Below are 284,293 nucleotides of genomic sequence, written 5' to 3'. Positions count from 1 at the left end.
CGGGAACGTTCATCTCACACCACAAACAGGGATTTTTTTATTTCCCCCTCCCGGGCTTTCTTTTATCAGGATTCAGCACAATAAACAAAGGGGACGAGCTGATTTCCCTGGCAAAGGCCCCAGGTCCTGCACAAACGCTTCCCAGGCCTGGCACACGCTGGGGATTTGCACCATCACTGGTCAGGCAGGGCCACAGCAGCCCTAAAAACCCAGGGAAATGGGAATTCTGCTCCTTCCCCTTATTTACCCTAAAACCCAGGGAAATGGGAATTCAGCTCCTTTCCAATACCAGCCATAAAACCCCAGGGAAATGGAAATTCTGCTCCTTCCCCTTTTTTACCCTAAAAACCCAGGGAAATGGGAATTCAGCTCCTTCCCCTTATTTCCCCTAAAAACCCAGGGAAATGGGAATTCAGCTCCTTCCCCTTATTTCCCCTAAAAACCCAGGGAAATGGGAATTCAGCTTCTTCCCCTTATTTCCCCTCAAAACCCAGGGAAATGGGAATTCTGCTCCTTTCCCTTATTTACCCTCAAAACCCAGGGAAATGGGAATTCTGCTCCTTTCCAATATCAGCCCTAAAACGCAGGGAAATGAGAATTCAGCTCCTTCCCCAATATCAGCCTCTAATTAATTCCAAATAAAGCCATAATTCATTAATTTGACAAGGTTATTCTTCAGCTCCAGCTGCGGATGGAGCATCAGGGAATCACGGAACCATCAAGGTTGGAAAAGACCTTTAAGATCATCGAGGTCTCCTTGTTTCAAAGCACCACAAAGCAGACAAGAAGTTCCTTTTTATTTCCCTTTCAGAGTTAGAGTTTGTGGATTCCTTCCTGGAACTGGAATGATCCTGGAGTTGTTAAGGAGGGTTTGACAGAAGTAGGGGTTTGCAAAGTTTGGATTTCCCAAAACAGGAAATCCAGAACCTGCCAGTGCTCATGGCAGGGACAGCCTGTGCTGAACTTGCAGGAAGGGATGAGAATCTTGACTCCACATTTCTGAAGGCTGATTTAGTATTTTATTATATATATTATATGAAAAGAAAATTATTTATTAGAGCTATACTAAAAGAATAGAAGAAAGGATTTCATGGGAAGGGAAGGGAAGGGAAGGGAAGGGAAGGGAAGGGAAGGGAAGGGAAGGGAAGGGAAGGGAAGGGAAGGGAAGGGAAGGGAAGGGAAGGGAAGGGAAGGGAAGGGAAGGGAAGGGAAGGGAAGGAAAGGAAAGGAAAGGAAAGGAAAGGAAAGGAAAGGAAAGGAAAGGAAAGGAAAGGAAAGGAAAGGAAAGGAAAGGAAAGGAAAGGAAAGGAAAGGAAAGGAAAGGAAAGGAAAGGAAAGGAAAGGAAAGGAAAGGAAAGGAAAGGGGAAAGGAAAGAGAAAAGGGAAAGGAAAAGGAAAAGGGAAAGGGAAAGGAAAAGGGAAAGGAAAAGGGAAAGGAAAAGGAAAAGGAAAAGGAAAAGGAAAAGGAAAAGGAAAAGGAAAAGGAAAAGGAAAAGGAAAAGGAAAAGGAAAAGGAAAAGGAAAAGGAAAAGGAAAAGGAAAAGGAAAAGGAAGGGAAAGGGAAAGGAAAGGAAAAGGGAAAGGAAAAGGAAAGGAAAAGGAAAGGAAAAGGAAAAATAACAAAATCTTGTGAGTGACCAGAGTCCGAGCCAGCTGGGCTGTGATTGGCCATTAATTAGAAACATCCACATGAGACCAATCCCAGCTGCACCTGTTGCATTCCACAGCAGCAGGCAATCATTGTTTGCATTTCATTTCTGAGGCCTCTCAGCTTCTCAGGAGAAAAGATCCTGGCAAAAGGATTTTCCATAAAATGTGTCTGTGGCAAGCCTGGAGTCCCCATCCCACCAGGTCCCCCAGGAGAGCATGCTCAGGGAGCAGCCATGAAAACCCAGGGAAAATCCAGGGAAAACCCAAACCAGAACAAGGCAGGATTCATTCCTGGCTGTAATTCCCGCTCCAAGCCCGAGCACAGCCTGATGAAGTGATTTTTCCTGACATCATGATGGAGTCACTGTCAGAGGAAGGGCTGGAGCAGGGGCAGCTTTCCTGGGAATGCTCCAGCCCTTCCCTGAGCCAAGCTCCTGCACACAGTACCTGCAGCAGCTCCCCCTTGGAAAAACACAGCATTTTCCAAAGGTGAGGCAGGCTTGGGTTACTAGGAACACAAATCATTAGGGCTAAAGCTGCATTCCCATTTTATTGTATTTGTTTTATTTATAATTTTATGACTTATTCCACATTTTCCATATTTTCCGTGTGTTTCACGTCACGCTTGTCCTGTTCAGGCCTTCGCGTGGAAACTTGGGCTCCTCTCCACGTGTTGAGCCTTTCTCAAGAGCTTTGTTGGTTTTCTTGTTTGCTTGGCTTCTCCCATCCCTGGAGCCCATGCCTGGAAAACACAGAGTGGGAATGGGATGGGGTGAGAAGGGAACAAAAGCCACAGGGAACGGGATAAACTGTTGAAAACAAACCCCATCCAGCTGGAGCTGGGACAGAGAACAGCCTGAGCCTCCCCTGCTTTGGGCTTGAGTGGGTTTGCTCAGGGCTTTGAGTGGTCAAAAACAGGGATTTTTGCAGGTGTGGCACGTGCAGACCTGGATTTCACCCCAAATCCCAGCCAGGAATGAGAGGGAAGCTCCTCCTGGTGCTGCTGGAAGGAACTCTTATGGATCCCATGGATCCACAGGCAGAGCCCATTCCCTGTTCCCCTCTCATGGATCCGCATTCAGAGCCCATTCCCTGTTCCTCTTCATGGATCTGCATTCAGAGCCCATTCCCTGTTCCTCTCTCATGGATCTGCATTCAGAGCCCATTCCCTGTTCCCCTCTCATGGATCCGCATTCAGAGCCCATTCCCTGTTCCTCTCTCATGGATCTGCATTCAGAGCCCATTCCCTGTTCCCCTCTCATGGATCCGCAGGCAGAGCCCATTCCCTGTTCCTCTCTCATGGATCTGCATTCAGAGCCCATTCCCTGTTCCCCTCTCATGGATCCGCAGGCAGAGCCCATTCCCTGTTCCCCTTCATGGATCTGCATTCAGAGCCCATTCCCCGTTCCCCTCTCCTGGCTGCACAGACATTTCCTTTCTCTCTCAAATCAGCAATGCCACTTTTAGCTGCTCCTCCAAGGCTCTGTGCCAGCAGGAACATTGGGTCAGCATGCAGAAAACCCTGGGGAATCTGCTGGGGCAGCAGGGATGCTCCTGACAGGAGCTGCTGGCACAGTTGGCATCGGGCTGGGATTTTTCCATGTGTGGCACGTGCACACCCGGATTTCACCCCAAATCCCAACCAGGAATGAGAGGGAAGCTCCTCCTGGTGCTGCCAGGTCCCTTCCCTGCTGGAAGGAGCTCTCGTGGATCTCATGGATCTGCAGGCAGAGCTCACTGAGCCCTGTTCCCCTTCATGGATCTGCATTCAGAGCCCATTCCCCGTTCCCCTCTCCTGGCTGCACAGACATTTCCTTTCTCTCTCAGATCAGCAATGCCACTTTTAGCTGCTCCTCCAAGGCTCTGTGCCAGCAGGAACATTGGGTCAGAGTGTAAAGAGCCCTGGGGAATCTGCTGGAGCAGCAGGGATGCTCCTGACAGGAGCTGCTGGCACCGGGCTCAGAGCGTTTCACACCAGCTCAGCTCTGCCTCGCCAGTCTTGCACCCTCCCTGACCCCCCTGCTCATTCTCATGCAGTGCAATCCCACCAGAAATGTCCCAGATCAACCAATATCATCTCCCTGATGGCAGAAGGATGCTCAATTCCTGAAAAAAAAATAAAAAAAAAAAAAACAACAAAACTCAAAACTCATCAAGTTCACGCAAAAACAACTTTTTCATCTCAGAATCTTCAGCAGCTCAGGGTTTGCAGGCAGGGGAGGGGGCCACAAAATGGGATTAAAATACCTGTTCAGTTAATTAAATTCATTAAAATGTTTAAAAGTTTACCTGGATAATCTCCCCAATGGCAGAAGGATGCTCAATTCCTGCAAAAATAAAAGCAAGCACTCTAAATTCTAAAGATTTTTAATCTCCACCAATTTGCAGGCAAGGGATGAGGAGATGGGATTAAAACACCTGGCCAGGTAATTAATTCACTGAAATGTTTAAAAGTTTATCTGGATAATCTCCCTGATGTCAGGATGCTCAATTCCTGCAAAAATAAAAGCAAAACTCATCAAATTCACTCTAAATTGTATAAAACAATTTTTTTTTATCTCAGAATCTTCAGTTCAGGGTTTGCAGGCAGGGGAGGGGATGAGGAGCTGGGATCAAACATGTGGTGAGATGACTAAATTCCCTAAAAAATTTTAAATTGTACCTGAATCATCTCTCTGGTAGCAAAAGGAGCCTCAATTCCCAAGAGAAAGAAATTTAACAAATTCACTCTAAATTGTATAAAGGGATTTTTAAATCTCAGGAGGGTTTGCAGGCAGGAGAGAGGGTGAGGAGCTGGGATTAAAGCATCTGGTGAGGTGATTAAATTCCCAAAAAAATTTTAAATTTGGTAGCAAAAGGATCCTCAATTCCTGAGAGAAAAAAAAAATCAACAAATTCACTCTAAATTGTATAAAAGGATTTTTAATCTAAATTGGATTAAGGGATCTCTCCAGTAGCAAAAGGATCCTCAGTTCCTAAGAGAAAAAAAAATCAACAAATTCACTCTAAATTGTATAAAGGGATTTTTAAATCTCAGGAGGGTTTGCAGGCAGGGGAGGGGGACAAGGAGCTGGGATTAAAACATGATGGGAGGGGATAAAATTCCCTAAAAAATGTTAAAGTGTACCTGAATCATCTCTCTGGTAGCAAAAGGAGCCTCAGTTCCTGGGAGGAAAAAAAAAATAGATTAAAATTCAACAAATTAAATTGTATAAAGGGATTTTTAAATCTCAGGAGGGTTTGCAGGCAGGGCAGGGGGATGAGGAGCTGGGATTAAAACATCTGGTGAGGTGAATAAATTCCCTAAAAAATGTTCAAGTGTACCTGAATCATCTCTCTGGTAGCAAAAGGAGCTTCAATTCCCAAGAGAAAAAAAAATACAATTAAAATTCAACAAATTCACTCTAAATTGTATAAAGGGATTTTTAAATCTCAGGAGGGTTTGCAGGCAGGGGAGGGGGACGAGGAGCTGGGATTAAAACATCTGGCCGGGTAATTAAATTAAATCCCCTCCCAAATTTGCACCCCAAAGTGCCCCCCTATAATTGAGCTGTGTCACCTCCTCTGCCACCTCCGCTGCCCCGGCTGCCCCCCACGGCTGCCCCCCAGAGCCCCCCAGCCCTGCTGCAATTAGGGGGTGACTCTTAATCACGGGGCCCTGCTCCTGCAGCCCCCACCCGCCAATTAAAGATAATTTCAAATGGGAGTAATTGCACCGGGGCTCTGCAAACTGCTGCAGGGGTCTCGTCCCCGGCAGCTGATGGGTGTGAGGGGGGTGTTTTGACAAGTTTGGAGCAGATTTCCATGGAATTCCAAGGAGCTGCTCTGTTTTCTTTGGAGTCGCTGGTCAGGAAATGGAGATTGTGAAAGGTCGGGCCTGGAAGAGGAGGGCAGGGATGGAGGTGTTGTTCAAGTCCTGATCCGTGGGGATTTATTTCCAGTCTAAATCCTTCAGTGCCTTGATTGGGGCTCTCTGGGTGATCCCTGAGCATTTCTGATCTTTCCCTGAGGGGAAAGGGAAGGATTGATCCATTGGGAAGAGTTTGAAGAGTTTTCGGTGGCTCCTTTTTGGTCGCTCCGGCAAGGTGACGCCCCCAAAATGTCCCTCTGCTCTCTGGAATCACCCGGAAACCTGGGGAGTCAGGCTTGAGAGACCTGGGAAACTCCAAAAGCTTGGTTGGATCTCCATCCCACCCCGAGCTCTGCACTAAAACATTTAATTTTCACCACCAGGCTCGAAACCGCGACGTCTGTGGGGTCAGCGAGGTGCGAACGGCACCCGGGCGGCAGCGGGAGCCTCTCGGCAGCCCCGGAAGGGTTTTGTGGCAGGAGAACAGACTGGGATGAGCTTGGATCGTGCCACCTGGTCCCATAATGAGCCATCTGGAAGCGCCGTGCCCAGCAGGACCCTCCCTCCCCTCCCCGCGCTCCCTGTGGGCTCCGGCGCTTCTCCCCGCTCTGCCCCGCGTTTGACAGCCCCAAAAACCCCAGCAGGGCACGGAGCAGAGCCAAAAATGCCCAAGGAGAGCAAAACCATCCTCCCCAGAGGGAAAACAGGCCTGTGGGAACAGGAGCATCCCCAAAAATGCTCCGTCTCCCAATCCGCCTCCTGCCTCGTGTGGCTGATGCAGGTCCCTCCCTCAGCTCAGCCCGAAATCATTCGGGGCTGGGTTTCAAACGTTGTTTTTGATGCGGCAAGATGCTGAGAGAAAACTGGACAGCGTTTGGAAATTGCACTTTTATTTCCTTTTTTGATGTTTAATTCCATTCAAATTGAGGGCCGATACTTCTGTGATGTAACTGCATTTAATGTTTAATTCCGTTCAAAATGGGAGCTGATACTTCTGTGTCGTAGCTGCATTTAATGTTTAATTCCAATCAACATGAGAGCTGATACTTCTGTGTTGTAGCTGCATTTAATGTTTAATTCCGTTCAAAATGAGAGCTGATACTTCTGTGTGGTAGCTGCGTTCATGTGCTGCTGCAGAATAAAATTAAATGTATTTATGAGCAGTTGTAGCATCAGGGAGTCCGAAAGTTTTACCTTTTTTTACAGGGAAAAATGCAAAAAGGGAAATAAAAGCTGGCCCAGACTTGCCCTCACTTAAGTGTTGTCTTTGTGCCTGCAATATTTCAGAAGTGCGGGTACCACCACGGCAGCTCACCCCAAAAACAACACTGGGGGGCTTCAGGGAAACCAGGAAATGAAATAAAGTATTAAAAAAAGAGAGATAAATTAAACATCTCCCAGGCAAATGCAGAGCAGTGCAAACTGAAAGTGCAGAACAGGAGAGTTGGATAAAACTTTTAAATCAGTTTTTTTGACTTTTTTAAAATGAAATTATTGCAAAAAAGAAAATTAGTGAGACTTGGTCTTTATATTCATTGCAAAGTGATGCTTTTAATGAGGGAATCCAAGAGAAATCACCTTTAAAACACGAAGAGAGAAGCAGATTTATTTTATCACAACTCAGACATCACCGAAGCGACGACCGGGTGACAGCAATGAGCCAGAATGACAGAAACTGCTTTGGGCGGTGATTTTCACACCCAAAATCGCTTGGTTTTGGGCTTTTTGGGAATTTTTTTTGAGATTAGAAGCCCTGGATGTGCTCAGACACAACAGGACCCTTTCAGGGTGCCCCAGGCAGCGGGGACAGGGCTGTGCCCACGCAGACCTGGTGCCACCACGGGCACTGAGCAGAGCCAAAACCATTCCCGGGGCCATTCCTGGTGCCCGTCCAAGCTGCCAGAGGAGTTTATGTTCACATCTCGTGGCTGTCTCCAGCTGCATCTGTCAGCACAGCCCTTCTGGAGGCCTTGCCGTGGTGGGGGACAGGGCAGGGGGAAGGAAGAAAGCCATTAAAAAAGAGCAAATAATAAATCTCCACCAATATCCATAAAACTCCATCATCTTCACTCTCAAATCCAGGCTCCTCCGGCCTTGTCCGTGCAAAAACCCTTTGGGGGGCAGCTTTTGAAGGGTTTTTAACACATAGGAAAAGAACACACAAGAGAAATTTGGCACGGAGTTTGGCCCAAGCAGCCAAGTCGGGCATGAAAAAAAAAAAAAAAAGTCGACAATAAAAGGTCATTTCTCGCCAAGTTTTAGTAAGTATTCAATATCTACCTTTTTTCCCTGCTCTTTGCTGAGTTATTGGCCAACTTTATGGAAAACACTGAAGTGGATTTATTATAATTGGGGGTTTTTCTCCTTTTTTTTGGACCAAGCAAATGTTCTCGCGAGCAATAATTGAGTTATGGCAAAAGAGGAGCACAGACAGGGGGTTAAGAGATGCAGCACCCAAAAAAATCCTCTTTTCCACACCATTCTTGAAACTCAAACGAGTTCCTGAGCTCCAGTGATCTAATCCTGCTGCTATTTATGATTTCTGAAATTATTTATTATAAAGTCTGTCACGAAGTGGAAAATTCCCGGTGCCGATCCCGTTTTGAAGCGGGAATTGAGCGCCGGGCGCCGCGCTCGGTTGGCACAGCAAACCTGCCGGGGGGTTTGAGGAGGGGGATTTTCATGGAATGGGCCTTTCCAGCCCTCTGGATCTCACAGGAGGTGTTGCACAAGTGGCTCCCAGGGCGTTTTTCCAGCTCTGTGGTTGGGTGGCAGCTCCTCTCCGGGATGGCTCCGCTCTGTCCCAACCTGTTCCCACAGGCTCCTTCCTTGCCCCCGGGAATTCCAGGTGGATGGGCTGATTTAGGAGCAAGCTCCTGGCTGACATAGGTTGGGTTTTAAACATCCTGCTCTGCCTCATCCCTGCCTTTATTTTCTTTTTTCTTTTTTTTTTTTTTTTTGGAAAGGCAGAGTTTAAAAAAATCAATTAAAAGTAAGACGGGATTTTTTTTTTCCACCTCTCAAGTGGAAGTGTCCTCATCATCTTCTGAAGGTTGTGGGGTTTTTGTCTGGATCTTCTGGGATTTCTGAACTGGAAATGGGCAATTCCAGCCTGGATCAGCCCAAAATTCTGGGTGACCTGGAGCAGATCCTGCAGAGAAAGCTGCAGCCTCTGAAATATCCAAATAATTCTAGGATATTTTGGTGCAAGGACACAGATTCTGGATGCAAGATGATCCAAGCTTTGAAAATCCGACCACCTAGATGAGACAGAAAAGGAGCTGGGAATGACACAAAAAAGAGATAAAAACCAGATTTGAAGATGAAAAGCAAAAAAGGAACCACAGGTCCGGGACTGACAAGAAGTTTATGAGCTGCAGGTTTGGGCTGAGTTTAAACAAGAAGAGTTTCCTTTCTGCCTCTTGTCAATTAAAGAGGCAATTCCTTCCTCCACCAATTAAGGTGGAGCAGATATTCTGTTTTCCCATATTCTCTTGGAAAAGTCCTTCCAAATTGAATTTTTTTTTTTTTTTAACAAGTGAAAATTTTCCCAGATGCTTTGACCTCTTTACAATTTTCCTTTTGTCATTCCACCAAATAAGAACCCAAAGAAGAAGAACCTAAAAAAAGGATCCATTCCTATTTATGGATGGCAGCAATGGAAAAAGCAAAATTTACTCTGCTTGGAGAGACTGGCTTTTTATGGAACAGAAGATATTCCTGGCCAAAGGAATTGTGCAAAGGAACGGAGAGAACTCATGGCAGAGTCAGCTCCAAGCCCGTGGTGGTTGCAGGGATGGGATGGGATGGGATGGGATGGGGTGGGATGGGGTGGGATGGGATGGGATGGGATGGGATGGGATGGGATGGGATGGGATGGGATGGGGTGGGATGGGATGGGATGGGATGGGGTGGGATGGGGTGGGATGGGATGGGATGGGGTGGGATGGGATGGGTGGGATGGGATGGGGTGGGATGGGGTGGGATGGGATGGGATGGGATGGGGTGGGATGGGGTGGGACGGGATGGGATGGGATGGGATGGGGTGGGATGGGATGGGATGGGATGGGGTGGGATGGGGTGGGATGGGATGGGATGGGGTGGGATGGGATGGGTGGGATGGGGTGGGATGGGGTGGGATGGGATGGGATGGGATGGGTGGGATGGGGTGGGATGGGATGGGTGGGATGGGGTGGGATGGGGTGGGATGGGATGGGATGGGGTGGGATGGGGTGGGATGGGATGGGATGGGGTGGGATGGGATGGGATGGGATGGGATGGGATGGGGTGGGATGGGATGGGATGGGGTGGGATGGGGTGGGATGGGGCAGCAGAGCCCAGCCAGCTGTCAGGACTGTTCCTTGTGAATCCAGGAGTCTCCCTCCATCCCTGGATTTAGCTCCTCATGGGATTGGAACAGCTCTGGCTGTTCACAGCCCAACAAGCCTTGGCAAACCCAACCTGCGCAAGGCGGGTGTGGCCATCCCTAATTCCAGCCCTTGGGAAGGACCTCCATGACCTCACATGGAAGCAAGCCCTCGGGAAGTCCATCCCAGGCTGCTCAGGTGGATTTGGGAGCTGGCACAGCTGGTTCCGAGCCCCGGGAGAAGGAACACGGTGAGTAACACCCGAGTCACGCTGGATGAGGCGTGTGGGGACTTGAGCTGGGACAAATCCCTGGGTGATGCCACCAGAGCCTCAAGGAATTGTCTCAGGTGATGCTGACGATGCTGCACTCCATGAGTTCATCTGGAGCAACACCTACAAGTGAGGCCATGGGAATATCATCTGAAAATCCGGTGATCCCTGGGGCTTCGTCATCCTCACCTCCTAAAAATTCGTCCCAGAGAGTTGCCATGGTGCCCTCAGCACTCACCACTGAACTGGCTGGCCATGAAACTGCCCCCCACACCAGTATAAACCAGTATAAACCAGTATAAACCAGTATAAACCAGTATAAACCAGCACAAACCAGTATAAACCAGTATAAACCAGTTTATTGTGGCTGTTCTATGTCATGTTTATGTTTTAACTGATTTGCATCAGAGGGAGTGGTTTAAGTGAAGTCGCTAAAAACATTCTATGGTTGGAAAAGCATTTGATGGCCGGATTTGGTGATGCTGGAGGTCTTTTCCAAATTCCACGATTCACAGTGGCCCAAGAGCCTTGGATGGGTCTCCTGAAGAGAATCCAGCCACTCCCTCATCCCTTGGGATGAAGGGACTCCAAGTCTCTCCCAGGTGTGGGACCCTCGAAGGTCAATGGGACATCTCACCTGGACAAAGAACCTGGAGCTTCACAGCTCTTCTGAGTCACTGTCGCCCTCTCAAGCCACATCAGAAGGGAATTTCTTCATTCCCTTTGTCCTTCAACAGGGCTCTGTCACTCCTGCTTGGAAGCACTCGGTGACGGTGCCATTTTTATGGACCTCAGGCTGGGTTAGGCCTGGAGAAAGATCAGCAGCTTCAGAATTCATAAATGGGTTTGGGGAGTGAAGGTCTGAGCCCGCCCAGGAACTGCTCCAAAGCCACCCCAAATCTTTGTGCTCAGCCTTTGCCGGCGATAAATTAAGAAGGACAGACTCATCCGAGGACAAAATGTAATTAAACATCGACATTCCAAAGGAATTACCGAGAGCTGGGTGACTAAATCCTGCTGCTGATCTGGACCTAAACCCGGAGCAGGATACAACAGATTGAGAGGTACACGCACTTTTGCCAACAGGTTACACAATCCACACTCCCACAGCTTCCAAGAACATCCCCAGCCCTGGCTGCTGCTCCCATGGCATCACCAGGAGGTGCTCATTTGTTCCAGACGGTGAAAGTGGCACAGGCTGGAAGTTTCCCGTGAGGAATGAGGCAGGCACAGCTCCTCTCCCCAGGAATCCCCCTGGGTTTCATCCCTCAGCCCCTGCAGGGAATTTTGGGGTGGCAGAGAAAGCCCCCCCACCCTCTGAGGCGACTGCCGCTGATTAAAGACGGAAAATGCTCTGGATGGAGCTCGGGAAGGGCTCCCCACGCCACCCCAAAATTCCCTGCAGGGGCTGGGTTCAGGCTCTGGGTGCTCATCCTTGCTCCTCTCCTGGAACTCACCCGTGCAGGGAAATTCCTGCCTTTTTAATGCTCTCCCAGCTCACTTTCATTACTTATTATTTACTTGAATATTTACTTGAATATTTACTTGAATACTTATTATTTACCTGAATAAATATTAGATATATTAAATATATCTAATATATTTAAATATATATATAATATATTTTTATATCTATAAAACATATAATTTTATTATATTTAATCTGTCTATTATATATGACAGATTAAATATAATAAAATTATATATTTGTATTTTTATAAATATATAAAAATATATTAATAGATTTATTTTATGTAACTATAATAAATGTTTATATATTTTATGTTTATATGTTTATATATTTATATATTTATTTAAATAAATAAATAGCAATTATAAATAATTGCTAAAAATGTTTTTATATATATGTTTATATGTTTATATGTTTATTTATAATTGTATATTGTATTTATATATTATATAAATATAATAAAATTAAATATAATATACTAAATATATTATAAATTAAAGTGCTATTAGAAATAAACCCATGCATTTTGGGAGAGGAGGTTTTAAGGGTTTGTGGTCCAAAATATCTTTTCCTGTAAAAAATCAGGAGGGTTTTTTTTTTTTTCTCTTTCTTTAAGAGAATGGAAGCTGAAGTCAGAAAATGTATGATTTAAAAAAACAAAAGGGAGGAGTTAATAAAGCAAAATCCCTCCTTCTTTCATTTTGGGGGTGGCAATAAGAGGTGTTATTCGGGGCCTGATCAAGTGAAGTGACAGAGAAAGCACCAACCAAACTGGGGGCATTTCCTCATATTTTTAATATAAAAATGCAAAATTCCAAAAGGGACCCTGGAGAAGATTTTTATTCCCTCAGAACCTCCGTCCTCCCTGTTGTCAGCATTGCTGCAGGGAGCTTCATCCCCTGGCACGTGCTGAAACCCCATCATTTGGGATCAAAACCAGCTGGAATTTCGAGGAGGGAAGGAAAAAGTGGGAAGAGGAGGAAAAGTAGGAAAAAGGAGGAGAGAGGATTCCCACCTGCTGAGAGCTGGACCAACAGCCCCCCACCGGGATGTGCCAGCATCTCAGGTGGCTCTTGGAGTCCTGGAAGTTCCTCCTTCCCAAACAAACAAAACCAATGGATTCAGGACCAGTTTTGCCCCGAAATCACCTCCCCTCACCATCAACAACATTTTGCTTCACGCGTTGCTTCATCCATGAGTTCACCTGGGAGGATGAGTCTAAATTTCCAGCTTTCCTCTTCCAGGGCATCCATCAGGTTTTCCATGGGTTTATTTTTGGGATCCAAGCTGCTTTGTTGCCCTTCCAGCTGCTGCCTGCCCTGCTCGTGGCTCTGGATTCATCCTGCCCTTGGGTAGGAGCCTCTGTTCCACCTGGAGAAGGAAAAATCCTGCACCTAATCTCAATTAATTCAATTAAAACCAGGCCCTGCTCTTGCCAGCAGAGCTGATGAGAGGAGAAGAGCAAAGGAAAATGTAAAAGAGAAGCACAAAAAAAAAAAGAAAATATATTCAGAGGGAAAGAGATGCTGAATGGCAAGAAGGGAGTTAATGAGAGCCAGAAACACCCGTTGGAGAAATGTTGATTTTATTTAGCATTAATTGCAGGAAAGAGCCTATAAAGTGTGGTAAAAAATTATTAAGTACCACTCTGCAATGCCAGCTTTGTGCCAGCCATCCCCACCAAACAGGTGTATTATTCCTAGTTCCCAAGGTATAAATAAATAATTGCTTTTCCACATCTCTTTTCTTTTTTTTTTTTTTTTTATATGATGGCATTTCATTATTTTTTACTGCCATATTGTTATGGCTCCAGTTCCAATTCCAGAGTGGATCTGGGTGGGAACACGTGTGCCTGTGCACGTAGGGATGTGCCCATGGGCTGGCAGGGACAGCAGGGAGGTGGCTCAGGTGGCAGCTGCACTCAGCAGGGCACTCCAGAAACTTCTCCGGAGAGAGGGAATTCTGGGGGGTATCCTCCTGCTTCATCTCAGCCCGAAAAAATAATAATGATCAAATAAATAATTGCTAAAAATTACTGTGCCAAAATCAGGCATTCAGCCTGAAAAAAATTGGAGTGAGAGACTGAAAAAAAAATTGTCAGGGACAATTCAGCAAAAAAGGGACAAATGGGAAGGGATTTGTGGAGAGAATGGAGAAGGGTTGAGATGGGAGTGATCAGAGTGGGAATGATCAATCAGGGAATTATAAATGAGGGAAGGATCAATATGGGAATGATCAGACTGGGAATGATCAATGAGGGAATGGTCAATGTGGAAATATTGAGAGTTGGAATGAACAGTGTGGGAATGATCAATGAGGGAATGATCAGACTGGGAATGATGAATGTGGGAATGATCAATCAGGGAATGATCAATATGGGAATGATCAATTGGGAATGATCAATGTGGAAATTATCAGAGTGGGAATGAGCAATGTGGGAATGATCAAAATGGGAATGATCAATGAGGGAGTGATCAATGTGGGAATGATCAATATGGGAATGATCAGTGTGGGAATGATCAATGTGGGATTGATCAGAGTGGAAATGGATCAATGAGGGAATGATCAATGTGGGATTGATCAGTGTGGGATTGATCACTGTGGGAATGATCAGAGTGGGAATGATCAGAGTGGGAATGATCAATGTGGGATTGATCAGAGTGGGAATGATCAGAGTGGGAATGATCAATGAGGGATTGATCAGTGTGGGAATGATCAATGAGGGAATGATCAGAGTGGGAATGCCCAGGGGAGCCTGGCACGGCTCACCTGTGCTCAAGGAGTTATTTGGATGTCAGGGATGCAGAGCTGGGGTTTCTGTGATTCCTCTTTACACGCTTTGGCGTCAGAAAAGTAAAACAAACCCTGGATCCCGCCTCAATTTTCATTTTCCCCCCACGATCTGCCCAGGGTTGCTCCGACACTGGAATCCCAACCAAGCACAGATGCCATTTTTGCTGGGCAACGTTTCTATCAGCGTTTTGGGCTGGTTTCACCCAGCCCCTCACCCCTCCCAGGCAGACCTGGCGGGGAGATAAGCCCTGGCAGCGTTTTCCTCGCTCCGGACGGGGCCACCAAAGGCGCGGAGGGAAGCAATGATTCCCTGGAAATGCCTCGGTCCAAGCTGTGACCTGGAACCGTGGGCTCTGCAAACACCCATAAATCTCCAGCTCACGTCCAAAGCTCTGCAAGGTTCAGTGCAAACAGCAAAGCTGCCAGGGAATCCAAGCTGAGCTTTGCTCCAGCCCCACGCTGATTTATGGCCTCAGGTGGAAACTGTGGTGGAACACGACGGGTCCAGCCCCAAACCCCAGGGCGGGCGGTGGCCCCAGCCCAGGGGTGGCTTTGTGGTGTCCTTTGAGCCAGGACACGGCTCAAAACCACCCCAGCAGCCTCTGGTCACCTACCAAAATACACCCACAGACAGCAGGACACACAATTATCTGTGTGTCCTAAAAAAAGGGAGGGAAGAGGGAATGTTTCAGTCCCAGAAATCCAAATTTTCTGCTCTCTGCTGGCAAAGCTCCCCCCAGCCAGGAGCAGGGATCATCATCCCCACAGGGCATTAACGAGGCCATTCCCTCTCCTCTCCCTGATCCTCATTATCTATCTACACATCAGCTTGGAAAACAAATAATGATAATTATAATAAATGAGTAATGATAATAATTAGGGTGAGATCCCAGGTGACACAGCCAGGATGAATTCTGAGCCACCAAGGGGCCACTGCTGCACATCCCTGGCAACATCCAGATAACCATTCCCATCCAGGCCTGGAATTCTGAGCTTCTTCAATGAGTTCAGCTGGAAATTAATGGGTGAGGGAGGAGATTTCTGCCTGGGGACCGTTTAGGGAGGCGGCCACAAAGAGCTGCTGCTCTCCAGGCCGACGTGGGCTCACAGCTGGAACATCTGCATCCCATCCCCTTGCCAAGCTCCTCTTTTTTCCACCCCTTTCCACACCCCCTCCACGTGCACGTAAATCTCCAAAGGGAAACACGGCACCAGGAGCTGTGGCCAGAAAGGTGATCCAGGCACCCCATCACAGCAACGCCTGCGACACACAGGGGCTTTTCCAGCCCAGATCCCCCCGTGGGCCAGGCTCACAGGGGCTCTGCCAGCAGCCCTGGGCTCATAAACCACAAAGCAGACTGTTCACAGCACCCTGGAGGGGTTTGGGTCACCAGGAATTGAGAAATGGGCACTTGGCTGGAGATTTTGGGGGATGGAGAAGGCAACACTGGGTGTGCGGTGGCTCTTCCAGCCCTTGTGGCCCAGACTCCCACTGGATATGCTGGTGGCTCTGAGCTTAAAAAATCACAAAGCAGACTATTCACAGCACCCTGGAGGGGTTTGGGTCATGAGGCACCGAGAAATGGGCACTTGGGTGGAGATTTTGGGGAATGGAGATTTTGGAGAATTGGAGAAGGCGGCTCCGGGTGTGCAGCAGCTTTTCCAGCCCAGATCCCCCCGTGGGCCAGGCTCCCAGGGGATCAGCCATGGGCTCATAAACCACAAAGCAGACTGTTCACAGCGCCGTGGAGGGGTTTGGGTCACCAGGAATTGAGAAACCAGGAAATTTGGTTTTTTGGGCCCATTTCTGTGTGAAAACCAGGAAAAGTCCCTGTGAAAGGATGGGGTGTGGGACGTGCTGCTCCATCCCTGCACCCACAGGGCAGCTCAGACTCCCTGGAAGACGGGGAGAGGACGGACACAGCAAAGCCCTGAGCTCTCCCTGTCTCCCCCAGCCCCGCGGTGCTCCCAGGCTTGGTCCCCCACGGCGAGCAGGGGATGCTGGCCCTGGTTTCTCCCTGGTTTTATGGGGACTCCCCACCGAGGCAGACTCCAGTTAAAAGGTTACTGCCCAGCTGTGAGGGATGCAGACAGGCTCACAGCTCCGTGCCGGGGTGACCTCATATCTCATATTTATTGACTGAATGTGGCTTGAACTAGTCACCACCAGTAAAATAAACCACAGCCCCGAGTGCTGCAGGAATATTCCATGGCACACACTCTCCCAGGTCCTCATCACACTCCTGCTTTCACTTGGATTTACCAAAAAAATTTAAAAAAAAAGAGGTAAAGGCCTCGTTACCAATCTCATTTCTTTTACAAGGTGGGTCCTGCAGAAACCCTTTCAGTGCAGGGTTGGTTTTCCCTCTGTGGAGAGCTGGGAATCTCCCTGGCTTTGCTCTGGTGGGGAGGGAGGAATGAAACCTTTCGATTATTATTTTTATTTTTATTTTTATTTTTATTTTTATTTTTATTTTTGTGACAAAGCCTGACCGGATCAGGATGGACATGTCAGGCTGGGGACAAGCAGCTTTTTTGTGTCCATGTAGCCCTTGCTGTCTCATGGGTGAGAAATCCATGAAAAATCAGGAGGCTGCCCTAGGTTCTGTCTGCCTGAAGAACTCTTGTCGGCATGAAGTGATGAATTCCTCACTTCCCACCCCAATCCCACCCCAATCCCACCTCCCAGGCTCTCTCAGATGGACACGTGCACATGGGAAGATGGAATTGCAGCAGCACCAGAGCAGACCAGGATGAGGGAGGAAATAAAACGTCCCTGATTTGGAGGCACAAACACCCCTGCAGCACCACCACCCACCCCCAAACCCCCCCAGACCCCAAAACAAGGTGCCCACTTGTAATGCTGGGCCCAGGCACAAGAACAACAGGAACCAGCCCTGCTCCCACCCACTGAGCACGGCCAGTGTGTGTCACCCTCCTCCTCTGTGTCACGGCTGTAAAAATATCTCTAAAAAAGATCTTTTTTTTTTTTTCTTTTTTTTTTTTTTCCTCCCCCACCTTTTCTTTTCCTATTTATTTATATTTTCGAAGGCCTTGACTCGGCCAGGTGGAAAAAGTTTGCATCAGAGCCGGGGCCGAGGAGGGCGACGGGCGTCTGCTGGTTTGACGTGAAACGGGAGGAAAAAAGGAAACTTTGCAATTCCGTGTGCTCTGCCCAGAGGCGCGGCCAGCTGAGCCCAAACCACACAGGCAGAGCCCCAGGGAGGCGCTTCCAGTGGGAACACACAAACAGGGGGTGCAGCCAGGATTTTCTGGGAGCAGAGGGAGCAGGTGTCAACTGAGGGGCTAAAAGAGAATTCGCTCCTCCCGGGGGTTTCCACTCTGGGTTGGTCACTGTGCCCAAAGTGTGGGAGGAGGTGGCAGCTGCAGGTGACAATTTGGGTCCACAGCTTGATCCAGGGAGTTTGGGATGTGGGATTGGATCTGGGATTGATCCAGGGAGTTTGGGATCTGGGACTGGATCTGGGATTGATCCAGGCAGTTTGGGATCTGGGACTGGATCTGGGATTGATCCAGGCAGTTTGGGATCTGGGATTGGATCCACAGGTTGATCCAGAGAATTTGGGATGTGGGATTGGATCCACAGCTTGATCCAGGGAGTTTGGGATCTGGGATTGGATCCACAGCTTGATCCAGGGAGTTTGGGATCTGGGAATGGATCTGGGATTGATCCAGGGAGTTTGGGATCTGGGAATGGATCTGGGATTGATCCAGGGAGTTTGGGATCTGGAATTGGATCCACAGGTTGATCCAGAGAATTTGGGATGTGGGATTGGATCCACAGCTTGATCCAGGGAGTTTGGGATCTGGGATTGGATCCACAGCTTGATCCAGGGAGTTTGGGATCTGGGAATGGATCTGGGATTGATCCAGGGAGTTTGGGATCTGGAATTGGATCCACAGGTTGATCCAGGGAGTTTGGGATGTGAGATTGGATCTGGGATTGATCCAGAGAATTTGGGATGTGAGATTGGATCCACAGCTTGATCCAGGCAGTTTGGGATCTGGGATTGGATCCACAGCTTGATCCAGGGAGTGGGACCAGCCCCACAGCAGGAAGGGGAAGCTGCATCATCCCTAAGAGGAACAGTGGATTTGTGTTTCCAAACCAGCTGTGGGTCTGCTGGGAGATAAAACCAGCACTGGGAGATAAAAGAAACCATGGGAAGGATTCCACTGATTGATGGATGGGAAAAGGTATTTGCCTTCACAAATAAACTTTAGGTTTGCTGGTAAATGAAATTAGACATTGAGAGATGAAAGAAACAATGGGGAAGAAAAACCCCTAAATTCCATAAGAATTAAAAATGAAGAGGGAGGGTTGTACATTAGAGGGGAATCTCTGGTATCAGGTGTTTTGGGAAGTCTGAACCTCAGAAATGGGGAAAAACCCCTAAATTCCATAAGAATTAAAAACTAAAAGGGAGGGTTGTACATTAGAGGGGAATCTCTGGGATCAGGTGTTCTGGGAAGTCTGAACCTCTCAAGCACCTCAGAAATGGGGAAAGAGAGAAGGGAAATGTGGCTGGAAATTGGGATAAAAAGGAGGCTGCATCCTCCAAAAACTGGAGAGACCCCAGGGGATGCCCCATGGCCTCTCCCTTTATTGGAATAGAGTCAAAAGGGCTCCTCTGTCTCCTTTTTGGACAGAAACCTTTGCTGCTTGTGGGTTAATTTTCCTGACAGCCCCAACCAACCAAACCCAGCACCACCTCCAGGTCCATCTCACATTCCCCACCCTCTCACATTTCCCACCTTTTCACCGGCCCCAATCCTTTGTTTTTCCTTCCCAAAAAACAATCCTAAATCATCCCCAAAGAGGCAGCAGGAGCAAGGCTTGATTGAAGAGGAGCCAGGAGCAAACAGGGCAAGGCTCAGCTCATGGGCACCCGGGGGATTGTAGCAGCCAAGGATCAGGAATCCACAACAACGGAAGCACAGGAGAGAGAAACGAACAAATTCTGGGTAAAATAAAGAATTCTGGGTAAAATAAAGAATTCTGGGTAAATTAAAGCTTGAATCCCTCTGTGTTCCCCTTGTCTGCCCTACCAGCCTTGCCAAAATGACTTCAAATCCACGATTTTAAAGGATAATTCCACTTTTTAGAGGAGGAGTTGGAGCGGTGGGGCCGGGTGGGTGCAGCTTGGGGAGGCTTCATTCCCATTCCCTTGAAATTCCTGGTGCCCTTCTGGAGGAAATTTTTCCTTCCTACAGCTCCACAGAGTAGCTTAACTTTCTAGATTTCGTATTTAATTGTCTTTATAAACCTCTCCATAATTAATCCCCTCATTTTTTACCTTTTCCTTTCACACATGTTCCAAGATTCCCAGAAAGTTTGGATTTTCTCCCTTTCTTCACCTCATTCCTCAGCCCTTTGGGCTTCTCCCCATCATTCCCACCAACAGTGATCTCCCAGCTGCAGGAATATCCTTCCCTCTGCAGAAAACACGCTTGAAATTTACGGCTGGGACAATCCCAGCTGCAATTATCACATTCTGGGGCCGGGTTCTGAGGTTTCGGTTGGGTTTTTTCAGCAGGACAAAAGCAGAGCCACACAACAACCACCACCTAAAAGCGTTTCAGTGCTGCTGGAGCACTGCTGTCACCACGAGGGACGTGCCAAGCCACAGGAGATGTGACATGGCCACAGCTGCATTCCCGTGGAAATTCATCCCTCAACTCCAGCAGGCACTAAAATTCCCAAATTCAACCCAGTTCTGTCCTGCCTGACACAGAACATGAAGAGCTGCGCAGTTTTGTTCCTGCCATCCCCTCAGGCTAATTTAATCCTGCAGGAAAACGGGTTTGGAGTCTATTTTGGAGTCTTTTTCCAGCATGGGAAGAGGATAATAACAATGCAAAGGGAAGCCCTGAGCTTTAAATCTCACCCCTTCATTTCATTCCCTTCTTGTTCCCCCCCACAACAGCAGCCTGGGACACCAAATCCAAGCTCTTGGCTGCAAAAACCAAGGGAATGGTGCCTCCAGTTCCGTGCTGTGGCTTTGGGGAGGCTCCGTGGCTGAGTTAATTCGGTGCCTTTTCCTGTTTTTCCAGGGCAGGTAGAGCACAGAGGGAATTGCTGGGAATTTGAGCAGCTCCCGGGCTGGCAGGTTTGGGGTGCCACACCCAGCTGCAGCCTGGCCAATGCTGAGCCCAGAGCAGTTGGGATCACCCTGACACCCCCGAATCCCCTAACTCCCCCCTGACCCCCCAAAACACCCCAAAACACCCCAAACCCCCATCCTGACCCCACAGGTTCTGCCCATTCTTCAACACCGTGGCCATGCTGCACCCTGACACCCCCAACCCAATCCTGACCCCCCAAATTGCCTCCCTGATCCCCCAAACCACCCCAAAACCCCCATCCTGACCCCCCAGGTTATGTAGAAATATATGTGTAACTATAACAACATATGAATATGAATATGAATATGAATATGAATATTAATATGAATATAAATATAAATATAAATATATAAATATAGATTATAGATATATAAAAATATATATTTTTATAAAATTATATAAATATATATTTATTAATATATATTTATATAAATATGTTATCTATATCTATATTTATATTTATATAAATATATATTTATAGAGATTAAATATAAATATATATTTATATATAATTATATATTTATATTTGTAAATATATATTTATATTTATATTTATAAAAATATAAATATATTTTATAAAATATAAAATATAAATATAAATATAGATGTGAATGTAAAATAAAAATATATAAATGTAAAATAAAAATAGAAATATAAATTATAGATAGGTATAAATATAAATATAAAATATATAAATATATGTAAATGTAAATTATAAATATAGATATAAATATAGATTATAGGTATAGATATAAATTTAGATTATAGATATATAAATATCAATATAAATTTAACATCCACAGCTGTGGGATGAACCCCAAGGGCACTGATTTCCAGCATTCCTCGCTATTTTCCATTTTTAGGAGCCCGTTCATTGTCAGTGCCACTGGCTGTGCCACAGCCGTGCCCGGCTCCCCATCCTGGCACCCCAGGCTCACTGCAGAGCCAGCGCCGGCAATTCCCAGCTGGAACCCAGCAGGGGCTGCTCAGAGCGGCTCCCAGAATTCCTAAATCAAGGAAACTCCGCTTCCAAACCAGCGCCAGTTGGCCCGGAGGGGCCTCACTGAAATGTCTGTCCCAGCTCCCCTCTCCGGAGCATCTGTGCAAACAAACACTTCCAGCAGCAGCCCCTTCCCTCCCTGCCTCCCCGCGGGAGGGAAATCCGGGCCAGGGAGAGCCCTGGAGCATCTGCTGTCCCTAACGGGAGCCGCCAGGCTCAGCATTCCCCAGCACGGAGCCCAGAAAATGCATTCCATCATCCGGGCAGGGATTCCAGCACCGCTCGGTGCCGTCACCAGCATCCCGTCCACCCTCTGCTCCGTGCTGGACTCCAAGCAGGACGGGATTAGGCGCTAATTGGATTGCTGCTCTCAATTAGGGCACGGGGAAAGCAACGGCAGGGCGGACAGGGAAAGCTGCAGCCGCCTGTGGCAGCACGTGGGGGATTTACAGAGCTCGGGAAGGGGGAAACCTTCCCTGGAGGGGAGCAGGGATCACCCGGTGCCAGGGAATCCATGGGTATTTCATATCAGGAGGGATGGGATAGAATCAAATATCCCCACAGCATCTCAGGGATGGGGACAGCACCTGGAGAGGAGCAGGGTTCACCCAATCCCAGGGAATCTGTGGAGATTTCACATCAGGATGGGTGGGATGTGATCAAACATTGAAGATTCATCTGATCCCAAGGGAATCCATGGATATTTCACATTAGTCAGGATGGGATGTGATCAAACACTGCAGGATTCACCTGAATCCAGGGAATCCGTGGATATTTCACATCAGGACAGATGGGATATAATCAAATATCCCCATAGCCTCTCAGGGATGGGGACAGCACCTGGAGAGGAGCAGGGTTCACCCAATCCCAGGGAATCTGTGGAGATTGCACATCAGGATGGGTGGGATGTGATCAAACATTGAAGATTCATCTGATCCCAAGGGAATCCATGGATATTTCACATTAGTCAGGATGAGAAATAATCAAACATTGCAGGGTTCACCTGATCCTAAGGGAATCCGTGGATATTTCACATTAGTCAGGATGGGATGTGATCAAACATTGCAGGGATCACCTCATCCCGTAGAGATTTCACATCAGGACAGAAGGGATGTGATCAAACATTGCAGGGTTCACCTGGTCCCAGGGAATCCTTGGATATTTCACATCAGGAGGGGTGAGATGTAACCCCAAATGGGACAAATGTAAACTTTAAAAGAACCAAAGCACCAGTCCCCCTTCCCCATCTGCTGCGGGAACTCCCTGCCTGTGCCTTCCCGGTGTCCTGGAGCACCTCTCCAAACTGGGAGTGTGGTGAGGAGGGTGGCTGTGGTTACATTTGGCTGGGATTTAAGAAGGAATGGTCCATGAGGAGGGTGGGCAGGCCCTGGCACAGGTGCCCAGCGCAGCTGGGGCTGCCCCTGGATGCCTGGCAGGGCCCAAGGCCAGGCTGGAGCCCCCTGGGGCAGTGGGAGGTGTCCCATGGCAGGGTGGGCTGCACTGGGGGCTTTGGGTGCTGCCTCCCACCCACAGCATCCTTGGCTGGTGAACAGGAGGGTGGGGCCATCAATGGAGGGTGCTTGGATGTTGGAATTCAGGGCTTCCCTCTGGCTGTCCTGGATTGCCCAAACCCCTGCCAGGGGGCTCAGAGACCCTGGCACAGAGCCCAGGACACACCTGTGGGTTTGATCATGACCCATGGAAAAAATGACCAACCTTCTATGAGGATCTGCAAGCCACAAAAGTCCAAGCAGGATAATAATTAGTTTGTCATGGGGTGAAAAATAGATTTTTTGGGGTTTTTAGAATGGGGGTTCAGGAGGCAAGATGGAGGAATCTGGGCGTGTCCAGCCTTTCTCCTTCTTCTTCTTCTTGGCCTCCATCTCCTGCTGTGCTGGTGGCACTTTGGGATTGGTTTAGAGCGGAAGCTCAGTGTCTAACACGGGTGATGGGTATTGGGAAGTTATGGTAAATATTGTACAGGTAGTTTTTAGTATAAAAAGATAACACCAGAGTGCCTCTGTCTGTCCTGCTGAACAGACCTCGGCTGGGCAGGAGAAAGAATTTTATAGATAAGGAACAATAAACAACCTTGAGAACGAGAACTGAAGGGCTCTGACTCCTTCTTCAACCACTGGGCTGGGAAAAGAGACTTCCCAACCCATGCTGGGGTCACTGTGAGCAGCTAAAGCCCCAGGACTCAGAGTGTGAGCCCAGCTGTGCTGCCTTCCTCCAGGAGCTGCTGCTCCTCATCCTCCTCAGCGCTGGGAGCCTTTCCCCGCTGGTGACTCCAGCTCTGCAAAACAAGCTCAGGCTCCAGAAGGGCCCTGTCTGGCCAAAATGCAAAACTTCCCCACAGGGCACAAGTGGGCTGTGTTTTTCTGACCAGGGAACAGCGTTAGGCCCCTTTCATCACCTTTTTTTTTTGCACTTCTTTCAGGAGTGATTTAAATTGGAGGCAATAGTATTGAACCTCTGACACTCTGAATCACACACTTCAGCTCCAGCCTTTTTCTAGAACCACTTTGCCTGCAGCTCTTGTGGTTTGGTCTGGTTTTTTTCCCCCCTCAGCATTTGTTCTTTCCACTCTGTTTGTGCCACCTCTGTGAAATTTCAGTTCGTTTTTTTGGGTTTTTTTGCCTCGGTATAGGAGAAAGTGCTGGTGACTGCTGAGGGCTCCTTTCCCACTTCTATTCCAAACCCAAGGCTCGCTTCCAACCCTTCCAAAAACGTGCTGAGCCCTCATCCCCTCCTCTATCGCCCGGGAGAACACCCAGCAAATCCCAGATTGCTCAAGAGAAGGGAAAAAGCAGCTTGGAAACCCCTCTGGGAGGGGGCCAAGGCACAGTCCCGAGGTGTGTGGGTGAGAAGAGCAGCGTCACCCTCGGAACTGGAGGGAGCAGGAGCTGCTCCCACCCCCTCACACCCAGCTGCTGCTTCTCCAGCCCTGGTTTTGAACCAGCTGAAGGAAAACCCTCGTGGGCAGCAAAACCCCTGCTGGAAAGCTGGGTCTGCTGAGGGTGGGAATCGCTGGCCCGGCTGCTCTGAGCAGACCCTGGAGTGTCCCTGCAGTGTCACCAGTGGGGAACCCAGGGCTCTGGGAATATTCCTGTGTCTGCTCTGGGGTGCCCTGACCCCCAGGGCAGCTCTGACTCTGACCCTCACTCATGGAAAAAGTTTCCTAAGCTCCAGAATAGACTGGAACCCACAAAAGTGTGAAATGGATTACAGAGAGCAGTGTAGGGGTGTCACTTAGGTGAGAAATTGAGGTTTTGGGGTTTTTAGTGTGCTGTGGATGGCAGCAGGATGGAGGGCACAGGGTGTCATCCTGGGCTTCTTCTTCATGCTTCTTCCTCCTCCTTCTTCATGGGTTTGGTGGCATTTTGTAATTGGGCAGAAAAGTCCCCATTGTGGGCTCTGTGGGATCAGTGATTGGGTTAAAAGGGAAAATAATCCACGTGTCAGCTCTTAATTGGAGAGTTTAGTCTGAAAAGACCTTGGAACAAGAGATTGTGGCCATTTTGTGCCTTCTAATGAAAAGCTGCAGAACTCACAGTAATGAGACTGTTTTACTGATAAGAAATAATAAACACCCGAGTTCTAACATGAATTACTGTCTCAGGTGCCTTCAATCCAGACCCAGAGGAACCCACAACTGGTGCCCCCACAGGCCAGCAGGGTGACAGGGGGGTTCTGCTCAGGATCCAGCCCACACAGGACATTCCAGAATATTCCTGTGGGAGATGATGGGCAGGCAGCCCTCCAGGGCATCCTGGAGCTGGGATCACTGGGGTTCTCCCTGCAGGACCTCAGATCCCACATCCAGCCCTGCCAGGACCACACAGAACCTCCAAAGAGGGTGGAAAACCAGGGATCTGCAGACAAAAGGGCTTCCCACTCACATTTATAGAAAAAAAAAGGGGAAAAAAAGGGAAAAAGGAAACAAATGTCATTTTCCCTGCACTGTCCTTGCACCTTTTGCACCAAGCCGGGCTTGAGAGCCTCACCTGGGCTGGGATCACCCAGTGCCTGCACTCAGCCTTGGGTTTTAAGCTCAGCATGAGGTTTTATTATCATCCAGCTCCTTTGTGAGGCAGGCCTGAGACTTCTGCTGCCGTATCCAAACAAAAACTTGTGGCTAAGCCCGCCAAAAGCTCCTCTGTGGATGTTCCCTCTGTGTCTGGAAGGAGAGAAATGCACAATAAACAGCCTGCACTGACGGGGCTGTGGATTTGGGGTGTCCCTGTGTGTGTGTGGGGCTTGTCCCCAAAGATAAGTTTAACAATTGGGTGAGTTCTCCTGCTTTTTCTTTTTTTTTTCTTTTTTTCTTTAACTCCCCCCCCTGCTTATGCAGTGAGCTCCTAATATCCTGATTGGAACCAGATTTGCATGAATTAGGAGTCGAAATTGGAGCAGCGACTGCTGTGCAGAGGATGTAAAGGGAATAAAATGAATGGGGTATTAACCTTCAACCACTGAATATTAATCAGTGTTTCACAAAAAAGAAAATACAGAGGCTGCCACACTAAATATTTTTAGCATTTATTGACGGGCTTGATTTCCTCTCTCTTTTAGACCTTTTGCTTCCAATCACGGACCATAAAAAAATCACAGCAAAGACGGGGAGGGCTCGAGAGGGGGAAGGGGTGAGGAAAAAACCCCGAGCTCATCCATTTTCCTGGATGCTGGAGGATATTTGTGAGTTATGCAACACCAAAACCCAGCTGACAAACAGAGCTCCTAATCCCACAAGTGCTTGGTTCAAAGCCTTGGTTCTCCAAGTCCCAAACCAAACAGAAATCGACCCCGGAGCCCAGAGAAGCCTTCGGAAATGAAGGCACCATAAAGAAATAAACTCCTTAAAAGCCCGACTTCCCCTGTGCTGAAAGGTGAAATGCACTTGAAAATCAGCCCAATAAAAGAATGGCCTCCTTAAGTGAGTGTTTCAATTCTCTTTTTGCTCCAGTTCATCAAATAACCCTGTGGAAAATAAAATAGAAATATATAAATAAATTATAATTTCTAAATCTAAATCTAAACTATAATTTGTAAACATAAATATCAAATATAGCATGTAAAATATAAAATGTGAAATATAATATATAATATATAATATATAATATATAATATATAATATATAATATATAATATATAATATATAATATATAATATATAATATATAATACATAGTATAAAATATATAATATATAATATAATATATGAATATTGAATTTAGAATATAGAATATATAATATAAAATATAATATATAAAATATAGAATTAAAATATAAAATATAAAATATAAAATATAAAATATAAAATATAAAATATAAAATATAAAATATAAAATATGAAATATAAAATATAAAATATAAAATATAAATAAAATGAAATATAAATCTTATCCCTGGAATGATGACATTCCCATGGCACTGGAGGCAATTTGGGAACAGCAGCCAGGGGAGGTTGGTGCCCATCCCAGCTCCTGGCACACAGGGCAATGGTTCAGCTGGGAATTTTACTGGGATCAACAGGCATGGCCGTGGGTTTTTTGGGATATTATGGGGTGGGCAGGTGGGATGGAGCAGGAGGTTGAGTTAAAGCCACCCCCAGCACCCGCAGCTGGCAGGGAAACCACATCAAACTGCACTCACCCAACGCTGTCACCCCAGAGTTCCCTCCCAAATAATGTCTAAAATTCAAAAAAAAAAAAACCCTCACACAAGTGGAAAACTCCAGAGCCTCCTATTTTGTCATTGCTCCCCTGCAAAAATTTGGCACTTGGAGGGAAATTTAAAAATCAGACCTGGGCAGAGACAACTCCCAAGCTCCCAGACTCTGGTGCCCTTCTTGATTCGCCTTTGCCAAGCAGGATCCATTTGTTTTCATTGCCTTCTTATCAGGTTACCTGGATTTGTGTCAGGGCTCAGAGAGGACCTGACGGGGGGGCAGAGAGAGACAGAAAACAGCAGTAGGTTTTCAGGAAATAGCAAGTTCTTTTTCACTGAGATAGAAATCGTTTGGCGGCCCACGGTGAAATACTTCTGGGTTCCAGAAGAAAGCCGGGGGAGGGAAAAGCAAGCAAGGAAAGGGAAGATGCTAATGAACTGCAGAGGAGAGAAAAATAAAGCTGAAAAGAAAAGGAAAACAAACGAATGGAAGTGAAACTGGAGGTTGGGCAGGGAACTGCATCCAGCTGATCCACGGGGAGCTGCAGGGTCTGAGTCACCAGATAAGGAGAGATCTCCTTTCCTGGGAATGCTCAAGGATTGGTGGCGTTCAAGGCCCGGGAATCGCAGCATTCTGGCCATTTTGGCACCAAGAATCCTCAGGTACCAGGTCAGCACAAACTTTTGGACGTGCTCAGCTCTGCCATGGGGAGACGAGAGCCGGGCAGGTCTCTCTGGAGGTGGGAACAGCCATAAACTCATGGGATCCCGTGGATTCCGTGGAATCGTGGGGCACCCTGGGCTGGGAGGGAGCCACGGGGCTCTTCTGCCTCCTTCTGAAATGCCAGCGCCCCCGTGAGCTGTGCCACATCCCCTCCTCAGTGCCCTCAAACCTCCCGCTGCAAGCGCTGCTCCTCTGAACCGGAGCAGGGACAACCCGGGGAGGAGCAGAGGCTGCTCCCAGTCCTACCCAGAGCAGGGCGAATCCCAAAGTGATTCCCAGAGAGCCCCGCAGCCGCCTCCCAGTGCTCCCAGTAAAGCTCCCCGGAGCAGCCCCGCAGCCTTGGCTAATGGGGCCCTCCCAGCTCTCCGCAGCAACGCTGAATTAATTATTCCCCATTCTCATGGATTTGGTGCCCACTCGGCTTCTTCCCTGGGGGGGAAAAAAGTGGGATTTTTGTGCTTTCTCCTTTCTTTGTGTGTTCTGGGGCTGGAGGCTGCATTCTGATGAGTCTGCACTCGCAGGCCAGGCCGCAGTGGAAATGCGATCCCCTCCAGCCTTTATCATCTGGTTCTTATCTTCCCAGCCACTCCATCCCTTAACTCTTGGGGCACAGGGAGACCTGGAAGAGCCCTCGGGCTCCAAGGAGAGCCCCAGGGATGGGAAGGAGGTGATGCCTTGAGGAGGCTGAGCTGGGCAGAGTTCCAGAATAAAGCAGGGATTTATTCAAAGCATCTCCTCCATGGATCCACCTTGGGCAGCACCAGAGCCCAGCCAGGGCTGCACCCAAGAGGAACCAAAATGGTCCCAAATAGAACCCAAAATGAACCAAAATGGTCCCAAATTGAACCCAAAATGGTCACAAAATGAACCCGAGACGAACCAAAATGGTCCCAAAGTGCACGACTTTTAAAGTAAGATTAATTTTAAGTTTAATTTTAATTAAAGTGAGCCAAAAAAAGGAACAATTAAGCCCCTGGAGATGTTTGTTTAAGGTTTGTTCTAAGGCTGGAAGCAGAAAAAGGAGAATTGCCTTTTAAAGTAAGACTAATTTATGTAAAAAAAAGGAACAAGTTGGAGATGTTTGTCTCAGGTTTGTTCTGTAAGGTGGGAAACAGGAGGAAATCTGGTTTTTGATCCCACGGGGTCTCTCCCTGGGATCAGTTCTGCTCCATTTGCATCTTGCAGTTCATTGTCCCATCCCAGCTTTAGCCCCTGCAGTCCCACCCTGCTTGTTTTTCTCTCTGCAGCCCACGGGGTTTGTGCTCCTGGGCTGAGATTTGGATCATTTGTCCTTGGTGCCCAGCTGGAGCAGGAATTGTTTTGTGTCCCTGCTCTGTGCACAGAGCTCAGCATCCCCTGGTGTGAGCCCAGAGCCACACACTAAAGCAGCACAGAACCTGAAAAATAGAAAAGCTCAAACCTGAGGCATCAGAGGGGGAGGCAGCAGCCCCAGCCCAGGTGCTGGGTGGGAACAGGGCAGAGTTTCTTTCTCTTTCCCCCCACCCCGTTCCTGCTGGCCCATCATTGCTGCCCATCATTGCTGCCCATCATTGCTGCCCATCATTGCTGCCCATCATTGCTGCAGGTTGCTGGACAGGGTGACCTGGCTGAGTTGAAGATGTCCCTGCTCATTGCAGGAGGGTTGGAGTTTGGGAATTTGGAATTTAAAGGTCTTTTCCAACCCAAACTGTTCCATGGTTCTGGGATTCCGCCCCGGCTGCTGTGTCCCCGTGGTTGCGCCACCACAGCCGCGACATCCCTGAGGCTGCCAATTAAACCAAGCAGGTTTCAATCAGTAATTAGCAGGAAATCCTTCCCTGGGAGGGTGGGGAGGACCTGGCGCAGTTTTCCAGAGAAGCTCTGGCTGCCCCATCCCTGGGAGTGTCCAAAGCCACTTGGGGCAGCCCGAAGGGGTCCCTGTGGAACAGGACGAGCTGTGAGGGCCCTTCCAACCCAACCCATCCCATGATTCCATCTCAGAATCTCCATGTCAGCCAGGCAGCAGCAGGACAGTGATAAGGCGGCCTTCCCAAACCCCAGGAGAGATCCAAGGACCTTCCCAAACCCCAGGGGAAATCCAGGGACCTTCCCAAACCCCAGGAGAGATCCAGGGACCTTCCCAAATCCCAGGAGAGATCCAGGGACCTTCCCAAACCCCAGGGGAAATCCAGGAACCTCCTCAAACCCCAGGAGAAATCCAGGGACCTTCCCAAATCCCAGGAGAAATCCAGGGACCTTCTCAAACTCCAGAGGAGATCCAGGGACCTTCCCAGACTCCAGGAGAGATCCAAGAACATTCCCAGACCCCAGGGGAAATCCAGGGACCTTCCCAAACCCCAGGAGAGACCCAGGAACCTTCCCAAACCCCAAGGGAAATCCAGGAACCTTCCCAAACCCCAGGGAAAATCCAGGAACTTTCCCAAACCCCAGGAGAGATCCAGGAACATTCCCAAACCCCAGGGGAAATCCAGGGACCTTCCCAAATCCCAGGGGGGATCAGGTCACCTTTGCAAACCCCTGGAGGGATCCGGGGACATTCCAAACCCCAGGAAAATCTTCCTGCCCTGCTGATCTCGCCCAGGGAAGGCACCCAGTCCTTCCAGTTTACACCAGAACTGGATTGGATTTGAACCTCTGGGAAGGCAACTTTCTTCAACATTAAAAATATTTAATTTTTTGTCATCTGGAGGGATCTATCAGGATCTTTTTAATCGCTAACTTCCCGGAGTTTCATCAGGGATTACAGAGCTGAGACAAAAGCATCCCCGAATTTCCACTTTGAGACCAGAAAAGCGCCAGCTGGATTGTTGGTTTTTTTTAATAAATAATTTTAGTTTATCTTTCTTCTTTTCTTTTTTTTTTGTTTCCTCCCTGTTAAACTGTCTGTGTTGCTTTTTAACCATTATCCCGAGCACATGGTTCAGCCTTTCCCAAAACCAAACCAAAACAAAAAATCCCGAGGTGTGAGAAGATTAAAGATTTTGAGATCTGGACATTTTCAAATCAGAACCACATGTTGGGAATAAATGGGGCTGGCAGGCAGCCACCACTTGGAAAAGCCAAGGAGCTCTGGCTCTAAGAGGATCCCCTGAAAGCCTGGGGAGAGCAAGAGCACCAGCGCTTCCCTGCTGTCCTCAGGACCAGGATAACTCCTGGGATTTATCCTGGTTCCCACCTATGGGAACATCACAACCATTTCTGTACCATTTCTGGTGATTTCTGAGTGTTCCCACTGCCCATCCCTCCCCAAAATTCCAGCAGGCTCAGGCTTCTCTGAGAAAACGTCAGAGCCCAGCTCTGTGTGGATCCAATCATGCCCCGCCAAATCTCCAAGGAAACTGCAAGGGGACAAGCTACAAAAGCCCCTGAATCCAGAAGTAAATCCATCCTGGAGAGGACAATGGAGTGGCCAGAGCCCCTCTGGTGCCAGGGATGGAGAGCAAGGATGTCAGGAGAAGGAAGCTGAGGAGAATTGCTGGATCCTGGCTTGGCCAGGGAGCTGCAGAGGGTCAGGAGACAGCTCCAGGCTGCCTCTTCTCCCCCTTCCAGCAGCTTTCTGCCTGGGATATCATCATCAAATCATCATCATCAAATCACCATCATCATCATCATCAAATCACCATCATCATCATCATCACCAAATCATCATCATCATCATCAAATCGCCATCATCATCAAATCACCATCATCATCATCATCACCAAATCATCATCATCATCATCAAATCGCCATCATCATCAAATCACCATCATCATCATCATCATCAAATCACCATCATCATCAAATCACCATCATCCTCATCATTAAATCACCATCATCATCATCATCAAGTCACCATCATCATCATCACCAAATCATCATCATCATCATCATCAAATCACCATCATCATCATCATCATCAAATCATCATCACCATCATCATCAAATCACCATCATCATCATCATCACCAAATCATCGTCATCATCATCAAATCGCCATCATCATCAAATCACCATCATCATCATCATCATCAAATCACCATCATCATCAAATCACCATCATCCTCATCATTAAATCACCATCATCATCATCATCAAGTCACCATCATCATCATCACCAAATCATCATCATCATCATCATCAAATCACTATCATCATCATCATCAAATCGCCATCATCATCATCAAATCACCGTCATCATCAAATCATTATCATCATCATCATCATCATCAAATCACCATCATCATCATCATCATCATCATCATCATCATCATCAAATCACCATTATTAAATCACCGTCATCATTGTCATGAAATCACAATCATCATCATCATCAAACCATCACCAAATCATTAGATCACCATAAAATCATCATCATCAATATCATCAAATCATCATCATCATCATCAAATCATCCTGGCTTGCTTTGCGTGGAAGAGTCCCCAAGGCTCAGCTCACTCCAAGGTGTCCATCCCAGCTCGAAGGAACCCATCTCCATCCCAGCCCAAAATCCCTGCCCAAACCCATCTCCAGCCCAGGATTTGGATCAAACCTTCTTCATCTCACAGGCACAACCTCTGCTCGGCACCAGCACCCTGAGCTGTCCCAAATTCTGCTGGATGGGAGTTGAGCAGCCCCCGGCACAGCTGCAATCCCACCCAGGAGGGACCATCCCAGCTGGGATGGAGCAGGAGCGCCAAATTTCCTCCCCCATGGCAAAGTAGATGCACTTCCAAACAGCAGGAGAACATCCCAAAAAGAGCTTGAAGGAATTTCCTCCCCACCACTCGATTTTCTTATCCCAGGAATTTTCCTGCTCATTACCAGGAGAACCACACAGAGCAGGACTCTGAGCCTCATCAGTGAGGAGAAAAAATTAACACAATTATGTGTCCACCATGGTCAACTTGGGAATTTTTCTTATCCGGGGAATTTTCCCATTTATTACCAGGAGAACCACACAGAGAAGGACTCTGGGCCTCATCAGCGAGGAGAAAAATGAACACAATTATGTGTCCATGATGGTCAACTTGCTCTACATGAAATCATGTTCTTCGTCCTGCAGCCATTGATGGGGTCTTTAACTCTTCCCTTTTTCTTATCCCTGGAATTTTCCTGCTTGTTACCAGGAGAACCACACAGAGCAGGACTCTGGGCCTCATTGATAAGGAGAAAAAAATGAACACAATCATGTGTCCATGATGGTCAACTTGGGAATTTAACTCTTATCCGGGGAATTTTCCCATTTATTACCAGGAGAACCACCCAGAGCAGGACTCTGGGCCTCATCAGTGAGGAGAAAAAATGAACATAATTATGTGTCCACCATGGTCAACTTGCTGTACATGAAATCATGTTCTCGGTCCTACAGCCATTTATGGGGTCTTTAACTCTTCCCTTTTTCTAGGGGGGTTTCAGAAATCTCCTTTATTAGGGGAAAAAGATTGGAGTGCATTAGGCAGAGTGCCAGGAGCCATGGCAACCTCGGATTTTTCCATCTTCATTACAAGTTCAAGTAAAACCTTCATATAAAAGCGAAATGAAAGGCTACATTATAAGTCCATTTTGAAATGTTTGCCTGGAAGTAAAAGGTTGGACTGCATCCTTTTTCCCGGCGCTGAACATTCTGGTTCTGCGCTGAGCACATTTTTCAAGTCAGATTTTTGTTTTCTTTCAGATTTTATTCCGTTTGCTCACACAGGGTGGGTCGTCTGGTGGTTGGAGGGAGGCATGGAGGCAACTGGGCTCCAGTCTCAGGCTGTTCCTGGTGGCTCAGGGAGTGCTCCTGATTTTAGCCTGATTTGGGTGAATCCCATCAATCCCCAAAAATCATTTTGGGGTTTTATTGCCTTTCTTACCAATGTAACAGTGATGATAATTCCACCAGGATGGGCATTGCAGCACTCATCAAAGCTGATGAGGAAGTCACTCCCCAGCAGAGCAGCTCAGCTCTTCCCACTGTGTTTTCTCCTGGATCAGGAGCATCCCAGCTATCCGAGTTTCCTCCTCCAAGGCAAAGCAGATGCACTTCCAAACAGCAGGAGAACATCCCAAAAAGAGCCTGAAGGAATTTCCTCCCCACCACTCAATGTTCTAATCCCAGGAATTTTCCTGCTCATTTCCAGGAGAACCACCCAGAGCAGGACTCTGGGCCTCATTGGTGAGGAGAAAAAATGAACACAATTATGTGTCCATGATGGTCAACTTGGGAATTTAACTCTTATCCTGGGAATTTTTCTTTTCCTGGGAATTTTCCTACTCATTACCAGGAGAACCACACAGAGCAGGACTCTGGGCCTCATCAGTGAGGAGAAAAAATGAACACAATTAATGTGTCCACCATGGTCAACTTGCTGTACATGAAATCATGTTCTTGGTCCTACAGCCATTTATGGGGTCTTTAACTCTTCCCTTTTTCTTATCCCAGGAATTTTCCTGCTTGTTACCAGGAGAACCACCTGGAGCAGGACTCTGGGCCTCATTGGTGAGGAGAAAAATGAACACAATTATGTGTCCATGATGTTCAACTTGCTGTACATGAAATCATGTTCTTGGTCCTACAGCCATTTATGGGGTCTTTAACTCTTCCCTTTTTCTTATCCCAGGAATTTTCCTAATGATGCTGGCAAACTTTTCCACCAGGCTGGAAGGAGCCCCTGCTCCTGCTGGATCTGATTTCCCTCCTGCTCTGCTCCAACCCCAACCTACACGTCCCAGTGGCAGGGCCCTTTTCTTTTTTTTTTTTTTTTTTATTTTTTCTTTTTCTTTTTTTTTTATTTTTTCTTTTTTCTCCCTCCATCCTTCCTTCCTCTCTTCACCACCAATTAGAGGGCAAAGGCTTCTGAAAAGCTCTTTCCTCCCTAACCTTTGGCAGCCTGGTGTGATAATCACTCAAAAATCTCAACCAGGCCCTGCGCGGCCTTGGTGGGACAACGGGAGGTGAGGAAGGTGAGGACGGTGACCTTCATCCCTCCCTCCTCTTCCTCTCCTCCCCCTGCAGCTGGGATGGGCTGGGGAAGGAGCAGGAGGGTGTTTTGTGGGGTTTTCAGCATTGTGGGGTTTTCAGCTTTGTGGGGTTTTCAAGCATCATGGGGTTTTCAGCTTTATGGGGTTTTCAGCTTTGTGGGGTTTTCAGCATTGTGGGGTTTTCAGCTTTATGGGGTTTTCAGCATTGTGGGGTTTTTAGCTTTATGGGGTTTTCAGCTTTGTGGGGTTTTCAAGCATCGTGGGGTTTTCAGCTTTATGGGGTTTTTAGCTTGTGGGGTTTTCAGCATTGTAGGGTTTTTGTGCATTGTGGGGTTTTCAAGCATTGTGCGGTTCTCAAGCATTGTGGGGTTTTCAGCATTTTCAAGCATGGTGGGGTTTTCAAGCTTTGTGGCGTTTTCAGCATCGTGGCATTTTCAAGCATCATGGGCTTTTCAAGCATTGTGGGGTTTTCAGACCAGGCTGGAGATGTTTTGCCCCCCAGCACCACCTGGGCTGGGTCGGTGTCCCCTGATTGTCCCCAGAGCTCCTGGTCCCTCTCAGCCCTCCCTTGGGAGCAGCTCCTGCCCATTTAACAACAAAATTCCCTCAGGGAACAAAAAAGGGGCATTTTAGAAAGTTATTTCCACACCTAGACCAGGCTGGAGGTGTTTTGTCCCCCAGCATCGCCTGGGCTCTGTTGGTGTCCCCTCATTGTCCCCAGAGCTCCTGGTCCCTCTCAGCTCTCCCCTGGGAGCATTTAACAACAAAATTCCCTCAGGGACCAAAAAAGGGGCACTTTAGAGAGTTATTTGCACAGGCTGGAGGTGTTTTGCTCCCCAGTGTCCCCTGATTGTCCCCAGAGCTCCTGGCCCCTCTCAGCCCTCCCTTGGGAGCAGCTCCTGCCCATTAACAACATAATGGAAACCATCCCATCCCAGAGAGAAAAAACTGGAGCCACTTTGAGGTGAGAAACCCATTAGTGACTTATAAACCCCTCCCACCCTCCACGGGAGCTTTTCAAAGCCAGGAAAATAATAATTCCAACCCACGGGGAGAGGCAGCAGAGCTGGGGTCTCCAGGCCCCAAATATTCCCTGCTCCCGCCCTCGTTCCAGCCATAAAATGGATTTATTAAAAAAATCCCGGGTTTGATTTCATCTGAATTAAAAGGGGATGGGCCCCCCCTGCTCCCCACTGAGCCTGGTTTAATATCTCTGAAGCTGTGAGGTCACAGCTGAGTGTGCAGGATGAGAAAGGCAAGGCTGGAAAAGCCTGGCTTTGTTGGCATCAGTGGGTCAGCAGCGATTTAAATTAAATAAAAACCGGGAATATGTGTGGGCAGAGCTGGCATGAGCAGGGCCTGGCAGGGCAGGGGTCCTCAGCCACGAAAATGAAGAGTTCTGGTGCCCCTCTGTGCGTTCACATCAGTTTTGCCCAGTAGGGATGAGAAAGGCAATCAAACTTTTGAGCCACCACCACGGAATGAAGCATTTTGGGATTCTTTTTCTCCCTCATCATCTCTAGTTTGCAATAAAACTCCCCAGGTTTTTGCTCTTCTGACTTCAGAGGGGCTGGGGGAGGCTCTGCCCTGCCCTCTGGAAATGGGAGCTGGGCAGAGCCGTGCCCAGGACACTCCTGGTGGAGGCTGCCTGCCCTCCTTGGGTTCCCAAAAAACACCAGCAATTGGGAAAATTCCACATTTTCCTTCCCCACTTACTCTGATCCAGCCCCACTCCCAAACACCCTTCGGAAGGATGGGATTCTCCTCCCTGTAACCAAATGCATTTAAAAAATGACAATTTTTAATCACAAATTAGTCATTAACAAACCCATGGGGAGACATGGGTCTGCCTGAGACTGAAACAGCAGCTCCAGCTCTGGAAAATCCATAAATCAGGAGAAAAAAATTCCATCACTCCATGATCTTTTAGGAAAATCACTTTTTTTGCTGCCTTTGCTGGGGAAGGGAAGGGAAGGGAAGGGAAGGGAAGGGAAGGGAAGGGAAGGGAAGGGAAGGGAAGGGAAGGGAAGGGAAGGGAAGGGAAGGGAAGGGAAGGGAAGGGAAGGGAAGGGAAGGGAAGGGAAGGGAAGGGAAGGGAAGGGAAGGGAAGGGAAGGGAAGCGAAGCGAAGCGAAGAGAAGAGAAGAGAAGAGAAGAGAAGAGAAGAGAAGAGAAGAGAAGAGAAGAGAAGAGAAGAGAAGAGAAGAGAAGAGAAGAGAAGAGAAGAGAAGAGAAGAAGAGAAGAGAAGAGAAAAGAGATCAAGGGAGGAGGAGAGGACAGGGCTGCTGGTGCTCTGCCCCCTCCCTGGCCCAGAATCCAATAAAGATGATTAAATTTCATGTCCTTTCCTCCCCTTGGAATCCCCGCTCTCGGCTGGAGTACGGAGCTCAGGAAATGGGGCAGGACAACTTCCCTCGTGAAACCTTAGAAGGCCGAGCAGGGGGTGCTGCTCTAATGAAGAGCTGGCCCCGCTGAGCAGAACCTGCTGGAAATGCAGCAGAGAGAGGAACTGAGCTCCAGAGGCCGCCCCTGCCCTCCCCCCTGCCCATCCCATCCCAGCACGGGGACTTTTCCTGCTCTGCTCCCTCCTGGAGGGCCAGGGAGGCTCACAGAGAGCCCTGTGTGTGCTTGGGGTGGCCAGTTTCCAAAGGAAAAATACACCATGGATGGCAAAAACTCCTAGTTTTTAATTTTTTTTTTTTTAATTGGTGATTTTAATTTTTTTTTCTCTCTTTTTTTGGCCTGCTGTTTGCTAAGGAGGGGGGGAACCCAAGCCCTGGGATGGTTGCATTGTTGGGATGGCTGCTCCAGACTGGTTTGGGGCAGAAATCTGGAGGTTTTGGTTGCACTTCCCCGAAAAAAAGTTTCTGTATTTCATGGAAAAACGTTGAGGAAATGAATATTAAAACTTAAAAATAAAAAATCCAGGGTTTTTAGTTATAAAATTTTAGAAATAAATATTTAAACCCAAAACCTGAGCTGATCTGATCGTCCATGTCTCTTCTCATGGAATTTCCCATTCAAGTTCAGATTGTCCAGATGAACACGAACCAAAATCCCCATTTTCCATGGGGATCTCCAGCCTAGAGCAGAGCTCCAGCCATCCCCTGGATGAACTGATCCTGGGTGGATCCTCCCCAGCCTCAGCTGCTGCAATCCCAATTTTGGGCATTCCCACCCATTCTCCACCATCACTCCCAGTCTGGTTGGGGCTTCCAGGTGGGAAAAGCACCAGGGAAATCCCATGGCAAAGGCTCCCAAAGGTGATTTTTTTTTTTTCTTTGGGCAGGATAAAAGTGATTTTTTGGGCAGGATAAAGGTGACTTTTTGGGCAGGATAAAGGTGATTTTTTTGGGCAGGATAAAGGTGATTTTTTTGGGCAGGATGGCTCAAGGGTCAAGGTGAGGAAACAACGTCGTGAGCGCGACCCAGGCGGAATTTTCCAGACAAATCACTGAGATGTTTTCCAAGAGTTTTCAAACCCAGAAAGAGCCAAATTCCATCCCATTCCTCTTCCATAAGATAATTAATAGGAACACAACTCTGTGGTTGTGCCAGAAATCTGGGGGCACTTTCTGTTCCAGCTCCCCTTTAATCACCTTTTCCGCGCAGGTGACGCCGTTTCTCACCCTGCCCTTGGTGTCACCTCGGTAAAGCCCAGCCTGAAGCTGGGTTTATTTATTTATTCCACCTGATAAAAGCAGGATATTGCTCCCTGTGATAACACAGGGTCATTTTCAGTGAAGCCTCTCTTGGCAAAATTTTAATACAATGAACAACACCCCTATCAGATCCCAGATAAAAGCTGCCACATCCCAGCCCCAGCTCAGGCCTTCAGGGGTTGTAATTACCTTCTGTTTGGGTTTTGGGGTTGTTTTTTTGTTTGTTTTGGTTTGTTTTTTTTTTTCTTAATTGTTGCTCATAAAAATCAAGGCAGAAAATTAAATTAGTTCAGTGCAATTTAGCATGAGATTTATTCAAAGGCAAGGCTGGGGGTGGCTGGGTTAAACCCCACTTCAGGTGTGGGTTAAACCCCATTTCTGGTGTGAGTGAAACCCCATTTCTTGTGTGGCTAAACTCCATTTCTGGTGTGGGTGAAACCCTACTTGTGGTGGGGGTTAAAACCCCATTTCTGGAGTGGGTTAAACCCCATTTTTGGAATGGGTTAAACCCCATTTCTGGTGTAGTTAAACCTCACTTCTGGTGTGGGTTAAATCCCATTTCTGGTGTGCTTAAACCCCACTCCTGGTGTAGTTAAACCCTACTTCAGGTGTGAGTGAAACCCCATTTCTGGTGTAGTTAAACCCCATTTCTGGTGTGCTTAAACCCCATTTCTGGTGTAGTTAAACCCCACTTGTGGTGTGAGTAAAACCCCACTTCAGGTGGGGGTTAAACCCCATTTCAGGTATAGTTAAACCCCACTTGTGATGTGATTAAACCCCATTTCAGGTGTAGTTAAACCCCAATTCTGGTGTGGTTAAACCCCATTTCTGGAATGGGTTAAACCCCACTCTGTTGGGCCTCGAGCTTGGACTTGTGTGGGCAGCAGGGATAAGTGGGATGACACTGCCCTGTACCCCTTTTCCTGCATGGGGGGGGGTGCAGGACGAGCTGGGGGCAGCCTTGGCCCCCAAAACTGCTCCCAGAGCAGGAACCTCCACCCTTTTCCAGCTGGGAACAACCTTGGGTCAGTTTGAGCAATTCTCATTAAAAACAAACAAAAAAAAAAGGATGGACTGGGGAGAAAAAATATGGTGGTCCTAAGCCAGAGTGACCACTTTGACCCCACACAGATGAGTCTCATTGCCCAAAAATGAATTTTTCCTGCTTCCTGAGGCTGTTCCAGAGCTCCTGGGGCAAACTGGAGCCACGTGGGCAGGGCTGGAAGGGCCTGGCTGACCCCAAACCTGTCCTCCCACATTTCTGTTCCAACAGCACAAGCCAGTAGAGAATTGGCCACAAAATCCGAGGGCAGTGGGGTGTCCACTCATGAGGTGGCACTGGGGACAATTTGCCAGTCCCTAAAGGGTCAGGAAACAAGGGTGAGGCACCCTTAGTTCCTTGCACCCTTCAGCAAACTGAAAACAAGGCATTTGGGATGGCCCTCACTTCCAAATTCCAGCACAAAAAATGAATTAGAATGAGCTTTTCCATGAGTTCATTTGGCTTTTTCTCTTTGAATTTCTTGGAGCACCAGTGACAGGGAGGCAGCAGAAGCCCCGGGGTGGGGTGGCATTGAGGCAGGGAAGCCTCAGTGAGGTGTCAGAGCCACCTTAAAGCCCAGCTTAAACTTTCCCCAGAGCTAAAGCCCAGTGTCAACATGTGCTGCTGGGCCAGCCCTGCCACCAGGCTGGGCAAACATCCAGGCCCAGGCAGAAATCAAAGCCCAGGCTGGTCTGGGGTGTTTAAATCCCCAATTCCCGGCCCAGCAGGGCTTTCCCTGCAGATTCCCCACAGGCAGGTCTCTCCCCAGATGTTTGTTTATCCAAGAAAGCCCTGGGTGTGAATTGGGCCTGGATTTATTTATCCCTGGTGGTACACGGTGTCCCGGCCTGCAGCACCCACAGGGAATGCTCTGTTTGCCTTCCCTCCCTGCCCAGCTCCCCAGCAGCCACCCCGGAGAGCCCAAAATTCCAAAAAACACCAGGGCAAAACCACGGGATGCTCCTGATCTCCCCAGGTGGGAAAGGAGAGGCCTCATCCCGCTCCCTCCATGCTCCTAAAGCAGGGATGATGTTCCCCCGGGGAAGGGGCACAGCAGGGAGGTCTCTCCCTGCAGGAACTCTTTAAAAAACCCCAAAGCCACTTTTTTTGAAGGCTCCACAAGCCCAGGCAGCTCCTGCCAAGGACCATGGGGCCTTTTGGCTGCCAACCCAAGGCACATTTTCCTTCCAGGAGTGGATTTTGCAGCTTTCCCTGCTCATCCCTGCTCCAGCAGTGCCATCACCCCCCTCCCTTAACACCCCAACACATTTCAGGCTGAGCTCAGCTGAGCCCAGGATTAGCCCTCCAAGTGCTGTAACTCAGCAGGAAAAACCCACGCCAATATTCTGAGAAAAATGCCCTTTTTTCCCAGATTGAGCAAAAGAAAGGTTAAAAAACACCATCTGTCATGGTAATTTATTCTTTTTCTCCACTATTTCTCTGTCCTTTCCCTCGTTAAGGGGAAGTGGGGAGGGGGGAGAATGTTCATTTGAAGCTCCCCCCCCACGTTTTATTAATTGATGGCAAATAATCCGCAGATAAAGAGCACAATAAATGTTTTAATGAGAACATATGGTGGGGAAAATTGATAGGAGGGAGCCTTTGGAGAGTTCCTGGGGAGCAGAGCTACAGCAGGAGGGGGAAAAGGCTTGGACAGGGAATTCTGAATATTCCTCAATGGGAGAATGAGGAAAAGTCTTGGACAGGGAATTCTGAATATTCCTCAATGGGAGAACAAGGAAAAGGCTTGGACAGGGAATTCTGAATATTCCTCAATGGGAGAATGAGGAAAAGGCTTGGACAGGGAATTCTGAATATTCCTCAGTGACAGAATGAGGAAAAGGCTTGGACAGGGAATTCTGAATATTCCTCAGTGGCAGAATGAGGAAAAGGGCAGGAAAAGGAGCATCCCAATCCCAGCTGCTCCCAGAGCAGGATTCCAGCAGGATTCCTCTCATTCCTCACATGGACTTTCACCCCCAAACCAAACAGGGGGGTCAGGGGGCTGTTCCCACGCTCCCCAGGGTCCCTTTGTTCTGGTTTGGTGGCAGGGGATGCCAAGGGCTCCCCAGCAGTGCCAAAGGTGGCCCTCTGGCCTCATGAGGTGGCACTGGGGACACTTTGCCAGTCCCTAAAGGGTCGGGAAATGAGGGTGAGGCACCAGCTTGGACAGCGAACTGAAAACAAGGCATTTGGGATGGCCCTCACTGCCAAATTCCAGCACAAAAATGAATCCCACCTTGGTTCACACACGAGGTTTTCCCCAGATTTGGGGTCTCCAGCACTGGTTTTGCTCTGATTATCCCCAAAAATCCAAACTCATTTCCCAGCTGGGTTTGGAGCTCCCTGTTCCCAAACAGATCCCAAATTCCCTCACCAAACCCCCACATCCATCACGGGATGAGAGAAAACACAAATTGATGGGGGGAAGGATCTCAGGGCCTGGATCAGGGCTTTTCCCAGCTCCCAGACCTGGGGATGTCCCCTTGGGGAGGGCAGATCAGAGCCCCCACCCAGCCCCGTGCCCCCACCAGCCAGGATCAGCCCCGTTTGGGGCAGTTTTTGTGTCCCCTGTGCTCCAGAAGCTCTGGGATCACCGGGGAGAAGCTGGGAAGGCCAGAGTTGAGGGTGATTTCAGCTTTTCACATCCCCCCTCCAGCTGGGAGGGAGCTGAGCCCTGATTTCTCAGTTTGCCTCCAACGTTTGCCCTGGGATCCTCACAGAGCTCGGCTGAGGAGTTTCTCAGGGCCCCCCTCCAGCCCTGTCCCTGTGCCACCCCACAGGTTCTAGGAACTGCACCCTGCCAGGCAGGGGTGGCTGTGCCTCCTCCCCAGCTCGCCCTGTGCTCTTTGGGCTCCGGCCAGCCCTCAGCCTGGCCCAGCAGATGAATTCCAGGGAATATTTGTGTGTCCTGACCCAAATGAATGGAGCTGCTGGAGCAAAACCCCGCAGGACAATCCCCCCCATTGATGGGGCTGCCACAGGAGCAGAGCCCTCCTGTCCCTCCCGTGGGATGGGCGCTGCCTCTGCTGGGACCTTCCTGGGGAAAAGCTGCAGTGCCCTGGAAAAACCATGGCCAGGGAGGGCTGGAGTCTCCTTTGGGGCACCCACCGAGGAGCTGGGAGCTTTGGGAAAATGTTGTGGTGTGATTTCATGGTGTTCCTCTGGGAAAACGTTGTGGTGTGATTTCATGGTGTTCCTCTGGGAAAATGTTGTGGTGTGATTTCAAGGTGTTCCTTTGGGAAAATGTTGTGGTGTGATTTCAAGGTGTTCCTCTGGGAAAACGTTGTGGTGTGATTTCAAGGTGTTCCTCTGGGAAAACGTTGTGGTGTGATTTCAGGGTTTACCCTAGAACCCCTACAGGATCCCTCCCCTGAAGATTCCCTCCCAGGTGTGTAAAACATCCCTCATTTTCCCTTCCCTGGCCCCTCCCAGCACTGTCAATCCTCCCTCCCAGGTGTGTCATTTTTGGGCATTCCTGCAGACACCTGGGGACAGCAGAGCTCCCCCATCTCTGCCCTTTTCCTCATTCTGCCATTGAGGAATATTCAGAATTCCCTGTCCAAGACTTTTCCTCATTCATCCAGTGAGGAATATTCAGAATTCCCTGTCCAAGCCTTTTCCTCATTCTGTCACTGAGGAATATTCAGAATTCCCTGTCCAAGCCTTTTCCTCATTCTCCCACTGAGGAATATTCAGAATTCCCTGTCCAAGCCTTTTCCTCATTCATCCAGTGAGGAATATTCAGAATTCCCTGTCCAAGCCTTTTCCTTGTTCTCCCATTGAGGAATATTCAGAATTCCCTGTCCAAGCATTTTCCTTTTTCCCCCATTGAGGAATAATCAGAATTCCCTGTCCAAGCCTTTTCCTCCTTCTCCCATTGAGGAATATTCAGAATTCCCTGTCCAAGCCTTTTCCCCCTGCTCCTGTAGCTCTGCTCCCCAGGAACTCTCCCAGGTGTGTCACTCCCCTCTCCTTTCCCCTCCCAGCACTGTCTGTCACTCCTGGCATTCCAGAAGGGAATTGTTGAGTGATTGGCAGATTCACAGGATGCCCTCCACCCCTGGGGGGACATTGGGCCATCCAGTTGTCCTTTGTCCCTTGAGACCTCCCCTCCTGTCCCTGGTTGGTGGCTCCCTGCCCCTTCCCTCCTCCCCATCTATGGCAATAATCACCAATATTGCAGACAGGACGTGCCTGAGCTTGTCTGGCCCTTGGTGCTCAGCCAAACGGGGACAGCTCTGGTGTTTCACCCCACTTTGGCTGGCTGGGTGTGCCGAAAGTGTCTCTGGGGTGAAACACCACAGTGGCCCCTGTTTGGTTCAGCAGCAAAGGCCAGACCAGCCCAGGCACATGCCATGCACGATATTGGTGACTCCAATAGGAAAAGGGAGTGCACACCCCAGGAATGCCCCGCTGGGCACGGCCACCGAGCTGGGCGCAGCCTGAGGGACCCAAAGCTGCCTCCCTGTCCCTTGGCTCCCCAAAACCCCCCTCAGGCCATGCCCAGCAAGGAGAGGACCAGCTCCCAGTGCCACGCTGGATGTGGGGAAGGAGGAACCTCCTAAAGGAGGGAGCAGACTCCCATTAACAAGGGAGAAATGCTAAAAAAAATCCTTTAAAAAAAAAAAAAACAGAGATGTCGATTTTCCAGCTGCTCTCTGGCTCTGTGCTGCCCATAACCACACTTTAAACAGGATTTTATGATGCAAACAGGCAGAAAGCTCCTGCTGGGAGCTTGTGGGACCAACTGCCCACTTAGAGAGGGAGAAGCAGCCCAGGTGGACACCAGGGCTTGGAGCTCCTCAGAGGCCGAGCCAGGGCTGGGCCTGGCTTGGCTCTGGCTGCAAACCACAGCTCAGAGCCGCTGCTGGTGCCCATCTGCACGGGAAAGAGCAAACACAGCAATGGGAAGGGCTGTGGATGGCAGGAGATGGTGCTGGAGAACTTCTCCCACTGGTTTGGCTTCTCCTGAGCCCTGGGAACTGAGCTGGGCCACGGCCAAGGCCTGGCCAGAGCCACCAGCGAGCGCTCGCCCACCTCCAGCTGCTCCCACCCACGTTTGGGGAACAAGGGAGAGGCTGTGCTGCTGGAAAATCAGTCAGAAAATGCCAATTGCTTGGTCAGAGCTTCTGGGTTTTTAAAAAAAAAAAAAAAATTGAGTTTGAGTGACACAAACCCTTCTGTACAAACTCATTCCCCATGGGACGGTTTTGCTTTCTGTTGAGGACCCCAAGAAAAACCAAGAATTGTGCTGGGTGCCCAATCTGAAAGGTGCCACACACAAAATATTGCAGCTTCAGTTGTATTTTTACATTTTTTCTTAAAGCTGTGCCGTGTTCTCCTGGGTCTGCTGTTGTGGGAGCTTCCAAAATTATTATTTGGATGAATATAAAAAATTGGGTTTGAGTGACACAAACCCTTCTGTACAAACTCATTCCCCACGGGACAGTTTTGCTTTCTGCTGAGGACCCCAAAAAAAAAACCCAAGGTGGGCCAAGATTTGTGCTGGGTGCCCAATCTGAAAGGTGCCACACACAAAATATTGCAGCTTCAGTTGTATTTTTACTGCCATGTTCTCCTGGATCTGTTGTTGTGGGAGCTTCCAAAATGATTTGGATGGGTATTTCAACATTTTTAAGCCTGTTTGGGGGAAAATGGAGCTCCTGAGGGGTGGAGTTCTGTGCCAGGGGATGGACAGGGAGACAGAGGGAAGCCGGGGAGGACATGGATGGATTGGATGGAGGCGGTTTACCCAGAGAAAGCTCCAGAAATGTGGAAAGCTCTTCCCCATCTGCCCTGAGCATGGAGGCAGAGGCTTCTCCTCCTTCAGCCAGCCCTGGAAGAACGTGGTTGGGATGGGACTGAGCCAGGTGTGCAGCAGCTGCTCCACAGCCCCAGGCCAGCCCCGTGTCACACCCAGAGAGCCTGGCCAGGGGCTCCTGGAGCCACATCCCTGCAGCCTGTGCTGCTCTCCAGAGGGAGAGACCCAAACTGGGAGTCCCCAGCATGGAGAAAACATGAAAACAGCGCAAACAGAAAAGGGCAGAGTTTGTCTCTGTGTGAGACAAAAACACCCTTCCATTTTCAAGTCTGGAAAAGCCACTCTCTTTTCTGTGAAAATGACCTTTCCCATCCACAATTCCTTACCCATCCACAGCCATTCCTTACCCATCCACAATTCCTTATCCATCTACAATTCCTTACCCATCCATAATTCCTTATCCATCTACAATTCCTTATCCATCCGCAATTCCTTACCCATCCACAGCCATTCCTTACCCATCCACCATTCCTTACTCACCAACCATTCCTTTACCCATACATGATTCCTTATCCATCCACCATTCCTTATCCATCCACCATTCCTTATCCCTCATTCCATCCCTTCACCAGCCATTCCTCATCCCTCGATCAGCCCTTCCTTATCCCTCCCATTCCTCATCCCTCGATCAGCCCTTCCTTATCCCTCATCCCATCCCTCGATCAACCCTTCCTTATCCCCTCATCCCATCCCTCCATCAGCATTCTTTATCCCTCATCCCATCACTTCACCAGCCATTCCTTATCCCTACACAGCCATTCCTTATCCTTCCATCAATTTTTCCTTATCCCTCATCCCATCCCTCCATCAACCTTTCCTTACCCACCAACCATTCCTTGTCCATCCACAGCCATTCCTTATCCCTTCATCCCATCCTTTCACCAGCCATTCTTTACCCATCCACAACCATTCCTTACCCATCCACAACCATTCCTTATCCATCCACAACCATTCCTTTTCCCTCATCCCATCCCTTCACCAGACATTCCTCATCCCTCCATCAACCCTTCCTTACCCCAGTCCTTCCCTATCCCCCTTCCTTTTCCCATTTTCCCACCCAAAAGGGGAGCAAGGCGCAGCAAGGGCTCAGTCCCTCGGCCAAGCTCTGTTTGCACGCCCCAAAAACCCCCAGGAATGCTGGGCTGAGATTCCCCCTGTGTCCTGCAGAGCCACGAGACAGCAAAACCCCTCCCTGGGCCCTCAGCTGGGGCTGTCCCTCCTCGTGCCAAGGGGATTAAAAACCAGGATCCTGCAGGACAAACAAGGACACTTCTGCTCCTCCCTCCTCTTTTTCGCTCAAACCCTCACAGAAACGCTCCTGGTTTCACAGCCACCGCGTTTTCCAGGGTTTTTTCCAGGGTTTCCCCCCTCCCTGGGTGGCAGCAGGGCGAGGAGGGACCCGGAGCTGCCTCTGCTCCCGTGGGAATCTCCCCAGCCCCCCCTGCACACCACAGGCTCTGTTTGCTTTGGATGCCACCGCCAGGGGTGACTCAAAGTGACCTTTCCTGTTTGCCCAGTCAAGGCCTGGGATCAGGCACAAGATGTTGGGAATTAATCAATTAATGCCCTTCAGGGGCTGACTGGGAGCTGCTGGCAGGGGGAAAAACTGCTGGATTAGGGAAAGGAGCTGCTGGATCAGAAAAGAGCCGCTGGATCAGAAAGGAGCCGCTGGATCAGTGAAAGGAGCTGCTGGGTGGGAAAAAGGAGCTGCGGGATTTTAGAAAGGAGCTGCAGGATCAGAAAAGAGATGCTGGGGTAAAGGAGCTGCTGGATGGGGGAAAGGAGCTGCTGGATTGAAGAGGAGCTGCTGGATTTTAGAAAGGAGCTGCTGGATCAGGGAAAGGAGATGCTGGATTGGGGAAAGGAGATGCTGGGTGGGAAAAGGAGGTGCTGGATTGGGGAAAAGGAGCTGCTGGATCAGAAAGGAGCTGTTGGGGTAAAGGAGCTGCTGGATTTTAGAAAGGAGCTGCTGGGTTGAAAAGGAGCTGCTGGATTGGGGAGAGGAGCTGCTGGATTTTAGAAAGGAGCTACTGGATCAGGGAAAGGAGCTGCTGGATGGGGGAGAGGAGCTGCTGGATCAGAAAGGAGCTGCAGGATCATAGAAAGGAGCTGCTGGATTTTAGAAAGGAGCTGCTGGGTCAGGGAAAGGAGCTGCTGGATCAGAAAGGAGCTGCTGGATTTTAGAAAGGAGCTGCTGGATCAGAGAAAGGAGCTGCAGGATCATAGAAAGGAGCTGCTGGATTTTAGAAAGGAGCTGCTGGGTCAGGGAAAGGAGCTGCTGGGTTGGGGAACTGGAGCCTCGCTGTCCCAGCTGAGGGAAGACCCCTCAAAGGCCTTCCCAAGGCTCTTCCTGCTGCCAAGGAGGCTCCTGGGGACACCCAGCAGTGCCAGCCCCACCCCAGGGCAGCTGAAGGCGCTCAGCATCCCCCAGGGTCACAGCCCAAGGCTCATCCCCAGCAGGAAAAGCACAGGAGGAAAAGCACAGCTTCCCCCTGAGCCACGGTGGCAGGAGCTGTGGGACAGAGCTTCCTCAGCCCAACCCCCAAATCCCCCTAAAACAGCCCCAAAAGAGCCAAAATTTGCCCTCCCAGGAGAGCCCTCCCAGGCAGAGAGGTCTCTTCCCACACAAGGACACTCCATGGTCACCCCGTTGTCCTCCTGGTTTTTCCTCCCCCAAAAGCTGCCAGACCAGCAGGACTGGATTGGTTTCCCTCTGGGGGATTTCTATTTTTATTTTTCTTTTTCTTTTCCCCAGATACATCCCTGGTGCCCCAGTCATAGAGAAAAAAATGTGGGTGTTGCTGAGCAGTTTCGGGTCGCTGGGGAGAGCTCAGATTTGTCACCTTTGTGGGGGTTGTTGTTCAGGCTGGGACCTCTTGGACACCAAACCCGGAGCATTGGATGCCAAAGGATAAAATATCTGATTCTGGTCAGTCCTGGAGCCAATTGAGGACAAGTGATGAGGCGGCAGATAAGGGAATAACGAAATAAAAGCCCACGAGGAGCTGCATGTGCAGGAGGGAAGAGGATCCCGGTTTCCCATCGATAATCCTCAGGGGTTCTATTTCTCAGCAGGGTTTTACCAAATCTCCACAAATTACCAGGAAAATGGATCCCATAAACGTCCCCTCTGTGGAATTTGGCTGGAATTGGAGCAGGAGGACACAGATCAGATCATCTCACACAAACCCAAAGCCATCCCCAAACCCTGGACTGAGCTCAGGCACACGAAACTCCACGTTGCTCATTTCTAAGGAAAAAATTCCCAAATAAAGGATATTTTTCCTTTTATCTCTGTCATTCATTTATAAGAAGTAAAATGGAGAAAAATGGGTAAATTTTGCTGGTGATCCCCTGTCTCCAGCATTCCCTACAGGGCATTTTCCCTTTCTCCATCCTGTCTCCAGCATTCCCTGCAAGGCATTTTCCCTTTTTTCCACATCCCGGATTTTTAAGAAAAAATGGACTGAAATAAGTAGAAAACCCTGGTGATCTCAGAAGGAAAGGAAAGGAAAAAATTCCCACCAGGATATTTTTCCTTTTATCCCTGCCATTCATTTATAAGAAAGAAAATAGATAAAAATGGGTAAATTTTGCTGGTGATCCCCTGTCTCCAGCATTCCCTGCAGGGTATTTTCCCTTTTCTCCATCCTGTCTCCAGCATTCCCTGCAGGGCATTTTCCCTTTTCTCCATCCTGTCTCCAGCATTCCCTACAGGGCATTTTCCCTTTTTTCCACATCCCGGATATTTAAGAAAAAATGGACTGAAAAAAGTAGAAAATCCTGGATTTCTGGGGCCTCTGGTGATCTCAGAAGCCTCAGAGATTTTCGAAACCAGCCCAAGGTGTTGTGTGAAGAGCAAACATTCCCCTCTGCCAGGCCCCGGGGACGGTCCCATCCCAGGGCTGCCAGATCCCAAAATCCTCCTTTGTTTCTCAGCTCCTGCCGGTTTTTTTCCTCCTTTTTCTCCCTTTTTCCCCCCTGTCAGGTAACAATGGCTCCTTTCAGGCCCTGCCAAGGCCCGGCTCCGATAAGAGCTGGCAGAGGAGGGAGCTGCCATCAATATTTGGGTGAATTTTAACTCCCTGAGCGCAGCCTTGGGGGGATCGGCAGCGAGCACCTGGCTCAAAGCTCCTCTTCCCACCCCATCCCTCTGCCCTCCAACCCTCAATTCCCGCTAAATCTCTCTCCAGCGGCTGCAAAGACCGAGCTTAAAGCCGGGACTAAACCTCCAGCGCCCAGGTACGTTCTGCCAACTCTTCTTTCCTTTAAGCCCAGCTCAAACATCCCCTCTAAGCCCGGCTTTATTTCGGCCGGCGGAGCTCGCAACCCGAATTTCTGCGGCGCAGCTTTGGGAATTTGGTGTTAAAAATTAAACCTGGGGATGAGCTTTGTGCCCCCTCCGAGGGTGGCGGGGATGTCACCGGGATTTGGGGATTTTTTTGCTGTTTTCCTCCTGTTTTTCCCAGTCCAAAATGGGTTTGGATGCTGTGTAGGAGCCCAGGATTTGATAGAGAGAGGTTGGAGGCTGACAGCGAATTAAACTCCACATCAAAGTCCACATAAACCATTCAGAGCCCTATTTAAAATCAGATTTTCCCCTGCAGAAAATTCAGTGATATTCTGTCAGGCAGTCAGAGACTTTCTGTGTTATTATTAAGACCTAGCAAACATTTCTTGGTAAAAAAAAAATAAAAAAATCAAAAAGCCCTGAGAGCTGGAGGGTGTTATGCTCAGAATAAACTTTTCCCACTTAGCAGCAGGATGAAGTTTTTTTCACCAAAAAAAAAAATAAAAAACTAAAAAAATCTGATTTTTGCCAAGCTAAATGGCCAGAGCATATTTCTAATCTGTCACAGGTAGGAGAGACGGGCACAGCAAATCCAGCGCTCCCTGCCCTCCTCATTTCTGGATTTTCATCCTCCTCTCCCTTCATTTTAATTTTTAATGAGTGTTTTTCTTCTCACCATAAGCTGCCCCTGCTTTTTTGCCACTTCAGCAAAGGAAAATGGAATAAATGATGCTCCTCTTCGAGGCCTCGTCGTAAAATTGAAAGTAAATAAATAAATTAATTCAAGGGCAGCTCTGTTGATGAATTTTAATTTAGAGAGGAATTAAAGGCAGCACCTCTCGGCTGCCTCGGTGGCTCCAGGGCTTTTCCTGCCTGTTGGAGGCTCCAGAAAATCAGAATTTCATTTCAGCCCCTCCTGAAGGAGATCTAGGCTCCTCAGCCCTTTGGAAACTCCTTGAATTATCAGGACAGGGCAGAAAATGGGAAATTCCATGGAGATTTCAGGAAAGGCTCAGCCCCAGTGCCAGGGTCACATCCCATCCCTGAGCCATGGAGGGGCACGGTAGAGGCAAAAATTCCCCAAAAAAACCTCCCAAAAATCCCCAAAAAATCTCAAAAATAATCCCAAAAATCCCAAAGAAACTCCCAAAAATCCCCAAAAACCCCTCCCAAAAATCCCCCAAAATCCCCCCAAAAATCTCTGAAATAATCCCAAAAATCCCAAAAAACCTCCCAAAACTCCCAAAAAACCTCCCAAAAATCCCAAAAAAACTCCCAAAAATCCAAAAAAAAACTCCCAAAAAATCACCCCCAAAAATCTCGGAAAAAATCCCAAAAATCCAAAAACAACTCCCAAAAATCCCCCCAAAAAATCTCCGAAATAATCCCAAAAAATAAAAATAAATCCCCTCAAAAAATCCCCAAAAACACTCCCAAAAAATCCCCCCCAAAAATCTCTGTAAGAATCCCGAAAATCCCAAAAAAACTCCCAAAAATCCCAAAAAATCCCCAAAAAATCTCTGAAATAATCCAATTTTTTTTTTCAAATCCCCCCCAAAAAAATCCCCAAAAATCCCCAAAATAATCCCAAAAACTCCCCAAACTGGAGCAGAGCAAGCCCAGAGCGTGGCAGGTTCAGCAGCCTTGGGGACAGGAGGGGACTCAGCCCCGGGGCAAAAATCAACCCCAAACCCCCAAAAATGAGCAAAACTCGGCTGGTTTTTGGTTGAAAATTGATGTTTTTTGTGAAATAAAGGATTTACAGAGGGCCTGGGCGCGGGGGCAGCCAGGCCAAAAATCTCTGAAAGAATCCCGAAAATCCCAAAAAAACTCCCAAAAATCCCAAAAAAATCCCCAAAAAATCTCTGAAATAATCCAAATTTTTTTTTTCAAATCCCCCCCGAAAAAAATCCCCCAAAAAAATCCCCAAAAATCCCAAAAATAATCCCAAAAACTCCCTAAACTGGAGCAGAGCAAGCCCAGAGCGTGGCAGGTTCAGCAGCCTTGGGGACAGGAGGGGACTCAGCCCCGGGGCAAAAATCAACCCCAAACCCCCAAAAATGAGCAAAACTCGGCTGGATTTTGGTTCAAAATTGATTTTGAAAAATCAACCCCAAACCCCCAAAAATGAGCAAAACTCGGCTGGATTTTGGTTGAAAATTGATTTTGAACCAAAAAATCAAAATTGATCTTGAAAAATCAACCCCAAACCCCCAAAAATGAGCAAAACTCAGCTGGTTTTTGGTTGAAAATTGATGGTTTTTTGTGAAATAAAGGATTTACAGAGGGCCTGGGCGCGGGGGCAGCCAGGCCAAAAATCTCTGAAAGAATCCCGAAAATCCCAAAAAAACTCCCAAAAATCCCAAAAAATCCCCAAAAAATCTCTGAAATAATCCAAATTTTTTTTCAAATCCCCCCCGAAAAAAATCCCCCAAAAAAATCCCCAAAAATCCCAAAAATAATCCCAAAAACTCCCTAAACTGGAGCAGAGCAAGCCCAGAGCGTGGCAGGTTCAGCAGCCTTGGGGACAGGAGGGGACTCAGCCCCGGGGCAAAAATCAACCCCAAACCCCCAAAAATGAGCAAAACTCGGCTGGATTTTGGTTCAAAATTGATTTTGAACCAAAAAATCAAAATTGATCTTGAAAAATCAACCCCAAACCCCCAAAAATGAGCAAAACTCGGCTGGTTTTTGGTTGAAAATGGATGGTTTTTTGTGAAATAAAGGATTTACAGAGGGCCTGGGCGCGGGGGCAGCCAGGCCCAGCTCTAGGCCGGCCTACGTGAGCCTGGCTTTAAATCCGTGCACGCCCAGCTCCAACAAATCCCTGTTTATTGCTCGGCAGAGCAAACCGCGGCGTTTTCTACAGAAATAATCCCCGTGTCAATAAACTCCCCTCCCTGAGCAAACTGCGAGGGATCCCGGCGCAGATTTCTCTCTTTTTCAAATAAATCATCCTCCCCCCCCACCCCTCCCTGGAGCTGGCAGCTCCGATTTCCAACCCACTGCAGGGCCAGCAGCTGGAAACAACCCAAACAAACAATTTTACAAGTTCCAGAAGTCCAAAACCCCTCCTTTCCCTGCCCAAACACCCCCCCCTTTTTTTGTGTGTTTTTTTCTTTTATTTCTTTTTTTTTTTTTTTTAATTTATTCGAATTTCTCGCTCGAATTTGAGAGGAAATGGGTGACCCAGGGACATCTGCAAGCCATTAGGGTCCAGACTTCAGGTAGCTCCCAGCAACACGTGCTGGCCACATTACACCCTCCAAGGAGATTTCCACAACTTTCCTTCTCCAAATAAACAGCCAGGCTCTGCCTGCGTTGGGCAGGAGCTGCACAAACAGGTAGAGAGAATGGCAGTTTTATTCCCTTTGCCCAATTCTGGGGGATTTTCTTGTAAAGCTGCTGCTGGGCTCTGTAATTTGAACTATTGCTGGGAAAACAGAGCGGGGCCAGGTTGGAAATTGCAGCCGTTTGGGTTTGTCGGGATGGGAGAGGGGAATGGGGAATTCAGGGCTGAGGTGGTGGGAGAGGGGAAAGAGAGGGGGGGGAAATGGAATGGGAAAAGATAAAGGGGTGAAAAATAGAGGGGGGGAAATAGGGGGGGGAAATGGAGGGGGAAAATAGAGGGATAAAATAGAGGGGGGAAAATAGAGGGGGGAAAATGGAGGGATAAAATAGAGGGGAAAAATAGAGGGATGAAAAATAGAGGGATGAAAAATAGAGGGATAAAATAAAGGGGGGAAATAGAAGGATAAAATAAAGGGGAAAATAGAGGGATAAAATAGAGAGAAAAAAATAGAGGGGGAAAAATTGAGGGGGGAAATAGAGGGGGGAAATAGAGGGGGGGAATGGAGGGGGGAAAATAGAGGGATAAAATAGAGGGGAAAAAATAGAGGGGGGAAAATGGAGGGGAAAATAGAGGGATGAAAAATACAGGGATGAAAAATAGAGGGATAAAATAGAGAGGGGAAAATAGAGGGATAAAATAAAGGGGGAAAATAGAAGGATAAAATAAAGGGGGAAATAGAGGGGGGGAATGGAGGGGGAAAAATAGAGGGATAAAATAGAGAGGAAAAAATAGAGGGGGGAAATGGAAGGAAATGGAAAGGAAAGGAAATGGAAGGAAAAATAGAGGGATGAAAAATACAGGGATGAAAAATAGAGGGATAAAATAGAGAGGGAAAAAATAGAGGGGGGAAATAGGAGGGGGAAATGGAAGGGGAAAATGGAGGGGAAAAATAGAGGAATAAAATAGAGGGGAAAAAATACAGGGATGAAAAATACAGGGATGAAAAATAGAGGGATAAAATAGAGAGGAAAAAAAAGAGGGATAAAATAAAGGGGGAAATAGAGGGGGGAATGGAGGGGGAAAAATAGAGGGATAAAATAGAGATGGAAAAATGGAGGGGGGAAATGGAGGGGGGAAAATGGAGGGATAAAATAGAGAGGGAAAATTAGAGGGATGAACAATAGAGGGAAAAAAATACAGGGATGAAAAATACAGGGATAAAATATAGAGGAAAAAATAGAGGGATAAAATAAAGGGGAAAATAGAGGGATAAAATAGAGAGGGAAAAATAGAGGGATAAAATAAAGGGGGAAAATAGAGAGATAAAATATAGAGGAAAAAATAGAGGGATAAAATAAAGGGGGAAAATAGAGGGATAAAAAGTGGAGGAGTAAAAAAAAAGAGGGGTAAAAATAGAGGAGTAAAATAGAAGGGTAAAAAAGAGAGAGGTAAAATAGAGGGGAAAATATAGGGGTAAAGAATAGAGGGATAAAAAATAGAGGGGGAAAATGGAGAGGGAAAATAGAGGAGGGAAATAGAGGGATAAAAAATAGAGAGATAAAATAGAGGGGGGGAATGGAAAGGGAAAATAGAGGGATAAAAAAAATAGAGGGGTAAAAATGGAGTGGAAAAAATAAAGGGATGAAAAAATAGAGGGGGGAAAAATAGAGGGATAAAATAGAAGGATAAAAAATAGAGGGGGAAAATAGAGGGGGGAAAACAGAGGGGTAAAATAGAAGGATAAAACAGGGATAAAAATAGAGGGGGAAAAATAGAGGGATATAAAATGGAGGGATAAAACAGAGGGGGAAAAATAGAAGGGTAAAAAATGGAGGGATAAAATAGAGGGGGGAAAAAGAGGGGGAAAATAGAGGGGGAAATAGAGGGGGAAAAGTAGAGGGATAAAGTAGAGGGATGAAAAAATAGAGAGATTAAAAAAGAAAGAGATCAAAAATTAGAATCGATCAGGAGTTAAAATTTGGAATTTTTTTTTTTTTATTTTTAAGCAGGTTTAGTAGCTTGTCAAGAAATTCAAATTCTCTTGAACCTCACAGAGAGAGATTTCACAGTGACGTGGGTGGGGTATCCCTGATTTCTAAGGAAAAATGGACAAAAAGGAGCAGGATGTGATGGTGCCACCAGCATTCCCTGCAGGACATTTCCCCTTTTCTCTGTGTCCCTCGTTTATTTAAGCAAAAAATGGTAAAAGTAGGTAAATTGTGATAATGCCACCAGCAAACCCTGCAGGGAATTCTCCATTTCTAAGGAAAAAAAATTCCCATCAGGAGATTTTTCCTTTTCTCCTTATCACTGATTTATTTTTTTTTTAAGGGTAAAAATAGGTAAATTATGATGGTGATATGTCTCCAGCATTCCCTGCAGGGCATTTTCCCTTTTCTCTGTATCCCAGATTTTTAAGGGAGAAAAATGGATTCAAATAGGTGGAAAATTCTGGTGATCCCTCACCTGCAGCATTCCCTGCAGGGAATTTTTCCTTTTCTGGGGAGCTCTGATTGTTAGGAATTCAAATTCCCTCTTTTGTCCTCGTTCCTGGGCTTGGATTGGTTTTTCCAGGATTTCAAGTTGCGTTTTGAGTGGAGAAAAAAAAGAATAAATTAATAATAATTCTAATTTTTTTTTTTTCATCCAGGAGAAAACTCTTTGGGAAAGGAGGGAACACTTTGGGGAGGGCATTTCCATGAGAGGGATAAATTTTCCATGTAAGCAAAGTTTGCGAGAGTTTGGAGCCAAAAATCCTGGAGCAAAGAAATAAATAATGAAAGAAAGAAGGAAAGAAGGAAAGAAGGAAAGAAAGAAAGAAAGAAAGAAAGAAAGAAAGAAAGAAAGAAAGAAAGAAAGAAAGAAAGAAAGAAAGAAAGAAAGAAAGAAAGAAAGAAAGAAAGAAAGAAAGAAAGAAAGAAAGAAAGAAAGAAAGAAAGAAAGAAAGAAAGAAAGAAAGAAAGAAAGAAAGAAAGAAAGAAAGAAAGAAAGAAAGAAAGAAAGGGCAAAATAAATCAATAAATCTGGAGATTTAGGGAAGGGGGGAATGTTTATTTATGAAACGCTAAAATAAATCAATAAATAAGTAAAATTATAAATAATAAATATAAATTATTATAAATAATAAACAAGTATTTCCCCCCTTCCCTAAATCTCCAGATTCATGTCTTTAATCTCCAGGAATAAAATCCAAAGAAATCCCAGGAGCATTTCTGACATCCGGAGGTTTCCAGCTGGGGGAGAAGGAGCAGAAAAAGGGAATTATTTCTGTTTTCCAAGGTTTATTCCAATTATTTCTGTTTTCCAAGGGAATTATTTCTGTTTTCCAAGGTTTATTCCAATTATTTCTGTTTTCCAAGGGAATTATTTCTGTTTCCCAAGGTGGGAATTCACCCACCCCAGATTCCAGATTTTCCACCCCAAACTTGGAGCTGCCCATCAGCACTGGCGTTTCTGCTAAAAATCCCAATTTTTCCTCTCTTTTTCCCTCGGATTCTCCTCTTTTTAGCACTTCCCAACCTTTGCAGCTTTTCCCTGCTCCCAATTCCTCTCCTGCTGCCTCCAGCCTCACCCTGACCCCGATTCCTGCCCAGCTTTGCCTTTTTGGGGTGATTTTGGACATTATTCCCTCTATTCCAGGGGCAGCCAGCTCAGAAATAACCGAGATCACTTCACCCCAGGGCTGGGATTATTCTCCCCAAATCCCAGAATTTTCTCCCCAGAGGAAACCCCTCTCGACGGTGCTTTTAGGCATGAATTAAAAAATGGATTTTGGAGCCTTCAGGCTGCTGTGATTTTACGTATTCAAAAAAGAGGGGGGGAATTCCTGTTCTCTGCTGGCTTTTCAGGCATTCCCAGGATGTGCCAAGTTCAAATCACAGCTCGCAGGTTCCAGCTCAAGGTGCAGCAGGGCTGAGCATTGTCCTGGGAGGCCGGAGGAACTCCAAAAATTCATTAAACCCCAAGGGATTCTCGGCTGGATTTACAAAATGAACCCAATCCCAAGGAATTCTCGGCTGGATTTACAAAATGAACCCAATCCCAAGGAATTCTCAGCTGAATTTACAAAATGAACCCAATCCCAAGGAATTCTCAGCTGAATTTACAAAGTGAATAAAATCTCAATGAATTCTCAGCTGAATTTACAAAATGAATCCAATCCCAAGGAATTCTCAAGTGAATTTACAAAAGGAATAAAATCCCAAGGAATTCTCAGCTGAGTTTTAAAATTTTATCCAGTCCCAATGAATTCTCAGCTGAATTTACAAAATGAACCCAATCCCAATGAATTTTCAGCTGAATTTTAAAAATTAATCGAGTTCCAAGGAATTCTCAGCTGAATTTACCAAAGTAATCCAACCCAAAGGAATTCTTAAGTGGATTTACACAATTAATAAAATCCCAAGGAATTCTCAGCTGGATTTACAAAATGAACCCAATCCCAAGGAATTTTCAGCTGAATTTTTAAAAATTAATCCAGTCCCAAGGAATTCTCAGCTGAATTTACAAAATGAATCCAATCCCAAGGAATTCTCAAGTGAATTTACAAAAGGAATAAAATCCCAAGGAATTCTCAGCTGAGTTTTAAAATTTTATCCAGCCCAAAGGAATACTGAGCTGAATTTACAAAATGAACCCAATCCCAATGAATTTTCAGCTGAATTTTTAAAAATTAATCCAGTCCCAAGGAATTCTCAGCTGAATTTACAAAATGAATCCAACCCAAAGGAATTCTTAAGTGGATTTACACAATTAGTAAAATCCCAAGGAATTCTCAGCTGAGTTTTAAAATTTTATCCAGCCCAAAGGAATACTGAGCTGAATTTACAAAATGAACCCAATCCCAATGAATTTTCAGCTGAATTTTAAAAATTAATCGAGTTCCAAGGAATTCTCAGCTGAATTTACCAAAGTAATCCAACCCAAAGGAATTCTTAAGTGGATTTACACAATTAATAAAATCCCAAGGAATTCTCAGCTGGATTTACAAAATGAACCCAATCCCAAGGAATTTTCAGCTGAATTTTTAAAAATTAATCCAGTCCCAAGGAATTCTCAGCTGAATTTACAAAATGAATCCAACCCAAAGGAATTCTTAAGTGGATTTACACAATTAGTAAAATCCCAAGGAATTCTCAGCTGAGTTTTAAAATTTTATCCAGCCCAAAGGAATTCTGAGCTGAATTTACAAAATGAACCCAATCCCAACGAATTTTCAGCTGAATTTTAAAAATTAATCGAGTTCCAAGGAATTCTCAGCTGAATTTACCAAAGTAATCCAACCCAAAGGAATTCTTAAGTGGATTTACACAATTAGTAAAATCCCAAGGAATTCGCAGCTGAATTTTAAAATTTTATCCAGTCCTAAGGAATTCTGAGCTGAATTTACAAAACTAATCCAGCCCAAAGGAATTCTCAGCTGAATTTAAAAAATGAACCAAATCCCAAGGAATTTTCAGCAGAATTTTAAAAATTAATCCAGTCCCAAGGAATTCTGTGGTGAATTTACAAAGTGAATAAAATCTCAATGAATTCTGAGCGGAATTTACAAAGTGAATAAAATCCCAATGAATTCTGAGCTGAATTTACAAAATTAATCCAATCCCAATGAATTCTGAGCTGAATTTACAAAGTGAATCAAATCCCAATGAACTTTCAGCTGAATTTACAAAATTAATCCAATCCCAATGAATTCTGAGCTGAATTTACAAAGTGAATCAAATCCCAATGAACTTTCAGCTGAATTTACAAAGTGAATCCGATCCCAAGGAATTCTCAGCTGAATTTACAAAATTCATCTGATGCAAGTGAATTCTGAGCTGAAATGAGAGATTTCAAGGCAATTCTTTAATTCTTCATTTCCATTTCAAGGCCCCAGGGCCGTCCCCCCTCAGCTCCTGTTTCATTCCCTGGATCAGCTGGAAACGGGATCAGGGTTCCACAGATCTCCCCCCAAAGCCCAGAGCACAAATTCCATCCCTGCACCAGGAATATTTGGGATATTTGGGAGGGAAACCTGCAGCATTTTCCGCCTGGAATGGCACAATGTGGGATCCCTAGGTGGGAAAAGGGGAAAATCAGGGAAAAGCTGAAATTTCTGGGAAAACCAAGGACAGGCTGAGCCTTCCCTGCTGCCAGGAGAGAGGGAAAAAACAAAATGTGGGAATATTTCTGTGGGATGCAACCCCCACTCTTGGATTTAATAAAATATCACTGATGAGGAGGGGGATTTTTAATTTTTACATTAATTAAGCTGTGATTAATTAATTAACCGGCCCTGCCAAAACCTCCCTCTGAAAACCTAGGAGCGAACATTCCTGGATAAATCCAAAGGCACAATCACGCCTGGAATTTCACATTTTGGGCCCCGGATCAATAACTGATCCAGTTCTATATCAGAATTCAGATTCTGCTGCAGGAACGCCTCTGGTTCTGGGGAATTCCTGCACACCCTGAAGTTCATGGTGTGCACCAGGAGCAGGGAACGTTTGCCAGGATCTGCAGCTTCTCCTTGGGGTTCTGGGTGGGCTCAGAGGGGACACGGTGACATCCCAGCATCCCTGGGGAGCATTCCCAACCCCAATCCCAAATCCTGGGGGTTAAAGCAGAGCCTGAACATTCCCAATCCCAAATCTAGAGCTCAGAGCAGAGCCTGAACATTCCCAACCCCAATCCCAAATTCCAGGGGTCAGAGCAGAGCCTGAACCTTCCCAACATCAATCCCAAATCCTGAGCAAAGCCCAAACCTTCCCAACCCCAGTCCCAAATTCTGGATGTTGGAGCAGAGCCTGAACATTCCCAACCCCAATCCCAAATCCTGAGGGTTAAAGCAGAGCCTGAACATTCCCAATCCCAATCCCAAATTCCAGCAGTCAGAGCAGAGCCTGAACCTTCCCAACTCCAATCCCAAATCCTGAGCAAAGCCCAAACCTTCCCAACCCCAATCCCAAATTCCAGGGGTCAGAGCAGAGCCTGAACATTCCCAACCCCAATTCCAAATCCTGGGAGTTGGAGCAGAGCCTGAATCTTCCCAACCCCAGTCCCAAATTCTGGATGTTGGAGCAGAGCTTGAACCTTCCCAGCACCAATCCCAAATCCTGAGCAGAGCCCGAACCTTCCCAACCCCAATCCCAAATCCTGAGGGTTAAAGCAGAGCCTGAACCTTCCCAACCCCAATCCCAAATTCCAGGGGTCAGAGCAGAGCCTGAACCTTCCCAACATCAATCCCAAATCCTGGATGTTGGAGCAGAGCTAAACCTTCCCAACCCCAATCCCAAATCCCGGGGGTTAAAGCAGAGCCTGAACCTTCCCAACCCCAATCCCAAATCCTGGGGGTTGGAGCAAAGCCCAAACCCTCCCAACCCCAATCCCAAATCCTGAGCAGAGCCTGAACCTTCCCAACCCCAATCCCAAATCCTGGGGCTTGGAACAGAACTCAAACGTTCCCAACCCCAATCCCAAATCCCAGGGGACAGAGCAGAGCCTGAACCTCCCCAGCATCAAAGGGGCTCCCCCAAAAATCCACACAACAACTTTTGAAGCTCAGCCCATCTGAAGCACAGATGAGTTTTTCAATTTGGACAGAAAAACCTCCCCAAATCCACTCCCCCCACTCCCAAAATTCCCGTCTCCTCCACTAACCCTTGGAAAGGTTATTCCCTAAAAACCAGGGATTTCATTGAGCACAAGGAGCAGGAAAAACCCATCAAACAGGAGCTTTAACCCCCACTAAAAACCTTCCCTGCTCCCTGAGCTGGCCACTTTGGATAAAACAAAAATTAACATTAATTCCAGAAAAAAAGAAAAAAAAAAAAAGGGAAGGAAAACTTCCATCCAAAGCAGCAGCAGCAGCAGCAGCAGCAGCTCCAGAGGCAGCTTCCACCCGGCTGTGATTAATCAGCTTGTCCACCTTGTCCAAATAGCCCATCGAGCAATAATTAAAAATAATAAGCCAGAAATTATCGAATCACACACAATAAGTGCAGAGCTGCTTCCCCTTTCGCTTTTGTTTATTGTTCAAACCTGTCAAGGCCCTCGCCCCGCTCCCAGCAGCTCGCGGGGAAGGCAGAGCCCCTTCCAGCAGACGGATTTGCAGGATGAAAAATGCCCCAGTTCTGACCCTTTCCGTTCAATCCTGGCCCTCCTGAATTGTCCCCGTGCTGGTTCTGCCGATCAGCAGCAGCAGGGCCGGGGGACAATCTGCTGTCACCGGGTTTTGCTCCTCTCCAGGTGCGTTTTGTTCAGGTTTTGGGGCCCAGCAGCTCCAGCTGAGATCAGAACAATCTCCTGCCTGCGTTTGCTTTCATGTTCTGCAATAAATACATTTATTAAATGAGATTTGGGGAGCTAAACTCCGGCATGCTCCACCCTAGAGCTGGGATTACCCAGGGAAAATAATCCAAATTATCACCTGTAATATTTGCTGAAAGTTTACCTCTATCACCGCAAATAACAACGCAAAATTCAGCGGCCCTCTCCTGGAAAATTGGATATTTAGCAAAGGAAGGAAATACAACTCTGGGAAAAGCTTTCTTGGTGTTTCAAGAATAAAAAAAAACCCCAAATTCCCCTGGAGAAAAGCAGAAAAGCCCCGCTCTGCTCCTGCAGACAAAGGCTCCGGGACAGCACAGCCACTTACCTTAAACTCACCCAGAGCAAAGCTACTTCCCAAAACAGTTTGCAAGCAAAAAGAAAAAACCAAAAAAAAATCAAAATCATCACCAGAACCTCAGGGAAAACTAAAAACAACCAAGGAGAGGCTTTCGAGTGCGTTTATTCCCGGCTCCTTCCCCGCTGTCCTTTTATTTTAATTTTATATTATTTTTTTTGAATTTTGTTTTTGTTCCACGTGCCCTTTCCAATACCTTGAAGCCCCCATGGTCAGGACAACGACGACAATCGCGACAGGGCTGCCCCGAGGATTGTCCGGCCGCACAAAGGCTGCAAATGAGAGCAGCGAAGGAAAGCGGCTGCCAGAAAGCCCCAACTTTAACGCTCGAGTTGCGATGAAAAATTCTGGGCTCGGGCTTTGGGAAAGGAGCAGAACTCGGAGGTTTCTGCCCCAAAAAGGCGCCGGGGAGCGCGGGGAGAAGGAGGGAGGTGGGAAGGGGCGCAGCTTTTCGGGCAGCTCCCACCAAATCCTTCTCCTGGAGCCTGGAAAGCCGGGGTGTGTTTTAATGCCCACCTGGACGGGGGCTGCAGTGAGAGCCCCGATCTCATCCGGCTCCAGCCGGGCGATTCCTGCAGCCCCGGAATGTTCCTGTACCGGGAAACACCCGCAGCTCCCGCAGATAACCCCGGGCAGCCCCGGCCTTGCCTTCCCAGACCTGATCCACTCGGCAAAACTTTTATTTCTGTGCAGAGGGGGAGGGAAGAGGCCGCTCCTTCCCCGGGCACGGCTCCAGGGATGCGGGACCGGGATGGGGAACCGGGATGGGGAACCGGGATCCGGGATTGGGATGGGGAACCGGGATGGGAAACCGGGATGGGGAACCGGGATGGGGAACCGGGATCCGGGATTGGGATGGGGAACCGGGATACAGGATCGGGATGGGGAACTGGGATGGGGAACCGGGAGGAGGAACCGGGATCCCGGATTGGGATGCGGGACCGGGATGAGGAACCAGGATGGGGAACCGGGAGGAGGAACCGGGATCCGGGATTGGGATGCGGGACCGGGATAAGGAACCGGGATTAGGAAGCGGAATGGGGAACCGGGATGGGGAACCGGGATTAGGAAGCGGAATGGGGAACCGGGATGAGGGTCCCGCAGCCCGGTCCGGCCGCGCAGGGAAAGCCGCGCCGGGGCCACGGGGATGAGGAATAACGATGGAAAGAGGAATAACCGGGGGAACGTGCGGATGTCGCAGCGCGGGGTGGGCGGAGGGACGCGCCGGGCACCCCCTCCAAAAAGAAAAAAAAAAAAAAAGAAAAAAAGAAAGTTTAAAAAAGGAGAAAAAGGCGAAGCGCAGCAGCGATTTTCGGGGTCCCTGGCCCGGCCCGGCCCCGCCGCCCCCCGAGCGCCGTTCCTGAGCCTCTGGCGCCCCCTCGGGACGGAGCCGCGCAGCACCCGCGGCCCCCGCTCCGCTCCGCGCGTCCCGCCCGCCGCCAGCGCGGCTGCAGCGGCCCCAGCGGCGGGGCCCGGCGGCGGCGCCTCCATCAGCCACCCGCGGGACCGCGGGGCACGGGCGGGGCGCTGTCGCTGTCCCCGCTGTGTCCCCGCTGTGTCCCCGCTGTGTCCCCGCTCTGTCCCCGCTCTGTCGCCGCCGCTGTCGCCGCTCCGGCCGGGCCGTGCCCCCCGCGCTGCGCCGCGCGGCCCCGCCCCCTCCGCGCGGCTCAGCCAATAGGGGCGGAGCGGCCCCCGCGGGCCGCGCTGTGATTGGCCGGGCCGGGGCGGGCGCGCGGGTATTTGTGCGCGCGGCGCGCCGCGGCCGCAGAGCCGCGCTGGAGACCGGCGGGGCCGCCGCGCCCGACACTGCCCGGGGCTCGCCCTGCTCCTTGTCCTGAGCCCGATCCTGAGCCCGAGCCCGCTCCCGGCCTCGCCAAAGTTTTTCTTTTTCCCTTTCCTCGTTTCGGAGTTTTTTTGGTTTTCTTGCTTTTTGTAATTTTTTGTTTCTAGCGTTTTTGCGCTGAGGAGAAGTAATAAAAAGTTTTTTTGCGAGCCTCCTCTCCGCAGCCGGTGGAGACTTTGTTTCTCCGAGTTTTTTTACTTTTTTTTAACCCATCCCTGCCCCTTAGCGCCTAACTTTTTAGTTTTTTTTTTTTTCATTGTTAATTTTTTTTCGCCCCCTTGCTCCCCCTCGGCCGCTTTCTCGCATGAATCTCCTCGACCCTTTCATGAAAATGACAGAAGAACAGGACAAATGTATCTCCGACGCCCCCAGCCCCACCATGTCGGATGACTCCGCCGGCTCCCCCTGCCCCTCTGGATCCGGCTCGGACACGGAGAACACCAGACCCCAAGAGAACACTTTCCCCAAGGGCGACCCGGACCTGAAGAAGGAGAACGACGAGGACAAGTTCCCGGTGTGCATCCGGGAGGCGGTGAGCCAGGTGCTCAAGGGCTACGACTGGACCCTGGTGCCGATGCCGGTGCGGGTGAACGGCTCCAGCAAGAACAAACCGCACGTCAAGAGACCCATGAACGCCTTCATGGTGTGGGCGCAGGCGGCCCGCAGGAAGCTGGCGGATCAATACCCGCATCTGCACAACGCCGAGCTCAGCAAGACCCTGGGCAAGCTCTGGAGGTGAGTGCGGGGCCGGGGATGCCCGCGGGGACCGGGGGATGCGGGGTTGAGAAGGCGCTGGAAAACTTGTGCGGAGCGCAAAACTTGTTAGGTCGGGGAGAAACCAGGATGGGAGGGGGAAAGCAGGGAAAGTAGGGAAAGTTTGTGGTGTTGGGAGTGGTTTCTGTTTCCGGAGCGGGGGTACCGTGCGGAGCCCCCCCGGCCGTGGTTTGTTTGCGCCGCGGGTGCGGAGGAAACGATGGATTTTGGATTTTGGGGATTATTGCATCAGCTCGGGCCGGGCCGGAGGGAGCGCGGGGCGATGCGGGGAGGGAGGGAGGGAGGGAGGGGGGGGTGGGTGGCGCAGGGCCGGGTGGCCTCCGAGTGCCAGAATCAGGCGGGGAGGGGAGGAAAACACGAGGCGAGTGAGTCACCTGGGCCACCGCGTCCTCGGGGAGGGGGGGACCCCGCGGCGGTGACACGGGGCAGCAAAGCTGGCCCTGGCAGGCGGGGGTGTCCCCAAACGCTTGGGGACAGCGAGATGGAGGTGGGGAGGAGGGAGGGGGCTGGAACCCTCCTGCAGCTCTGGTCTGGGCACCGAAGGGACCTGGGGGACAAGGGGGTGACAACCGGAGAGCGCCGGGGACAAGGGGGTGACAACCAGCGAGTGTCCCGGACAGGGGGATCAGCTTGTGGGGGGCTTGGCATCGCTCTTTGGAGGGATCCGAAGGAGGGATCGGTCCCGGTGTCACTGCTCGGCCACCACGAGTGACCCCGCGCCCCCCGTGTCCCCCCAGGCTGCTGAACGAGAGCGAGAAGCGCCCGTTCGTGGAGGAGGCCGAGCGGCTGCGGGTGCAGCACAAGAAGGACCACCCCGACTACAAGTACCAGCCCCGGCGGAGGAAATCGGTGAAGAACGGGCAGGCGGAGCAGGAGGAGGGCGCGGAGCAGACCCACATCTCCCCCAACGCCATCTTCAAGGCGCTGCAGGCGGACTCGCCCCAGTCCTCCTCCAGCATCAGCGAGGTGCACTCGCCCGGGGAGCACTCGGGTAGGTGCCCAGGGAGCCTGCGGGGGACACGGCGCGGCTGCCCAGGCAGGGCTGAGCGTGGGGTTGGGTGTGGGGAGGGGAAGATCCAGGAATGGAGAGATCCAGGAATGGAGAGATCCAGGAATGGAGAGATCCAGGAATGCCTGCGGGGGGCACGGCACAGCTGCCCAGGCAGGGCTGAGGTTGGGGGGCACGGCACAGCTGCCCAGGCAGGGCTGAGGTTGGGGGGACACGGCACAGCTGCCCAGACAGGGCTGAGGTTGGGGGGACACGGCACAGCTCCCCAGGCAGGGCTGAGGTTGGGGGACACGGCACAGCTCCCCAGACAGGGCTGAGGTTGGGGGACACGGCACAGCTCCCCAGGCAGGGCTGAGGCTGGGGGACACGGCACAGCTCCCCAGGCAGGGCTGAGGTTGGGGGACACGGCACAGCTCCCCAGGCAGGGCTGAGGTTGGGGGACACGGCACAGCTCCCCAGGCAGGGCTGAGGTTGGGGGGACACGGCACAGCTGCCCAGGCAGGGCTGAGGCTGGGGGGCACGGCACAGCTCCCCAGGCAGGGCTGAGGCTGGGGGACACGGCACAGCTCCCCAGGCAGGGCTGAGGTCGGGGTTGGGTGAAGGGAGGGGAAGGAAAGAGGCAGGAGTGGAGTGAGAGCAGGGAGAACTGCCCACGAGCTGTGCCCAGAGGCCGGGCACACAAATTGTCACCCCACTGCAGCCATTTGCCTGTGAGAAACGCAAACTCACGCTTTTTAAAGTCCCAAAATAATCTCTTGTGTGTGAGGGCACAGCAGGCTGCTGGGCTCCACGTCCCTCGCGCCAGGCACGTGTCTGTCGCCGCTCAGGGCGCTGCCACCCCCGTCCCACCCTCACCCCTGTCCTTGCTCCCCCAGGCCAGTCCCAGGGGCCCCCCACGCCCCCCACCACCCCCAAGACGGACGCCCAGCCGGGCAAGCAGGACCTGAAGCGCGAGGGCCGCGCGCTGGGCGAGGGCGGCCGGCAGCCGCCGCACATCGACTTCCGCGACGTGGACATCGGCGAGCTCAGCAGCGACGTCATCTCCAACATCGAGACCTTCGACGTCAACGAGTTCGACCAGTACCTGCCCCCCAACGGGCACCCCGGCCAGGTCACCTACACGGGCACCTACGGCATCAGCGGCGCTGCCGGAGTCTGGATGTCCAAGCAGCAGCAGCAGCAGCAGCCGCCAGCGGCGCAGCTGCCGGCGCTGAGCGCCGAGCAGGGCCCCCAACAGCAGCAGCAGCAGCAGCAGCAAAGGACCCACATCAAGACAGAGCAGCTGAGCCCCAGCCACTACAGCGAGCAGCAGCAGCACTCCCCGCAGCAGCAGCAGCAGCAGCTGAGCTACAGCTCCTTCAACCTGCAGCACTACAGCTCGTCCTACCCCAGCATCAGCCGCGCGCAGTACGAGTACGGCGAGCACCAGGGCTCCTCCTCGGGCTCCTACTACAGCCACGCCGGGCAGGGAGGGGGCATCTACTCCACCTTCAGCTACATGAGCCCCTCGCAGCGCCCCATGTACACCCCGATCGCCGACAGCGCGGGGGTGCCCTCCATCCCGCAGACGCACAGCCCGCAGCACTGGGAGCAGCCCGTGTACACGCAGCTCACCCGGCCCTGAGCCACGGGGAGACGGCGCCGAAAAAGGCGGAAAAAAAAAAAAGAAAATAAAAAAAAGCGAGAGGAAAAAATAAAAATTTGAAAAAAAAAATAATAATAATGATCAGAACGAGCGAAAGAGCACCGAGGAGTTGCCTCAGAGTGCGCGAGATCGAAATGATGATTAAAAAGACGCTCGCGTGGAAGCTGGCGCCTCGAGCCTTCTGCACTACAGCATCCTCCAGGACCCGCTCCCCAGGCCTGAAATTTGGGACAGACTTGCCAAGGACTGGACTTGAACTCTGCTTCTTCCAGCGTGGAGAGGAGATTTCCATCCAACACGCCCAGCTGGCTCCTTCTCTGGACTTTTGTAATGATTTTTTGTTTTGTTTTGGGTTGTTTTTTTTTTTAGCAGTAATTAAAAGCGAGATAAAAAAATAAAAATTAAAAAAAAAAAGAAGAAAAAAAAAGGGGGGGGTAAAAGAGAAAGCTCAGAGTCCTCTGTGAGGAATATTCTCTATTTTAAATATTTTTAGTATGTACTGTGTATGATTCGTTACCAATTGTGAGGGGATTTATACCTATTTTTTAGAGATTTTTTGGAAATGCTCTTATTTTTCCAACAGCTAAAAAAAAAAAAAAAAATGACACTTAGTGGAGCAGCCCTAGGGCTTCTTGCAGAGGTATTTTTGTATAGAGAAGTGTCTTTTTTTTGCTCTAAAAATGAAACTAAACCAGCGTGCTCTGCCCTGGGAACCCAGCACTGGGGCAGGGACCAGCATGGGAGAGGCTTTATTTTTCTAACTCGTAGCAAAACCAGCCAGGAGGAGAACTTCACTTTATTTTTTAATAACCTTGAGCCTTAAAAGAAAAACAAAAAGAGGGAAAAAAAAAAATAATGACAAAAATAAAAAAATCATCCACGGAGCAGCCCCAAAGTGCTGCTGGAAGCCTTAAAGCAGCCCCTGATAATCACAGGCCCCGGGCTGGGGCTGAGCCCGACCCCTCCGGGCACCCCCTGCCCACCCCAGGGTGCCAAACCCGGCCGGGGGCTCCTCTCTGCCTGGGGGCCCTCACAGATCCTTTAAATTATTTATTTGGGGAGAAGAGCAGCTTTCAATCGCCGTTTTCCCTGGGTTTTGTTGTTTTCAAGTCCTTTCAGAAGCGTTGCGTTAGGTTGGGAGCATTATTTGGAAGGTGACCGTGCCTGTTAAATTATGGTCTGAAACTGTAACCAGTCCTTTATTTATCTCTTTAATTCCTTTTTGGTCGTTGTTATTATTATTATTATTATTCTTTTTTTTTTTTGGAATCTGTGTCCTGGGTTTGTACAAACTTTGTGCTCTTCCTTTTTTTTTTTTTTTGTTTTTGTTTTGTTTTTATTATTTTTTTTTTGCCTTCGAGGAGAAACTGGAAGAAAGAAAAAGAAAAAATGAGATTTGTACAAACTAAAGATTGCAAATGTAGCGGATCACTGAATCATTTGCCTTGTTTCCTGCCTCAGCTCTCTGGGACACACGAGCTCGTGCGAGGACGAGCCCTCACCCCAGCCCTGCTGCAGGGGTGGCACCGTTTTAGCCTTCAACCCCCCCAAAAACTGCCTGGGAGAGGTGGGGGGGACACTGATTTTGGTGAAGCTGTGGCTGAACAGTTAAGGATTGCTTTTTAAAAAAGACAGCAGACTTTTTTTTTATTTAAAAAAAAATAATGATATATTTGTTAATTTTTTTTTTTTTTTTTTAGGGATTCAGTAGGAGAGAAAAAAAAAATCTTAAAGCACTCTTATAATATGGCATCTTTCTATTTCTGTATAAAAGCAGATCTTTTTAAAGTATTTCTGTAACTTAAAAGACCTGTCCTTTAAATCATATTTTGTCTTTAGGTAAGTTTGGTTTGGTTTTGGCTACAAGATCCTTCTCTTTGTGAAACTTACCTTATTTTTTTGTTTGTTTGTTCGTTTTGGTTTGGATTTTTTTTTGGTTTTTTTTTTGGTTTTTTGTTTTGTTTTTTTTTGTATATTATTGTTTGCAATAAATATACATTGTATCAAAAGTTGCACCTGCCCCGGGTGTGGGGTTTGTTATCGGGGTTTGTTATCGGGGTTTGTTATCGGGGTTTGTTATCGGGGTTTGTTATCGGGGTTTGTTATCAGCCCCCAGGGCGATGCTGGATGGGTTTGGGTTCATGGCTCAGGGTTGGGGTGTCCCCCCCTCCTTTATCCCAAGCACAGCCATGCCAGACAAAGCAGAGCCAGGGAATAAATGGGATGGAATGGAGAAACCCAGGCTGGCCAGGTCAGGGTGTGACCCCAAAGGGGACACCTGAGCTCCGGCTGTCCCCAAATCCTGCTGGCTCTGGGGTGTCTGCTCCATTCTGGGCATGCTGAGCACGAGGGGAGGAGAAAGGAGCAACCCCAAGGGTTTGGGCTTAAAAAACTGCTGAAATCCTCCCAAAAACCCCCAAATCTGCTGCAATCCTCCCCAAAAACCCCAAATGTGCTGAAATCCTCCCCAAAAACCCCAAATCTGCTGCAATCCTCCCCAAAACCCCAAATGTGCTGCAATCCTCCCCAAATGTGCTGCAATCCTCCCCAAAAACCCCAAATCTGCTGCAATCCTCCTCAAAACCCCAAATCTGCTGTAATCCTCCCCAAAACCCCAAATCTGCTGCAATCCTCCCCAAAAACCCAAATCTGCTGTAATCCTCCCCAAAACCCCCAAATCTGCCGCAATCCACCCCAAAAACCCCAAATCTGCTGCAATCCTCCCAAAAACCCCAAATGTGCTGCAATCCTCCCCAAAAACCCCAAATCTGCTGCAATCCTCCCAAAACCCCCAAATGTGCTGCAATCCTCCCCCAAAACCCCAAATCTGCCGCAATCCTCCCAAAAACCCCCAAATCTGCTGCAATCCTCCCCAAAAACCCCAAATGTGCTGAAATCCTCCCCAAAAACCCCAAATCTGCTGCAATCCTCCCCAAAACCCCAAATCTGCCGCAATCCACCCCAAAACCCCAAATCTGCTGCAATCCTCCCCAAAACCCCAAATCTGCCGCAATCCTCCCCAAAAACCCCAAATCTGCCGCAATCCTGCCCAAAACCCCAAATCTGCCGCAATCCTCCCCAGAACCCCAAATCTGCCGCCAGCCAAGCAGGGCCTGTGTCCTCCTCAGGGACCCGTGTCCCCTGTCCCTCCCTGGGAAGGAAGGACCCCCCTGGCTCAGCCCAGCTTGGATTTTCCAACCCATCCCAGCTCTGTCCCTGCCCTGCTCTGGGCTCTGGAGCAGCTCGGGCCAGGCTTTGTCACCTCAGGGCTCGCTGGGGACACAAATCCCTGCAGGTCCCTGCAAGGCCTCAGGTTCCAGCTGGGAAAACTCGTGTCCAATGTCCCAGCTTGTCCCAAATTCCCCCGGAGCTGCAGCTGGCACGGGGCTGCTGGAGAAGCTGAGCCAGGCACCAAACGGGATCGGGGATGGGCAAACCCCCTCTTTGTCCCAAGCACAGCCATCCCAGACAAAGCAGAGCCAGGGAATAAATGGGATGGAATGGAGAAACCCAGGCTGGCCAGGTCAGGGTGTGACCCCAAAGGGGACACCTGAGCTCCGGCTGTCCCCAGACCCTGCTGGCCCTGCCCCGCTCTGGGCCCAGCTCCAGCGCTCAGGTGGGGATTTGATCCCCCCTGGAATCTTTCCCTGGCTGGAAAAGCCCCTCTGATCCCATCCTGCAGCCCCAGAGCTGCCCCTCCCCGCCTCTGCCCAGCACCCCCAGGGATTCATTAACTCCGAGCGTTAATTGGGGTCAGCGCTGCTCTGCTGTGCCGTGTGGGAGCTCTTTGATCCCAGACATTTCTCCTCCCCAGCTTTTCCCCTGCTCCTCTCAGACTTTGCCCTGGCTGCTTTTTGGGACAGCAGAGCAAACGCAGCTCCGGGGTTTAGGGTGAGCAAGGAGCCCCAGGGGGAGCTCAGCGGGGCCACGAACAATTCCACAAAACACAAAACGCTCCTGGGGCTGGGATGGGCTGGGAAAGGGCCTGGAATTGGGACAGGCAGAGCCTGGAACAGGAGGGACCTTTCTCATCCCACCCCAACGGGATTCCTGGGACATTTCCTGGGGCATTTCCTGGGACATTTCCTGGGATATTTCTGTCCCCATCCCGCCGTGCTCAGCTCCCCCCTGCCCCCTTTTCCAGCAGAAGCATCCATGGGGTTTCTCCCTCACAAAAACCCCCAAAACAGCAAAACTTTTGCTCTTTTGTTTCTTTTGCTCCAGCCTGGCAAACAGCATTTCCTGGGACATTTCCCGGGGCATTTCCTGGGACATTTCCTGGGACATTTCCTGGGACATTTCCCGGGACGTTTCTGTCCCCACCCTTCTTTGCTCAGCTCCCCTCTGCCCCCTTTGCCAGCAGAAGCATCCCTGGGATTTCCTCCTCACAAAAACCCTCAAAAAAGCAAAAGTTTTGCTTCTTTTTCTTCTTTTGCTCCAGCCTGGCAAATGGGATTCCTGGGATGTTTCCTGGGGCATTTCCTGGGACATTTCCTGGGGCATTTCCTGGGACATTTCCTGGGATATTTCTGTCCCCACCCCGCCGTGCTCAGCTCCCCTCTGCCCCCTTTTCCAGCAGAAGCATCCCTGGGGTTTCTCCCTCACAAAAACCCCCAAAACAGCAAAGCTCTTGCTTCTTTTGCTTCTTTAGCTCCAGCCTGGCCCTGCCATTCCTGCTCTGCTCTTGGGGAGGGCTCGGAAAGATGATGATGATGATGATGATGATGATGATGATGATGATGATAATAATAATAATAATAATAATAATAATAATAATAATAATAATAATAATAATAATATCAACAATAATAACAATAATAACAAAAATATCAATAATAATAACAATAATAATAACTATTATTATTATTATTATTATTATTATTATTATTATTATTATTATTATTATTATTACCATCATCATCATCCCAAACTCGCTGGGGTTGTTAATAATAATAATAATAATAATAATAATAATAATAATAATAATAATAATAATAATAATAATAATAATAATAATAATAATAGTTTGTTAATAATTATTATTAACAAACCCGGGGTTTGTTTCCCTCAGGATCACGGCAGGGAATTGCAGCCAGCAGCCTGGAGAGGGTGGGAATAAACCCAAATCCCATTTGTCCTCCAAATCTGGTTCAAATGTTTGGGTTCCGTGCTGAAAAGCGAGGAGAGAGGAGAGCTCAGGGACACAGGGCACAAACGGCTCCGAGGAATGAGAAATGTGGATTTTGAAGCCCCAAATTATACAAAAAATAAAGTTGTACCTGCCCCGGGTGTGGGGTTTGTTATCGGGGTTTGTTATCGGGGTTTGTTATCGGGGTTTGTTATCAGGGTTTGTTATCAGGGTTTGTTATCAGCCCCCAGGGCGATGCTGGATGGGTTTGGGTTCATGGCTCAGGGTTGGGGTGTCCCCCCCTCCTTTATCCCAAGCACAGCCATGCCAGACAAAGCAGAGCCAGGGAATAAATGGGATGGAATGGAGAAACCCAGGCTGGCCAGGTCAGGGTGTGACCCCAAAGGGGACACCTGAGCTCCGGCTGTCCCCAAATCCACCCCCCAAAACTCCCAATTTCAGGGAAAAACCCTGTGGGGATCTGCACCCCACAGACTCCAGATCCACCACCCAAAATCTCAATTTCACAGGAAAATCCCATGAGGATTTGGACCCTGCAGTGTCCAGACCCACCACTCAAAATCCCAATTTTAGGGGAAAAACCTAATGGGAATCTGTACCTCACCAGGTCCAGATCCACCACCCCAAAATCCCAATTTCAGGGTAAAATCTCATGAGGATTCAGACCCTGCATTTTCCAGATCCACCACCCAAAATCCCAATTTTAGGGAAAAAAAAAACTCATGGGGAAATTTTAGGGTAAAATCCCATGAGAACTTCGACCCTGCGTTTTCCAGACCCACCACCCAAAATCCCAATTTTAGGGAAAAAAAAAAACTCATGGGGAAATTTTAGGGTAAAATCCCATGAGGATTTGCACCCTACAAGGCCCAGACCCGCCACCCAAAATCCCAATTTTAGGGGGGAAAAAAAAACCTCATGGGGAAATTTTAGGGGAAAATCCCATGAGAACTTCGACCCTGCATTTTCCAGACCCACCACTCAAAATCCCAATTTTAGGGAAAAACCTCATGTGGATTTGCACCATACCAGGTCCAGACCCACACCCAAAATCCCAATTTTAGGGAAACAGAAAAAACCTCATGGGGAAATTCTAGGGGAAAATCCCATGAGGATTTGCACCCTACCAGGTCCAGACCCACACCCAAAATCCCAATTTTAGGGGAAAAACCCCTTGGGGGATCTGCACCCCAGAGACTCCATTTCCATCACCCAAAATCCCAATTTCAGGGGAAAATCCCATGAGGGTTTGAACCCTGCATTTTCCAGATCCAACCCCCCAAAATCCCGAATTCAGGGACTGATGATCCCCGCACTGGGGTTTCTCCCATCTTGGAAGGGTTTAACCCCTCAGTCCCCGGGTTGACAGCCCTGAGTGCTCCCACAGGCAGGACAGAGCTCCTGTCCCCTCCCAGATGTGTCAGAAATAAATTTTAAAAAGCAGTTTCCCATCTGATTTTCCTGCTGCCAGCGTGGGGATTAATTCCACACCTATCACCACGCCGAGTCTCGCTCCATAAATCCCCAGCTGCTGATAATAAGGCTGGACAGGAGTTTTAAAGCTTCAGTAGACAGTCTGCAATTAACCTACTCCTGTCAGCTGGAAAATCACCTTAAAATGGGATTCCAGCTCTCCTCTGACTGGCTTGGAGTGGGAGTTTCACTTTTGGAGAGTGAGAAACTGCCCTGGAAACCAGAGGAGGCCCCGGGGGCGCTTTCAGCTCAAGGCTGAGCCGAATTTGTCCCAAAATCAGAGCAGATTTCGCCAGGTGTCCCTCGGCACTGCCAGCCCAGCCCTTGGGAGCTGCAAATCACTCCCACGAGCTTGGGGACCTTTCCAGGCTCATCCTTTCATCAAGCAGACAAAGCACGCCTCGGATTTAGCAGCTGGGGGGGAGGAAAATGTGGATTCTGAAGGCCCAGATTGTCAGAGACGCCCCCAGGAATGACAACCACGGAGCACGGGGTGCACCCACCCCAGCGGCCCCGTGCGTTCCTGATTCCCCCTGGGTTTTCCCCAGGCCGGGAGGTGAATTCCAGGAGCTGGAGTCACCACCCCAGGGTGACCAGGGCGTCCCTGGAGCTCTGGCACCCTCTGTTCCCTCTTTCAGCAGCTCACTCGCAGCTTTCAAAGACAAAAACCATCCTAAAAATGAAAATATGGACTTTTCATCCTAAACATGAAAATATGGACTTTCGGGTGGGGAGGCTCTGGAGTAGAATTCCCAGAGAAGCTGGAGCTGGAATTGTCCCAGGAGCAACCTGGGATGGGGAAGGTGGGAATGGATGGGATTTAAGGTCCCTTCCCATCCTGAAAATGCCATTATTCCATCCAGGGAAGCTTTGGGATGCAAACCAGCCCTGGTGGAGCTTTCTCCCTTATTTTGGCCGCGGCTCCAAGGTGAATATTCCCAAATCTCCCCCTCGAAACACCTTTGAAAAGCCCCAGGAATGAATTCCTTTCAGCAGCTCACTCACAACTTTCAAAGATAAAAAGAATCCCAAAAAAGAAAATATGGACTTTTACCATAGGGTGGGGAGGCTCTGGAATAGAATTCCCAGAGAAGCTGGGGCTGCCCCATCCCTGGAATTGTCCCAGGAACAGCATGGGATGAGGAAGGTGGGAATGGATGGGATTTAAAGTCCCTTCCCATCCTGAAAATCCCACTATTCCATCCAGGGAAGCTTTGGGATGCAAACCAGCCCTGGTGGATGTTTCTCCCTCATCTTGGGAGCAGCTCCAAGGTGAATATTCCCAAAGCTCCCCTCGAAACACCTTTGAAAAGCGCCAGGAATGAATTCCATCAGCCCGGAGCAGCCCGGGCCGGGGGGCAGCGCGGAGCCGCCCAGTCATTTTCTGTGATTAAAAGGCAAATTTTATTCCTGGAGGAACTTGGACGCAAATGTGGCGTTGCCATGGTTTCACACCCACCGGCTGGAAATGACAATATTAGCAGGGTGACCTGGTAATTAGAAACCGTGCCCCCAGGTCAGGCTGCGGAGAAAATAAAGAGAGATTAGGGCGTGCTAAAGACACCGCACAATGCTGCGGGCTCCTGCGCTCCCCACCTTTTATAAGCGGCCCATTTAAATGCAGATTCTGACTTTCCACCTGGGGCTGCTAATCTGTCTCACAGCCGGATCGAACAATGGGGCAGCGCTCCGCGCTGTGGGGCTGGGGCTGGCCCCGCTCCCCCTTTTCTCAGGGGAAAAAAAAAATCGACCCGAGGGGTTCCTGCGCCCCCGGGATTGCTTGGGATGGGTGCGTGCTCCTCTCCGAGCCTGAGCTCCGTGGGGGTTGCGGGAAAATGGGTTCGGATTGTCCTCCTCTTCTCCCATCTCAAATTCCAATCGTTTGGAGGAAAACAGGTTCAGAATTTCATCCTCGTCTTCCCCAAAACTCCAATAATTAGGAGCAAATCAGGCCCAGATTTTCATCCTCCTCTCCATCCCCAAAACTGTAATAATTTGGAGCAAATCAAGTTCAGATTTTCATCCTCTTCTCCCATTCCAAAACTTCAATAATTTGGAGCAAATCAAGTTCAGATTTTAATCCTCATCTTCCCCAAAACTTCAATAATTTGGAGCAAATCAAGCTCAGATCTTCATCCTCTTCTCCCACCTCAAATTCCAATAGTTTGGAGTAAAACGGGTTCTGCTTTTCATCCTCCTCTCCCATTCCAAAACTTCAACGACTTGGAGCAAGCCAGGCTCAGATTTTAATCCTCATCTTCCCCAAAACTCCAATAATTAGGAGCAAATCAGGCCCAGATTTTCATCCTCTTCTCCCATCCTCAAATTCCAATAGTTTGGAGTAAAACAGGTTCCGGTTTTCATCCTTGTCTTTCCCAAAACTCCTGTGATTTGGAGTAAAACAGGTTCAGATTTTCATCCTCATCTTCCCCAAAACTCCAATAATTAGGAGCAAATCAGTCCCAGATTTTCATCCTCCTCTCCCATCCTCAAATTCCAATCATTTGGAGTAAAACAGGTTCAGAATTTCATCCTCATCTTCCCCAAAGTTCCAATAATTTGGAAAAAAAAAACACCCTCTGGTTTTCATAATTCCAATAATTAGGAGCAAACCAGGCCCAGATTTTCATCCTCCTCTCCATCCCCAAAACTGTAATAATTTGGAGCAAATCAGGCCCAGATTTTCATCCTCTTCTCCCACCTCAAATTCCAATAATTTGGAGTAAAACAGGTTCCGGTTTTCATCCTCGTCTTCCCCAAAACTCCAATGATTTGGAGGAAACCAGGCTCAGATTTACATCCTCATCTTCCCCAAAATTCCAATAATTTGGAAAAAAAAACACGCTCTGATTTTCATCCTCCACTCCCATCCATAATCCAAATAATTTGGAGCAAAACAGGTTCAGATTTTCATTCTCATCTTCCCCAAAACTCCAATAATTTGGAGCAAATCAGGCCCAGATTTTCATCCTCCTCTCCCATCCTCAAATTCCAATAATTTGGAGTAAAACAGGTTCAGATTTTCATCCTCCTCTCCCACCCCAAACTCCAATAATTTGGGGCAAATCAAGCTCAGATTTTAATCCTCATCTTCCCCAAAACTCCAATAATTTGGGGCAAATCAAGTTCAGATTTTCATCCTCTTCTCCCACCTCAAATTCCAATAATTTGGAGCAAACCAGGCTCAAATTTTAATCCTCATCTTCCTCCAAACTCCTTTTGAACCCCTTCTACTCCAAATTATTGGAGTTTGAGATGCAAGAGGAGGATGAAGATCCGAGCCAGTTTTGCTCCAAATCATTGGAGTTTTGGAGAAGATGAAAATGAAAATCCTGTTTTGCTCCAAATAATGAAACTTGGGGATGGAGAAGAGGATGTAAATCTGAGCCCGTTTTTCTCCAAATTATTGGAATTTGAGATGGGAGAGGAGGATGAAGATCTGGGCCAGTTTTGCTCCAAATTATTGGAATTTGAGATGGGAGAGGAGGATGAAGATCTGGGCCTGTTTTACTCCAAATTATTGGAATTTGAGATGGGAGAGGAGGATGAAGATCTGGGCCAGTTTTGCTCCAAATTATTGGAATTTGAGAATTTTGCTGTTTCCAGCTGTTTTTTCCCTGCTGGCTGCTGCTGCTGCTGCTGGTGGGGACTGTCCTGCCCCAGGGATGGCAGGGAGGAGCCATCCCCAATTAATGACAATTAGCAGGGTGTTCAAACCCGTGTTTACAGGGCAATTCCAGTGTCACCAAAGGCAGGTGACATCGGCACCGCCACCGGGAGGGAAAGGTTGGAGCTCCTCACCCTCGAGCGCTCCTCACTTTCACTGAGAGCCTTTCAGGGAGCGCTGATCCCACCCTGGCGGCTCCAGGTGCATCAGGCACCGGCCCCAGCTCCTTCTGGAATTTTCTCTGCTTCCCTGGAGGTGCCAAAGCCAAGGGCTCGGGGCCCAGAGCCTGGGACAATGTGGGGTTCAGGTCCCAGTCCCCTCCCCAGGATGGATTTTGGCATTCCCAGTCCCAGAGCCACCCCAGCCTTTCAGAATAGGAGAGGAAGAGGGAAAATAATCCCCAGGAGTGTTGGGAGGGCACAGTGGAGGATGCTGCCCTCCCCGCCTTTGTCCCAATATTTGTAAAATGGGAAATACAGGAAGGGAAACCAATCCTGGAAAAATAAAATCCAGAAATCGTTGGGAAGAGCAGTGAGCAAAAAACTTTATTCTGGAAAATCCAGGAAAGAATCCTGGAAAGGAATCTGGAAACCCTTGGGAGGAGAAGTGTGCAAAACCCTTCATTTTTTTCAAAAGTCCATAAAAGGATCCTGGAAAAGACTCCAGAAAGCCTTGGGAAGAGCAGTGAGCAAAACCCTTCAGTCTGGAAAATCCAGGAAAGAATCCTGGGAAATAATCTGGAAATCCTTGTGAAGAGCAGTGGGCAAAACCCTTTATTCTCAAAGAATCCAGAAAATAATCCTGGAAAAGAATCCAGAAACACTTGGGAGGAAAAGTGGGCAAAACATTTCAGTGTGGAAAATACAGGAAGAAAATCCTGGAAAAGAATCTGGAAATCCTTGGGAAGGGCAGTGGGCAAAACCCTTCATTCTCAAAAGTCCAGAAAATAATCCTGGGAAGGAATCTGGAAATGCTTGGGAAGAGCAATGAACAAAACCCTTCAGTGTGGAAAATCCAGGGGAAAAAAAAAAAAAAAAACAGAAATCCTTGGGAAGGGCAGTGGGCAAAACCCAAATACAGGGAAAAAATCCTGGAAAAGAATCTGGAAATCCTTGGGAAGGGCAGTGGGCAAAACCTTCAGTCTGGAAAATCCAGAAAAGAATCCTGGGAAGGAATCTGGAAATCCTTGGGAAGGGCAGTGGGCAAAACCTTTCAGTGTGGAAAGTCCAGAAAATAATCCTGGGAAAGAATCTGGAAATCCTTGGGAAGAGCAATGAACAAAACCCTTCATTCTCAAAAATCCAGGGAAAAAAACCCCAGAAACCCTTGGGAAGGGCAGTGGGCAAAACCCTTCATTCTCAAAAATCCAGTAAAGAATCCTGGGAAGGAATCTGGAAGCCCTTGGGAAGGGCAGTGGGCACCGCTTTTCTTGCCGATATCAGCCTCGAAAAGCTGATTTTGATCACCTCATCCCTACAGGCAGCACAAACACTGAAAAACCACCCCAAAAACCACCCAAAGCTGAGCCCCCTCATCTCCATCCTCCCTCTCCCTGGGGCGAGAAAAGAGTTTGGGCTGAGAAAAGATTCTGGAGCTGAGAAAAGGTTTTGGGGGTGATAAAAGACTTCGGGGCTGATAGTGGATTTTGGGGCTGATAAAGATTTTGGGGCTGATAAAATATTCCGGAGCTGATAAAAGGTCTTGGGGCTGACAAAGATTTTGGAGCTGATAAAGGATTTTGGGGCTGATAAAAGATTTTGGAGCAGATAAAACATTTTGGGGCTGATAAAAGGTTTTGGGGCTGACAAAGATTATGGGGGCTGATAAAATATTTTGGAGCTAATAAAAGATTTTGGAGCAGATTAAACATTTTGGGGCCGATTAAATATTCTGGAGCTGATAAAAGGTTTTGAGACTGAGGAAAGATTTTGGGAGTGATAAAAGACTTTGGTGCTGATTAAAGATTCTGGAGCTGATAAAAGGTTTTGGGGCTGACAAAGATTTTGGAGCTGATAAAAGATTTTGGGCCTGAGGAAAGATTTGGGGACTGAGAAAATATTTTGGGCTGATAAAAGGTTTTGGTGCTGATAAAAGGTTTTGAGACTGAGGAAAGATTTTGGCACTGATAAAATATTTTGGGACTGATAAAAGATTTCGGTGCTGATTAACGATTCTGGAGCTGATAAAAGATTTTGGGGCTGATAGTGGATTTTGGGGCTGATAAAAGATTTCGGTGCCGATTAACGATTCTGGAGCTGATAAAAGATTTTGGGGCTGATAGTGGATTTTGGGGCTGATAAAAGATTTCGGTGCTGATTAACGATTCTGGAGCTGATAAAAGATTTCGGTGCTGATTAACGATTCTGGAGCTGATAAAAGATTTTGATGCCGATTAAAGAGTCTGGAGCTGATAAAAGATTTTGGGGCCAATTAAATATTCTGGAGCTGATGAAAGGTTTCGGGGCGGGCTCCCAAGGTTTGCTCGCTCCCATTCCTCCTCCCTGCCCGAGCTGTCATGCTTTATTTTGTTTGGGTGGATTTTCTTTCTGGCTGTGCCCCCTCCCCGGCCGGGCTGAGCCTTTTCCCAGGGAGCGGCGGCTCTGCCCGGCCTCATTAGCATCCTGCTGCATAATTAGAGGCGCGGGCATTGTTATGCAAAGCAGCCTCGGATGACAACACTTCAGCCCCGACGACGCAGGAACGCCGCCAGCAAGTTTCTCACAGTGGTTTTAGCCAAGGCAAACCCGGCTCCGAGGTTTTAATTAATTAATTAATTGATTAATTAATGGGGGCTGAGCTCCGCTCAGAGCCCTGCAGCCCCCCGGCCGTGCTCCGTCTCTTTGTGGGGTGGAATTTTGGGATGGTTCGGGTTGGAAGGGAGCTGAAAGGTCCCACCCCGCAGATCAGGGGTGATCCCAGCCGGCCTTGGGCACTTCCAGGGATGGGGCAGCCGTGGGAGAACCTGGAAATCGAGCTCAGATTTCCATCCTCATCTTCCCCAAAACTCCAATGATTTGGAGCAAATCAGGCTCAGATTTTCATCCTCATCTTTCCCAAAACTCCAATGATTTGGAGCAAAACAGGCTGAGATTTTCATCCTCATCTTCCCCAAAACTCCAATGATTTGGAGCAAATCAGGCTCAGATTTTGATCCTCATCTACCCCAAAACTCCAATGATTTGGAGCAAATCAGGCTCAGATTTTGATCCTCATCTACCCCAAAACTTCAATGATTTGGAGCAAAAACAGGTTGAGATTTTCATCCTCCTCTCCCGTCTCAAATTCCAGTAATTTCGAGCAAATCAGGCCCAGATTTTCATCCTCATCTTCTCTAAAACTCCAATAATTTGGAGCAAATCAGGCTCAGATTTTCATCCTCATCTACCTCAAAACTTCAATAGTTTGGAGCAAAACATGGTTAGATTTTTCATCCTCCTCTCCCATCTTAAATTCCAATAATTTGGAGCAAATCGAGCTCAGATTTTATTCTCATCTTCCCCAAAACTCCAATAACTTGGAGCAAAACAGGTTGAGATTTTCATCCTCTCCCATCCCCAAAACTTCAATAATTTGGAGCAAATCGAGCTCAGATTTTATTCTCATCTTCCCCAAAACTCCAATAATTTGGAGCAAATCAAGCTCAGATTTTCATCCTCATCTTCCCCAAAATTCCTATGATTTGCAGTAAAACAGATTCTGATTCTCATCCTCCTGTCCATCCCCAAATTCCAATAATTTGGAGCAAATCAAGGTCAGATTTTCATCCTCATCTTCCCCAAAACTCCAATAACTTGGAGCAAATCAGGCTCAGATTTTGATCCTCCTCTCCCACCACAAAACTCCAATAATTTGGAGCAAATCAGGTTGAGATTTTCATTCTAATCTTTCTCAAAACTCCAATATTTTGGAGCAAATCAGGCTCAGATTTTCATCCTTATCTACCCCAAAACTCCTATGATTTGGAGCAAATCAGGTTGAGATTTTCATCCTCATCTTTCCCCAAAACTCTTATGATTTGGAGCAAAACAGATTCTGATTTTCATCCTCCTCTCCCATCCCCAAAACTTGAATAATTTGGAGCAAACCAGGCTCAGATTTTAATCCTCATCTTCCCCAAAGCTCCAATAATTTGGATCAAATCAAGCTCAGATTTTCACCCTCCCCTCCCACTTCAAACCCCAATAATTTGGAGCAAACCAGGCTCCGATTTTCAGGGAAGGATTCCTTGCATGGAACACTTTTAACCCAATATAAATAAATTGCAGGCAAGGATTCCTTCCATCAAATCCTTTTGAACTCCATCAGACAAACGGAGGCCCCGGCCCAGGCGGCCTCAGGATGATTCCCCACCAAGCCCAGGTGGGTTCTGCCCTCCCTGAGGCCTCACAGCACCCAAGAGGGCACAAAAAGCTCTTTTTGCCCCCAAATCAACGCCTTGGAGGGGTTTCTGCTGGCCCTGGGTGGGTTTTGGTGCTTGGGCGAAGAAGGGAGAGCTGGCCCAGGGCACCTCAGTGGCTGAGCTGGGCTGGATCTGAGCCCTTGTCCTAAAATTTTCCCCTTTTCTGCTGCTTTCCCTGCTCCTCAGGCAGGAGATGGAAGCAGGGCCATGTAAAAAGGCACAGAGAAGGGTCTTTTTCCCCCAGAAATGCTATAAAATAGCTATAAAATAGCTCCTATTTCTAGAAAATAGGAGCTGGTTTTCAAATAATTCCGGCAGAGGCAGGGGGAAAATTCCCAGCTTGCCTGAGCCCACCGAGAGCAGCACATTGAGCACGGGCTGAGCGAAACTCAGCTCAGAAAGGGAGAACAGAGTGGATTTATGGCTCTAAGAAACTCCCAAGCCCCGTTTCCAGAAGGGATTTGCCCTCCCAAAGGGGCAAAGCCGCATTCCCTGGCACGGGGGTTTGCAGCCTCACTTCTGCAAAGACTTCAGAGCCTCCACTCTGAGGATTTTGCTCTGTGGGAGGAAGTTTAGAACCCTTTTAGCAGCCCCAAAATCTTTTATCAGCTCCAGAATATTTTATCAGCTCCAGAATATTTTATCAGCTCCAGAATCTTTTATCAGCTCCAGAATCTTTTATCAGCCCCAAAATCTTTTATCAGCTCCAAAATCTTTAATCAGCCCCAAAATCTTTAATCAGCCCCAAAATCTTTTATCAGCTCCAGAATCTTTTTATCAGCACCAAAATCTTTTATCAGCCCCAAATATTTTATCAGACCCAAATATTTTATCAGCCCCAAAATCTTTATCAGCTCCAGAATCTTTTATCAGCCCCAAATATTTTATCAGCTCCAGAATATTTTATCAGCTCCAAAATCTTTTATCAGCCCCAGAATCTTTTATCAGCCCCAAAATCTTTTATCAGCTCCAGAATCTTTTTATCAGCACCAAAATATTTTATCAGCTCCAAAATCTTTTATCAGCTCCAGAATCTTTTATCAGCCCCAAAATCTTTATCAGCCCCGAAATCTTTTATCAGACCCAAAACCTTTATCAGCCCCAAATATTTTATCAGCTCCAGAATCTTTTATCAGCTCCAGAATCTTTTTATCAGCCCCAAAATCTTTATCAGCTCCAGAATCTTTTATCAGCCCCAAAATCTTTATCAGCTCCAAAATCTTTTATCAGCCCCAAAACCTTTATCAGCTCCAGAATATTTTATCAGCCCCAAAATCTTTTATCAGCCCCAAAACCTTTATCAGCCCCAAACTCTTTTATCACCCCCCAAATCTTTTATCAGCACCAGAATCATTTATCAACTCTGTAATCTTTTATCAGCCCCAAAATCTTTTATCACCCCCAGAACCTTTTATCATTTCCAAAATATTTCAGCAGCTCCAGAATATTTTATCAGCATCAAAAATATTTTCTCAGCGCCAAAATCTTTTATCACCTCCAGAAACTTTTATCACCCCCAGAGTCTTTTATCATTTCCAAAATATTTTAGCAGCTCCAGAATTTTTTCTCAGCACCAAAATCTTTTATCAGCCCCAGTCTTTTATCACCACCCAAATTTTTCTCAGCTCCAGAATCTCTTCTCAGCCCCAAAGTTTTTTATCAGCCCCAAAACCTTTTCTCACCCCCAGAATCTTTTATAATTTTCAAAATTTTTTATCAGCCTCAAAGTCTTTTATCAGCCCTAAAACCTTTTCTCAGTCCCAAAGTCTTTTATCACCCCCAGAATCTTTTATCACCTCCAAAATGTTTTATCAGCTCCAGAATATTTTCTCAGCCCTAAAATCCTTTATCAACCCCAAAACCTTTCTCAGCCCCAAAACCTTTTATCAGCCCCAAAACCTTTTATCAGGCCCAAAATCTTTTATCAGCCCCAGAATATTTTCTCTGCCCCAAAATCTTTCCTCAGAGCCCCAAAACCTTTATCAGCCCCAATACCTCTTATCAGCTCCAGAATCTTTAATCAGCACCAAAATCTTTTATCAGCACCAAAATCTTTTTATCAGCCCCAGAATCTTTTATCAGCTCCAGAATCTTTTATGAGCACCAAAATCTTTTATCAGCTCCAGAGTCTTTAATCAACACCAAAATCTTTTATCAGCTCCAGAGTCTTTAATAAGCACCAAAATCTTTTATCAGCTCCAGAACCTTTTATCAGCTCCAGAACCTTTTATCAGCACCAAAATCTTTTCTCAGCTCCTCAATCTTTTCTCAGCCCCCAAACCTGCAGGGAGGGAGCAGAACCAGAGCCAGCCCAGGTTCCTGCTCCAGACCCTGCTGTGTCCAGGGAAATCCAGGAAAAGTCCCCAAAACCCCTCCAGGCTCCTTTTCCAGCTCCCTGGGAGGAGAGGAGGTCACTGATCCCTCTCCCAACTCCAGATGGAATTTTAGGAGCTTTTTTTTTGGTGCTTTTGCTGGGTAAATCTTTATTCTCCTTTCTTGCCAGGGAATGATTTTACAGCAGAGCAAAATAAATAAATAAATAAATAAATAAAATTAAAAAAAATAAAATAAAGGGTTGATTTTGGGATTTTGGGGTGGATCCCTTTGAGGGACACAAAGGAACAGCACAAATTCCCAATCCGGCCCCACTCAGCTGCTCCGCTCCTTCTGCAAAGTGAAAAAAACAACCCGGAGAAATCAAATATTCCCTAAAGCTGGGCCTGCAGTTCATGTTCAGCAGCTCAGAAAGAAAAAAAAAAAAAAAGAAAAATGACAACTCTTTGTTTAGACTTTCTCCTAATTCATATTTCATCCGGGCCTCCCCTAATCCAGACCCAATCCATCTTCCCTCCTGTTTGTTTTCTCTCCCCCCTCCCTTTTTCTTTTCTTTTTTTTTTTTTCTTTTAACCTGTTTAATCCTTTTAAGTTCAAGGATTTGAAAAGCAAATACTATAAAAGATGAAAGGTGCGTTGGAGGAAATCAACTTTGATAAGAGGCTTTTATGGCTTGTAAACCTTATTCCGGCCCTTGGGCTTGAAAGGCAGCACTAATTTTAAGATTTTAAGAGCTTGATGCAAGCCTCACGTTAAGTTTCAGAAAAAAAAAAAACCAAAAAATAAAATGTTCCAGCCTAAAAATTATGGGGTTCAGGGGCTTCTCCTCACGGTGGCCCAAATTTGGGTGATCACAGCACAAATCTGGGTTTTTGGGAACTCAAGAAATAGCAAAAAGGAGTTTAAAAGAGGGGAAAAATAAAGAAATATTAGAAAAATTAAACCCTTCATTCTGGAATATCCAGAAAAGGGTCCACTAAGGGTCCAGAAAAGGCACCAATTTTAGAGCTTTATGAGATTTTAAGAGCTTTATGCAGGCCTCACGTTGAGCTTTATAAAAAACCCAAAAAACCTGCTCCAGCCTAAAAATTATGGGGTTCAGGGGCTTCATTTCCATTTATTGTGGGGACGAAACAGGGATCAGAAAACAGCAAAAAGAAATAACAAAAATGAGTTTAAAAGAGGAAAAAAAAATAAATATTAGAACAATCCAGAAACCCTTGGAAGGGCAGTGGGCAAAACCTTTCTTTATGGAAAATCCAGAAAAGGATCCAGAAAAGGCACCAATTTCAAGAGCTTTATGCAGGCCTCACGTTGAGCTTTATAAAAAACCCAAAAACCTGCTCCAGCCTAAAAATTATGGGGTTCAGGGGCTTCTCCTCACGGTGGCCCAAATTTGGGTGATCACAGCACAAATCTGGGTTTTTAGGAACTCAAGAAATAGCAAAGAGGAGTTTAAAAGAGGGAAAAATAAAGAAATATTAGAAAAATTCAAGTCTTGGGAAGAGGAGTGGGCAAAACCCTTCATTCTGGAAAATCCAGAAAAGGGTCCTGGAAAAGAATCCAGAAACCCTTGGGAAGGGCAGTGAGCAAAATCCTTCATTTCCATTTATTGTGGGGAGAAAACAGGGATCAGAAAACAGCAAAAAGAAATAACAAAAATGAGTTTATAAGAAGGGAAAAAAATGAACTATTAGAAAAATTAAACCCTTGGGAAGGGCAGTGGGCAAAACCTTTCATTTCCATTTATTTTGGGGAGAAAACAGGGATTAGAAAACAGCAAAAAGAAATAACAAAAACGAGTTTAAAAGAAGGGAAAACAAAATTAAATATTAGGATTAATAGCAAAACGCTGAATAAACTCCTGATCTTCCCCTTAAAGCTTTGCACCTGCAGCAGCTCCGGCCATGGCGCCGCACCTGCACTTTTACAAACCCGAGGGGCAGCCAGGGCAGCTTTAAAATGAGGAAAAACCCCACAAAATATTGGGATTAACGAACCCGTGGTGCGATTTTCCCCTTCCAGCTCCGCACCTGCAGCTCCCCCAGCCCGGATGCCCCGGATGCCCTGGGCAGGAACAGCGGCTCCGAAAGGGTTAAAAGCCCCGTCCCGCTCCTGGCCGGGCTCCGGCCGCTCCCTCGGGGATTTTGGGGTTTATTCCCGTGGGGATTTTCGGCATTTTTTGGTGTTCTTGTCCCTGAAAAGCAGAAGGTGTTTGTAAACGCCAGCCCAGCACCTCTGCAAAAGAAAAAAATCCTTTTAGCAGCGATTTTGTGGGGTTTTGTAGCGAGCTGCAGAGGGTGGGAGCAAACGCCGTGCCTGGCCTGGGAGGAGGGAGCGGAGAGAGGAGCAGAGCCCCGGCCCCGCTGAAAAAATAATGGAAAAAATGGAAAAAATGGAAAAAATTGGAAAAAATATGGGAAAAAATATGGGAAAAAATATGGGAAAAAATGGAAAAATGGAAGAATGGGAAAAATGGAAAAAATGGAAAAAAATGGCCGATTTTGGGTCATTGTCACCCGGGAGGCGCTTTGGGGAGCTGGGATCAGGGTTTGGGGTGCAGATCTGGCACAAACCCCAAACCCTAAAGCTACTCCTGGGTATAAAACCAAACCTCCCCTTATGGGATGAACCTCCTAAATGTTTCATGTTCAAGAACATACAATCTTAAATTATTTTTTTTTTAATTTTATGATTTCTTTAATTAATATTAAGCATTTAATTCTATTATTAATTAATAAAATTATATACAATATATACTTTTATTTATATTTTATATTATAGCCATAACTTATAAATATATTATATTTATAATTTACATAAATATCATATCCTATTATATATTATTATATACAATAGAATTATATACACATTATTATAAATTATATTATATTATATTATATTATATTATATTATATTATATTATATTATATTATATTATATTATATTATATCATGCATATTATATATTATATTGCAAATTAGATATATAATATTATCTATATATATAATATATAATAGAATATAATCTAGAATATAATATATATAATATATTATATTCTATATTATATTCTATTATAATATAGTATAATATAGAATAGAATATAATATAGAATAGAATAGAAGGGAATAATAGAATAGAATAGAAGAATAGAATAGAATAAAATAAAATAGAATAGAATTATAATAAAAGTATATTTTTTATTTTAATGATGGATTTAACATTAAATATAATTTCTTTCATATTAAAGAAATCCAACATCTTCTTCCTCCAGCGCCATCCTTTGGGATTCCAGCCTGGAATGTGACTCCCACTCCAGCAGAGCCTGGGACATTTGGCCACCAGAGCTGCTCCCTGTTTGTTTTGGGAGGATCAGGGATTGCTCAACAGCTGCTGGGGAGGCCTGGATAGCAAAAATAAAATAAAATAAAATAAAATAAAAAGAACAACAATAATAATAATAATGCCCTGCCCTGAGCAATCTCCAGGGAAACCGAGGGGTTTGTCCCCTTCTGGCTGTGGCACCAGCAGCACCAGGGGACTCTGGGCAGCCCCACACGCAGGGAGCAGGGACAGGGGGAGTGGGACTGGGAATTGGGAATTTGTGCTGCTCCTTTGTGTCCTCACAGAGTGAGACCCCGTTACAGCCCAGGAAAGGCGTCCCAGACAGGATTGTGAGCTGGATCTGGACAAGGATGGGAGCAGGATAGGATGGGATGGGAGCAGGAGGGGATCGGGATCAGGATCAGGGTCGGGGTCAGGGTCAGGATCAGGGTCAGGGTCAGGGTCAGGATCGGGATCAGGATTGGGATCAGGATGGGATCAGGATAGGATGGGATGGGAGCAGGAGGGGATCAGGATCAGGATCAGGATCAGGGTCAGGATCGGGATCAGGATCAGGGTCAGGGTCAGGATCAGGATCAGGGTCAGGATCAGGATCAGGATCAGGGTCAGGATCAGGGTCAGGATCAGGGTCAGGATCGGGATCAGGATCGGGATGGGAGCAGGATAGGATGGGATGGGAGCAGGAGGGGATCGGGATCAGGATCAGGGTCAGGGTCAGGGTCAGGGTCAGGATCAGGGTCAGGATCGGGATCAGGATCAGGATGGGAGCAGGATAGGATGGGATGGAGCAGGAGGGGATTGGGATCAGGATCAGGGTCAGGATCGGGATCAGGATCGGGATCAGGATGGGATCAGGATAGGATGGGATGGGAGCAGGAGGGGATCGGGATCAGGATCAGGATCAGGGTCAGGATCGGGATCAGGATCAGGGTCAGGATCAGGATCAGGGTCAGGATCAGGGTCAGGGTCAGGATCAGGATCAGGATCGGGATCAGGATCAGGATGGGAGCAGGATAGGATGGGATGGGAGCAGGAGGGGATCGGGATCAGGATCAGGGTCAGGATCGGGATCAGGGTCAGGGTCAGGGTCAGGATCAGGATGGGATCAGGATCAGGATGGGATGGGAGCAGGAGGGGATCGGGATCAGGATCCGGGGCAGGATCAGGATCGGGATCAGGGTCAGGATCGGGATCAGGATCGGGATCAGGATAGGATGGGCTGGGAGCAGGAGGGGATCGGGATTAGGATCAGGATCAGGATCAGGGTCAGGATCGGGATCAGGATGGGATCAGGATAGGATGGGATGGGAGCAGGATGGGATCAGGATTAGGATCAGGATCAGGCTCAGGATGGGATCAGGGTCAGGATCAGGATCGGATCAGGGTCAGGATGGGATCAGGATCAGGATGGGATCAGGATGGGATCAGGATCAGAATCAGGGTCAGGATGGGATCAGGATCACAAGGGGATCAGGATCAGGATCATATCAGGATCAGGCTCAGGATGGGATCAGGATAGGATGGGATGGGAGCAGGATGGGATCAGGATTAGGATCAGGATCAGGATCAGGATCAGGGTCAGGATGGGATCAGGATCACAATGGGATCAGGACCAGGATCATATCAGGATCAGGATCAGGATCAGGGTCAGGATGGGATTCAGGGCTGGATGGGATCAGGATCAGGGCCAGGATCACCCATCCAGCCCCGTTCCACCCCCGCTGCACAGGCCCCACACAGGGAACCAGCCCCACACCCTTGTATCAACCCCAACTCCCCAAAACCAGGCCCCAAACACTTCCAAGTTTTAGGAAGGAATTACCCAGCCTCTCCTCCTAAATTCAAACCCTTTTCCTCCCCTCTCCAGCACAGCAGGGCCTCTGCTACCCCTGAGTTTGATAAATAAAAGGAGCTCTCATGTCCAACAGGCCCAGATTTCCACAGGTACCCTTTAAAACGTCCTTTTAACCAGCACAGCTCCCCGAAGGCTGCAGTTCCACCCAAACTCCCTGCAGGGAGGTGCACTGGTCCCAAACTGGTGCCAAACTGGTCCCAAACTGGTGCCAAACTGGTCCCAAACTGGTGGCAAACTGGTGCCAAACTGGTCTCAAGCTGGTGCCAAACTGGTGCTGGATTTTTGCAGTGCGTCCCAAAGGCTGCAGTTCCACCCCAGCACTCTCCAGGGAGGTGCACTGGTCTCAAACTGGTGCCAAACTGGTCCCAAACTGGTGCTGGATTTTTGCAGTGCATCCCAAAGCTCCCAGCTCCCTGCAGGGAGGTGCACTGGTCCCAAACTGTGCCAAACTGGTCCCAAACCGGTGCCAAACTGGTGCCAAGCTGGTGCCAAACTGGTGCCAAACTGGTCCCAAACTGGTGCCAAACTGGTGCCAAGCTGGTGCTGGATTTTTTCTGCATCCCCGAGCAGCTGAGCCCCCAGGGCTGCCTGCAGGACGGAGCCCCAGGGCTGAGCCCATCCCCAGCAATCTGGGGGTCGTTAATCGCGTCCTGCTGGGCCAGCTCTGCCCCCAAACCCCCCCGGCTCTGGCCCAGCTCTGCCCCCAAACCCCCCCGGCTCTGGCCCAGCTCTGCCCCCAAACCCCCCCAAAGCTCTGCAGCCTTTAACCCCTTCCCTCCTGCGCCCCAGCTGCAGGAAAGGCCATGGAGGAGAATTCCAAGGGAGCGGCACTCAGAGGTCAGCAACCCCAAGTGCTGAACTTCCTTCTTGTCCCAAAAAACGGGGCAGGGCGGTGGGAACCCTCTCCCCCTGCTCAGCCTGGGGAGGATGTGGGCCCAGCTGGGGGGCGGCCGGGATCAAAGAGCCTTTGACATTTCCAGAGCAAAGGGGATTATTTTTATTTTATTTCTGAGGGCCACATGCGGTCAGGGGCCTTTAATGGTGCTGGAAACAGATGGGCCAAGAGCTCCTCTGCTCATCCAGGGCGCCAGGCAGGAAAAGACCACGGAAAAATGAGCGGTGAGAGTCCTCCCTGCTCCATTCAGCATCCCTGCTCCTCTCTGCCTCCTGGACAGTGGCCCAGACCAAACATTCCCAAAATTCCCAGATACTGGAATTTCTGAGTCCCAAAATTCCTGAATCCCAGAATTCCCCAGCCCAAATATTCCCAAAATTCCCAAATCCTGGAATTTCCAAATCCCGGATATCGGGATCCCAAATATTCCCAGGAATCCCCAAATCCCAGAATTCCTGAATCCCAAAATTCCTGAATCCTGGAATTCCCCAGCCCAAATATTCCCAAAATTCCCAGATCCCAGAATCCCCAAATCCCTGAAATCAGGATCCCAAATATTCCCAGGAATCCTCAAATCCCAGAATTCCCAAATCCCAGAAACTGGGATCCCAAATATTCCCAGGAATCCCCAAATCCAAGAATTCCTGAATCCCAAAATTCCCAAATCCCAGAATTCCCCATCCCAAATATTCCCAAAATTCCCAAATCTCGGAATCCCCAAATCCCAGAAATCGGGATCCCAAATATTCCCATGAATCCCCAAATCCCAGAATTCTCCAATCCCAAAATTCCCAAAATTCCCAAATCCCGGCATTCCCAAATCTCAGAAATCAGGAACCCAAAGATTCCCAGGAATTCCCAAATCCCAGAATTCCCAAAACTCCTGAATCCCAGAATTCCCGAATCCTGGAATTCCTGATCCCAAATATTCCCAGTAATTCGCAAATCCCAGAATTCCCCAGCCCAAAGATTCCCAAAATTCTCAAATCCTGGAATTCCCAAATCCCAGAAATCAGGATCCCAAAGATTCCTGGGAATTCCCAAAATTCCCAAATCCCAGGATTTCCAAATTACTCTCTCTCCCGGAGAGAAATAAATGTTGGGGTGCTGCTCCCAGCATGGCTGAGGAGCAATTTCACCCCTGTTCTTTTAGGGGGAAAAAACCCCAAATCTGAAGAAATGCAGCTTTGTTTGGGGCCCTGCTTCCAGCCCTTCCTTTATTCACTCTGCTGTGCTGAGCACGTGAAAAAGGAAAAAACAGAAAATTTTCCTTTTCTGGAGAAGCTCCTGGAGCTTCGTGACCTTCCTGGGATCCTCTGGGAATGAGGAGCTGCCCCCAAAACGCTGCTGAGCTTGGAGACAGCACTGAAAAGCTCCCAAAGCTCCCCCAGTCCTCCACCTCACCCTCCCACTCTTCCCTGCTTTATCTTCTCCCTCAACACCAATTTTCCAGGCCAGAACCTGCTCTGCTCTCCTGGCCCCGTTTCAGCTGGATCCAGCCCCTGCTCAGTTTCCTGCCAGGCTCAGAGATGGGAAAATCTGGGTGGGCAACGGGCAAAACACCCAAAACCTCCCCAAAACCCAGCTCTGGGGGGGGGGGGGAATCATGGCACGACCACCCTGCAGGATCACTCTGGAGCCACGGACTGATGGCCAGCAGGGAATAAAGAAAGGAAACTTCCAACCCCCAGGCGCTGGAAAAGCTCTGGGGATCCTCCGTGCGCCCTCACCGCCCTTCCCTCCGTGGGTTTTCAGCTCTGGGAGCCAAACTGGAAGTGCCTGAGCCTGAGGGGTTTGGGGCTGAGTGCTGCAGCTTCCCCCACCTCCCTCCTGCCTTCCCGGAATGCCTTGGCCAGCCTGGGCTGAGCTCAGGGTTTACAGCTAAACCTGAGCCTGGGTGCTCTGCTTTGGGCTTGGCCAGAGCTCCTGGTGGCTCTCGGAGCTGGAAGAGTAAAGGGAAAAATAAAAAAAAAAGGGGAGCCAAGGAGGGAGATGTGAATCATGGCGCTGGGGATGGTGAGGAAGAGGGGGGAAATTAAATATATAAATATGTGTATATGTAGTGTAGTGTGAGGTGCTAAAAGCTGACAGATCTCCAGCCAGGAGCTGACAGATGCTGACAGAGTTGTACCAAAATCCACAATGCATCAAATCCCTCTCAGCAGCGCTCAGGGGGATCAGGGAGCTGGGCAGGAGGGAGGTGTTAATACAGCCCCAGCCTTCCCTGGGGTCAGGATCCCCCTGGGTGTGCCTGTCCTGCAGAAACCTGGGCTGAGGGGGGACAAACTCCATGGCACGGCCAGGGACAGAGGTGGCAGAGGGGAATGTCACCGTGGAAGAGGATGGGGGCACTCCTGGGAGCGCTGGCACTGCCTCCACTGCCCCTTTTCCTGGGTTACAGTCATCCTGTGGAGCCAAACTCCCCTAAATCCCCACCTAAGCCAGGCAAGGACCTTGGCCTGCCCCCTGTGGCCCTGCAGCCCTCCAGGGTCCATCCCAGGAGGCAGCACCTGGGATGCTGTGGCAGGAACAGCTTCAGCCTTTCCCTTCCCTTTCCCTTTCCCTTTCCTGTTCCCATTCTGTTTCCCTTTCTCATTCTCCTTCTATCTCCCTTTCCTTTCCTTTCCTTTCCTTTCCTTTCCTTTCCTTTCCTTTCCTTTCCTTTCCTTTCCTTTCCTTTCCTTTCCTTTCCTTTCCTTTCCTTTCCTTTCCTTTCACTTCCCCTTTCCCTTCCCTTTCCTTTCACTTCCCCTTTCCCTTCCCTTTCTCATTCCCTTTCCCTTTCCTTTTCCCTTCCTGTTCCCTTTTCCTTTTCCATTCCTTTTCCCTTCCCATTCCCTTTCCCTTTCTGTTCCCTTCCCCTTTCTGTTCCCCTTCCTTTTCCCTTTTGTTTCCTTTTCCCTTCCCATTCCCTTTCCCTTCCCTTTCCTATTCCCCTTCCTTTTCCCATTCCCATTCTCTTTCCCTTTTCCATTCCCTTTCCCATTCTCTTTCCCTTCCTCTTTCTCCTTCCCCTTCCTTTCCCCTTCCTTTCCTATTCCTTTTCCCTTCCCATTCCCATCCCTTTCCCTTTCCTTTCCCCTTCCCCATTCCCATTCCCATTCCCTCCCCATTCCCTTTTCCATTCCCATCCCTTTCCCTTTCCCTTCCCTTTCCCATTCCCATCCCCACTCCCATTCCCGTTCCCGTTCTTCCCGGGCTGGCTTTTTCCCCGCAGCAGGAGCCCGCAGCCCCATTAGCCGAGGCCCGATTGCTCCTCCTCACCTCCCCCGTGACACAACCGAGCGCGCACACAAGGCAGAACAAAGCGGTGACAATTGGTGACAAATGGACTGCACAGCATCCCGTGGCCCCGTCGCCAGGGAGACCCTGGCCAAGCATGGGCGGCCGGAGATGCGGGACGGCAGAGGGGACCCAGGTGCCGGGAGAGCCGGCAGGACCCATCTGAGAGCCGGGGGGGACAGCGCGGAGCTGTCCCAGCGCCGGGGTGGGACCCGGGACTGCGGCACATCAGGCCCGGCCGGCCCTGCCTCGCCCCCCTCGAACTGGGGTAATTTTCCACGAGTATTTTCCCAGGTCGCAGCAGCGCTTTGACAACAAACAGAGAGGGGAGAGCGAGGGGTTTTAACTATTGCGAGCCCCATGGCCGGCTCTGGAGCGCACGGAGCACAAGCCCGGCTTTGCCAGGGGAGGAAGGGAGGCCGACGGAGCCAGAATGACGCTGGCGGCCGAGCTCGGTGCTGGCAGGGCCAGGAGGCTCTTCCGGGAACATCTTGGAATGACTCAATGCCCTTTACTTTCAATGCGGGTGATGTCAGTGCCCCGCAGCCGCCCTTCACCCTCCGCGGGGCTGCAGCACCCAGAGACAGCAAAAACCTCACGGACAGAGCCCAAAACCCGGCCAAGCTCCTCCAAAACTCGGGATAAACCGAGCTGCAGAGCCCCAAACCCGGCCAACCTCCTCCAAAACTCAGGATAAACCGAGCTGCAGAGCCCAAAACCCGGCCAAGCTCCTCCAAAACTCGGGATAAACCGAGCTGCAGAGCCCAAAACTCCCATCCCTCCTCCAAAACTCGGGATAAACCGAGCTGCAGAGCCCAAAACCCGGCCAAGCTCCTCCAAAACTCGGATAAACCGAGCTGCAGAGCCCAAAACCCGGCATCCCCCTCCAAAACTCAGGATAAACTGAGCTTCTTTCCAAGGGACGCCTACAGCACCTCACCGCTTTACTGGGCATGGTGGGATCCAATTAAAAATTGGACTTGATGAAGTTGGAGATTTTTTTCCAACCTCCTCCACACCTTGGGATAACCCGAGCTGCTTCCCAAGGGATACCCACAGGACCTCACTGCTTTACTGGGCATGGTGGGATCCAATTAAAAATTGGACTTGATGAACTTGGGAGATCTTTTTCCCAACCTTAATGAGTCTAAAAACTCTGGGAAACTTTGCTGCGTGCAGAGCTGGACCCACAGCTTGGTGTTCTCCATGCCCAGGGGTGAAGCCGAGCGTCCCTCAGGGCTCTGCCTGCCCGCTGTCCGGGCAGGTGGGCAAGAAGGGGTTAAGGCTGCAGCTGCCAGCCTGGCCATGCGGAGTTATGCTCAAACTGTTCCCACTGCTGCATGAAGTCAGCTGTCATTAGGGAACAAAGGCGCCCCGGAGCAGCTCGAGTTGTGTCACACTCGGGAGGCGCAGAGGCTGCTCCCTGATTAGGATTTCTAAATCCGTCCCATCGAGGCCACCGCATAAAGCCGCGGAACAATGAGCGGGGGCACATTCACACAAGCGCAGCCCCTCCGTCCCCCCCGCCGCCCTCCCCACCCCCTCGCACGCTTCTCCTCCCGCCCGAGCCTGCGGCTCTTCAGCTCCGCATCCCGCGGGAGGGAGCGCGGCGGCGGCCCGGCCCCTCCAGAGCCCGCTCCGCATCCCCATCCTCATCCCCTGTACATCCCACTGAGCACGGCCCCTCCAGAGCCCGCTCCGCATCCCCATCCTCATCCCCTGTACATCCCTCTGAGCACGGCCCCTCCAGAGCCCGCTCCGCATCCCCATCCTCCTCTCCTGTACATCCCACTGAGCACGGCCCCTCCAGAGCCCGCTCCGCATCCCCATCCTCATCCCCTGTACATCCCACTGAGCACGGCCCCTCCAGAGCCCGCTCCGCATCCCCATCCTCATCCTCTGTACATCCCTCTGAGCACGGCCCCTCCAGAGCCCGCTCCGCATCCCCATCCTCATCCCCTGTACATCCCACTGAGCACGGCCCCTCCAGAGCCCGCTCCGCATCCCCATCCTCCTCTCCTGTACATCCCACTGAGCACGGCCCCTCCAGAGCCCGCTCCGCATCCCCTTCAGCTCTGCATCCCCATCCTCATCCCCTGTACATCCCACTGGGCACGGCCCCTCCAGATCCCGCTCCGCATCCCCATCCTCATCCCCTGTACATCCCACTGGGCACGGCCCCTCCAGAGCCCGCTCCTCATCCCCTTCAGCTCCGCATCCCCATCCTCATCCCCTGTACATCCCTCTGAGCAGAGCCCCTGCTGCTCCAGAGCCCGCTCCTCATCCCCTTCAGCTCCGCATCCCCATCCTCATCCCCTGTACATCCCTCTGAGCAGAGCCCCTGCTGCTCCAGAGCCCGCCCCTCATCCCCTTCAGCTCCACATCCCCATCCTCATCTCCTGTACATCCCACAGATGCATCTCCTGCTGCCCCAGAGCTGGCTCCCCATTCCCATCCCCTCATCCCCATCCCCATTCCTGTCCCCAATCCCATCCCCATTCCCCATCCTCATCCCACTGGGCACAGCCCCTGCTTCTCCAGAGCCTGGCTCCCCATCCCCATCCCCTCATCCACATTGCCATTCCCATTTCCATCTTCATCCCCATCCTCATCCCCTCCATCTCCCAATCCCCATCCCCATCCCTGTCTGCACCCACACCTGTGCCCTCACTTCAAACCCACACCTGTGCCCTCATCCCACACCTGTGCCCTCATCCCAAACTCCAGCCGAGCTCCAGATCCCTCCAGCCCCAAAACCACGGCGCCTTTCTCCCACATCTCTTGTGATTTGGGAAAACACAGGGGAGAGGTGGGGGGGGGGGGGGGGGGGAAGCTGAGAATTTGGGAATTTGGGAATTTACTGCTCTGCCCTTGCCCCAGGACTGCATCTTGAAGGCAGCCAGCAGGTGCAAGGAATATCCCGGGAGAAATCCCTGCAGAGAGCGGGAAAGGGCAGGAACACAGGGATACGGGAATACAGGGATACAGGAATACAGGGATACAGGAATACAGGGATATGGGAATACAGGGATACAGGGATAGAGGAATGCAGGGATACAGGGATAGAGGAATGCAGGGATACAGGGATAGAGGAATAGAGGATTACAGGGATACAGGGAATGAAGGAATACAGGAATACAGGAACACAGGAACACAGGGATACAGGGATACAGGGATACAGGGATACAGGAACACAGGAATACAGGAACACAGGGAATGCAGGAACACAGGGAATGCAGGAACACAGGGAATGCAGGAATAGGGGAATGCAGGGATACAGGGATATAGGAATACAGGAATATAGGAACACAGGGATACAGGGATGCAGGGATACAGGGATACAGGGAATGCAGGAACAAAGGGATGCAGGGATACAGGGATATGGGAATGCAGGGATACAGGAACACAGGAATACAGAGATACAGGGATACAGGGATACAGGGATACAGGAACACAGGAATACAGGGATACAGGGATACAGGGATACAGGAATACAGGGATGCAGGGATACAGGGATGCAGGGATGCAGGGATACAGGGATACAGGGACACAGGGACACAGGAATACAGGGATACAGGGAATGCAGGGATACAGGGAATGCAGGGATACAGGGATACAGGAACACAGGAATACAGGAACACAGGGAATGCAGGAACACAGGGATACAGGGATACAGGAACACAGGGATACAGGAACACAGGAATACAGGGATACAGGGAATGCAGGAATACAGGGATACAGGGATACAGGGATTTGGATATCGGGATCCCCACACACACACACACACACACGCACTAATCCCGGGGATTTGGCCGTCATATGACATGCCCGGCCCGGCCGAGGGAGGGGATTTAAGGCACGCCTCTCCTTTCACGCCAGGAAAGGATTTTCATCTCTCAAGAGCACAATGAGAGGGGGAAGGAAGGAGGAAAAAAAAAATAGAGGTGGGGGGGGGGGAAGAAAAAAAAGAAAAAAATAAAAAAGCCAATCAAGCCGGGATCAGCTGTGGGCTGGGCTGCTGCAGGTCTGCCTGTCGCAGAGGGGGGTGTGGGGACACATATTGGGCCGTGTGGGAAACCCACAGGCTCAGCTTCTCACACATTGTTCTCCAATGGGGCTCCCCCAGCCCCCAGCCAAAGCCGTTAATGCCACAAAAGATACTTTGCCCATTGTGCCGGGGACAGCTGAGAGGATGGAGAGGATAGAGTTAGCCTTCCCCAGCTCCCCTGCCTCCCTCTCCCGCTGGAGAGGGGAACGGGGGACAGGGCCATCCAAATGGAGAGTTTGATGCTGGCCATACAAAAGAATTAAATCCACTTAGGCCCCTTTCTCGCTAATCTCGGACTGTGGGGGGTTAAATATGGTTACATTTTCATTAGGTACTAATAGCAAAAGGGCAGCTAATGGTAGCACAGCCCGCCGCATTGTCATGCAGATGCTCCCCGAAGGGCTCCCCGAAGGGCCGCGGGGCGATGGCATGCTCGGAGGGAGGGAGGGAGGGAGGGAGGGAGGGAGGGAAGGAGGGAGGAAAGGAGGGGGAAATTGTGTCACTCGCCATTGTCGCCGCTCAATTCCCTCAATGGGAAAAGTCATGTTTCCTCGCCGAGGAGGAAACAAGTTAAACCCTCTGCCGAGGATGGAGGTGGTGGGGAGGCACCTGGGCTCGGGGGGGATGAACCGAGCGGTGCCCAGGGCAGGGGATGCTGGCCCGGGTGGGCACAGACTCGGCTGTCCTGGCCCAGGTGGGCACTGACCCGGCTGTCCTGGCCCAGGTGGGCACTGGCCCGGCTGTGCTGGACAGGGTGGGCACTTCTGGACAGGGGATGATGGCCCGGGTGGGCACTGACCCGGGTGGGCACAGACCCGGCTGTCCTGGACAGGGGATGCTGGCCCGGGTGGGCACTGACCCGGCTGTCCTGGCCCAGATGGGCACAGACTCAGCTGTCCTGGCCCGGGTGGGCACAGACTCGGCTGTCCTGGCCCAGGTGGGCACTGACCCAGCTGTCCTGGACAGGGGATGCTGGCCCGGGTGGGCACTGATCCAGCTGTCCTGGCCCAGATGGGCACAGACTCGGCTGTCCTGGCCCGGGTGGGCACTCCTGGACAGGGGATGCTGGCCCGGGTGGGCACTGACCCGGCTGCCCCTGCCCCAGGGACGGGAGGATGCCAGGAATGTCCCTCCCTATGGACCAGGGATGTCCCTGCCCCAGGGAGAGGAGGATGCCAGGAATGTCCCTCCCTTAGGGGGGTTTGGAGCTCCTGGCACAGGGGCTGAGGCTCCTCCAGCCCCTTCCCCAGCAAACAAACGGAGAGGTGGTGGTGGGAGCCCCAAGGAGAGCAGGGAGGGGACACCGAGGGACACCAAGGGACACCGAGGGACACCGAGGGACAGGTTTGCTGTCACGCTGCCACTGCAGGGCAGAGCTGGGAGGAGGCTCCAGGTCTCTGAGGGGTTGTAGGTGCCTGAACTCTGCCTGTGGCAGCGATTTCCTCCTCCCTGCAGTTATTGGCTGCTCCATCTGAGCACTGACCTTGCTCTTGTTTAACTTGGCCGTGCCTGGGGCTGCTGCCTGTTCCCAGCCATGGATTTTTACCTTCGTGCCAGTTGCTTTGGGGGAAAGGACAGAACTTCCCTGTTTGGGTTGTGGGTCTCCTAACACCCCGAGAAAAAATATCCCAGAGTGCTCTCACCTTGTAAAACTCACCCTGGCAGAGACTTTGTGTCTGCTCTCTCTCTATGGCAGCCTTCAGCCCGGGCTCCCAGAGGAGTGATTTCCCTTTTTGCTGGTGGTACTTGCAAGGCACCAAAATCCTGAGGGGTTTGGGATCCCTTTGGAGCTGCTGGTCCTCGAGGGATGACATTCCTGGAGCTGTGAGGGATGCTGGGGTTTGGTTTGCCAGCAAGGAGAATTTGGTTTGGCGGGTTTGGCAGGCTGTGAGCCCAGGGACGCCATGTGGGGATGCCAAGGGGGTGGCACTGGGAATGCCAACTGCTCCATCCTAGCAGAGTGCCCACCACATCCTGGCCTCTTGGTGCCGCCTGTGCCAGGAGAGGGGGGGATGAAGGAAAGCAGTGGCTGGAGCTGCTGAGATGCTGTGGAGAGGCTGAAAGGGCAGCAGGGCCATCGTGGTGGGGGCAGTGGGGATGTAAAATAGGTGGGGGTACAAAAACAAGTGGGGATGTAGAAATAAGTGGGGGTATAAAAAGAAGAGGGGATATAAAAATAGGTGGGGGTACAAAAAGAAAAGGGGATACAAAAATATATAAATGGGGGTATAAAAAGGAGAGGGGATATATAAAATAAGTGGGGGTACAAAAACAAGAGGGGATGTAAAAATAAGAGGGGGTATAAAAAGAAGAGGGGATATAAACTTAAGTGGGGTAATAAAAACAGGGGATATAAAAATAAGTGGGGGTACAAAAAGGAGAGGGGATACCAAAATGAGTGGGGATATAAAAAAAAAAAACGGGGATACAAAAACAGGTGGGAGTACAAGAACAAGAGGGGATACCAAAATAAGTGGGGATATAAAATCAATAGGGGATCCAAAAACAATCGGGGAAACAAAAATAAGTGGAGTTACAAAAACAAGGGGCACATCCTGTCAAACCCTCCCCGGTTCGCGTGGAAAGGCTTCCCAAGGACAGAGCCCCCACTCCTCCTGCCTGGCTGCCCCAGCCCGGTCCCCTGCAAGCCTCGGCTCAGAGAGCGGCGCTTTGCGCTTCCCTCTGCCGCCCGCAGAGTCACGGCTGGGCCGGGGCTGAGAGCTGAGGCTCCTGGAGCTGCGGAGCCGGGCGGGAGCAGGAGAAGGGGAGCGCTGCGCTGGCTGAGTGCGGCACGGGGGGAGAAATGGGGCTCGCTCAGCACCCGCTCACAGAGGAGCTGCTCCTCTCCCTCCATCCCTGCACACACACCTGGGGTTGAACCTGACACCTCCGGCACATTTTCCCGAGCCTCGGAGGTGTCCTGCCGGCGGCACAGCCGGAGGGATGGAGGGACAGCACGTCCCAGGCCCCGAGAGCCCCCGTGGAATAACTCTGGAATAACTGGTTGTGCAAGAGGCGCGATAACATCTCCGCAGCCCGCAGCTCTCCCCGCTTCTGGGGGGAGCCGCGGTGTCGCAATCCGGGCTCAGGGTTAAGAGCTGCAGTTTTGGAAAGCTCCTCCAGCCCCACGAGGAGAGCCCAGGAGGGGCAGGAGCAGCCCTGGAGCTGCTCCAGGGGCTGACGCAGCCGCCGCTGCCTCCTGGCCCCAAATGGGGATTGTTTCCCAGCAAAGTCGGCCTGAAAACACAACAGAATCAAACACAGCCCTCAAAGGTTACCGCGTGTTATTTTTCACCCCTGTGCCTCAGGACTTTCCGGCACTAACGAGAGCCAGGGCGGCTCCTTTGCTTCCTCCAACCTGAGACACCTGAAAATAAAAAACAACAACAAAAAGAAACCAAAAAAGGGAGAGGGCAGAAATCAGAAATCCCAAATCTCCCCGGCAATGGGAAGAGCTTTCAAGGGGAAGCTGTTTTCGGCAAGCCAGCCACGTCCCAAAATTACAACCGGTCTCGGCAATTAGGAGAAGTAAAACATTAAAAAGCAGGAGGCAAAGTGCATTTGCATCTAAATTCGGTGGGGCTGGGAGGCTCAACGCGACAACAAAGCGGGAAAATTTCCCTCTCCAAGCAAAGTTCCACCGCATCTCGTGAACATGAGGGTTTCACAGCGCTGGCTGTGGATTTCAGCGCAGTCTCGATGCCTAAATCAATAAGCGTTCTCAGTTAAAAAATTACTCAAGGACTTTTTTTATTAAACTAAGACCTCCTTGAATAATGCTTTTTATCGGCTTCTCCGAAATGGGATTTCAAACTCGTTTGTTGTGCGATAGCAGCAAGATTCTCACTGTTATAATCACACAACATCCCCCTCTCCTCCTTTGCACCCCAAAGCTGAGGCGGGGTGCAGATCCAGGGCTGGGTCCCTAAAGCCGGGAGCGGGAAGGGTTAACCCCTGCTCAGCCATGCCCACCCCAGCACAGCCCCGGGCGGGAGGGGGCACCGGGACATTTCCATCAAGGATTTGCTGGAAAGAGGCTCCTGCAAAGCCACAAACCCAGCCCAGTTCCGCACAATTTCTTTTTTTCTTTTTTTCTTTTTTCTTTTTTTTTTTTTTTTTGTTGCTGCTGCACAAACAGGTTTGGGTTTAATTCCGGGCCCGCAGGTGGGTGAGTTACCTGAAGGCCTCCAGGAGGAGGAAACTCCCACATCCGCTCCCAAAGCAGGGGGAGGCTCCCGGCGTTGGGTTTCACCTGCAAACACAGCTTTGTGCTCCAAAAAACAGGAGCTGCGGGAGGCTCCGAGCCAAGCGCAAACGGGGAGAGGCAAACGGAAAATCCCAGGTAGGGATTGCTGAGGCTCTGCCGAGGAGCAGGAGCAGAGCAGGGCACTCTGAGCTCCTCCTCCTCCTCCTCCTCTCCTTCCTCACCCCACAAGCAGCGGGGTCACCCCACAAGCAGCACTGCAGGGAGGAGGGAGCTGGCTGGAAAACCCGCAGGGATGGAGCCCAGCACGGGAATCTGGGGGGAAAAGAGACCCTCAGAGACCCCCCAGAGCAGCCTGGGCTTGGGGAGAGCCTGAGAGCAGCAGGGGATGTAAAAACAGCGGGGTACGAAAACAAGAGGGGGCGCAAAAATAAATGGGGGTGGAATCACCAGAGAAGAGATGGGGTCACAAAACCCCATCCATCAAGGTAACCCTGCCTGGACCGGCTCATTCCCAGCCATTCCCAGCTCCAGGTGACCCATCCAGCCATTCCCATTCCCAGTGACCCCATCCAGCCATTCCCATTCCCAGTGACCCCATCCAGCCATTCCCAGCTCCAATGATCCCATCCAGCCATTCCCATTCCCAGTGACCCCATCCAGCCATTCCCATTCCCAATGATCCCATCCAGCCATTCCCATTCCCAGTGACCCCATCCAGCCATTCCCATTCCCAATGATCCCATCCAGCCATTCCCATTCCCAGTGACCCCATCCAGCCATTCCCATTCCCAATGATCCCATCCAGCCATTCCCAGTGACCCCATCCAGCCATTCCCAGCTCCAGGTGACCCCATCCAGCCATTCCCATCTCCAGTGACCCCATCCAGCCATTCCCAGCTCCAATGATCCCATCCAGCCATTCCCATTCCCAGTGACCCCATCCAGCCATTCCCATTCCCAATGATCCCATCCAGCCATTCCCAGTGACCCCATCCAGCCATTCCCATTCCCAATGATCCCATCCAGCCATTCCCATTCCCAGTGACCCCATCCAGCCATTCCCATCTCCAATGACCCCATCCAGCCATTCCCAACTCCAGTGACCCCATCCAGCCATTCCCAGCAATCAGAAGCCATCAGTGACGAGCTCATTAACACCTCATCCTCACAAAGAGCTCCTCACATCCATTCCCAGCCAGGGAATCCTTCCTCTGGATCCCAGCCAGGCTGGGCATCTCCAGGGAAATGTGGGAAACGCTCAGGGGCTCCTGGTGCCCTGCTCTGCCCCAAACCCTGGCTGCTCCTGGCGCGTTTTGCTGCTCTGGGCGAGTGCAGGGCCCAGGACAGCAGAGAAGGGCAATCCCTGCCCCCAGAGCTCTCCCAAAGGCAGCAGACAAGATGTAACACGAGGAGGAAACGGGCTGCAGGCCAGAGGGGATGCCATAAAATCAGGATGTTTTGGAAACTCTGCCGTGGGCATAAATCACCTCGCCCAAACCTGAGCCGCCTCCCACAGCCCAGCCAGGGCCAAAGTGTGCCAAAAAATACCCAAAATAGGACCAAAAATTGACCAGAATGGGTCTCTGAGTGCTGCAGGCAAAGGGATTTGGCTGTGCCAGGCCAGAGGGATCCAAGGCAGAGCCAGGAATGAGCTCCTGCCCTCCCCCAGGGGTATAAAAAGAAGAGGGGATAGAAAAATAGGTGGGATTACAAAAACAATAGGGGATACAAAAATAAGAGGGGGTGTAAAAACAATAGGGGATACCAGAGCTTCGGTGGTGTCAAAATCAAAACTTTGGTTTCAGCGGTGTCAAAACCAAAACTTTTCCTCTGCTCTGCAGAGATCGGATCTGCTCTGATCCTTAAGGCTTCAATCAGCCCAGCTGCACCCCAAAACACTTCTGCCACGTCTCCACCCCACCCTCCTCACTCCACTCACAAACCAGCCGTGCCAAAAAAAAGGGATTTTTCTGCTTTTTTTGTCTCCTCCAGAAAGAAGCAGAACTGGGGAGGGCAGTGGCGCCTTATTTGCAATAAACCCCCCGAATTTCCTGCCGGCCACGTCCCCGAGGCTGTGCCAGGCCCAGCGGGGTGTGAGGAGCCCTCGCTGGAGCTGCAGCCCCCGGGCTGACCCGGCCGTGCCCGGGGCAGGGGCAGATCCTGGCATTAGTATGCGCAGCACATCCCGGCCCCGTCTGCGCCTGGTTCCCAGCGCGCTCGGCTCTGAAAATCCCACAAAAGGCATCCCCCGGGGCTGGGCCGGCGGGGCCAGGGGGGTGGGAACGGGAATCCTGGGGCAGCGCAGGAATTTCGCTCTCCCGATGGAGGGGAAGGGTGGGCGATGCTGCCAGAACGGGATGGAAGCAGGGCTGGGCGCTCAGCACAGAGATTCCCTCTCATTCCTAAGTTCATGAGCTTGATTTCAGCTCTAAAATTGTTTTCTGATGGAGAAGGGGTGGACAGGGGCGGCTCTCAGCAGGGAACTCCCCATCTGCTCCAGGCTCGGACACAAACAGCCTGGAGGAGGAATTCCGTCCTGTTTCCCTTTTCTGTGCTCTGCTCTGAATCACTGCTCGCCCTCCAGACCCTCTCAGGGCAGGGAACCCCATTCCCCAGATTCCTCTGGCCCTGCTCACCTTGGGCTGTGGTTTCACCCCGGCACTGCCCAGGCTTGGGTGACTCAGGGGAACAAGAGTGGGGGAAATTCCTGCCTGGAGCAGCATCTCCCTCTCCCTCAGCATCCAAATCCAAAGGGAGGGCGATCTCCCTCCCACCCTGCAGTAGCAGGAATGTTTGGGGTTGGAAGGGACCTCAAACCTCATCCCATTCCAACCCCAGCCCTGCCCAGCTCTCCCCCAGGTGAGTTATTGCAGGTTTGGGAAAAGGCAGAAGCAAACCCATTCCCTTTCCTGCATTAAATACGTCCCTAGAAACCCTGACCTCCAGAAATCACCTTTTTCCTGGGGTGCATCAAGAAAAGCAGAGCCATGTGCTCCTTTAGGTCCCAAATACTTTGATTTTTTTTTCTTTTTTCCCTTTATTTCTTCGATAATTAATTTGCACTCAGTTCCCACGTCTTGGAATTCTCTCAGCACTTGAACCCACCCGAGATGTGGCTCCTCAGCCTCCAGAGTAAGGAAGAAATCAAACCCAGCTTGAAGAGGGGATTTAAGGGCAGGGACTAAACCGAAGAACATTGGAACTGCAGCTCGGAGCTGACTTGCAAATCCCAGCCCAGGTGTTGTAACCCCGTTCCCTGGATGCCTCAGAATTCCCTGAATCAGCGAATCCCAGCGTTCCCAGAGCCTTCCCAGCAGCAATGAGCCAGAATCCAGCACCACCTGGGCTTTGCTGGGAGCCGGGTGAGCCTGGGAACATTTCTGGTGGCAGGAGCAGACAGGAGGTGCTGGAAGGTTCCACAGGCACCCAAACCGTGATGAAACCACCAGAGATTTCACCTCTCGTCCCACTGCAGGGTTTCGCTTCATAGCCTGGCAGCTCAGCGGCGTCAAAGCCAAAATATTTTGGGGCGAAATTCTATTTCTAGTGGGAAAGAGCCATTGGATGCCGGGCTGGGTGAGCTCGCTGCCCTCGGCGGAACCGGCAGGTCCGGCCCGTGAGGCATCCCGCAGATATTGCGGCGCTGGGTGAGAAGTGACAGGCAATAAAGCCGGGCTTAACTCCCGTCATTACGTGACAGGCAATAAAGCCGGGCTTAACTCAACTCCCGTCATTCCCCCGGAGCGGCCCTGACTAATCCATCCTCATCCATCCCGCGGCGTCCGAGGCGGGGCTCGCTCTCCGGGACAGAGCCCGGAGCGCAGGGATTCCATGGGAAGAGTTCGCTCCGGGATGGGACAGGGACAGGGACAGGGGAGGGCTCCAAAGATTCCCAACCCCAAAGAGCCTCCAAATCCTAAATAGCATCCAAACAGCCTCCAAATCCCAAACAAACAACCTCCAAACAGTCTCCAACACCAAACAGCCTCCAAATCCCAAACAGTCACCAACCCCCAAACAGCCTCCAACCCCAAACAGCCTCCAAATCCCAAAACAACCTCAAACCCCAAACAGTCTCCAACCCCAAACAAACAACCTCCAAACAGCCTCCAACCTCCAAACAGCTTCCTAAGCCCCCTCCAAAACCCAAATAGCCTCAAACCCAAACAGCCTCCTAACCCTAAAACACCCTCCATACCCCACTCCAAAACCCAAAGAGCCTCAAACCCCAAAGAGATTCCTAACCCCAAATAGCCTCCAAACCCCAAACAACCTCAAACTCCAAACACCCTCCAAACCCCAAACAGCTTCCAACCCCAAACAGCTTCCAACCCCAAAACATCCTCTAAACCTCAAACAGCCTCCAACCCCTAAGAACCTCAAACCCCCAAACAGCCTCCCAACCCCAAACAGCCTCCAAATCTCAAAACAGCCTCCCAAACCCAAAACAGCCCCCCAACCCCAAACAGCCTCCCAAACCCCAAACAACCTCTAAACCCCAAACAACCTCAAACTCCAAACACCTTCCAAACCCCCAAACACCCTCCAATCCCCCCTCCAAACCCCAAACAGCCTCCACCCTTCACCCCAGGTGCTGCTGCTCCCGGGGACAGCCCAGGTCACCCCGAGTCCTGTGCCAGCGTGGAATTGACTTTGGATTGATTCCATTTTTCTCCAGTATTTTCCTCCCCCTGCACAACCCCGTGGCACCTGCATCAGGAGGATTGACAACAGCAGATGGGTTTGAGGTGCGGTGCCTAAAATAACAAGGAAGGGAAAAATGGGATTGAGCCAAAAGGTTCAGCTGGGGAAATGGAGCTGGGAATTGCTGGGCAGGTTTGGGTCCATTCCATGGAGCAGCAGAGCTGGAGGTTCTGGGGCAGGGAAAAGCAGAGCCCCAGGAGCAGGGACAGCACAGATTGTGGGAATGGCTCTGTCCCTAACCCAGAGCTCACCCAAGGTGCTGGGATGCAGCACAGCAGAACCCCTGGTGGTGCCTCAGGTTTGGCTTTTCTATTTTTCAGGTTCTGTGCTGCTTTAGTGTGTGGGGCTGGGCTCACATCAGGGGATGCTGAGCTCTGTGCACAGAGCAGGGACACAAAACAATTCCTGCTCCAGCTGGGCACCAAGGACAAATGATCCAAATCTCAGCCCAGGAGCACAAACCCCGTGGGCTGCAGAGAGAAAAACAAGCAGGGTGGGACTGCAGGGGCTAAAGCTGGAATGGGACAATGAACTGCAAGATGCAAATGGAGCAGAACTGATCCCAGGGAGAGACCCCGTGCCCGGCCGTGCATTTTGGGGCCATTTTGGTTCATCTTGGGTGCAGCCCTGGCTGGGCTCTGGTGCTGCCCAAGGTGGATCCATGGAGGAGATGCTTTGAATAAATCCCTGCTTTATTCTGTGACTCTGCCCAGCCTCTGCTCCAGCTCAGCCTCCTCAAGCATCCCTGGAATCAAAGCTGGTCCCCACTGAAGGGGCTGCTCTTCCAAATTATCCTTTGCTTTTCCAAAATATCCCATTGCAGGTGGGTGTGGTGGGACCTGTGTCAAAGCTCGGGACAGGAAGCTCTTTCCTCAACACCAACCAAAAGAAAAAAAAATCTCCTATGGTGCCCAAAAATATCCATGAAGCATTTTGTACATGGATGTGTGCACAGCACAGGGGAACAATGGGGAAAAGGAAAGGAAGGAAAGGAAGGAAGGGAAGGAAGGGAAGGAAAGGAAGGAAAGGAAGGAAAGGAAGGAAAGGAAGGAAAGAGCAGCCCTGGCTTTATGGAAAGCCTGGGAGCTCCAGGGCTGCCCGAGGCAGGTCAGAGCTGCCGTCCTTGCAAAGCTCAGCCTCTCCCAGCACAGCCCAAACTACCAAAAACTCCTTTCCAGCTCAGCAGGGAAATATCTGGGAGTTTTTGGGAGCTCCCCAGCAGATTTTGTGGAAGTGAAGTGTTTCTCTCCTCATATTGGAGCCGTTCACCTCCAGGACAGCATTTTTAGGCTGCTAAAACCGTTCCCAAGTCTCCCCCCAAGAGGGATCCAACCCCAAACTCCTCCTCTCCTCCCCTGCCTTCCAGCTGGCAGCGTTCAGCCCCGAAAAAGACAGGAGAGATGGAGTGGAAAAAAAAAAAAAATAAAATAAATCCCTGCAGATTCTCATCTTCCTCCTGTCGTCTCCTCGAGTCATTGTTTGGCAGGACGAGAATTTCAGCTCTGGCTGTGCCGGGGAGCAGGATTAGACAGGTCACCGCGGATCGGGTTTCACGCTTTACCTTTTTAACTCCCCGGCTCCGCACGTAGGCTGGGAACTGGCAGGGCCGGGAGCAGGCGGGGGACAGCCAGGGGACAGCCAGGGGACAGCCAGGGGACAGCCAGGGGCAGGGATGGCAGCTGGGGATGCCCTTCCCAGATTCACTCCTTTCCCAGATTCACTCCTTTCCCAGATTCATTCCTTTCCCAGATTCACTCCTTTCCCAGATTCACTCCTTTCCCAAAATTATTCTTCTTACAGATTCACTTCCCTCCCAAATTCCCTCCTCTCCCAAATTCCCTCCTTTCCCCAATTCCCTCCTTTCCCAGATTCCCTCCTCTCCCAAATTCCCTCCTCTCCCAAATTCCCTCCTTTCCCCAATTCCCTCCTCTCCCAAATTCCCTCCTCTCCCAGATTCCCTCCTCTCCCAGATTCCCTCCTCTCCCAGATTCCCTCCTTTCCCCAGTTCCCTCCTCTCCCAAATTCCCTCCTCTCCCAAATTCCCTCCTCTCCCAAATTCCCTCCTTTCCCCGATTCCCTCCTTTCCCAAATTCCCTCCTTTCCCGGAGCTGCCAAACCTCAGGCGCCTCTCACCGGTCCAGCCTCAAAGCAGGGGGAAAATTAAAGGGGGCAGAAGGGGAGGGGTTTGCTCTAAAAAGAGTTCAAATAACAAAAAGGGTCCTGCTGGAATTTTGTCCCAAAAGTTTTCGTTGGCTCTGAAACTCAGAATTCCAGCAGAGCCAGAAGCTCTCGGTACCCTGAGCACCCGGATTTGGGAGGATGCAAATCCCGGGAATTGGAGAGTCCTGGCTCCTTGCAGGGCACTCAGGGGCGTTCTGGAGCCCTGTGGTTTCGGCAGCAAAAATCTCATTTTCACCTCTTTTCTTCTTTTCACCCCAGCTTTTCTCCTGCCCTTCCACCCCCTTTACCTTCCTCAGGGTCAGCATCCCTCAAGGAGCCCCGAACACAAAGATGCTCCCAGGCTGGACTGGGAGGCACCGAAAACTGGAAAACACAAAGATTCTGTTCCTCAGGGTAACAATTCTGATGGAAACAGAACTTGTGGGCATTTATAAATTGGAGCTGTTAATGCTCATGGGGATCTTTGGGGGCAGCCCAGGAGGGTTTGTGCTCCCAGCCCGGCCCTCTCCTCCCGCACAGCAGCACCACAAATCGCTTAATTCTAGTTGGAGCTGTCCTAAACAGCCATTTAAACAGCACCTTTTGTGTCCTTTCAGTGCAGGATATTCTCCAATTCCACGATTTCCCATTATTTATATATTTATATATTTATATATTTACATATTTATATATTATTTATATATTATTTATATATTTATATATTTAGCCAGCATTATTCCTGCTCCACATTGATTCCTAATATGATCAATATTCACCTTGGAGTACAACAAGGTATTTTATTTTCTTCCCCATGGGACACTCAGCTTACTGAATTCATTATAGTTACATCATAATAATGATAATAATTCCATAATATTTTTTTATATTTTTTAATTCTAATATGATCAATATTCACCTTGGAGTACAACAAGGTATTTTATTTCCCCATTGGACACTCGCAATACTGAATTTATTATAATTACATCATAATAATGATAATAATTCCATAATATTTTTTATATTTTTTAATTCTAATATGATCAATATTCACTTTGGAGTACAACAAGGTATTTTATTTTCTTCCCCATGGGACACTCAGCTTACTGAATTCATTATAATTACATCATGACAATGATAATAATTCCATATTTTTTATATTTTTTAATTCTAATATGATCAATATTCTCCTTGGAGTACAACAAGGTATTTTCTTCCCCATGGGACACTCACAATAAAGAATTTATTATAATTATCTCATAATAATTCGAATAATTCCATGATAATTCCACTATTTCCATGTAGCCAGCATTATTGCTGCTCCACATTGACTCCTGATATGATCAATATTCACCTTGGAGTATAACAAGGTATTTTATTTTCTTCCCCATGGGACACTCACAATACTGAATTCATTATAATTACATCATAACGATGATAATAATTCCATAATATTTTTTAATATTTTTAATTCTAATATGATCAATATTCATCTTGGAGTACAACAAGGTATTTTATTTTCTTCCCCATGGGACACTCCCAATACAGCATTTATTATAATTACATCATAATAATGATAATAATTCCATAATATTTTTTATATTTTTTAATTATAATATGATCAATATTCACCTTGGAGCACAACAAGGTATTTTCTCTCCCATGGGACACTCAGATTACTGAATTCATTACAATTACATCATTATAATTTATTCTGATTAGCCTCCAGACACCAGGAGCATGAAGAGACGGAATGACTTTCCCGGATTTCCCAAGCCAAGCTCCTTTCCCAGAGCAGAGCCCTAATCAATGACCCCGTTCTTCCTCCCTTAGCGCCTCAAACCACAGGGCAAAAACAATTAATTACCAGATCAATTATTTAACCAGCCTGGCCTCTTTCCCTCCTCCACATTCATTAACCTGGGCACCACCTCCTTGTGCCAAGGCTGAGGATGCCCAGGTGTTCACAGGACACCTCAAGTCACCCATGGGTGACACCCGGGGCATCAGTGGGACCTGGAGGGGAAAATCTCATCCCTTTTAGAGCTGAATCCTGCATCCAGCCCGAATTCTCACCTCATTTTGAGCAGAATCCTGCATCCAGCCTGAATTCTTATCCCCATTTTCAGCTGAATCCTGCATCCAGCCCAAATCCTGCATCCAGCCTGAATTCTCATCCATTTTACAGCTGAATCCTTCATCCAGCCTGAATTCTTATCCGATTTACAGCTGAATTCTGCATCCAGCCCGAATTCTCACCCCATTTGCAGCCCAAATCCTGCATCCAGTCCGAATTCACACCCCATTTACTGCTGTAACCTGCATCCAGCCCAAATTCTTATCCCATTTACAGACAAATCCTGCATCCAGCCTGGATTCTCACCCATTTTATAGCTGAATCCTGCACCCAGCCTGAATTCTTATCCCATTTTCAGCTGAATCCTGCATCCAGCCCCAAATTCTCACCCCATTTTATAGCTGAATCTTGAATCCAGCCCAAATCCTGCACCCAGCCTGAATTCTCATCCCATTTGCAGCCCAAACCCTGCATCCAGCCCGAATTCTCACCTCATTTTGAGCAGAATCCTGCATCCAGCCTGAATTCTCACCCATTTACAGCTGAATCCTGCATCCAGCCCAAATCCTGCATCCAACCTGAATTCTCACCCCATCTTCAGCCGAATCCTGCAGCCCAACTTGAATTCTTGTGCTGCACCTGAATCCTGCACCCAGCCTGCCCAGAGCCTTTCAGGGTCTCCAGAAAGACCCAAATCCCAGCATCCCAAAGTCCAAGATTTCCAGGACAGTTCTAAGGGATCCCCCAAGATCCACCTCAAGCAAAGCCCCAAGAGGGAAATTCAATAATTCTGTTTTAGAGGATAATCAATAATTCTGTTTTGCCCCATCTCCCAGCTCAGCCCGCCTACAAGTCCAAGGGGAAACTTCTTGAGAGAGCAAAAACAGGGCAGGAATCCCTCAAATAACATCAAGCCAAGCTCTAACCCCCCAGGACACCTTGGAGGGTTTTATTTGTCCCAAACCATCTGAAAAAGGCTCTGAGCTGTCTCCCTTTGACCAATTCAATTTGTCTTTCCCATCAGAGAAATAATAAAGACAAACTGGTGAGGGTTGAACGCCAAAAATCCCAGAACCTCTGGATTTATTGCCCCAAACCCCTCGTTTCTGTAATGTTCTTACAGAATGCACAGTGCAAATCCCAAATTTGGGATGGCTCCATCACATCCAGACAGGAGAAGCCCCAGTTACCAATTCCCAGGGCTGAGCAGGTGTTTCCCACCTCGGGGGTGGTTTAGGAGCCTCTTTCCTACTCAGCCACCACGAGCTGAGCACAGATTTCCTCATCCCCACCCCTCCAATGCCTCCTAAAGCCCCCAAATCCCGGGAGAATCCCAGAGTTCTGAGGGAGGACGAGGAAGGTGGGGCTGTCCCTGTCCCCCATCTGCTCCTGGGGACACCCTGCAGGGCTCCAGACATTTCAACACATCCCAAAATGATCCAGAACCTCGTGGCTCATAAAGTCCCTGACATAAAGATAAGGCCAACCCTTCTCCCAGGGTAATTACCAGCCTATCACTCCCCAGTTAATTACACACAGCTAAAGATGTCATTAGGTGGGGATGGAAAAATCCGAGGCACTGGGAACAAATCCGGCTGCCCTGAGCTGGCTGAGAGTGAAATATTCCCAGGGAAAAGGTGGGAATTCTCCTTTTAACCAAAATACTCCCAGGGAAAAGGTGGGAATTCTCATTTTAGCCAAAATATTCCCAAGGAAAAGCTGGGAATTCTCATTTTAACCAATTCTCCTTTTAACCAAAATACTCCCAGGGAAAAGGTGGGAATTCTCATTTTAACCAATTCTCCTTTTAACCAAAATACTCCCAGGGAAAAGGTGGGAATTCTCATTTTAACCAATTCTCCTTTTAACCAAAATATTCACAGGAAAAAGGTGGGAATTCTCATTTTAACCAAAATATTCCCAGGGGAAATGTGGGAATTCTCCTTTTAACCAAAATATTCCCAGGAAAAGGTGGGAATTCTCCTTTTAACCAAAATATTCCCATGGAAAAAGTGGGAATTCTCCTTTTAACCATGGAATGTGTTGGGAAAGGCTTCCAAAATCATCAATTTCAGTCCTTGGGCTCTCCCCACCTTTTCCCCAGCCCTGAGCCAAGGGACCAATCTTTGGACACCTCCAGGGATGGAGACTCCAAACCTCCCTGGGCAGATGTTCTCCAAAAATCCTCCAAAAAATCCTTTCCATGGAGAAATTCCTCCCTTGAAAATCCCTTCCATGGAGAAATTCCTCCCTTGAAAATCCTGTCCATGGAGAAATTCCTCCCTTGAAAATCCCTTCCATGGAGAAATTCCTCCCTTGAAAATCCTTTCCATGGAGAAATTCCTCTTTTGAAAATCTTTTCCACGGGGAAATTCCTCTTTTGAAAATCCTTTCCATGGGGAAATTCCTCCCGATGTCCAACCTGAACCTGCCCCGGGGTAGTCTGAGGCTCATTTTCAGCTGATCAATAACGACAGACAAACATCGAGCACCACACAAACCCCACCTGCCGCCCTGCAAATCCTAAAACCCAGGGAGGTTTTTAGGGCGCGCACCCAAAAAGTCCCCACAAGGACACAAAGAACATCATCCCCCCACTCATCCCTGTGTCATTTGAAGCTGCTAATTTTGGAGAAGGAGGCAGGGGGAGCGGGAGGAAGCTCTGTCAAGCTGCAACGATGCCTGGATGCCAGAGAGATGCACGCACCATCCTCTGGGTGATGAGAGGGACAGGCCGGGGCAAACCCCAGCGAATGCATTTCCGAGCTCGCTGCCCGAGGGCTGGGACAGGCAACAACAGCCAGGGTGGGAAGGGAGGAGGAAAAAAAAATAATTTTAAAAAAATCCCAATTATAACAAGCAACTGTCGGAGAAAACACTCGGGAAAAAGTGCCGGGGGTGGGGGAAGGAGGTGGGAGCTGGGAGCAGGCTGTTCCTGGAGAGCCAGCACCAGGAATGGCCCAGAACAGCAGGATTTCCCCCCAGAATGGAGCCCAGGCTCCCTGGGAGCTGCTTTTCCAGGAATTCCCGTGGATCAGCTCCATCGGCAGCAACCGCAGGGATTTCAGGAAGCTGCTCCCGCTCAAGGCTCCGAGGGATGGAGAATTTACCCTGTGCCTCTTCAGGGCATTTAAAATCCAAATTAAACCCCCACGTTTTCCTTCCCAGTGGGGATTTGGCTGCTGGGCGTCTCTGGGAGGGCTGGAAGGGGGCATCAGCTCACCCTGAGCGCTCACCCTGCTCAGCTGCTGCCTCTGCACCAGCCAAGCCCTCAGGCAGCTGCCAGCCCTGTGGCAGCCCTGGCAGCCGGGGTTGGTGCCCAATGAAAGGCTCAGCCTCCAGCCAGGAGCCGCCCCCAGGCCGTGGCTTGGTGAGAAATTCACCCCTTTCCACAATTCCTGCTGGAAAGCAGAGCAGCACGAGTCTCCGTGAAATCCCGGGCTCAGACACAAACCCCAACATCCCAGTGCCCAAGATTCCCCAGCTCAAACCACCAGGACAGCTCTAAACGATCACCTCAGGCCAATCCTCAAGAGGAAAACTCAATAATTCTGTTTTCCAATCCCCAAGAGGAAAGGTCAATAATTCAGTTTTCCAAGCCCAAGATTCCCCAGCTCAAACCACCAGGACAATTCCAAATGATCACCTCAAGCCAATCTCCAGGAGGAAAACTCAATAATTCTGTTTTCCAAGCTGTGCCCCATCTCCCAGCTCAGCCTGCAATGCCAGAGGTTCGCCGTGGGCACACAGGGAAGGACAGACACAAACCCCAACATCCCAATGCCCAAGATTTCCCAGCTCAAACCACCAGGACAATTCCAAACGATCACCTCAGGCCAGTCCCCAAGAGGAAAAGTCAATAATTCTGTTTTCAAATCCCAAAGAGCAAAAGTCAATAATTATGTTTTCCAAGCCCAAGATTTCCCAGTTCAAACCACCAGGACAATTCCAAATGATCACCTCAAGCCAATCCCCAAGAGCAAAAGTCAATAATTCTGTTTTCCAATCCCCAAGAGGAAAACCCAATAATTCTGTTTTCCAAGCTGTGCCCCATGTCCCAGCTCGGCCTGCAAAGCCAGAGGTTCGCCGTGGGCACACAGGGAAGCTCAGACACAAATCCCAACTTCCCAATTCCCAAGATTTCCCAGCTCAAACCACCAGGACAACTCTAAATGATCACCTCAGGCCAATCCCCAGGAGGAAAAGTCAATAATTCTGTTTTCCAAGCCCAAGATTTCCCAGTTCAAATCACCAGGACAATTCCAATGATCACCTCAGGCCAATCCCCAAGAGGAAAGATCAATAATTCTGTTTTCCAATCCCCAAGAGGAAAACCCAATAATTCTGTTTTCCAAGCTGTGCCCCATGTCCCAGCTCGGCCTGCAAAGCCAGAGGTTCGCCGTGGGCACACAGGGAAGGACAGGAGCGTCCGTGGGTCTGTCCGTCAGCAGCTGGAGCTGGGCAGGGGACAGGAATTCCCATTTTTCCCCTTTAGGAACGCCCCTGGCACCCACAGCTGGAGGAATGTGCCGGGGGCACCCCTGGCTGCCCATGGGAACCTCGGGCTTTGCAGCAAATTCCGAATTGAAGCCATTCCCTGGCCACTTTCTGCCCCTCCAGGCCACGGGAGGCCAATCCTGATTTACTCAGTGTTCTGTAAAATAAAGAGTGAAAAAAAAATAAATATAAAAGCAGGGTTTTAGGACAAGAAGAGCTGCTTATCATTTCCTCCAATCTAAGGCTGGGTTCTGGAGAGTCACTCGCCCACAGGTGACTGACAGCAGGGCTTGTGATGAAACCCTGGCTGCAAAAACATCTCCCTCCAAAAGGCTCCAGCAGAGCCAACAAATTCCATCAGCTGAGCTGGCACTGCCGCACCAACCGCTGCTGCTGGACAAAGCCAGGGTGGGGAGCTGATTTCATGGCTGTCCTCCAAAATCCTGCCTCTTTGCAAGGGCAAAAATCTGATTTTTCTGATTTTATTTTCCCCCCAGATTATTCTGATTTTTCAGATTTCTTTTTCAGATTTTTTTTTTCCCCAGAATTTTCTGATTTTTCAGATTTTTTTCAGATTTATTTCCCAGATTATTCTGATTTTTCAGATTTTTTTTCCCCAAAATTTTCTGATTTTTCATATTTCTTTTTCAGATTTATTTCCAGATTATTCTGATTTTTCAGATTTTTTTCAGATTTTTTTCAGTTTCTTTTTCTTAGATTTTTCTGATTTTTTCAGGTTTTTTCCAATTTTTCCAAATCTTTCAGATTTTTTCCCAGACTTTTCTGATTTTTCAGATTTTTTTCAGATATTTTTTCAGGTTTTTTTTTTTTTTCCTCTGATTTTTCTGATTTTTCAGAATTTTTTCATATTTTTTTCAGGGTTTTTCAGATTTTTTTTTCAGAATTTTTTCCAGATTTTTCTTCAGAATTTTTTCCCCCAGATTTTTCTGATTTTTCAGATTTTTCTGATTTCTCCAGATTTTTTTTTTTGGCATCTGGAGCTGGTTTTTCCCTGGAATCTGGCCAGCGGGAATGGCAGGGCAGGTCCAGCCCTGCGTGCCCAGGCTGGGAGCCCGGGGTGCCCGGTGGCCCTGGGCACGCTGCCCCTGCAGGGACAGGACTGGACACGCTGTTCCCGCTCTGGGCTGGCTCCGGACGCTGCCAGGCAGCTCCTGGGAAAAATCCCTGCTCCAAATGTCCCAGACAATGCAATGCGAGGGCTCAGGGGGGTTTATTCGCTCTTTTCCCAGATTCCCTCCTTTCCCAAAATTATTCCTCTTCCAGATTCACTCCTTTCCCACATTAATTCCTTTCCCAGATTAATTCCTTTCCCAGATTCATTCCTCGCCCAGATTTATTCATTTTCCCAGATTCACTTCTTTCCCCAAATTATTCCTTTCCCAGATTCCCTCCTTTCCCAGACTTATTCCTTTCCCAGATTCCCTCCTTTCCCAAAATTCTTCCTCTCCCAAATTCATTCCCTTCCCAGATTCATTCCTTTCCCAAATCCCCTCCTTTCCCAGATTTATTCCTTTCCCAAACTCACTCCTTTCCCAGATTCATTCCTTACCCAAATTCACCCCTCTCCCAGATTCACTCCCCTCCCAGATTCACCCCTTTCCCAAAATTCTTCCTCTCCCAAATTCATTCCTTTCCCAGATTCCCTCCCCTCCCAGACTCCCTCCTTTCCCAAATTCATTCTTTCCCCAAATTCATTCCTCTCCCAGATTCACCCCTTTCCCAAATGCCCTCCTTTCCCAGATTCCTTCATCTCCCAGGTTCGTTTCTCTCCTAGATTTACTTCTTTCCCAGATTCCCTCCTTTCCCAAATCCACTCCTTCCCCAGATTTACTCCTCTCCCAGATCCACTCCTTTGCCAGATTCATTCCTTTCCCAAATTCAATCCTCTTCCAGATTCATTCCTTTCCCAGATTCCCTCCTTTCCCACATTCCCTCCTTTCCCAGATTCCCTCCTCTCCCAAATTCCTTCCTCTCCCAGATTCCCTCCTTTCCCAACAGGAGAAGTGGCATCAAACACTCTTTGCAAGGTTCTGGCCAAAGGAAAATCCCTGCTGTGCCCAGGGAAAAGAGGGACAGAGAGAGGAAAAGGGATGAGCCCAGGGGTTCTGGAAACCTCCAGCAGCAAAACTCAGGAGTTTCTGCATTCCAGGGCACTTTTAAAGACAGAAACCCCAGAATGTTTCAAACCTGAGATTCACCTCAAAAAGCAGCACAAAAGGACATGCCCAAAGTTCATCCTTCCAGCAGCACACTGAGATTGGCGTTTAGGGAAATTAATCTCAAATTCTTTGAGAATTCCTAGAGAAGAGCAGGTCAGTAAAACACCTTCTCCAGCCCCACGAGCTGGGCCTTGCTACACCCACCACCCACCAGGTGTGAAATCACAAAATCCCTGACTGGGTTAGGTTTGAAAGGACCTTAAATCCCATCATCCCATCATCCCATCATCCCATCATCTCATCATCTCATCCCATCCTACCCCATCCCATCCCACTCCATCTCATCCCACCCCACCCCATCCCATCATCCCATCCCATCCCATCATCCCATCATCCCATCCCATCCCATCATCCCATCCCACCCCACCCCAGCCCATCCAAGCCCATCTGACCCCATCCCATCATCCCATCATCCCATCCCATCATGCCATCCCATCCCATCCCACCCCACCCCATCCCATCCCATCCCACCCCACCCCATCCCATCCCATCCCATCCCATCCCACCCCATCCCATCCCAGCCTCATCTTGAAAAGCCCCTCTAAAATTGATCTTTCAAGGGGATTTTTAAACCCTATTCTTGATGGGGCTTTGCCCTTTCAAAGCTCCCCTGAACACCCAGAAATCCTCCTCAAAACCGAGGATCTGAGCAGAGAAACAAGGCAGGGAGTGTCACAGCTGCTCGGGAGGGAAATGTCACCTCCTGCAGCTCCTGCTGCTCCCTCGGGAGCCCAAGGAGAGCTGGCAGCTCTCAAAGCAAGCTCCAGGCTGGTGGCTCGGCTTATCCCGAGCTCAGCTCGGCTCCCTCAGTGCCCCGTGCCCAAATCACTTGTGACAAGTTTGGCCGCGGCCGGCGGCAGCGGCTCGGCCGGATTAACCCCGCTGCCGATGCGCTCCTCAATCCCGGGGCCACCCAGAACCCCGGGGCACTGGGAGTCAGCCGCAGGCAGGGCCGCCCTGATCACGCCCCAGAGAGATCCGCAGAACGGAGAAATTAAAAAAAAAAAAAAACACCCACAAAAACTAAAAAAATTTTAAAAAATTAAAAAAACCACCCACAAAAACAAAGAAAAAGAAAACTCCCACCCCCGCCAAAAAAACCCCAAACAAACAGAAAAAAAACAAACAAAAACCCCCAAAAAATGCAAAACCAAACAAAAAACCTCCCCACCCAAAACCAAACAAAATAACAAACAAAAAAAAACTCAAACAAAAAAAACCCGCAAAACAAAACCAAACGAAAAACCTCCCCCCAAAACAAACAAAAAAAACCAAACAAAAAAACCAAACAAAAACCGCAAAACCAAACAAAAAACCTCCCCCCCAAAACAAACAGAAAAAAACCCACAAAAAACCCACAACACGCCAAAAAAAACAAACAACCCACAAAGCAAAACAAAAATAAACAAAAAAATTCTCCCCCGCCAAAAGAATTTAAAAACCCAAAAAAACAACACAAAACATCAAACCAAAAACAAAACAAAAACAAACAAAAAAATTTCCCACAATAAAACAAACAAAAAAACCCACAAAAGAACCCAAAAAACACCAAACCAAAACCAAAGCAAAACAAACCAAAAACAAACAGAAAAACTTCCCCCCTCAAAAAAACAAACAAAAACAAACCCACAAAAGAACCCACAAAACACCAAACCAAGAACAAAGCAAAACAAAAACAAACAGAAAAACTCTCCCCCCCCCAAAAAAAACAAAATAACCCAAAAAAGACCCCAGAAAACACCAAACCAAAAAAAACCTCAAAACAAAACAGAAGCAAATAAAAAAACACCCCACAAACCACCAAACAAAAAAAAAAGAAAACAAAAACAAACAAAAAACCCACAAAAAAAACCCCACAAAAAAACCCAAAAAAACAACACAAAAACCCCACAAAAAACCCAAAACAAACAAAAAGCAAACAATCAAACAAAACCCCAAACCAAACAAATAAAAAAGCAATAACTGAAGAAGAAAGCTGCAGAAGGCAGAGATTTTGAGGGGATTGAGGGTGGCCGGTGTTCCCTGCACTGGGGCTGATGTGGGGACACAGGGAGCAGAGGGAGCAGCCCATAATATGCACACCCCAGCCTGGGGGGAACAGCCACTGCAACCCCAGAGTGGGAATGGGAACAGTGGGGATAGTGGGGATAATGGGAATAATGGGAATAATGGGAATGGGAATAGTGGGAATAATGGGAATAATGGGAACAATGGGAATAGGAATGAGAATGGGGAATGGGGATGGGAATGAGGAATGATAATGGCAATGGGAATGGGGATGGGAATAGGGATGATGGGAATGGGGAATGGGAATGGGGATAATGGGAATGGGAATGGGAATGGGAATGGGAATGGAGATGGGGAATGGGAATGGGGATAATGGGAATAGGGAATGGGAATGGGGAATGGGGATAATGGGAATGAGGAATGGGAATGGGAATGGGGGTGGGCATGGGAATGGGGGTGGAAAATGGGAATGGGGAATGACAATGCCAGTGGCAATGGGTAGGGAATGGCAATGACAATGACAATGGTAATGGCAATGGAGAATGGGAATGGGAAGCACAGCCAAGGTTTGGGGCGTCAGGCCCTGAGAGTGCCAGGGGCTCCCCGTGGGTGCTGCTCCCCTCATCCCCCCGGGAATGCTGCAAACACAGGAAAACCGAGCTGGTGGGACAGGCAGAGCAGCAGAGCCCAAACCCTGCCAGCGCGGGAAGGGGCAGGGAAGGGATCCTGGGGGTTAAAGATTTCCTCAAAAAGTGATTGCCAACATCCAGGGAGAAACTCTGGGAGCTGGGGAGGGGTCCCTGGGGTGACCAGCGGGGTCAGGTTTGAGGGGGAGTCACCCCCAGAGCCCCCTCAGCCCTGGTGGGATGAGTTTGGGACAACATTCCAAGGATTCCTGAGGACCAAGCCCAGCATAGCCCAGCAGAGCTCCCTGATCCTGCAGCTGAGCAAGGACAAACCTCCAGGGACAGACAAACCCCAGGACAGAAGCAGACCTGCACCATTGCTGATGCCAAAACTCCTCAACGCCTCCCCTGCACCCAACTGCGCTGCCAGGACCCGGCTCCTGTGGAAAACGTCCCTGTCAGGACCCTGCACCGCTGCAGGGACATCCCCAAACAGCCAGCAAATCACCAAAAGCCTGGAAAATATTCCTGCTTTTCCTCCAATTCCCAGGAGCTGGGGACATTTGGGTCCTGCTGCTGCTTGAGGAGGACGCTCCACGTGGCACAGAAGGACTTGGAATGGGTCCCTTTGGAGAAGGATTTTCCTGCTCTGCCTGGGATCCCGTGGATCTGAAACAGTTTTGTTGAAACTGGCAATTTAATTAGTGAGGGGAGAAAAAAAAAATCTCCGGCATAATTCAGGAAGAAACATCATTTCCAAGTTAATGAGAGAAATATTTTAATTACGGCGCTTAACAAGTTATGACTTTGCCAAGAGGTTCTCCTGGGGAGGCTGCACATTTTTTTTTTCCATGGATTTCAAGCAAGGGAGAGTGGGAGAGGAGAGGGGAGGAAGCAGAGGAGGAAAACCATGGAAAGGAAGAGAGGCAGCAGGAAAGGCTTTGGTGAAAGCAAAAAACAAAAGGAAATTTTTCAAAATGAAGAGAGACCAAGGAACATCATCTCAGGGGGGCTCTGGTGACACAGGAGAAGGATTTAGGTTGGATTTAGGTTGAATTCTCCCCAGTGAAGGTGGGGAGGCCTTGGAACAGATTCCCAGAGCAGCTTTGGCAGCCCCTGGATGCTGGGAGTGCCCAAGGCCAGGCTGGACAGGGCTTGGAGCCGCCTGGGACAGTGGAACCGGATGAGCTTTGGGGTCTCTCCCAAGCCAAAGCCTCCCCTGAGTCCCTCCAGGCTCTCCCCAGCCCGTGGGTGCCAGGGGCTGAGCCCTGGGCAGCTCCCAGGGCAGGAAGTTTCTCCCTTTGAAGGCGGCTCCTGGGGGTGAGATTTGTTTTTTCTGCACGGCTCAACAGAAAGAGCAATTTCCTCCTCGAGCTGCAGCCCTGGCTCCTGGCAGCTCAGGTTTCCTTCCTGGTGGTGAAGTCCCTCCGTGGCAGCCAGGCCTCTGCTCCCCTTGGGGACACCTGGGACTCGTTCAGTGTCCCCAGTGCCACCAGCCACCACCATAAAACCAGTTTGATATGAGCTCAGCTTGATAAATCCACCATCTCTGGCAGATGATTCATTGATGCCCATGAGCTCCTGACAGGTTCTCAGGTCTTTATTAGTCCTGAATCACATCTGCTCATAAATACCAGAGGGGTTTTTCACACCTTGGGTTATTATTGAAGGAGGACTCGTTTCGGCTGCCTTAGAAAAATATTTCCTGCTCTTTTCGGCTTCTGCAGGATTCCAGGAAGGGCTCGGCAGCAGAGGCTCCCCCAAACACATCCTCACATCTGCTGCAGCCACACTTGGAGCAACTGAGAAGTTAAATAAGAGGAGAAGGAGAAAGGACTCAAAGCAAAGCAGAGTCATTGTTTACCTCCCGTGTTGGCTTTGAGATGATATCGAGCTGCAGAGCAGGAACTCAAACAGCAGGGACTGACTTTGATAAAACACATCCTTCCTTCCTTCCCTCCTGCACCTGGGGAGGAGCTGCTGCAGCCCGGGATCCCCTGAGAGGGACAGGGGCACTGCCAGCCCTGCAGAGGTGCCAAACACCTCCCAGGAGCTGCCAGCAGGGAGCCAGGACAATTCCATGTTCTCCTCAGGATCCCACCACAGCTGGAATAAAAGAGGAGCTGGGATCAGAATGAAACAGGGTGGACACTGGGCTGCTCACAGAGGGTCATCCAGAGCCTGGGGTTTTCCAGAAAAATATGAAAATCCAAGTTCCAGCACAGAAAGTGTCCCCCCAGCACTCACCTAAAGGTACAGAACTGGCAACAGCCCAGGAAAATTTCTCCCCCATTCCTTTGTGGGAAGCAATGGAGTGATTTCCCCTCTGCCTGGGGGAATGACTGAGCCAGGGAAGAAAAAGAATTCCCTGAGGGACACTGAATTCTCTGGAGGAAACTGAATTCCCTGGAGGGAACTGAATTCCCTGGAGGGAACTGAACATCCTGGAGGAATCTGAATTCCTTGGGGGAATCTGAATTCCCTTGGAAGAATCTGAATTCCCTTGGAGGAAACTGAATTCTCTGGGGGAAACTGAATTCCCTAGGGGGAACTGAACTCCCTCAAGGAATCTGAATTCCCTGGAGGGAACTGAATTCCCTTGGAGGAAACTGAACCTCCTGGAGGAATTTGAATTCCTTGGGGGAATCTGAATTCCCTGAAGGAATCTGAATTCCCTGGAGCCAGCCTGGCAAGTTCACCCACAGCAATTCTGGCTGCAAGTCCAGGAGCCCAGAAAGTCCCAAATTCCTGAACCCACCTTGAGCAATCCCACAGCACAACCTGCCCAGGTGACTGTCACTGCCAGCCAGGGCTGGCCTTGGCTGCAGCCTGTCACCCATGTCACCCGTGTCACCCGTCCTGTAAAACCACAGCTCCCAGTTTCCTGAAACTGGAGAGGATTGTTGGCTTTGGCCTGGCTGCAATGTGCTCCAGGCTCCTTGGGAACGTGGGATTTACCAGGAGACCCTAAACCCCAACTCCAGCCCCTCTGCAGGCAGGAAGGAGGCTCCAGCAGCCTTCCCCAAGCTGCATTTTCCTTGGAATGCTGCTCCCTCCTGCCCCAAGGCAGCAGCCAAAGCTCCAGGCAGGAACTGGGAGCTGGGACAAAGCCACTGGTGCTGCTGCAGCCCCACACTTGGTGTGTGCAGCCCTGCCTGGCCTTGTCCAGCTCTCCCCCAGCCCAGAAAACCCCCGAGCTTCAGAAACCAAAGGGAAAACCTTGGGAACACATCCAGGATCCAGCATTTGGGAAAACCTCCCTGTAAAAACTCCCAGACAGAACCCAGGGCCCTCAAGGCCAGGCACTGGGCTGCTCAAATTTGGGGTTTTTTTTTATCCCTCCAAGTGGCTATGGAGAAAATGTCCCTTATTTTAGAAGGCCCACTAGGATCCAGCATTTGGGAATACATCCAGGATCCAGCATTTGGGAAAACCTCCATGTAAAACTCCCAGACAGAATCCAGAGGCCTCAAAGCCAGGCACTGGGATGCTCAAATTCAGGGTTTTTTTAAATCCCTCCAAGTGACTATGGAGAAAATGTCCCTTATTTTAGAAGGCCTAAGGCTTCTACATTCAGGATCCAGCATTTGGGAAAACCTCCCTGTAAAAACTCCCAGAGGCCTCAAGGATGGGTGCTGGGCTGCTCAAATTTGGGGGTTTTTTTTATCCCTCCAAGTGGCTATGGAGAAAATATCCCTTATTTTAGAAGGCCCACTAGGATCCAGGATTTGGGAAAACCTCCTTGTAAAAACTCCCAGACAGAACCCAGGGCCCTCAAGGCCGGGCACTGGGATGCTCAGATTTGGGGGTTTTTTTTATCCCTCCAAGTGGCTATGGAGAAAATGACCCTTATTTTAGAATGCCCACTAGGATCCAGCATTTGGGAATACATCCAGGATCCAGCATTTGGGAAAACCTCCATGTAAAACTCCCAGACAGAATCCAGAGGCCTCAAAGCCAGGCACTGGGATGCTCAAATTCAGGGTTTTTTTAAATCCCTCCAAGTGACTATGGAGAAAATGTCCCTTATTTTAGAAGGCCTAAGGCTTCTACATTCAGGATGCAGCATTTGGGAAAACCTCCCTGTAAAAACTCACAGAGCCCTCAAGGCAGGCACTGGGCTGCTCAAATTTGGAGGTTTTTTTTAATCCCTCCAAGTTAGTATAGAGAAAATTTCCCTTATTTTAGAAGGCCCACGAGGATGCAGCATTTGGGAAAACCTCCCTGTAAAAACTCCCAGAGGCCTCAAGGATGGGTGCTGGGCTGCTCAAATTTGGTTTTTATCCCTCCAAGTGACTATGGAGAAAATGTCCCTTATTTTAGAAGGCCCAAAGCTTCTGCACCCAGGATCCAGCATTTGGGAAAACCTCCCTGTAAAAACTCCCAGACAGAACCCAGGGCCCTCAAGGCCAGGCACTGGGATGCTCAGATTTGGGGGTTTTTTTATCCCTCCAAGTGGCTATGGAGAAAATGTCCCTTATTTTAGAAGGCCCAAAGCTCCAGGCATGGTATGGGCAGCTCTGTGCTGGATGTACACGAGGAATAAAGGAAGGAATTCCCAAAAGTGCACCAAAACCACCTCCAAGCTGGAGCCAGGCCTGGCCAGGAGGCCTCAGAGCACAGGCCTGGTTATTTATTCCTGAATTTGGCTTTTCCCAGGGGACATTTTGCAGGTTGGGCAGGCCCAGCTCCCTGGGAAGATGCACAGGAATGGGATGGGATGAAACCAGGAGGAAGGAAATCATCTTTTTCCCCACAGGAGTCTGCTCCACCCAGCAAAAATGACCCCAACCTCCCTCTTTTTGTGCAGCCACAGCCTGGGGATGTTCCTCCTTTTATCCTGTGTCACATCCCCCATGAGCAGGGACACCTCCACCACCCCAGCTTGCTCCAAGCCTCATCTTGAAAAACCCCTTTAAAAATGAGTCTTTCAAGGGGATTTTTAAACCCTATTCTTGATGGGGCTTTGCTCTTTCAAAGCTCCCCTGAACACCCAGAAATCCTCCTCAAAACCTAGGATCTGAGCAGAGAAACAAGGCAGGGAGTGTCACAGCTGCTCGGGAGGGAAATGTCACCTCCTGCAGCTCCTGCTGCTCCCTCGGGAGCCCAAGGAGAGCTGGCAGCAAGGAAACGTGGAGATGGAACAAGGCTGTGCTGCCAGGGAGGTGCAGGACACCTGCAGTGGGCACTGGGGACACTGTGGAGGTGTTCAGGGTGTCCCCCCAAGCAGGGCCCGGCTCCTGCAAACCCCCAGAGCTGGAAGGAGTTAAACTCCTCATTTCTGAGGGATTTCTCCCTAATCTGTGCACATGGCCCAAGGGATCAGGGCTGTGGGTGGTGGTGCAAGCCTGTGGCAGTGCTCAGGCCCTGGGCCCAGCACCTGACTGCTCTGCAAACCCTCTTAGCCCAGCACTTTTCAAATTTAATTAAGAGGCTCCTCTGAAGGGCTTAAAGCTGCTGCTGTGCCAGCCCCAAAGTGCTCCCAGGAGCCTGACAAGGGCAGGAGGGAGCAGGGACACTCACTTTGCAGAGTTTCACCCAAACCACAAAGCCACGGCAGGGAGGGGGGCAAAAATGTAAAAAAAAAAAACCAAACCCTGAAGGTGATGCTGAGAACTCAGGGTCAGATTCTTTTCTGCAGAGGTAATGGGGGAAGAGGGAGGAAATTCAGGTTAATAAAAAACGGGCTCTGGTGGTTAAAGTTTGCCAGCCCTGAGGATGTGCTCAGCCTGAGCCACCCTGGGGCTCCCAGGGCAGGGCAAGGCTGGCACTGCCAGGGCACAGGGCAGCCCTGCAGGTGGCAAAACTGCTGGAAATCCCCATCCCTCCTCAGCTCCTCAGGAGGAGCTGAGAAAATCCAGGAAAAATCCAGGAAAAATCACAGCAGCAGCAGGCCCTGGGTTAACTGTGTAATGCTCAGGACAAGAATAATGTAGTTATAAATATGTATATATATATATATAAAAATACAAGTATAATATAGTTATAAATAGATATAAAAATACAAGTATAATATACAAGTGTAATACATATATATATATACATATACATATAGAAATACTTATATATATATATGTATAATATATAAAATACCAGTATTATGAAGTTATAAATATATTTCTATATTTATATATATATATTTATATATATATTTAAAAATACAAGTATAATACATATATATGCATATAAATACATATATATACATATATAAATACATATATATACATACATAAATACAAATATAATATATAGGAATAAAAATATTATATCTTTGTAGTTATAGTTATAAATATAAATATATAAAGTACAAGTATAATACATAGAAATACAAGTATTATATAGTTATAAATATATATAAATACAAGCATAATACATATATATGCATATATAAACACACACATATATATATAAAATGCATATATATATACATATACACATATAAATACAAATGCATAAATTGTATAAATGCATATATATACACATATATACATATACATATATAAATACAAATATAATATATAAAATATAAATATAATATATAGAAATGCAAGTATTATATAGTTATAAAACCAGGGAAGTTTTGCATCACTTCACTAGATTTCCCTCAATTCCAAACTAGGACCCAGCACCATTCTCCTATCTCTCCAGGAGAATTTCTCCCGGGAAAACCAGCTCGATGCAGGCAGGGAGCCCGGTTTGGCAGTGTAAAGGTGAGAAGCTCCAAGCACCACCCAGGAGGAAGATCCCAGTTCCCAAAATTAGCCCCGGACCAAGCTCCCACCTGGAAGTTCTGCCAGGAGCTGCAAACTCAATTACCTGCATGACAGCAGCTCCATGCCCTGACTTGAAATTTGAAGTTTGGGGTTGAGGAGTTTGGGTTCCCGCCCCCCCCCACCCCCATTTTTGGCTACTTGGCAAAGTTCCCCCAGCAGGAAATTCGGAAGAGAAACAGTCTCAGTGTCAATAGTGCCCCGAGCTTATTTACCCAGGGCTATTTGCACGAGATAATCGCTCACAAGTGTCTCACCTCCTCCACTCCAGGTGATGTCATGGAAGTGGCATCCAGGGCAGGAGCCAGAGTGAACCAACATAACCCAGGCCCAGAAGGAAACGGCTCAGGAGCCTCTCCATGTGCAGGGAATGGAGCTCCCCTTCTCCCCTGGGACTGTCCAGGACATGGAACCTGCTCCCCCACACCTGGAACAGAAGTTCCTGTCCCCAGAAGTGCCTTTCACATGGAATCTGCTCCCCTTTTCCCCTGGGACTGTCCAGGACTTGGAATCTGCTCCCCTTCTCCCTTGGGACTGTCCAGGACATGGAACCTGCTCCCCCTCACCTGGAACAGAAGTTCCTGTCCCCAGAAGTGCCTTTCACATGGAACCTGCTCCCCTTTTCCCCTGGGATTGCCCAGGACATGGAACCTGCTCCCCAGGGCTGTCCAGGACATGGAACCTGCTCCCCTTTTCCTTTGGGACTTTCCAGGACATGAAATCTGCTCCCCTTTTCCCCTAGGATTGCCCAGGACATGGAACCTGCTCCCCTTTTCCTTTGGGATTGCCCAGGACTTGGAATCTGCTCCCCTTTTACCTTTGGGACTGTCCAGGACATGGAACCTGCTCCCCTTTTCCCCTGGGATTGCCCAGGACATGGAACCTGCTCCCCAGGGCTGTCCAGGACATGAAATCTGCTCCCCTTTTCCCATGGGACTGTCCAGGACATGGAATCTGCTCCCCTTTTCCCATGGGATTGCCCAGGACATGGAACCTGCTCCCCTTTTCCCCTGGAACCCACAGCAGCAGAGCACTGTTTTGTATGTAACTGAACGCAGCTTTTGTAGGAGAAAAAAACAAATTCATATAAATAAATAAATAAATAAATAAATAAAACTTTGTATCATTTCCAACAAGCACAGCCAGCAGGGTCCTGCTTGGAGGGGACTCCTGCACCTGGGTGCATTTCCAGGGCTCTTTAAAACAAGGACAAGTGGGAAGCTGACGTTCCCTCCAGCTCCTTTCAGCTCTCCCTGTTCCCAAAAGCTCAGGGACCACAGGGACAGCCCTGCTTGGCAGCCCTCAAAAAGAACCCTCTTGCCATTTTATCCCATTCTTTAAACAACTAAAAGCCAAGAGGGAGCTGGAGCCCGGGGGGGGATATCAGACGATTAAATATCCCCAGCAGCCCAGAGAGAGAAGAGCACAGGAACAAAGGGGTGGGGAGGGAAAAAAAAAAAATCTGCTTTTTATTATTAAACTATTCTCTCAAATTTCTAATAAGCAGGTTGAAGTTTAAATTACCAGATCTCTGACAAAGTCAGGATCCGAGCAGCTCAGGAGCCTGCAGATAACAATCGCCTTCCCCGGATCGCTTTCAAGGCCCTTTCTGCCGAGACAAAGCTCCCATTCAGAGGGCACAGGCACCTCGGGGCTTCGGTTTCCCCCAGCCCCGGAGCCCCAAAGGCTCAGCCAGGCACAGAGGCAGCTCCTGCACCTGCAGCAGGACGGCACAGAAAGGATCGGGAATGCTGGAAAAGCCAGGATCCACGGCAGCCTCACGCAGCCCTACAAATCTGCCAGATCTGGGGGGGGAAATGAGGGAATGAGGAGCCCTGAGTGCTCCCAGAGCTGCCCCAGCGTTTGGGTGCTGGGAGGATAGAGCAGAGGCAGAGGATGTGCCACAGCTTGTCCCAGGTGGGATTAAAGCTGGGAGAATTCCTGGCCTGGGAACGGGGCAGGAAGGAAGCACCAAATCCCCCTGATCATCAGAGTTCTGAGGGAATGGAAGGAAAAGAGACATTTGATAGTGGATCAGGAAGGTGAGACCGGGCTGGGAGAAGGGGCAGGTGATAAACACAGAGCACTGGGCAAAGAGCAGTGAAATCTCCTTTTCCAGCACCACAAACGCACCCAGATCCCAAATGCACGGAAGCATCTGCAGCTCCCAGGCTGATTCCTTCTAAGTCCTGTGCCACACTTCCCCTGGTGTGATACAAGAGTGTGTGCTACAGGCTACAAGAACGGAAAATTTGGTGGGTGATTGGTTGATGATTTATGATCATGGTTTGTGGTTTTGTTTGGGGTTTTTTTTGGGGGTTGGTGGTTATGGGGGGATGATGGCAGCTGGCACAGGGTGACAGACACAGACACCCAACCCCACTTCCAGCTGGGGCTTTGCACATGCCAAACCCATCTGCAGCTCAGGCCCACGGGCCGTGTCACCAGGGGAGCCCCAAGGTGCCACCAGCTGCTGGGCAGGGCTGTGCCCCGGCTCCCCTCGACCCCGGAGGCACCAGCAGCGGCGCTAATTGGGGTTAATTAAGCAGGAGCCAGCTGGGGGACCCTGGCTCATCCCGCGGGATCAGCTGGCAAACAGCATCCCCATTCCTCAGCACGGGAATTGAGGATTCTCCAGGAAATGCCGTCCCTTGCGCCTCCCCTCGCCCCGGGGCTGCTCCTTCCTTGCCGAGTGCTGAGGATAATCTGCTTCCCCTGGGTGCTCCCAGCTCCCCCTGCTCGGCTTTGGGGCCGATAATTCCGAGAATTCTGGCTGGAAAGGCTCCACATTCCCGTGCTGCCCTCCCTTCCCTCTGCCCCTGAAGCAGGAGGAAGCCAGGCAGGCTCACCTGGGGCAGGTGAGCTCCCCAGGATGCTGCACAGCCAAAACCTGCGGGAATTTCCCTCATCCTTCCCGAGAATGTTTAGTCCCACCTGCCCAGCAGCTCAGGGAGGTGTCAGAGAGGAGAAGGACAAGAACAAACCGACATCCCCTAAATCCTCTTCTCCTCTGGAGCCTGGAATTGAGGCTGAATTTCCTCCCCCATGTAGCCCTGGAAGGGCCAGAGCCCAGCACTGCCCAGCCTCAGGGTGCTGGGTCCCACCTCCTCTACTTCAGGATGCACCAAAACTCCCAAAAAAGAGGAGAAATGCCCTGAATTTGGGATTTGGGATCTGGGACAGCTTCCCCAGGAACAAGCAGTGCCCAGGACCTTCCCCCCTGCCCACCCCAGTCGTGGCTGAGAGCGGCTCCAGAACCAGCCTGGGAAGGCAGAGGAAGGAGATTTAATTCCTGCTCTGCCAACAACCCATAGATCACCCTGGAAAAACTCCCCCCACACCTTCCCAGCCTGGCCTGCCGTCACAATTCCTCTAATTAATTCAGGAGAAAATTAATTACAGCAGGATTTGCGGCAGCACAGCATCTAATGACCGACTCCTGTGCTCCAAAGCAGATCATCCCAGCTCCCGCCTGCGCTGCCAAACCCGGCCCTGCCTCCTCCCCCTTCCCAGCCCAGCACAAAGCCCTGCTCTAAATTAGGCAGGGAAAGAGTGGCTTGGCAAAAACCAAGCAGAGCACCGAGGTCAGGCCCTGAAAAACAACAGCGGTGCCTAAAGAAACGCCGGCCTTAATCCCGTCATGCTTCCGCCAAAGATTCCCCTTTTCAAGGGTTTTCTTCCTGGTAAACAAAGTCCTCTCCATTGGGCTGTGAATTTTAGGACATGGTTGCTTGGTAATGCCAGGCTGCAAGGCAGGAGGTTTGTCCTGCAGAGGATGGCTCGGGCTTTAGGGAGGAAATTCAAAAGGAGTTGGAATCTCAGGGCAGCCAGAGCTGATCTGCACCACAATTGCTCCGACCTGAAGCAGAGTTCTGCTCCTGGTAGTTTGGGTTTTTGTGAAGCTGCTCTTCCCATCCCTCCCCTGCAGCTGGCTCTGCCCATCTCCCCCTGCTCCTGAGGAAATTCCCAAAGCTCTGTGATGCTGAGTGCCCAAAGCCCAGGATTCGCCTCTCCCAGCCGAGCCCTGGCTGCCCCAGCCCTGCCCTGCACCTGCTCCCCATCACCCAGGGCTGGAGGTGTCACCTCCGTGTCCCTGGGGTCACTGCACCCCCTCAGCCCCCTCAGAGGACACAAAACCCTTCCCATTCCCAGGGAGCAGCTCCTCCTCCAGCACCCCCACACCGCTCCAGGCAGGACGAGCTGGGGCACCAGGCAGGGTGGGGCATGAAGGGAGAGCAGGAGCTGGGAATGCTGGAGCCAGCCCAGTGCCCCTGAGCATCCCCCAGTGTCCCTGAGCATCCCCTGTGCCATCCCAGTGCCCCTGAGCATCCCCCTGTGCCATCCCAGTGTCCCTGAGCATCTCCCAGTGCCACCCCAGTGTCCCTGAGCATCCCCCAGTGTCCCTGAGCATCCCCCAGTGCCATCCCAGTGCCCCTGAGCATCCCCCAGTGCCATCCCAGTGTCCCTGAGCATCCCCTGTGCCATCCCAGTGTCCCTGAGCATCCCCCTGTGCCATCCCAGTGCCCCTGAGCATCCCCCAGTGCCATCCCAGTGTCCCTGAGCATCCCCCAGTGTGCCTGAGCAGCCCCCTGTGCCATCCCAGTGTCCTGTGAGCATTCCCCAGTGCCATCCCAGTGTCCCTCAGCATTTCCCAGCACCATCCCAGTGTCCCTGAGCATCTCCCAGCAGGGTAGGGGGTCACTGAGGGCACTGCACCCACAGCAGCAGCATTTTGGGAATGCTGGAGCCATCCCAGTGTCCCTGAGCATCTCCCAGTGCCACCCCAGTGTCCCTGAGCATCCCCCAGTGTCCCTGAGCATCTCCCAGTGCCATCCCAGTGTCCCTGAGCATCTCCCAGTGCCACCCCAGTGTCCCTGAGCATCCCCCAGTGTCCCTGAGCATCCCCCTGTGCCATCCCCAGGGGGTGAGGGGGTCACTGAGGGTGCTGCACCCTCAGTGCAGAGTTTTGCACAAGGCTGGTGCAAACAGAGAGAGGAGCACTCACACTCCCCGTGCCTGCCCTGATTAACCCCAGCAGTTCCAGCAGCTCTGGGAGCTCAGGAGGACACGGAGATGTCCAAGATGCTCTGGGTGCCACAGCTGAGGCCCCTCCACGCCAGCAGTGCCCACGAGGAGAGGCCAAATGGGCCCAAGGGCTCCTGGAGCAACCTGTGAGTAGCCAACAACCCTGCTGAGCCCCTCTGAAAGGGCTCAGGAGCCTCTCAGGGCCGGGCTGGCACAGCCTCCGCTCCCAAACCCCAACCCCAACCCCACTGATTCAAAGGCAGCTCAGTGCCCAAATCCAGCTGGCATTCACAGCATCCCCTGGGTCTGAGCGGCTCCTGGAGCTGCCACATCTGCTCCCAGCACCCCCAGCCCTGCAAACAGCACCCTGAGCACCCTGAGCACCCAGCCAGGAGCTGCCCAGCCTGGGCACGGGGCTGGCACAGCCTCCACTCCCAAACCCCAAACCCCAACGATTCAAAGGCAGCTCAGTGCCCAAATCCAGCTGCATTCAGAGCATCCCCCGGGTCTGAGCGGCTCCCGGGCCTGCCACATCTGCTCCCAGCACCCTGAGCACCCTGAGCTCCCTGTCCTGGCAGGAGCTGCCCAGCCCGGGCACGGGGCTGGCACAGCCTCCAGCTGCCCCAGGGAGCCTTTGGGAAGGGTTTGTTCGGCTCCTGGCTGGCCCTGCCAGTCCCACTCGCTGTTATATAACGGGTGAGAGGTGCCAGTGCCCGAGTGGCACTGCCAGCAGCCAGCCTGGGGAGGGCACAGAGCTCAGCTCCAGGGCCACCCCGGCTGCCAGATTTTCATTTTCAGCCCTAATTTATCCCCTGCTCGTGGCACGGATGAAATCTGAGGAGATCAAAGCAGACTCGCGCTTATTTCAGCCTATGGAAGCTCCAGGAAATTTTTGATGGAGTGGGGACACACCCAGCTGGGGCAGAGGGGTTCAGAGCATCCTGCTCCCTCCTCCTCCTCCTCCTCTCCCTCAAGTCCATTTTCCCCAGGTTTCTGCTGGAGGGAGCAGAACCAGGAAATTTGCATTTGCGGGAGCCCAGAGCAGAGCTCAGGAAATTTGCATTTTATCGATATTCCCACTCCAGGGAACACAGCCAAGGAAACTGCACAAAGTTCCAGAAAGGGCCAGAGGATGTTACAAAGTTACCTTCAAAGTTGCTTGGAATTTTGGGCACTGGGGGTGTTTTTCATTAAAAACAAAAAAACAAAAAAATATCCCAAACTTGTGCACAACTCAGCTCTTCACCCAAACAGTTCCTAAACCCGGATTTGAATAAAAACCTGATAAGATTTATAGGGAAAACAGAAGGGATTATTCCAGGAAAAGCCTCTCTCCCCTGAGAAAACGAGGCCTGAGGGTGCTCCCCCAGGCTGCAGGAGCAGAGAGTGAACCCCAACGCCGCAGTGGGGAGCCCCAAACGCGGCAGGGAGAAGAGAAAGCCCCAGCTGTGCCTCCTGCAGCCCCTCCAGCTCCTCTGGCTGTTTGTTTTCCCAATTTCTCCGCAGCAAACCAGGCCAGTTGGAAAGAAAAGGAGTAAAAAGCAGAGAGGAGGGGGAGGGAAGGAGGGAGGGAAGGAGGGAGGGGGAATTAACTCTTTGCCACCGCGCTCTGTCCATCTCCAGCAGATTTTAATCCTGCCACAGCAAGGTCAGAGTTGAAGCCTGGGCTAAAGGGCTTTGTTTTGTCCTTGGGAATCGCGTGTGACCAGCGGCAGGTCGGGGCCGCGGGCTGGAGGAGGCAGAGCCGCAGCCCCTGCTCCGAGCACCAGCTGCTTTTACCTCCCACGTTTCCAACACCTCACCCTTGAAAAGCTGCGGCGTTCTCGCTAAACTGTTTCTTTTGTAGCGTTTGAAAGTTTCTTTTCAGCTTTCTCCCGCAGCGGCCGGGGATTTAAGAAGTGTTATTGGGGGGCTGGGGAAAGATTAAACCGCGCTGGAGGAGCTGAACGCGGCTCGTTCGACTCCCAAAGGAGGCGGAGAGTGGAAAAGGCTCCCCCGAGCTGCTGGAGGTGCGGGCTGGGGCTCTCAGGAGGAGGCCAGAGGAGCCTCTCCCGCCCTTCCCCGGCTGCCAGCGGGGAATTCCACCAGGATCAGCCCGAATTCCACCAGGATCAGCCCCGAGTGCCGTCGCCGATGGCACAGGAGAGCATCCCCAGCCGGTCCCACGCTCCCCGCGGGCAGAGCGCGCATCCCGTTCCCATGGCAACGCCCGCATCCCCGCCGGGATGGGAGGGATGGCGTCATCGGCCCGGCAGCCAATGGGAGGCCGCCGAGGTGATGTCATGGCCGCGCCCCGCCCGGCAGGAGCGACCCCCGGGCCCCGCTGGGGTGGCACCGACCGGGGACAGCGACACCGGGGACACCCCAGGGGACAAATCCACCGCGTCCCGCCGCGACTCTGCGACCCTCGGCCCTTCCAGATTTTTGGCCAAATTTTTGTTTTTTCCTTTTCCCCCGAGCTCGGCCAGGGGTTGGGAGCGCCCCATGCTGGGCCCGGCCCGAGGTGATGCCCTGGGACAGCTCAGCCAGGCCGGGAGCAGAGCAGAGCAGGAGCAGGGAGAGGCTCGGGGGCACCAGGAGGGACACGAGGGTCCCCTCGAGGGCCCTGCAGAAAGGAGAGAACGGGAAAACGAGCAGGGACACGGCCAGGGAGCGATGGGAGCACATTGGGGAGGGGCTCAGCAGCGCCAGGAGGGCTCGGGATGGCACAGGTGGGTGACAGAAGTGTCCCCTCTCTGCTCCAGCACTGGGAGCACACTGGGGAGGGGCTCAGCAGTGCCAGGAGGGTTCTGGATGGCACAGTGGGTGACAGCAGTGTCCCCTCTCTGCCCCACTGTCACACAACACTGGGGAGGAGCTCAGCAGTGCCAGGAGGGCTCGGGATGGCACAGCTGGGTGACAGCAGCGTCCCCTCTCTGCTCCAGTGTCCCCTCTCCGCCCCAGTGTCCCCTCTCCGCTCCCCCGCCTGCCGAGGACACGGGTGACTCAAAGGGTGACTCAGCCCCAGCCCAGCCAGCACGGAGCGCTCGGTTCCGCCGGGCTTTCCATGAACTCTGCCTCCTAAAAGCCTCTCCAGGGAGGGCCCCGTGCCCCTCTGCAGAGCCCTGCGGCCCCGGGTGGCCGTGGCACGGTGCCAGCAGCGCTGTCACCGCTGTCCCTGCCCGCTCCCAACGCCCCGCGCCACTCCCGGCCCGCGCTGTTGCCAAAACTGCGGCTCGGCCGCTCCCAAAGGAGAGCGGCAAAACCCGGCCGGGCACAGGGTGGGGATGGTGGCACCCGGCCCCTTCAGCCACCCCGGGGGACAGAAAGGTGGCACCGCCGTGCTGGGGTCACTGCCTGCTCTTGGAGCCGCCTGGGGGCTGTGCGAGCACCCTCAGGCCTCATTTCCTCAGGGGAGAGAGGCTTTGCCTGATATAATCCCTTCTGTTTTCCCTATAAATCTTATCGGGTTTCTATTCAAATCCGGGTTTAGGAAGAGTTTGGGTGTAGAGGAAGGGGCTCAGAGGGGAGCAGAGCCCCAAAGCCAGTCTAGCTCAGCCCCAGGAAGCGCCGCTAATCAGGGAATCAGCAGTGCAGGAATTTTATCACCCGGGGACAGCTCCGGGCAGGTTTCTCCTCGTCAGCCCCGGTTTGATAAACACCCGGCCCGGCCAGCACCGCACGGGCGGGTCCTGCTCGGCTCCGGGGCACGGAGCGGGGGTTGCATGCTGGGCTTTGTCCACCTGGCTGAGCCTGAGAGCAGAGCCTGAGCCTGAGAGCAGGGCCTGAGCCTGAGAGCAGGGCCTGAGCCTGAGAGCAGGGCCAGGGCCTGAGCCTGAGAGCAGGGCCTGAGCCTGAGCCTGAGAGCAGGGCCTGAGAGCAGAGCCAGGGCCTGAGCCTGAGAGCAGGGCCAGAGCCTGAGCCTGAGAGCAGGGCCAGAGCCTGAGCCTGAGAGCAGGGCCAGAGCCTGAGAGCAGGGCCTGAGAGCAGGGCCAGAGCCTGAGAGCAGAGCCTGAGAGCAGGGCCTGAGCCTGAGAGCAGAGCCTGAGCCTGAGCCTGAGAGCAGAGCCTGAGCCTGAGAGCAGGGCCTGAGAGCAGAGCCTGAGCCTGAGAGCAGAGCCAGGGCCTGAGCCTGAGCCTGAGAGCAGGGCCTGAGAGCAGAGCCAGGGCCTGAGCCTGAGAGCAGGGCCTGAGAGCAGAGCCTGAGAGCAGGGCCTGAGAGCAGAGCCAGGGCCTGAGCCTGAGAGCAGGGCCTGAGAGCAGAGCCTGAGAGCAGGGCCAGAGCCTGAGCCTGAGAGCAGGGCCTGAGAGCAGAGCCAGGGCCTGAGCCTGAGAGCAGGGCCTGAGAGCAGAGCCTGAGAGCAGGGCCAGAGCCTGAGCCTGAGAGCAGGGCCAGAGCCTGAGAGCAGGGCCTGAGAGCAGGGCCAGAGCCTGAGAGCAGAGCCTGAGAGCAGGGCCTGAGACTGAGAGCAGAGCCTGAGCCTGAGCCTGAGAGCAGAGCCTGAGCCTGAGAGCAGGGCCTGAGCCAAGCCTGAGCTGAGCCTGAGAGCAGAGCCTGAGCATGAACAAGATCCTGAGCCTGAGCAGAGCCTGAGCCTAAGCAGCTTCGGTTCCCAAAACCCTTGGGGAGGTGAGGCAGCTCCTCTCCCAGCCATGAGTCACCTCCTGCCGGCATCGATCAGGAATTTCTAAAAATAAACCCAGATAAGGATCTCAGGCTCAGGTGTTGGCTCCCAGGCAGGGAGAGCAGGCACAGCCAGGGCTGAGCTCCAGAACATCAGCCCACCTTTGACTCAGGGCTGGGGTATGGCACGACAGCCCCAGACACCCCTGGGGGATTTCCTGCACAGGAGTTGGGGGAAGAACAAAATAATCCCAAAAAGAAGAACAAAATAATCCCAAATAAAAGAACAAAATAATCCCAAATGAACAAAATAATCCCAAATAAAAGAACAAAATAATCCCAAATAAAAGAACAAAAATAATAGGAAGAACAAAATAATCTCAAATAGAAGAACAAAATAATCCCAAGAAGACGAACAAAAAATAAGAGGAAGAACAAATTAATCTCAAATAGAAGAACACAATAATTAAAAAAAAATCCCAAGAATAAAAACAAAATAATCCAAATAACAAAATCATTCCAAGAACAAAATAATCCAAAAAAACAATATAATCCTCAAAACAAAATAATCCCAAGAAGAATCCAAGCCCATCCAACCCCAAGCACTCCAGGGATCCAACCCCAAACACTCCAGGGATCCAAACCCATCCAACCCCAAACACTCCAGGGATCCAAGCCCATGCAACCTCAAACACTCCCGCAGTCAGGGACGTTTCCACTTCTGCCAGGCTGCTCCTCCCCCATCCAGGGATGGCCATTCCCACCAAACCCTCCCTTTGTCCACATCCCAGCACTCCAGTGGGAGAAGCAGAGCCTTCCCAAAAACTCAGGGGTTTGGTTTTTTTTTTAAAGCTGAGGACTCCCAGGTCTCCCCTTTTCCTTTTCCCACCCCAGGACCCCCTGGCTGGGGAGTGCCCGTGCCTGGCACTGCCCCAAACCTGGCACAGATTAACCCCCCCAGGCCGTGGCACCACGATTAAATCCCATTTACTGCCCCCTCCCCTGCTCCCTGCCCTGTCCCAACAGGAATTCTGCGATTAAATCCCATTTACTGCCCCTCTCCCCTGCCCTGTCCCGACAGGACTTCTGTGATTAAATCCCATTTACTGCCCCCTCCCCTGCTCCTTCCCGACGGGAATTCTGCGATTAAATCCCATTTACTGCCCCCTCCCCTGCTCCCTGCCCTGTCCCGACAGGAATTCTGCGATTAAATCCCATTTACTGCCCCCTCCCCTGCTCCTTCCCGACGGGAATTCTGCGATTAAATCCCATTTACTGCCCCCTCCCCTGCCCCTTCCCGACAGGAATTCTGCGGTTAAATCCCATTTACTGCCCCCTGCCCCTTCCCAACAGGAATTCTGGGATTAAATCCCATTTACTGCCCCCTGCCCTGTCCCGACAGGAATTCTGCGATTAAATCCCATTTACTGCCCCCTCCCCTGCTCCCTGCCCTGTCCCGACAGGAATTCTGTGATTAAATCCCATTTACTGCCCCCTCCCCTGCTCCTTCCCGACAGGAATTCTACCGGCTGGGCAAGGGGAAGGGCTGCTCTGGTCACTGAGGGGAGGGAAATCAGGAAATGTTTTATTCTCCACTTGGAATAATCCTCCCCACGAGCCAAAATCCCTCGGCTGGGTGCAGGGCTGGCACTGCCCTGGGCATCCCTGGGGCTCCTTTGGTGCTCGCTGATCCAAACCCCTGGGAATCGCCACCCTTGCCTGGGGCGCTGCTTAATTAGCAGGCCCTAATTACCACTTGAATCCCCGCTGGGATGTATTTTTAGCCCAAACCGAGGAGATCCATGTGGGTTTCTCGGCGTTCTCTCAGCACCCGAGCCCAAAGCCGCAGCCCCATCACCACCGCAAGAACCACGGGAGAACATTCCTGCACTTCCCACACCCACAGCATCCCCGGCGGGGGCAGCCGGTGCCTCCCAATTACAGCAATTAACATTGCGGGTGTTAATAAACCAGCCCGCGTTTCCTAACAAGGGAAACCTGCAGGGGCTTGTCGGAGGAACGAGGGGCCCCGGGCGATTTCGGGAATCATTGGGATTCCAGGGTGACACCGTGGGGTCTCTGCAGAGGTTTTGGAAGCACATCCCGCCGTGGGGACACCACGAGCGTCCTCCCCATCCCCAAAGCTCCCGCAGAGCCTGGGAGCATGAGGTGAATGAGGCTCCATTTCCATCCGGGAAGGTGAAAACTCCGTTCCCATGGAATTATCCAGGGGAGATTTCTGTGCCTGCACCCCCCAGGATTTATGGGCCACCCATAAACAACGTTCCCTGCAGGAATGCGCCCCAGGAGGAGTGCAGGGAGACAGGGAAATTGAATATTTCCTCCTCTGGGGCCAAGAGCAGCTCCTCACCCTCTCCTTCCAGCCTGGGAAGGTTTATCCCCCTTTATGGGTTGGTTTTTTGGTTTTTTTTTTTAAGGCTCCAAGCCCTGCCCTCCCTCCCCTCTTTCCCAACACCTCAGTTCTTGTTTTCCTTTTCCAAGCACCAGAGAAAAGGCTCAGGAGCAAGACCAGACACAGAGAGAGGAAGCAGCAGCTTCCTTCCCCATCCCAGGCCAATTATCCCAGTGTTACACAAGGCACCATCCCCACCCCAAACTTTGGGATTGGGATCCTCCACCTTCCCTGGAGCAGCCTGGAAACACCCATCCCAAAGGAGTTTTCCAAAGTGCCCAGCTGGGATTCCCTGTAAATCCCCCTGGGCCCAGGCATTTACATCCCATTTTATGTGGAAAACACTAAAAATGGGATCACACCTTTTAAAACAGATATTTCCACCTCACTGAAGCCCAGACCCTGCCTCTGCCACCACCCCTCCCCACCAGGCTCTGCCATCAGGCCTGGGATTTTAATTGAAAAAACGTGATTGAGGTTAATTGGCTGCAGATGAGTTACAGGGGAACATTTGATGCAGATTTGCAGATTTATGGCAGCAGGGACTCGACCATCCCAGGTTTTGCATCCCCCTCACAGCCCCAATGCCAGAACAGCTCAGCTGGCCAAAAAAAGAAAAAAAAACAACAAGAAAAAAGTAATTAGTGTTTAATTTCTTAACAATTTTTTTTACCTTCCTTTTAATTGCTCCACATAAAACTGTCCTAGAATTTTACAGCCTGGCCCAGTCCTCATTGCTGGTTTTAATTAGGCTGAGGCAAGGCTGGCACTTAATTTGGAGAGGGGGAGGATGTCAGACCAGGCTTGGGGAAGGTTTGGCCATCCCAAGCACCCAGAAAACAGCAGGGAGCAGGAGCTGGGGTGGCTCATCCTGCCCACGGCTCCATGAAATCTCATGGAGTGGAAAGGAGCAGAACCCTCTGCCAGCAGAACTTCCTCTCCTTGAAGGTGACCAAAGCGCATTTCTAGAGGGAAAATGAGCTTAGCTCAGAGCAGCTTTGGGGTAATTCTCGTTCCTGGGGGATTGTGGCTCCCAGACCTTCCTCAGAGAGGGGCTCTGGCACCCTACAGAGACCCCAAACCTCTCCCAGCCTGGAGGAACAGCCAAGGAATTCCCTGCAGGACACCAGGACTCCTGCCCAGCAAGGGTTAATGTTTGCACTGGGAAAGCAAACCCACAAATCCATGGATTCCCTGTGTAGGACAGCAGAACTCCTGCCCAGCAAGGGTTAATGTTTGCATTTGGGAGAGCAAACCCACAAATCCATGGATTCCCCCTGCAGGACAGCAGAACTCCTGCCCAGCAAGGGTTAATGTTTGCATTGGGAAAGCAAACCCACAAATCCATGGATTCCCCCTGCAGGACAGCAGAGAACTCCTGCCCAGCAAGGGTTAATGTTTGCATTTGGGAGAGCAAACCCACAAATCCATGGATTCCCCAGGCTGGACAGCAGAATTCCTGCCCAGCAAGGGTTAATGTTTGCATTTGGGAGAGCAAACCCACAAATCCATGGATTCCCTGTGCAGGACAGCAGAATTCCTGCCCAGCAAGGGTTAATGTTTGCATTTGGGAAAGCAAACCCACAAATCCATGGATTCCCCAGGCTGGACAGCAGAATTCCTGCCCAGCAAGGGTTAATGTTTGCATTTGGGAGAGCAAACCCACAAATCCATGGATTCCCCAGGCTGGACAGCAGAATTCCTGCCCAGCAAGGGTTAATGTTTGCATTTGGGAAAGCAAACCCACAAATCCATGGATTCCCCAGGCTGGACAGCAGAATTCCTGCCCAGCAAGGGTTAATGTTTGCATTTGGGAGAGCAAACCCACAAATCCATGGATTCCCTGTGCAGGACAGCAGAATTCCTGCCCAGCAAGGGTTAATGTTTGCATTTGGGAAAGCAAACCCACAAATCCATGGATTCCCCAGGCTGGGGTTCCTGGCTGCTCACCCAGGAAGGTCCCACCCTTCCCTGGCTGTGTTTGCTCAGGCCTGGGGGATCCAAAGGGGAACATTCCTCAGGAACCCCCAAAATCCCCAATCCCTGGATCTGTCCCCGTGCCCATCCATGGATCCACGCAGGATTCTGGGCAAGGATGGCACAGGGGGAGCAGGACCTCGGGGTTGTGGTTTGAAGGACAAGGTGGGGATCAGCCACAGCTTGGACTCAGCCTTGGAAACCTTTCCCAACCTAAATGATCCTGGCAGAAAGTTCCAGCCACCCTGGCTGCTCCCAAATCACCATTCCGAATCCATGCTCATCAGGCCACGGTGCTTTTTATACAACAGGACCTCTTTTTTTTTTTGGTTAAATAATGTTCAAAATCCTAAAAAAATAACGGATATTTCCACTACCTAAATATCCCTCTCCTGTTCTGTTTCCACAGGGCACCTTCTGGTGCTCACAGGGTAGGAGGGAACAGGATCCAGGCCCAATTAACAACAGGATTTTAGGGGAAATAATTGGCATTTCAGTGGCTTTTGGAGCAGGAGGGAAGGCAGTGGTGGTTAAAGGCTGGAGAGGGAGGAGGGAAAGGACAGGGGAGAATTCTCCTGCAAAATGAAGGTGTTCAACTCCTGGGCTGCCTTTGCCACTTTGAGTTTCTCACTCTCAAGGTTTCCTGGACAATCCAAAGCATCCCAAAACCCCCTGGAAATGTGGGAAAACAACATCCAGCACTGACAGAGCCAATGGGGTTTATTAATTAAATGCAGTTTAATTGTCTCTGAGGGTGACATTCCCCATGCTGGGGTTTGGCTTCCCCCCATTCCTGCCCTGGCATCCACTGGGGGCTGTGGCACCAGGACCCTCCTGAGCCCCCCCAGGCCAGGACGAGCCTCTGGAACCCCAGCTCCAGCTCAGCTCCTGCTCTTCCAAAGGCTCCAGTCCCCACCATGGGATCCACTGCAGCTCCAGCATCCTCAGGAAACACCCAAACCCCCGAAAAACAGCAAAAAAAGAAAGGAGCAGAGGGGTAAAAATAAAAACCAGAAATATCCACTGGAAAGGAGGCAAGGTCTTGGTCCTTGCCAGAGAAAAGCACTGAGCTCCTGCTTGACCCAGGAGCTCTCCACCATCCATCCATGGCCAGGATCCACCGGGATAATTCCCAAATTCCCAAAGCCCAGCAGAAACTGCTCCTGAGTCCTGTCAGTTCCACGGGGAGGAGCGCAGCTCCTGCAGGGATGTGCAGCCCAGCACTGGCTGTCCTGTCCTGGGGAGCTGCTCTGGCTGTCCATCTGTCCATCCTGTCCTGGGGAGCTGCTCTGGCTGTCCTTCTGTCCTTCTGTCCATCCCATCCTCAGGAGCTGCTCTGGCTGTCCTTCTGTCCATCCTGTCCTGGGGAGCTGCTCTGGCTGTCCTTCTGTCCCAGCTGCAGTGTCCATCCCATCCTCAGGAGCTGCTCCTGGCTGTCCATCTGTCCTTCTGTCCATCCCATCCTCAGGAGCTGCTCTGCCTGTCCTTCTGTCCATCCTGTCCTCAGGAGCTGCTCCTGGCTGTCCATCTGTCCCTCTGTCCCAGCTGCAGTGTCCATCCCATCCTCAGGAGCTGCTCCTGGCTGTCCATCTGTCCCTCTGTCCCTGACCCCGAGCCTGCAGCAGGACCCCTGTGAAGGAAAAGCAGCGTTAATGGAAGGGCCAGGTGAGGGTGGGTCAGGGGCTGCTCCTCGCCCAGCACCAACTCCAGGGTTTGCAGGGATGTGGGAAGGAGCAGCGGCCCCAAACCCTTCTCCTTTCCCCCAACCTGTTCTGTGCACTCCCAGGAGCTGCGGGCTGCAAATCCTCCTGCCTGCCCCCTGGGCACCACGGAGCTCTGCAGGGCCCTGACCCCACACCCCCAGGGCTGAAGATTGCTGCACAGAGGGATGTGGGATGACCAGGCAGGTGAAACACTGCTGGGGACACTCCTGAGATCTGCAGGGCCCTGACCCCACACCCCCAGGGCTGGGGACCTCTGCCCAGCGGGATGTGGGACAGGCAGGGACACCCCAGAGGCACCCAGTGCCCCCTAAGAACATCCAGGGGTGCCTTGTGAGCGTCACTGGGGTTTGCAGGGCACCAACCCCCATTTCCCAGGCTCAGGGGCCTGTCTGTCTGTCTGTGCACAGCGGGATGTGGGACAGACAGGGACACTGGGGACACCCCACAGGCTCCTCACGAGCATCACTGGGTTGGCAAAGCACCAACCCCAAACTCGCAGGCCCTGAGCACAGCGGGATGTGGGACAGGCAGGGACACTGGGCACACCCCAGAGGCACCCAGTGCCTGAGGAGAACATCCAGAGGGTCCAAGCTCTGGGCTGGCAGCTCACACACCCTCAGGGGGTGCAGGGGGGTGCAGGGTTTGTGCCCCCAGCCCAGGGATGTGGGGTTTGTGCAGGGTGGGTGCAGGATGGGTGCAGGGTTTGTGCAGGGTGGGTGCAGGTTTGTGCCCCCAGCCCAGCCCAGTCCAGGGGTGCAGGATGGATGCAGGGTGGGTGTAGGGGTGGGTGCAGGTTTGTGCCCCCAGCCCAGCCCAGCCCAGGGAGTGCCCGGTGTTTGAAGGCGCCGCGGCCGGGAGCGATCAGAGGGCACGGGGCGATAGCGCAGCCCCGGGGCTGCTCTGATCTTCTGATCTCTTATCTCCAGAGCGGGGAACACCCGCACTTCAAAGCGCTTCCTGCCCAGCCCAGCCCGGAGGGGCAGCCCGGGATGCGGCCGGAGCTCGGGGAGAGCCGGCACTGCGGGGAGAGAGGCACGGGAGAGATGTCCCTGCTCATCCTGGGGACACCACAGCGCTGGACACAGCAGCAATGATGTCCCCTGCTCATCCTGGGGACACCACAGCGCTGGACACACTGGGAACGATGTCCCCTGCTCATCCTGGGGACACCACAGCGCTGGACACAGCAGCAATGATGTCCCCTGCCCATCCTGGGGACACCACAGCGCTGGACACACTGGGAACGATGTCCCCTTCTGTCCTGGCACATCACAGCACTGGACACAGCAGCACTGATGTCCCCTGCCTGTCCCCTGCCCATCCTGGGGACACCAGCACACCCTGCATGTGTGGATCCAGTTCAGTGCCCAGTTTAACCCACAGGACAGTTTAACCCTTTGCTCTCCCCCAAGGAAAACCCACCCAGCGCCCCCTGCCCTACAAATCCCTGCTCCTCCCCCCAAACCCGGCAGATTCCAGGTGCAATTTTCTCCATTTCCCTGCCCCATTCCCCGGGAGGGCCCATCTGCTTCCCTGAGCCCCAGGCCACACACTGAGAGCCACCAGCAGCTCCTGGCCACCAGCCCCGGGGTTTTGTCCTCTCCAGGAGCCCCCACAACATCCCAGGAGAGCAGGGATGGAACAAGAGCTCAGCAGCATCCCACAGGGGGAGAGGATCCACCCCGAGCCAGCACAGCAGGTGCTGGGTCTGCAGCAGATGGGATTTGCCTCCTGCCCATTTTGGGATGGGATTTTGGGATGGGATTTTGGGATGGGATTTGCCTCCTGCCCTCCCCTGTTCTCCAGGAGCAGAGCAAAGAACAGGAATAAAATGAGAATTTTGGCTGTGGAGGGTGGGAGCATCCACAGACAGAGAGAGCACAAACTGTGTGGGCAGCAAAGGCAAACAGGAAAGGGCTCCAAGAGGCAGGAACAGGATTCTGGCAGCTCCTGCTGCTCCCTCAGACCCCTGGCCCTGCTCAGACATGTCCCAATTCCGCTTTTACTGCTGCAATTCTTCCATCCAAAGGGCTGGATTGACAAAAATGCAGCTGGAGAGCCACAGCCCCACTGCAGGAACCTCGGCACACCGTGCCCTGGCCCTGCACCCACACCCAGGCTGGGCCCAGCCTGGCCCCAAAAAACTGGAAAATGGAAGTCCTGGCATTTCTGTGTGCATCCCTTTCTCCCTGTTTCCATCCCTCTCACCCTGTATCCATCCCTCTCTCCATTTCCATCCCTCTCTCCCTATTTCCATCTTTCTCTCCCTGTGTCCATCTCTCTTCTCCTTGTTTCCATCTCTCTCACCCTGTTTCCATCCCTTTCTTCTTATTTCCACCCCTCTCTCCCTGTTTCCACCCCTCCCTCAGTGTCCCACATGTCCCATCTCACAAGGGGACCCTCCCAGCTCCTTCCTCCCTGGGCTGGGAATTTGGGATCCTTGGGAAGAAATCCTCTCCACGCTGCCCCCTCCAGCACTGCAGGATGTGGAGTCATGGAATGGTCTGGGGGGGGAAAAGGGACCTTAAAATTCACCCAGTGCCACCTCCTGCCACGTCCCACTGTCCCAGGCTGCTCCAAGCTCCCTTGAACACCCCCAGGGATGGATGGAGCAGCTTCTCCGTGGGTTCCCAGGGCTGGAGCAGTGCAGGAGGATCTAAAGCAGCCCAGAAGGAGCAGGCAGGCTCAGGGAGCCGCTCACCACAGCCCCAGCAGCCCCATTCCCGTTCCCAGAGCCCGTGCCGAGGGATCATCCCCGAGGGCAGCCCTGCAGGGCTCTGGCTCCAGCTCGGGGCGGGAGCAGAGCTTTGTTCCCTGCTGGGAAGGTGTTAATGAGCAGCCCTGACCCAGACAGCGCCGTGAGTCACCCGGAGCCGCCGCTGACTCACGGACACCTGAGCGAGGGGGGGATGCTCAGTGCTGGGGGTCAGGCGGGATGAGACCGCCCAAACTCTGCTCCTTTAACCCCAGAACATCCCAGGGTGCTGGAGAGCTGCCCTGAGATGCCGCCACAAAAACCTCAGAGGTGCAGGAGGACCTGCAGGAAGGAGGGGGATGGCCCAGGGGAGACCCAGGGACGCCCTGGCTGTGCCACATTCACATTCTCTGAAAAATCCCCCTGCCAGGATTAACTCCTGGGAAGCTGAGAAGCCTCGGTGAAAAAGGAAAACAAGAATTATCTGATTGCTTCTCCTGTGTTTTCCTGCTTTGGAATGTAGTTGGAGATTGTTTATCCAACAGGTGATTGTTTCATTGGTTCCATGTGAATTGTTTTGGCTTAATGGCCAATCATGGTCAGGCTGTGTCGGGACTCTGGGGAGAGTCACAAGTTTTCATTATTATATTTTTAGCCTTCTGTCTGTATCCTTTCTCTATTCTTTAGTACAGTTTAGTATAGCATTCTTTAATATAATACAGTATCATAAAATAATAAATAATTATTTATTATTTTATATAATATATAAATACATAATATGTATTATATTGTAATATATAAGTATATAATATCTATTATTATTATATAAAATATTTAAAATTTAAATATATAAAATATTTAAATATTCTAAATATTTTATTATTATTATAAAATTTATTATTTTACAATACTATAATATATTATAATGAATTATGCATTACTTTACATAATATAAAATATATAACATATTATAATATATTATATATATATTATAATACAATACAATACATGTAATATAGTATCATAAAATAATAATTATTTATTATTTTATATAATATATAAATATGTAATATGTATTATAATATATAAATACATAATATATAGTATATTATATATACTATATATTAATATATACTATAATATATACTATATTATAATATAGTATAGTATTGTAAAATAATAAATTATTTATTACTTTACATAATATAAAATAGATAACATATTATAATATATATTATATATATATTATAATACAATACAATATATGTAATATAGTCTCATAAAATAAGAAATTATTATTTATTATGTCTTTCTAAGAACATGGAGTCAGATTCATCATTTCCTTCCTGCCACGGGGGGGACCCCGAAAACACCACACAGAAAATACCCCAGGGGTGAGTCCTGGCTCATTCCCAGAGGGATGCACCCAGAGCATGGCATCCACTGCTCCCAGCTCCACCTGCAGCTCCCTCCTCAAATTCCAGCCCTGACCCAGCCCCCAAACCTGAGCACAGGTGGAAGCCTAAAAATGGAACCTCTCACCTTCCCCCCAGGCCCAGCCCTGGGCACTTTCTGGCTGACACACTCCAACCTGTTCTGCCTCCTGCTCTTTCCAGCAATGTCCCCTCCCTCCCCTCAGGAGGGGCCACCCTGGCTCTGCAGAGCCCCAGAGCTGTCACAGGGCCAGGAATGAAGAAAGTCCCATTCCCCTTCATTTTTGAGAAGGGTGACAAGCACAGGTGACATCAGCCCGGGCCAGCCCACGCTGCCCCAGGTTTCAGGAAGGTTCTGGCGCCTGCTGACTGTTCTGGGTCATTTATTCCAGTGTCCCCACAGTGACAAACCCCTGGCAGGCTGAGGGATGGGCCTGACCCTGCAGGGACATTCCCTGAGCAGCAGCTCTGCTGATGATTTCCAGCATTTCTGCTTTTCCTGCCTCTGGACAGGCAGGAGCTGAGCAGCTCCCCAAGGTTTCTGCCAGCAGCTCCTGGTGATGCCTGGATCCTCCAAAGCAGCTGGAGGGCTCTGCCCCCTGCTCACCAACAGGAGATCTCCAACAGGGGAGGGGATGGCTCAGGTTTGAGCTTTTCTATTTTTCAGGTTCTGTGCTGCTTTAGTGTGTGGCTCTGGGCTCACACCAGGGGATGCTGAGCTCTGTGCACAGAGCAGGGACACAAAACAATTCCTGCTCCAGCTGGGCACCAAAGACAAATGATCCAAATCTCAGCCCAGGAGCACAAACCCCGTGGGCTGCAGAGAGAAAAACAAGCAGGGTGGGACTGCAGGGGCTAAAGCTGGAATGGGACAATGAACTGCAAGGTGCAAATGGAGCAGAACTGATCCAAGGGAGAGACCCCGTGCCCGGCCGTGCATTTTGGGACCATTTTGGTTCATCTTGGGTTCCTTTTGGGGCCATTTTGGTTCATCTTGGGTTCATTTTGGGACCATTTTGGTTCATCTTGGGTGCAGCCCTGGCTGGGCTCTGGTGCTGCCCAAGGTGGATCCATGGAGGAGATGCTTTGAATAAATCCCTGCTTTATTCTGTGACTCTGCCCAGCCTCTGCCCAGCTCAGCCTTCCCAAGGCACCCCAGGGATGCTCTGAGGTACCTCCTGCACCCACAGAGGTGAGCAGGGACTGGATCCCCAGGATAAAAGGGATTACAGGGGGTCCCCTCCTCATTCCCACACCTCCCATTCCAGTGCACCATGAGCTCCTCCCAGGGTGGGCAGAGCTGCAAAGCCCCCGTGTCTGTCCCCAGGGAGGGGATGGGTTTGGCTGTGCCTCCCACCCCAGGGACCAGCCCTGCTCCCCACGGCTGGGGGTGCCCCAAATCCACACACCTGGGGCCAGGTGCTCTCTGGAAAGCTTTGGATCAGGGAATGACACCAAACAAGGGTGCAAAAGCCACACTGGAGCCCTGGCCTGTCCCCACCCCCTGTCCCTGGAGCTGGGAGGGAGGGAGGGAAGGAGGAAAACCCATCCGGAGATTTCGCAGCTCTGAGCTGATTTCCAGCCCAGGGATTACCCATTTAAGCAGTGTTTTTTCCTGTGCTGACCCTAAGCTGATTAATTCTCTGTGCCCCCCCCCCACTCTCTCCCTTCCTCCTTTCCATAGAAAATGAAGGAATGAAATCCCTGGAAGGAGCTGAGGCAGAGCTGGATGCAGTGAGAGCAGGGGATCCTCCCTCCCTGCAGAGCTCCCAACCACCACAATCTTTATCTCCTTATCCCAAAGGATCTGATATCCCTGAGGGAAGGGAGAAATCTCCCTGCCCACCATCCCAGCAGGTCATGGTGGGGCCCAGCAGCACCAGCACTGCCCTCCCAGTGCCATGGGAATTACTGGTCCTGGAGGTGCTGCTGGGAAATAAATAAAATAGACTTAAATAACACTTCACCAATTAATCAAGTAATTAATTAATAATTCACCAATTAATTAATTAATTAACAATTCACCAATTAATTAATTAATTAATTAGCTGCTGAAGCCATTCCCTGCTCCTGCTGCTCCCTCAGCACTTTGTTCTCCCCTTTGTTTTTGTTCTGGGCAGGACAAAAAATAAATTGAAATAAATAAAATAAATTTGAAGTAAATTGCGCTGGCACAAACCAGGAGCAGGATGGTTACCCCAGATCCAAGGAACAACACCCCCCTCTCCCAAACTGCTCAGGGAGCCAGGGAATTCTGCATTCCAGGACAACAACAGCCCCAAAGCCAAGCTGCTTTTTCCAGCTGGAGCCTCGGGAGCCCCAGATCCAGGCAGGAAGCTGGAGAGGACAGAGGGACGTTTGTGGTGTTGGAACATCTGCTCTGCAACACCCAGGAGCCCCTTCTGGCAAAAAGCCTCGGGGCTGGAGCACAGGGGGTCTGAGAGATGCTGCAGCTGCTGGAAGAGCCTGGCTGAGCTCCTGGCATCCCACAAATCCCAGGAATCCCAGGAAATCAGCCCAGGGACAGCCAGGTGGATCTCCCCGCCTGGCACACCCAGAGGGGTGGCAGGGGACAGCCCCAGGTCCTGTTTGCTGGGAAGAGCAGGGAGAGCCCCGTTCCTGCCTGGGAATCCCCCCAGCTCTGGGCTCTGCGCCTGGGGGCAGCAGGAAAACAGGGATCACACCCAGCCCTGAGGCCAGGGAGCCTCACCACGACAAATGCAGCTCCCAGCCCTGCTGGAGCCCCTCCTGTGCCACCCTCCAGGCAGGGGAAGGGCAGGAAAAGTCCCAGCCACAAGGCAGGGATCACCCAGAGCTGTCACTGTCCCCTGTCCCTCAGGCTGAGGGAGTTCAGCCCCGCTCCAGGGACGGAGATGCGGATCCAGGCCCTTTCCCTCCCCACCTCAGGGAACTCGCACGGATTTCAGCATTTCCTGCCAAGGAATTGTGCAGATGTTGGATTCCTGGCAGAGACCTCGTGTGTGCTCCCTGAGGAGCTCAGGAAAAGTCTTGGGAGTGCGGGGACAATTCCCTGTGCCCACAGTGACAATTCCCTGTGCCCACTGTGATCCATGAGGGGACAATTCCCTGTGCCCACAGTGACCCATGGGGACAATTCCCTGTGCCCACAGTGACCCACAGTGACAATTCCCTGTGCCCACTGTGATCCATGAGGGGACAATTCCCTGTGCCCACAGTGACCCATGTGGGGACAATTCCCTGTGCCCACAGTGACCCATGGGGACAATTCCCTGTGCCCACAGTGATCCATGGGGACAATTCCCTGTGCCCACAGTGACCCATGAGGGGACAATTCCCTGTGCCCACAGTGATCCATGGGGACAATTCCCTGTGGCCACAGTGATCCATGGGGGGACAATTCCCTGTGCCCACAGTGATCCCTGCAGGGACAATTCCCTGTGCCCACAGTGATCCATGAGGGGACAATTCCCTGTGCCCACAGTGACAATTCCCTGTGCCCACTGTGATCCATGAGGGGACAATTCCCTGTGCCCACAGTGACCCATGGGGACAATTCCCTGTGCCCACAGTGACCCACAGTGACAATTCCCTGTGCCCACTGTGATCCATGAGGGGACAATTCCCTGTGCCCACAGTGACCCATGTGGGGACAATTCCCTGTGCCCACAGTGACCCATGGGGACAATTCCCTGTGCCCACAGTGATCCATGGGGACAATTCCCTGTGCCCACAGTGACCCATGAGGGGACAATTCCCTGTGCCCACAGTGATCCATGGGGACAATTCCCTGTGGCCACAGTGATCCATGGGGGGACAATTCCCTGTGCCCACAGTGATCCCTGCAGGGACAATTCCCTGTGCCCACAGTGATCCATGAGGGGACAATTCCCTGTGCCCACAGTGACAATTCCCTGTGCCCACAGTGATCCCTGCAGGGACAATTCCCTGTGCCCACAGTGATCCATGAGGGGACAATTCCCTGTGCCCACAGTGACAATTCCCTGTGCCCACAGTGATCCATGAGGGGACAATTCCCTGTGCCCACAGTGACAATTCCCTGTGCCCACAGTGATCCGTGGGGACAATTCCCTGTGCCCACAGTGATCCCAGCAGGGACAATTCCCTGTGCCCACAGTGACAATTCCCTGTGCCCACTGTGATCCATGAGGGGACAATTCCCTGTGCCCACAGTGATCCATGAGGGGACAATTCCCTGTGCCCACAGTGACAATTCCCTGTGCCCACAGTGATCCCAGCAGGGACAATTCCCTGTGCCCACAGTGACAATTCCCTGTGCCCACTGTGATCCATGAGGGGACAATTCCCTGTGCCCACAGTGATCCATGAGGGGACAATTCCCTGTGCCCACAGTGACAATTCCCTGTGCCCACAGTGATCCATGGGGACAATTCCCTGTGCCCACAGTGATCCATGGGGACACTGGGGGGACACTGAGAGGACCCTGAGGGGACACTTTTGCTGCTGGGCCTTCCCCCCTGAGCCCGGCCTACCTGGGGGGAATTTCTGTGCCTACAAGAGGTTAAATCCCTGCCCTGGGTTTGCTTTCTTGGCTGCCTGGGTGCATGAGGAGCTGTCAGCACCTCAGCTTTGGATTTATTTGGGCATTAAAAAGGGCCCGGGGCGGGCGGATGCAAACGCTCCCTGGAAAATGTGCCTGCAGCACAACCCCAGCCCCTGCACACAGCTCAGCCTTTAATAAGTGCATTTAATTAAAGTCATATAACTTTTTTTTTATTATTATTATTATTATTATTAAAACGGAGGGAGAGGAGGGGAGGGATAATAAAATAAATAAAGAAGTGGGGCCTGCTGAGCTGTGAGCAAAGGCTGGGATACAAAGAGAGGGTTTAGAGTGGGGGTTTAATGGAAAAGTCATCAACAATGTGTTGTGTTGCTCCTTATTTCCCAGCCTCGCTTGGGCTTGGGGAGAGAATTTGAAGGGGTTTCTGAATTTCCAGGCTGCCTTTTCCTCCCTTTCCCCATCCTCTTCCCCGCTGCTGAAATTTTGCAGAATTATCCATTTTTCCAAACCCAGTTGCCAAAGGCTGTTGCTGTTGGACGGAGCTGCCGTTGCTCTCTGTGCTTGTTTAACCTTTCCTTTCTTTTCCTTGGATCTGGGGGGGATCCTGGAGCCCCCAGGTTTGTTGTGAGCCCCTCGAGGGCTGCACTGCAGGGAGGAGGGGGAACGGGACGAGCTTTGGGAAGGGGCCGTGGGGTGGGTGAGGTTTTGGGATCCTTTATCCACATGCTGATCCCTGCTGGGCCTGGGGGCAGCAGGATCAGCCCTGGGATGGTGGCCACGAGGTCATGGTGGCCACCTTGAGGTGCTGCTCATCCCTGGGGCCCCGCCTTGCCCTTGAGCAAGTGCTTAAGCCAGGTTTAATTCTCCAGGCAGGACAGGCTGGGGCTGTTTCATCCCTGCAAGTGTCCAAGGCCAGGCGGGACAGGGCTTGGAGCACCCTGGGACGGTGGAAGGTGTCCCTGGCCAGGGCAGGGGTGGAATGGGATGGGCTTGTCCTGCTCTGAGAGAGAGCACCAGGATAGCACAGCAGGAGCTGTCAGTCCCAGATTGCTCCTGGAACCTGGCAGAGCCCTCCTGCCCTGGCTGCTGAGCACTCAGAGGGGGTTAGTGGTGTTAGACAGGCCCCCTGTCCCACATCCCTGCCCTGCTCCCAATCCCATCCCAATCCCATCCATCTCCTTGTCAGGATCACCCTGCTGCTCCTGCTTTTCCTACTCTTCCTCCTGGAGAGGAGGTTTCCCTCAGGAGCTGGGAATCCCCTGCTCACCCATCTGACCCACGTGTGCTGCTCCTCCCCACGGAATGCTGGGCTGGGCATTCCCAATTCATTCATCGCCCCGAGGGGACTCTGGGGGACAAAACATTCCTGGGCTGCTGGGGGGGGCTCTGCTGCCTTTTCTGGCCCTGTGGGATCTGTGGGGTGTGGGAGATGGGATCTGTGGGATCTGTGAGGTGTGGGAGATGGGATCTGTGAGGTGTGGGAGATGGGGTCTGTGGGATCTGTGGGGTGTGGGAGATGGGGTCTGTGGGGTGTGGGAGATGGGGTCTGTGGGATCTGTGGGATCTGTGGGGTCTGGGAGATGGGATCTGTGGGATCTGTGGGATGTGGGAGACGGGATCTGTGGGATCTGTGGGATGTGGGAGACGGGATCTGTGGGATCTATGGGATCTGTGGGAGGGCTCTGCAGGTACAGACACGCAGCTGGGGCGAGGGAGGCTGCAGATGTTCCCGGAATTCCCAGGCGGGATCCCAATAGGATGTGTCTGTGCGTCTGTGTGTCTGTCAGGGGCTTGCCAAGGCCTGACACCAGGACAGGATCGTTCTGTGCCTCCCTGAGGGCTCTGGGAATCCCGGGCTGGGAGAGCACGGCTGGAATGGCTGCGGGATGGGCCCGGGGCAGATCCCAGCTCAGCATCCCTGGGGCTCATCCCAAACCTCTCCAAACCCCCCTGCTCCTATCCCTGCACAGCTTCTCCCACGGTTTCCAGGCTGTTTTTCCAGGGTTGCAGCAGATCCCAGCTCAGCATCCCCCAGGGCTCATCCCAAACCTCCCTGCTCCTATCCCTGCACAGCTTCTCCCGTGCTTTCCAGGCTGTTTTCCCAGGAAAATCAGCTGTGCTCATGCAAACAGGTCAGCCTTGTCCCAGAGCCCTTCTCCTCTTAGCCTTCCCATGGCTCCCAAATCCTTGTGGCTGCCCTGCTGTGGTGTCCACGCCTGTGCCCCTTTCCAAGGGTTTTTTTCCTTGGATTATCCACAGTGCTGAGGCGTGGGATGGGTTTCATCCCTGCAGGTGATGCTCTGGCTCATCCCTGCTCGTGTGGGGCAGGACCAAATTCACTGGAAAGCAAAGTGCAGGAATTGGGAATGCCAGGGATGGGAGGATTTGTTCTGCCTCACCCCGGGGTATTGTTCCCGTGCTCCCATTCTTTGCATGGATCACTGTGGGCACAGGGAATTGTCTCCATGGGTCACTGTGGGCACAGGGAGGGAAGGACAGCCCTGGAATGGAATCCCAAGAGCAGCTGTGGCTGTCCCTGGATGTGTCCCAGGCAGGGACAGGTGGGATATTGGGGAGCAATTCCCACCTGGGAGGATGGGACAGCCCTGGAACAGAATCCCAGGAGAATCTGGCTGTCCCCGGATCTCTGGAAGTGTCCCAGGCAGGCATAGGAGGGATTTTGGGGAGCAATTCCTGCCTGGGAGGGTGAAAAGGCCATGGAGGAGAATCCCAAGAGCAGCTGTGGCTGTCCCTGCATCCCTGGAGTGTCCCAGGCAGGGACAGGTGGGATATTGGGGAGCAATTCCTGCCTGGGAGGGTGGAACAGAATCCCAAGAGCAGCTGTGGCTGTTCCTGCATCCCTGAAGCGTCCCAGGCCAGCCTGGGGCAGTGGGAGGGGTCCCTGCCCATGGCAGGGGGATGGATCCATGGCCTGCATGGGATTTCAGGTCCTTTCCAAGCCAAACCATCCCATAACTCTGTGATAACAGGAGAGCTCTGCCTGTCCCAGCTGGAATGCGAGGCTGGAGAGGTGATGGAGAACATCCTCTCCTCCCCTGGGAGCCCTGAGGGCTGGGGTTCTGGGGTTGGGGTTCTGGGGTTGGGGTTCTGGGGTTGGGGTTCTGGGGTGCCAGGCTGGGCCTGACTCCAGCACACCCCCACAGCCCCCAGGATTTGCATCCCTGTTCCAAAGCCCAGCCTGGGGTTTGCAAATTGGCAGAGGGGGAGTAAAGATGGAGCAGATAATGAGCTCCAAACGGCAAACAAAGCCAGGAGAGGAGGAGAGGAACCAAAGCTACAAAATGCTGCTTTTTCCCCAGGCAAAAATCGATGTTCCCCTTCTCCAGTGCTGGACAGGAGTCGCACCAGAGCTGCCACACTTGGAAACAGCATCTCTGAATTCCAAACGTGTCCAATTCCCAACTCCCAGCGCAATTAACAGCCACTAATTAACTCCGTGTGCTCAGGGCCTGCCAAAGCCAGGCTGGGCTCCTCAGAGCTGCCAAGAGCAGCAGCTCCCAAAGCCTGGATGCAGGAAACTCCTCCCAGGGATACCAGGGGGCTGCAGCCCCTCCTTGGCCAAAAACCGGGAGATTCCAGCAGCCCCAGCTCCTGGGTGAGGAATTCTGTGGGGAAAGAAAGGAGGGATGGGATATGGGATGGGGAATGGGGATGATGGGGAATGGGAATGGGGATATGGGGATGGAGATGGGATGATGGGGATGGGATGATGGGGATGGCATGGGATGATTGGGATGAGGTGGGATGATGGGATGGGAATGGGACAATGGGAATGATGGGGATGGCATGATGGGGATGATGGGATGGGATGATGGGATTGGGATGAGGAGGGATGATGGGGTGGGATGATTGGGATGGCATAGGATGGGATTGGGATGAGGAGGGATGATGGGATGGGACTGGGATGATGGGATGGGATGGGATGATTGGGATGGCATGGGATGGGATTGGGATGATGGGATGGGATGATGGGATGGGATTGGGATGATGGGGATTTGCTGTCACTGCTTCCCCTCCTGCAGCACACACAGGTCCCTGGGAGCCAGGGAGCCTCAGCCCCTGCTCCAGAGGGAGAAGCTGGGATCCTTTGGGATGCCCTGCAGAGCACCAACAGTTGGATGCCCCTTGTGAGCCCCGTCCAGCCCGGGATATTCTGGGATGCTCTGGCAGCTCCCATCCCAGTCACAAGTGGAGACCAGCGGGATCCTCCATCCTGCCGGCCACAACGCTCTGCACTGCTGTTTTTAAGGACTTTTTTGGGAATTTGCGGCAGCCCAGGCCTCAGTGGGTCACTGGGGCAGCGTGTGGCAGGGCTGGGCTCCAGCAGGAGCCTCCCCCTTGTCTGCAGGAATTACAGCCCCGGCCGCTGCTCCCACATCTGACAAGACGCCGCATGCTCGGCTAATCCTGCTGGAGATTAACTCTGCCCTTGGAATTCCTGCCTCTCCAGCAGGCAGCCAGCAAAGCTGCTCCTGGGGGGGCTCCTCCCTGCTTTAAGCTCTTGGCAAGGAGAGCACTTGCCCCAGGCTGGCTGGGAAGGGCTGGCTCAGGGTGGATCTGGGGTCACTTCCCCTCTGGGAGCCTCCAGGGTGTCCCTGCTGTCACCCCAAAGGTGCTGCCTGCTTGTGCGGAGAGGAAAGGAGAAGATTTGGGATGGATTTGCTGCCAACGGGTCCTCACCAAAATCTGCTCCTCCTCCTCTGGCTCAGGAGCCCCCAAAGTGCCACATTTCACCCCAAAACAGCTGAGATCCAACAGGGGATCCAGTAGAGGCATGGAAGGGATCAGCTGCTCCAAGGAATCCCAAAAGCTCGAGGCCTTCAGTCACAAAACAGGAACAATTCAACCTAAACCAAGACTTGGAGAGGAAATCATTCCAAAAACACGAGGACACCATTTTTTATGGAAGGCCCAGCCTGGTCCCGTGCAGATCCCAATCCCACCCCACGGGCACTGAGTGACTGGAGCAGCCCTGGAGCAGCTTGTGGGAAATCAGGAAAGCATTCCCTGAACAGAGCAAACACAACTCCCACTGTACACTGAGAAAAAGGCAAAAAAAAGGGGAAAAAAGGAGAAAAAAAAATGTATCAAGTGCCTGGAGCTGTCAGAAAGGTTTCTGAGGTTTCTGCAGCTTTGGCAAGACAGACACAACTAATTTAGCACGGCCTGGCTCGGGAATATGAAGGAATATTAAGCTGTCAGTCTGGATGATAGGATTTTAATCACTGGGAGCAGATCAAAGCTCAGCAGCACCATCGGTGTGGGCTGGACACGCAGGATCAGAGTGGGATGGGCAGGAAAAGCCTGTCCTGCAGGGACAGCCCCCTCCTGGATGTCACTGCCACAGGGACCGTCACTTTGGGACGCTGGGTCCCTCAGGGAATGCCATGGAGAGGGAGGATGAGGCTCAGGAGAGCCCTGGATCCCAACAGAAATCCCCTCCAGAGGGTGGCAAGGCCCTGGCACAGCTGGGACTGTGCCACCTCCCTCCATGTCCCTGTGTGCCACCTTTGTCCATGTCCCTGTGTGCCACCTCCCTCCATGTCCCTCTGTGCCACCTCCCTCCATGTCCCTCTGTGCCACCTCCCTCCATGTCCCTCTGTGCCACAGGAACAGCAGCTGGGAGAAAAAATTCCCAAAATTCCCAACCAGACCCCAAACCTGGGATGTTCCAGCCTTTGGCTGCCCCAGTCATTTTTCCCGGGTTTTTTTTTTGGGGGGGGCAGGAAACAGAATTCCCATAAATTTTTCCCACATCTGCAGCTGGGATAACCCAGAGCTCGCTCCTGGGGGGACAAACCCCTCTGGCACTGGGTCAGCCCAACCCCTCCTGGTGCAAACAATCCCTGGGAGCCTCAGGCCCTGCTCCAGAGGGAAAAGCTGGGATCCTGCTATGGGATCTGTAAACCCTATAGGATCTGTAAACGCTACAGGATCTGTAAACGCTACAGGATCTGTAAACGCTACAGGACTTGTAAATGCTATAGGATCTGTAAACCCTACAGGATTTGTAAATGCTATAGGATCTGTAAACCCTACAGGATTTGTAAATGCTATAGGATCTGTAAACCCTACAGGATTTGTAAACACTACAGGATCTGTAAACCCTACAGGACTTGTAAACACTACAGGATCTGTAAACCCTATAGGATCTGTATCTTGGACTAGATTGGTTAGAGAGAATTGAAATATTCAACAGAGAAGATTTATGGTATTGTAACAGGAACCTCGCTCTCTTAACCTCTTATCCTCTCTTCTCTCATCCTCTTTCCCACTCTCTTTACTTCTCTTTGCTGCTCTGAGCTGTGCTGGCAGCTCCCAAGCAGGTCCCTGCACTTGGCTCTTGGCAATAAATCCCAAATTCCAGGACCAGAAGAAGATTTATTGTATGGTAAGGGGAACCTCACTCCCTCATCCTCTTTACCCCTCTCTCCCTCTCTCTTTGCTGCTCTGAGCTGTGCTGGCAGCTCCCAGCAGGGCCCTGCACTTGGCCCTTTGCAATAAACCCCAAATTTCACAGCCTGGCTTCAGGGATCTCTCACCTCCATCCACCCCAGCCATCCCACCCCTGGCAATCCCACACCAGCCCAGCCTCCAGCAGCTCAGAGCCCCCATCCTGCTCCCCAGTTAAGACCTGCCCGGTTACATAAACCTAATTAGCAGGGCTGCACTTGCAGCAGGGCCACTGGCTCTGCTAATCCAGGATTTGTCCCTCCAGGAGCTGATGGGAGCTGGCAGTGCCAGCCAGGCTGCTCACGTGGGCCAGCACAGCACAGGCAGCTGGGCAAAAACACCTCCCAAAAACCAGGGAGGAAAGTGAGGGTTAGGGGAGGAAGGTCAGCCCCAGACAGGATGGACTGCTGCAAAAACACTTCCCAAAAGCTGGGGAAGAAGGTGAGGGTTAGGGGAGGAAGGTGAGCCCCAGACAGGATGGATTGCTCCAAGAAAACTTTCCAAAAATTGGGGAGGAATGTCAGGGTTAGGGGAGGAAGGTCAGGGAAGGATGGACTGGTGCAAAAAAACCTCCCAAAAGCTGGGGAAGAAGGTGAGGGTTAGGGGAGGAAGGTCAGCCCCAGACAGGATGGACTGCTGCAAAAAAACCTCCCAAAAATTGGGGAAGAATGTCAGGATTAGGGGAGGAAGGTCAGGGTTAGGGGACGATGGACTGCTGCAAAAGAAAACAAAAACCTCCCCAAAAACCAGGAGGAAGGTGAGGATTAGGGGAGGAAGGTCAGGGTTAGGGGAGGAAGGTCAGCCCCAGACAGCTTGGACTGCTCCAAAAAAACCTCCCAAAACCTGGGGAGGAAGGTGAGGATTAGGGGAGGAAGGTGAGGATTAGGGGAGGAAGGTGAGGATTAGGCTGGAGCAAAGCCGGATCATTCAAAACTGACCCAGCTCCAACTTTCTGGAGTTTTTGGGATGGGGGAGAGGCTGCAGCCACTCTGCTGGACCCCAGAATGTGCATCCCCAAAAGGCCTTCCCAGGGAAACGTGGAGTCGGGGAAGCTCCTGCGCTGCCAGGCTGAGCAGGAGCAGCTCTGAGTTAAATCAGTTTTAATGAGGGATCTCCAGGCTAACCCCACATCAATTGCAGGGTTCCCCAGGCACTGCAGGATGGCACCAGCTCGTGGTAATTGGATCACTCCAGCTTTGAAAATCAGGATTATTCCAAGTGAAATAAATCCCCAGATCTGACCACAGAGAAAATTCAAATTCTGTTCATTTTTTTTTTTTCTTTCTTTCCTTCCTGCCTTTTCAGACTTCGGGGTTGTGTTATCAAACTCAATTTACAAACAGAAAAGCTGCAGAGTTGCTCAATAAAACAGAAAAAACGAGGTTGCAGAGCCCTCAGCTGACAGCAAATCTCAATTTTTAAGCCAAACCATCACCCCAGAGCCAGGAGAGGCCCCAGCTCTGGCTGCTCTCACCCAGCCCATCCAGAGGGAGCAGAGCAGGGCCCAGCTGGGATGGCTTTCATGGATTTTCCTGCTCACACTCCTGCCCTTGGCCAAGGGGAGCAGTTTATTCCCTGGATTGTGGGGAGGTGAGGCCAGCACAGCCTCCAGAGCCCTGGCAGCAGCGTTGCCCTACAGCACCCTGAATTCATAACCCGCTGCTGGCAGCCTGGAGAAAGGCAGGCACTGGGCTCCTAACCTCTGAAATTAAAGGGGATTCAGGAATCCCGAAATTTGGGAGTTTTCTCCCTCCTGAGCTTCCCACAGACCCCGTGCTGCTGCCTGGCCAAAGGCAGATTTCACACACAGCCTTAAATGAAGATTAAATCCCCCACTGACACGTGGCTCCATCACCCCAGAGGATCCCAAAAACCCCTCTGGAAAAGGAACTCCAGGAGTCCCAGGGCAATCCCAGCCCTCACTCAGAGCTTGGTCCTCAGGGCTGCTCCTGCCCCCAGGGCGATGCTCCCAGCAGAGCCGGGGACAGGGAAGGGACCCACCCCAGCCTCCACCTTCCCTCAGGTGAGTCCTTATCGAACAGCCCCGCCCCCTCCCCAGGTGAGCCCTTATCAGCCCGCGGCACCACAAAGGGCCATAAAGGGCTGGGAGGTGACAGCTGTGCTCCAGGTGTGCCCCAGGTGGGGCAGGGCCCTTTCATCTCGCCCCAAAGCTGGCACGGAGCAGGAAAAACCCAGCAGGATGGGCCTGGGGCTTGGGAATTTGTTATTGCCAGGAAAAACCCAGCAGGATGGGCCTGGGGAGAGTTTGGGAATTTGTTATTCCCAGGAAAATCCCAGCAGGATGGGCCTGGGGAGAGTTTGGGAATTTGTTATTGCCAGGAAAAACCCAGCGGGATGGGCTTGGGGAGAGTTTGGGAATTTGTTATTCCCAGGAAAATCCCAGCAGGATGGGCCTGGGGAGAGTTTAGGAATTTGTTATTGCCAGGGAAAACCCAGCAGGATGGGCTTGGGGGAGAGTTTGGGAATTTGTTATTCCCAGGAAAATCCCAGCAGGATGGGCCTGGGGAGAGTTTGGGAATTTGTTATTGCCAGGAAAAACCCAGCAGGATGGGCTTGGGAATTTGTTATTCCCAGGAAAAACCCAGCAGGATGGGCTTGGGGAGAGTTTGGGAATTTGTTATTGCCTGGCATCCATGGGAGCAGCAGCAGGAGCTGGGCTGTGCTGGTGCTGCCCCATCCTGAGGGATTTAGGGGGGACGTTTCAGCAAGGAGAGAGCCAGCAGCATTCCCAAAGGAAGGATGGGGCTGTGGGGACAGCAAAATCCGGGAAAAACAGCAAATGGGAGCTCCTTTGGGACCAGAGCTTCCCCTTGGCCAAACTCCCTGAGGACACAGCACGGAGGGACTTGAGCCACACTGGGATTTTAACAACAGTGGGATTTTAATTCTAACCCCAGTGGGATTTTAACAACAGTGGGATTTTAATTCTAACCCCAGTGGGATTTTAACAACAGTGGGAATTAAACCCCAGTGGGATTTTAACCCCAGTGGGATTTTAATTTTAACCCCAGTGGGATTTTAACCACACTGGGATTTCAACCCCAGAGGGATTTTAACTTCAACCCCAGTGAGCTTCTGATTTTAAGCCCAGTGGGATTTTTACCACACTGGGAATTTAACCCCAGTGGGATTTTAACTTTAACCCCAGTGGGATTTTAACAACAGTGGGACTTTAACCACAGCGGGACTTTAATTTTAACCCCGGGGGATTTTATCCACACTGGGATTTTAACCCCAGAGGGATTTTAATTTTAACCACACTGGGATTTCAACCAGAGTGGGATTTTAACCCCAGCCAAGCACATCCCAAGGGCAGAGGTGCCTCCTCCCTTTCCCCTTCCAGCTCCAGGTGCCAGCCGTGCCCATGGGAAGAGCAGTGCCAGCCCCGCCAGGTGTCACCACAGGTGTCACCCCAGGGCCAGGGGACCTGTCCTGCCCGGGCAGGGGCTGGCCCTGTCCTTGGGCTGGCAGCAAACACCCCCTTATCTCCCGTCCCTTATCTCCTGGGCAAACAATGGGGTCGCTCCGTGCCCTGCCCGGACAATGTTTCATTACCCCGGTGTTTAATTACCCCGCTGTTTAATTACCCCAGTCCTCGTGGGAAGGGGCAGCAGGGGGGAGGTGGGAACCGCAGGGGAATTCCACAACGGGAGATGAAACAGAGCTGGAAAAGCAACGGGTAAACAGCCAGGCAATGTCCCAGTGGGATCTGCTCAGCTCCCTATAGGAAAAGCTCACAGCATTCCCAAATTCCAGCCAGGAAATGTCCCAGTGGGATCTGCTCAACCTGAGGGAAGTGTTCACACCATTCCCAAATTCCAGCCAGGCAATGTCCCAGTAGGATCTGCTCAGTTCCCTACAGGAAGGGCTCACACCATTCCCAAATTCCAGCCAGGGAATGTCCCACTGGGATCTGCTCAGGTCCCTGCAGGAAGGGCTCACACCATTCCCAAATTCCAGCCAGGGAATGTCTCAGCCAGCAGGAAGGGCTCACACCGTGTCCCAAACACCACAAGCCCCAATCCCAGGATGGTTTCCCCCCTGTTGTGTGAGGAGTTCCCTTCTCCTGGAGCTGGGAATTTCCAGCTGGAGCAGGGGCTGCTATCCCAGCAGCTCCGTCCACCCCACAGCCCCATCCATCCCACAGCCCCATCCATCCCAGCGCACTCCAAGGGCTCATCCAGAGCCAGGAATTCGGGGGAAGGGCAGGGAGCACATCAGGGAAGGTGTTAAAGAGCCGGGAGTTGTTTACAACCCCGATTACCCCGTAATCCTCTCTGAGCGCCGCTTTACGAGCCCGGCCTCCTCCCGCGGAGCTGCAAAACACCTGGGCAAGGAACCCTGGAGCACCAAATTCCCCTGTCCTCAGCTGCCCAAAAATCCCTGGAGCACAGAAAACCTCATCCTCAGCTGCCCAAAAAACCCTGGAGAACAAAACACTCACATCTTCACCTGCCTAAGGAACCCTGGAGAACAAAAAACTCCCATTTTCACCTGCCCAAAAAATGCCTGGAGCACAAAATCCCCAGTGTTCACCTGGGTAAGGAACCCTAGAGCACAAAAAAATCCCATCCTCACCTGCCCAAAAATCCCTGGAGCACAAAAATCCCCCATTCACACCTGGGTAAGGAACCTTGGAGAACAAAAAACCTCATCCTCACCTGGGTAAGGAACCCTAGAGCACGAAAAAACTTCATCCTCACCTGCCCAAAAATCCCTGGAACACAAAAAGCTCCCATCTTCACCTGCCCAAAAATCCCTGGAGCACAAAAATCTCTGTCCTCACCTGGGTAAGGGACCTTGGAGAACAAAAACACCTCATCCTCACCTGGGCAAAGAACCCCAGAGCACAAAAAAACTTCATCCTCACCAGCCCAAGGAACCCTGGGCAGTTTGAACACAGAGCAGATGTGGAAAGCATCATCCAACACTCCTGCCATGGGAAAAGGGGCATTTCCCCCATGGAAAAGGGGCATTTCCCCCCATGGAAAAGGGGCATTTCCCCCATGGAAAAGGGGCATTTCCCCCATGGAAAAGGGGCATTTCCCCCATGGAAAAGGGGCATTTCCCCCCATGGGAAAAGGGGCATTTCCCCCCATGGGAAAAGGGGCATTTTTCCCACATGGGAAAGGGGCATTTCCCCCATGGGAAAAGGGGCATTTCCCCCCATGGGAAAAGGGGCATTTCCCCCATGGGAAAAGGGGCATTTCCCCCCATGGAAAAGGGGCATTTCCCCCCATGGAAAAGGGGCATTTCCCCCCATGGAAAAAGGGGCATTTCCCCCATGGAAAAAGGGGCATTTCCCCCCATGGAAAAAGGGGCATTTTTCCCACATGGGAAAGGGGCATTTCCCCCATGGAAAAGGGGCATTTCCCATATGGAAAAGGGGCATTTCCCCCCATGGGAAAAGGGGCATTTCCCCCCATGGGAAAAGGGGCATTTCCCCCCATGGAAAAGGGGCATTTCCCCCCATGGAAAAGGGGCATTTCCCCCAGGGAATGCAAAAGCAGCACCCACGGAATTCCAAGCTGCAGAGAAGAGCTGAGCAGCAGCTCCAAGAGAACAACAAGTGCCTCCCCTGTGCAGGTGCCCCCCAGAATCCCCCCAAACCCAGAGCTGCTCCTTCCCCTCCCAGGTGTGTCCCCACCCAGAGGAAGCTGCTCTCCACCTGCCCATGGATTTGCCTGAACTTTGTTTTCCAAGATTTGCTTATCACCCCCATCCCAGATCTCTCCCACTCATGGGGGGGAAAACATCAGGAAAAATAAGGAAAAAATAAGATGGGAATGACTGAAGGGAAAACTCCAGGAGGAAGGAGCTGGACTTTTCATTTTAAAATTTTCATTTTCAAGTTACTTAAACGTGTTTAATTTTAAAGTCGTTTAACTTTGAAGTTATTTAATCGTAAAATTTTAAGGGATTTTCAACCACTGCGGTTTTGTCCTGGGGAGTTGGGATGCACTGGATGTGACAGATCCTCAGCTCAATATTCCATCCCAGCCGGGAATTTTCCACAGGGGCTCCCGAGGAACTCAAGGACTCGCAATTCCCATTCTCCTGAAGCAGGAGGCTTTAGGAAATCCCAGCCCTAATCCCTGTGTGCCTGCTGTAAAAAATGGGATAATCTCCCTTATCCCAAAGGAATATTGGCCTGGAGCTGCTCAGAGTCTGCCCTGGGAAGAGCCTGGGGGACCTGGGCATGGAATTATCCCCAAACTCAGCTCCTGCAGCCCCTGCAAGCAGCTGGGCACGGAATTTCTCCCCAAACTCAGCTCCTGCAGCTCCTTTTCCTTGGGATCCCCTTCCCCACAGCTCAGCTCAGCCATTCCCAGAGCCAAGGATCCAAACCCATCAGATCCCACCATTCCCACTTTGGATTGGCTTTTTCACCCCTCACAGGCTCAGTTTCCCCCTTGGATCAAGGGAAAGGACACAAACACCTCTCCACCTGCCTGGCCACAGGGGTTTCCAGCCCCAGGGGATTCCAAAATCCTTGGAAAAGAGGCAGGAAAAGCGTGAGAACAGCCAGAGCTCCCGTGGTTGTTTATGGGATGAAGAAATTGAGGCTGAGTCACAGAGCCAGAGCTCAGCACTCCCAGGAGAGCACCAGATCCCAGCAAACGGAGAGGATTCCAGAGCTGATCTCCCAAGAGCATCCCAAGGTCCCAGTGCCAGGGATTCAGCAGGGCAGGAGCAGCTGGGAGGGGATTTGGGGCCATCACTTGCAGGGGAGCTGGGATGAACACTCCACATCCTCCCAGAACTTCCCAGAGGAGCCTTCCCAACCACCCCAAGGGAGGCCTTTCACCCCACAGGTGCCATCCTGCAAAAAGAGGAGGGAAGAGGTGGGGTTATCCCAGCAAAAAGAGGAGGGAAGAGCTGGGCTCATCCTGGGAAAAAGAGGAGGGAAAAGCTGGGGTTATCCCTGCAAAAAGAGGAGGGAAGAGGTGGGGTTATCCCAGCAAAATGAGGAGGGGGAAAAAAGGGCTCATCCTGGGAAAAGGAGAAGGGAAGAGCTGGGCTCATCCCAGGAAAAAAGAGGAGGGAAAAGCTGGGGTTATCCTGGCAAAAAGAAGAGGGAAAAGCTGGGGTTATCCTGGGAAAAAGAGGAGAGAAGAGGTGGGGTTATCCCTGCAAAAAGAGGAGGGGGAAAAAGGGCTCATCCTGGGAAAAAGAGAAGGGAAAAGCTGGGTTCATCCTGGGAAAAAGAGGAGGGAAGAGCTGGGTTATCCCAGCAAAAAGATGAGGGAAAAGCTGGGCTCATCTCTGCAAAAAGAGGAGGGAAAAGCTGGGCTCATCTCCAAAAAGAGGAGGGAAGAGCTGGGTTATCCCAGCAAAAAGAGAAGGGAAGAGCTGGGGTTATCCCAGCAAAAAGAGGAGGGAAGAGCTGGGGTTATCCCAGCAAAAAGAGGAGGGAAGAACTGGGGTTATCCTGGGAAAAAGAAGAGGGAAAAGCTAGGTTCATCCTGGGAAAAAGAGGAGGGAAGAGCTGGGTTATCCTGGCAAAAAGAGGAGGGAAGAGCTGGGGTTATCCTGGGAAAAAGAGGAGGGAAGAGCTGGGGTTATCCTGGGAAAAAGAGGACAGAACAAAATGGGCTCATCCCTGCAGAAAGAGGGAAAGGCTGGGCTCATCCCTGCCAGCAGAGTGTGACCCCACAACTCCCTCACCCTTTAGACCCCCCTGTCCCTGCTCCTGGCCTCGGCCCCTCCTATCCCGGGATATTCCTTATCCCGATTCCCTAATCTGCAGCACATGATGCTCAGCACACACAGAGGCAGTCAGGAGCCCTGGGGGATGTGGGAAAACTTCCCTGACTCCTGCAGGGGCTGGGGACAGCGGGATGGGGGCAGCAGCTGATGAGGGAAGGATGTTGGAGGTGGGAAAAACAAGTGGAGCTTCCCCAGGGACTCGGCTGAGTCACGATGGTCCCACGATGGAGCCAAGGGCCAGCAGGACTCCCTGGATTCCATCTTTCCACAGATTTCATGGAGTCAGGAGGAGGAAATCTCCCTGTGAGGGACAAATTCTGTCCCAGAGCCATCCCCTGCACCCTTTATTGCTTTAGAGCATTCCCAAATCTGATCCTGCCCTGTCCTCAGAAGGAAGAGATCCTGGGTGGGATAAATTCCATCCCAGAGCCATCCCCTGCACCCTTTATCACTTCAGAGCATTCCCAAATCTGATCCTGCCCTTTCCTCACAAAAAAAGGGAATCCCTGTGCAGCCAGGCCAGGCCAGGCTCCTTCCCAAGGGCAGGGAAAAGCCTGGAAGCAAAGGAACTGCAGCAGAGCAGGGCAGGGCAGGCCTGGAGAGCCTTGGGGCAGCTCCTGCAAGGGCAGCAAAGCCTCCAAGGGAAAAACAGGAATTTCATGGGATCAGGGAATGGTTTGGCTTGGAAGGGGCCTTAAAGATCACCCAATTCCAACCCCCTGCCACCACCAGCCCGGGAAGGAGGACTGGAAACAAAGCAAAAAGGAGCGGGAGTGAGAGAGAGAGGAAGAAGGTGAAGGGGATGGACGGGAGGGGATGGAAGCAGAGGGAAGGATTTGCTCGGAGCCTGCTCCTGGATCCTGCAGCCCGTGTGCCAGGCACTCCCGAATACTAATCAGAGCTGAAAAAATATCAAACAATTAGGAAGGAAAGTCTGCTGGCAGGGCTTCTCCTGGAGACGTCGGGCTGGTTTTGTTTATGAGCGGGAGGAAGTGGGAACCGCTCCTGTTTGTTCTGCGGGAGAAAAGAGAGAGCTCCAGTGTTTTAATTTCTCTGCTGAAAACCCTGGAGATTTGGCCTGAAACGGAGCAGAGAGGCCGATCCAGATTCACCCCGCAGCCTTTTGTTACAAGAAAATATTTGAGTCGGGTTTTTTTTTCCCTCCCTCCCCTTCTGCGTGGGCAAAGAAAGGGGCAGTGGATACAAAGCCGGCATTTTTTGTTCCCAGAAAATATCAATGAAAAGAGCATTCCAGAGGCCAAGGGCACAGCACAGCTCCCAGGGCACTGGAGGTGTCCTGGCTGAGCCCAGGAAAGGCAAAAACATCACCTCAAAAACTCCTTTTTTGTTAAAAAGGCTGGGGAGCAATGCTTGGGAAGCCTAAATTAAATTTTTAACCAGGTTTTTGCCTCCCAAGGACACACACGAGGCTGGGAGGGGATGAGGCCGCATGCACTTCATTTGCTCAGAGGTGCAACTTGCAGCAGCTCCTCAGATGCAAAACCCCTGGATCAACGTCTTCCTCTGGTTTTCACACGGGAGGGCCTGAAGCAGCGCCTCAGAAAACGAAATAAATCAGGTTTAGTGCGGGCTGTAAGAGCAGGAGGAGCTGGGTGAGGAGCTGGGACAGTTCCTGGGTGAGGAAAAGCAGATGCCAGGACAAATCCCAGCATCCCAGGGCCAGAGGGGACTCCTGGAGTGCAGAGCAGTGTGAGAACGGAGCTCAGGCTGTCCCCGAGGCTCTCAGGGCCCTTTCAAAGCTCTTTTTCCCCCACAGGGAGCAGCCTGGGGATGGACAAAATGTGCCATTCCCGGCTGAAAACTTCCCAAAAACCCGGCTTTTCACAGCAAACCCCAAATGCCTTCACCATGGAAACCCAGCCCGGGGCTGGTATCGCCGCTGGAATTCGCCCTTGGCTGCAGCTCGGGAGGAGCCCGGACAGGGAAACCTTTGAGCTCGGGAAGTGCCAGCCCAGGAGCCTGGGACTGCTCGGGAAGGGCTTCCAAAGCAGCCCCAGACGTGGAATTATCCCGCAGTAATTCACCCCCTCCAGACTTGGGATTATCCCTCAGTCGTTCAGTAATTCACCCCTTCCCAAACACAGGGTTATCCCTCAGTAATTCACCCCTTCCCAAACTTGGGGTTATCCCACAGTAATTCACCCTCTCCAAAACACGGGGTTATCCCTCAGTAATTCAGTAATTGACCCCTTCCCAAACACGAGGTTATCCCTCAGTAATTCACCCCTTCCAGACTCAGGGTTATCCCTCAGTAATTCAACAATTCACCCCTCCAAAACATGGGGGTATCCCTCAGTAATTCACCCCCTCTCAGACATGGAGTTACCCCTCAACAATTCAGTAATTGACCCCTTCCCAAACTTGGGGTTATCCCACAGTAAATTCACCCTCTCCAAAACACGGGGTTATCCCTCAGTAATTCAGTAATTGACCCCTTCCCAAACTCGGGGTTGTTCCTCAGTAATCCAGTAATTCATCCCCTCCCAAAAACGGGATTATCCCTCAGTAATTCACCCCCTCTCAGACACGGGGTTATCCCTCAATAATTCAGTAATTCACCCCTTCCAAAACACGGGATTGTCCCTCAGTAATTCACCCCTTCCCAAACTCGGGGTTGTCCCTCAGTAATTCACCCCTTCCCAAACTCGGGGTTGTCCCTCAGTAATTCACCCCTTCCCATGTGCAAGCAGAGCCAGCCCCAGCTCCCAATCCCAATCCCTCTTCTGCCCGGGGAGCTGGGGAAGGGAGAGGCAGAGCAGGAGCTTTCCAAGCTTTTCTTTAGGAGAAGGGAGCACGCTGAGCCATCCCACAGGGAGCTGGGAATGCTGGAGCCATCCCAAGCAAAGCCCCCACTGTCCTCCCCCACGCTCCCCAAATCCCACATTCCTGCATCAGCAGCATTCCAGATAAAGCTTAAAAGGTTTCCCAAGTGCCACAGGTTTTGGGCCAAAGGCAGATCGGTAAAAGTCACATTTATCACCTCAGATCTGCTCCCTCCTCATCCTCATCCCTCTGCTCTGGGGAGCCAAGAACCACACTGGGCTTTTCTGGAGTACCCAGAGCTGGAAGCCACCCACAAGGAGCAAGTCCACGTCTGGAATAACCATTCGGGTTTGGGGCATCCATGGGCATCCCGGGAGGTTGGGAATTGCCCTTCCCAGGGAGCAGCACCCTCGGGAACCCGCGGTGCAGGAGCAGGAGCAGGAGATGGATGAGGGGGGATGGATACAGAGCCGGGAGCGGGGGATGGAGGCAGTGCCAGGAGCGGGAATGCCGCGGAGCGGAGCGGGAATGCCGGAATGCCGCGGAGCGGAGCGGGAATGCCGCGGAGCGGGAATGCCGCGGAGCGGAGCGGGAATGCCGGAATGCCGCGGAGCGGAGCGGGAATGCCGCGGAGCGGAGCGGGAATGCCGCGGAGCGGGAATGCCGCGGAGCTCCGCTGCCATCCAGCGGCCGCGGGACGCGTTCGCTGGAAGCCGCCGTCACCTCCCGTGCGATTTCTGACACAACCAACACCCCCTGGATTTGTTTTCCCCAGTATCCCACCTCGTCTGGAGCAGCCCTGCGGTGTTTAACTGCGGCTCCCAAAGATATTGGTAGTTCCATGGGGTTTTTTTACACGTTTTTCCAGGGCTGGAGCACCTCTGCTCCAGAGCCAGGATGGGAAAGCTGGGAATGTTCAGCCTCCGGGGAAAATTTAAAACCCCTTCCAGCGCCTGAAGAAGCTCCAGCGGAGCTGATGAGGGGATTTGGACAAGGAATGGAGTGACAGGACACAGGGAATGGCTTCCCACTGCCAGAGAGCAGGGATAGACGGGACACTGGGGAGGAATTCTTGGCTGCCCCATCCCTAAAAGTGTCCAAAGCCAGGCTGGACGGGGCTTGGAGCAGCCTGGGATAGTGGAAGGTGTCCCTCTCATGGTAGGGTGGCACTGGATGGGATTTTAGGTCCGTCCCATCCCATCCCATCGATCCCATCCCGTCGATCCCAGCCCGGCGATCCCATCCCATCGATCCCAGCCCGGCGAATCCCGCGCGCCCCCTGCGGGCCCCGCCGGGCACTGCAGGCGCTGCCGCTGCTGCCGCCAGGGGTCAGCGCGAGCCCGGGACAGAGACCCCGACCCCGCTGGGATCCCGCTGGAACCACGCTGGGATCACCCTGTAATCCCCTCTTGGATCCCACTGGAACCCCGCTGGAACCCTGCCTGGATCCCCCTGGAACCCCGCTTGGATCCCACTGCGATCAACCCTGCTGGAACCAACCCCACATTTCCCACCCAGGATGTGCCCCCAAGCCCCCCACAGGCATCCAGCATCCCATGCCTGGGCTGTGCTCCCGACCCCTGGTGGATCCATGGGAAATCCCTTCCAAAGGGAACAACCTGAGGCAGTGGGGACATGGGTCAGATCCATGGGAAATCCCTTCCAAAGGGAACAACCTGAGGCACTGGGGACATGGGTCAGATCTGCAGGAAATCCCTTCCAAAGGGAACAACCTGAGGCACTGGGGACATGGGTCAGATCCATGGGAAATCCCTTCCAAAGGGAACAACCTGAGGCAGTAGGGACATGGGTCAGATCCATAGGAAATCCCTATTTCCAAAGGGAACAACCTGAAGCACTGGGGACATGGGTCAGATCCATAGGAAATCCCTATTTCCAAAGGGAACAACCTGAGGCACTGAGGACATGGGTCAGATCCCCCATAGGAAATCCCTATTTCCAAAGAAAACAACCTGTGGCAATGGGGACATGGGTCAGATCCATGGGAAATCCCTATTTCCAAAGGAAACAACCTGAGGCACTGAGGACATGGGTCAGATCTGCAGGAAATCCCTTCCAAAGGGAACAACCTGAGGCACTGGGGACATGGGTCAGATCTGCAGGAAATCCCTTCCAAAGGGAACAACCTGTGACACTGGGGACATGGGTCAGATCCATAGGAAATCCCTATTTCCAAAGGGAACAACCTGAGGCACTGGGGACATGGGTCAGATCCATGGGAAATCCCTATTTCCAAAGGGAACAACCTGAGGCACTGGGGACATGGATCGATGGTGGATCCTTGGCTGGACTCCCTGACTTTTGAGAGCTTTTCCAGCCAGAATGATTCCATGATTCCATGGGATGCCACAGGGGCTGAGCAGCATCAGGGAGTCCCTAAAATTGTTTGCACCTGGGTTTCCCTCACCCAAAAACCTCACCTGTCCCCAGCAGCCCTGGGCTTCCCTGGAGCATCCCTCAGGGACAGATCCTGCTCTGGGAGTAACTGATGGGGACAAAGTGCTGGGACAGGGAAGATTTCACAGCCAGGGGTTGAAAAGGGGCTGCTGATGATCCTGATAAAGATCTGGCCTGCAGCTGGATCCATCCTTCCTGCAGGGCTGCAAGGCCAGACTGGACAGGAACGTGTGCTAAAGGTGGTGTCCCTTATCTTTGGTATGTGATAAACTTTAAGATTCCAAATCTAAACCATTTCATGAAGAAGTGCAGCACCAGGACAGCACTCAGCCACCATAAGCACCAACATCTGCACCACAGACCCAAAACCACAGGATATCCCTCAGAAAAAAAGGGAAAAAAATGCAAAAAATCCCAAAGCAAATCCCAACATCAGCCCAGCCCCACCTCACAGAGGAGCCAGGGAGGGCTGGGCTGTTTTACACCAGTGCAGGGCTAAAATCTCTGCCCAACCCAGCCCAAAGAGCTCAGCTGGAAAATGTGGAACTGCAGAGAGATCATGGGCACAAATCTTATCCCTCCTCCTCCTCCTCTTCCCTGTGTTCAGAGGCAGGGACAGCACAGGGAGACTCCTGCTGAAAGGGATGAGGACAAGGGCTTGGTACCTTCATGGGATCATCGGGGAAAACCACAACCCATGGGATCATCAGGGGAAAACCACAACCCATGGGATCATCAGGGAGAGCCGCAGTCCATGGGATCATCAGGGGAAAATCACAACCCCTGGGACCATCAGGGGAAAACCACAATCCATGGGATCATCAGGGGAAAAACCACAACCCATGGGATCATCAAAGGAAAATCACAACCCATGGGATCATCAGGGAGAGCCACAACCCATGGGATCATCAGGGGACAGGCACAGTCCATGGGATCATCAGGGGAAAAACCACAACCCCTGGGATCACCAGGGAAAAACCACAGTCCATGGGATCATCAAAGGAAAACCACAACCCAGGGGATCATCAGGAGAAAGCCACAATCCATGGGATCATCAGGGGAAAACCACAGTCCATGGGATCATCAGGGGACAGGCACAGTCCATGGGATCATTACGGGAAAACTACAATCCTTGGGATTAGGGGAAAACCACAACCCATGGGATCATCAAAGGAAAACCACAGCCCCGAGGGACTGGGGAGAGCCTGAGCAGCACCAGCAGCACTCAGGAAGTGGCTGAGAGGAAAATGAGCAGCCCCAGCTGTGCTCAAACAGATGCTGCAGTGCTTGAAGACTGAAATCCAGAGCTGCTCCCGCCACTCAGAGCTCCAGGTTTGCATTTTTCCCCTCTGGGAAGAGCTAAGAGCAGACCCTCCGGGGTTTGTGGCCAACAGCAGCTCATTCCCCACCCAGGTAATCCCATCCCATCCTCCCTTTCCCAGACCAAACACCCTCAGTCTCTCTCAGCTGTCCCCAGCAGCTCCTCGGGCATCTGTCCCATGTCACACCCAGATGACAACACCTGCACAAGTCCCCTCAAAATCCAAAGTCTGGCATCATTTCCTGGCAGGAAAAGGGGTTTTCCATAGGAGGTTCACAGCAGCCTCCTGTGGACCAACCCATGGGATCACCAGGGAGAGCCACAATCCATGGGATCACCAGGGAAAAACCACAATCCATGGGATCATCAGGGAAAAACCACAATCCATGGGATCATCAGGGAAAAACCACAATCCATGGGATCATCAGGGAAAAACCACAACCAAGGTCCTGACCCTATCCTGGTCCTGGTAATCCTGGTGGTTTCCCACTCTCCCTGCAGCCACCACCGGCTTGGGAGAGTGGAAACCCAACAGGATTCCCCTCCTGAGGGGAAGAAAGGAAAACCTCCTGGGAAGCTGCAGCCTTTAACCTTTTATCCATTCCTCAGCAATAAAACTCCAGGAAGAAAACTCCTGCTGGGGATTTCAAGCTGGAATAGCACTAAAAACCTCATGTATTGATTAAAGCAGCCAGTCCAGCTGCCAGAACAAACCTGGCTGCTCCCTCATTCCCTCCCAGCAGCTCCCAGGTTTGGGCAAGGGGGAAAATATCATTTTCCAACAAGTCCAACAGGAAGGTGCTTTTAAAAACAATTTTTAGAAAGGAAAAATTCGTGTTCTTGACTCACATCAGAGCAGCAGGACTTGTCCTCCAGCAGTGCATGGAATCCTTCCTCCTGCAGAGCCAGGATGCTCAGAGCAGCCCAGAAAAAGAGGGAATTGCAGGCTCAGGCTGCAGGTGCTGCTTTTCCCTTGGAGATTCCCGGTGCCAGAGCCAGTCCCAGCAGGATGATGTGAAAGCAGTAAATCCACAGGGTTTGGCAGGAGCAGGAGGAACGGCCCTGCCATTCCAGCTGCTGACAGAAGGGAGCATCCAAAGCCCAGGCGAGGCTCACAGGAACCATCCAGGGACAATCCAGCCTCGGGAGGGGACAGGTGCCACTCCTGCCCCGTGTCCCCACCGCTGGCACAAGGGGCTTCCAGCAGCTCCTGGGGCCCACGGGAGCCGTCCCTGCAGGGATCCCAAAACCTGTGGAGAAACAAAGGTCAGGGTGAGGGACAGGAGTGACCCTGGACGCTGCAGCACCACCTCGTGTCCCTGCTCTGCCGGGGCACCTGAGCACATCCCGCAGAGCGGGGCTGCAAGAGACGCCCAAATTCAGCACCCAGGTGGGGCCAAGCTCCAGGAGCCAGCTGGATCTCCCTGCTGCTGCTGCTGGGCAGAGGTGCTGGCCATGCTGGTGGCACCAAGGGTGCTCCCCCAGGCAGCACTGGCTACTTCCTCGCCCAGGACTGGTCCCACTGGCTCCTGGCACACAGGATTCCTGTTTGGATCCGAAAGAGCCCAGGGTTGATTCGTGTTTGGATCCACCACAGCCCAGGATTGATTCCTGTTTGGGAAAAGAGCCCAGGATTGATTCCTGTTTGGATCCACCATAGCCTGGGATTGATTCCTGTTTGGATCCACCACAGCCCGGGATTGATTCCTGTTTGGGAAAAGAGCCCAGGGTTGATTCCTGTTTGGATCCACCATAGCCTGGGACTGATTCCTGTTTGGATCCACCACAGCCTGGGATTGATTCCTGTCTGGATCCACCATAGCCCAGGATTGATTCCTGTTTGGATCCACCATAGCCTGGGATTGATTCCTTTTTGGGAAAAGAGCCCAGGGTTGATTCCTGTTTGGATCCAAAAGAGCCCAGGGTTGATTCCTGTTTGGATCCACCATAGCCTGGGATTGATTCCTGTTTGGACCCACCACAGCCCAGGGTTGATTCCTGTTTGGATCCACCATAGCCTGGGGTTGATTCCTGTTTGGATCCACCACAGCCCGGGATTGATTCCTGTTTGGGAAAAGAGCCCAGGATTGATTCCTGTTTGGATCCACCATAGCCCAGGATTGATTCCTGTTTGGATCCACCATAGCCCGGGATTGATTCCTGTTTGGATCCACCACAGCCCAGGATTGATTCCTCACAGGAACCACAGCAAACACCCAGAGGTGACAATTCCCAAGCTGAATTCCTGTGGGGAACAGGAGCTGAGCCCCCCAAAGCTCTGGGCAGGGATGTCCCTTCTGTCTGGTGACAACCCCAGCACAGCAGCAGCTCCTCCCCAAACCAGGAGCAAGGACAGGGGACAGCCAGCAGATTTTTGGGGGGTTTTGGAGTCCCTGCTGTGTGCCAGGTCCCCCCAGGGACAGGGAACAGCCAGCAGGGACAGGGGACAGCCACCAGATTTTTGGGGGGTTTTGGAGACCTTGCCATGTGCCAGGTCCCCCTGGGGAAAACCAGCAGGGACAGAGGACAGCCAGCAGGGACAGGGGACCACCAGCAGGTTTTTGGGGGGGTTTGGAGTCCTTGCCATGTGCCAGGTCCCCCCAGGGACAGGCAGCAGGGACAGGGGACAGCCAGCAGATTTTGGGGGGGTCTGGAGTCCCCCAGAGCCCCTCACGTGGCCACCCGGGCTCGCAGCAGCCCCGCTCGGGCTCGTTAGGGCGCCGCTGCCGCCGGCACAAAGTCCGTATTTGTTTCCCCGCAGGGGTGGAAAGAAAGGGGGTTTTGTGTTTTCTTCCTCTGCTCTTTGCAGGCTGCGGGGAGTTTATTTGACACTCCAGCACTCTTTGTGAGCTGAGTGCCCCGGGATAAATGCTACCCTTAAGAGTTACTTGGCGTTAGACAGAGGGACCCTCTTCAGAGGAGAATGGGGGCTTGTTGGGATGGGGTGGGAGGGGGCACGGCGAGGGGGGCTCGAGGAGAGCCCTCATAGAAGGGTCTCTGTCCTGGCCTCACAATGGAGTGAATTCTTCAAGATACCGGGAGCTGAAAGGAAGGAAGGAACTTTCCTGCTTTTAAAAAGGATTTTCAGGAACAATTGAAGAAGCCATAAGAAGGGGAGCATTATTCCCCATCCAGGCCGCTGGGCTGGGAAGCTTCTCCCTCCCCCTCCGAGGGCTGGGCACATCCCACAGACCCCTCTGGGACAAGCGCAGGGCTGGCGTCAGGGTCACCGGCACTTCATGGAGGGGCCTGCCCAGACCCTGCCAGCAGGACATGTCCTGGTCCTTGTCCTCCCTTCCAAGGTGCCACTTCCACGAGCCAGCTTCTCCTGCCTCCAGGTCCTTCTGCATCCAGAGGAAAAAGGGATTGTCCCAGGAACAGGGATTAAACACCCACCACCCTGCCAGGGCTGCAGGAACTGCTGTCCCCGGGGACCCCTGCAGCCAGAGGGTGGCACTTCCATGGAAAACAGCTGGAGAGGGCCCTGCCAGGCACTTCCAGACGTGCAGCTCCTCCTCCCCAGCTCACGGGGAGGTTTCTGCACACCCTCAGCCTCACACAGCCCAGCAAGAGGAGCTCAGCTCTGGCTGGAGAGCTTCACCTCCAGCCTGGCTCCAGCACAGATCCCAACCCCCTCTGGGGTGATGGATTCACCTCCCACTCCCTCCCAGTGGCCACTGGGGGCCGGGTCCCCCCCAAGCCCAGCCAAGCAGGACCCTCCTGTCCCCATCCCACCCCAAATGGAGTCCCACAGGGTCCCTCCTTCCCTCTTCCCCTCCAGTTGCTCAGGAAATGCTGGAACAAGAACCAAACCAAGCCCAAGGAAGAGCTGGCTGTGAGGAAACCTCCTATATCTCATCCCAACCCCTCCCATCAGAGAAGGGCCCTGCTCTCCAGGCTCTGGAATTGCAGGGAAGCTCCTGTCAGCTGGAATTCCTGCAGTCCCAGCCTCAGGGACAGGCACCTGCCTCTTGGTGTCACTGGCAGCCCAGGTGCCAGCGCTGGCAGCAGCTCCTGTCCCTCCAGGGCCACCAGCCCTGGTTTTGTGTGCTGGGAACGAGGACGGGCAGGGACAGCACCACAGGAACCCCCTGAGCTCCCACCCCACAGCTCCTAAAGCACCTCAGAATTCACAGAATCACCAGGCTGGAAGAGACTTAAAGATCATGGAGTCCAACCGAGCCCCAACACCTCAACTCAACCCTGGCACCCAGAGCCACATCCAGGCTTTGTTAAACACACCCAGGGATGGGGACTCCACCACCTCCCCAGACCACTCCAGAACTTTATCACCCTTCCCATGAAAAACTGTTTTCCTAAGATCCAAACCTCCTGCCTGTCAGCAGGACCCCGCACCCCAAAACCATCTTTTCTCCTACAAACCCAGGAAAAACTTCCAAAACCCCTCATGGTTTGGCCTGAGAGCGCAGTGTAAAGGAGCAGCAGCAGGAGCAGTTCCAGTGACAGCAGAGACACTGCAGCCATCCCAGACTGGGGACAAGGTGACACCGGGGTCCCAGAGCAGCTTCTCCACCCAACCCTGAGCAGGACCAACTCCAAGAGCCCAGGTCCAGGAGATCCAGGAGCCCAACAGGATCCAGGAGCCCAACAGGATCCAGGGAGATCCAGGGGGCCAGGAGATCCAGGAACCCACATCCAGAAGGATCCAGGAGATCCTGGAGCTCAGTAGGATCCAGGGAGATCCAGGAGCCCACGTCCAGGAGATCCAGGAAAACCCAGGAGCCCAGGTCCAGCAGGATCCAGGAGATCCTGGAGCTCAGTAGGACCCAGGGAGATCCAGGTGACCCAAGAGCCCAGGTCCAGGAGATCCAGGGGGTCCAGGAGCCCAGCAGGATCCAGGAGATCCAGGAACCCAGATCCAGAAAGGATCCAGGAGATCCAGGAGCCCAGCAGGATCCAGGGAGATCCAGGAGCCCAGCAGGACCCAGGAGCCCGGGTCCAGGAATTCCAGGAAAATCCAGGAGCCCAGGTCCAGGAGATCCAGGGGATCCAGGAGCCCAGCAGGATCCAGGAGATCCAGAGCAGACCCTCCGAGCCAGCCTGAAGCTCCTGCAGGGCCCAAAACCCCTCTGGCCCTGCTGATCCAGGCTGCCTTAGGCTGAGCTTTACCCAGCAGAGCCCTCGGAAGCTTTTCCTGCAGGTCTGATCCCCAGCCAGGGAATAAAAGCAGGAATAAAACCTGAGGAATCAGCTTGAGGAACAACCCGAGCAAGCGACGTTTGCTCCCCATACAAAACCCATTCCGAGATTGATTTTTTTTTTCCTTAGGAAAGCTGCACAACCACCCAGGGATCAAACGTATTTATTTAAAGGCTTAGGTTTTAGCCCTTAAAAAAACCCCACATCTGCGGCTTGGCAGGAGGAGCAGCCAATTGAATGGGAAAAATGTTCCTTGCTGAGGGCACGGCCCGGGCCGAGGCCTTCGCACCTCATCAGCTCCGCCGGAGATCGCACCCGGGAGGGGCCCGAGGTGACAACGAGCCCCCTGCCAGGCCAGCAAAGCTCTTCCTGCAACTCCTGTGCTGCCAAAGAGGGAGGAAAACCCAAAAAAATGTGAAAAAGGGGAAGCCTTGGAGCGCTAAAATCAAACCGGGAGCAGGAGAGAGGCACAGAGTCCTCAGGGAATCATAGGGAGCAAACCCCAATCCTGCGCTGAGAGATCCCCTCAGAAAGGAGCAGCATTTATTAAATAATAAAAGCCTTTCCGTGCCGTGTTTATCCAAACACGGGGCACTTTTTTGCCTCCTCATTTCTGTTTTAAACCCATCTTTGGTGGTGGAAGCAGCCTGGCTGAACAAGGCCAGGCTTTGTAAAGCAGCTCCAGCTCAGGGCACTGCCAGAGCCCTGGGCTCTCCTCGGCCTCTCTTTTGTTGCTTTTATTTTCTGTTTAAAGTTCAAACAACCCCCAAACCCCCCAGGAAGCTGCATTGTGCTCCTGGCATGATCCCCCTCGCTGTCTGCGGGGCGGGTGTGGCCCTAAACTTTTGATCTCCGAAAATTTAAGGGTCATTCCTTATCCAGGAGAATTCCCAGATGGAGAAGCTTGAGTCCAAAACTGTCCAGATCCGAGCCAGCTGCTGTTAAAAACCACCAGGGACAAGGGATGCTGCTGGATTGAACAGATTTAAAACCAGGCAGGAGGGGAATGAAAAAAGCTCAGCCTTGGAAGAGCCAGCTCAGAGCTGGAGGCTTCCAGATGTCAAAGGCAGAGCGATCCCAAAAAAAGCCAGATCCAAACATTCCCCAAGCCCTCCTAAAAAAAGCCAGGTCCCAACATTCCCCAAGCCCTCTCTGCACCTGTAACCCTGAGCCCAGCTCAGCCAGGTGCAGGTGAGGTGGCACCTGAGCTTGGAGACCCCAAACCCCCCAAAATCCCATTTAAACCTGAACTGTCCCCCATACACTGCAGGTGACACTGCTCTGCTTGTGTGGCCACTCAATGTCCCAGGCTGCTGGGACATTCCTCATTTTCCAGCCCTTCAGGGCTGAACCCACCTTCCCAGGTCGGACACTCCTCATTTTCCAGGATATTCCTCATTTTCCAGCCCTTCAGGGCTGAACCCACCTTCCCAGGTCGGACACTCCTCATTTTCCAGGATATTCCTCATTTTCCAGCCCTTCAGGGCTGAACCCACCTTCCCAGGTCGGACACTCCTCATTTTCCAGGATATTCCTCATTTTCCAGCCCTTCAGGGCTGAACCCACCTTCCCCAGCAGGTCCCAGCCATTCCACAGGGATCTGGTGGATCCTTCAGCCAAGGGGAGCAGCCCCAGTTCAGCAGCTCCAAACCAGGTCCTGCCAACACCCCAGAGAGTGGGATGAGCCCATTTGGGATCTTTTCCCTCTCTCAGCAGGCAGGAGGATCCTGCTGGACTCCACAGCCTTGAATTCCTGGCTCAGCAGAGTGAGCAGGGACACTCCTGTTCCCAAATCCCTTGGGCAGGAGAAACACCTGCAGCTCCTGAGACCTGCCAGGGCAGAGCACCTGAGCCTGCTCCCCCTGCCCAGGTCAGCCCTCCCAAAATCCCTTTTTTCTCGGGAGACACCACACAGGTGTCACCACTCCTGCCCACAGGGGTATTTTGCCTCCTCCTCACCCCACAAGAAATGGGATTTGGGGTTCATTTCACCCAGCTGGGAGCCTCCTCCCAAAGGATTGATATTCCCACAGCCAGAGTGACCCCACTGTCCCAAACAGGGCAATCACTGCTGCATCAAATGGAGTTTGAGGGGTGCCATATCTCCCAAACCTTTGTTTTGGGACACTTGAACATGGAAAGCACCTGGTAAACTTAAAAAAAAAGCCCCAAATCTTGACAGAGCTGGTGTTGCAGCAAAGCTTTAGAAAACGAGAGCACAAAGTGATTGTCTCCGTATCAGAGCTCCAACTTCCCTCACATGGCAGATCCCACACCTGGGGGTGATGCCTTCAATTTCAGCTTTCACATTTGCAGGCTTGAGGCGAACCAGGAAGATTTCTGCCCCTCAGCTCTACAGGGAAATGAGAAACTCGGCGCCCTGACAGCATCACCTGCCTGCCAGCAGAGAGGGCCGCTGTCCTCGGGAGCCCTGCTCCAGTTTCGCAGCTGGGATCTCCCCCCACAGCCCCGGGCAAAGCCAAGCGCAGCCTCTTCCCAAGGCCTGAGTCACCAACGCTCTGCCCCCACTTCCCTCCCGCGGCTGCGCCCGTGATTATAAAAAGATGTCTCAATTAGCAAGAGCTGAGCAACCCCCGCAGCCTCCAAAGCCTTCCGAGGAAATTCCGAGCCGGCAGCAGCGAGCAACACCAGCAATGTCCGGGCAATCAAACCTCCTCTTGTTCCTATCCGAGTAACCTCAATCATCCTTTCCCCTTCCAAAGCAGCAGCCCCGGCTCTCCGGAGGGATCCCGGGCTGGAGCTGCCCAGGACACTCCACGGAGTGGAGCAGACAGCGCTGATTTCTGTCTGTGCCGTCGGCTGCAGGTCTAGACTGGTGTGGTCTTTTTGTTGTAGCCAGCAAAAGAAGGGAGTCATTCATTTTTTATTTTTTTTTTTTCCAGGATTCACACAAAAGTGCTCTTGTGCATCCCAAACCCGGGCTCCGAGGGGCTGCGGGCACTGCCCAAAGCCCCGCCCGAGCACCTGCCCCGGGGCGAGACTTTTGGGGAAAGAATTCCCACGGCAGGGAAGGGAAAAGCCGTGTGCGAGTCCCTAAAAATAAACCCAAAAAACCCCACCAAAAAAAAAAAAAAAAAAAAAACGCAAACGGCGAGGGGAAAACAGCGGCCACGCGCTTTTCCTTGGAGAGAAGGGGAAAACTCCACCAGGAGCATCCCGGGCAGGGGAAGGGACACAAAGGGGATGGCACAGGGGGAGAAGCCACAGCGGGTGCGGGCACCGAGGGGACCCGCAGAGCCCGGCACAGCCCTCCCCGTGCGGGGCGCAGGAGCCCCGTACCCCCGAACCGAGCGGGGCACCCACCTCCGCCTTCCGGAGCCTCCCGGAGCGGCATCCTCCTCATCCTCGTTCCGCAGAGCCTCAGCCCGCTCCGGGTATCGCCCCGCTCCGGGCACCGCCCCGCTCCCACCGGGAATATCCCCGGGAGCGCCGGGATGGGCAGCGGGAGCGGCCCCGCCGCAGCCAGGGATGCTCCGACTGCGGCGGCCGGGCCATTCCCTCTTTTATAGCCCCGCAAGGAGGGCGGGCGGGCGCCGCGGCTTCACGGGACTTGTAGTTCCTCCCCCCGGCCTAGAGCCGCCTCCCTCTGCACTTCTGTCCCTCCCTCTCTCCCTCCGTGCCTCTGTCCGTCCGTCCGTCCGTCCCTCCGTGGGGAGGGGAGGGGAGGGGAGGGCGCGGAGGAACCGAGGGTCGGGGGCTCCTCACCGGGACCCCGCCGCTCTCCAGGCTCCAGGGGAGGGAAGAGCGATGGTTTTGCCTGGAAAAGTCCGGTTTTCCACAGGATTGCGGGAGCTGCATCCCTGGCACAGCCAGCCCTAAAGTGAATGAGTAACCCCAAAACCCCGGAACGACCAGCGAGCGCTTCAATCGTGCCGGGTATGGGCTATTGTTTTGTTTAATTATTCTCCCAATTATTAATTTAACTTAATTATTAACCCATCCGAGGAACGAATGAGCAATTAACCTTGCTGTTGACTTCGGGGCTCATTTAAGGCCCGTCCTCCCCAGCCCTGGGTGCTGGCAGAGTCACCCACGGGATGGAGCCGTGTCCCACAGGTTCCCTCTGCCCTCTGAGCCCCACGTGCTGTGGGCACAGCGGGCACGAGGAGGGGGTGGCACCGTGCCCAGTGTCCCCTCCAGGAGCTGGGACCGAGGGAAGGGTGCAGAAGGTGCTGCTCAGGGGGATGATCCTGCACAAACCTGCTCCAGGTGGGAAATGTCCCCTCCCAGCAGGGACAGGGACACGGATCCAGCCCCTTCCCACCTGCACCGGGCTGGGATTCACCATCCCAGAACTGCTGCTGAAGCAAAACCACAGAAGTTTTTTAGGACAAGGGAGGGGGCTGAGGGAGCAAGAGGGAGAGAGGAGGGGAAGGAAAAAAATCCCTCCTGGCAGCTTTTCAGGGCCCGAAGCCGGAGTGGAAATGCTTCCCTGCCCGTAATTGCTTCGAGAGCAGATGAATTTCTTGAAGAAACCGCAGCTGAAACGCTGCACAAATCACATTGTTGTGCTTGTGTTGGCTGCCTGCTGAAGGAGGGAAAAGGTCATCGTTTAGGGGATATTAAAAAGGGGGAAAAGCCATATTTTAGTGCTGTGCAGGAGGGGGCTGAGCTGCGTTTTCATAGCCACGGTCTGGAAATTCAAACCTGTTTGGCAAGAGGCAGAGCGGGGCTCACAGAGAGGAAAGAGCTGGGAAAAGGCTCCAAGGGATGGGGTTTATCCTGCCCTGGATCCCTGGAAATGTCAAAGGCTGGGCTGGATGAGGCTTGGAGCAGCCTAGGACAGTGGGAAGTGTCACTGATCCAGCACCACCTGAGCTGGGTGTCCAGAGGGCTCCTGTGGGCTCACAGAGCATTGGGATTGGATACCTGGGATTTCCAAAGGCAAATTTCCCCTTTTTTGGAATAGAATTCTGAAGTTTTACTCCCTTTTTCAGTGGCATTTCCTTCATAACCACAAGCCTCCAGGACACAGAGCTGTCAGATATCATCTCCCAAAAAAAAAACCCTGGAGCCAAAACCGGCTCTGCCACAGCTCTGATGGCGTAAGGGACCACGGCACAGCCCCTGTGTGCTGCCCAGAGACCCCCAAAGGAGCAGGAATTGCCATGGAAAGCTGCAGGGCTCGTTCCCAGAGGAGCCCGACGCTGATTCCTGGGATGCTCCCAGCCCTGGCTGTGCCACCGCGATGCTGGGAGGTGCCGGGAGATGCCGGAACGGGACCCAGCTCCAGGTGGGGCAGCATTCCCGGCCCTGCAAACAGGCGGGCATTGTGGGAAGTGCCAGCCGTGCCCCTTCCCGGCTCCTTGGAGAGCTCAGCATTCCTGCCCCGCATTCCTGAGCCGCGGGGAAAAGCCCTGGAATGCTGCAGGCGGGCGGGGTGGGCAGGGGAGGAGCAGCATCGCCCATGTGGGGTGGGAGGATGGCAGCCAGATGTTCCCGAGGCATGAAAAACCCACTGGGAGCAGCTGGAATCGTCCTTTGTCCCCCAGGGATCTGCAGCTCCACGGTGGCGTGGAGAGCACAGAATCCCAGGATTATCCAGGCTGGAGAAAACCTCTGGGATCATCGAGGTCACCCTGCAAACATCAAATCCAACGTGGGAATGTGGGCCCTGGATCTGCTGGATCCGAGCTCTGGGGGAGCTTTGAAGGGAGGAAATCCTCAGTGCAAGGGCCAGGGACAGGGGAAAGGGTTCTGCTGGGAAGGGAAGAGGGTTTTCATGGGAAAAGGGTTTTCCTGGAAAAAGGGTTTTCCTGGGAAGGGAAGAGGGTTTTGATGGAAAAAGGGTTTTCCTGGGAAGAGAAGAGGGTTTTGATGGAAAGAGAACAGGGTTTTCATGGAAAAAGGGTTTTCTTGGGAAGGGAAAAAGGTTTTGATGGAAAGGGAACAGGGTTTTCATGGAAAAAGGGTTTTCCTGAGAAGGGAAAAGGGTTTTCATGGAAAAAGGGTTTTCCTGAGAAGGGAAAAGGGTTTTGATGGAAAAAGGGTTTTCCTGGAAAAAGGGTTTTCCTGGGAAGGGAAGAGGGTTTTGATGGAAAGGGAAGAGAGTTTTCCTGGGAAAAGGGTTTTCCTGGTTTTGCTGGGAAGGGAAGTCTTGTTCCTCACTCCAGGCATGGCTTTAGGCCTCCCAAGGAGACCACCAGGAGGATGGGCTGGCTCTGCTCCAGCAGAATATTCCCAATGGCCAGGAATTGCCAAGGAGGAAGGACTGGGTTGTTGACTCCTCCAGGAAACCAGGGAAAGCTCTGGGAAGCCACAGGAGCTGTGCCCTGGGAAGGGGGAGCCAGGAAATCTCTCAGTTCTGTCAAAGTCGTGTTGGTCCCAATGCTCTGTGGAGCAGTTTGGGGTCACAGCCCCAGCTCGTGCTGCTTTTCCCACCCCAGCTTGGGAATGGCACATCCATAAATCCACACCCTGGAATTTGCTGGTGTTTTTTTCCCAGAGAAACAAGAAAATAAAGTGTTTAGTGATGGGCAGCGCTGGGAAAACGCAGGGACAAGGAAGGGTGAGCTGGGAATGAGTTCCCACAGGATGGCTGCTCCCTGTTCCCAGGGCCTGGCCAGCACAGTAACCTCTGCGAGTCCTCTGACCTTCAAATACCCTCCCCAGCCCAGTTAAATCCATATAAATATATGGAAATATGGGAACAAAAAGCTTTTTCTTTCCAGTGCTGAGAGTGCCAAGTGCTGCAGGAGCCAATAAAGAGCTGCTGCTCCAGGGAGCTGTGGCAGGTAAAACACAAACAGCCCCAATCTTTCCCCAAAACTGCAGCCAATCCTCAAATTAAAAAAGAAAAAAAGAAAAATAAAACTAAACCCAAGCCCCAAAGCCGAGGTTTGTAAAAGAGGAGGAAAATGTGGTTTTAGCTCTTGCCTGGTGCTGGATCCCAGGCTGGGAAGGAGCACTGGGAATCCTCAGAGGGAGCTGGAGCAGGGATGGGGAGCCCTTGGGGACACTCCTGTGCTCTGGGGACAAAGGGACGCGGAGCAGTCCCAGCTTGGCATTGTCCCAGAACACGGGGAGGATCTGCTGCCACCACAGCCCTGGAGTCTGAGCCCCTCAGGCCCTGAGCAGAGCGGGCGAGGCGGGAGCAGCTCCCAGGAGCAGGGACAGGGGCTGTGCCAGGGAGGCTCCGGGTGCATGTTCCAAAATTCCTGCTCTGCAGGAGCAGCCCGGCACTGCAGGGGCTGCCCGGGGCACTGAGGGTGTCCCCATCCCTCAGAAAGGAGCACAGCTGGCTCTTCCCCACCAGCTCTGCTTGACAGGGGCTGTTTGGGCTGAGCTTGGACTCGATGCTCCCGGAGTTCTTTTTATGGAGCCACAGAGAGAGGGAGAGCCGCTCCAAGCAGGAGCAGTTTGGTACCTGGAATTCTCTGCCCGCTCCCAAGAGGCTTCCCAGCAGCCTGGGGAGGAGCACGAAGGCAGGGCTGAGCTGTGTTTTGTGTCACTGTTTGCTCAGTGACACGGGCACAGAGCTTTAAGTGCCATGGCCAAGGTCACACGGGACACCTGGGAGCTTCCAGACCCTGCCCCATCAGCCAGGGAAGGGACACAGCCTCAAAGCCCACAGCAAATGTCAGATAAACCCCCCAAAATCACCACAGAGGGGACAAATGATGAACCCCAGGAGCCAAACCTGCTCCACAATGGGACAGAGACAGAAAATCCCAATTCCTGCCACGCCAGAGTCTGGATGGGCTCAGTGTTTGACCCTTAAACCAGGGTCAAACACTTAATGCTAAAAGGAGCCTTAATGCTAAAAAGTGTCTAAAAGTGAGCTCCCAAAATCACCACAAAGGGGACAGGTAAAATGATGAACCCCAAGAGCCAAACCTGCTCCTCAATGGGACAGGAACACAGAAAATCCCAATTCCTGCCACGCCAGAGTCTGGATGGGCTCAGTGTTTGACCCTTAAGCCACTTAAAAGGAGCCTTAATGCTAAAAAGTGCCTAAAATGAGCTCGGCTGGGGAGATAAATCCATTCTGTGAACCCGCCAAGGTGCCTCAGCCCCCACCTCTGAGGAAAAGGCAGCAGCAGCCCCCGGGCTGAGCTCTGAGCTGTGCTCCGAGGAGGAGGAGGAGGGCAGTGATTTAGTGTCTCTCCCTTTCTCTCCCCACACTCCTTGCCTCCTGCACAAGGATCCATTGAGAGGCTGCAGAACAAACGTTCCCTTATGCGGCTCCAAAAAACTCCCGGGTCGGTTTGTGTGAGGCAGCTGCCCCGGAGCTCGCTGTGGTTACTCATTAACCGCGGCTCCCAGGGCACGGGAAGGAGGAATCAACTTAATAGGCCCTAAAAAAAAAAAAAAAAAGAAAAGAAAAAAAGAAAACAAACCAGCAATGAAAATAAATAAATACATCAGGATCAGGTGTCCTGGAAAAGGACGTGTTAAAAACAGGTGGCCCCGGGTGGGCTGAGGGAGCAGGGGGACAATGGCACCGAGGGAAATGTGTGGGGACAAAAGGGGACGATTTTAAAGGGGAGGGAGGACAGAGGGGACAGAGAGGCGCTTGTGCTCCGCAGAGAGGGGTTTCTGTGCCCGGGCTGCGGGGCGGGATCCGCTCCCCACCCCAGCCATTCCCTGCTCCTGAGCATTCCCTGCTCCTGCCCCCGGCGTTTCCCAGGAGAATGGGGGCGGTTTCGAGGGGTCGCTCCCTGCCCCTGGCCGGGAGAGCCCCGCGGTGCCCTGTCCCTGCATCCAGATCCTGATCCTGGATCCATCCCCACCCTGCATCCCGCAGACCAGGAGCCTCCTCCAGCCCCAGGTGCTGCCCTGGCCATCACCAGCTCCTTCACCTGCTCCTCCTCCATCCCTTCCATGGAAAACACAACCCCTGGGTGCCTTCATCCCTCACCTCCCCCAGATGTGGATTCTGGGGAGAAAGGCGTTCCTGGAATTACAGACTAGGTTGGAAAAGCCCCCTAAGATCACCCAGTCCAACCTCCCTGAGCACTGCCAATGCCACCACTGCCCCTGTCCCCAGGTGCCACATCCACACGGTTTTCAGTCCCTGCAGGGATGGGGTCTCCAGCACCTGTGCCAGGGCAGGACAGCCCTTCCCACGGAGCTTCTCCCAGTATCCAACCTCAGCCTCCCCTGCTGCAACCTGAGGGTGTTTCCCATTGTCCCATCCTTTGTTACCTGGACAAGAGCCCGACCCCAGCTGCATTTGTGCAGCCCCTGGGCTCACCTGCTCCATGGACAGGGTGCTGTCACAGACACATTTTATGACAAATCCTTTCCTTAGGATCTTTTCTCCTGAGAAGCTTCAGCTTCCCCATGTTCTGCTGCTCTGGAATGTGATTTGGAGAATTGTTTACCCAGCATGTGAAATTGCTTTTACTTGATGACCAATGACAGCCACTTGTGTCGAGGCTGTGAGCAGCCACAAGATTTTATTATCACTCTTTTTCATTCCTTGCAAGCCTTCAGATTAAATCCTTTCTTCTATTCTTTTAGTAGAGTTCTAATATATCATTTTCTTTTATTTTAATTTGTACCATAAAATAATAAATCACTTCTGAAACGTGGAGTCAAGGTTCTCATCCCTTCCCTCATCCTGGGACCCAGGTCCAGCCTGTCCCCAGCCTGTGTCCCCGAGGTGGAGGCACCTCCCTGCCAGCCCTGAGGCCACAGGAGAGGGAATTCCTGACACCTCCATGAGATCCTCAGGGAGAACCACAATTAGAGCTGGAATAAAAAGCTCAATATTGCTGGGACCAGAACGCTGAGCTCCCTGCCAGGCCAGCCGGTGCTGCAGGGGAGCAGGTACCCGGCGCTGGAGCTCCTGTGGGATGAGGAACATCTGGAGCTCAGAGGCACAAGGCAGCCTTTGTGCAGCTGGGAAAGGCCGTGCCAGAAGGCAGCACTTGTTTGGGACAGCTTCGGGGAGAGGGGGAGGGAAAAGGAAAAAGGAAAAAGAGCAGAGGGAAGGAATCTCAGCCTCCCCCCGGCCCATTCCCACCTCCTCCGAGGGGCTCTCTGCATCCCTTTCCCCGCGGGAATCCCTGTGGGCAGCACCGTGGGGCTGGTCCTGGCTGTGTTAAACAATCAAATGAAATCGTTTGGGTTCCTTTTGGCTCTGGGAGGGCCATCATCCCCTCCTGGCTGGCGGCATTCCAGCAGCAGGGATGTTTCCCTGCTGGGATTATCAGATAGCCTGAGCTGAGAAGCGCTGATCAGATGCTGATCCCAAGGGTTGGTGTCCCTAAGGAATATCCCAGGCACAGGGAGCTTGGGAAAAACGGAGCTGAGGATTCCTGTGGAGGCTCCTGATGCTTCTCCTCGTGGGATCTCGTCCTGCTGAGCACAGACAAGCCTGGAACCTGGAATTTGGGAATTTCACACCTCTCTGGAGCCGCTGCAACCCGGGATACGCAGGGGTTTTTTGTGGGGGGGGAGGTGGCTTTGGTCACCTCAGAGGGAAAAACGTCTCCAATGAAATTGGAATGTTCCAACGGTGGCAGAGGCTGTGGACTGGGAGCTGGAGTCCATGAGAGAACTGGAGCTCACTGGGAGGACTGGGAGCTCTGCCCACACCTCCCCCAGGGACAGGGGCCTCATCCCATCCCAGGCTCTGCTCCAAACCTCCGAGCGCTCCATGGATCCAAAAAGAGCTGGAGCTGCTGCTGGCTGCACCAGGGGAGGAAAAAATCCCCAAAATCCCCCCAAAATCCCCCCGAATCCCTTTGTCTCTTCCACCCACCAGAGCTGCAGAGCAATTACCGAGCCCCCGGGGGTTTCACACGCAATCGAAATCGCAGGGGCCTCCTCCTGCTAACACTTCATTTGTTTAATGACTCTCCAGGCCCGGGGGGCTCCTCGGTGTCAGCGTTCATCTCCCTGCTCTCCCAAGGATTTCATCTCCGCCCAAAACTGGGGGGTTTGGTGAAATCCTCGCCAAGACAAGATTTAAGAGATGTCCCCCAAATTCCCGGGCTCTCTGGCCTCCAGGGACACACCAGCAATGCTGGATTCAGGGAAAGGACCTGCAGATCCTCCTGGATTTGTGTCCATCCTCCAGCAGAGATGAGCTGGGATAAATTAGACCAGGAAAAGGAAAGGAAAAAGCCAAATATGTTGTGAGCTGTGATTTGTGTTTGAAATCCAACCCCACTCCTGCCAGCCTGGCCTGACACATCACGGGGGGAGGAGCTGGGATGCCCCAGCCTTCACTGGACTTTAAACCTTGGGAAAGAAAGAGAAATAAAAAAAGTTTGGGAATGCTGATGGTGTGTCCTGGGTGGGGGGAGCAGCACTGGAATAGCAGGATGGGGGGTTCAGTGGGATTGGGGTCCTGGAGGAGATGTGGGGTTCAATGGGATTGGGGTCATGGAGGACATGGGGGGTTCAGTGGGATTGGGGTCATGGAGGAGATGTGGGGTTCAATGGGATTGGGGTCATGGAGGAGATGGGGGTTCAATGGGATTGGGGTCATGGAGGAGATGGGGGGTTCAATGGGACTGGGGTCCTGGAGGACATGGGGGGCTCCAGTGGGATTGGGGTCCTGGAGGAGATGTGGGGTTCAATGGGATTGGGGTCATGGAGGAGATGGGGGTTCAATGGGATTGGGGTCATGGAGGAGATGGGGGTTCAGTGGAGGCTGATATCCCAGAGCAGTTGGGATCCTGGAAAAGATGGGGTCCTGGAGAAGCTGGGGGTCCTGACAGAGGTGGGACCCTGGAGGAGATGGGATCCTGGAGGAGATGGGAGTTCTGGTGGAGTTGGGATCCTGGTAGAGATGAAGGTCCTGGGGAAACTGAGGGTCCCAGTGAAGTTGGGATTTTTGAAGAGAAGGGGTTCCTGATGGAGGCTGGGGTCCCTGGAGGAGCTGGGGGGTCCCTGGGAGAGCTGGGGGTCCCTGGAGGAGCTGGGGGTCCCCGGGACACCCCGGGCTGTGGGACATCCCCACCCCAGCCGTTACCAGCACCTCCCTCCATTGTTTCCCAGCCTGTGTTTTTCCCTATGACCTCACCTTCCCTTGGCTCCTGCTGGTGATTTTATGGCAGGGAAATGATTCTGCAGCCAAAGGAGAGCAGACCCAGGGCTCTCTTCCCCCCCAGCCCGGGTTTGTTTCTGCCCCAGGCACAGCTCAGGGACCGTGTGAGACGAGCTGGGAGCTCCGGTCAGGAACGTTTTCCATGTTCCTGCAGGAACACGAGAGGCAGCAGCCAGAGGTTGAAACAATTCCCCCCCAGGAACCAGCCCTGGACACAAAAGCTTTTCAGTTATCATCAGCATTTTGTAAGATTATGTTAAAATAAACCTTCAGGCTCCATTTCCTGCTCTGGAGATCCCCCTGGCAGGATTATGAGGCACGAAAAACACTTCCCAGAAATCTCAACCAAGGCCGCACCAGGAATGTTTCCCCCCTGTTCTCACACAAACCCTGCACGCTGTAAAAGACTCAAAACAAGAAATGAGGCACTAAAATGGGAGCTGGGCCAGCTGCAGATCCCACAGCGGGGATTTTCCCTCTTTTCCCATTAGGAACAACCCTGTGGGTTGAAGAAATGGAGTTGGAATCCTTCTGGGACCGATGGGATTTCACCTTTCCCACCTCACACAGCTCCTAAGGAAGCACATGGAGAACATCCCCCTGAGGTGGCACAGTGAAAATGAAGGATTTCAGGTAAAAGAACCAGGAAAAAGGGAAGCAGGAGCTCATCCGTGGATGAGCGATCCCAGGAATCCAGCAGGGACACAAGCACGGAGCTGTTCAAGGGCTGGTTGACCATGCAAGACTAAACAAACCTGCTGAGGGAGAGCCAATAAATACCTGAAAAATAACTGGAATTCAATTAAAAGTTGGGATTGTTCAGCCTGGAAAAGAGAAGAGTCTGGAGAGACCTCAGAGCCCCTTCCAGGGCCTGAAGGGGCTCCAGGACAGCTGGAGAAGGACTGGGAACAAGGGATGGAGGGACAGGACACAGGGAATGGCTTTAAACTGACAGAAGGCAGGGAGGGATGGGATATTGGGAATTGGGAATTCCTGGCTGGGATGGAACGGCTTCCACTGCCAGATATTGGGAATTGGGAATTCCTGTCTGGGATGGAATTCCAGAGCAGCTGGGGCTGCCCCTGGATCCCTGGCAGTGCCCAAGGCCAGGCTGGACAGGACTTGGAGCACCCTGGACAGTGGAAGGTGACCCTGCCCATGGTGGAACCGGATGGGATTTAAGGTCCCTCCCAAGCCAAACCATTCCAGGATTCTCCAAAATCTCCTCTCCAAACTCAATAACCCCGCACACAACATCTGCCCTGGCAAAAGCACACCCTGAGCCCAAATCCTCTGCGTTCCCCAGGGCCAGGCTGGGGCTGGAAGGAGGAACCTGCAGGAGGGGATTGGGGCACGGGAACGCAGCGCCTCCAGGGGGATTTGGGGGCACGGGGGGGCTGCGAGGGGCCAGGGAGCATCGGGAGGCTTCAACTGTGGCGCGGCTGCCAAGGCCAACAAAGCCGCGCACGAAGAATAGAAGTCATTGATTCGGTCTGCAGCTCGGGATTGCTGCCGTGCCGAGGGAGGGGCGTGTTATAAATTATCAAATCATGAGCCAAAAGTGATCCAAAATTTAGCAAAGATTTATTAATTTGTCTGCGAGACCAAAGTTTGGTCTTTGAAACCATCACGGCCAAAAAGAGAGCGTCAGGCCCGGGATCGGCGCTGGGTGAACCTGGACGTGACCTCCAAAATGCCAGCGTCTCCCCCGTTCACCCTCGCAAGTTTTTATACAGTTTATTCTGCCCGAGGCAAAGATGACAGAATTTTCTTTGTGTCTCTTCACATGCAGAGCTGTTGCTTTCCATGTGCAGAGGTGGACAAAAGCCTCGTCCAGGTGTGTCCTCAATCGACTCCAGAGGAGCTGCGTATTCAGATGTATCAGGGTGAAAGCGATAATCGCTTTCGGGTGGTCCCTGACAACTCGGGAAACCAGGGATCATCGCCCTGGAAGCTTCTATTCTTACGTTAAATCTTAACGTGTGTACGGGAACCGGATGTATATGAACAGGACACTGCTCCTGGCCAGGATGGTCAAAAGACATGGTTTGGATTTGACAATATTTTATACCATACATTAATAGCATGAATTATCACTGCCATATACTGCAGGCGGGAGGTGCGATCCATCCCTGTGTGCGGCTCGGGGCTGCTGCCGTGCCAGGGAAGGCTGAAGGGAGGGAGGGAGGGAGGTGCGATCCATCCCTTCCCAGCGGTGACTCAGGTGCCGCGATCCGCCCCGGGCGCGCATCGCGCACGGCGAGCGGCTCCAGCCGCGGGGCTCATAATGGGATTATTGTTCCCTTTGCGTGCAAAGCCTCGCTCGGGGTTGCCGTCCCCGCCCTGCCCTGCAAACCGCAGCCGCCTGCGCCTTCCCAGCCCCCGGCACGGCACGGGCCGCCCGGCCCCGCTCGTTCCTGGCATCCCCGAGAGCCGTTCCTGTGCCCTGAGTCACCGCCGGCTGCCGGGGAGCACCGCGAGCAGCTGGGAGGGAGACAGGGGACATCCAGCCCCATGGGACCATCACAGGGGACATCCAGTCCCATAGGGACCATCACAGGGGACATCCAACCCTACAGGGACCATCCAGCCCCACAGGGACCATCCAGCCCCACAGGGGTCATCCAACCCTACAGGGACCATCACAGGGGTCATCCAGTCCTACAGGGGTCATCACAGGAGACATCCAACCCTACAGGGACCATCCAGCCCCACAGGGGACATCCAACCCTACAGGGACCATCACAGGGGACATCCAACCCTACAGGGATCATCCAACCCTACAGGGACCATCACAGGAATCATCCAGTCCAGCCTCTGCCCAGACACCCCAAGAATCCCACCCTGGACCTGGAAGGGAAAAGGGAGAAGGGAAAAGGGAAAAGGGAGAAGGGAAAAGGGAAGGGCACTGCACACCCATGAATCCCTGATGATGAACACAGGCCCTGCTCCCAGCTATCAGCAGCCTCCATCCTCCACTGGGGATCAATTCCAGCCCAGCTCATCCCTCCTGGCTCCAGAGGAGCTTCCCTGGGGATTCCTCCACCACCTCCTCAGCAGCCACCGATGGTGCCGGTCCCAGGCAGCCCCTCCATGGTTTGGCCTCTGAAACACAAAAAAAAACCCAACCCAAACCCAGAATAAAAGCAGAAAAATGCACCCAGCCCTGCATTCCTGGGCTTTTCCACAGCCACGGAGCTTGGCCAAGCCCTGGGAGCAGCAGCTCCTGCACAGGCAGCAGCAGAGCCTCCAGTGCCAAGCACAGCCACCCCCGGGGCTGGGAGGAACTGGGGGATTTCCCATTCTTTCCCCATTCTTTTCCCATTCTTTTCCCATTCTCTGGTCGCCCCGTTAATCAGCAGGGCTTGGAAAACCCCAAAACATCCAAAAAACAGCAGCAAAGGGGCCACAGATACAGGCTGGGGGTTGGGGTGGGAAAGGAGAAGAAAAAAGAAAATAGAAAAAAGAGAAAAGAAAAAAGAAAAAAGAAAAAAGAAAAAAGAAAGGAAAAGTAAAAGAGAGAAGAGAGAGGAAGAGAAGAGAAGAGAAGAGAAGAGAAGAGAAGAGAAGAGAAGAGAAGAGAAGAGAAGAGAAGAGAAGAGAAGAGAAGAGAAGAGAAGAGAAGAGAAGAGAAGAGAAGAGAAGAGAAGAAGAGAAGAGAAAGGAAAAAGGAAAGGAAAGGAAAGGAAAGGAAAGGAAAGGAAAGGAAAGGAAAGGAAAGGAAAGGAAAGGAAAGGAAAGGAAAGGAAAGGAAAGGAAAGGAAAGGAAAGGAAAGGAAAGGAAAGGAAAGGAAAGGAAAGGAAAGGAAAGGAAAGGAAAGGAAAGGAAAGGAAAGGAAAGGAAAGGAAAGAATTTATTTGGAGGGTTTGAAGTTTTAACTGGAGAGGGGTCACAGCTTAAGTTTCCTTCCAACCACTCCTAAAATTTATTCTGATTTTAAGATCAAACTCAGGAATCTAAAGGTATTACTGAAAAATCAGTGGGGGGGGGGGGGGAGAGATCCCCAGCTAGAATTTGGTATTTTGTGTGTGAGCAGCTCACAGGACATTTCCAACCCCTCCAAAGGCTGAGTCTTCCCCTGGAAGGGGTGGAAAGGGGGGGATGAACCTTCCCTGTGCCCAGCAGGAGCTGTGATCCCGGGGTTCCTCCCCTTTTCCATAGCAGGGACACGGGCTGGGGGCCCAGGGCCATCCCCAGGATCCCAAATCCCCTCTCCAGCCATGGGGTCACTCCCCCAGAGCCCATCTCCATGTCCCAGGCCGTGGCTGGGTGTTTCTATCCCCTCTGCTCCCAAATTCCACTTTTCCATGGCCATTTCTTGTCCCCAGGGACAATCTCAGTCCTGGCCCTGTGGCAGCTTCCCCTCACCCCAAGGAATGGGGAGATCATTTCATTTTCCTCCAGAGGACAAACAGAAAAATGGGATTTTCCTCTGGGATTTCTGCCTCCCTGCCTGCCTGCTCCTTCCCAGGGCTCCATCCCCATCTGGCCTGGCTGCATCCAGGCAGGATTAAATGCTTGATTTGGCATTATCTCCCAGAAATCTGATTACAAGGCTGCCTCCAACTCTCTAATGGGGTTTTTTTTTGTACCAGCTGGCACCAAACGCCGGGAATTAAACCAGGAAACGTCCCTGACAGGCTGGAGATCCCCAAGCCGTGGACATCCCAGAGGATTTGAAGGTTTTTAAGCTGGAGACAGAGAGCTCAGAGCTTTCCAGAGCCTCCAGCGTGGGTGGAATTAGGGAGAGCGCTGGGAATGGGGCACTGGGAGGGCTCTGATCCCCAGCTGTGGCAGATCCCTTCCCTCTCATGCAGGGACAGCTCTCACCTTTCCAAAAGAGGGCCTGACCCCCCCCCATTTATCCTGCCAAAGGCTGAATTCCCAAATTTCCCCTGTGCCTGGAGGGACCCAGCTCAGCCCCGCAGTTCCAGGGATGCACACCCAGGGTGAAACTGCCTCTCCTTGGCTTTTCCCTTCTTTTCCCAGCCCCAAGGAAGCTTTCCCAGCCAAGAGAGGACCTTGGAAAGCCAGGAGCAGCGAGGCTGGAGAGAGGAAACCCAGCAGAGTGCAGGGAGGAGGAGCAAATCCGTGGATTTATGGCATGGGAACAGCTCCGTGCAAACTCCATTTCCCATTTATTGAAAGCAATCACAGTTAAAAGGTCAAATCCATCAGCAAACAGGAGCTTTGGATCATCCAGAGGGACACACAAAGGAAATCCAGCCAAAAAAAAACAAAAAACCAACAAGGACTGAACAAAATGGAGAGCTCAGCTTATTCCAGCCTGTTCCCTTTGTGGGGACCAAAGGTGGGTCTGGAACATCCCAGCCCCGGTTCCAGAGCAGCAGGAGGCAGCCAGGGGATGCAGGTGATGCCCCAGGAGGGTTTGGGGAAGCAGGGACACGGGCTGGGGGTCCAGGGCCATCCCCAGGATCCCAAATCCCTCTCCAGCCATGGGGTCACTCCCCCAGAGCCCATCTCCATGTCCCAGGCCGTGGCTGGGTGCTTCTATCCCCTCTGCTTGGCCCTTTTCAGGGAGTTCTGATTGCTGGAAGCAGCAGCTGAAAGCCAGAATCCCTTGGAAGCCCAGACAGCTCCACATGGAATTGCATGGAAAACACTCAAATCCTCCTTTCCTGGGGTTTTTCCCGTAGAAAACCCCAGAGCATTGGACACAGCACATTGGAGCAGTGCCCCTCTGAGACACATTCAGGAAAAAATGACATTTCCCTCTTGCAGAGATCCCAAGAAGATTCATCTTTATTTGCCTGGACCATCTCCATGCATCCAAACCAATTCCCTGCAGTGCTCCTGAGGAGCAGCAGGATGTGGGAGACCTGTGATGCCACGGCTCATCACCGTCCCAATGCCTTCAACCTTCCCAAAAAAGGGTGCAATTCCACACTCCATAAGGAGATTGCTCCATTTCAAGACCCCAGACCAGCCTCCACACGGGGCAGGGAATTCCCAACCCCTGACAGAACAGAGAGGATCAAAATCCCAAATGCCTTTCCCCAGAGAAACCAGCCCAGCATCATCCACCGCCCCTTCCAAGAGGAAAAGCAAACCAGGATCTGGGAGGAGCCACCCATGTTTGTGCTTGGAAACCATCGCCAGGAGCTCAGAGGGGAGGGGGAGATACAAAATCAGAGGAAATCAACACCAAACCAGATCCCAAAGTTCTATGTACAGATCCAGTCCCGGGCCAAGGCGTGCGCGGCTCCCGATCCCGCGGCGCGGGCTCTGCTGTGTCCTCTGGGAATGCAGCCCTGCCCTAGCCCAGCCCCACATCCAGGGACATCATCACCACAAAGCCCAGGATGGACGTCCAGGATGCCAATTTCCCGTTGCCACTGCAGGGAGAGGGGACAGGGGAGTGTTGGGGCAGGGAATGCTGCTCGTGTCCCATCCCAGCCCCGATGATCCCAGCCCTCCTGCCCATGGGGAGGGAGCACAGCAACCCCACGGCTGCATCCTGAGCCCCCCAGGATCCCAAACCCCATCCCCATGGGGTAACTTTGCCCTTTTCTCTCAGTTTGCTGCCTGGAGGATTCCCAGCCCCTCCATCCAGCCAAGGAGCAGAACCCATCTCTGTCACAGACACATTTTATGGAAAATCCTTTTGCTAGGATTTTTTTCTCCTGAGAAGCTGAGAGGCCTCAGGAACAAAATGTAACCAATGGTTATCTGCTGCTGTGGGATGCAACAGGTGCATCTGGGATTGGGCTCATGTGGTTGTTTCTAATTAATGGCCAATCACAGCCCAGCTGGCTCGGACTCTCTGGTCAGTCACAAGATTTTGTTATCATTCTTTTCCTTCTCTGCAAGCCTTCTGATGAAATCTTTTCTTCTATTCTTTTAGTATAGATTTAATATAGTTTTAATGTAATATATATCATAAAATAATACATCAGCCTTCAGAAACATGGAGTCAGATCCTCGTCTCTTCCCTCATCCTGGACCCCTGCAAACACCACCACACATCTGCACTGTGCAGCCTTGGCTGGGTGTTTCCATCCCCTCTGCTCCCAAACTCCCATTTCCCACAGACCCTCCCTGTTCCCAGGGGTAACTGGGACCCCCCCATTCCCTGGCATGGGGAGGGAGCACAGCAACCCCACGGCTGCATCCTGAGCCCCCAGGATCCCAAACCCCATCTCCATGGGGTAACTTTCCCCTTTTCTCTCAGTTTGCTGCCTGGAGGATTCCCAGCCCCTCCATCCAGAGCCCATCCCCACTCCGCAGCCTTGGCTGGGTGTTTCCGTCCCCTCTGCTCCCAAACTCCCCCTTCCCACGGACCCTCCCTGCTCCCAGGGGCAAGTGGGACCCTCCCACAGGTGAGGGGGGCCTCACCTGGTCTGTGCCTCGGGAATGATGTCGTCCATCACCACGTAGACCATGGCTCCAGCAGCGAATCCCAGCGCGTAGGGCAGGAGCGGCTCCGCCAGCACCACGGCCCAGGCGCCCAGGAGCCCGGCCAGGGGCTCCACCATCCCACTCAGCTGCCCATACCTGCCAGAAAAACAGCCAGAACACGCCTGGAGAGCTGGAGCAGGGCTGGCACAGCCATCCCAAAGGGGTCAGGGGCTCACATCTCCCCATCCCTGCTGTTCCCGGTGCCCGGGAGGAGTCAGACACTGCCACACCTGGCCAAGGCACCTGGATTATGGCACCAGGAAAGGGTTGGACATAACAATTTTGATCATTTCCCAGCTGAGTTTTCCAGGCAGGATCTAATTCCTGCCCCCAGCAGCTCTGTGGGATTTGGGGATCCAGCTCCAGGGCAGAGGGAACACTTCCAATCAGCACAACTCAGCCCCAAAGAGGACACCTGGCCACTCCTCCAGGACACCACGTCCTGCCCACTCCTTTTCTTTCCCTCTAGGATTGTTCACACCTCTGGACCATGGGAAATCCTTTCTCAGCAGCAGCAATCCTGCTGCAAGTCCCAGCCCTTAAGGAGGTGGGTGGGAGGAAAGGAAAACAAAACTTTGGAGCAGTTTGGGAGCCTCCCCCTCCCTCTATCCATCAGCAGAGCAGGGCAGGAGCAGGAACGCAGCTCCTGCTCCCAGGGTTTGTGCCCTTGGCTTTTGCACCTCAGGGAAAAGGGGGGAAAATAGAGGTGGGGTTGAAATGCAGCCTGAAGGGAAAGAAAAATGAAGTGACGTAAAAATTATATAGTAGTAATAATAATAATAATAATAATAATAATAATAATAATAATAATAATAATAATAATAATAATAATAATAATGGCAGGGCAGGAGCTCAGCACAGGCACTGAAATGGGATGTGGTGATGGTTGGGATCAGGGATTCAGGGCATGGGATTCAGGGATTCAGGGATCATGGGATGTGGTGATGGTTGGGATCAGGGATTCATCCCCTGGGATGTGACCTGTGGGGATCAGGGATTCATCCCCTGGGATGTGGTGATGGTTGGGATCAGGGATGCATCCCTAGTATGTGATGGTTGATCAGGGATGCATCCCCTGGGATCCAGGGGCTGGGATCTGGGCTTGGAGGGCGTGGAAGGAGCAGGACAGTGCTGGGGAGCTGCAGCACCCCCAGCAGCAGAGGGAACACAGCGGATCCAGAACGGGGCTGGATGTGGGGGCTCGGAGGCAGGAGGGGCTGGTGCCGGCTCCTTTCCCTGCAGCACAGGCAGAGCTCACCAGAAAGCTTTCCAGGTGGAAAATCCAGCGCCACGCAGGGGCAGGCTGACAGCCAGGCCCTCTGGGAAGTTCTGGATCCCAATCCCAATGGCTAAGTTCCTAAAAAAAGCACAAATAGATCCATTTGTTTATGTTAGGGGGGCAAAGCTCAGCCTGGGATGGGCTGCTGGGATAAAGGGACACGATCAAGGATTCAGTGGAAGAGCTCCCAGCCCCAGTGCCCAAATTCAACAGGATCCCAGCAAATTCCATCCCCCAAGAGCTGCAGAGCTTCCACCAGCTCCAAGCACCAGCCCACGGAGCAGCAGGGAGCAGATGGAGGAGAGGAGATTTGTCCTGGGAGGCCCTGGAGGGATTCCAGCCCCAGGATTCCTGGAGCTGCAGCATTCCCAGTGCTGCACCTGGAGCAGCATTCCCAGGAGATGCAGCATTCCCAGGAGATGCAGCATTCCCAGGAGCTGCAGCATTCCCAGTGCTGGCACTGGAGCAGCATTCCCAGGAGATGCAGCATTCCCAGGAGCTGCAGCATTCCCAGGAGATGCAGCATTCCCAGTGCTGCACCTGGAGCAGCATTCCCAGGAGCTGCAGCATTCCCAGGAGATGCAGCATTCCCAGTGCTGCACCCGGAGCAGCATTCCCAGGTTTAAGGGGGCTCAGCTTCCTCCCTCCTGGGGGGCTTTGCCAGAGGGGCCCCAACAGCCACAGGGCTTTGCCTTCCCTCTTTTTTTGCTTTCCCTTTTTTCCCCTTTTTTCTTGCTTTCCCTCTTTTCTTGCTTTCCCTCTTTATTTTGCTTTCCCTCTTTTTTTTTGCTTTCCCTCTTTTTTTTGCTTTCCCTCTTTTTTTTTGCTTTCCCTCTTTTCCCCCTCTTGCATCCCATGGAAAGGGAACACTTGGAACCTCCGGGGTCAAACTCAGCAGAGGGGAGCGCAGGGCTGTCCATCAGTCACGGAATCCCAAAGTCCTGGAATGCTTTGGGTGGGGAGGGATTTTAAATCCCATCCCGTTCCACCCCTTGCCATGGCAGGGACACCTTCCACCATCCCAGGCTGCTCCCAGCCCTGCCCAGCCTGGCCTTGGGCACTGCCAGGGATCCAGGGGCAGCCCCAGCTGCTCTGGGAATTCCATCCCAGGGCCTGCCCACCCTCCCAGGGAAGGATTTTGTCCTCATAGGGAGGAATTCCCTCCCTGAGCAGCTCCCATTGGGTTTCTGCTGGAGCTGTGCATGGCTGGGGTTTGGGATTTTGGGGGAACGTTCCAGGCACCAAACGGGGCATCCCAGGCTCCCCACACATCCCTGTTCCACCCCGGGAGCCTTTCCCCGCCTTTGCTGGGCTCTGTTGGTGGCACTGGGGGACACCAAGAGTGGCACCAGCCTGGGGGGCTCCAGCAGGGAGGGGTTGGGCTCTGAGTGATCCCCAGAGAGACCCCAGAGCCTCTCCCAGCTCAGTTCCTGCTCCCTTTTTACACCCCCTCGTTTCCTATGAGTAAAATAAGCCCGGTGAGAAAAAACCTCCCTGGGTTGTTTGAACTTCTCCCAGGGTTTACAGAAGAGGGGAGGGCCAGGGGGAGAGGCTCTGGGTTTCCCTGGGCAGGACAGGCCCTCACAATCACAAACATTATTCCAGGCAGAGAGAGGGAGGACGGAGGGGGAAAACCATCCCTGCAGGAAAACACTGGAGCCGCTGTCTGGGCTCTGGGGCTTTTTTTTTTCCCCTCCTTCCCTGGCTCAGCACAAAGCAGCTATTGCTGCTCCTGGCCACAACAAATTAGCAGGGAGGGAGCTGTGAATGGAGGGGTCTGTGTGGGAAGGGTGGGGAGCTCCCCCCCCATCCCAATCCCACCGGGAATTGGGACCCCCAGGCTGACCCCCGAGGGGCAGGAGGAAGGGATGGAATGGGGGGAGATCCAGGAGAAACCATCAGGGGTTTGGCCCTGCTCTCCTTCCCACACACCCCCCAGGACAATCCATGTGGGCTCCTCAAAACCAGGAACAACCCCAGGACAATCCGTGTGGGCTCCCAAAACCAGGAACAACCCCAGGACAATCCGTGTGGGCTCCCCAAAACCAGGAACTCCCCAAAACCAGGAACAACCCCAGGACAATCCATGTGGGTTTCCCAAAACCATTCCCAGCCCTACAGCTGGGGCTGCCATGAATGCCCAGCCCAGGGCAGGATTTTATCCCTTTTCCCAGGACATGTGGGTGTTCCCATGCTGTTCTCGTGCTGTTCCCGTGCTGTTCCCGTGGTGCAGCCTCCATGTGGGACACACACAGAGCAGAGGCCACCTCTGGCCCTGCTCGTGGAGCTCCTTGGGGCAGGAGGGACCTGCTGGGCTCAGCACCACACTGGGAACGTCCCCTGACATCTCCTGGCCCCCATTTCCTCCCTGTCCCCACAGGATCTGCTCAGCAGGCCCCATTCCCCAAGGGACCACACATTCCCTGCCACCAGGGACACCCCAGGGAATGGGAATCCTCCCTGCCAAGGGAACACCTGAACATTCCTAATGCCTTCCTCAGGCCACTGCCCCAAGGGGGCCACCCCTGTCCTGGCCAAGAGAAAGAAAAGGGAGGATTCACCTCCAGTGCTCCAAATAAATCCATCCCAAGGGATATCCCACCCCAAAGGACATCTCATTCCAAGATATACTCCATCCCAAGGGATATCCTGACACAAGGGACAGCCATCCCAAAGGTTAGACCATCCCAAGGGATATCATGTCCCAAGGGATATTCCTGTCTCAAAGGACACTCCATTCCAACGGACATCCCATTCCAAGAGATAGTCCATCCCAAAGGATACTCAGTCCCAAGGGAACCTCCATCCCAAGGGACATCCTGTACCAAGGGACACTCCCATCCCAAGAGATAGTACCATCCCAAAGGACGTGCCATCCCAAGGGATACCCCATCCCCTGGCATATCCTGTCCCAAAGGACATCCCATCCAAAGGGATATGCTGTCCCATTGGATGCTCCATCCCAAGGGATATCCTATCCCAAAGGACACTCCCATCCCAAAGGACACTCCTGTCCCAAAGGACACTCCTGTCCCAAGGGACAGCCCCATCCCAAAGAGCTGCTGCATCCCAAAGGATGTTACCATCCCAAAGGACAGCACATCCAAAGGGGTAGTCCTGTCCCACTGGCCATCCTGTCCCAAGGGATATTCCCATCCCAATGGATGCTCCCATCCCAAGGGATACCCCAAAGGATATTCCCATCCCAAGGGATACTCCATCCCGAGGAATGTTCCCATCCCAGGGCCGTGCCTCAGCTCACACCTTCCCCCGCAGCAGCAGCAGCAGCAGCCCCGGGGCGGGCAGGAGCAATCAAAGCCCCATTGTGTCATTGTGCCATTGTGTCCAGGGGAACAAAGGCGCCTTTTGACGGGAATAGGTGCGGATCCTTGGAAGGCTTCCCCCGGCCGCTGCAGCGGGGGAATACATTGTTAAAAACACAGCACGGAGACACAGCCCGGGGACACGGGGGACACGGCCGTGAGCCACCAAAACCCGTGGGGTGAAGGGTTTGGGGTCCCCAAAGAGAGGAGAAGAAAGGTGGGGTACGGGGTACAAAGGGGGGGGACGCAGATCCCATCTGGTCGGATTTTTGCCACCCCTGGAGGTGCCCAAGGATGCGGCACTCGGTGCTCTGGGCTGGTGACAAGGTGGGGATCAGGCACAGGTTGGGCTGAGTGACCTTGGAGAGCTTTTCCAGCCTCGGTGATCCTGGGATTCTGTGGATGGGACGGGACAAGCTGCAGCTCATCCCCAGCCTAAGCACATCCAGGGAAAAAATCACACCAGACTCTGCCTGGGGATGCGCCAGAGCGTCCCCAGGCTCTGTCACCAGCACAGAAATGGCACCTGGGTGACCCCTCCAGTGGGCACAACAGCCTCCGTGTCCTTGGAAGCATCAAGGACCCAACACACACTGGATGCGTTGCCTTTCCCAGCTCTGCCTCCACCTCCCTGTCTGTAGAACCGGGGTGGTGACAGCCACGGGACAGCCACGTCCCCCAGAACTGCCCCAAACCAGGCACAGAACCCCCGGCACCCACAGGTGGGGTCTGCCCTGCCCTTGGCTCACCCTGCCATGCAGCAGAGCCCAGATTTTGGGAAGAAAAGGTGAATCCATGCCCTGCTGCTGGGGTTCCCCATGGAACATCCCAGGCTGGAGCTCCTACCCCCCTCTCCTGCCAACTGCTCCGGCACCACGCTGAGAAACTCCAAGTTCACTTGCAAAAAAAAAAAAAGTTGGCATCTCTGCATATTTGCAAGGTCAAGGCACAGAAAGCCTTCTATAAGCCTAAAGCCTTGTTTTCAAGGGCCTATTCTTTGAGGGAGTGATTATGAAAGCAGGCTACATATTCTTAACAAGCCCCTTTTCACTCGGGCTTTCAGTTCCCCGCAGTGGAGAATGTGCATGTGTATTCTTGCATGGCAGCCCTTCCATACTGTTGGGATTGTTATCGGGCCCTGAAAGGCCCGATTGTTTGTGGCTGCTGCGATTACATCACGGCTGCCCGCGGGCCGCCCGCCGAGGTGTTTGATCAGGGCTGCAGGTGGGAAGGAGCTCACGGGGCCCTTTCCCCAGACCTGCCCTACCTGTTCGACCCTGTTCCAAACAGCTGCTGCCCTGTTAAACCCTGCTCCGCAGAGCTGCTCCCCTCTTCAACCCTGTTCCACACAGCTTCTCCTTCCTTCTGCTCCCCTGTTAAACCCTGTTCCACACAGCTGTTCCTCAGTTAAACCCTGCTCCGCAGAGCTGCTCCCCTGTTAAACCCTGTTCCACACAGCTGCTCCTTCCCTGTTCTCTCCTGTTAAACCCTGTTCCACACAGCTTCTACTTCCCTCTGCTCCCCTGTTAAACCCTGCTCCACAGAGCTTCTCCTCAGTTAAACCCTGCTCCACACAGCTGCTCCCCCGTTAAACCCCGTTCCACACAGCTATTCCTTCTCTGTTCTCCCCTCTTAAACCCTGTTCCACAGAGCTTCTTCTTCCCTCTATTTCCCTGTTAGACTCTGTTCCACACAGGGTTTAACACCCAGCTGCTCCTTCCCTCTGCTCCCCTCTTAAACCCTGTTCCACACAGCTGCTCCCCTGTTCTCCCCTGTTCCACACAGCTGTTCCTCAGTTAAACCCTGCTCCACACAGCTGTTCCCTCTCTCTGCTCCTTCCCTGTTCTCCCCTGTTAGACCCCGTTCCACACAGGGTTTAACACACAGCTGCTCCTTCCTTCTGCTGTCCTGTTAGACCCTGTTCCACACAGCTGCCCCTTCCCTGTTCTCCTCTCTTAAACCCTGTTCCACACAGCTGCTCCTTTCCCCAGTTAAACCCTGTTCCACACAGCTGCTCCTTTCCCCAGTTAAACCCTGTTCCAAACAGCTGTTCCTTCCCTGTTAAACCCTGTTCCACACAGCTGCTCCTTCCCTCTGCTCCTCTGTTAGGCCCTGTTCTCCCCAGTTAAACCCTGTTCTGTCACCGTCACAGCTTCTGAAAAATCCCTTTGCCCAGGGTTTTTTGCTCTTGGGAAGCTGAGAAGCCTCGGAGAAAAAATGAAAACAATTCTTATCTCATTTGCTTCTGCTGTGTTTTGCTGCTTTTGGAATGTGGTTTGGACATTGTTCACCCACAGGTGATTGTTTATTGGTTTTTGCTGTGAATTGTTTTGACTTCATGGCCAACTGGGGCCAAGCTGTGTCAAACTGTGAAAAGAGAGTCACAGGTTTTTCATTATTATATTTTTAACCTTCTGTCTTTATCCTTTCTGTATTCTTCAGTATAGTTTAGTTTGGTATTCTTTAATATAATATAGATCATAAAATAATAAATTATTTTATGATTAATTAATAAATAAACTCTGAGAACACGGAGTCAGATTCATCATTTCCTCCCTTTGATGGTGGTCTCAGAAAACACCACAGTGCTCCACCAAGCTGCTCCTTCCCTGTTCTCCCCAGCCTCCTGCTCCAGCAGAGTGGGAAGAAACAACCCCAATGTCACCCAGCTGTACCCCAGGCCACCCCCTTAAACTTTAGCTTTCATATTCATAATGCCTTAAATTTTAGCTGTTATATTTTCCCAGAGTCTGCACTGCACTGGTTTGTAACTCTGAATTTCACATAAAGTGGTGTCAGCAGCTCTCCTCACAGCTCAGTCACACAGAACAATCCTTCTCCAGCCCCAGAACTAAGGAGACCAGTGCACCTTCAGCCCCAAAAATGCCCAAAAGGCCCAAAAAGTGCAAACAACAGGGAATTGAGGGGAGCAATCTGTGAGGATGGGACTGCAGAACCTGGAGCTGTAATGGGACAATTAATCCCAATATGGACATGGACCAAAACTTATAAACGTGTGAAAACTCCTGACTCTGAGCCCATCTTGGGAGCAGCCCTGGCTGGGCTCTTGTGCTGCCCAAAGTGGATCCATTGAGGAGATGCTTTGAATGAATCCTTTTAATAAATAAATTTATTCTGTAACTCTGTGCAGCCTCTGTTCCAGCTCAGCCTTCTCAAGGCATCAATCACCAGGTGAGGCCTTCACCTGCTCCTCCTCCATCCCCTCCATGGAAAACACCCCCTGGGTGCCTTCATCCCTCACCTCCCCCAGGGGTGGATTTTGGGGTGAAAGCCACCCCAGGAACACAGAATTGTTTAAATTTAAGGAGAAGTCCCTGCAGATCACCAGCTCCAGCTGCTCCCCCAGCACTGACAATGCCACCACCGATGTCCCCAAGTGCCACATGCACACTTTAGCTGTTAACCCCTCCATCATGGGGACTCCAGCACTGCCCTGGGCTGGCATTGTCCCAGTGTCCATCCTAAACCTGCCCTGGTGCAGCCTGAGGTGGTTTCCTCCTGTCCTGTCCTGTCCCTTGTCTCTGGGGAGGAGAGCCCAGCCCAGCCCAGCCCAAACCTGGCACAGGAGACCCCAAGGGGAGCTCAGTGAGGGCAGGGAATCCTGCCAGACCCCATGGATGGATCCCACCGTTCAGCGATTCCTCTGCCCTTTCCCAGCCCTGCTCCCTATCCGCCCGTTTCAGGCTCTGTTTGATCTCTGAGTCAGCCTCAGGCACCCCAGGGGTGAAGGTTCAGAAGCACAAAGCCCAGGAGCTCCTTCCCAGTGCTCTGAGCACCAGGAAAAGCTCGGGGAGCCCCAGCAGCTCCTCCAGGAGCAGGAACTTGGCCTGGGAGCTCAGGATCCTGCCAGGCTCCAGCTCCCCAGGGCTGCAGATCAGGTTTGTCAACCTCCCTCATCCTCCTCGCCTTTCATTTTCTGTATGGAATGTGTGATCCAGGCAAGAAATCCCTAAAATCCACCCCTTTTTACCCCCCTTCCCTATTTTTACTCCAATCCCTATTTTTACCCCTATATTCAGCTGGGCTCTGATTCCCTGTGGGTTCTTTCCAGGAAGGAAAATCAGGTTTGTCAACCTCCCTCATCCTCCTCCCCTTTCATTTTCTGCATGGAATGTGTGATCCAGGCAATAAATCCCTAAAATCCACTTCTTTTTACCCCCTTTCCCTATTTTTACCCCCTTCCCTATTTTTACCCCCCTTCCCTATTTTTATCCCATCCCTGTTTTTATCTCTATATTCACCTGGGCTCTGATTCCCTGTGGGTTCTTTCCAGGAAGGAAAATCAGGTTTGTCAACCTCCCTCATCCTCCTCCCCTTTCATTTTCTGTATGGAATTTGTGATCCAGGCAATAAATCCCTAAAAACCACCCCTCAAACCATTCCCCCACCCCAAAGTGTCCCCTTCCACTGAGATTTCGTGGCACACCAAACGACTTCCAATGGGAGATTGAGCAGAAGATGAAGCCCTGCAGCTGGAAAAATCCTGGAATTTTTCCTGGAAAATTCCTGGAATTTTTTTGTGGAAAATTCCTGGAATTTTTCCTGGAAATTTCCTTTGCAGGAGGTGGAACTGCCCTGGTCCTGCTCCCACAGCATGCAGGAAAAAGAGCACAGACACATTGAAACTTGCACAGCTGTGCTTTGCCAAAATTAAAAGTTCGCAGATTCTCGCATAAAATCACAGAATGGCTGGGAAGGACCTCAAAAATCCACCCAGTTCCATGGGCAGGGAATTGTGGCACCTTCCACAGGCCCAGGGTGCTCCAAGCCCCGGCCAGCCCAGGCTGGAACGCGTCAGAAATTCAGAAATGGAGAAAAAAAACCAGAATTGGGGGAAAAACCCTGCCAGGGGCACCCCCAGCGTGGTGCTGGGCTAAAATCCTGCCCCAGGAAGGGATCAGCACAAGAACATTCCCAAATATTCCCAAATATTCCAGAGGAAAAAGGAAAGGGACCAATGTGAGATATCCCAAATATTCCAAAATATTCCAGAGGAAAAAGGAAAAGGATCGACATGAGACATCCCAAATATTCCCAAATATTCCCTTTTCCAGAGAAAAAAGGAAAGGGATCAATAGTAGACATCCCAAATATTCCAAAATATTTCCAAATATTCCCGAGGAAAAAGGAAAAGGATCAACATGAGAAATCCCAAATATTCCCAAATATTCCCTTTTCCAGAGGAAAAAGGAAAAGGATCAACATGAAACATCCCAAATATTCTTAAATATTCCCTTTTCCAGAGGAAAAAGGAAAGAGATCAATGTGAGACATCCCAAATATTCCAAAATAATCCAGAGGAAAAAGGAAAAGGATCAACAGGAGGCATCCCAAATATTCCCAAATATTCCAGAGGAAAAAGGAAAGGGATCCCAACATGAAACATGAGGCATCCCAAATATTCCAAAATATTTCAAAATATTCCCAAATATTCCAGAGGAAAAAGGAAAAGGATCAACATGAGAAATCCCAAATATTCCCAAATATTCCCTTTTCCAGAGGAAAAAGGAAAAGGATCAAAATGAAACATCCCAAATATTCTTAAATATTCCCTTCTCCAGAGGAAAAAGGAAAAAGATCAATGTGAGACATCCCAAATATGACAAAATATTCCCAAATATTCCCTTTTCCAGAGGAAAAAGGAAAAGGATCAACAGGAGACATCCCAAATATTCCAGAGGAAAAAGGAAAGGGATCAACAGGAGGCATCCCAAATATTCCTAAATATTCCAGAGGAAAAAGGAAAGGGATCCCAACATGAAACATGAGGCATCCCAAATATTCCAGAACAGGAGGCATCCCAAATATTCCAAAATATTTCAAAATATTCCCAAATATTCCCTTTTCCAGAGGAAAAAGGAAAGGGATCAACAGGAGGCATCCCAAATATTCCAAAATATTTCCAAATATTCCCAAATATTCCAGAGGAAAAAGGAAAATGATCAACATGAGAAATCCCAAATATTCTCAAATATTCCCTTTTCCAGAGGAAAAAGGAAAGAGATCAACGTGAGACATCCCAAATATTCCAAAATATTCCCAAATATTCCTAAATATTCCAGAGGAAAAAGGAAAGGGATCGACAGGAGGCATCCCAAATATTCCTAAATATTCCAGAGGAAAAAGGAAAAGGATCGACATGAGACATCCCAAATATTCCCAAATATTCCCTTTTCCAGAGAAAAAAGGAAAGGGATCAATAGTAGACATCCCAAATATTCCAAAATATTTCCAAATATTCCCAAATATTCCAGAGGAAAAAGGAAAAGGGATCATCATGAGACATCCTAAATATTCCCAAATATTCCCTTTTCCAGAGGAAAAAGGAAAAGGATCATCATGAGACATCCCAAATATTCCCAAATATTCCCTTTTCCAGAGGAAAAAGGAAAAGGATCATCATGAGACATCCCAAATATTCCCAAACTTTCCCTTTTCCAGCTGCTTGAGGACCAAGGAATGCCCCCAAACTGCCACAAGAGCTCTGCACCAACCCCAAAAATCAGAGTCTGTGGGGATGGAGAGAGCTCCCCCTGCCCAGGGCCGATTCCTGGCGGGAATTCTCCATTTTCCAGCAGAAACCCAAGGCCACCCTCCCCTGGCAGCACCTCCCAGCTCCAACAGCACCAGGAGGTTCCAGTTAAGCCCTCACCCCTCCCTGGTTTTAAACAATCCTCATGTGAGACCTCGGTAATTCTATTTTAAACAGCATCAGCCTGCAAATAATTTCAATTTTTCACAAATTCGTAGAGGGCCGGCCTTAAATAAAATGGGATTTAACGAGGTGGCTGCATTGATCTGGGGTGGGGACATGCAGAACTTCATAAAGGTTATTAAAATCCTATTTTATTTTTTTTTAAATTAGGCACCCACAGAAGCTGGGTGGTCTAAAAGCAGGGCTGGGTGTGTGGGGCACGCATCAAAATTCCCAATTAATGTTTATGGCTCCATGCAGAAAACATCAATCCTCTCCTTATTGTCTGGATATTCAAACTGGGAGCACGTTTCAATTAAAAATCATTTGGTGGGCCTGGAAAGCCCAGGGGAAGGGAAATTCTGGGGTGGGGGAGTGGTTGAAGGGGTGGTTTTTAGGGATTTATTGCCTGGATCACACAGCAAACCCTTACAGAAAATAAAAGTAAGGGGAGGAGGATGAGGGAGGTTGACAAACCTGATTTTCCTTCCTGGAAAGAATCCACAGGGAATCAGAGCCCAGGTGAATATAGAGAAAAAACTGGAATGGGGTAAAAAGAGGGATTGGGGTAAAAAGAGGAATTGGGGTAAAAATAGGGGGGTGAGATAACCCAGGGATTAATGCCAAAATCAAGGATTCAAAATGAGGATTTATTCCTGGTGAACCTGGAATGTGGGATAAAACCATGGATGTGGGATAAAAACAGGGATAAAAAGGTGTGTGATAAAACCAGGGATTAATGCCAAAATCAGGGATTCAAAATTAGGTTTTCTCACTCATAAACCAGGGATATGTGATAACCCAGGGATGTGAGATAAACCAGGGATTAACGCCAAAATCGGGGATGTGTGATAAAACCATAATGCCAAAATCAGGGATTCAAAATGAGGATTTATCCCTTATAAACCAGGGATGTGAGATAAAAAGAGGGGTGTGTGATAAAACCTGGGATGTGTGATAAACCAGGGATTAATGCCAGAATCAGGGATTTAAAATGAGGATTTATCCCTGATAAACCACTGATGAATGCCAAAATCAGGGATGTGTGATAACCCAAGGATGTGTGATAACCCAGGGATGTGTGATAAATCTGGGATTTGTGATAAAACCTGGGATTTGTGATAAAACCTGGGATTTGTGATAAAACCAGTGTTTAATGCCAGAATCAGGGATTCAAAATGAGGATTTATCCCTGATAACCCAGGGTTGTGTGATAAAAAGAGGGATGTGTGATAACCATTGGATGTGTGATAACCATTGGATGTGTGATAAATCTAGGATGTGAGATAAGAGCTGGGATTTGTGATAAAACCTGGGATTAGTGATAAAACCAGGGTTTAATGCCAGAATCAGGGATTCAAAACAAGGATTTATCCCTGATAACCCAGGGATGTGTGATAACCATTGGATGTGTGATAAATCTGGGATGTGAGATAAGAGCTGGGATTTGTGATAAAAGCTGGGATTTGTGATAAGGCCAAGGTTTAATGCCAGGATCAGGGATGCAAAACGAGGATTTATCCCTGATAACCCAGGGGTGTGCGGTGCTAACCCAGGGATGATTTCCCTCCCCTCTGTCAGGCCAGGGTGCAGCTCAGGGCCCCCTCCTCACCCTGGGCTCCCCAAAGCCCCCAGAGCTGAGCTGGGAGCGCCCCCAGGGCCACCCCAGCCCTGCAGGCACCTCCCAGCTCCCCAGGGAACACCCCCAGGCCAGGCTGATTGAAAGGGGATTAAAAGGGGATTAAAAGGGGATTAATGAGCATCTTCATCTTCCCCCTGTTCTGCACCCAGGGCTGGGCTTGGCTCTGCTCCCCTTCCTGGGATACAGGAAAGGTGGGGGGAAGATTTGGGATTTGGGAGGGGCAGATTTGGGAGATACTGATTTAGGATTTGGGAGATGCAGATTTGGGAGATTGAGATTTGGGAGATGCAGATTTGGGATTTGGGAGGGGCAGATTCGGGATTTGGGAGGGGCAGATTCAGGAGATGCTGATTTGGGATTTGGGAGATGCTGATTTAGGATATGGGAGGGGCAGATTTGGGATTTGGGAGATGCAGATTTGGGAGATGCAGATTCAGGATTTGGGAGATGCAGATTCGGGATTTGGGAGATGCAGATTCAGGATTTGGGAGATGCAGATTTGGGAGATGCAGATTCAGGATTTGGGAGATGCAGATTCGGGATTTGGGAGATGCAGATTTCAGCTCGGGGGGCATTTCCTGGACGTGTTCCTGCTCTGCCAGAGGTGGATCCAGCCCCTCCTGAGGATCTTTGCTCCCTCTGAGCTCCTCTGGATCCCTCCCCAGCAGAGCCAGAGCTGTGAGTGTGCGAGGGAAAACCCCACAGTGCCACAATGATTCCCATCCATTCCCAGAGAACACAGCTGAACATTTTTGCCTGGTTTCAATCTCCCTACATTCACCAAACAATTTTTTTTTCTTTTTTTTTTTGTGGTTTTTCCCCAGCCTGACAGACACAGCGTGGGAGGCACAGGCTGTCCCATGGAATAACATTTTCCAAGCCCTGCTCAAAGCCTGCCCTGTCAGCCCAGGGCTCCTCTGCTCTCCGTTGCACCAGAGCTGGACAGGAAACAATCCGTGGGCACAGCAGATCCAAACAAGGCCAGCACTCCCAGCATGAATGGGAACCATTGTGCTGGGCTGCAGGAAGCATCCCCAGCACCATCCAGGGGGGAACATTTCTGTTCCCATCCCTCCCCTGCTCACTCCTGCTCCTTTCCCCTCCGTCCCAACAGGGATTTCATGCAGGAAATTGAGGATGGGGCTGGGATGGTCCATGGGAACCCAGGGCAGGCTGAGCTGGGCACCCCCAGGTTAACTCTGCTCCACAATAAAAGTGAATTTCCAGGTTAACTCTGCTCCATAAAAAAAGTGAATTTCCACGTTAACTCTGCTCCACAATAAAAGTGAATTTCCAGGTTAACTCTGCTCCATAAAAAAAGTGAATTTCCAGGTTAACTCTGCTCCATAATAAAAGTGAATTTCCCCTTTCCCTGCACCCACAGAGAGCCAGGATCAGCCCTGGAGCAAACCTGTCCCAATTGGAAATGGAAAGAATTTTTAGAACTTTGGGGTTGTAAATTAAAGCAGCTTGAAATTAAATTCAAGATTCGATCTGAGACCTTAGAAAAGGCCTCGAATTGGATTTGGGAGATGCAGATTTAGGATTTGGGAGATGCAGATCCAGGATTTGGGAGGGGCAGATCAAGGATTTGGGAGGGGCAGATTTGGGAGGTGCTGATTTAGGATTTGAGAGGTGCTGATTTGGGATTTGGGAGGGGAAGATTTGGGATTTTGGAGGGGCAGATTCAGGATTTGGGAAATGTAGATTTGAGATTTGGGAGATGCAGATTCAGGAGCAGGAATGCCAGGACCCAGGGACACCAGGATGCCAGGAGGACCAGGAGTCTTCCCTGCCACCAATTCTGGAATCCCATGGATTTGGGAGGGGCAGATTTGGGAGCAGGGATGCCAGGACTCAGGGAATGGATACGAGGATGCCAGGAGGACCAGGAGTCTTCCCTGCCACCAGTTCCAGAATCCCGTGGATTTGGGAGGGGCAGATTCGGGATTAGGGAGGGGCAGATTCGGGATCAGGAAGGGGCAGATTCGGGATTAGGAAGGGGCAGATTCGGGATTTGGGAGGGGCAGATTCGGGATCAGGGAGGGGCAGATTCGGGATCAGGGAGGGGCAGATTCGGGATTTGCCTGTCCCCTCTGTGTCCCCTTTCCAGTCCCGCCCGTGCTGCTCCAGCAGCTCCAGCCCCATCTGGTTCCTGTCACAGCAGCCCCCGCGGAGGGAGGGCAGGGCAGGGCAGGGCGGCTCAGGGTCCCTCCCCCGCCGCTCAGGAGGAGCCGGAGCAGCTTTCCCCAGCCACGGCTGCCCTTCCCTTTACCTTCCTGCCTGGAGGGCGGCCAGGAGCAGCTCCTGCCCTCCCCATTCCCCATTCCCGCAGGGAACCTTCCCCTGCTGGGCACTCCCGCCCTGCCCGGCACTGTCCCCTCGCCTGTCCCCTCAGCACTTTGTCCTGAGCTGTTCCCACCCTCTGGAAATTCCCAACATTCCCAGCCCTGCAGGGAGCGGGGGATGGGAACAGCTCAGCCCCCACGCAAAACACCCCAAAAGGGGCACCTGGCACCGCCCCGGCTGCTCCAAACCCCGTTCCAGGGATGGGGCAGCCACAGCTTCCCCGGCAACTCCATCCCCGCCTCTCACAGGGAACAATTCCTTCCCAGTGTCCCACCCAATCCTGCCCTCTGGCCCTGGGGAGCCGTTCCCATTCTGGTTCCCGTTCCCATTCCTGTTCCCATCCCCATCCCCATTCTGGTTCCCACTCGCATTCCTGTTCCCATTCCCATCCCCATTCTGGTTCCCATTCCCATTCCTGTTCCCGTTCCCATTCCTGTTCCCGTTCCCATTCCCGTTCCCATCCCCATTCCCGTTCCCATCCCCATTCCCGTTCCCATCCCCGTTCCCATTCTGGTTCCTGTTCCCGTTCCCATTCCTGTTCCTGTTCCTATTCCCAATCCTATTCTGGTTCCCATTCCCATCCCCATTCCTGTTCCCATTCCCATCCCCGTTCCCATTCTGGTTCCTGTTCCCATTCCCATTCCTGTTCCCGTTCCCATTCCCAATCCTATTCTGGTTCCCATCCCCATTCTGGTTCCCATTCCCAATCCTATTCTGGTTCCCATTCCCGTTCCCATCCCCGTTCCCATTCCCGTTCCCATCCCCATTCCCAGGCACGGCCTCTCCGTGTGTTCCCCCCACATCTGAGAATCCCGGCCGGGGGCTCCGATCCAGCTGCAGCTCCCGGAGGATCCCGGGCGCAGGAGCGGAGCTGAACACCCGGTGGCAGCAAAGAAACGCGCAGGAGAATCCCGGGACAGGGGCGGGAGGGGAATCCCGGGATTCTGGGCAGGGTGGGGAATCCCGGGATGGATGGGGAATCCCGGGATCCTGGATGAGCTGGGATGATGGGCAGGATGGGGAATCCCAGGATCCTGGGTTATGGACAGGATGAGAAATCCCAGGATCCTGGGCAGGAACGAGAACCTCTGGATCCTGGATGAGCTGGGATGATGGGCAGGATGGAGAATCCCAGGATCCTGGGCAGGATGGGGAATCCTGGGATCCTGGATGATGGGCAGGAATGAGAACCTCAGGATCCTGGGCAGGATGGGGAATCCCAGGACCCTCCCAGATCCCAGGGATTGCCAGGATGCCTGAGCTGATCCAGCACATCAAAAATCTCCTTTTGTTGCAGCTCTGCTCCCTTTGTGAGGAGCCTTTTATTGCCAGAGCTGAGGGGAGCAGGGAGTAAAGCTGGAGGATCCTGCTCTCTACTCCAGGGAGTAAAGCTGGAGGATCCTGCTCTCTACTCCCAGGGAGTAAAGCTGGAGGATCCTGCTCTCTACTCCAGGGAGTAAAGCTGGAGGATCCTGCTCTCTACTCCCAGGGAGTAAAGCTGGAGGATCCTGCTCTCTACTCCCAGGGAGTAAAGCTGGAGGATCCTGCTCTCTACTCCCAGGGAGTAAAGCTGGAGGATCCTGCTCTCTACTCCCAGGGAGTAAAGCTGGAGGATCCTGCTCTCTACTCCCAGGGAGTAAAGCTGGAGGATCCTGCTCTTCTCCCTGGGGTCTGGGATGGGACAGGGAATGGGAATGGAAGGTTTGGGATGTGTCTTTGTAGGGCACAGCTTGAGCCTGGACAGAGAAAGGGCTGGACAGCCTGGATGGACCCAAAAATTTGCCTGGATGGATCCCAAATCATCCTGGAGAGGTCAAAAATCTGCCCAGATGGACCCTAAATGAGCCCGGATGGACCCCACAGATCCTTCAGCAGCAATCATGGAATAGTTTGGGATGGAAGGAACCTCAAAGATCCACCCATGGGCCCCTCCCCAGCTGCCCCAGCCTGGCCTGGGACCTGCAGGGACCCAGGGCCGTCCCCACCCTCCCAGGGAGGGATTTCTCCCTGGAGCCGATCCCGCTCTCCCCGGTGCGAATTCCAGGGAAAAGCCGAGCCCCGGCAGAGCCCGGCGGGAGCTGCCGCTCGCAGGGCGGCCACCGAGAGGTGCCGGCAGCCCCTGCAGAGCCTCGGCAGCAGCTCCAGCCCAGCCCCGGGCCCATCATCCCTTCCTCCCGTTCCTCCAGGTTCATTTCCCCTTCCTCCCGTTCCTCCAGGTTTATCATCCCTTCCTCCCATTCCTCCAGGTTCATTTTCCCTTCCTCCCGTTCCTCCAGGTTCATTTCCCCTTCCTCCCGTTCCTCCAGGTTCATTTTCCTTTCCTCCCATTTCTCCTGGTTCATTTTGCTTTCCTCCCATTTCTCCAGGTTCATTTTCCTTTCCTCCCATTTCTCCAGGTTTATTATCCCCTCCTCCCATTTCTCCAGGTTTATTTCCCTTTCCTCCTGTTTCTCCAGGTTTATTTTCCCTTCCTCCCATTTTTTCCAGCTCCACTTCAGGTTCATTTTCCCTTCCTCCTGTTTCTCCAGATTTATTTCCCTTTCCTCCCATTTCTCCAAGTTTATTTTCCCTTCCTCCCATTTCTCCAGCTCCACTCCAGGTTTATTATCCCTTCCTCTTGTTTCTCCATCTCTGCTCCAGGTTTATTTCCCCTTCCTCCCATTTCTCCAGGTTTATTTCCCCTTCCTCCCATTTCTCCAGCTCTGCTCCAGGTTCATTATCCTTTCCTCCCATTTTTTCCAGCTCCCCTCCAGGTTTATTTCCCCTTTAGCAGGAGAAGGGGGTGGATGAACACCCCAAAATCCCTGGGTGCGCCTCCTGAGGGCCAGCAGCACCCACGGGGACACTCAGCTGCCTCTCCCCAGGGATCCCAGAGGGGCACACAAAAAAGCAGGACCAGCTCTTACCTGGCACTCTGGAATGTGGCAGACTGGGACTTCCCAACAGCTCCAAAGCCAACTCCCACTGCCAGGCCCTCTGAAACAGCAGGGAAACACCAGTAAGGACCAGTGAGGTGCAGCCCTGTGCGTGCTGCTGGTGTTTGTCCCAGGACGAGGGAGGAGAGGAGAACCTTGGCTCCGTGTTTCTGAAGGCTGATTTACTATTTTGTGATATATATATTATATTAAAATAAAATGATATATTAAAACTATACTGAAAGAAGGGAAGGGAAAAGGATAAAAAAATCTTGCGACTGAGCAGAGAGTCCGAGCCAGCTGGGCTGTGATTGGCCATGAATTAGAAACAACCCCATGAGACCAATCCCAGAGGCACCTCTTGCATTCCACAGCAGCAGATCATCATCAATGCTGCTTTTCTTTCCCTCTGAGGCTTCCCAGCCTCTCAGGAGAATCCCACCCAGCACTGCCCACCCTGAACCCAGCACAGGGAGGAGGTTCTGGATCGATGAGTGCAAAGAAAGGGAAAAGATCCCAGTCCCCAGCGGCTGGAATGGGATTTCCCCAGGGAGCCAAGCAGCTCCAAGAGGCTCAGGCCCAGCAGAGCTGGGTGGATTCCAGACCGAGCAAAGCCCAGCTCGTCCCAGGAACCCACCAGGAGCTGGGCTGGACCAGGACCGGGCTCCCAGCAGGGCCCCCTCCTCATCGTGTGCCCCAAAACCAGCACAGCACCTGCAGGGACAGGCCCCAGAGGAGCCCAAATCCCACCAGAAAATCCCTGCCTTGCAGATTATTGTACATTACAGCTAATCCCATCATTTTAAATGCGGCTAATCCCATCATTTTAAATACAGTTAATCCCATAAACCCCAAGGAAAACAGCTGAAAAGCTTTCCCAGGAAAAATATTATTTTCAGAAAGCACCAAAGCCTCGGGGGTTTTTTTCCCTTTGGTTTAAAATTCCAATTTTTAGTGTTTAAAGCCCCCATTTTGGGGTTTAAAATCCCGATTTTTGGGGTTTTAAACCCCCATTTTTGGGGTTTTTTTCAGCCTGCTGGCCTCGTTCCCCTCCCAGCAAGGACAGGCTCCAAAGCACAAGGAAACCCAAACTCCATGAGGAAAATCCCTGCCTTGCAGATTATTGTACGTTACAGCTAATCCCATAATTTTAAATGCAGCTAATCCCATCATTTTAAATACAGTTAATCCCGTAAACCCCAAGGAAAACAGCTGAAAAGCCTTCCCAGGAAAAAAAAAAAAAAATTATTTTCAGAAAGCACCAAAGCCTCAGTATTTTTTTTCCCTTTGGTTTAAAATTCCAATTTTTGGGGTTTTAAACCCCCATTTTGGGGTTTAAAATCCCCATTTTTGGGATTGAAACCCCCCATCTTTGGGGTTTAAAATCTCCATTTTGGGAGTTTAAAATCCCCATTTTTGGGGGTTTAAAGTTCCCATTTTTGAAGTTCAAATCCCCCATTTTTGGGATTTAAAACCCTCATTTTTAGGGTTTTAAATTCCCATTTTGGGGGTTTAAACCCCCTATTTTTGGAGTTTAAAATCCCCATTTTGGGGGTTTAAACCCCCTATTTTTGGGGATTTAAAATCTCCATTTTGGGGGTTTAAAATCTCTATTTTTTGGGGTTTAAAAATCTCCATTTTTGGGGTTTAAAGTACGTATTTTTGGGGTTAAAATCCCAATTTTGGGGGTTTAAAAATCTCCATTTTTGGGGTTTAAAATATGTATTTTGGGGGTTAAAATCCCCATTTTTGTCGTTTAAAATACATATTTTTGGGGTTTAAACCCCTATTTTTGGGGTTAAAACCTCCTTTTTGGGGGTTTAAAATGTCCATTTTTGGGGTTTAGAATATGTATTTTTGGGGTTAAAAATCCCCATTTTTTGGGTTTAAAACCCCCACTTTTGGGGTTTTTGCAGCCTGGTGGCCTCACTCCCCTCCCAGCAAGGGCTGGGTGGAATTCAGAGGCCAGACCCAAACCTGGAGGGATTTTCCAGCCTGCAGGGAGGGGCTCAGGTGAGCATTCCAGCAGGTGGGAAGGGCACCCTGTGCGTGTCTGTGGCCCTGAGAGGTCCCAGTTGCCTTGGAAACAGCAGGAAAAGCAGCAAAGCCTGGGATAACCCCAGCGTGCCCAGCCCTGAGCCACAACCCAACACTGGCAGCTCCTCAGAGCCAAGGACAGGGGGGAACCAGAGCTGAAACGGCCCTAAAACAGGGCAAGGAGAGCCCAAAAATCCCCTACAATTGGCCCTAAAATCCCCCAGTTCCAGCTCCGGGCAGAGGCTCACAGAACTGGGGCACAGCTCTGGAAAAGATCCTGGAGAGACCCAAAATCTGCCTGGATGGACCCTAAACCTGCCTGGAATCCACATCCCCTTCCCAAATCCTGTAGGACCTGCACATCCCACAGCAAAAACAGTTCCCAAATCCTGTAGAGTCTACACATCCCACAGCAAAAACAGTTCCCAAATCCTGCTCAGCGATCCCAAATCCTGCAGGACCTGCACATCCCATAGCAAAAACAGTTCCCAAATCCTGCTCAGTGGTCCCAAATCCTGCAGGATCTGCACTTCCCACACCACCAACAGTTCCCAAATCCTGCTGAGTGGTCCCAAGTCCTGCTGAGTGGTCCCAAATCCTGCTCAGTGGTCCCAAATCCTGCAGGATCTGCCCATCCCACAGCACAAAGAGTTCCCAAATCCTGCAGGACCTGCAATCCCATAGCAAAAACAGTTCCCAAATCCTGCTGAGTGGTCCCAAGTCCTGCTTAGTGGTCCCAAATCCTGCTCAGTGGTCCCAAATCCTGCAGGATCTGCACTTCCCACACCACCAACAGTTCCCAAATCCTGCTGAGTGATCCCAAATCCTGCTGAGTGGTCCCAAATCCTGCTCAGTGGTCCCACGTCCTGCTCAGCGGTCCCACGTCCTGCTCAGTGGTCCCAAGTCCTGCTGAGCGATCCCAAATCCTGCTCAGTGGTCCCAAATCCTGCTCAGTGCTCCCAAACCCTGCTTAGCGATCCCAAATCCTGCTCAGCGCTCCCAAATCCTGCTCAGCACTCCCAAATCCTGCTCAGCGATCCCAAACCCTGCTCAGCGCTCCCAAACCCTGCTCAGCGCTCCCAAACCCCGCAGGCCCTGCCCGTCCCACAGCCCTGGGACCCCCCAGGCCCTGCCAGAGCTGGGGGTGCCCCTGTGCCCTCCCGGGGGCTCTGGAGCTGCTCCTCCGCCCCAGCCCAGGGCGGCTCCCCGGCTGCCGAGCTCTCATCCATGATTCATCCCGCTCTTGGAAGAGCTGCTCAGCTCCGAGTGGGAAATTAATCTTGCCATAATGAGGTTTGGATTTCTCCAAGAGTTTAAGCCCTGCCACTCAGAGCTGTGTCCCTGCAGGCTGAAGGGCTCTCCAGGAATCTCCATTTTGCCATCGTTGCTCCAGGATTAGCAGATCCCAGGGATTCCCCAAGTTCCCAGCAGCAGCACCTGAGGGGTTGTGGGCGTTCAGGTGGGATTTGGGGGGCAGGAGGAGACCCTGCTCATTGCTAAGCCTGGTTTAACCCCCTCAGAGCCTCAGCCCATCCTCAGCCCATCCTCATCCTCTCTTCTCCTCCTCCCACAGAAGCAAATCCTCATTTCAATCCTCAACTCAATCCCATGGAGCTGCAGCAGCTGAGCGGGAGCTGACAGCTCAGCCTCCACCTGATTTTGAAAGGATTCCACCTGATTTTGAAAGGATTCCACCTGATTTTAGAGAACACCCGATTTTGAAAGGATTCCACTTCATTTTGAAGAACTCCGCCGGATTTTTAAAGAATTCCACCTGATTTTTAAGGAACTCCACCCGAATTTATAGAATTCCACCTGATTTTTAGAGAATTCCACCTGATTTTAAAGTATTCCACCTTATTTTTAAAGAATTACACCTGATTTTAAAGAACTCCACCTGTTTGAAAGAATTCCACCCGATTTTAAAGAATTCCACCTGAATTTAAAGAACTCCACCTGATTTTTAAAGAATTCTACCTGAATTTAAAGAACTCCACCTGATTTTAAAGAATTACATCTGATTTGAAAGAACTCCACCTGATTTTTAAAGAATTACACCTGATTTTAAAGTATTCCACCTGATTTTGAAAGAATTCCACCTGATTTTAAAGAACTCCACCTGTTTGAAAGAATTCCACCTGAATTTAAAGAACTCCACCTGATTTTGAAAGAATTCCACATGATTTTATAGAATTCCACCTGATTTGAAAGAATTACACCTGATTTTGCAAGAACTCCACCTGAATTTAAAGAACTCCACCTGATTTTATAGGACTCCACCTGAATTTAAAGAACTCCATCTGATTTTAAACAACTCCACCTGAATTTAAAGAATTTCACCTGATTTTAAAGGATTCCACCTGATTTTCTAAGAACTCCACTTGATTTCAAAGAGCTCCATCTGATTTTATAGAACTCCACCTGAATTTAAAGAATTCCACCTGATTTGAAAGAAATCCACCTGATCTTAAAGAATTCCTGATTTTGAAAGAACTCATCCTGATTTTATAGAGCTCCACCTGAATTTCTAGAACTCATCCTGATTTTATAGAACTCCGCCCGATTTTAAAGAATTCCAGCAACTGCCCAACATCCCAGCGCTCCTCCATCCTGGAAATGCTTCTCTGGAAGCACAGAACTCTTTCCCAGATGAGCAGAGCAGAGAGCAGGGACTGGCCCCGCTGAGCTCTCCCGACCCCACAGCACCTGAATCCATCAGAGATATTTAAAGTTTCATTCCCAGCACAGAAATGCTTTCTCAGGCCACTGCTCAGCGAGGTTTAACGTGACAGACCCGAGCTCTGATGGGGACAAGGCAGGGAAGCAGCTCCCACATGAATATTTCAGTGGAATATTTCATCCCAGCTGCTGAAAATCCTGGGTTTAATTGCCTTTTGCTGCTGAAAATGCTGGGTTTAATTGCCTTTTGTCACCTTGCTGGCTGCGCTGCTGACAAAACATTGATGTGTTGTTATCAGTGGCTGCCTCCAAATGAGGTTGTGACAGATGAGCTGGTGGCAGGGGGACATCAGAGACCCCCGTGTCCCCTCCTCAGCAGCCTGAGGGGAACTCCCCAGCCTGGAAAATGAGGATTTCCTTCAGCTGCTCCCATTGCAGGGGGAGCCCTGGAGGAGCTGAGCTGGGGCCACGGGGCCAAAACCAGCCTGGGAGCAGCAGCCACGGCTGGGGATGGCACCTGGGCCCTGGGGATGGCACCTGTGTCCCTCACAGAGAGCAGCAACCACAGCTGGGGATGGCACCTGGGCCCTGAGAGTGTCACCTGTGTCCTTCACTGAGGACATCACCCAAACCTGGGGATGGCACCTTCATTCTCTCACCTGAGAATGTCACCTGGATCCTGAGAGAGTCACCTGTGTCCCTCACAGAGAGCATCACCCAAACCTGGGGATGGCACCTGTGTCCCTCACAGAGAGCAGCAACCACAGCTGGAGGTGTCACCTGGGTCTCTCACCTGAGAATGTCACCTGAGCCCTGAGAGTGTCACCTGTGTCCCTCACTGAGGACATCACCCAAACCTGGGGATGGCACCTGGGTCCTTCACCAAAAAATGTCACCTGCATCCTTCAGCTGAGAGCATCACCCACAGCTGGGAATGGCACCTGTGTCCCTCACAGGGTCCCTGGTCCCTCTGCAATTCCCTGCTTGTCCCTGGCTCCCTCTGGAATTCCCATGGAATTGCTGCTCCATTCCCTCAAATCCCATGGAATTGCTGCTCCATTTCCTCAAATCCCATGGAATTCCTGCTCCATTCCATGGAATTCCCGCTCCATTCCCTCAAATCCCATGGAATTGCTGCTCCATTCCCTCAAATCCCATGGAATTCCTGCTCCATTCCCTGCAATCCCATGGAATTCCTGCTCCATTCCCTCAAAGCCCATGGAATTCCCGCTCCATTCCCTCAAATCCCACGGAATTCCCGCTCCATTCCCTGCAATCCCATGGAATTGCTGCTCCATTTCCTCAAATCCCATGGAATTCCCGCTCCATTCCCTCAAAGCCCATGGAATTCCCGCTCCATTCCCTGCAATCAGATGGAATTGCTGCTCCATTCCCTCAAATCCCATGGAATTGCTGCTCCATTCCATGGAATTGCTGCCCCAGGAGCTCCCTGCACCCAGCAGCACCCCCCTTTCCTGCATCCTCCTGGGGATGCAAGGCTGCAGGGAAGCCTCTTCCTCCTTCTCCTCCTTTTCCTCCTCTTCCTCACCCTTGCAGCAGGAATGGGGGCGCTCCAGGAGCGGGAGGGATGTTGGAATTCCAGGCAGAGGCATCCCCCAGACCAGGCCCAGATTAATGGGTGCCCCAGCAGGTTCCCAAACCCTCAGCAATTGGAGAACAGCCTCAGTCTCAGCAGCCCCACCACAGAAAACCCCCATCACTCCAACTGAAAGCTCCCAGCTTTTTTAATGGAGCTGGGAGAATATTCACATCAGGGATCAGAGCTGTTGGTAATTGAGATGCAATCTGGCACTCAGTGCCCTTCCCTCGGGAGACCCAGCCCCGTCCCACGAGGGGGAATCCAATCAATTTTTGCTAATGACAAAGCAAGCAGCCTGGAAATCACCTCCCTTCCCTTCAGGAACTGCAATCTGCCAGCACAGCACGGAGCCTGGGCCTGCGCTGATCCCCTGCAAATCCAGCCCAGGATCTGCTCCACAGCCCCTGCCTTCATCCCCAACCCCAAATCCAGCCCAAACCTGCTCCACAGCCCCAAATCCAGCCCAGGATCTGCTCCACAGCCCCCTCATTCCATCCCCAGCCCCAAATCCAGCCCAAATCTGCCCCACAGCCCCTTCCTTCATCCCTAATTCCATCTTCACCCCTGAATCTGCTCCACAGCCCCTTCTCGTGATCCCCAACCCCAAATCCAGCCCAAATCTGCCCCACAAGCCCTCTCATTTCACCCCTAACCCCAAATCCAGCCCAGGAGCTGCTCTACAACCCCCTGCCTTCATCCCCGACCCCAAATCCAGCCCAAACCTGCTCCACAGCCCCTTCTCGTGATCCCCAACCCCAAATCCAGCCCAAATCTGCCCCACAAGCCCCCTCATTTCACCCCTAACCCCAAATCCAGCCCAGGAGCTGCTCCACAACCCCTGCCTTCATTCCAGGATCTGCTCCACAGCCCCTGCCCTCATCCCCAAGCGCAGGATCTGCTCCACAGCCCCCTCATTTCATCCCCAACCCTAAATCCAGCCCAAACCTGCTCCACAGCCCCTGCCTTCATCCCTAATTCCATCTTCATCCCTGGATCTGCTCCACAGCCCCTTCCCTTCACCCCCAACCCCAAATTCAGCACAAATCTGCTCCACAGCCCCCTCATTTCATCCTCAACCCCAAATTCAGCCCAAATCTGCTCCACAACCCCTTCCCTTCATTCCAGGATCTGCTCCACAGCCCCTGCCCTCAGCCCCAAGCCCAGGATCTGCTCCACAGCCCCCTCCTTTCACCCCCAACACCCAAATCCAGCCCGAATCTGCTCCACAGCCCCCTCATTTCATCTTCAACCCCAAATCCAGCCCAAATCTGCTCCACAGCCCCCTCCTTTCACCCCCAACCCCAAACCCAGCCCAGGATCAGAGGGGCTCCTGCAGCAGCCTGAGATCAGGCAGCAGAGCTGGGAGCAGGGCAGAGCCCCCAGGAGCATCCCAGATCCAGCCCTGGAGGGTCCTGGAGGGTCCTGCAGGGTCCTGGGTGTCCCCTCCCCTCCCCACACAAAGGCAGAGCTGCTCAGCTCACACCTCTCTAATTGTTATTTGTGGTACAGCAGTAACATTTTAATTAATCTGAAGTCTTCAGCCTAACAGCCACCCAAGGTACAAAGCTAAAGCAGAATAAACAGGGCTTGATTAAATACATAATTAATGTTCTGCTAAAGCTGGCATATATGAATATTAATTAGCAGCAAGAGTCTGCAGTTTGGCATCTCCTGTCATTATCAATTTATCCCTTCCATTGGCATTCCCAGCTTTGGAGCAAATGATCCAACCTTTCCCCCACAAACACCCAGGGGCTGTGGCAGCCTGGCCTGGGGGCTCCAACCTCTCCCCTCCTCAAGAAGCTGCTCCCAGCCTGCAGACAGACAGAGGCCCTGAAAGAGGCTGCAAGTGCCCAAAACAATTCCAATAAAAGGGGAGCTCATCCCCCTTAGGGTTCCAAGTCCCCAAAACAATTCAAATAAAAGGGGAGCTCATCCCCCTTAGGGAATCTCCAAGTCCTTAAAACAATTCCAATAAAAGGGGAGCTCACCCCCTTTAGGGAATCTCCAAGTCCCCAAAACAATTCCAATAAAGGGGGAGCTCATCCCCCTTAAGGAATCTTCAAGTCCCCAAAACAATTCAAATAAAAGGGGAGCTCATCCCCTTTAGGGTTCCAAGCCCCTAAAACAGTTCCAATAAAAGGGGAGCTCATCCCCTTTAGGGAATCTCAAAGTCCTTAAAACAATTCCCTGCTGGCAATAAAGGGGAGCTCATCCATCTTGGGGCTGCAAGTCCCCAAAACAATTCCAATAAAAGGGGAGCTCATCCCCCTTAGAGCTCCAATCCCCAAAACAATTCCCTGCTGGCAAAAAAGGGGAGCTCATCCATCTTGGGGCTGCAAGTCCCTAAATCAATTCCAATAAAAGGGGAGCTCATCCCCCTTAAGGAATCTTCAAGCTCCCAAAACAATTCCCTGTAGGGTTTGCAGGGTTTGCAGGGTTTGTAAGGTTTGTGGGGTTTGTAGGGTTTGCAGGATTTTCGGGGTTTGCAGGGTTTGTATGGTTTTCAGGGTTTGCAGGGCTTGTAGGGCTTGCAGGGTTTGCAGGGTTTGTGGGGTTCGCAGTGTTTGCAGGGTTTTTGGGGTTTGCAGGGTTTGTAGGGTTTTCAGGGTTTGTGGGGTTTTCAGGTATTGCAGGGTTTGCGGGGTTTTCAGGGTTTGTAGGGTTTGTAGGGTTTGTAGGATTTGTAAGGTTTGTAGGGTTTTCAGGGCTTGCAGGGTTTGCGGGGTTTTCAGGGTTTGTAGGGTTTGCGGGGTTTTCAGGGTTTTAGGGTTTGCAGGGTTTGTGGAGTTTGTAGGATTTTCAGGGTTTGCAGGGTTTGTATGGTTTTCAGGGTTTGTAGGGTTTGTATGGTTTTCAGGGTTTGCAGGGTTTTCAGGGTTTGTAGGGTTTGTGGGGTTTTCAGGGTTTGTAGGGTTTTCAGGGTTTGTGGGGTTTTCAGGTATTGCAGGGTTTGCGGGGTTTTCAGGGTTTGTAGGGTTTGTATGTTTTTCAGGGTTTGCGGGGTTTTCAGGGTTTGCGGGGTTTTCAGGGCTTGCAGGGTTTGCGGGGTTTTCAGGGTTTCAGGGTTTGCAGGGTTTGTGGGGTTTGCAGGATTTTCAGGATTTGCAGGGCTTGCAGGGTTTGTAGGATTTTCAGGGTTTTCAGGGTTTGCCACCTCTCCCCACCCACCCAGGGAGCTCCAGCTCCCACCCACGCTGGGCTGGCACCGGGGTGGCTGCAGCTGCTCCAGGCCCCCCCCAGCCCCCTCCCCACCAGCTCTGCTGCTGCCAAGGCCTCACGTGGCTCAGCCCCACCAAATGCGGCTCAGAAATCCCGGCCAAAGGCGCCCACTCAGCCCGTGCCACCTGCCAGGGGAACAGGGGTGCCAGGGGAGGAGCGGGATCCGAGCGGGGATGGGCTCACCTGGGATGTTGTGGATGGTGATAGCCAGGATCATCAGCAAAATCCTCCTCCAGCTGCTGCTCCTGGCCAGGGCGGCTCCGTCCTGGGGTGCTGGGAATGCTGGGGGGCCCTCGGGCAGGGGGGGCCCCGCTCCCCTCCTCCTCTGGTAGGGCTCCCCGTTCTCAGCCTTGTCTGGGGACAGAAAACACCAGGGTCAGCCAGGGAGGGGATAAAAAACACCAGGGTCAGCCGGGGAGGGGATAAAAAACACCGGGGTCAGCCAAGGAGGGGACAGAAAATATCAGGGGCAGCCAAGGTAGGGGATAAAAAACACCAGGGTCAGCCAGGGAGGGGACAAAGAGCACCAGGGTCAGCCAGGGAGGGGACAGAAAATATCAGGGGCAGCCAAGGTAGGGATAGGAAACACCAGGGTCAGCCAAGGAGGGGACAGAAAATGTCAGGGGCAGCCAAGGTAGGGATAAAAAACACTGGGATCAGCCAGGGAGGGGACAGAAAAACCACCAGGGTCAGCCAGGGAGGGGACAGAGGACACTGGGGTCAGCCAAGGAGGGCACAGCTGGGCAGCTCCTGCCCCTCTCCCCAGAAGGACAAAGCAAAGAAAGGAATGAAACCAAACAGGGCAGGGGGTTCCCCACAGTGCAGAGCTCAGGGAGACCCCAATACTCTGCCTCCTCCTCCTCCTCCAGGGATCTGCTCCTGGTCCCACCCAGCAAAGCTCCAGCCTGGCTGGGCCAAGCTCTGGGGCTGATGAGGATGATGAGGATGATGAGGATGGTGAGGGTGATGGGGGCAGAGCTGCTGAGCCCCACAGTGAGACCTTGCCCCATCCCAAAGCTGGCAGGGCAGCATTTCCATTGCCTTTATGAAGGAAAACCCCCAAAACTTCCTTTGCATTTCCCTCCCCAAACAGCTGCTTTTCACCACCGTTTCCTCCACTACCAAAACCTTTTGTCCTTTGCATCCCTGGGCAGCTCCAGGCTCTCCCAAACCTCTGCTCCCAGCAGGATTGGTGCTCTCAGCTCTCCTCCCATCAGTTATTTGGACCCAAACCCCAAAAACCCGAGCCCAAATCTGGGCTGGGAGGGGTGGAAGGATCCAGGCAAAGCCCACCCAGCACCTTCAGCACGACCAGGGCAAGAAATGAGGAGCTCAGCTTCCTCAGCCTCAGCTCCCAGTCCAAGATCTGGCACTCAGACACCGCAATTCCCCCCTCTGGAATGATCAAATTCTCCCTCCTGCTCCTTGACCCCCCCCAGCTCCCAGGTTTTTTGTCTGGGCAGGGCAGGGAGGTGCCTGAAATGATTCTGGTGGGATGCCAGAGCTGCCCTGGCACATCACACATCCCAGTGGGGGATTTCAGAGCCAGTTCAGGACCTGAGGCTGCTGCAAACGCAGGGATGTTACCTTGGGAAGGCAGACGTGTCACCAACACGGGGACACAAAAACCAGACAGCTGCAGGCTTCCCAAAACAGCAACACAGGGAGCACAACAAGAACTGGAGGTGTTCTCACAGAGCAAGAACTGAAGAATTTTTGGGGGGATTTTTGGGGGGATGAAGGTGTTTTCATAAAGAACTGAAGGTGCTCTCACAAAGCAAGAACTGAAAATGTTCTCACAGAGCAAGAACTGGAGGTGTTTTCATAAAAAACTGGAGGTGTTTTCGCAAAGCAAGAACTGGAGGTGTTTTCATAAGGCAAGAACTGAAAAAGTTCTCAAAAAGCAAGAACTGAAAATGTTCTCACAGAGCAAGAACTGGAGGTGCTCTCACAAAGCAAGAACTGGAGGTGCTCTCATAAAGCAAGAACTGGAGGTGTTCTCACAGAACAAGAACTGAAAATGTTCTCACAGAGCAAGAACTGGAGATGTTTTCATAAAGCAAGAACTGAAGAATTTTTGGGGGGATTTTAGGGGGGATGAAGGTGTTTTCATAAAGAACTGAAGGTGCTCTCACAGAACAAGAACTGGAGATGCTTTCATAAAGCAAGAACTGGAGGTGCTCTCACAGAACAAGAACTGAAAATGTTCTCACAGAGCAAGAACTGGAGGTGTTTTCATAAAAAACTGAAGGTGTATTCATAAAGCAAGAACTGGAGGTGTTCTCACAAAGCAAGAACTGGAGGTGCTCTCATAAAGCAAGAACTGAAGGTGTTTTCATAAAGCAAGAACTGAAGAATTTTTGGGGGCATTTTAGGGGGGATGAAGGTGTTTTCATAAAGAACTGAAGGTGCTCTCACAAAGCAAGAACTGAAAATGTTCTCACAAAGCAAGAACTGGAGGTGCTCTCACAGAACAAGAACTGGAGGTGCTCTCACAGAACAAGAACTGGAGGTGCTCTCACAGAGCAAGAACTGGAGGTGCTCTCACAGAGCCATCCAGCTGGGAAAAGAACCCCCCTCCTCGGAAAAGCCCTCCAGGATCATCGAGTGCCAGCCCTGACCAATCCCCACCTGGTCCCCAGAGCCCTGAGTGGTTCCTTGGCCACCTCCAGGGGTGGTGACACCTCCCTGAGCAGCCCCTTCCATCACCTGCCCACCTTTCCCATGAGGAGATTCCAGCCCGAGCCTCCCCAGGCACAGCTGAGGCCACAACCCCTGGATTTTTGGGGGGATTTGGGGGGATTTTGGGGGGAATTTTTGGGGGAATTTTTGAGGGAATTTTGGGGGATGTTTTGGAGATGTTTGGGGGATTTCTGGGGAATTTTTGGGGGGATGTTTGGGGGATGTTTTGGGGAATTTTTGGGGGGATTTTGGGGGGATTTTTGGGGGGAATTTTTGAGGGAATTTTTGGGGGATGTTTTGGAGATGTTTGGGGGATGTTTTGGGGAATTTTTGGGGGATTTTTGGGGGATGTTTTGGGGAATTTTTGGGGGGATTTTGGAGGGGATTTTGGGGGGAATTTTGGGGGATGTTTTGGAGATGTTTGGGGGATTTCTGGGGAATTTTGGGGGGGATTTTGGGGGGATTTTTGGGGGGATGTTTGGGGGATGTTTTGGGGAATTTTTTGGGGGATTTTGGGGAGGATTTTTGGGGGATTTTTTGGGGGGAATTTTTGAGGGAATTTTTGGGGGATGTTTTGGAGATGTTTGGGGGATTTCTGGGGAATTTTTGGGGGGATTTTTGGGGGATGTTTTGGGGATGTTTTGGGGAATTTTTTGGGGGATTTTGGGGAGGATTTTTGGGGGGATTTTTGGGGGGATTTTTGGGGGATATTTTGGAGATGTTTGGGGGATGTTTTGGGGAATTTTGGGGGGGATTTTGGGGGATGTTTGGGGAATTTTTGGGGGGATTTTGGGGGGATTTTTGGCGCCACAAAGCAGGCGAGAGCCACACCTCCCCCTGGGCAGCAGCAGCAGCAGGTGCATTCCCTGGTGTCACAGGTGACAGCGGCACCCCTGGCTGGCCCCAGCACAGAGCCACTGCCACCACCACTCTGCAAACACAGCAAGATGCTGCTGCCCAGGCAAATATTGTCCTTGTCACGGCCACGCAGAGCCGGCTGTCCCCAAACGCCACCCCCGGGCTGTGACATTTGGTGGCAGAGCCTCAGCTCTGCTCCAGCCCGTGGGGACAAGGATAAACATTTAGTTTGAAGCATGACAAGGACAAACAGATGCCAGGCTGGCCAAGGCACTGTGGGAATGCTGGCAGCCCTGGCACAGGGTGGCACCTCGGGATGCAATTCCTGCTCCTGGCACCGCTCTGGGGTCATTTAATTGCTTGGCACACGTGGAAAATGTGTAATTTTAATGATTGGCTTTTCACAAATATTCAAATGAATATGTGTTGTGTTAGAAAGTCATGCTGTATTAATGCTCTTAAGTACTGTGTTAAATAGAGTTTTAGGTTATAAAAAATGTTAAAATAGAAATGTGCTGTGTAGGAGACTTTGTTTAAAGAAAGGACTCGCACAGAGATAGCAGCCACAGGACACCTGAATCTTTCAGAGAAAGAGAATTTCTTGCTCCATTATCAGAAGAAATGAACTTCTTCCTGTGTCCTCAGCCCTGAAGATTTAGGATTCAGATTTAGGATTAAGAGGAAGAAGCTGGCACTGCCCAGACAGAATCCTGTGTTTGAATGGAATTTATGCATCATGGATGAGGTGTATGAATATGCAACAGGCTGTTGTTTTTAAGGGTTAATCCTCTGTTTACGTGGGTCCTTTTTGGGGCTCCTGCTGCCCAGAAAAGGTACCCAGACTGTCTGTAACTCTTTGTCTTCATTGTCTCATATTGTCCTAATTCAAATTTATCCAAATTATTATTACTCTAATTGTATTACTATTATTTTATAACCATTTTATCACCATGAAACTTTTAAAATTTTAAAAACCAAGCGATTGGAGTTTTTCACAGCACACGTGCCCTTGTCCCCACCAACAGCTCACCCTGACCTGGCCCTGCCCAGGCTGAGCCACAGAACACTGTTATGGGGTCACCACAGCAGTGAGAGGAATGCTGGATTTGTCTTTACAAACACAGGTAAAACCAGCACTGGGAGATACAAGGAACAATGGGAATTCCACTGAACTGATAAATAAATAATAATAATTAAAAAAAAAAGGCATTTGCTTTTACAAATAAACTTTAGGTTTGCTGGTAAATTAAACTGGGCATTGAAAGAGCAGGAATCCCCCTCGGGCACCAAAGGGTTCCCAGGGAGGGGATGAAGGGATTCTGGGCAGACAAGAAATTCCCCACAAGTGGCAAACCCCAGAAAGCTCCAAGCATTCCATAAAACACCACAATGGACAGATTTTCACGGAATCACGGGATTCTGGAGTGCTCTGGGGGGAAGGAACCTCAAAGCTCAGCCAGTGCCAGCCCTGCCATGGGGACAGGATGAGCAGCTCAGTTCTTGCTCTCCACAATTCCCCTCATTCTCTCCTCCTGCCATTCCCACCACCCACAGTCACCTGCTGCTCCTTGCACTCCAAAGGGACGCGGTGCCTTCACCTCCAGAACTCTCCTTGCACGTTAATTAAATTCATTTTAAAAATAAATTAATAAAAGCTTCAAATCCCAGAGGTTCAAATAGAGAGGGAAGTGCCCAGTGCAGCAGTGCCCATAATTATGGAAGGATTTGGGTGGGAAATTACCTCAAATCCCACCCAGTGCCACAGGGACACCTCCCACTGCCCCAGGCTGCTCCAGCCTGCCCTTGGACACTGCCAGGGATCCAGGGGCAGCCAGAGATGCTCTGGGAATTCTTTTCCAGGGCCTCTCCATCCTCCCAGGCAGGAATTCCTCCCCAGTATCCCAGCTAACCCTCCGACCTTTCAGTTTGAAGCCAACCAACAAAAACAAAAGCCCAGCCCAGCTCTGCCACTTCACTGCCACCTCCTCAGGTGCTCAGTCCCAGCTCAGCTCTATCAGACACCTCATTAATGATTATTTTATATTTTACATATTATTTTGAATTAGTCTGCTTGGTCCTGTTGGGGGAAAATGATGAAAAATCGCCTTTTCCAAGGAGATCCGAACCCCACCAAGGCCAGTAGTGACAAAGGATGGGGGGGGACGCCACAGGGGTGAGGAAAACAGGGAAAACCTGTGGCAATGGAAAAGAATTGGTGCAGCTTTGCCAGGGGAAGCGCTGAGGAGGGCTTGGAGGGCCAGCCTGGACACAAAACCACCTCTCCTCTAAATGATCCCTGGATTAGCCAGGGATAAAGGCAGCAACACCACAAGCAGGGAGACAATCCCAGCATCGCTTTCAGAGCGTCACACAGAGCCGGCTCAAGGGATGGGCTCGACTTCCAAGTGCTGCTGGAACGGAGGATAAAAAGGAAAGGATAATTACAGAGCAGCGCTGCCAGCTCGGGAGGGACCGGGACAGGCAGGAGCATTCCCAGCTGGAAATGGGGCTGGGGGAACAAAACACTCATTAGGGATAAGCACGGGCTTGGCTGGCAACCAGGAAAGCCTCAATGGCAAATTGGAGTGGAGATAAGAGCAGAACAAGGGCCGGGCTGTAAAGAAGAGCTGACACCACAGACAGGCTGCTCCCGCAGCCCTGCCAAGACAATTAGGTGGCAAATAACTCCCCGTGCCACAGACATTATTTTAAATCTTGTTCACAAAAAGTCCTTTAGATATTCCACTCGATTTGTCATTATTGAATTTCTTAGTAAAGCTGCGGGGCAAAGATTCTGCCAAAAGTTTAATTACATATGTGCAGCCTGCTGCATTTTTCATATCCTTTGCAGCCAGCGCTGGAGAGAAGATAAATGGCTTTGAGCGTGGCTTAAACTGCTGCTGAAGTGAAAAAAAACCCGACTGCCTCCTTATCAGCATGTGAAATGGCTTTTTATTTTTGATTATTCCTTAATGAAAACTGTTTGCATTAGCCCTGAGCTCAGCTTTGGTGCACAAACACACCGAGGCTCTGTTGACTCGGAGCTCCTGCGCTGCCTCAGCTCCCAAATCCACACCCGTGGAGCTCCTCCAGCCCTCCCCACCTGGCTCCAGAGCCCTTCTCCTCCTCCCATTTAGGCCTGGCTTTAACCTCTCCTAAGCCCTGGAGCCCAGAGTGCTCTGGAGCCCAGGATCCCGACAGGAGCAGTCAATAAATACACCTTGAATGAAAACCCTTCCTGCCTCTCACACGAGCCCCGTGCCTCTGACATACCAGAATGCCAATTTGCTACCTGGGCCCTGCCTCCTTACCTGTGAAAAACGCACGAATTTCGTGATTGGCTTTTTGCAGATATTCAAATGAATATTATATGTGTTGTGTTAGAAAGTGATGCTGTATTAATTCTCTTAAGTACTGTGTTAAATAGAGTTTTAGGTTATAAAAATTGTTAAAATAGAAACGATGCTGTGTAGGAGACTTTGTTTAAAGAAAGGACTCGCAGCGAGATAGCAGCCACAGGACACCTGAATTTTTCAGAGAAAGAGAATTTCTTGCTCCATTATCAGAAGAAATGAACTTCTTCCTGTGTCCTCAGCCCTGAAGATTTAGGATTCAGAGGAAGAAGCTGACACTGCCCAGACAGAATCCTGTGTTTGAATGGAATTTATGCATCATGTATGAGGTGTATGAATATGCAACAGGCTGTTGCTTTTAAGGGTTAATCCTTTGTTAACGTGGGTCCTTTTTAGGGCTCATCCTGCCCAGAAAAAGGTACCCAGACTGTCCGTAACTCTTTGTATTTGTTGTCTCATATTGTCCTAATTCAAATTGTCCAAATTATTATTACTCTAATTGTATTACTATTTTCATAACCATTTTATTACTACAAAACTTTAAAAATTTTAAAAACAAGTGATTGGCGTTTTTCACATTACGTAAGGCCCTACTGGAAATGTGCTTGAACACTAAAGGGTCACTCTGATAAAGTGAACATGGAGCTAAACCAACCCTCTCATTTCCTAGCACTTAGAAAAGCAGGAATGAACCTACACTAGAGGAATCAAAACCCTCCAGACTTCCTTTATATTCCTTTCTAGCAGGGTCAGCTAAACAAGCTATCGGGCCCATACTCCGAAAATGATGGTTCAACTCCTTCCCCTGCTAATGAACCCCCAAGCAAATCCAATCTTCATCACTAGCTACTCCTAGGAACAACCATTGCTGTCTCAAGTAACCACTGAATTATGGCCTTGAAATCAACACCCTCAGCATCCTCCCGTCAATCCCAAAATCCCATCACCCCCGAGCCATTGGAGCTGCCACTAAATACCCCCTGACCCGAGCAGCTGCTTCTGCCCTTGCCTTATTGTCCAGCATAAGCAACACACGACAAACCAGGCAGTGGGACATCACCCAACTCACCCACCCCACGTCCTGCCTGATCCTCCCTTCAGCAATCACAATAAACACACAAAATCACCCTTCCACTTCTGATCGCCGCAGGCACTCCAAGGCTCTCCCCTCGCCACCGGCCTGCTCCTACCCACCACCACAAAGCTCCCCCCAGTCACGCTACGTGCAGCCCCTCTGAGGGGCTTTAGGACCAGTTTTAGCCCTGCTTTAGCTGCAAAAGCCCTGCAGACAGCCCGGGGGGGCAGGAGGGGCTGGTGCCCTCTGGCACAGGCTCCTTCTCCCAGCCCAACATCTCCTCTCTCCACGCTGAACGAACCCAGCGAGGACAATCAGGAGCTTCCCTCGGGTGGAGATGCTGGAAGGAAAACCATTCCCAGCTCCTGCACCTTTCCCCCACCCATTTCCTCATCCAAGGCCTCTGGAGAGATCTCCAAGTTCAGGGACTCCAGGAATTCCTCCTCCAGCTGAACTTCCAAGGCCTGAGCTGGTTCGGATTTGTCAGCTCCCCTCTCTCAGGTGTGGGAGAAGGGGAGGAGAGGCAGTGCCAAGCATGGATGCACCACAAACTTATTAAAATCCCTAATTAACCGCTGCTCCCTGGCTGATTGTGGAAATTACTTGGTGTTGATGAATATGGGAAAGGCAGAAAAGCTTCAAATGTTCTTCTGCTGTGCAATTCCAGCTCCACCAGGAGCGGCTGCCCAAAGCTCAGGGAACACCTGGGGGGAGCAGCAGAGCGGCAAAAAAGCTGCTCCAAATTGCTCTCCACCACACCCCTGGTTCCCTGCAGCTGGAATTCCGGGTTATTGCTGTGCCAGGAAAAGCAGGAGAGCGGAACAGCTGGGACTGACCCTCGTCTGGCCACGGGGAGGGGGAGAAGGAACAATTCCCCAAAGAAAACGCCAGCGCCGGGAGCTGGCAGCCCTTCCCCAGGAGCACAAAGCAGTTGCAGTGAAATCCTCACTCTTAACAGCTGAGATAAATCAAGGATTCCAGCCCTGCTTTCCCTCAGCTTTCCCTGGTTTAAAAGCTCTTTTCAATGATTCCACCCTTGGCATCATTTTCCCCTGGTTTAAAGGCTTTTTCCAAGGATTCCACCCTGGTCTTCCCCCTCAGCTTTCCCTGCTTTAAAGGCCTTTTCCAAGGATTCCAGCCCTGCTTTCCCTCAACTTTCCCTATTTTTAAAAGGCTTTTTCCAAGGATTCCACCCTGGTCTTCCCCCTCAGCTTTCCCTGCTTTAAAGGCCTTTTCCAAGGATTCCAGCCCTGCTTTCCCTCAACTTTCCCTATTTTTAAAAGGTTTTTTCCTAGAATTTTCCTGGTTTTAAAGGTTTTTTTCCAAGGACTCCACCCTTGTCTTCCCTCAAATTTCCCTATTTTTTATAGGTTTTTTTCCTAGAATTCCACTCCTGTTTTCCCTCACCTTTTCCTGTTTTAAAGGGTTTTTTTTTTTCCCAAGGATTCCACCCTTATCTTCCCTCAGCTTTTCCTGTTTTAAAAGGCTTTTCCCAAAGCTTCCACCCTTGTCTTCTGTCAGATTTCCCTGGTTTTTAAAGATTTTCTTACAAGGATTCCACCCTTATCTTCCCCCCTCCCCAAGCTTTTCCTGGTTTAAAGGCTTTTTAATCCTTTTTTTCCCAAGGATTCCAACCATGTCTTCCCTTAACTTTCCCTGTTTTAAATCCTTTATTTTTCAAGGATTCCAACCATGTCTTCCCTTAACTTTCCCTGTTTTTAATCCTTTTTTTCCCAAGGATTCCAACCATGTCTTCCCTTAACTTTCCCTGTTTTAAATCCTTTTTTTTCCAAGGATTCCTGTCAGCCATGTCTTCCCTTAACTTTCCCTGTTTTAAAGCCTTTTTTCCAAGGAATTCTGGCAGCTCCTGGGGCTGAAGCCACCAGTGCCACTGCTCTCCAGGTGCCCCTCAGCAGCCAAATCCATCCCCTGCTGCCATCTCCTCCTCCAAACCTCCCCACCCTTGTTTTCCCCATCCTTCTCCCACTGCAGGAGGAGTTCCAGGGAGCACAGAAGGGCTGGAAAGGCGAGGAGCAGATGGGTGCTGGGGAGCATCTGCTGCCACGCAGGAAACGCTGCTGCTCTTATCTGCCACCTCCAGAAGAGGGTTTTAATTAGTGCCAGTAATTAGGCACAGCGTGCCTTGCAGGTACCAGGGGGAGCTGCATCCCACGGGCTCCCAGGCAGGTGCAATCCTGGGAATTCCACACCTCTGGCAGGTGGGATCCCACCAGAGCTGCAAACCAAACCCAGGGAAAAGCTGGGAACGAGCCCCCCAAAGCTGGGCTGACCCAGTCCTCAGGAAGGCTGCACTCAGACAACAAAAATGCTGCAAAAGAGGCTCCGTGGAGCTGCCCAACTATGGTCAAAATAAGGATTTCTTTTTAAAAATAGCTTTTATTTACTGCTAGGAAGGCTCAGGGTACTTGAGCAGAGAGCACAGGCTTCCCATGCTCCAGAGCCCTGGCATTCAGTGGGAATGGGACAGCCAGGACCCCCCTGTGCAGGGTGAGTGACTGCAGCCCCAACACGGAAAAATCTCATTTTCCAGCATTTTTGGCAGATCAAAGAGGTGCCTGCCTGTGCTGAGGCTTTTAGAGGAACATAAACAGGGAGTCAGGGTTTGTCTGGGGCCTCCATGCAGCACAGGAGCCCCCAGAAAAGGCTGTTCCCTTCAGCAGCACTGCCTCCCCCTTGTTCCCATGGATTATCCTGGGGTCTGGCTGGAGCCTGGAGGGTGCTGGAGAACCAGCACTGGCCCCATCAGCTCCCTCCTGCACCAAACACAGGGAGTTCAACACACAAACCCCTCATGAGTGGCACTTGGAGCAAATCCCACCGCAGAAAAATCACTGAGAGCTCAGCCCCCAAACCTCACCCCAAATATCACCCAAAGCACAAGCCCCAAACCCCTTCTTAAACATCAACAGAGCCCAACACACGAATTCCTCCTCAAAAAAAATCACTCAGAGTTTGACCCCCAAATCTCATCCCAAACATCACTGAGAGCCCAACACTCAAATTCCTCCTGAATGGCACTTGGAGGACAATATCTAAATCCCACCACAAAAAAATCACTCAGAGTTTGACCCCCAAATCTCATCTCAAACATCAACCAGAGCCCAACACCCAAATCCCACCCCAAAAATCACTGAGAGCTCAACACTCAAATTCCTCCTGACTGGCACTTGGAGCAAATGCCACGACAAAAAAATCACTCAGAGCTCAACCCCCAAACCCCACCCCAAACATCAACCAGAGCTCAACCTCCAAACCCCTTCTTAAACGTCACCCAGAGTTTGACCCCCAAATTCCTCCTCAAACATCAACCAGAGCCCAACACCCAAATTCCTCCTCAAAACATCACTCAGAGTTTGACCCCCAAATCCCACCTCAAACATCACTGAGAGCCCAACACCCAAATCCCACCCCAAACATCACTGAGAGCCCAACACTCAAATTCCTCCTGAATGGCACTTGGAACACAACACCCAAATCCCACCACAGAAAAATCAGAGTTTGACCCCCAAATCCCACCCCAAACATCACCCAGAGTTCAACATCCAAATCCCACCCCAAACATCACTGAGAGCTCAAAACCCAAACCCTTTCTCAAACCTCAACCGAGCTCAAAACCCACATTCCTCCTCAAAACATCACTCAGAGTTTGACCCCCAAATCCCACCCCAAACATCACCCAGAGTTTGACCTCCAAATTCCTCCTCAAACCCCAGCCAGAGCCCCACACCCAAATCCCTTCTCAAACACCACTCCAGGACCAGCCCAACCCCAAAAGAGCCCCAGAAGCTTCCAGCACCCCCCAAAACTCCCCAGTGGGTGGGGGAAACTCCCTGGCAAGGCACAGGACAATGACAATGCCACCAGGACTGTTCCCAATTGAGGGCCAAACCCAGGGTCCTTCACTGGGAACAGCCCTGGTGGCATCGTCACTTATTAGAAAAATAAAAGTAAAAAAAAAAAAAAAAAAAAAACAGGGAAAAAATAACAGGGGAAAAATAACAGGGAAAAAAACGGGGGAAAAAAATGGGGGGAAAAAACGGGGAAAAATAACGGGGAAAAATAATGGGGGAAAAATAACGGGGGAAAAATAACGGGGGAAAAATAAAATAACAGGAAAAATAAAATAGCAGGAAAAATAAAATAACAGGAAAAATAAAATAACAGGAAAAATAATAACAGGAAAAATAAAATAACAGGAAAAATAAAATAGCAGGAAAAATAAAATAGCAGGAAAAATAAAATAACAGGAAAAATAAAATAGCAGGAAAAATAAAATAACAGGAAAAATAACAGGAAAACTAAAATAACAGGAAAACTAAATAACAGGAAAAATAACAGGAAAACTAAATAACAGGAAAACTAAAAATAAAGGAAAAATCAAAACAAAAATCAAAATTTAAAAAATCCAAATAACACCAGGGGTGACGCAGCACGTGGTGCACACACATGGCCCACAAGAGGTGCTGCTGGCAGCACACAGAGCTGATTCCCAAAGCCTCCCTGACCTCACAGCTCCTGCCTGAGGATTAATTCCCAGGGCAGGAGCAGCAGCAGCACGCTCAGTGTCATTACATGCACCAGGCCCTTGGAGCAAACGAGCTCCTGCTCCCTTCCCAGAGCTCCTGAAAGAGCTCCCAGCAGATGAAGGGCTCGGCTGAATCATCTGAGGCAGAGATTTTACACATCCCAATTAATTTAATCAGTTCATTTCCTGCGCCACGCTCACGTCTCCCGGCCTTGGCAGGGAGCAGCTTCTGATGGGAGAGGGATCAGACACAGAGAGTCTCGGAGGGAAAGGCAGGAAAAACCACTCAGAAGCACTTGAAAAGGAAAGGGGGATTTATCAGGAGCTGGTGAGGAAGCAGGCAGCACCAGGCAGGGATGGCGAGGCTGGAGCTGGGGATGGGCTGGGGGGGGCTGCTCCCCATGAGCAGCCCCAGAGCCTTCTCCTGCTGTTCCCAAACATTCCTGCCATTCCCAAGTATTCCTGCCATTCCCAAACGTTCCTGCCATTCTCATGTGTTCCTGCCATTCCCAAACGTTCCTGCCATTCCCATGTGTTCCTGCCATTCCCATGTGTTCTGCCATTCCCAAACATTCCTGCCATTCCCAAGTGTTCCTGCCACTCCCAAATGTTCCTGCCATTCCCATGTGTTCCTGCCATTCCCAAACATTCCTGCCATTCCAATGTGTTCCTGCCATTCCCAAATGCTCCTGCCATTCCCATGTGTTCCTGCCATTCCCAAACGTTCCTGCCATTCCCAAACGTTCCTGCCATTCCCATGTGTTCCTGCCATTCCCATGTGTTCCTGCCATTCCCATGTGTTCCTGCCATTCCCAAACGTTCCTGCCATTCCCATGTGTTCCTGCCATTCCCATGTGTTCCTGCCATTCCCAAATGTTCCTGCCGTTCCCAAATGTTCCTGCCATTCCCATGTGTTCCTGCCACTCCCAAACATTCCGGCCATTCCAATGTGTTCCTGCATTCCCAAACATTCCTGCCATTCCCAAATGTTCCTGCCACTCCCAAACATTCCTGCCATTCCCAAACGTTCCTGCCATTCCCAAACGTTCCTGCCATTCCAATGTGTTCCTGCCATTCCCAAATGTTCCTGCCATTCCCATGTGTTCCTGCCATTCCCATGTGTTCCTGCCATTCCCAAACATTCCTGCTGTTCCCAAATGTTCCTGCCGTTCCCAAACGTTCCTGCCATTCCCAAACGTTCCTGCCATTCCCATGTTCCTGCCATTCCGATGTGTTCCTGCCATTCCCAAGTGTTCCTGCCATTCCCATGTGTTCCTGCCATTCCCAAACATTCCTGCCATTCCCAAGTGTTCCTGCCATTCCCAAACGTTCCTGCCATTCCCAAGTGTTCCTGCCATTCCCATGTGTTCCTGCCATTCCCAAACATTCCTGCCATTCCCATGTGTTCCTGCCACTCCCAAACATTCCGGCCATTCCAATGTGTTCCTGCCATTCCCAAATGTTCCTGCCATTCCCATGTGTTCCTGCCATTCCCAAACATTCCTGCCATTCCCAAGTGTTCCTGCCATTCCCAAACGTTCCTGCCATTCCCAAGTGTTCCTGCCATTCCCATGTGTTCCTGCCATTCCCAAACATTCCTGCCATTCCCATGTGTTCCTGCCACTCCCAAACATTCCGGCCATTCCAATGTGTTCCTGCCATTCCCAAATGTTCCTGCCATTCCCATGTGTTCCTGCCATTCCCATGTGTTCCTGCCATTCCCAAACGTTCCTGCCGTTCCCAAATGTTCCTGCCGTTCCCAAACGTTCCTGCCATTCCCATGTGTTCCTGCCATTCCCAAACGTTCCTGCCATTCCCATGTGTTCCTGCCATTCCCAAACGCTCCTGCCGCCATCCCAGCACCCCCAGGAACACCTGCACACACCCCAGCTCTGCCCCCTGCCCAGCGTTTCCCCCCATTCAGGGATTTCATCCATTTATTGCCACCTCATTCCCAGCTCAGCTTCCTTGTGCCCTTCCCTCCTGCCTGTCCTTTGGAACGAGAGCTGAAGCCTGGAAATCCAGGGAGCAGGAATTGGGGCTGGCAGAGGCCCCAGGAGCAGCCAGCAGCACAAACCCAGCCACACAGCCCAGATGCTGGGGTCCCAGAACAGAAATGGGGTTATTCCCACTTGGATTTCACCATTTCCCTCCAAACCAGGGACAGGATGAGCAGCTCAGTTCTTGCTCTCCACAATTCCCCTCATTCTCTCCTCCTGCCATTCCCACCACCCACGGTCACCTGCTGCTCCTTGCACTCCAAAGGGACGCGGTGCCTTCACCTCCAGAACTCTCCTTGCACGTTAATTAAATTCATTTTAAAAATAAATTAATAAAAGCTTCAAATCCCAGAGGTTCAAATAGAGAGGGAAGTGCCCAGTGCAGCAGTGCCCATAATTATGGAAGGATTTGGGTGGGAAATTACCTCAAATCCCACCCAGTGCCACAGGGACACCTCCCACTGCCCCAGGCTGCTCCAGCCTGGCCTTGGACACTGCCAGGGATCCAGGGGCAGCCTGGATCTCTGGAATTCTGGGAATTCTGCTCTGGGAATTCTTGTCCAGGCCCTCTCCAGCCTCCCTTCCCAATATCCCACCTAACCCTGCCCTCTGTCAGTTTAGAATTCCCTTTCTCTGCACACCAGTTCCTAGAAGGAATTCCTCCAGTGCCAGGCTGCATTTGCTGCTCAGTGCTCTGGGATAAATCCACATCTGGAGAGGCACAGCTGGAGCTGCCATCCTCATCCCAACTTCCCAGTCTGGGGCTGGCACACAGCTGGCACAAGGGGCCCCTCTCAGAGCAGGAAAAATGAAATAAGGAATCGATTTCTGAGGAAAATAAATAAAGTGCTCCTTTGTTCCCAGCCCTTGGACTCACAAAATCAATGGCAGCTCCCTCTGGAGGGACAAACAGATTGGATTTTAGCCTGTTCTCCAGGAATAACCAGAGCAGGAGGCTGCTCCCAGGAGCACAATCCATCACCCAGGCAGGGGGGACGCCCTGGTGGCTCCATGGCCCCTGAGGGAAGCACAGAGCAGCAGGCAGGGCTGGTGAGGCTGGAGCTGGGGATGGGCTGGGTGCTGCTCCCCATGAGCAGCCCCAAATGTTCCTGCTATTCCTGAATGTTCCTGCTATTCCCAAACGTCCCTGCCATTCCCAAACGTCCCTGCCATTCCCTCAGGACCCTGCCACCATCCCAGCACCCCCAGGAACACCTGCACCCCCCCCCAGCTCTGCCCCCTGCCCAGCATTTCTCCCCATTTTAATCCACAAATGGATTTAATCCATTTATTGCCACCTTATTCCCAGCTCACCTCCCCCGTGCCCTTCCCTGGTGGCATTGTCACTTATTATAAAAATAGAAGTAAAAAAAATAAAAATAAAAATAAAAATAGAAATAAAAATAAAAATAAAAATAAAAATAAAAATAAAAATAAAAATAAAAATAAAAATAAAAATAAAAATAAAAATAAAAATAAAAATAAAAGTAAAAATAAAAATAAAAGGTGGTTCCCCTGAAGGAACCACACACACACCCCCCTGATCCACAAGGGACCCCATTCCAGCAGAACTGGGGGGGTTCTGCACACAAACTGCATTTCAAAGGGATTATGGGGTGGGAAGGGACCAGGAGAGCCTGGAGAGGAGCCCGTGGTGGGATCCCACCCCATCCCTGAGTCCCCACAGAGGGGCCGGATCCCAAAACCTCCCAACAAATCCCACAGGGATCGAGCAGGAGATTCCCATCTCCCACGGGGGAAATCTGCAGCAGGAAAACAGCAGCAGGGAGGGAGATGGAGCTGAGGAGAGCCCTGCTGGCTCAGCAGGAGCCACTTCCCAAGGATTCCTGACAGGATCCCGCCTTTATTCCGAGTGCAGCTCTCTCCAGCCCTGTGCCCTGTGTTTCACGTTCCTATTTTGGGGATAAAGGCAAAGCCAGGGCTGGGAGTGACGTGGCCAAAGGGAGGGTTGGGGAAGACGAGGCTCAGGCTCAGGGCATGGGATTTTTCCTTCCATAAACTCTGATTTATGGATCTGAAAAGAGAACTGCTGGCCCTGGCAGAAGCAGGGACAGGCTGAGGCCCCAGCCCAGAAATGCAGGGTGGCTCACAGGAAGGATTCACTCACAGGGAGGACAAACCACTCTCCAGGCTAGGACAGCACAGAGGGGACAAAACCATGCCCAGCATCATCCTCACATCAATGCCAAATAATCCCAGCATCATCCTCACACCAATCCCCAATAGTCCCAGCATCATCCTCACACCAATCCCAAACCCCAAACCCCAGCATCATCCTCACACCAATCCCCAATAATCCCAGCATCATCCTCACACCAATCCCCAATAACCCCAGCATCATCCTCACATCAATCCCAAACCCCAAATCCCAGCATCATCCTCACACCAATCCTAAATAATCCCAGCATCATCCTCACACCAATCCCAGCATCATCCTCACATCAATGCCAAATAATCCCAGCATCATCCTCACACCAATCCCCAATCCCAAACCCCAGCATCATCCTCACACCAATCCCCAATCCCAGCATCATCCTCACACCAATCCCAAATCCCAGCATCATCCTCACACCAATCCCAAACCCCAAACCCCAGCATCATCCCCACACCAATCCCCAATAATCCCAGCATCATCCTCACACCAATCCCAAATCCCAGCATCATCCTCACACCAATCCCAAACCCCAGCATCATCCTCACACCAATCCTAAATAATCCCAGCATCATCCTCACACCAAATCCAGCATCATCCTCACACCAATCCCAGATCCCCCAGAGCAGGGGGAGGGCAGCAAACACCACCCCGAAATCCATTCCATAAAAACCATGGATCTGAGCCATGCCTGGGGGCTGTGGCAGAAGGAGCTGGGCTCTTTTCTCCTCCTCAGAATCCAAGGGAAATGGATGTTCCTGAGCCCGAGGTGGGAATGCAGGGATGACTCAGCTGGTGGGAGCACACATGGAATAAAACCCTCCTCGTTCCATTTCCCTGCGTGTTCCCTTAAAGGATCACTCCGAGGTGCCTTTCCATGGAAAAACCCTCCCCCTCAGCAGCCAGGCTGCTCCTCTGCCCCTGCACAGGGCACGTGGACGTGTCTGACAGCCCCACTCCGGGAAAACACGGACAGGGAGCAGGAAATGATGGAGATCCTGCAGGGGTTTGGCAGCCAGGGCACAGCCAGCAGCCCTGAGGCACCTCAGTGCCCAGGGAAAGCTGCTGAGACCCACCTGGAAAAGCATGGAGTCATGGGATGGGCTGGAAGAGAGCTTCAAGCTCAGCCCATTCCACCCCACAGCCACGGGCAGGGGATTTTTCCCTGTCCCAGGCTGCTCTGAGCCCCATTTCAAACAAAACCAAAATAATCCCCCCCCTAAAAAGGAAAGCAAAGCTGCTGAGATCCAGCTGGGAAGGGATGGAACCATGGGATGGGCTGGAAGAGATCTTTAAACTCACCCAGTTCCACCCCACAGCCACGGGCAGGGGATTTTTCCCTTTTCCAGCCCCATTTCAAACAAAACTAAAATAATCCCCTAAATTGCCTCTTCCCAGGTTGGGACTGCCCCCATTCCCACCCCAGAGAGGGATTCATGCTGCAAAAAGCCCCAGAACCATTTCCAGGATGGATTTGACATCCCAGCACCTCCTGTAATCCCCTCCATTCTGGCTGCAAAAAGCCCCAGAACCATTTCCGGGATAAATTTGAAATCCCTGGCTGGAAAAAGCCTCACAACCATTCCAGGATAGATATAAAATCCCAGTATCTCCTGTAATCCCCTCCATTCTTGCTGGGAAAAGCCCCTGGACCAGGATAAATTTGAAAATCCCTGTCTGGAAAAAGCCCCAGAACCATTCCAGGATAAATCTGAAATCCCAGCACCTCCTGTAATCCCCTCCATTCTGGCTGAGAAAAGCCCCAGAACCATTCCAGGATAGATATAAAATCCCAGCACCTCCTGTAATCCCCTCCATTCTGCTGGGAAAAGCCCCAGAACCATTTCCAGGATAAATTTGAAATCCCTGTCTGGAAGAAGCCTCACAACCATTTCTAGGATGGATCTGAAATCCCAGCACCTCCTGTAATCCCCTCCATTCTTGCTGGAAAAAGCCTCAGAACTTTTCCAGGATAAATTTGAAATCCCAGCACCTCCTGTAATCCCCTCCATTCTGCTGGGAAAAGCCTCAGAACTTTTCCAGGATAAATTTGAAATCCCAGTATCTCCTGTAATCCCCTCCATTCTTGCTGGGAAAAGCCCCTGGACCAGGATAAATTTGAAAATCCCTGTCTGGAAAAAGCCCCAGAACCATTGCAGGATAAATCTGAAATCCCAGCACCCCCTGTAATCCCCTCCCATCTCCTGGGAGCAGGGAAGGCCCCAGGGCCCAGCCCCTGGTTCAAAGGGAAGCGACGCCCCCTTGGCAGCCAAACAAATAAATAAGCCCCGTTTTAATTACACTTAATTGGCAATTCAGGCCGACTTTCAGGCAGTTCACACCATCTGCTGCCACACATCCCTCGCAGCCTTTGAAGGGAAGAAATCCCAGCTCTGCTCCCCCTCTGGGGTTGGGGTTTTATCGCTGAGCATCAGCCAGGAGGGTGAAATTGGGGCCCGGGGTGAGCTCGGAGCCCCAGATGGGCAGGACCTGCTCAGCTCTGGGCCTTGCAGATAACACAGGTTCAGAGATAAAGAGCTCTGCTTGAAGCTGGCAAGGGTTACAGACGAGAAAGCAGCGGGGCGTGGAAAATGGAAATCAAAATAAATCAAAAGTAAAAAGAAAAGTAGTAGAAAAAAAAAGTAAAATAAAAATAACAGGGAAAATAACAGGAAAAATAACAGGAAAATAAAAAGAAAAAGAAAAATAACAGGAAAAATAACAGGAAAAATAAAAAGAAAAAGAAAAAGAAAAATAAGAGGAAAAATAACAGGAAAAAAATAACAGGAAAAAAATAACAGGAAAAAAATAACAGGAAAAAATAACAGGAAAAAATAACAGGAAAAATAACAGGGAAAAAAAAACAGGGAAAAAAAACAGGAAACAAAACAGGGAAAAAAACAGGAAAAAATAACAGGAAAAAAAACCCAGGAAAAAAACAGGAAAAAACCCAGGAAAAAATAACAGGAAAAAATAACAGGAAACATAAAAATAAAGGAAAAATCTATACAAAAATCAAAATTAAAAAATAATCAAAATAAAACCCCCCAACCCCACAGAATTAGAATGAAAACCCCCCAGCCCCACTGATTTAAAGAGCAATCAAGCACAAATCCATGAGCCCCACTGAATTAAAGAACAATTAGACTCTAACCCCCCCAGCCCCACTGAATTAAAGAGTAATTATGGTGCAAACCCCCCAGCCCCAGTGATTTAAAGGGCAGTTATGATCTAAACGTGGCTTTTAGCTCACCAATCAATATTTGTATCTGGGAGAGCTTCCTGGTGGGAGGGGGGAGGAACTGAAACATTGATTTTTAGGGCAAAGGCATATTCCATCATCCTGTGCCATATACCACGTGCTGGGGCACAAAAGGGAGGCCTGGGCATGAACAACGCGCTCAGGACACCCAGAGCTGCCAGGAAAAGAAATGGGTGGAAACGGAAAGCAGATGGGAAGGAAATGACAGCACAGATCACAGCAGAGCAGCCACTCAGGGAGAGGAAACCTGCTCCTGCAGGAGGGAACAGGATCCCAGATCCTGCAGGAGGGAACAGGATCCCAGACCCTGCAGGAGGGAACAGGATCCCAGATCCTGCAGGAGGAAAAAGGATCCCAACTCCAGAGAGGAAAAAATATCCCAGCTTCAGGGAGGGAAAAGGGACCCCAGTTCCAGGGAGGAAAAAGGATCCCAGACCCTGCAGGAGGGAAAAGGATCCCAAGATCCTGCAGAAGGGAAAAGGGATCCCAGATCCTGCAGGAGAGAAAAAGGATCCCAGCTCCAAGAGGAAAAAGGATCCCAAACTCCTGCAGGAGGGAAAAGGGATCCCAGGTCCAGAAAGGAAAAAATATCCTAGCTTCAGGGAGGGAAAAGTGATCCCAGATCCTGCAGGAGGGAAAAGGATCCCAAATCCTGCAGAGGGAAAAGGATCCCTGTTCCAGGGAGGGAAAAGGATCCCAAGATCCTGCAGGAGGGAAAAGGATTCCAGATCCAGAAAGGAAAAAATATCCTAGCTCCAGGGAGGAAAAAGGATCCCAGATCCTGCAGGAAATAAAGGATCCCAACTCCAAGAGGAAAAAGGATCCCAAACTCCTGCGGATGCAAAAAGGATCTCTGCTCCTGCAAATGGAAAAAGGATCCCAACTCCCACAGATGGAAGAAGGATCCCAAACTCCTGCAGGAGGAAAAAGGATCCCAAGATACTGCAGGAGAGAAAAGGGATCTCAGTTCCAGGGAGGAAAAAGGATCCCAGATCCTTCAGGAGGGAAAAAGGATCCCAAACTCCTGCAGGAGGGAAAAGGAATCCCAAACCCTGCAGGAAGAAAAAGGATCCCAGATCCTGCAGCAGGAGAAAGGATCCCAGATCCTGCAGAAGGAAAAAGGATCCCAGTTCCAGGGAGGAAAAAGGATCCCAAACTCCTGAAGGAGGGAAAAGGATCCCAGATCCTGCAGAAGGAAAAAGGATCCAGCTCCAGGGAGGAAAAAGGATCCCAAACTCCTGAAGGAGGGAAAAGGATCCCAGATCCTGCAGAAGGAAAAAGGATCCAGCTCCAGGGAGGAAAAAGGATCCCAAACTCCTGAAGGAGGGAAAAGGATCCCAGATCCTGCAGAAGGAAAAAGGATCCCAGTTCCAGGGAGGAAAAAGGATCCCAAGATCCTGCAGGATGAGCTCTGCCCCAGCAGCTCCCTGTCACCAGCACCCAGCTCTGGCTCAAACTGGAGTTAAACTGGGGTGTGAGAGAGCAAAACCAGCTGAAAGCCCTCACGCCAAATCCCAGCCAAGGTGGGAATGCCTCCATTTTCCCAGGACACAGGAAATTCATCCTTTTCCAGCCCAAAATGCCCCAAACCCCTCTGGGCAGCCTTGCCAAGATCCCCAAGTGATTTTGGGGAATAAAACCCAGCCCAAGGTGCCCCAAACCCCTCTGTGATCCCAAGGCTGAGCAGGTTTGGGGTGCTCAGAGCTGAGGAAGCAGAAGCAGAGCCAGGGTTGTCCCAGCACCCATTATATTATATTATATTATATTATATTATATTATATTATATTATATTATATTATATTATATTATATTATATTATATTATATTATATTATATTATATTATATTATATTATATTATATTATATTATATTATATTATATTATATTATATTATATTGACAGAAGGCTTAACAGGAATGATAATGAAAGTTTGTGACTTTTCCGAGTTTTGACACAGCTGGCCGTGATTGGCCATTAAGCTAAAATAATTCACATGCTGGATAAAAAATTTTTAGATTACATTCCAAAGCAGCAAAACAGGAGAAAAATCTTGGGTGAGGAGGATTTTTCAGAAAATATGACAGGAGCAGGCAGGGACTGCAGTGAGGGGGGCAGAGATCCCTGAGTGCAGCAGGAATTTCATCACCTCAGCAGGAATTCTGAGCCCACATTTCATTTATTTCTCTGGAGCCCTGGGTCCATAAATCCACATTTAACCCCGGGCTATAAAAGCCAAGGAGGAGCCCAGGCTGTCAGGGATGGTCAATAAACATTTGAAAGGCTCCAGGAAGGGGCATTGGGATGGGTTTTAATCAGAAAGGGGCACTAGGATGGGTTTTAATCAACACAGACACTGCCACGTGCATTTGTCACCCAGGCTGCCTCTGAGCCCTCCCATGGATTGATGGCTTCTGAAAGTTACCCCAGACAGAGCTGGGATGGTTAAAAACTGGGCAACAGCCCCTTTTAAACTCATTTTTACTCCTTTTCAAGCAGAAGGTTCATGTTATGTAAGTTACAAGGGCTTCATGAACCCTTTGGATGCACACAGGAGGCTCTGGCTGAATGACCCCGATCAATCCCCAGGGTCTGGATCCATCATTTCTCCCTCACAGCCTCTGCTTCTGCTCAGGGAGGGAGGGAAGGAGGAGAAAACCCATAGGCTGCTCCTGTGAGAGAGCTGGGCAGGGTTTCCCCTCAGGGTTTCCCTTCTTTTTTTTAAAGGAAACAGGGAAAAATGGGAATTTTCTGGCTCTAAGGGCAAGCCCCACTGCTGTGCTGCCTCAAGCCCCAAAATTCAGCTCCTGCTCTCTCTCTGTGCTGGTTCCCAAGGGTTTTTGGTCTCCCCTTTATCTGCCCAGCTCACCCCAGTGCACTGAGGAAAGGAGATTCTGCATGAGCAGCTTCTGCTTCCTCTCCTGTGCAGCCCCTGGGGCAGCCCTGGCGCACGGAAACTTCCTTTGGAGGGGAAAAATAAGGGAAAAAATAGCAAAGAATGAGCTTAGGAAGGGGTGATGCTGCTGCAAGGGACCCAAATCCTCACCTAGGCCTCAGATGTGATGCAGCAGCTCCAGTTTGAGGGGAAAAAAAAAAAAAAATACAATTTCTATGTGATGAGGTTTCAGTGCAGGTCCCCCAGAGCTCCCAGCTCGTTTAAGTAACGAGTTTAACAAAATTTCATTTCTCACAGCTGCTGCTGCAAGCACAGGGTGGTTTTTGCAGCACTGAAATCCATCTGGAGCCGCTCCTGAGCAGCCAGGCAGGGATGCCAGGGCAGCAGCAGCTCCTAAATCACGGCCCTGCAAAGGCCCAACTGAGTCATTCCAGCAGAGCCAGCAGTGACTTCACACTGCACACAGCAGGGAAATCAGAAATGAGCCAGGGGAGCAGCACCTTCCACCAGCCCAGGGTGCTCCAGCCTGGCCTTGGGGACGGGGCGGCCACAGCTCCTGTGGGAATTCATCCCAGACCCTCCTCACCCTCCCAGGGAGGGATTTTGCCCTAACAGGGAAGGATTTTGTCCTCCCAGGTACAGATTTTGTCCTCACAGGGATGGATTTCGCCTCACAGGGACAAATTTTGCCCTCCCAGGGATGGATTTTGCCCTAACAGGGAAGGATTTTGTCCTCACAGGGATGGACTTTGCCTTCCAAGGGAAGGATTTTCCCCTCCCAGGGACAAATTTTGCCCACCCAGATAAGGATTTCGCCCTTCCAGGGATGGATCTCACCCTCCCAGGGATGGATTTGGCCCTTCCAAGGATGGATTTGGCCCTTCCAAGGATGGATTTCACCCTCCCAGGGATGGATTTTGCCTTCCCAGGGATGGATTTCGCCTTTCCACGGATGGATTTCGCCTTTCCAGGGATGGATTTCGCCCTCCCAGGGATGGATTTTGCCTTCCCAGGGATGGATTTTGCCCACCCAAGGAAGGATTTTGCCCTCCCAAGGAAGGATTTCGCCCTCCCAGGGATGGATTTCGCCCTCCCAGGGATGGATTTCTCCCGAAATCAATCCCAGCCCACTCCCTGTTAGTGTGAAGCTGTTTTCCTCCCTGTCCTGTCACTCCAGGCTCTCTCCAGGAGCCAGGCTCCCATCCCTGGCTCTGGATGCTGAGCAGCACAGAGGCTGCTCCTGCTGCCCCCTCATCCATTCCTTTGGAGCTGAGCAATTCCTGCTGCCCTTCCCTCCCTGGAGCCGTGCTGGGCACTGAGCCTGGGCTCCAAGGGGGGATTTGGGGCTTTACCCACCCTGCTGTGCCCCTGGGGCTGCTCTGGGGGAGCACAGGAGGGATGGGAGCAGCATCTCCCACTCAGCCCCGGGACTGGGCAGTGAATCAGCAGCAGGAGGCATCAGCTGTTCCATAGGCAGCTGTCCTGAGTCACAGCTCGGGTTTCCAGGGGCTCTGCTGCCTGGAAATCCTTTCTGGGAACTGCCCCAGAACACAGCGGGGTCAGGCCTGGCCTGCAGCCCTGCACTGACCCTGCCCTGGCCATTTCCTCTGCATTGAACACCTGGCAAAGGCAGCAGGATGGGCTGCCCAGGGGGTTTAGGAGCAGCCAGGCCACTCCTGGCACCCCAGAGTGTCACAGACACATCTGATGAAAAATCTCAGGATTTTTCTCCTGGGAAGCCTCAGAGGAAAAGAAAAACAACGATTACCTGCTGCTGTGGAATGCAACAGGTGCATCTGGGATTGGTGCATGTTGGTTGTTTTTAATTAATGGCCAATCCCAGTCAGCTGGCTCGGACTCTCTGAGAGTCACAAGATTTTATAACCTTTCCTTGAAATTTCCTTTCCTTAAATTTCCTTTCCTTTCCTTCCCTTCCTGTCCCTTCCCTTTCCTTTCCTTGAAATTTCCTCTCCTCTCCTTCCCTCTCCCACATTTCCATCCCAGCTCCCACATTTCCCTTCTTAACTCTCACATTTCCATCCCAGCTCCCACATTTCCATCTCAGTTCCCACATTTCCATCCCAGCTCCCACATTTCCCATCCCAGCTCCCCCATTTCCATCCCAGCTCCCACATTTCCCATCCCAGCTCCCACATTTCCCATCCCAGCTCCCACATTTCCCATCCCAGCTCCCCCATTTCCATCCCTGCTCTCCCTCCCCAGGCACCGAGGCTGCACAAGGCAGCTGCTGCTTTGGGATTTTCCTTTGTTTTCACAGCTTTAGCGATTTAAAAAGATGTAAATATGAAGGAAGGGTCAATGATTCAACAGTGATTAAGCCTGAAATATTCCACTTAGTACCCATTAGACTTTGAAAACGCCCATTATGTTCCAGAGCCTCCCCAGGGCCAGGCAGGCACTACCCAGCCCTGGGGAAAGCAGCTTTCCTGGAAAGCTGGGGAAAATACCGAGTTTATTTCGCCAGAAAGAAAAGGGAATAAAGGAAAAGACAATAAAAGAATTAATGTATTGTCCTTAACACCATGTCCCCAGAGAGAGGGGAAAAAAAAACCCAACAAAGCCTAATGGAAATTTTCTATTCCCAAAACCATTTGCACTGTTATTGTCTGCAATAACCAAAAGGAGATGAAAACATAAAAACCTCAGCAGCTCGAGCTGCTGAGAGCTGCAGGGCTGAGCACTTCTGCTTTCCCTTCAAAATAAAATTAAACTGGGCCTGAGATGGGAAGTTCCCACCTGACAAAAACATCAACCCCCCTGCAGCTGCCTCCCAAGGACCCAGAGCACGCAAAGCTCAGGAAAAATCCTCCCATCCCTCTGGAAAAAGCCAGGCTGCTGCTGAAACCCCGAGCATTTGCAGCGTTTTTAGGAACCGTGCAATTAAGCAGTGGGGGTAAATAAAAGAGGCTGATTTCAGAGGGGAGCAGAGCAACTCCCTGCAAAAGGAAAAAAACCATTCCTTCAAACCAATCTGCTCCCAGCTGCACCCGTGATGCTTCAAACCACAATCCCGAGCAAATAATCAGAGGAGAAATAAAATTAATTGGCTAAATTGCATTTTTGTCTCCTGGAGAGCTGTTGAGTGGAGGAAGAGCCACTTGTGCTGTCTCAGGGGACCTGTCCCCAGCACCCACCCCAAAACCAGCCTGGGGAAGCCCAAAGAACCACCCAGATTTATTTAATTCCTTCCTTAGAATCTGTTTAAGGAGGAAAGAGCTGCGTGTTGCAGCCTCTGGATTCACCCCCGGAATGAGGGGGACAGCTGGGGCTGGGGGAGCCACGGGGACAGAGGCAGAACTGGAAACAACCCCAGGGTTTCACTCCTGCAGCACAGCACAGAGACAGCGAGAAATAAATAATTCATGGGCCAGACAGTGCAAGTGGGGAAAGGAGAAAGGAAAAGGAGAAAGGAAAAGGAGAAAGGAGAGGAAGGGAAAGATGAGGGGAAAGGAAAGGAGAGGAAGGGAAAGATGAGGGGAAAGGAAAGGAGAGGAAGGGAAAGATGAGGGGAAAGGAAAGGAGAGGAAAAAGGAGAGGAAAAAGGAGAGGAAAAAGGAGAGGAAAAAGGAGAGGAAAAAGGAGAGGAAAAAGGAGAGGAAAAAGGAGAGGAAAAAGGAGAGGAAAAAGGAGAGGAAAAAGGAGAGGAGAGGAGAGGAGAGGAGAGGAGAGGAGAGGAGAGGAGAGGAGAGGAGAGGAGAGGAGAGGAGAGGAGAGGAAAGGAGAGGAAAGGAAAGGAAAGGAAAGGAAAGGAAAGGAAAGGAAAGGAAAGGAAAGGAAAGGAAAGGAAAGGAAAGGAAAGGAAAGGAAAGGAAAGGAAAGGAAAGGAAAGGAAAGGAAAGGAAAGGAAAGGAAAGGAAAGGAAAGGAAAGGAAAGGAAAGGAAAGGAAAGGAAAGGAAAGGAAAGGAAAGGAAAGGAAAGGAAAGGAAAGGAAAGGAAAGGAAAGGAAAGGAAAGGAAAGGAAAGGAAAGGAAAGGAAAGGAAAGGAAAGGAAAGGAAAGGAAAGGAAAGGAAAGGAAAGGAAAGGAAAGGAAAGGCAGCAGGGGGCTCTGTGCCCTCGGGGGTGGGATATGACAGGATGCTTGCCTGGCTGCAGCCCAGCTCTACCTATCCTGATGGCCAGCTCGCTGCTGCTGCTCCCGAAATCCCAGCCAGGGCTCTGCTCCTGCTTCTCCTTCAGGGCTCTCTGCTCGCAGCTCAGGGCCAGGGCGGCGTGGGGAGGGCCAGGGAAGCCCTGCAAGGCAACACAGAGAGGTCAGCACAGCCCACGGCTGGGGATGGATGGGGATGTGTCACAGCAGCTCCCACCAAGCTGTGGCACTCAGGCTGGAAAGGGACCTGAAAAGCCACCCAGTGCCACCCCTTGCCATGGCAGGGACACATTTCACCACTCAGGGTGCTCCAAGCCCCATCCAACCTGGCCTGGGACAATTCCAGGGCTGGGGCAGCCACAGCTCCTGGGGAATCCCATCCCAGCCCCTCCCCACACCCCAAAGCCTCAAAGTACACCCCAAAACCTCAAAGCACACCCCAAAACCTCAAAGTACACCCCAAAACCTCAAAGCACACCCCAAAACCTCAAAGTACACCCCACAGTCTCAAAGCCACCCCAAAACCTCAAAGCCACCCCAAAACCTCAAAGCACACCCCACAGCCTCAAAGCACACCCCACAGCCTCAAAGCCACCCCAAAACCTCAAAGCACACCCCACAGCCTCAAAGCACACCCCACAGCCAGGCTAAAGACGCAGCCCCAGCCCCACAGCAGGGCCCTGCAGAGAGGGAAAGGATTCCTGCCCTATCCCATCCAACCCTGCCCCACCCATTCCCGGTTTCCTGTCACTCCAGCTCCTGATGAAAAGCCAACCAGGTGGGTGTTCCTGATGTCCTCAGGTTCCTCAGACCCACCTGGAGCTCCAGAAGCAGGAGGAACCTCGGGATCAGAGGCACAGGAGCACAGCTGGGAGAAGGGAACGTGTCCCTGGCTGTGATTTGTGAACCTGGTGCCACCCTGAGCGCCCTCCTCCCTGCAGGGCTGGGAATGCACCCCCGGGAGCACCCACAGGGAGGGATGTGCACGTGGGATCAGGTGGGATCATCCCCAGGGAGTCATATCCAGGTGGATCACCTGAGATCACCCCCAGGAGGGATGTCCAGGTGATATCAGGTGGGATCACCTGGAATCACCCCCAGGGAGGAAATGTCCAGGTGGGATCCCCTGGGCTCACCCCAGGAGCACCCAGAGCCAGGGATGTGCAGGTGGGATCAAGGTGGGATCACCTGGAATCACCCAGAGCCGGGGATGTGCAGGTGGCATCCCCTGGGATCCCTCCCAGGAGCACCCAGAGCCAGGGATGTGCAGGTGGGATCAAGGTGGGATCACTTGGGAGCACCCAGAGCCAGGGATGTGCAGGTGGGATCAAGGTGGGATCACCTGGGAGCACCCAGAGCCAGGGATGTGCAGGTGGGATCCCTTGGGATCCCCTCAGGAGCACCCAGAGCCGGGGATGTGCAGGTGGGATCAGGCTGGCATCCCCTGGGTGCAGCTCTGGGGCCCAGGCCAGCAGCACAAACCATCGCCCTGAGGCAGAGCAGCAACAGGAGCCTCCCTGGGAGGGTCACAGGGACCCAAAACAAAGGTTAAAGATGAATAACTCAATTGGCTCCTCTCCCCTCATTTGCATAACGAGTCTGAGCAGGGCTGTTAATACCAATGACACCTCCCTGCAGTTCAGCTGGGAGCTCTCACCTCCACTGACCCAGCCCGAGGGGCTGGGGCTCAATCCCTCAGCACTGGCAGGGCCAGGAGGGAAAAAGGAGATTTCCAGCAAAGCCTGGAGGCTGAGAGCCAGGGAAGGGATGGAGGAAATTTCCAACAAATCCTGAAGCTGAGAGCCAGGGAAGGGATGGAAGAAATTTCCAACAAATCCTGAAGCTGAGAGCCAGGGAAGGGATGGAGGAGATTTCCCTTTCTGACATTAGAAAAAAACCCTCAACATTTCCAGTGCACGGGAAACACTGCAAGTCTGAAATTCAGTTCTTTTACTGATACAAAATCAAGCTGATACGGTTTTGAATTTGCTTTTCATTTGCCAGAATTTCATTGAAAAACAAAAACCCTATTTTCTGACCAGTCCTAGCTTTTAGCCAGAATGCATAAACTTCATTCTAGAATGTGGTTTCTTGGTTTAAGTTCTATACCCAGCAGGGTGGCAGAAATCCTGGTGTGGTTTTCCCACATCAGACATAAAAAGGAAATGTTCTCTAAGGGAGATGGCAGCTGATCTCATGGATGCTGAGGGAAGGAGGAGATTTCCAGGAAACCCTGGATGCTGAGAGCCAGGAGGGAAAAAGGAGATTTTTTTTCCCTTTCTGAAACTAGAAAAAAACCCTCAACATTTCCAGTTCAACACTGCAAGTCTGAAATTCAGTTCTTTTACTGATACAAAATCAAGCTGATATGGTTTTGAAATTTGCTTTTCATATGGCAGAATTTCAGATTAAAAAAAAAAAACCAAACCTATTTTCTGACTAGCCCTAGCTTTTAGCCAAAATGGATAAACTTTAAAGTTCTATACCCAGCAGGGTGGCAGAAATCCTGGTGTGGTTTTCCCACATCAGACATAACAAGGAAGTGTTCTCTAAGGGAGATGGCAGCTGATCTCATGGATGCTGAGGGAAGGAGGAGATTTCCAGGAAACCCTGGATGCTGAGAGCCAGGAAAGGGATGGAGGAGATCTCCCTTCCTGAAATTAGAACAAAACCTCACACAGCATCACTCTCTAACACGACACATACAATATTCATTTCAATATTTGCAAAAAGCCAATCATAAACCAGACATTTTTCACACCTCCCAAAGCTGCACCGGGATGGAGGCAATCCCAGCTGGATTTGGGGAAGTTCAGGTGGATTTGGTGCCATCCCTGGGCTTGGGGACAATTTGTGACAATGTTGGTGACCAGGAATCCCAGCTGGATTTGGGCCATCCCTGGGCTTGGGGACAATTTGTGACAATCATCTTGGTGATTTTCAGGAATCCCAGCTGGATTGGGGAAGCTCAGCTGGATCTGGTGCCCTCTCTGGGCTTGGGGACAATTTGTGACAATCTTGGTGATTTTCAGGAATCTCAGCTGGATTTGGGGAAGTTCAGCTGGATCTGGTGCCATCCGTGGGCTTGGGGACAGTTTGTGACAATGTTGGTGATTTTCAGGAATCCCAGCTGGATTGGGGAAGTTCAGGCGGATTTGGTGCCATCCCTGGGCTGGGGACAATTTGTGACAATCTTGGTGATTTTCAGGAATCCCAGCTGGATTTGGGAATCCCAGCTGGACCTGGTGCCCTTCCTGAGCTTGGAGACAGTTTGTGACAATGTTGGTGATTTTCAGGAATCCAGCTGGATTTGGTGCCATCCCTGGGCTTGGGGACAGTTTGTGACAATCTTGGTGATTTTCAGGAATCCCAGCTGGATTTGGGGAAGCTCAGCTGGATCTGGTGCCATCCCTGGGCTTGGGGACAGTTTGTGACAATGTTGGTGACCAGGAATCCCAGCTGGATCTGGTGCCATCCCTGGGCTTGGGGACAGTTTGTGACAATCTTGGTGATTTTCAGGAATCCCAGCTGGATTTGGGGAAGCTCAGCTGGATCTGGTGCCATCCCTGGGCTTGGGGACACTTTGTGCCAACGCTGGTGCCCTTCAGGAAAGCTCAGGCTGATCCCAGCCCCGAGCCTGCAGGAGGCCTTTAATTGGTGTCAGCGCCTTCCAAACACTGCAGAGAGAGCAGGGAAGGCAACTGGCATTAATTAGTCGGTGGCAGTAATTAGTGTCTGCTGAAATAACCACGGGGGTTGATTAGTGCAGAAAGGGAGAGACTTGGACAGGAAGAACTTAGAGGAAAAACTGTTCTGGGGTGTGGGAGCTCCCAGTGCACTCCTGTGGCACAGGAGTGGGGTTGGCCTGGTGGAGAAGAAAATGAGGGGGAAAAATGTCCTTTATGTAGGAAAAGAGGTGTTCTTTGTGTGGGGAAAAAAGGGTCCTTTTTATGGGAAAAAAATGATCCTTTTTGACACAAAATGGGTATTCTTTTAGGTTTGAAAAACACAATAATAATCCTTTTAGGGAAAGCAAGGATTTGGGATCACTTCCCCCTGAAAAAGGGGATCCTTTTGGATAGAAAATAAATATTTTTTTAGATTTTTATAAAAATGTATCCTTTTAGGGAAAGCAAGGATTTGGGATCACATCCCTGAAAACAGGGATCCTTTTTAATACAAAATGGTTATTCTTTTAGATTTTTTTAAAAAATGTATCCTTTTAGGAAAATCAAGGGTTTGGGATCACACCCCCCTGGAAAAGGGGATCCTTTTTGATAGAAAATAAGTATTTTTTTAGATTTTTATAAAAATGCATCCTTTTAGGGAAAGCAAGGATTTGGGATCACATCCCCCTGAAAAAAGGGATCCTTTTTGATAGAAAATGGGTATTTTTTAAAGATTTTTTTTTATTTATCCTTTTAGGGAAAGCAGGGATTTAGGATCACATCCCCCTGAAAAAAGGGCACAGAGAACATCCCTGACACCCAAAACAGATGCAGGGAACATCCCTGGCATCCAAAACGGGCACAGGGAATATCCCTGGCACCCAAAAGTGGCATAGGGAACATCACTGGCACCCAAAACATCTCTGGCACCCAAAATGAGCAGAGGGAACATCAGTGGCACCTAAAACAGGCACAGGAAACATCCCTGGCACCTAAAATGAGCAGAGGGAACATCAGTGGCACCCAAAACATCCCTGGCACCCAAAAGGGGCACAGGGAACATCCCTGGCATCCAAAACATCACTGGCACCTAAAGGGGGTACAGGGAACATCCCTGGCACCCAAAACAGGCACAGAAAACATCCCTGGCATGCAAAATGGGCACAGGGAACATCCCTGGCACCCAAAACATCCCTGGCATCCAAAAGGAGCACAGGGAACATCCCTGGCATCCAAAACAGATGCAGGGAACATCCCTGGCACCCAAAAGGGGCACAGGGAACATCCCTGGCACCCAAAAGGGGCACAGGGAACATCCCTGGCACCCAAAAGGGGCACAGGGAACATCCCTGGCACCCAAAAAGGGGCACATTCCCAATGCCCCCAGGGTGTTTCTCTGGCAGGGCACGAGGGAGGGGTGGTTTTGTAACCTCTGCCACCACCAAAACAAAAGCACAGCAATGTTTTCCCTGCTCTGGCCAAAAGAAAAACCAAAACCAAACAAGAAAACCAAACCCACCGCATCCCTGCGGCAGCAGGAGTTTCCTGTCACTGTCACCAACTCCTGCCCAGCAGGAATCCTGGAAAAACCCCAACCACAACCAGCAAAATTCCTTTTTTTCAATGGAATAATTGCTCCAAGCGGAGAATCTGAGCCCAGCAAAACCAGTTAGGGTGGGGATCACTCCCAGTTTGTGCTGGGAGGAGATTGGCCTGTTCCAGCCACAGCCAGACCTCGAGGAGAATTTTCCTGGGGGGTTTTTAATTTTATCCTGGGGGGGGGGGTTTATTTTATCCTGGGGGGTTTCTATTTTATCCTGGGGGATTTTATTTTATCCTGGGGGATTTTATTTTATCCTGGGGGGATTTTATTCCTCACATCCCCTGCACCCTCAGAGGGGGTTGTACCCCACAAAGTGAGATTTTAATTGAGATTTTAATAATCAGTTTGTGCTGGGAGGAAATTTGCTTGTTCCAGCACAGCCAGACCTCGAGGGGGATTTTCCTGGGGGGTTTTTAATTTTATCCTGGGGGGTTTTTATTTTATCCTGGGGGGTTTCTATTTTATCCTGATGGGGTTTTATTTTGTCCTGGGGGTTTTTTATTCCTCACATGCCCTGCACCCTCAGAGGGGTTTGTGCCCCACAAAGTGAGATTTTAATTCAGATTTTAATAACCAGTGTATGCTGGGAGGAGATTGGCCTGTTCCAGCCACAGCCAGACCTTGAGAGGAATTTTCCTGGGGGTTTTTTAATTTTATCCTGGGGGTATTTTATTTTATCCTGGGGGGTTTTTATTCCTCACATCCCCTGCACCCTCAGAGGGGTTTGTGCCCCACAAAGTGAGATTTTAATTCAGATTTTAATAACCAGATTGTGCTGGGAGGAGATTTGCCTGTTCCAGCCACAGCCAGACCTCGAGGAGAATTTTCCTGGGGGGGTTTTAATTTTATCCTGGGGGGGGGGGGGTTATTTTATCCTGGGGGGTTTCTATTTTATCCTGGGGGGATTTTATTTTATCCTGGGGGGATTTTATTTTATCCTGGGGGGATTTTATTCCTCACATCCCCTGCACCCTCAGAGGGGGTTGTACCCCACAAAGTGAGATTTTAATTGAGATTTTAATAATCAGTTTGTGCTGGGAGGAGATTTGCCTGTTCCAGCACAGCCAGACCTCGAGGGGGATTTTCCTGAGGGTTTTTATTTTCATCCTAGGGGGTTTTATTTTATCCTGGGGGGTTTTTATTCCTCACACCCCCTGCACCCTCAGAGGCGTTTGCACCCCACAAAGTGAGATTTTAATTCAGATTTCCACAACCAGCTGGGATCAACAGGAGCTGCTCTGCACACATTTATTAAAGCCTGGCCAGGACCAGTCCCACCCCTTTTCCCACGTGGATTTTCGCAGGCTTTTTGCCAGGGTGAGAGGGAAAAGCAAACAAACCTTCAATTACCAGCTCGTTCCTCCCCAATATTCCCTTCTGCAGAGGGGAAGGGCAGCTCTGGGAGCCCGGGCAGGATGCAGAGGGCTCAGCCAGCATCCATCAGCCCTCAAATGAAGAGGCTGCAGTGCTTAATTGCATTATTTTAACACACAGCTTCCTCTGGGTGCTCAGCCAGCCCTGCAGACGTGAGGGAGAGCTCAGCACAGCCTGGGAGGAATGGCCACTCACTGCTCATCAGCCCAGAAAGGTTTGTTAAAAATATACAATAAAAATACAAATTTAAAAAAAAAATATATATATAAAAATACAATAAAAATACAATTAAAAAAAATTAAAAATACAATAAAAATACAATTTAAAAAATATTAAAAAATACAATAAAAATACCAAAAAATACAATACTATAAATATATGGTAATAAAGGAATACCTCATCAAAAATACAACAGCAGACTGAAGAGAGAAAACGAGCAGAGGGTTTTCCCCACCCTGTGCTCAGCCTACGATGGAGGTTTCACCTTTTAACCCCTCCCAAAGTTCTGCCCATGGGCTCCTCCTGCACTGCCCAGTGCTGGAGTTTAAATCCTTAAACCCTGATTGGAGCTCAGGTGTCACCATAGGGACCCTCCCAAATGCCCCAAACCTCGGCTGTCCCATAAAAACACAAGGGGGGATGTGGAAAATGCACGTATTATGATTGGCTTTTCACAATATAATAATAATATAATAATAAAGTAATAATATATAGTAATAAAACAAGATGGAGGCTTTAGGGCAGAGGCTGCTTCTTCTTCACCTTCTCCTCCATGGGTTTGGGTGGTTTTGTGCAATTGGATAAAAATCCACATTGTGGGCCACAGGTACTTAGTTATTGAGTTAAAAGTAAAAATAATTTAGGTGTCATTTCTTAATTAGACAATTTATCTTTAAAAAAAACCTTGTAGAAAGAAAGAAAGGGCTCTATTTTTAGTTTGTGCTGCAGAACTCAGGTGAGAACGTGACAGAGATAAGAACTGATAAACACCTCAGTCCCAACAGGAAATACCCTCTTAAAATAAATAAGGCATAAAATAAATAACATAAAAATAAAGAAATAATAAAATAAAAAGCATAAAATAAAATAATAATAAAGCATAAAATAAATAATAATGAAAGTAAAAAAATAAACATAAAAAGCACAAAATAAATGATATAAAAATAAAGAAATAATAAAATAAAAAGCATAAAATAATTAAAAAATCATAAAATAAATAATAAAAGTAAAAAATAAAAATAAAAAGCATTAAATAAATAATATAAAAATAAATAAAATAAAAAGCATAAAATAAAATAATAAAAAAGCATAAAATAAATAATAAAAGTAGAAAATGAAAATAAAAAGCATAAAATAATAAAAAATCATAAAATAAATAATAAAAGTAAAAAATAAAAATAAAAAGCATTAAATAAATAATATAAAAATAAATTTTAAAAAGCATAAAAATAAAATAATAAAAAATCATAAAATAAATAATAAAAGTAAAAAATGAAAATAAAAAGCATAAAATAAATTATATAAAATAATAAAACAAAAAAGCATAAAATAAAAAATAAAATAAATAATAAAAGTAAAAATAAGAATAAAAATAATAACATTAATATAGAAATAAACAATAAAATAAAAAGCATAAAATACAAATAAAAAGCATAAAATAAATAATAATAAAAGTAAAAAATAAAAAGCGTAAAATAAATAAAAATAAAATTATTAATAAAGAAATAAAAAAGCATCAATAAAAAGCATAAAAATCCTGCTTAATAAAAAGCACAAAAAGCAGCAAAAGCTCCTGGGTGAGTCAGAGCTGGGGATTCCCACAGAAGCAGCTGCAGGCAGTGACAGAGCCTCTGCTGCTGCCTCCTGACACCCTAATGGCAGGTTTGCCTTTCACTGAGGGGGAATTAATTGGGGGTTCTGCTCCCAGCAGACTCCAAGGCACAAACGGAGCTCAAACAAGGGCTGGGGGAGCAGCAGAGCCCGGGATAAACAGGGGGTGGTGCAGGAGGCAGGCGAGGGCAGGGAGGGGAACGTTCCCTGCTCCTCCTCCGGCTGGGAAATGCTCCTGGAGCAGCCCGAGCCAGGCACAAACTGAGCAAAAGGCAGGGAGCAAAGGCTGAGCCAGGAGGGGGGAAAAACAGGGAATGTCAGGGATAGGAGGGGGGAAAAAAACAGGGAATGTCAGGGATAGGAGGGAGAGAAAAAACAGGGAATGTCAGGGATAGGAGGGGGGAAAAGCCCTGGGAATGTCAGGGATAGGAGGGGGGAAAAAACCAGGGAATGTCAGGGATAGGAGGGGGGAAAAACAGGGAATGTCAGGGATAGGAGGGGGGAAAAACCAGGGAATGTCAGGGATAGGAGGGAGAGAAAAAACAGGGAATGTCAGGGATAGGAGGGGGGAAAAACCAGGGAATGTCAGGGATAGGAGGGGGAAAAAACCAGGGAATGTCAGGGATAGGAGGGGGGAAAAACAGGGAATGTCAGGGATAGGAGGGGGGAAAAACCAGGGAATGTCAGGGATAGGAGGGAGAGAAAAAACAGGGAATGTCAGGGATAGGAGGGGGGAAAAACCAGGGAATGTCAGGGATAGGAAGGGGGGGAAAACCAGGGAATGTCAGGGACAGGAAAAAACAGGGAATGTCAGGGATAGGAGGGGGGAAAAGCCCTGGGAATGTCAGGGATAGGAGGGGGGAAAAACCAGGGAATGTCAGGGATAGGAGGCGGGAAAAAACAGGGAATGTCAGGGATAGGAGGGGGGAAAAAAACAGGGAATGTCAGGGATAGGAGGGGAAAAACAGGGAATGTCAGAGCAGGAAAAGGGAAAAGCCTGGGGCATGTCAGAGCCAGGAGGGAAAAGCCCATGGAATGTCAGAGCAGAAGGAGGAAAAAGCCAGGAGGGTAAAGCCCATGGAATATCAGAGCCAGGAGAGGAAAAACCCATGGAATGTCAGAGCCAGGAGGGGGGAAAAGCCCAGGGAATATCAGAGCCAGGAGGAGGGAAAAGCCCATGGAATGTCAGAGCAGGAAAAGAGAAAAGCCAGGAGGAGGGAAAATTCCATGGAATACCAGACCAGGAGAAAGGAAAAGCCCAGGGAATGTCAGAACAGGAGGAGAGAAAATCCCATGGAATAGCAGACCAGGAGGGGAGAAAAGCCAGGAGGAGGGAGAGGCCCATGGAACACCAGCAGCCATCCCAGCAATTCCTGCTCCAGGGAAGGAGGCTCAGGATGATGGGAGAGGCTCAGGATGGAGAGGGGAAGGATGGAGAGGCTCAGGATGATGGAAGAGGCTCAGGATGATGGAGAGGGGAAGGATGATGGAGAGGGGAAGGATGATGGAGAGGGGAAGGATGATGGAGAGGGGAAGGATGATGGAGAGGCTCGGGATGATGGAGAGAGGCTCGGGATGATGGAGAGAGGCTCGGGATGATGGAGAGAGGCTCGGGATGATGGAGAGAGGCTCGGGATGATGGAGAGAGGCTCGGGATGATGGAGAGGCTCAGGATGATGGAGAGGGCTCCGTGCAGAGCAGCAGCTCATGGAAGGAAGGATTAAGATTTAAACCAGGATTTCTGTCCCTGCTTTTTCCCCGAGGGATTTCTCAGCCCACCCCACCCCAAAGTGCTCCAGACCCCACAGACCCGAGCAGGGCGGGAGGGGACTGAACCCCAACCCCAGCTCAGAACCAGGAGCTCTGCAGCTCCAGCTCTGGGGCTTCCCAAATAATGCTGTTATCAAACGCTTGGTGCATAATGAGAGAGAATCCTAATTAAGAGCAGCTGACAAATTGCACTGCGGCAGTAAATAAGCCTTTACCTCCATTAATAAAACAAAATGCTTGGGTAGAAATTAGGATAATTAGCATTTTGTGGGGGTTTTGGCAAATAATTCCAACCTACCCAGCCACCACTGGATTGCAAGCACTAAAGTGCTACCCAGGGGTGGGAAGCAGCCAGGTTTTCATGGATAAAGATGGAAAATAAAACCTTTGAAGGTTCTGAGTCCTTCCCAGGATCCCATGGGTGGGTTTGGTACTCAGGGATTTTCATGGCAGAAATCCCACCTGGGACAGGAGACAGGGATCAATCCCTCATGGATCTATAACCTTATATTATATTAATTATATTATATTAATTATATTATTTATATTATATTATATTAATTATATTATTTATATTATATTATGTGTGTATATATATGTGTATATATGTAATATATATGTATATATGTGTGTGTATATATAATTATATATATATTTTATATACATTATATATAATATATATTTTTATATTTATATATATATAAATATATTATAACTTAATTAAACCCATGCTGAGGCAACTCTGGGTTATTTAGAAACGGAAGGGAAGGAGGTTTCCCAACGGGAGGCTTTGCTACATTCCCAAAAAAAAACCCCCAAAGTTTTTCACCCTCAGAGCCAGACCCCTCCTTGCTCCCAGAGCCTGTGGAAAAGGGCCAGGGCTCCACGAAACCAAACAAACTCGAGGGCTGCTGTTTGTTTTGCCCTGAGCAAAGGAAATCTGAGCAAAGCAGGAATGCAGGAGCCCCCAGCTCCTGCAGGGAAAAGCACCTGGACATGAAAATCCAGCAGAAAAGCGGCCAGGAAGTGGCTGAAACCCAGAGCCAGGGCTGGGGAATCCTCTGGATTGCCCAGGGAGGGCAAGCAGCACATCCCAACCCCAATAAAACCCAATAAAACCCCAAACTCTGAACAAAACCCACCCCAGGCAGCGGAGCTGCACGACAGCTCTGAAGGATGGGAATAATAACACTTAATTCCAGCATTCTTCTGCCTTTCAGCAGACCCAAAATAGCTGCTGAGCCATCAGGGACCTGCTGCAGTGAATTTTTAAGTAAACTTTCCCTCAGAGGTTTTGGGTCTTGGCAGGGAAGATGCTGAGCCCCAAATCCTTTTTAGGAAAGGCACCAGAAGCTCACCCAGCCCCATCAGCACCCAAAAAACCTCCTGAAAGCCTCATTTTAAGGAAAAAAAAAAAAGGTTAAACTGGAGGCTCCTCGCCAGGAGATCTGGGGAAATAAATGTTATAAATTTTTTTCCAAAGCCCTGGGATCTGTTCTTGCCTTGCCCTCACCCTCCACGTGCCCCCAGATCCTGTGGGGAGCTTTGCCAAGCCCACCAGCATCTCCTCCTCAGCCGGGGGATGAACAAACACCCGGGGAAAGGCAAAGAGAAAGGTGGGATAGATTAGATCTGCCTTTTGTGAGGAATGCAATGACTCCAGCTGCCGGGAAATTAACCCTGCCCCTGCCAGGGGCAAACACCAAACACTGGGGTGCCCCAGCTCCCAGCTCCAGCAGGGCTGGCGCAGCAGGAAAACCCTTCTGGGCTGACAAGGAGGGGATAAAAGCTTTCAGATGTGGTTGTTATGCAGCCTGGAGGGCACAGAGAGCCCCAGAGGGACCCTCTCAGCACCCCCTGTCCGTGCCCAGGGCGAAACCTGGGCTCCACAGGAAGGGAGATGGCTCCAGAGCACATTCCCGGCTCAGGGGTGCCTCAAGCCTCACTATAAAGTTTTGGTTTTCATTTCAACACACTCAGGTCTAACCTCTGCCCAGAACCTCAGCTCTGCCCAGAGCCTCAGCTCTCTGCCCCCAAATCCTCGTCCCTACAGTGCAACCTCTGCTCTCTGCCCAAAACATCCCCAAATTCCCATCCTGCAGTGCAACCTCTGCTCTCTGCCCAGAGCACCCCCAAAGCATCCCCAAATTCCCATCCTGAAGGTGAAACCTCTGCTCTCTGCCCAAAACATCCCCAAATTCCCATCCTGAAGGTGAAACCTCTGCTCTCTGCCCAAAACATCCCCAAATTCCCATCCTGAAGGTGAAACCTCTGCTCTCTGCCCAGAACATCCCCAAATTCCCATCCTGCAGTGCAATCTCTGCTCTCTGCCCAGAGCACCCCCAAAACATCCCCAAATTCCCATCCTACAGGTGTAACCTCTGTTCTCTTCCCAGAGCATCCCAAATTCCCATCCTGAAGGTGGAACCTCTGCTCTCTGCCCAAAACATCCCCAAATTCCCATCCTGCAGGTGTAACCTCTGCTCTCTGCCCAAAACATCCCCAAATTCCCATCCTGAAGGTGAAATCTCTGCTCTCTGCCCAAAACATCGCCAAATTCCCATCCTGCAGTGCAGTCCCATCCTGCAGAACCTCTGTTCTCTGCCCAAAGCACCCCCAAAACATCCCCAAATTTCCATCCTGAAGGTGAAACCTCTGCTTTCTGCCCAAAACATTCCCAAAACATCCCCAAATTCCCATCCTGCAGTGCAATCTCTGCTCTCTGCCCAGAGCACCCCCAAAACATCCCCAAATTCCCATCCTACAGGTGAAACCTCTGTTCTCTTCCCAGAGCATCCCAAATTCCCATCCTGAAGGTGGAACCTCTGCTTTCTGCCCAAAACATTCCCAAAACATCCCCAAATTCCCATCCTGAAGGTGCAATCTCTGTTCTTTTCCCAGAGCATCCCCAAATTTCCATCCTACAGGTGTAACCTCTGTTCTCTTCCCAGAACATCCCCAAATTCCCATCCTGAAGGTGAAACCTCTGCTCTCTGTCCCCAAATTTCCATCCTACAGGTGTAACCTCTGTTCCCTGCCCAGAGCATCCCCAAAACATCCCCAAATTCCCCTCCTGAAGGTGCAACCTCTGCTCTCTTCTCAGAGTATCCCAAATTCCCATCCTAAAGGTGCAACCTTTGTTCTCTGCCCAGAACATCCCCAAATTCCCACCCCAAAGGTGCAATCTCTGTTCTTTTCCCAGAGCATCCCCAAATCCCCATCCTGCAGGTACAACCTCTGCTCTCTGCCCAAAACATCCCCAAATTCCCCTCCTGAAGGTGCAACCTCTGCTCTGTGTCCCCAAATTCCCCTCCTGCAGGCACTGCCCAGCCCCAGGAGCCCCGGGCGCTGCACCTGCATTTCAGGATCCATTGGGTGGTTTCATCCCTGCAAGGGAAAATATTTTCTTCCCTAATAAAGAACTGTCATTCCTGCTCCCATACCTTTGCCTGAGAGCCCCTTAATTCCAAATTTATAATAATTTGGAATTTAGGAAGGGAGGAATGAATTTAGGAAGGAATTTAGGAAGGAAGGAATGTAGGAATTCAGGAAGGAATTTAGGAAGGAATTTTAGGATTTTTGGAAGGAATTTAGGAAGGAATGTAGGAATTCAGGAAGGAAGGAATGTAGGAATTCAGGAAGGAATTTTAGGATTTTTGGAAGGAATTTAGGAAGGAATGTAGGCATTCAGGAAGGAAGGAATGTAGGAATTCAGGGAGGAATTTTAGGAAAGAATTTTAGGATTTTTGGAAGGAAGGAATTTAGGAAGGAATTCAGGAAGGAATTCAGGAAGGAATTTTAGGATTTTTGGAAGAAAGAGATTTAGGAAGGAATGTAGGAATTTAGGAAGGAAGGAATGTAGAAATTTAGGAAGGAAGGAATGTCGGAATTTAGGAAGGAAGGAATGTCGGAATTCAGGGAGGAATTTTAGGAAAGAATTTTAGGATTTTTGGAAGGAAGGAATTTAGGAAGGAAGGAATTTAGGAAGGAATTCAGGAAGGAATTCAGGAAGGAATTCAGGAATTTAGGAAGGAAGGAATGTAGAAATTTAGGAAGGAATTTTAGGAAGGAATTTTAGGATTTTTGGAAGGAAGGAATTTAGGAAGGAACTCAGGAAGGAAGTTTACATTTTCCATTTCAGAGGAAATGGAAGGAAGGAGTTTCCATTTTCTATTTCAGGGAGGCTCCTGCCTTCCTTAGCACACACCTGGCGTTTCAAACCGGGGCAGAGCGACCCCACAACACCCAGCAATTCTCCCCACAGCTGACTGAGCCCTGACCCCTCTCCAAAAGCCAGGGAAAGGGGAAGCTTGGTGCTACAGACTCCTAAAAACCTCCCACTCCTTCCTCATCACCACAGGGCAGCAAAATCCCACTGAACTCAACGTGAAAACTCAAAGATCTCCTTGGAAATGTGTGGAAATCTCTCCTCTGGCTGCACCATTGTGAAAACTCAAAGATCTCCTTGGAAATGTGGAAATCTCTTCCCTGGCTGCGCCGTTCTCGTGCTGGCAGCTGCAGAATTCCACCAGCTCCCCCGTTTATTTGTATTTTTAGCAGCAGTCTGAGGCTGCCTGCTGGGCTTGAGCAGCAGTGCCAGGGCTGGCAGCTCTGCAGATGCAGCCCCTGGGACACCAGGTCACACCTGAGCTGTGTGAGCAGAGCTGCCAGCGGGAAGAACAAAAGCAAAAGTGTGAAAGGGGGGGAAAAAATGGCGAGATTATAAAAAATAACAGAGCTCAGAGAGTCTGAACTGCATCCAGCACAGCAGAGCCGGCCAGGGCTCAGGGAAATCACAAATTCATAAATGTGGGAGAGAATCCATCCATGCTCAGGTACCAACTGGGGTTCCCTGCAGCTGGAGGAAGGGCAGGAAGCACCCAGACTGGGAATTCCCAGTGACCAGGACTGGGATCAGCTCCCAAACTGGGAATTCCCAGTGACAGCACTGGGATGAGCCCCCAAACTGGGAATTGCCAGTGACAGCACTGGGATGAGCCCCCAAACTGGGAATTGCCAGTGACAGCACTGGGATCAGCTCCCAAACTGGGAATTGCCAGTGACAGCACTGGGATCAGCTCCCAAACTGGGAATTGCCACTGATGAACACTGGGATGAGCCCCCAAACTGGGAATTGCCACTCACAGCACTGGGAGGAGCTCCCAAACTGGGAATTGCCAGTGACAGCATTGGGATGACCCCCCCCAACTCCACAATCCCACAATGAACACTGGGCTGACCCCAAGCACCCCAATCCCACAATGAACACTGGGCTGACCCCAGCCCCACAATTCCCATAAATGAACATTGGGATGAGCCCCAAGCACCCCAATCCCACAATGAACACTGGGCTGACCCCAGCCCCACAATTCCCATAAATGAACACTGGGCTGAGCCCCAGCACCCCAATCCCACAATGAACACTGGGCTGAGCCCCAGGCCAGCCCCACTCACCAGCTCTGGCAGCAGCAGGTCGGCCCCATACACGAAGGCTGCCCCCAGGGCAAAGCCAGCAGCCACTGGGAAGAAGGAGAAGGCCCCAAAGGTCCCGGATTCCTGGGCCAGCTCGATGGCAGGGGCCAGCAGGGACCAGTAGGAGGCTGCCAGCATCACCTGGGGACAGAGGGGGAGCACAGTGAGATCCCATGGGATGGAAGCAGGAATGGGTGCGGGATGCAGGGAAGGAGCAGAGCCCAGAGGCTGCAGCAGGAGGGTGCTGAGGAAAGGTGACCCCAGCTCTGCCCTGCAGCCCCAGAGGCCCAGGAGATCCCCTGGGCAGGATGCTCAGAGCCCCACAATGGTGTGGGATGGACAAAACCTCAAAGCTCATCCAGTGCCACCATGGCAGGGACACCCCCAGTGTCCCAGGTGCTCCCAGCCCTGGCCAGCCTGGCCTTGGGCACTGCCAGGGGCAGCCACAGCTGCTCTGGGCACCTGTGCCAGGGTCCCATCACCCTCACTGGGAATTCCTGCCAGGGTCCCACCACCCTCACTGGGAATTCCTCCCCAACTCCAAACCCAAACCTCCTGCCAGTGTCCAAGAGCTTCCCACAGAATTTCTTTCCAATTTCCACCCCAAATTTCCTGCCAGTGTCCCAACACCCTCACTGGGAATTCCTGACAGGGTCCCAACAGCATCCCAGAGAATTCCTCCCCAATTTCCAACCCAAACCTTCTGCCAGTGTCCCAAGACCCCAACTGGGAATTCCTTCCAAATTCCCACCCCAAACCTCCTGCCAATGTCCCATGTGCATCCCACAGAATTCCTTCCCAGTTTCGAACCCAAACTTCCTGCCAGTGTCCCATAATAAATCATGCCAATTACATGTCAATTATCTTAGACTTAAAGCTTATCTCATTCCACCTTAAAGCTCATCTCATTCCACCCCCTGCCATGGGCAGAGACACCTTCCACTGCACCAGGGTGCTCCTCCCTGGGAATTCCTTCCCAATTTCCAACCCAAACCTCCTGCCAGTGTCCCAAGAGCTTCCCAGAGAATTCCTTCCCAACTCCCCAACCTCCTGCCAGTGTTCCAACACCCCAACTTGGAATTCCTCCCCAGTTTCCACCCCAAACCTCCTGCCAATGTCCCAATACCATCTCACAGAATTGCGTCCCAATTTCCAACCTAAACCTCCTGCCAGCGTCCCAACACCTTCCCAATTGCCACCCCAAATCTCCTGGCAGTGTCCCATAAGAAATCATGCCAATTACATGTCAATTATCTTGGACTCATCGATGGTTTAGGTTAGATGGGACCTTAAAGCTCATCTCATTCCACCCCCTGCCATGGGCAGAGACACCTTCCACTGCACCAGGGTGCTCCTCCCTGGGAATTCCTCCCCAATTTCCACCCCAAACCTCCTGCCAGTGTCCCAACACCATCCCAGGGAATTCCTCCCCAGTTTCCAACCCAAATTTCCTGCCAGTGTCCCAAGAGTTTCCCAATTTCCACCCCAAACCTCCTGCCAGTGTCCCAATACCATCTCACAGAATTGCTTCCCAATTTCCAACCTAAACTCCTGCCAATGTCCCAAGAGCTTCCCAGAGAATTCCTCCCTAATTCCCACCCCAAACCTCCTGCCAGTGTCCCATGAGCTTCCCACAGAATTATTTCCCAATTTCCACCCCAAACCTCCTGCCAGTGTCCCAACACCATCCCAGGGAATTCCTCCCCAGTTCCCACCCCAAATCCCCTCTCCTGCAGCTCCAAGCCCCCTTGAGGAGCTGCAGCCCAGCCCAGGGCTCAGGGCAGGCTCTGGCACCCTCGAGAGCAGGGAGGCAGAGCTGCCTGTGCTGCCTCAGCCCCTGGGGCTTGGTTGTGTAAATCTGAGCTGCTGTGAGTAAGAGGAACGAGGGCTGTCATGTCAGCCTTAAGCAGGGCTGTCAAACCTCATCTTTCAAATGCCACCTCCTGTAAAAAACAACCACACAGCCCAGCGTGGCAGCAGGGAGAGGCTCTGGAGAGTGATGCTGTCAGCTCATGTGAGGATCTCATTTCTGCACAGCAAACAGAGCTCAGCCCCCAGATCCTGCCAGGATCACACAGCTCAGGGCTCCAGGGCAGTGCTGACACAGCTCTGAGCCAGCCCCAGCTGCAGGAAAAGGGATTGATTCCATCAATTCCATCAATTCCATTGATTCTGGCAGCCCCAGGTGCTGGGAGGCTTTGTCATGGATTTACAGAACAGCCCAAGGTGCCAGGGAGCTCCTCAGCAGCTTCTCCCCAGCCCAGCCCTGAGCCCAGCGTGGGATTTGGGGATTTAGGATCTCCTGCCCACCCAGGGCAGGGGCAGAGCTGGGCTCAGCTGACCCCAGGGGTGACCAAAGGGAAGGATTCCTGTCAAAACCCCAAATCCACACTGATCCCAAAGCTCTGCATGGCCCAGCCAGGGACAGACACCCCAGGTGTCCCCAGGCCAGCAAAGGCAGCAATAAAAGAGGAAAATCCCCCTGGATCAACAAACCTGGGACCTCTGGGGCACTGCGGATTTCCCACACCTTCCCCTCCCTCCAGCCCCACAGAATCAGGGATCTCCTGCTCCTGCCAAGCTGGATTTGGGGCATTTTGGGGCATTTTTGCAGCATTTGTGCTCCAAAGATGCCAAAATGCCATAAATGCAGCAGGGTTGGGAAAACACGGCAGGCAGGAGGCAGCTCAGGGACCCCAAAGCCTCAGGGGCCCCAAAGCCCCACTGGGGGACCCCAAAGCCTCAGGGACCCCAAAGCATCACCAGGGGACCCCAAAGCCCCACTGGGGGACCCCAAAGCCTCAGGGACCCCAAAGCATCACTGGGGGAGCCCAAAGCTTCACTGGGGGAGCCCCAAAGCATCACTGGGGGACCCCAAAGCCTCAGGGACCCCCAAAGCATCACTGGGGGACCCCAAAGCCCCACTGGGGGACCCCAAAGCCCCACTGGGGGACCCCAAAGCCCGCCCTGGGCTCCAGCAGTGAGACAGGAGACAAAAACCAAGCAGGGACTCCAGACCTGTGCCCTCCCTGTGGTGGGAATGCCTCCAAACCCAGCAGGATTTAAACCCAAACCTCTCCCAGGGCTGGCACCTCCTTCCACAGGGATTCAGTGCAGGGAAAACCCCCCAAATTCTGCCCCCCCAAACTCAGGGATCCAGCAGTGCCTCCGTGGCTGTGCAGCCTCATTTTAAGTTAAAATTCAGCATAAACAGAGGCAGGGCTGGGCTGAGCTGCAGTTAAATCCCTGATTAAAGCAGGAGGGCCTGGCCTCCCTCCTGTGGGATCCCTGGGATGGGAATGGGGACACCAAGGGACACTGGGGAGCAGGAAATGCTGGAAAAGGAGTGGGAAGGGCAGGTGGAAGATGAAGACATTGGCAGGGCACTTTCCCTGCCAAACTTTTCCACTTGGCTTCATTAAAGCTCCATTAAGCAGAGCTGAGTGAGCTCCTGGTGCTGTTTTAGGGAATATTTGATCCCAGGGTGCCTGGGGAGGGCTGAGGATGATTTCCTGCTGCACCTGGGACAGGGGAAAACCAAAGTGCAGCCCAGGCAGAGGAAAAGCTGCAGGGAAGGGGCTGCAGGTGTTTGCTCCTGGTGGCTGAGCCCAGCCCTGCAGCACCACAGAGAACGGCTGGGAGGGGAAAAAAATAAATGAAAAAAAATTAAAAATCTCATTTAAGCATCTCAAGATTTCAGAGAAAAAGCAGAATTTGCCATCAGATGCCCCAGCAAGCAAAGCTTTGTCTCTATGGAAACACAAAAGCTCAGAGCTCCTGCCTGCAGAACTGGGATTAGCTGGGACTCCAGAGAGGGAACTGAGGCAGGGAGAGGCACTCCCAGTACATCCCAGTACATCCCAGTTCAATTTATCCACGTGTCCAGGCTCACCCCAACACCCCCAGAACAGCTGGAGCAGCTGCAGGGTCCTGGGGGAAAGGAAGGAAAAAAGGGGGGGAAAGGAAAAGGGAAAAAAGGGGAGAGGGAAAGGGAAAAAAGGGGGGAAAAGGAAAGGGAAAAAAGGGGGGAAAAGGAAAGGGAAAAAAGGGGGGGAAAGGAAAGGGAAAAAAGGGGAACGGAAAGGGAAAGGGAAAAAAGGGGAAGGGAAAGGGAAAAAGGGGAGGAAAGGAAGGGAAAAAAGGGGGGAAAAGGAAAGGGAAAAAAGGGGGGGAAAGGGAAAGGGGAAAAAAGGGGGGGAAGGAAGGAAGAGGAAAAGGCGGTGAAAGGAAGAAAAGAAAAAAGGGGGTGAGGAAGGAAAAAAGAGGGGCCAGGGGAAGGGAAGGAAGGGAAGGGAGGGAGAGGAAACAAAGAGGGGGAAAGAAAGGGGAAAAGGGAGGGGAAAGGAAGAAAAAAAAAGGGGGGGAGGGAAAAGAAGGAAGGAAAAAAGGAGGGGGGAAAGGGGGAAGGGAAAAAAGGGGGACAGGGGAAGGTTCCTTGTGTTGTTGAACCCTTTTGAGGCAGGGAAAAGGTGGAGACCCAGCTGCTGGCCAAGAATGGCAACGCTGCCCAGCTGGGGAAACTCCAACTCAGGGGCATCCTGGTGTCCCCAGGGCTGCCTGGCCTGGTGTCCCCGGTGTCCCCAGGGTCCCCAGGGCTGCCTGGCCTGGTGTCCTCGGTGTCCCCAGGGTCCCCAGGGCTGCCTGGCCTGGTGTCCCCAGGGTCCCCAGGGCCGCCTGGCCTGGTGTCCCTGGTGTCCCCAGGGTCCCCAGGGCTGCCTGGCCTGGTGTCCCCAGGGTCCCCAGGGTCCCCAGGGCTGCCTGTCCTGCTGTCCCCAGTGTCCCCAGGGCCGCCTGGCCCCTCCAGGCACAATTCCCCCTCCTGCTCTGGGCCCTGCCAGCTGGCAGAGCTGAGGGCAAAGCCAATGTTTGCAGGAGCTGAGCTCCCTGAGCCACACCTGGGCCAGGCAGGGCTGACCCAGAGCTGTGCCAGGGTGACCTGGTGGCCTCAGCCAGGCCAGCAGCTCCTCATCCTGCTGGGATTCCTGCAGAAATGTCAGCCCAGGGGTCCCCTACAGCCTCCAAGGGGGACAATCCTCACCCTGCAGGGAGCACAGCCGGCCCCTGTCACCCAGCAGGCGCCCAGGTGGCACCAGGACACACCCGGGTGACACAGCCAGGGCCACCTGGCACAGCCCAGCACGCAGGGGGGCAGGGGCACCACCCCAGAGCACATCCAGGTGCCCTCCAGCACCTGCAGGGTGGGGCTGAGCAGCTGGACTCGATAATTAATGATGGAAACAAAGGGGATTTAATGAGTCTGGGTGGGGCCCCAGCACCTGGGCAGTGCCAGCCCCACATTCCCAAACCCTTGCACGGTTCCCAAACCCCTGCACGGTTCCCAAATCCCACAGTTCCAGTTTTTTCCTCCAGGAGAGATCCCCACATTTCACACACAGCTGCAGCTCTCCCTTCCCTCTCCTCCTGAGGGGTTAAAGCACAAATCCAGGCAGGCACAGAGCCCCCATCCCAGTGCTCCCAGTGCCCCCAGGAAAGGGGGAATGGAACTGCAGAGAGCCAAGGGCAGCGTGGGCAGCTCGGGGGCCTCGAGCCCATCCTGGTCCTGGTGCCAGCTCCACCCTCAGCAGGAGCAGCATCCTGAGCCCTTCCCTGCCCTCAGGGAATCACCCAAGGGGCTTTAACTCGAGTGGAGAAGCAAACCAAGCGTGGAGGGGCTGCAGAGAGCACGGGGGAGGAGGAGGAGGAGGAGGAGGAGGAGGCTGCACTCACCCCTGCAGCAAAGCCCAGGCTCCCATCCAGGATCCGCCTCTGGAAACAAAAGCAAACAAAACCACCCTGAGCTGGTGCGAGGGCACTGCCCACAGGGCTGGAGAGGCTCAGGTGGGGCTTTGGGCAGGAATTGTGCCCTGGCACGGGAGGAGGGGGTGCCCCTGGAGCCCTGGCAGTGCCCAAGGCCAGGCTGGGCATTGGGGTTTGGGCACCCTGGCACAGCTGGGGGGTCCCTGCCTCTCCCAGGGCAGTTTTCACCCCCTCCCCAAGGCAGAAAAGCCAAGTGCTGCTCAAAGGGAGCCTCCCTCAGCAGGCAGCTCCTGAATAAAGCATCACAAGGCTGAGGCATAAATAATGAATCCATCTGGGCAATCTGGAGCACCCTGGCCAGGAGGCCTCTAATTTTGGATCCAGGATGACTTAGAGCTCCCCAGTTTGCTCCTTCTGAGCAGGGACTGACCCAAATCCTGCCCTGGAAACGTGGCAGCAGAACCAGGTTAGAGGCAGGGGAGCTGCAGCTCCCACACAGAGCCCCAGGGGCACATTCCAGGCTCAGAAATTTGATTTCCTTCCCCTCCTGGGGATGGGAAAGGAGCTGGATTTTTCCTCTTCTTGCCCCTCAGAGCTGGGAGCAGGCAGGAAAACCCAGGCAGGAGCAGATCCTGTGGGGTGCCAGGGCTCAACTGGCCCTGGACTGGGATCCTGTGGGATCTGTGGGATCCCAGGGGCTCAGGGGCTGATCCCAAGGTCAGGATCCTGTGAGATCTATGGGATCCCAGGGGGTCAGGGGCTGATTCCAGGGGCTCAGGGGCTGATCCCAGGGGTTAAGGGGCTGCCCTAGGGTTGGGATCCTGTGGGATCTGTGGGATCCAGGGCCCAGGGGCTGATCCCAAGGTCAGGATCCCGTGGGATCTGTGGGACCCCAGGCTCACCTGCCCTCTGGAGAACACGAACACCAGCGCTGACCCAGCTGCTGTCAGGGCCCAGGTGAGCAGAGTCCCCAGCAGTGCCTGCAGCCCTGGGCCCAGCCCCGGGATCATCCTGGCCTGGGGGAGAGGAGCAGCCTTGGGAAAACAGCCAGAGACCCCCAGAGAGCCCCAAACCCCACCCAGACACCCCTGCAGCACAGGGCTCACAGCCAGCCCAACCATCCCCCACAGGCTCCCTTTTTCCCCCTTAGGCCAGGCTTTGCAATTTAAGCTGAGCCCATCAGGACCCAGCAGATCCCACCTGGAGCAGAACCCCAGCAGGATTTGGGGTCACACCTCGCCCAGGCCCCTTTTTGTGCCCCCAGCCCGGTTTTCCTGGTGTGGAAGGTGAAAAACCTCACAGCACCTGCTCCTGGCACCTCGGGAAAGGGGAAATGGGCAACAAATCCCCGGGAATGGGCAATAAATCCCTGGGGAATGGGCAATAAACCCCAGAAAATGGGCAATAAACCCCAGAAAATGGGCAACGAGCACTGGGAATGGGCAATGAGCACTGGGAATGGCCCAGGGAGCAGCAGTGCCACGGAAATCCAGCCAGGCTGGAAATCCAGATTAATGAATTTATGATACATGCCTGCATGGATATGTTTATGTGTAAATAAATGGAATACACAGGCATTGAGAGAATTATATGTGAATATACACGAAATATACAGGGATTGACAGGTTTATATGTGAATATATATGAAATACACAGGGATTAATAGGTTTATATGTGAATATACACGAAATATACAGAGATTGACAGGTTTATATGTGAATATATCTGAAATAGACAGGCATTGATGGATTTATATGTGAACATATATGAAATATACACACACCAGTGGCAGCTCCAAAGGCTCTCCCAGCCCCCAGCCTCATCCCAAAGGCTTTTCCCAGACCCTGCCCAGCCCAGACCCTGCAAATTTCCCGGCTCAGACCCCCCCAGGAAGATGCCCCCTTCCTACAGGGGGTCCTACAGCCCTCCCAGGAGCACCCAAACACCCCCATATCCCCCTCCCCAATGCTTTACCGGCACCCCGGGGCCCTCCAGCCGTGGGGCCGGTCCCGGGACCCCCGAACCCCCAAACCCAGAGCTCCAGCCGGTGCCAGGACCCCCAAACCCGGAGCCCCGGGTGCTCCCAGGACCACCAAACTCGGGGCCCCAGCCGGTCCCGGGACTCCCAAACCCGGAGCCCCCGGAACCCCGAGCCCCCAAACCCGAGCCCCCCAGGCCAACTCCAGGACCCCGCACACCGCTGAAGCCGCTGGCTCACCCCGGGACCCCCGAACCCCCCAGCCCCGCATCCCCGGACCCACCGCAGGCCCCGAACCCCCCAAAAGCGGCGCCCCCGGTGCCCCAGCCGCTACCGGGACCCCCGGGACCCCCACACGCGGGGCTGCGGGTCAGTGCCAGAGCCCCCCGTCCCCACCCGGATCCGAACCCCGGTACCTCCGCCCGGGCCGGGCCGGTCCCGCCGCCGCTTCCGGGTGCGCACACGTGTCCGCGGGCTGGCCCCGCCCCCCGGAGCTCTCAGCCAATGGCAGCGCGGCGGGGGCGGGGCCCTCCCTCGGCTCTGCGGTTGGCGCGGGCGCGGCGGCCTCAAAGCGAGGCGGGCGGGCGGCGCGGGCGGGCGCGATAAGGCGGCGTTGTCGCTGTCGTGTCACTGTCACCGCTCCCTCCGCTGCAAAGAGAGGCCCGGACACAGCTCCGCCTTGGCATTGGAGTGCCCTGAGAGCCTCCTCCCTCCTTACTGCCACCCCCGCAACCAGCCTGGCTAATTAACAATGTTAATGAGCTCGCACAGGGGCGAGCAGAGCTGGCTCCGGGGCTGTCACTGTCACTGTCACTCGGGGGGTGCAGCTAGAGTCACCTGTCGCTCGTGGCTGTCACAGAATCCCGGAATTATTGAGATTTCTGGGGTCACCGAGTGCTCCCTGTCCCCAAGGTGCCACCCCCGGGGATGGCACGGAACCCTCCCTGGGCAGCTCCTGTGATGCTTCACAGCCTTTTCCATGCAGGAATTCGCCCTGATGCCCTGGCACCCCCAAAAGCACCATCACAGGGGGCAGAGGTGGCACTGCCACCGATTGTCCCCGGTCACAGAGCCCGGTGTCCCCTCCTGTGCCATGCCACACGGAGCAGGGGTGGCAGAGGGACAGAAGGACACATCCCATGAGCTGTGTGCCACAGCCCCTGCCCAGCCCCAGCTGGGAAAGGTCAGGTTTGAAAGCTCCTTGATTTAGGATTTAATCAATCTGGCCCCGTAATTGCTGCATCCCTCATCAGCTGCAGGGCCGGGTGCCAGCTGGGAGGGACATGGGGACACCCCGGGGATCTGGGGTGACACTGTGACAGTGTGCTGGCAGGGCTGGGGACAGCTGTGACCCGGCAGGGGACACAGGGACCCGGCAGGGCTGGTAATGGGGACACAGGGACATGGCAGGGCTGGTCCTGGGGACACGGGGACACGGCAGGGCTGGTCCTGGGGACACAGGGACCCGGCAGGGCTGGCCCTGGGGACACGGGGACATGGTAAGGCTGGTCCTGGGGACACAGGGACCCGGCAGGGCTGGCCCTGGGGACACGGGGACACGGCAGGGCTGGTCCTGGGGACACAGGGACACGCTGCCCCAGGCTGGGGGTGGCTGGCAGCGATGGCCCTGCCTGGGGACGTGTGGGTGGCAATGGGGACAGCTGTGGTGGCTCTGTGCAGGAGCATCAGCAAAATCAACTGCCACCCCCAGAGCCCAGTGACACTTCTGTGTGCGGGGACACTTCAGTGTCACAGCCCTGCTTGTGTCAGTGTCACATTCCTGCCTGTGTCAGTGTCACAGCCCTGCCTGTCCTCTCAGTGACACAGCCCTGCCTGTGTCAGTGTCACAGCCCTGCCTGTCCTCTCAGTGACACAGCCCTGCCTGTGTCAGTGTCACAGCCCTGCCTGTGCCAGTGTCACAGCCCTGCCTGTCCTCTCAGTGACACAGCCCTGCCTGTGTCAGTGTCACAGCCCTGCCTGTCCCCTCAGGGTCACAGCCCTGTCCCAGTGTCACAGCCCTGTCCCCTCAGTGTCACAGCCCTGTCCCAGTGTCACATCCCTGCCTCTCCAGCAGGGAAGGAACAGGCCCAGAGCCCCTAAAATGCACATTAAACACCCAAAGAGGACAAATCTGCTGCCTTGTCCCATCGGGGTGACCGAGACCCCACACGGGGCAGCTCCAGGGAGCTCTGGGGCACCCAAATCCTTTGGGATTCTGTGCCATGAACTGTTTGGGGCAGAGAGGCACATCCTGCAGGGCTGGCAGCAGGCACTGCTGGCTGGGGGATGTCCCTGGGAAGGGCCGGCGTGTCCCTGCTGTGTCCCTGCTGTGTCCCTGCAGTGTCCCCTCCGTGCAGCCTGGGCTCAGGGCCGGGCTCTTGCCCAACCCAAATCCATCTGTGTCAGCCTGGAGCCAGCCAGGATGGCCAGACAGGCACTGAGGACACGGGGCTGTCCCCAAGGACGGCACAGGCGGGGTCAGGGTCCCGTCCCAGGGCACACAGGGACGCTGCCATCCTCCTCCTCCTCATCCTCCTCCTCCTGCGGCCGGGAGGGACGCGAGGGTGCCCATGCCGGGCCGGGGGCTGTCACCAGCGGTGACACTGCCAGCTGGAACAAAGCCCGGCTGCCACCGCCAGCCTGTCCAGCCCCGGTTCAGTGCCAGGACCGTCACAGAGCCGGGATCTGCGGCCAAAGGTGGCCAAAGGCTCCTCGGTGTCAGCGCTCGGGGCTCCGGCCGAGCCCTGCCCTGCCCCTCCGAGATTAATGAACCAATCAGGGAGGCAATTAACGGCGGGAGAGGAGGGCAGGGAGGAAGGAACCGGCTGTGGGGAGGGCAGGAGCTGGGATGGGGTGGGGTGGGGACACCCCCGGGGTACAGAAGCGGGTGTGGACACTGCCCTGGATCTGGGCTGTGGATGCTGCCCTGGATCCTGTGGGATGGACACTGCTCTGGAGGGATCTGGGTGCTGTCCTGGATCCAGGGGGGTGTGGATGCTGTCCCTGATCCCGGCAGGTTCTGATCCTGTCCCTGATCCCGGCAGGTTCTGGATCCTGTCCCTGATCCCGGCAGGTTCTGATGCTGTCCCTGACCTCGGCAGGTTCTGATGCTGTCCCTGATCCCGGCAGGTTCTGATGCTGTCCCTGACCTCGGCAGGTTCTGATGCTGTCCCTGATCCCGGCAGGTTCTGGATCCTGTCCCTGATCCCGGCAGGTTCTGGATCCTGTCCCTGATCCCGGCAGGTTCTGATGCTTCCCTGATCCCGGCAGGTTCTGATCCTGCCCCTGACCCCGGCAGGTTCTGATGCTTCCCTGATCCCGGCAGGTTCTGATCCTGCCCCTGATCCCGGCAGGTTCTGGATCCCGTCCCGGATCCCGGCAGGTTCTGATCCTGCCCCTGATCCCGGCAGGTTCTGGATCCCGTCCCGGATCCCGGCAGGTTCTGATCCTGCCCCTGATCCCGGCAGGTTCTGGATCCCGTCCCGGATCCCGGCAGCCCCGGACGCCGCCCCGGGCTCAGGTGGCGGCGCCAGCGCCTCTCCCCCGCCATCCATCAGCGCTGCAGACGCTCCCGATTAGATCTGGCAGGCACCAGCCGGGTCCTGCCGCGCCTCGGGGCGCGGGGACGCTGCCCAGGCTGTTTGTCCGGATAATGAACAGAGAGAGGAGCCTCCCCCCAGCCCGGGCATCCCTGAAACGCGGCCAGGCCGCCTCCAGGCACGAATCAGCAGAGCCGCAGAAGCACCCGGGGCTGCTGGGCTGGAGCTGGGAAGGGAAAAGGCAGGGAAAGGGCAGTGCCAGCCCGAGTGCCACCCCAGGACAGAACAGCGCGGTCATCCCCGCCTGTGCTGGCCTTGTCCCCACGGCCACAGGGACAGCGGGGTCCCTCTGAGGGGGCTGGGGTGTCACAGAGCTGCTCAGGGCTGGCTCTCCCAAGAGAGACCATCATCATCATCATCATCATCATCATCATCATCATCATCATCATCATCATCATCATCATCATCAAGAAATTCACAGGGATCCTCGGGCTGGCTGCATAGCAAATCCTTCTCTTCTTGGGGGACAGCAGCTGCACCCCATCCCATCCCAGTGCATCCCAGTGCATCCCAGCCCATCCCACCCCATCCCATCCCATCCCATCCCACCCCATCCCATCCCAGTGCATCCCATCCCACCCCATCCCATCCCACCCCATCCCATCCCATCCCATCCCATCCCACCCCATCCCATCCCAGTGCATCCCATCCCATCCCATCCCATCCCAGCCCAGCCCATCCCAGCCCATCCCATCCCATCCCATCCCATCCCAGCCCATCCCATCCCTCCCATCCCATCCCATCCCATCCCATCCCATCCCATCCCACCCCATCCCATCCCATCCCACCCATCCTATCCCATCCCATCCCATCCCATCCCATTCCAGCCCATCCCAGCCCATCCCAGCCCAGCTCCCTCCATTCCAGCCCATCCCATCCCGGATCCAGGAGAAAGGCCAGCTCACCCTACCCCTCCATTGGCATCCCAGCCCAGCTCCTTACAACACTCATTTCCAGGACAGGGGTCGAGAGCTCTGTTTTTCCACAGGGACTCTTGTGGAGCAGCTGGGAAGGGATGGCAGAAAGCTGGGAAAGGTTTTTAAAGCCTCTCTGTGGTCACGTAACCTCCGTGCCTCTCTCCCAGGGGTTATTTTGGCTGTGTGGGAAGGGGCTGAGTGTTCCTCCTCTCTCCAGCCCTGCCAGTAAATCGCTTTTCAGCGCTGGGGATGCTTCCCAGGCAAAAGGACAAAGAGGAGTTTATCTGCCAGCACCAAACCAGCTGCTGGTACCGCGTCCCTCCAAAGCAGGGACCACCCAGGGACGTGGAGCACACTCTGCACCGGGCTTTAATTCAGCCCCAAAACCAGGCAGAGTGAAAAAACAAATCCCTTCAAAAGGCTCAGCGATGGTTTCCTGACTCAGGCAGCTGCTGCTGCCCTCCTCCTGCACGGAGATCAGCTCCTCAATACCCACCGGGCCACCATTTCATTAATTTTATGGGGTTTTTAATGAAGATCCGATCTGAGTTCAGCCAGGCTGAACTGGCTGGATTCCCCCAGCTCCCCGGGCCCGGCTTCCCAACGAGATGGAAGAGAAAGAGAGGCAGGGAGGGGCTGGAGCCCTGCTGCTCCCCAGGCAGCTCCAGGAGCTGGGGGCACCCTGCGATTCCTGAGCCCCCTGGGCTCTCTGCAGCTGCGAGAGGCCCCTGCCGGCCAGGCCAGGGTGCTCTGGGTGCCTGGTGATGGCAGAGATTCGGGGAGGCAGCGCTGGGAGTGCCCCCAGGCACGGCTGCCGAGGGAAGGACATCGCTGCTGGGCACGGGAACCAGGCAGGAGAGGACAGAACAGCTCTGGAAAGGTCACAGGGCACCAAACCCCTCGGCTGGGCTCGATGCTCGGGGATCCGATCCCCTGCACCCCCCCTCCTCTCCCGCTATTACCGGGACATTAATTCCCACATCCTCTTCAGCACAAGCAGCTTTTTCCTGCCTCCTAAAGATTAATGAGGCTGATAACGACCCCGCCGGTGCTCCAGGACCTGATGTCTCTAGATCCGCCTTGGGAAGGGGATGGCGAAGTGAAAACGAGGAGCTCGCGGCCGCGCTCGGCAGCCTCAGCGCGGGGCTCTTTGTTCACTCCTAATTTCCTGCTCTCCATTGTCTCCTGGACAAGTGATGGGAAGAGGGGCAGGAATGGAGATAATTTAATTGCTCTCAAGATCCCAAACAAACCTCTGTTAGAGGTTATCTGCCCCAAACCTCTCGGTTTTGGTCCTCCTCCTCCAGGGAGAGGCTGTGGCAGGAGCCACCTGTGCTGCACAAGTCCCCAGAGACCCCAAGTGTTTCAGCATCACCTTCCAGCCTCGCCCAGATGGGAGGACCAGCGAGGACCTGCCTTGGCTTGGCCGTGGGGGCAAGATGCCAACTCCTGGGGCCAAGGAATTTCCAGCGTTCCAGGGAGAATTTGGGGCTCTCAGAAGCCTTCTGGGTCACCTTCCATTGGGTCACAGCACGCTGCCCTCTCCCTGGTGGCTCTGCAGAAGCTGAGGCCGTGGCTGGAACCAAAATGTAGCGGGACAGTGGGGAGGCAGGGCTGGAGGCAGGGTGGGCACGGCAGGAGAGGGAATGGTGGTGGGCAGGGCAGGGTGGGCAGAGCAGGGTGGGCAGAGCAGGGTGGGCAGAGCAGGGAGGGCAGCACACGATGCGCAGCACAGGGTGGGCAGAGCAGGGTGGGCAGCCCATGGTGGGCAGCACACGCCGGGCAGCACAGGGTGGGCAGCACACGCTGGGCAGCACAGGGTGGGCAGCACAGGGTGTGTAGCTCACGCTGGGCAGCCCATGGTGGGCAGCACAGGGAGGGCAGCACAGGGAGGGCAGCACAGGGTGGGCAGCACGCGCTGGGCAGCACAGGGTGGGCAGCACAAGGGGGGCAGCACAGGGAGGGCAGCACAAGGGGGGCAGCACAGGGAGGGCAGCACACGCCGGGCAGCCCATGGTGGGCAGCACAGGGAGGGCAGCACAGGGAGGGCAGCACAGGGTGGGCAGCACAGGGTGGGCAGCACAGGGTGTGTAGCTCACGCTGGGCAGCCCATGGTGGGCAGCACAGGGTGGGCAGCACAGGGAGGGCAGCCCAGGGTGGGCAGCACAGGGAGGGCAGCACACGCCGGGCAGCACAGGGTGGGCAGCACAGGGAGGGCAGCACAGGGTGGGCAGCACACGCCGGGCAGCCCAGGGTGGGCAGCCCAGGGAGGGCAGCACAGGGTGGGCAGCCCAGGGTGTGTAGCTCACGCTGGGCAGCCCATGGTGGGCAGCACAGGGTGGGCAGCACAGGGAGGGCAGCCCAGGGTGGGCAGCACACGCCGGGCAGCACAGGGAGGGCAGCACAGGGTGGGCAGCACAGGGTGGGCAGCACAGGGAGGGCAGCTCACGCCGGGCATCACAAGGTGGGCAGCACAGGGTGGGCAGCTCACGCCGGGCAGCCCAGGGTGGGCAGCTCGGGGCTCCTCGGGCTGTCCCCGCCCCGGCCCCGCAGAGCCGCCCCGCGCGGGGCGGGGCGCAGCCGGTGCGCTGGTCCAGCGGCGGAGCCGCGCGCGGAGCGGGTACGCGGAGCCGTGCGGAGCCGTGCGGGGCGGAACCGAGGGGAGCCCAGCGGGGCACCGGCGCTGCCGGAGCCTCCCCGGTGCTCGCCGGGCCGGGCCGAGCCGGGCCGGGCCGGGAGGCGGCGGCGGGAGCAGGTGAGCGGCGGGGCAGCACCGCCCGGTGCCCTCTGCAGCGGAGACGCGGGGCCGGGGCTGGGGGCTCCCCGCGGCGAGTTCGTCGCCCACCGGAGCCGCCCGGGCTCGTGTGCCGGTGCCGGCTGGGAGGGAAGGGGCTGCACCCGCCCAAGGGCCGGGAGAGGAGGAGGCTTTCCCTCGGTGCTCCCGGCATCAGTCGCACCCACCGGGACGCACCCGCTGGATTTGCGGAGTCCTAAAGGCTCCGGGATCGCCAGAGCCAGGAGGAGCTGCGGCGCGCTCGGGGAGGCTGCTCCAGGAGGGGACACGGCCAGATGGGTTGGGAACCCCCCCTGCAGGGAGCGTCTCTCCCGCTGAGCTTGGCAGCAGGATGGACAGATCCTCCCCAGGAATCCCTTCATTTCTATTTTCTCCCTGATTTCTAGAATCTTCTCCTCTCTCCCCAGAGCCAGAGGGAGGATGACATCGGGGCTCCTCTGAGCCAGCAGCGCCCAGGGAGAGCCATGGAGTACGAGCTGCCCAACGCCACCGCCTTCTGGTTCTCCCCGGCCTCCCCCTTCGACAACTTCTCCCTGGAGGCGCCCACCAACACCTCCCAGAACGCCACGGGCCAGCACTTCGACCTGACCAGCAACGCCATCCTCACCTTCATCTACTTCGTGGTGTGCATCGTGGGGCTGTGCGGCAACACGCTGGTCATCTACGTCATCCTGCGCTATGCCAAGATGAAAACCATCACCAACATCTACATCCTCAACCTGGCCATTGCCGACGAGCTCTTCATGCTGGGCCTGCCCTTCCTGGCCATGCAGGTGGCCCTGGTGCACTGGCCCTTCGGCAAAGCCCTCTGCAGGATCGTCATGACCGTGGACGGCATCAACCAGTTCACCAGCATCTTCTGCCTGACGGTGATGAGCGTCGACCGCTACCTGGCCGTGGTGCATCCCATCAAATCTGCCAAGTGGAGGCGGCCCAGGACGGCCAAAATGATCAACGTGGCCGTCTGGGGCGTCTCCCTGCTGGTGATCATGCCCATCATGATTTACGCCGGGGTGCAGCACAACCACGGCAGGAGTAGCTGCACCATCATCTGGCCGGGAGAGTCGGGCGCCTGGTACACGGGGTTCATCATCTACGCCTTCATCCTGGGCTTCCTGGTGCCTCTCACCATCATCTGCCTTTGCTACCTGTTCATCATCATCAAAGTCAAGTCCTCGGGCATCAGGGTGGGCTCCTCCAAGAGGAAAAAGTCCGAGAAGAAAGTCACCAGGATGGTGTCCATCGTGGTGGCCGTCTTCATCTTCTGCTGGCTCCCCTTCTACATCTTCAACGTCTCCTCCGTGTCCGTCATGATCGTGCCCACGCCCGTCCTCAAGGGCATGTTCGACTTCGTGGTGGTGCTGAGCTACGCCAACAGCTGTGCCAACCCCATCCTCTACGCCTTCCTGTCCGACAACTTCAAGAAGAGCTTTCAGAACGTGCTGTGCCTGGTGAAGGTCAGCGGCATGGACGAGGCCGACCGCAGCGACAGCAAGCAGGACAAATCCCGCCTCAACGAGACCACGGAGACGCAGAGGACCCTGCTCAACGGCGACCTGCAGACGAGCATCTGAGTGAGGGACGGCGGGGTTTGTCCTGCCTGCGCCCCTCCCCGGCTGCGGCAGGGAGTGGCACCGGGGTCAGGGCAGCAATGCCACCTGCGGGCATGGCTGCGAACGCCCCGTGGCCTCGGGGCTCCTCTCTGCTGGGCTGGCTTTCGAGTGCTGGGAAGGATATACGGGTCAGGAGGAGCCGCCTCGCCAGCAAAACAAAGACAACTCGCGGCGACACCAAAGTGCCGCCACAAGTGGGCACAGGTACGGCCGGGGTCCCCCGTGCCACCCTCGGGGCCGGCTGGCTTTGGGGCTCTGCCCCTGGACACGGCGTGGGACCTCAGGAGGAGCCGAGGCCACAGGTGTGTGACAGCACGGGGACGCACCTGGTGGGATCGCCCGGCGAGTGTCCCTCCCGAGGCGACCAGGATGTTCGGGATTGCGTTTTCCCCGGTTAATCCTTGCTCTGCCGCGTGTCCTGCCGCAGCCCTCTGCCCGGAGGGGACACGCCAGCACGGAGGGGACATCCCCACGGGAAGCAGCCGTGCCCCTCTGACGCCGCCCTGCCGTGCCCCGCCGCTGCCGAGCCCTTTCCCTGGCCCTGCCGCAGATTTTCTGCTCGGATGGAGAATTTTCCCCCTTTGCCCTCCCCGGTGGCCGCTGCCCCTCCCTCGCTCCCTCCGGCCGGTCCCACGCTGCGCCGGGCACCGAGAGCGCTCCGCTCCCTGCTGGGAAAGCCTTGGAAGTGTTTGGGCGGCGGTGACACCCTGGAGAAGCCTGGCACGGGCTGCCAGCGGCTCCTGCACCCGGCTCACACCGGGGTCTGTCCGGCCTCGGCTCCGAGGATCTCGGGGCTGACACCTCCCTG

The 284,293-nt window shown here is 51.7% G+C and overlaps 4 protein-coding genes and 2 long non-coding RNA genes across 7 annotated transcripts; 2 read left to right on the top strand and 4 right to left on the bottom strand.

Annotated features, from left to right (window-relative positions):
- Positions 1-60,978: 60,978 nt before the first annotated feature.
- LOC136566650 (tetra-peptide repeat homeobox protein 1-like) lies at positions 60,979-63,157 on the bottom strand. The gene is made up of 3 exons (XM_066565892.1): positions 63,022-63,157; positions 61,863-62,901; positions 60,979-61,307 (listed from the first exon to the last, which is right to left on the bottom strand). The coding sequence occupies exons 1-3, from the start codon at positions 63,155-63,157 to the stop codon at positions 61,301-61,303; spliced, it is 1,182 nt and encodes a 393-aa protein (XP_066421989.1). The 3' UTR covers positions 60,979-61,300.
- A 294-nt stretch (positions 63,158-63,451) lies between these two features.
- Positions 63,452-67,105, top strand: SOX9 (SRY-box transcription factor 9). Its single transcript, XM_066565991.1, has 3 exons — positions 63,452-64,244; positions 65,021-65,274; positions 66,168-67,105. The coding sequence occupies exons 1-3, from the start codon at positions 63,814-63,816 to the stop codon at positions 66,914-66,916; spliced, it is 1,434 nt and encodes a 477-aa protein (XP_066422088.1). The 5' UTR covers positions 63,452-63,813; the 3' UTR covers positions 66,917-67,105.
- A 53,555-nt stretch (positions 67,106-120,660) lies between these two features.
- On the bottom strand, positions 120,661-127,631 carry LOC136566737 (uncharacterized). The gene is made up of 2 exons (XR_010785066.1): positions 126,927-127,631; positions 120,661-122,005 (listed from the first exon to the last, which is right to left on the bottom strand). It is a non-coding gene; the product is annotated as an uncharacterized lncRNA (long non-coding RNA).
- Positions 127,632-141,389: 13,758 nt separating this feature from the next.
- Positions 141,390-180,450, bottom strand: LOC136566712 (uncharacterized). The gene is made up of 4 exons (XR_010785060.1): positions 180,277-180,450; positions 172,642-173,042; positions 142,168-142,317; positions 141,390-142,035 (listed from the first exon to the last, which is right to left on the bottom strand). It is a non-coding gene; the product is annotated as an uncharacterized lncRNA (long non-coding RNA).
- A 14,273-nt stretch (positions 180,451-194,723) lies between these two features.
- On the bottom strand, positions 194,724-275,040 carry SLC39A11 (solute carrier family 39 member 11). Of its 2 annotated transcripts, none has more exons than XM_066566024.1 (10): positions 274,979-275,040; positions 273,487-273,600; positions 272,555-272,593; positions 266,810-266,968; positions 251,106-251,253; positions 224,342-224,512; positions 214,612-214,681; positions 197,656-197,754; positions 196,335-196,493; positions 194,724-195,334 (listed from the first exon to the last, which is right to left on the bottom strand). In XM_066566024.1, the coding sequence occupies exons 2-10, from the start codon at positions 273,592-273,594 to the stop codon at positions 195,256-195,258; spliced, it is 1,032 nt and encodes a 343-aa protein (XP_066422121.1). In that variant the 5' UTR covers positions 273,595-273,600; positions 274,979-275,040; the 3' UTR covers positions 194,724-195,255. The 2 variants fall into 2 exon arrangements, with proteins under 2 accessions (XP_066422121.1, XP_066422122.1); XM_066566025.1 differs by having other exon boundaries at positions 251,127-251,253.
- Positions 275,041-281,739: 6,699 nt separating this feature from the next.
- Positions 281,740-283,447, top strand: SSTR2 (somatostatin receptor 2). Its single transcript, XM_066565959.1, has 2 exons — positions 281,740-281,833; positions 282,280-283,447. The coding sequence occupies exon 2, from the start codon at positions 282,337-282,339 to the stop codon at positions 283,444-283,446; it is 1,110 nt and encodes a 369-aa protein (XP_066422056.1). The 5' UTR covers positions 281,740-281,833; positions 282,280-282,336; the 3' UTR covers position 283,447.
- Positions 283,448-284,293: the final 846 nt, after the last annotated feature.

This window comes from Molothrus aeneus, chromosome 26, assembly GCF_037042795.1.
Source record: "Molothrus aeneus isolate 106 chromosome 26, BPBGC_Maene_1.0, whole genome shotgun sequence".
NCBI lineage: Eukaryota > Metazoa > Chordata > Aves > Passeriformes > Icteridae > Molothrus > Molothrus aeneus.
The sequence above is the reverse complement of the archived record's forward strand: the minus strand, read 5'-3'. Positions and strand labels throughout refer to the sequence as shown.

Coding starts and splice junctions, on each gene's coding strand:
- LOC136566650 (XM_066565892.1), bottom strand. CDS start 63,157: ATGGAGGCGCCGCCGCCGGGCCCCGCCGCTGGGGCCGCTGCAGCCGCG. Junction 62,902..63,021: donor GCGCCAGAGGCTCAGGAACG/GCGCTCGGGGGG, acceptor TTCTTTTTGGAG/GGGGTGCCCGGCGCGTCCCT.
- SOX9 (XM_066565991.1), top strand. CDS start 63,814: ATGAATCTCCTCGACCCTTTCATGAAAATGACAGAAGAACAGGACAAA. Junction 64,245..65,020: donor ACCCTGGGCAAGCTCTGGAG/GTGAGTGCGGGG, acceptor GTGTCCCCCCAG/GCTGCTGAACGAGAGCGAGA. Junction 65,275..66,167: donor CTCGCCCGGGGAGCACTCGG/GTAGGTGCCCAG, acceptor TTGCTCCCCCAG/GCCAGTCCCAGGGGCCCCCC.
- SLC39A11 (XM_066566024.1), bottom strand. CDS start 273,594: ATGATCCCGGGGCTGGGCCCAGGGCTGCAGGCACTGCTGGGGACTCTG. Junction 224,513..251,105: donor TAGAGCTGGGCTGCAGCCAG/GCAAGCATCCTG, acceptor TTCTGTCCCCAG/ACAAGGCTGAGAACGGGGAG. Junction 196,494..197,655: donor TCCACCTGGAAAGCTTTCTG/GTGAGCTCTGCC, acceptor TTTTTCTGGCAG/GTATGGGCAGCTGAGTGGGA.
- SSTR2 (XM_066565959.1), top strand. CDS start 282,337: ATGGAGTACGAGCTGCCCAACGCCACCGCCTTCTGGTTCTCCCCGGCC.